The sequence below is a fragment of the Dromaius novaehollandiae genome, chromosome 13, assembly GCF_036370855.1.
Source record: "Dromaius novaehollandiae isolate bDroNov1 chromosome 13, bDroNov1.hap1, whole genome shotgun sequence".
In the NCBI taxonomy this organism is placed as follows: Eukaryota; Metazoa; Chordata; class Aves; order Casuariiformes; family Dromaiidae; genus Dromaius; species Dromaius novaehollandiae.
In genome coordinates, this window is record NC_088110.1 from 25,314,304 (window position 1) to 25,590,382 (window position 276,079).

Sequence of the window (276,079 nt, forward strand, 5' to 3'; positions counted from 1 at the left end):
CTATTTCAAGTTTGCAGATGAAAAAGTTCATTGAATGGTAAACAATTAGGACAGACCACTTCTCTTGTACCGTGTGGATTTCTCGGTAAGCTGAGCTTGTTCAACAGTTTTAACACAGCCAAATGCAAAGATGCTCACCTGGAACCACGGGTCACGCGCAAAGAATTCATTCCCATACAGAAGTCCTCTGTGACCAACGACGACTTTCAGTGGTTTCTGTGAACAACACGCTCATAGTGGGGAGCCATTAGTAAACAGAACAGCACAGGCAGAAAGAGAAAGCTGCTTTCGTTTCCACGCTCAGCAGCAAAACCAATGAGACAAATGCAGAAAACTGGTGAGGAGCCATGGAAAGATACAATAACTGAGTCTGGAAAAATGTGCACGATAGTAAGGAATCTAAGCCTGCTTTACTTTATTCCAGATGTAGCCAAGGGGAATGTGATCATAGCCTGTATCTAAATGACAAGGTGTCCCATGTTAATAGAAATCATTATAGAACTGTAAAGTTAAATCTAGGCAGGTTCAAGCTGAAGAAGGCAAAACAGTAGCAGCAAAAGGGCTCATGGCGGGGAGGAGGGCGAGGGCAGCAGGGTGGCACATTCTCCCGTTTGGCTTTTTTAAGAATAAGCATCTAAAATGTATGCTTTAACTCTGTGGTTCCCAAACTGCAGCCCACTAAAAACTGATGTGCTACACACCCATGCGTTGTAGCATGAAAAATCGTACTGTTTCCGTAGCATTTCTGGTTAAGGCCTGCAGTACAGTTACAGGGTGGTCTAAATGCATTGAAAACCCCTGTTCTCTCTCTGATCGCTGTTTCTCTGCATTAAGTCAGAAATGGTGACCACAAGACACCTCCCTAAGACCAGAAGAGGAAAGTTGTTTGTTTGTTTTTTTTAAGTTTCAGTTGCACTACTTAAAGGAGATTTAATCATAAGCTTGGTTTTTTTCTCGTTTGTCAGTTTGAAAAAAAAGTTTTCCCTGCTGCCTCACTGGGCAGCTGATGATTATTCCAAGCTTCACTTATTGATAAAACCATGGTATTAAAGGGATTCAAGAAAGAGCACATAAAATCAGAAGCATTAGAGCACGGGTATGGCTCATAACCCATTCGTCAGAGAGCCTTTACCATGTGCATGTCGCAGTCTCCAGATCACTTTGCGTAAGACCAGAAAACCCACATCCAAATGATCACTGATGCCACAGACAAGCAAAAAGTCTCAAACGCCAAAGGAAAAGCTATTGGTTTATATATATATATATATATATATATAGATATATACTGTGTTTACAGAGTCAACAAGTTAAATGCAATATTCATAAGAGCATTAACAATAAAAATACAATCTGTGTGTAGCCAAGTACAGACTTAAAATGGTAAAACAGGAAAAAGGATCTCACCAAAAGTACAAATATACAGTACAAATTGATTTATTTAAAACAGTTACAAAAAAAGCACAACAAAATAGAGATTATCCTTAGAATTATTAATGCTTTGTTAAAGATCAGGTAGGAAGAAAGGGGCAGGAACAAGGTCGAAGGGGAGCACCTGACTAGTTCTAAGGCTTTAGATACAATGCAGTTGGTTACATGTTAATACAGCCATTACATAACTGGGATTATAGTTGAGGGATCAGCACTTATCTACAAAGACCTCCTTGCCTCAGGGCAGCCCAGCCAGTTCCCCCAACGCGACACGTCCGTTTCTCTGCTTTGCATGGGCAGACCCTCCCCTGGCTCTAAGGTGCCGTGGAAGTGGAAAACAACTAGAATGTGCATGGGTGCATTTGCAGCCTAGAAGGACGTGAGGGGCAAGGTCTGTCCTCCACGGACAGATGCGGAGGCCGCGGAGGGGCCTTGGCCATCAGCATTTTAAGCTATACATGGAACACACCCTGGGCCAAACTCTGTACTGAATGTGCACTCGTAGCCATCTTAGCAGCTTCCGCAAAGTTTCGGGCCCTAGGACAGACTGAAAGACAAAGAGCAGTTGTGAGTGATGCTAGGGAAAGGCACATGTACTGCTGCGGGCAGGAACTAGCATCTGGGCTAATCGAGCTGCTGTAGTTTCATTTAAAACACTTTCTGAGTAACAAGGATTATTAGTTCTCTACTGGGAACAGTGACTTTGTCAGGGGGAGGGGACAGGGAACAGGGACACTGAATGTGAAAAGTGCATTATACTTGCGCGCTGCTGGGAAGGGGCGGCAGAGGGGCCTCTGCGGCTTTCCCCCTTTCCAGACAGAGCTTCCTCTGCATAGTCTGGTAGTGATGAGCGCTCGTCACTCGGAGCAAGTCTCATGTTCCTGGAGGAACAACGTACACGTAGCCTGGAAACAGGCCTGGCCTCTGCTGGGCAGCTGACCCAGGGAATGTTTCACGAGCCGGAGCAGATGGCTGCAGATACCCATTATTGCATCCCGCAGACTCTTCCCGCAGCCTCCCTGCGAGACGGAGAGAAGAGCCAGGCCAGGAGGCCCCCTCCTCCAGACAGCACAGACCACAGCTCTCCCTCCTTTCACAGTTACAGCAGGGAAACGGTATATCCCTCCGAGAAGCCTGTCACATCTCTGCCAGCAGAAAAGCCTGGGTGGCCAACTCATTCCACAGTGTCTTCCTGGCTTCATCTCCTCCTTTCCCTGTAAACCTAAGCGAAATAAAAGCCTCCTCCTTGGGCTCACTCACAGCCTTTCTGCTTATAGCAGAGCCTGTCTCACACTCAGTCTCAGGAGAGCCTGGACGCTCAACGCAACGACCGGCACCACAGAAGCTGAAGCAACGTGGCCCAACCCAACAAAGACAGATTCCAGTGATGATGAGTACTGCCAAACTGGGCCAGAGGACCTCCAGTGCCCTCTCCTTACCCGTGGCCCCTGGGGCAAGCAGCCAGGTGCTCGTTCTTCACTGCAGTACCCCGCCATGAGATGTGCCCAAACCGCTGCTGCCGCAGAGGAGCCGGCAGCCGAAACATGCACGGGGGGACCGAGGGGGAGGCTGGGCAGCAGCACGGAGGTCTGGCTCACCCTGCCTCCTCCGCAGAGCTCGGAGCGGTGCTCCTCCACAGATGCACAGACGGGCTGCAGTCCAGGCCAGCGGCCAGGAGAAAACACGGGAGAGCACCTGTACAGCCCTTCAGCTGCCTAGGGCACGAAGTTACTTCAGCCTCACAGCATCCTGTCTCATACGTCGTGCCTGCCCTTTCAGACCACTGATCAGTGCAGCTGAAATCTAGGAGCAGGGACAGCAACGCGCAAGACAAGGCAGTCTCTCCAAACCCTCTCTCTAGCAGACAGAAATCTCTGTGCTCAGAGAGGCACACGAGAGGCTCTGCACCATTCAAGGGCTCAGACATTCCCTCTGTGCGTGCAGCCAGCCCTTCCACGTGCACACGCCATACGTATGTGAGATGCCTTTCTTAGCTGTCTGCCACCGCCCCGAACTCCTCTGCACGCACCACGCAAGGAACAGTGACAGAACCCGGGCTCCTCTGCTTTCTGCCGGTGGCCACAGACATCCTGGAGATCCTGAGCGTTATATACTAACCAACACTGACTGCGGTCTTTGCGTAGGAGAGTCCAATGAGTAGCAAAGGGGAGACACACGAGGAACAAGGCAACGAGGCCAGGCACCTGGACCCAGACAGTGCGTTTTACTGACAAACAGTGCCATGAAAACAGTATCCGTTCGCACGGCTCCTGCATCCAAGGAGGCAGAATCTTTACACAACAACATCACCGTGACTTTATATTTCCAAATGCAGTTGACGAGACTGACTGGAAGCAGCGTGTCATTTGGGGAAGTTACAGATACAGGCAGCATCCTCACTCTGGGAAAACCCCTGTGAGGCACAAACACTGAAGGCAAGAGCAGAGTGTATCTCAGCTATGACCTGAAAAGAAACTGTTCTTCTGGTGCAGGCATTTCGAAGGCAACATGAACAGCGAGCAGCAGGCTCAGACAAGAGGCCTGATGCCCTGGAGGGAAGGAACCTTCTGCAGACTCTCTAACTTGCTAACGCCTAAGCAGAGCACCGCTCTGCCACGCAGCCGACTGAAGCCAGTCAGCTGCAGGGCACGTTCCTGAAGAGTATACGGAACAGTCCTGAGGGGAAAGCACTACAAGCTCAGCAGAAGGACGGTGACACAGGCGGGAGATGCTGACACACAAGGCATTCACGGAGGGAGAGAAGCCATGCCCTGACAGCTAGGCATGCCTGACAGAAAAGCTCAGAAAGATGAGAAAAAGGAGACAGCAAATGGGATGCTAAACATTAGGAGCAGCAGCAGGAGTCTACTGGGGGCCTGCACACTAAAAAGAAACCCAATACCCTCTCGCAAGCATGGTCCTAGCACAGAGATGGGCACCTTAATACAAGGAATACTTAAACCCAAGTTAAGTCAGAGTGAAGACTTATCTTCAACATAGCAGTGGCTATTTTTTTATTCTAGCTAAGCATTTAGAGTTGGTTTCATAACACACTGTCAGAGAGGGCAAATTAGTGTAACTACAGGAACCTTTACTTGAACGGAGTGTTATTACCATAATGAGGTATTAATATACATTTATATTCGATCTCACTGCGAAAGAGGCTAGACTCAATTTTACCATGTTGTCCTGCAGAGGAACTCCAAAGTGAAGCATCAGAACAACAAACAGAAAAACACCTAAAAATGCCCTATGGTGCTGTGATATTTTTAGTCCCTATATCAGTTATGGAACTGTAATTAAGAGAAGCTTTGTACCTTGCCTGCACATGCACAAACACTTGTCTGTTGTCTAGAGCTTATTCAGAAAATTGCCTGCAGTGAAGAATTAGCCATCTGGAAAGTTTTCTTCTGATTTAATTACAAAATAGTCTCAGTCTTCTCACAGTAGAAGAATGTTTTTCCATCCTTCCCTAGAGAATGCTAAATGTATTTTACTCCAGCTTTCAAAAAAAAAAAAAAAAAAAAAAGAGAGAGAGAGAGAGAGAGAGAGAGAGAGAGAGAGAAAGAAAGAAAGAAAGAAAGAAAATCACCTGTAGGCTAAACCTCAGCAAAAGCTTTAGGCCTAAGAGAAGCTTTTTTTTTATTTATTTAAGGGTTAAGAACATGGGAAGAAAGATTTGATTTGGTGTCAAATAATTAAATGTATTTCTTAGCAGGAAACTGACATCTCCCATCCCAACTTATGTCCCATCCCAAGTGCTCAAGTCTTTTCCACAGTTTCCTATTCACCTGCACCTAAACCCATCCTTTTGGTCCTTCCTCTCCAATTTCTGTCATTCATGCAGATCTCTCTAGATTCTTTGCAAGAATAAAGAGCGGTTGGATTCAGTGGAAGAGACAATAAACAGAACCATCAGAGAAGCATCTGCAGCCTGCCCTCAAGAGCTCCATCGGTGAACGGTCCTTTTAAAGTGCATGTGTGAAGAAAGGGGATACTAGGAGTAGTGCCCCCTAAACTCCAGTGGGGACCCATCTTTCCCCATCATGAGAAAGGAGGAATAAAATCTTCAGCAACTTTATCTGCTACCTTAAGCTGTGTCTGCCCTTCTCATCTCCCCGCCTATCCTGAATGCTCAGACCCTGCCCTGCAGGGAACCAGGTATTCAGGGAGGTGCAAAGCCCCAACCTCCGGAATGCTCCTGTCACAAGCTCTTGAGCACACCCCCGTTCTCTACCCCAACTAGCCTGTTGCTGCTCCCTGAGGCACTGGAGCCCTCTCGATTCCCCAAGAGGATCTGGTCAGCGACCGAACTGGAGTGAATCCAGTTCTGCAGGGCAGAGAGCAGCCTTGCTGGTGAACCTGTCACAAAGTCTGTGCAATTTCTTCACCTGCTGAAGGTGAGGCTCACGCACGGGGCACACCCTAGCTCACAGCCTCAGAGGGATCACTTCCCCGCATTGGAACGCCCTTCAATAGACAGCTTGACCTCCTGGGGAATGAAAAAGGGACGGAGCAGAGACGGCCGAGGCTCCTCTGCCTGCACGCTGTATCTTTGGAAGCCTGGGGCTGTCCAGCTGTGCTGACTGCCAGTCTCAGGCTGAGAGGTTTCTTCACGAGAGCCCTGGGCTGCACTATCCCTTTCTGGGTGGCTCTTCCTTTCGGCAGCTCTGTCAGGTGGCTCTCTGGACCCCTGCGCTGTTCTTTCAGCTCTCTCTCTAGTAGATATCAACTGACCCGTGAGAGGGTAGTTAGCCTGAGAAGCAGAGTTGCCATTCATGCTCTGTAAACTGATTGATATGCAGACATCGCCCACCTGCAGCCTGTGACAGGGCAGAGCAAAGAGCTGGGCAGTCCGCCCTGGGCTACAGGAGGACCAGCCCTGGCCATACACAAAGAAGGGATGCTCTGGGGGCACATCAATGCTCACTTTACTTTGTTGCTCCCCAACCACAAAATGCAACGTGACAAACCCAGGCCACTGGCTTTCCTGAATATCCACCACGGTGCTGGAGTCGATCTTCAGGCCCCCGCTCACCTCAGCACTGCGAACGAAGTCTTGAGTCTGCAGGTCCTCTACCCGCTTCAGCTCTCCTGTAGCCAGCTGGATGATGGCTCCTTTCATGAAGTGAGAGGGCAAGTGCGAGGAGCTGGGTGGCTGCAGTTGGGTCAAGTCCTTTTCAAGCGTGCTTCCTCGAGCCTGCGCATCTGGGCTCTGCCTCACCAGAGTATCTGAAGAGGAAGACCTGACGGGCTCAGATACAGCAGGCACCAGGACTGGCTTGCCGTTGGCTATTACCATTCCTTTGGTTAATTGTCTTTGTCTAACCATCTCTTCAGGGGACATTACAAATGGACTCCTGGACTGGCTTTTCTCAGCAGCAGCCCTTTCCACTGTGCTCCTCAAAACGTCCCTTGACTCCCCCTGCTGATCAGGGATATTATGGCAAAGGTTTAAAGGGCTCAGGTCATCCTTCCTCTGCGCTGCCAGAACATGGTAATCCTGAGACGCCAACACCCCCACCACCCTCTGAACCTCCAGATCAGCGTCTGGGGTGCTTCTGTGAGCTGGCACAGAGACCTCTGTTCTCAAAGTCTGGTAACCTGAAAGAAACTGTCCATCGACCACACATCCCACTGCAGCCCCTGGCAGACAGTCTTCAGCTTTACTGCTGGCAGAGTCCACAGCCTCGCTGGTCCTCCTCACCACATTATGCTCCAGATGTCTCTGTCCACCGTTGGCAGCAACTACCTCTGAACTCAGCTGACTGTCTTGCTGAGGAGGATCTGGGCTTCCACTTGCTGTAGGTGTCTCATATGCCGAATACCCTGGTGGGAGGCGGGACATCTGGTAATAAACAGGAATTCTACCTGGTGCAATATCTAATGGCTGGGTCCCAGTATGGTGCTGCATCTGGCCGGAAGGCGAGATGGCAGAAACAGATTTGTTGAAGGTGTGGGTAGGAGAGGTAGTCTGAGGGGAAGGAGCGGCTTCTTCCGTGAAGAGAGAGGCGTATGGCACAAAGTGAGGGACGTGAGAGGCGGTGAGGTTGGTGGAAGGAGACAGGAGAGGACTAGGCAGGAAGCCAGAAGGAACAGCATAGGGCACCGTGTAATGAGAGCCGATGAACTGCAGAGACGTCGGGGGGATCTGCGCGTAGTGGATGGGAGGGTAGGGCACCCCCGGGTGCTGGATTAGCGGCGAGGTCACGTTGAAGGCCGGCGGCAGGGGGCTCACGTTCACCACGGGGTGCAGGCCCGTGGGGGAGAAGGTGGCGGGCGGCACCGCCACTTTGTAGAGCATCCCATACTGGTCCACCGTCAGCCCCGCCACGGCCTCCGCGCCGTCGCCCGGGCCATAGCGCAGGGCCGCGGGGCCCGGGCCTGCCGCCCGGCCCCACTCGGGGCCCTCGCCCGAGGCCTGGGCGCTCCCGGCCCGCCCTGCCTCTGCGCCCACGCTGGCGGCAGGCAGGTCCCGCTTCTTGGGGGGCAGGCACTCCTGGCTCCGCTCGTGGCCCGCTCGCATGGCGCCACACGGTGTCCCGGCAGGCCCGGCCGCGAGGCTCGCTCATGGGGGCACCCGAAGGGGCTGCCGCACGCCAGCTCCCGGCTCCCCGCTGCTGGCCGCCGTCTCACCTGCGCCGGGAACAGAGGGAGCCATCAGCCCGGGCCCCGCGGGCGCAGGGAGCCCCCGCCGCCGGGCACCGGGCCCCGCGGGCGCAGGGAGCCCCCGCCGCCGGGCACCGAGAGCCCCCGCCGCCGGGCACCGGGCCCCGCGGGCGCAGGGAGCCCCCGCCGCCGGCTCCCAGCAGAGCGCCGAGAACAGGGCGGCGGCGAGCCGCGGCCCGGCAGCGGGAGGACTCCTGAATACCGGGACGGAGGGGGCCCGGCCCGGCGCCCCAGGGCGCCGCCACCCCCGGGGCCCCGGCCGCGCCCCGCCCCGCCGCCGCCCGCGGAGCCGGGACGCCGCAGCCCCGCCCGGGGCCCGCGACTCACCCGCCATCGCCCGGCTCCTCCGCCGCGACCCCCATCGGCCCCGGCGCCGCCCGCCGCCGCCTCCGGCCCGACCCCTCCCCGCCTGCGGCGCGCCGCGATGACGCGCCCCGCGCGCCGGAAGTGAGGGCGCCCGCGACGTCACGCGCCCGCGGCTGACGCCGGCCGCCCCGGAGCGCGGGTTGTCCCGGCAACGGCGGCGCGGCGGGTCCCTCCCCTCCCCTCCATGGCGGCGCCGGCGGGCGGGTGCGCGGAGCCCGGGCCCCCGCGGCGGGCGCTGCCCGCGGGAGGAGGCGCGTCCCGAGGAGGGAGCGGTGCTGGCCACCCGGGGACGGGCCGCGGGCACCGGACGCTGCTGGGCTGCGCTCTGGACGGGCCCGTGCAGGCGACCAGCCGGGAGCACTGGAACCGCCGCGACCCGCCTGGCTGCGGCCACAGGAGCCCGTTACGTGACTCCCCGGGGGGAGCTTCCCGTTCCCGTTCCTGCCTCCGCACTGCCGCTCTCTTCTGCCCGCCTGCACGCTCTCGTAGCCCGTGCGCTCACACGCACCCCAGGCGGCCTCCTGCTCGTCTTGTTGCTGCCGGCGTGTCCCGTTTGTTGTTCCTTAGCATTCATTGATTTTTATGGTGTGGGCAGAAGATCCTGGGAAGTGCAGAGAGGAAAGCTGGGCAGGAAGGCAGGCTTTGGATCCCCTTTCTCAGATCCTTCTTTCATTATATTTCATATATAACGCCCCTCTGACTCGAGGATTCAGTACTTCCATCCGTACAGCAGTGTCCTGAAGCCTGAGAAGCACCTGCTTCCCGCATCCCGTAAGGTCGATGTATGTGTGTGTATAGAGAGAGATTTCTTTTTCTTGAAACATAGATTGGAAAAAAAGCCTGAGTCATTCCTTGGATGCTGTGGTTATTGCACAGCCTGTCTCCTTTGCAGGACTGGCTTCAGAAAGAGTTTCCCACATCGCATCAGGAATTCTGGTTTGTGCTTTTAACGTGACTGCCAACATGAAAGTGTATTGTCAGCCACGTGGACTGCACTGCACAGTCTCCCGTCTCCAAAGAGTTAAGCACGTACTTGAGGAAAAACTGTAGGAAACCGGCAGGTTAAGAATGATCCTTTCTCTGATACGGGTTCCCGACTCCCACCAGTGTACAGGCCTCCCGCGCCGGCACTTTCCCCACAGCGCGGTCAGCGCTGGGCCTCCCTGCTGCACGCTTTTCTGATCCCCTTTTTGCTCCTCCGCTGTGGACCCCGGCGGCTGAGCCGTCTCCCGCCGGCCCCGCCCGAGCTGCCGGGGCGGATTCACCGCGGGGCGGCCCGGCCGAGGCCCGCGGGCAGCGGGGCCCTCCCGGCGGCGGCGCCCCCCCGCTCCCCGCCACCCTGCCGCGTGCGCGGCCGGAACCCCCGTTCGGGGCAGCGCGACCCGCCCGGCCGCACCACGGGGCCGCGCTCGCCGCGGGGGACTACGCCGGCGCGTGACGTCATCAGTGACGGCCGCGGGAGTCGCACGTCACCTCGACCGAGCAGTCTCGCGGGTGCTTCCGCCAGGGAAAGTAGTGCGGGGAGCCCGTTCCGCCAGGCCGCCGCCGCTGGGGCTGCCGCCGCCGCTGGGGCTGCCGCCGCCGCTGGGGCTGCCGCCGCCGAGGCCGCCGCGGCTGCGGCCCTCCCCGCCGCCGACAGCGGCCGGGAGACCAAGAGCATAGCGCCGGGCCGCGGATCCCTCCGCCTGCGGTATCGGTGCTGAGGCCGCGCCGCCGCCATTTTGAATGCCTGGCTCCTGCTGCCGCCGCTGTCTCCGCTGCAGGGACCGGCCCGGTGAGTGGGCCGCGCCGCCCGCCCGCCCGCTTCCCCGCGCCGCGCCCCGTCGGTGCCCGCGGCCCGCAGCGGCCCCTGCCCCGGCGCTGCCGCCGGCGCTCCCCGCTCTGCGGGCCGCGGCCTGGTGCCAGCCTCGGCTGGCGTCTCCGGCGCCGCCCGCTGCCCTGCCGCGGCCTCCGCCGGCGCGGCTCCTCGCGGCCGCCCCGCCGCGCCCGGCCCCGCCGCCTCGCCCTCCGCCCGGCTGCCCCGCTGCCGCCCGAGGCGGAGGGCAGCGCTGCCGCGGCGCTGCCTCTTCCTCGTGCTCCGAGACGGCGCTGGCTCCTCTGCTCCCCCCGGGACTGGGACTCGGGAAACCTCGCACAACTTCTCTGCAGTGGAAAGCGCAGAGCTGCTGTGGAGGTTCCCTCGGTGCGAAACACAGTGTGACTTCGCGTTGGAGGCTCGGGGGGTCTGAAAAGGAGCTTGGACACTTGCATCTGTCCTTCCTCCGGCTTTTAGCACTTGTGCTGCACAGTGGCCCAGGGCATTGCAGTTAGTTTCTCTGTGTCATTCTGACGGTGTTTGCACATACTCTCACAGTTGCATAAGTTTTAATGGAGGCAAAAACATCTGGTTTCTGGCCAAAGGCATTTGCAGTAAATCGCAAGCATAGGTTTGTGCTAGTGGTAGACTACTGTTGTTCAAAAATCTGTTACTAAAGACAGCTTCACGTCCCTTCTTGAAGACTGGTGGAGTTCTCTGTTTCCCCTTTTCTCCTCTCCCAAACCGTAAGACTAGCTATGTTTTTCTGATGGTTTTTGATTTGTGCAGGCATTCTTCTGAAAGTCTGCAGATAGAATAATTGTGTATTTTGTTGCACTGTAAATGATGTTCTTTTTTTAAAAGCTTAGTGATGAATCTTAGTTTCTGATGCCCGAAATGTGGACAGAACGGGCATGGAATCCTTATGAAACCCTTTGGAACGGTGGCATTTCACATGCAAGGCCTGAAAGTATATTTGATGCCTGTTAGCTTAAACAGAACAAAAGAGACTTTTTTTTTCTTGTATAGTGTTCTAGAATCCTACATTTAAAACAAAACAGATAGTGTTACTAATTTTCTTTTTTCTGTTTTGCTTCTCTGCAATAATGTGTATCTGTTGTTTTTCATATGCCCACTTCCTTTTTTGTCCCTTTCTCTAAACTACACTGGTTATCTTTTGTTTGGTTTATTTGCATGTCCCACTCTCCTGCCAAATTCTTTCTTTTGCCCACTCATGCGCACTGTGGTATTTGGCATGGGACTTGAAAACTTTACTGGATACCTGAGAGCTCAGTGAAGGCAAGAGATTTTGCTTTTCTGAGGCAGTATGCAGTGTAGACTTCTCTCATTTCTTCCATGTCAGGAGAAGGAAGGAGGAAGGTATTTTAAATTTCTGTGTGTTGAGAAGGAGAAAGAAAGGACGGGGTGATCCTTTTGCAAGGGGATCCAGTTTTTCCTCTCTTCTGTGCATAATATAACTTTTAGATTTCCTCCTTGTTTGATAGAAGGAAGAAGAGCATTCTTTTCTTCTTCTGTTCCTATTAATCTGACTTTTTTCTAGAGCTGGTATAGTAAGAGTGGACAGGTCCTTCAGTACCTTTGCTTGCTGTGTCCTGGCCAGAGATTAAGGAAGATAAAATGTTCTGCTTCTTGGCAATTTCTTTGTGCACAGAGCTTTGAGTTAGCATCAGGGTAAACTAATGATATCAGTAAGTTTGACACACAATGGTGTAGAATGGTTGTAAGGTGCAACAAAGAAATCGAAGTTCTCTGTTAAAAGGCATGAAGACAGAGACTGCACTGGTTAATGCAGTTCAGATTTGGAAAGTTGCCTTTCAAAGTGTAAGGGATGATAAAAACCTTAGCTGCTTCAAGCAGCACTCATTCAGAAATGCTTCTTGTGCCTCTTTTTGCATGAATATTTATGTTCTTATTGAGTTGGCAATGTATATAACTTCAGATTGTGCTTTGGAGATGGGCTGTTTGTTGGTGTTTTTAATAACAGCAAAAAACTCTTCTGATTGAAAGTGACGTTAATTTGTTCTAGATGATATTTTGGTGTGTTCTGGGGAAAAGGGTCTAATCTATCTTGGTAGTAGTATTACCTTATTGGATGAGGGTTTTGAGGTTAATAAAGTAAATATATGACGAGTCTCATTTAAATCTAGCCCAGGTTGCTGTTACTCAAAGGTCAGAGTTATTGTAGTGTGAGTGCAAATGAATCTCTGCTAATATTACAAAAAGTATTATTAGCCTTATTTGCAGTTTGGCAGAGATGCTCGAGGTACAGTCTAAGGTTAGAACTTCCTAGGACATGGCAGAAGTTACCTGAAGATATCACAGAGTGTGTATTAATGCATGTTTTAAAAACAAAAAAGCTGTCTCTCGTCTTTCATTTGGCATTAACCCTGTAAAGAAGTCCTTTTCTTTTTCATAATGGAATAGCAAACAGAAGATTTTATTTCTTTTTTTGGAAATCTTAACTCTGCAAGAGACTGAACAGGAAATAAAATAACCAGATTACCAGATAAAGATAGTTGGGAAGCTGGAAGCAGATGATAAAGATGGAGCTAATGCAAGTCAGACATGACTGAGGTATAGGAACAGAAGCCAGGAAATCTGTATTGTCCATCACACTGATCAGCTATGTAGGCATGTTAACTTTTCTCCCACCCCTTGATTTGTTAGCTTCTGAAAAAGAAGAAATACTTATTTGCTCTTTTGGTAGGTGTTAGAGGATAATTTTTACAATGACTGAAAGCTCAGTGAATCTTTTGAAGCCAGTTCAGGAACCATTTGATTTGGGGCGTCGGTACTGTTGTGCAGAAATGGGAACCGCCTCAGAAGTGCTCACCTAGTCTCACTCAGTTCTGTTGTTGGGGTGTAGCTGCAGGATGCAAAGAGAAAAGAGAGATAGGGCTGCGTTTGGTTTGGCTCGCTCATAGGATTTGTTCAAACTAAAGGTTGTTGAGACAGCTGACAAGCAAGGGCCAGGGATGCTCTCTTCCTCCCTTGCTTTCTGAACAGCATGGTGGCTTTTGCCTCTGGAGTACTCTTGTGCTACATTTCTTGTTTTTGAATGTAACTGGAAATAGTACCATCACTTCCTCTGAGACTGTCTCTCAGATCTTGCTTTAGGTGGTCTTTTTTTCCATTTTTTTTCCCCACGCTATCTTTGTGTAATGCATGTCACTTTGCCTTTTTATTATCATACTGTATTTTAATGCTCCCTCCCTCCCCTCTTAATTTGTTTCTGGTTTCTCAGCATTACCTGTTTTCTACTTTACAGGTTTCTCTGTTCTGTTAAATAGTTATTTGTCAAAAGAGGTTGTTTTTCCGCTTTGAATGTTGTATGGTTGGTTGCTTTTCCTGTTAACTCTTGGTGTTGCCTTTGCCCTTCTTGATGGTGACCGTGCTCCTTGGTTGTGTGTTTACCGTTTCCTGTATAAATATTGACAGCACTAGACAATGTACCAGTACTTCTAGTATTTTTCTTCACAGCTTGATCCTTATTTGTAATACGTATTTACACTTCTGTTTTTACTGCCGATGTATAATTTTTTTTTTTTGAAGGGTCTGATAGTAGTGTGAAGCCTACTGATAGCAGTGTGGAGGTGAGGCCATCAGTCAATTTTAGTTAACTGTTGCAGTTTTTCCCCTCATACAGTCTAGGCGTATCTTCCTCTTCCCGTTTCTGTACAGGAGGCTTTATTCAGTTCTAGTGAAGCAAATGGGGGAGTTCTGTTACTGATTTCAGTGGGAGCTGGGTCAGGCTTTAATTACGCAACTTCCCAAAAGCTCTTTTTGCTTGAGGAGTGTGATTGCTTATGCATGAGTTGGGGTGCAGCAACTTCATTTGTCTGTTTTAGATTGTTTGGGTTGCTTTTTAGAATGAGCCAAATTCAGAAATACTACTTTCAGCAGGAGCTATGACTAGGTATGTATCTTGTTTGGATTAAAAATTGAGAAACATTCCCCCAAATGGTGAAGCCATTCTATGAATAATTCCATGAGCCTCAGTGGGTCTTGCATCTTATTGTTTCCAGAATTCAAGAGTAAATAATAATGGAATTTTAAAATGTTTGTGGCTGATACTTTAAAAAAAAATAATTGCCTAACCAGGTTGTTAGATTTCATTACTGTATTGGAAGTGTGGTTTTAATATTTTTAGAGATATGCTAACATTTCTAAATAGATTCCAGAGGGTAGGATTTTGACTCAATTGAATGTTTAAGGCTTGTAAGTCCTTTTAACTTTACATGCAGTACCTAGTAGATGAATATAATTTAGCTGAAGCACTTGAGACTTGTTTACATGTGGAGTTTTGGTATTACTGGGTGCTTCTTGCAAATATAATACAAATTATTTGGTTATCAATCATATTTGAGTATTATGGTATTATTCTAAGAGAGATTTTTTAGCAAGATTCTATAGTTGAATCTCTTTGGCATGATGACTTGTTGAGTAAAAACTGAAATTTTGAAACAACACAAGCTAAGTACTGAAAGACTATAGAATAGAGAGAAAATAACCATTTACACTAAAACTGTATGTTCTTAATATTCTGGTTTTTTTCCTGATAATAATGAAATGTTTTCACTTGTGCATAGTTTAGTAGGATGAGTTGGGTAAGGAAAGAAAGCCCTGATTACTTGTTCAGCGACAGAGGGAAGAAAATTGAGCTAACGCCTTTCATGCAATCCAAAGAGTAGAAAGAAAAGCTGAGAAAAGGTGTTTTTTATTTTTTTAATTTTATTTATTTATTTTGTAAAGGCACCATGTTTCAGAACAATCTGGCCTCGATAGTAGGTTACACAAAAGGGTAAGGCCTTGGAAATGAAAAGAGGAAAATAGAGTTGATGAGTTTTGTGTTTGACCCTACCAGATTTTGTAAATATGAACTGCAAGGTTCTTTCCAGGTATTCAGGACCGTCCCTGAATTCTAGAGCTTGTGGTTGGTAAAGAAAAGACAGAGGAAAACTACTGATGTAAACAAAATGAGGAAAGAGGTAATTACTTTTAAAACTTACCTTGTTATTTATGTTAGTGTGTAAAGAATAAACACATATGGCTGTACTGAGGGAAAATGTTAACTAATCCTGAAAAACAAGACCTGCCACTTAGAGGGAAGTTCTAAGCTGCTTTTAGCCAGCTGGAGTTAAACTTGGGGTCTATATTCCCAGACAATGTGCTTGTCCTCTCTCTGCTAGTAAGTCAGTCATCTTGTGCAATAAAATGCATTTCTGTAATATAGCGAAGCCCTTAAAATTGTTTTTCTTGGCAGTTTGGTATATAATTGCTTTGTAGTTGTCACCTAAAGTTGAATTTTTAAATTTTTCAAACGCTCCATAGACATTCTGATTTCAAGACAGAGATTGCGTAGTCAAAATGAGTAGGTCACTAAGTGTTTTAATTGTTCTTAGCTCTAAATTGTTTAATGCCATTCATCTTTTGGTCTTACAGTTTTTTAGTATTTTTTGTTCCGACTCTCATTAATAATCTGTTCAGTGATGTATAGCCCTAATTCCTTCTCTTAGCGAAGTCTGCGTGGTCATATTTCAAGTCCCAGTGGGATTTTGATACCGTTACTGTTTTACTGCTTTGGCAGAGCCATGCTCTGGTACTCTGGGTGTTGTCCATTCTTTGTCCATGTGATCAGGAAAATCATAAATAATTGTCTAATCATCTTTTGGGCCTTGCTGGAGCCCTCTTCCATTCTTGGTGCCTTTCACCGTGCTGCAGCTCCCTGCAGTACCAGCTGTATATGCACGGAGGACGCGAGAGACCTTGTGCCCTTTCCGTTACAGCTTGTCGGTGTGCTCAGTGAGTCTAGTCTCCAGTCGTGGATTGCTTGCAACATGTGCCTGAAAATTGTTTTTATTTCTTACTGCTCTCTTGTAATTGGTCTGAATCCTAGAAAAAATGATAGGAATACAAGGAATGTCTAAAGTTAACTTGACTAAAGGGAGAGGAGGACATTTATGTGTATTTCTTCCAGGGAAAAAAAAAAAGCAGGAAAAGTAAAGCCAGTACAGTCTTCTCTTGCATTTTTTTCTTCTTTTTTCTTAGCTGTACATTATGATCTGCAAGTACATACTGATTTGATTTATAACCAACAGGAGAAGTACTTGCTAGCTTGTGTAAATTAGATGCTTGCCATCCTGTAGGAATACTCATTTAACTTTTTCCTTCCATTCTGCCTCTTCTGATGGCTTTTTCACCAAGTTTGCAAAATGCATGCTTCTGGCCTGCAATTGCGCTGCTTCAAATGATAGGTTTATGGGCTTATTAAATAAGTTACAGTCTGCCCCCTAAATAAGAGACATCCAGAGGAACATGGGATTGATTGTACAGGAAGCGTTTTCGATGACTCATTGGGTCACCTTGCTGAGTGTAACAACATATGGGCCTCATGAAGCTAAAGGAGTTATCGTCTAAGAAAAAAGTGAAATTGAGGTTCTGAACAATGTTTTAGGAAATCCTGTGGTACCTGCACAAAAGTTGGTTTGTTGGCACAGATGGCTTGGATTTAGGCTGATCGGCTTTTTTGACCCCCACAAACTATGAATCTCGGTTTGCTTGATGACCATGAGACCTATGCTGCTAACCTTAGCTCTGGGAGTGACTAACAAGCAAGACATGAAAATAGCTACGCAAACATCCTTGGCCCCCCTCATCAAATGTGTCTGAGCCGTGCATGCACATATGTCTTTAAATGAAGGCGGTAGTACCTTCCTCAGTTGTACCTGCTGGCTTGCTTTCTCCCAGTCTGGTAATTTACTCAAAGACCCTGTGTCAATGCTGTCTTGATGCTTGTCACCTGATGTAGTCACTGGCATAAGAGCTGTAATTGAAGTATTTGTTAGCAGCATGTGGTCTTAAGGCACAACTTGGTTAGCTCTGGCCAAAAGAATAGTCAAAATCTAGGTAATTTTCTCTTAAATTATTTTTTTTATATATAGGAAGTGAAAAACACTGATCAGCATGTGGTTAGCATTGCTCTGTATTGTAAGAAGTCAGGAGCTGCTTAAGTCAAACGGTAAAGAAAGTGTGATGTGGTAGGCATGATATGGGTAAAAGTTTTTTGTTTTTTAATGTAGGAGGACTTCAGACTTAAGACTTAACTTCAGACTCAAGTCACGCAACTTCCCCCCCCCCCCCCCGACCTGGTGGAGGGTTGCTTGCAGCGTTGTAGTGGTATGTGACTGGACAACATGCTCTAGGTGGCCCTGCTTGGCTAGATGATCTCCAGAGGTCCCTTCCAACCTCAAGCGTTCTGTGCAATTCTGTGACTTGTATTAGGTGAAAGAAGTGAAAATAAGTGAATATTGACAGAATAAGTATCAGGCAGTTCTGCTGCTCAGTTTGCAAAATCTACATGGAGGTGTCATATAAGGATCTTCCTTAACAGTGGTGTAGAAGGGGAGAAACTCAGTTGACGCTGGCTAATTTTAAGCTTTCTTTTTTAAAGGGAGCCTAGGGAAAATCTTTTCTATGCAAAAAGGAAGCTTTGATTCCTATATATGCAGATGCCTCTGATACAAGTAGTAGGAAGAAACTATGAAGTCATTCTGTAGGTTGTAGCAAAACTGACCATGTTTGGTTCACCTTGCTGCTGCTTGGGATAATACTGCAATCACAGAGTTACTTAAACCAGTATCTCTTCAACACCCCAGTGTGGTCAACGTCTATGCTGTAGGGGTGGGAACTGAGACAATGAGGTGGTTTAGGAGAACTAATTTGCTGATGGTTATGTGGAAGCGATGTATGAGTATGTCTTTTAAATATAACAAACTTTCTGGGAGATCCCATAAAAAGAAAGTGTAAGAACTGCTAAATTGTTTAAAGCATCTTCATATTGTATTCTTACTCAATGATCTATTTTCCCATCCTTACTGTTCTTCTCAGTTGGTGTTTATAACTCATTTTCCCAATACCACAGTGTGGAACAGAACTAGTTATAGATGCATTTCTTCTTTGTTTCAGTAACACCTAAAGACTTTGCGCCTGGATAGGGCTCTGTTTTGTTACCCCAAGGTAAAATTAGTAATAACAAATTTCCAGCAGAAAGTGAAGCTCACCAGCATTTCTAAAGGAACTCAAAGCTGTTTAGCTCACAAATCTGGTGTGTGGCCATCTTAACACTTTATTTACAACTGGAACAGCTGGTGATTTGTGTGATGCCAGATTTTTAAAGGAGCTCCAGCATAGGACATAGGAACTGATGTGGTTCTTGATGGTTATTAGTAAATGCGTAAGTGTGGTCTGGATTATAAGATGGTTGGATTTTTTCAGAAGTCTTGGCAGAGGTTCTCACTAAAGATTTTTATCGCATGACTGTGCAGTTCTGCAAGGGAGATCCTCTTGTGAATTAATAACTAGCTAAGGGATAGAAACAAAGGTGGCCAGACAATGATAGAAAATCTGTCTGCTTTCGTGATAGAAAGAGGTTATTAAAGGGCTCTCCGAGAAACTGTGCCATTAAGCGTATTCATAAGTGATTTGGAAAAGAGGAATGAATAGTAAGGTGACAGTTTGATTCTAAAGCTATGGAAGGATTTCATGATACTAAGTGAGTATGCAATAGGATGGTGAACTGAATTCGTTGTCAATAAATGCAAACCAGTGCTTGTGATGAAAAATCACTATAATGATAGATACGCAGTAAAAGGTTCTAAGTAAGGTATCACTCAAGAAGGGGATCTTAGAGCTACCTGTAATGTCTTTATAAAAAATATCAGCTCAACAGGAGCCAAACAGGCAGATAGTTTTCCCTAAGCGTTTGTAACTTTTGAAATACATGTATTTATACATATAAAGCGAAATAGTCATTTTTCATGGAATTTATAATTAAACTGTGCAATTCATTACCACAGGTATGAATGACAAAAAGCTTGAGTGCTTTCAAAAAGTGGTTAGACAAATCCATAGATTTATAGAGAGGTGCCTTTACATACCTTTGGGGTCAGGAAGTCTCTTGAGCTGCAGCAGGTCCTGGAAGTAGGGAAGATATGCTTTCTCTTTTATTTCCTCTACGCACTTGCTATTTCCCATCCTGAGACAGGATACAAGGTTAGATCAGTTTTATGCCTTACCTGCTATGGCTGTTCTTTGTTCTTTGCAGTTTCTGCATTACTCCCTGTACTGCAGCGATACAGGGCAACAGGTATGTGATTGTGCAGTCCATTAGTGAGAAAGCTCTCTTAATATTACTTTAATTTTTTGGGTACATGCACATTGTGTCCTGTGTACAGTGATACTTAACAGAGTCAGCAGGAGTTTCGGAAGGTATATCACATTAAAGGTTTGTTAGCATTGTGATAGGCTTTGGAATAGTTAGTAATAGGTAAATATTAATCTGCTCTAGGACACTGGAGTACTTATATTTAGAAGTATTTCAGAGTTCTTGATACCTACAGTATCTATCACTTATACTTGCTTTAAAAATCCGAAGCTTAAAGATGAGATAAGATTTCTGGCTTGTTAGTGTGCAAAGAAACTTAAAGTTCCTGGGGGCAGAAATCAAATGCCTGGTTTGAGAATTTCTTGGTCACAAGAGAATCCTTTCTTTATGAAAGAAAAAAACGTCAACCTGGTATGTTGCGTAAGAACTTCTAAGTACTGAAATGCTGAAAAGATGTATGCATGGGAAGGTATCTCAAGGCCCAAGGAGTAAGTTCTTGAAGTGATTAATTTTGTGAGAGGGAAATACTGTTACATGGATTGGAACATGCCCAAAACTTTTCTTATGGGGAAAAAAAATCAAATATGTGTTTAAAATGCCAAATGATTTAGTATTGGTAAAAGGATATGGAGTTGCAGCACAAGGACAGAAGTTTTGAGTGTTGGAAGATAAATAATAGCCTTGTCCTTTGCACTTTATGATGTCCTGCTTTTTTCAGACAGGAAGCGTGTGAGAGAGAGATGATTGCTCCTAGGAAGTAGTTCAGATTGAACCGCGTCTGTACTAACTGCCTGTTAGCATATTACACAATTAAATGAAAGTAGAGGTAGCCTCATAATGTAGCTATCATTCCATTAAAAGTCCTTATTCTTGGATTGTTTGCTTTCTTGAATGATAGCTTCTGCATGTTTTCCTGTGGTTGTGATGTGGGGAGAAAAAATAATTCTTACAGTGTGATTTGCTGATTATTTTATGCAAGGGCATTTGTAAGTATCGGTTATGCATTTCTGTTCAGTACAGTGAAATGGATGACATTGGGGTGAAATTACATTAGCTCTCCAGTGTTTGCTTTCATTTTACCTGTCCTGTCAGTGATGTAGGAAGTCTTGCCTAATGTCTGTGAAGGATGAAGAATTAATATTCATAAAAAGCTGTGCTTAGAATATATGGCAATTTTGTTCAGTCCTGTTTCCCCTTGACTAAAGCTATCCGGGCAGTCTGTCCTTTTACTTTGTGTTGTCTGGGGCCAAGCTTAATATAAAATGCTGAAGTCCTCTATGGGCATACCTGCAGAATGAGTTTCAGGCACGTGGCCAAGAAAGCTATGCTGTTGTCGAAATCTCAGGCTGACAGTATCAGTGTTCAGCAGTTTATAATCTCTTCAAATACAGAGTGGGAGCAAAAAGGACTTCTGATTTCAAAGCAACTCTCTGCCAAACTTCAGTCTATTTGCAAACTATGCATTAGAGCTTTTCAAAAAGTTTGCAAAAAATTCTTTCCTTTATAAAACAAACAAACAAACAAACAAGAAACAAAGTTATGGTTTCAACTTGTAATAGCTACTATCTATCTTTTCAGGAACATTAAAGATTTAGATCAACTTAACTAGACTGCAGAACCACAACCTAATTGTGGTTTACTGTTGAAGGGAGAACTTCACCCCAAATCTGCCAAAGCTGTAGGTTCCTGATGCCTTCGTTAGGTCGGCGTAGGTCAGCTTAATGATTTTGAGACTGTTGCCTCAGACTGCAGAGGATTATTCTGGCAGTGGAGTGTTTTTACTTTGTTTTTTTCCAAACTTTTCAACAAGTGTTTGGGTGAGCAAAATCGGTGGAGAAACACATGGCGGGTGTGTGTGTGTGTGTGTGGGGGGGGGTAATCTGAACTTGAAAATTATGGGCTCTAAGATGACTGTTGCTACCCAGGAATGGAATTTGGGGTTTATGAAAGACTGTTCTAGGAAAAACAAAAGACAAGCACTTTGTAGCAATCAGAACCCCAAACTGATTGTTAGGAATTAATAGGAAGTAATGGGGAGAAAAGTAGAAGACATTTATACAACATATAAAACAACTGCACATCCACCTCTTAAATCCTGTGTGCAGTTTTGCTTTCCCCCTTTCCTCTCCCTGCCCCTTTAAAAAAGGCATAGGAGACCTGTAGAATGCACAGATAAGGTAACAAAGATAGTCTGGAGTCATGGAAGGGGGGGGGTGAGAGGCTGTAGCTTTCAGACTGGAGAGGGTAAGCAAGAGACAAAAATGGAGGTGTATAAGATCATGAGTTTCATGTAAAAGCTAAATAGGGAATGAATGCCACTGTCTCTCCTAGCAGAAGACTTGGGAGCATCAATAGAAACAAGCAGCTGGAAAATACAGGACAAGTGAAGGAGGTGGTTCGAACCACAGTGTGCAATCAAGCTGTGGAGCTCTGTTCTGCAGAATCTTGTTGAGGCTAGAAGTTTACCTGGGTTCCAAATGAAACCAGACAAATCTGATGAAGATTTGATGCTATTTCTGGCTTTGGAAATTCCCGAGCCACAAATCGTTGGAGATAGCAACACTTCCCCAGAATACTCTTGCAATGTGCTTGCCCTGTTCTTATACTCTTCACTAGGCATCTGCTGTTGGCCGTTGTTGTAGACTGGATACTGAACAGAAGGGAGCTTTGGTCTGACTTGGTATGGCCATTATGTTTCTAGTCTTTTGCTTTCTGCCTTCTTTGGCTGTACACCAGTAATCAAAAAGATATAGTTCCTTCTTAAGTTAGAAAATAGTGGAGAAAATTGTCATGAAGGGTTAGTAGACCACATTCTTCATGCAAATTAGTAGGATAAGTTGAAGAATACTATGGAAATTAGGGTTCAACTTGGATTAAAAATGGCTTTTATAGGAGATGCGTAAGACTTTTTTTTTTTTTTCTCCTTTTAACAGCCTAGGTTGCAGGCAAGTTATTGAGGTATGTGCTAGGGTGTATTTGACAGCAGGTTAACAAGTCTCCAGTAACAGCATACACTTACTCTCTTTATCCCTTTTCACTAGGAATAAATTACCGTAGAGTAAAGCAACACAACCAGGCAGCAACTGTGAAGCAAACATTGCACACTAAATTGATGCTCTAGCTTTCTCTGCAGTAATTAACTTTTACACAGTTACCTTAATTTTACATGCTGTTTAAAACCATGCTTTCATTTTTTGTAAGTTGTTTTTGGTTTTTTATATCTCTGCCTCTACCAGTTTGAAATTTCCCAAGTAAGGTATTTGTTGGAGGCTTGTTGTAGGATTTTAGATAAGTCTGTTTTGCCCTTTCAGGATGGGAAAAGTATTTTATTACGGGTAAGTGGGGGCAGGGGGGGAGGGGGGAACTGATACAATTAAACTGCCTTTTATTTGAAAAGCTGTGGAACCCTCATGGGTTTGGCTGAATTCTATACGAGTGGTAAGGGGCTGTCCTTTTGTTTTGAGGATACATCATGCTGCTTCTGTGAAAATCTTGTTCCAGTTTGGCCAAACAACGTTTGGAAAGTTGTTTTGTGCATGCTCCTTTGAGACTTGCAGCTATCAGCTCCACAGGCTGTGTACAATAAACGTGTTGCAGCGCACAGCTCCTGATTCTCAGCAGAGTTTGTATGTTCTGTCTCTCATGATCATAGAATTTTACCTTGCTGCTGGAAGGTCACAGTGAATTACTGTCACTTGCAGTCTTAGCTCAAGAGCAGAGCTCCATGTTGTCGGTCTAAAGAGTCACACTCGGCTAATGATTTCCCCATATACATATTGATACAATGCTGTGTGAGGAAAATATTTGCAGTTTACTTTCAAAACTTTAGAAACTTTGTGCAAGTGTCATTGAAAGAACATGACTGCAGCATTCAAAGGCCTTATTTACCTCATGTTCAGATACTGTTCTGAAGACAGATTTTGTACTTTCCCTTGACTGTTCCTCTGATGCTCATTAGTGCAGCATCTGAATGATTGGTAAGCGTTAACTTATTTCATATCACAGTAATGTGAGGAAGTGTTATTAACTTCATGTATGGAAATGAGAAACGAGGCAAGACTAAGGACTAAAGTATCTAATAATCTTGATCCTTCACCTTGAGGCAAAGTTTCCTTATGCTGAAAGAACAACTCTTAGTTTTCAAAATTGAATGCCTTATGTCTCTGCATATTCAGGCTTTAGATATGAAGATGTGCAGCTGGAATATGAGGAGCTACATGGTTTGACTGAAATGTCTTAGTGCTTTGTGTGAACTCTGTAGCAGATCAGGTTTATAAACCTGATCTATATAACAGCACTCGGCTGTTTTACTGTGAGGCCACCTTTACTCATTGTACGTGCAGCTGTGTTTAATTTCTTTTAGCAAACAAGTCCACTACTAGCTCAGCATGCTTCTCAGCCTGCCTGCTCCCTCGCGTATTCCAATATATTGCATTGCGTACGCAAGTGATTTCTTCTTGTGATATGGCAGTGCTTAAAAGGAATGACACTGTGGTTTGGGAGGATGGTGACACAGACAGAAACTGTAACAGACTGCCACGTTGAATAACTTCTTGCAAGTTGGTATGACATTTATGTGTCATCAGAATAGTTATCTTTGGTCTTACATGCATGAAAAAAGACTGTGAGGTGCATGCATAGTCTGGTCCTCATGAAAGCCAAGAGTCTGCTTTGGCGAGTGTAACAACTTGAATGTTCAACTGTTGAACATAATTCTTAAGTTCGGCTTTTGTTTGAAAGCCATTTTTCTCTTGAGGGGTATTCAAGAGAACAAATTGCTCTCCGGTCAGACAGCTCAGTCTGTGTTCCATCTGGTAAAATGAAACTACTGAGAGTTCATGTAGGATAGACTTTCTTTGCACACTGTCTTTACACAGTGTCACCAGACAGTAATGTGACAGGCTTATTTGTTTTAAAAAGGATTGTTCCGGCTGGTGTGTAATAAAGGGACAGTGTCAACTTGCATTTTTTTAAGAGCCTCTGAAATATATCCACACTGTCAGGATTGCTCTTGCATCTGCTTTTTTCTGCACACTTCTACCCCTCTAAGAAAGAAGCGTGCATAGCACAAGGATGCAGGATTTTCGAAGCATAGCTATTGGGAACACCTGTCTGAAATCTTGTATTATTTATTTAGCAGCATTGATTTTTGTAAAGGACTTGTGTCCCAATTCATCATGATTTTGTGATCAGCTCTATTTGAGTGTGACTTCTGGAGAAAATCAGAAGATGTGAACACAAGAGCATGCATTGCCAAGTTCCTTTTCTTCCCATTTCAAGTGGGGAGTCATGTTATGTTCACTTGATAGCCGGCTCAAAGCATAGCAATTTCTGTCTGTAGTGTTCTCTGAAAATGCAACAGCAAATGTGAGAACTTAAATTCCTTGGGTGTACATAGAATTCCTCTGGTTTTCAAGTGTCATTTTAACCAAGTCACTGAAACAGTCTGTATTTTCTTGTTCCTTCAATTTTTATAACTATGGGATAAGAAATAAATTTTCTTTATGCTAAAACGTGAGACGATCATGAAGTCATCAGGTACAGTAGTGGATTTACAGATCTTTCTTCCTCCTCCCAGAGGATGCCAGCCCCTATCAGACTGCGGGAGCTGATCCGGACCATCCGGACAGCAAGAACCCAGGCGGAAGAGCGTGAGATGATCCAAAAGGAATGTGCTGCTATCCGATCATCCTTCAGAGAGGAAGATAACACATACCGATGCAGAAATGTGGCAAAGCTGCTGTATATGCACATGCTCGGTTACCCCGCACATTTTGGACAGGTAGGTTGGACTTTGGTGCTTGCTGTGTTATGTGCTCGTGCCAGTCTGCTTTGTGTGTTTTGGGCACATTGACTGGTTTGGAGCACTGTTAGCTTCGGTTTTGCTGTCTGCTGTTTGGGGCGTTTGGGGGTCTGTCTTGACATGAGTTCTGAATCTGCATTAGTTTTTGACCATGTAAGTGGGATTTGCTATTTGAGAACTGTTCTTATAGAACCGTAAGTTTCATAACCAAGTATTCTGCTTTTGCCAGACTGTCCACTCCTAACTGCCCATGTTTCTGCAGAACAGTAGTTCTTAAACTACAGTCCAGGACAAATGGGTATTTCTAGATGGGATCAAAACAACACTTCAGGGTTATGTCTCTGATGATGGAAATTACAAGATGCTTCAAAGGAGGTTCTGTAACTACTTTACAGTAACTTATTCTAGGCAGATAATGACTGATCTATGCTCTGCTGTAAGAAATTGCTGTTCCTTACCCCCATTTTAATGATGTGACCTGGAGAATGCTGGTTTCAGTTTTCCCAATCTCTTAACTTATTTTTGGAACATTATTGCTCTGGTAGAGCGTGGAAGAGGGAAACAGGAAGATGAGAGTTCTTGATCTGTAGAATGTCTCTAAACATGTTGGTTTTTGCTTTTGTACTGTGACATACTTCTGGCATATCTGGTACATCTGAGGTCATGGAAGGTCAGCAGTGAATGGCTGCTTCCAGACAAAGGAGCTGCCACTGGCTTTGCCTCTGGCTTTGCTACTGGCTTGCTGGGAGCTTCGGGCAGATCATTTAACTTTTGTTTGTTCGTTTTCCGTATCACCAAAGTAGGAAGAAAATATACTTTTTAGACACTTTTTAGTTCTCTGAGAAACCCAAAATGTATACGTAAAGGTTCAAACTGTTTCTTCGTTAGCAAAGAAGTAATTTAAGCTAATTCTGTCCTTTTTATTTTATTTTTTTTTCCAGTTGGAGTGCCTCAAGCTCATTGCCTCTCAGAAATTCACAGACAAGCGCATTGGGTATTTAGGTGCCATGTTGCTGCTGGATGAGAGACAGGATGTTCATCTTCTTATGACCAATTGCATCAAGAAGTAAGGGTCCTATCTCTTTCTCCATGAACATTTGTTTTGAGGTTTCAGGATCTCAGAGTTTACTCCTGATGGTGATATTTTGAGTACCTCAGGGTTTTTTATTATGTTAGAATAATGATGTCTTCAATCTAGAAATCTAATGCTGATGACTGTACAAGACTGTTTTAGTCCTGTGCTGCTCTGGATGATCCTGTTCAGCTTCCTTAGAGGGAAGAGAATACAAGGTTGCATTCGTCCTGAACGCGCGTGGCAAACCACATCTGATGTAACCACTGTTTCAGGATGGAAATGTGTGTTTTCTGAAAGTTTAAGATGAATAAAATCAGGAAGCTGAAATGACCACAATAAGCTGCTCAGCCAGTGCAGAAAGCTTCAAATTGTTGTAAAGAACTCTCTCCTAGTTCTGTAAAATAGTTACCTCCTAGCTTGCTGTAGGTAAAACCCAGGCAAGCAGTTAGTAATGCAGCATCATTGAAGGTCTATCCACATTTTAAATATGATTGAATCAGAGGATGTTTTTATAACACTGATACAATTTTGCATGCTGGACTGGCCATCCTGTGTCACAAAATCATAGATATTGCTGCAGCTGTGTTTTCTGGTGTTTGCTCACTTGACTATGCTGCTGATGAGCCCTGAAGAGTTGCCTAACTTCAGGGATCAAGACTGTGTATGTTGTCATCATGTTAGGGTTGGCCTAGCAGTCCTGATGAATGTTTTTTCTTGGAAGCAAGGCAGCAACTTGGGATGCGCTGTCTGCTTGGCATCTTACTGAAATCAGATGACAGGAGTGGAAAATTAGGATTCCCCCATCCCCCCACCCTGCAAAATGCTGCTAAACTGGGACTGTTTTATATTGTAGTTTAGTAGATGATGATTGGTGTGTTTTCCCGGTGTTTTCAAGATGGAAGGGAGCAGGAGCGTAACAACTGGGTCTTACTAGATTTATCCAAATGCCAGATCGGTTGATGTTCTTTTAGTTTTTTATAGCACGACCTAGATTTTTTTGCCACGAATATGAGCACCCTTGTGAAGCATATACTTGCTATATGCAGAGTGTGTACCTGCCAAAAAAATTTGTTGAAGGAAAGAAAAGAAAAATGAACCCATTTAGCAGCACGTGCCATCTGCTCCTTCATCCGCATGTTGCCATAGCGCATGGTTGCTTGATGTCATAACCAGAATGCTCTCTCTTGCATTTCTGCATGTTGTATGTTTGGTTGCATACCACTCATTTCCCTTGCTCCCCCATCATACAAAAACACCCCAAACCAGGAACCATATTTTTACCTTCTTCACAATAGAATCATCATTTGTGACTGAATCCTGGGTGCTATGGTGACACGAGTACCAAGTGGCTTGATGAAAAGCGGCATAGAAATCTGTTTTAAAGGCTCTTGGGATGGCTGTGTGGAAGCTGTATTGTCTAGTACTATGTGACATTGGTGGATGGACACACAAATAGCATGTAGTGATAGGTTATTTAACTTTTTATTGAGTGCTTTGGTGACTTCCTCAGGCATGTGAAGAGCTAGGATTGCTAAACAGAATTCCTGCATTGATTCTTTTCAAGGTGTGTGGCTGTTTTTGTTTTTTAAGCTCAGGAGAATGGGGCATGTTGGAAGTAGGACAAATTCAGACAGAGGATATTTACATAGATTTTATATACTGTCTGATTTGTAAATGCAGATCCCATTTCTTCTCATCGGTATTGGTGCTAAGTAGATAAGCTTTAGTGTAATGCGAAATCGGAATTTATACTAGGTTTAATATATAAGTCCATACAAATTGTATGTTACCTTTTTAGGACTTGTTTCCTGACAGTCTGTACAAAGTTTTATACTTTATCCTTCGTTAACACTAATGAAATAGTGAAATAAAGCGGCGAAACAGAAGGGAGGAAGGGGACCAGCCAGAATTAAAAGGCATTGTAAATATATGCAGGAAATGAAACTACACAAAAATCTTAAGGCATAGAAACTGCAAAACAGGGTGTATAAACCAAAAGTCGGAGCCTATTCTAGAACACATTTAACTGGGATAACCACAGAGTCACTGCAGCACTGCACTTGATGTTCTTTTCTGTATGCAGGTTCCAAAATGCAGTATAGTTTTAATGGAGTTCTGTGTGGTCTTCTCCCTTCCCAGCTCACGCTTTGGATGCCCACTTGATAGTTTTACCTAAGTCTTGTGTCTTTATAGTGGAGGATTCTAAGTACAAGCAGGGCCAAACTCTGTGGTATGTGCACTCAAAGCTGCTGCTGCTCCTTACTCATACTCCCAAATAGCTGGCTATCCAGCGCGTTCTTCTGGGCCATGCGTGCAGCTGGCCAGATGACTGTATGTACAGATTCCATTTTTCCTGTGTTCAGGGTGTGTGTGTGTATGTGTGTTGATTGACTTTTTTGTTCTCCTTTACAGTGACCTTAATCACAGCACGCAATATGTGCAGGGGCTGGCACTCTGTACTCTTGGCTGCATGGGTTCTTCAGAGATGTGCAGAGACCTAGCAGGAGAGGTGGAAAAACTCTTGAAAACTTCAAACTCCTATCTTAGGAAGAAGGTACTTCAGAGAACTGAGTACTTTGTTGTGAACTAAAACTTAAGATTGACGGGATACCTTACTGATATCTGAAACACTGAACAGATTAGATCACACTGGCTGAATATTTCCCAGTGCGTGTGACATAGGCAGAGGCTGGACCCCCCTGTCTATCGGGAGCAGAAGTGAAACAGTGGATAGTAGGAATGTGTGTAAGCCTCTCCAAGACATGCCTCCAACAGATGAGGCAGCTGTTTTTACTTTGATACTCTGTATGTTTGAGTTATTGATTATAGTATAAATATCTGCCTTTTAACAGGCACTCACCCCAACCTTTTAGTGTTTGTTTTTATTTCTAAATCTTCTCACATTAGTCCAGAGGAAGAGTTTGATTGAACTCTTCTCCATGATGCTGTTTGGCGTTGCTTCTAGTACTGAGATAGAATATTGTACCATGAACTTTCTAGGCCTTTGTGTTTCATGAACATTGTGATAGTTCCGCTGTGTTAGGTGTTCTCAAAACAGATACTGTTGCCATTGTCGTATGTGCTAATGGAGCTGTTTTCCTTTGCAGGCAGCATTGTGTGCTGTTCATGTCATTAGAAAGGTGCCTGAACTCATGGAGATGTTCCTGCCAGCCACCAAAAACTTGCTTAATGAGAAGAATCATGGTAATGTCTATGAGACCGTGCGTAGCAGAGCTGTGCCATTCTCTATGGGATGGCACACCTGCTACCTAAGCTTTTTGTTTAGAGGGAACTTTTGAGGGGTAATTATATGATGTGTTTCTTCAATGAAAGCAAATATCATTCAGAAGGTGTGTATGACTGTGCTACTTAGCAGGACTTTACATGGCATAGGTGACAAAAGGAAATCTTTCACTGTTTTATTTTTTCTTGAAACACTTCAGAGCAGGCAGAAACAGGAAAAATTGTGATTTTTTTATTCAATACACTGCTTAAAGGGACTTTATTAAAGTATGTTGTTTAATTCGTTGTGTGTCTTCTGTTAGCATAACACTATAGGATTCTTCAACATCGTTTTACCTCCAGGTTATATTTGTTCAGTATGCAGAAACAGATTTCTTGACTACCAAGCTTGCACATTCCACCTGAGACCTGAAAAAAACAATTCTTGTCCCTGACTACTTTGTTTATAAAGATGATAATGAAATTCCTAACTGAAATGAAACAAAGTTCAGCAGGCATTCCCAGGACTGAGATACCTATAGCATTGTCAGGAAAGGGTCTTTCCTCAATGCTCTTTTTGATCAGAATGTCATCATAAAATAAATTCTCTTTAATAATCTTTTGCTAGATTAGGCTTCTGTTTTAATTCATTTTTTTGTACACGTGCTTCCAGAAAATTTTTAAAGAGAATTACCAAAATTATTAACACCTTGACTAATTTGGGTCAGCCTAGTGCCCGCTTCCAAAAATCTTTGTCCTGTGGCACATCTACAATGAGCATGTGCCTTAAGAAAATAGCTGGCTGTGCTAGGAGTCTTGCAGTAGATATTTGCAGTGCTGGAAACCCATTACTAGGAGAAATTCTGTCTCTCAAGCCAGGGTGGTTGTAACTGCAGCACTGTTAACATGCCAAATTAGCTTCCTGAGAAGCTGTTAATTCCAGGTTTTCTGCTGCATGTGTTGTGCATCTTTGAGGTACAGGACAGTTGACCTGTGGAGTGTGGTTCATGTGTGTGCAACTAGTTTATCTTGATTTAAAATGTGCTGATCCAGAACCCTTAGTCCAGGCACTGTTTCAGATAGGCGGTGGTCTGTAAGACTTTTTGTTAATAGATGATGCCTACGTGGCTCACCATGGTAGTATGACATCCTCTGTCTTTGTTATTCAACCCTGAAAGGCAGAGAACTGCTCTTTTCCTCTTTAAAAATGGGAGTGGAAGCACTGAGAGATGGAGTGATTTGCCCAACTTCTTTAAGCCCTGGTCAGGGAAAGAATTGAGTCTAGGCTCACCTGAATCTAAGAACAACTGGATCATCCTTTCTGCTTTCCTCATCCTTAAAAAATCAGCTTCTCCTTTCCAGCAGAGTCTTAGTGGTAGGCTTTGTGATGGGCTTTCTCTGAAGCACAATATATATGAAATCCTTTCAGCAGCCTTTTGGGAAGCCTCACTTTTGGGAAGTGTCAGTGTTAAGAAAGCTGTGACACAAGCTAATAGGTACTTGCACACCTCAAAATAGACTTTGGATAAGACCTGCAATGGATGAGAAACCAGCATAGCTTGTGGAATATGAATGTTTTCTGTCCTGTAGAAAACACTGTTTAGTAAGCAAACTTCCAGTCTTTTTCTGAATCAATAGCTCTCAAGTACAGACTTGGCAGCTACAAAAAATAGATAACTGAGAAATATATGTATCTGAGAGGAAAGATATCTGCATTTCAGCTGAATATGAGAGTAAAATAATTCCTGTTGTTGAAAGTCTGTACCTTACAAGTTTATATCTCACTAACAGTAGTTAGTTAGCATTAACTTCTAGTTAAATCGTGAGTAGCTTGCATGCCTTTTCTAACTGTTTTCAGAGATACTTTAACTGGGTTCCATTAAGGCAGGACACAGCAGCTGGCTGGCCATGTACACATGCTGGCTTCCCTAGTCTTTTTCCAGACTGAGGTCTGGGACTCTAAGGAAGGCCCAATTTGGGTCCCTTAAGGTTGGCTAGGGTCCTGAAATTGGAAGAGAAAACTAGGAAGCATGAGGAACCAAGCATCTACAAGGCAATTAGCATATTTTGCCCCTTCTGAAATCTTGTGTTTGCATGTCTGTTACCACCTATGTATGTATTTAATACAGAAGTTGCTTCAGACAAGGTCAGTCTCTCGCCTCACTTTAGCTCCTGCTCTAACATGTGCACACACAGCTGTCTGCTTTCCCTTGGGCACAGCTGCAAGTGCAAGTATCTTTTGGGGCAGATATGTTGGATTCAAGCAGGGGGAGTTTTGTATGACTTGTTTTCCTCTGATTTTTGTCATATGCCTGGAAATTGTCTTATGCGCTGAAATTATGTTTTAAATATATTTTTTTCCTTTCCTCTGGCCTGTAGGTGTTCTTCACACATCAGTTGTCCTCCTCACAGAGATGTGCGAGAGAAGCCCAGACATGCTTGCACACTTTAGAAAGGTAATTGCAAACTGTAACATTGAAGAGTTAATAGTCATGGGTTTTTTTGTTTGGTTGGGGTTTTTTTTTTGACTGATGTGTCCTCTTAGCCTTCCTAGCGAAGGCAGAGTGCACGTTTTTTAATAAAATCCTTACGCTTATTTGAGTGAAGAATTTGATGACACTGTCTGCTTGTTTTAAAAATAAAAAATTTAACACCATACACAAAATCATCAAAATCTCTATATCTGGGAGTTTTGGGTGTCTCTAGCCATAACATCTACAAGAAGATACATTATGAAACATCACTCTTAAGGCTGTGTAGTATGAAACTCATACTAAAGTTAGAATTACAGTATCCTCTTTGACTGAGGTTCTCTTTTCTTGCTTTGCTAGGTTTTTTTTGCTCTTTATAGATAATTGCATAGTGGTATTAGGGATGGCACATGTATTACATAAAGAAACAAAGATGAAAAACTGAGGCCCGGACTGACGCTTGAATGCCTTAACCGTAGGCATACAGTTTTATAAACTCAGGTCAAAAATACCAATGGAAGTTCTGGCTCTGTAGAAGCCCCATCTCTGGTGCATGCTGTATTAAGTCACTTCCCCTTTTAACTTAAGAGCTTGAGAGTCAACATCATTTCTCCTCCTCTGATTAGGATTTTTTTTGTTTTCTTCCCTCTTAGCATCAACTTCCTTATGCTGCTTGCTGTAATTTGCTTTGCAGTATTTATTGTTGTATTAGAGAGTTCTATTAGAAGAGCATCTGAAAGCATTACGATTCTAATTTTGTGGCCAAAAAAGGAACTAGAAATTGAACAAAACTGATAGAATAGAACTGGCCAATTGCTCCTCTGAAAAGTCTCAAAGATGCTTATTTATTTGCATGTCCAGATCTTCCTTGGCTTGTCTATATCGTTAGGGTTTTCAAACAATACATCCTTTGATGCATCTTGGCACTTTAGCATGCATCTTCCCTTGCCCTGATGGTATATGTCAGGAATGAATGCGAAAGTATCACTGGGGCCGTCTTGAAGGTACCTATCGCTTGCTCACTTAAGATAATAATCCTGGGAAAAGAGAGAAGAGCTGAGTCCACAGCCTTTAAGTACATTCTTTTCTAGCTTTCTCTTGTGGTTGTTTATGCTGTGAATGGTATAACACTGATCTGTCCCTAATGCCTGCTTCGTCTGTTTTGTCCCTTTTGTCTGTTTGGAATCCTGCTGTATGTTAGAATGAAAAGGTAAGAGTTAATTCTTCTAGATGGTGCATGCTTGCATTGAATCTGTAGAGATTTCTCTGCCTCTTGTGAGGCAGTGCCTGTTAATGCCACGTTTGTGATTAATGCCACAAGCTAATCAACTGTACTTGTCTAATGCTTTTTGTGTTCTGATCTCGTAATTAAACTTCCATAACCCATGGCAGCCCTGGATCTCAGTTGTGGCCTTCTCCAAATGTGAGCCTGCTTTCCTCAAGCCCCCTCTCATTTGAGGAATACTAGGGAAATTCTTGTGCACTTGCACACTATCCCTCTGGGCTTTCTTACCATAAACTGGGGTTTATGTCTTGCCTGCAACATGGGGCAACTTTGGGTAATTCCTTTATAAGAAGAGAGCAGGGGAGGCAGTTACTTAGCCACCTGGTAGTGGGCTCACTGTGCTGCAAAGGACTACCAGGTACAGCTCCGTTGTTGATATTTTCTGTGGGTGTAATTTGACTAGAGGATAGGTGGGGGCCTTCAACTGATCTCCATGGCTGTAGTGTTTCCCTTTGTTTGTCGTGTCCTCAGTCCTGATAATACTGCTGCATGTAAGAAAGCAAAGAAAATGTTAATCAGGGTTCCAGGAATGCTCCAGCAGGTCATTCCACTCAGGTGTTATTCTGTCTTGAGGAAAGATGGTGCAGCATCCTCTGGTTTCTTCTTGAAACAGGCCATACAAAATTCATGGTTTCTTTTGTTTGTATGTTTTGTGAAACACATTTTCAGAGGAGTATGTGGTTCCTGAAGAGCAAAGGTAGGAATAAAAAGAGACGATGGGGAAACTGAGCTGGTTTCCTTCTTGCACCGCACCATGAAAGTACGGGATGTTACTCCAGAAAACACTGCCCGCTTAGTATGCCTATGTGCATCTATTGGGCTCCATAAATCACACTATGCTCTTGGCAACTGCCAGTACTATCTGTCCCAAAACTGAAGCACCATCTTGATTTGATATTGTCAGAAATGGCAACTTTACTGTAGGAAGTCTCTGATCTGGTAGAAATTCAGTGTTAATGCAATCCCTGATTCATAGTGAGTTCCTTAGAGTGCAGGAGCAGCCAGTCTCAAGGGTGGGAAAATCTATTATGTCTTAAGGGTGAATTGCTAAGAAGATTCTTTTAGAGCATGCTTTGATAAACTGTAATTGTCCTGCATAAAATGAGTTGAGAGAGAGAACGATGCTATGCTGGTGCCAACCATGCTCCAGGAATGAAAAATCCACTTAGTGCAACCACCACAGCACCTCTGTGTGGTCTGTAACCTCATCTCCAGGCAATGTCTGGATTATTTTAATAATATGAGCACTGAGAGGAATGGAAGAAACTTCCTGTAGGAAAGAATAAAAAAACTTGGAGAGAACTACAGCTGTACTCCATCCACCAGGAGTGGGTTTTCTCTTACAGCTCAGTGAGAGTTAGTCCAGTTTCTCTCTCATAGGTTTAAGGTTTTTCATAGTATGTGTTGACAGTGGGCTTCTGTTTCATCCAAGACCATTTTCATATTCACAGCTGCTGTGAAGGTTTTTTGCAGATAAATATTAGGTTTGTTACAGCTTGCCTGGTTAATTGACTGACGCATTTGCCACATTCTGCCCTAAGCCACTTACTTGCTGGGTGTATGCTTGCTACTACAGAGCAATTCTGTTATGCTTCAGAATTGCCCTGATGGTTGAGGCACCCACAGCTGGAAGTGCCTAAGGTGGAGGGAGTTAGAACAAACCTTTGCAAACAGATGGCATTTCTTCAAAGCTGTGTACAAGTCCTGAAAAATGACTTACTCCTGTGGAGCAGATGTCTACCAGCAGACCATTGCAATCAACATCTGAGGAATCTGAACTTCTTTTTAAAGTTTTCAGCCCTCCCAGTTAGAAGGAAACTTTTAAATTTGAGCAGTGTAAATTGCTGTGGTTTTGTGCTCCTGAGTCTGGCAGTCGCACGTATAGTAGCAGTACTTCAGTCAGTTTTTCTGCTGTTATGCAGAACCCTTCTAATGACAGTGAACCAAAGAATTTGGGCCAGTTTAGTACTGCGGTTCTTTCTGAGAAAGTTGGGATGAAGAGGAGGAGAACAGACCCTGAAACTACTTGCGGGGAAGGAGTAGCCTAGCAGTAGAGCCCTGGGGGAAGATTACGGGGAAATCCACTCTCTGCCCTATTCAGGAGCTCTTGGAGAGGAAGCAGAACACTAAGCTTTTCTTTCTAGAAACTAGGTTGGATGGAGTGTCAAACTTGAAGCAATCCTTAACAATTTATCTGTAGAAGGATCAAATCTCTCAGCTATGCCTGGTGCTCCACACAGGTAGATCATACGTGCTATATGGAGATTTGCTGGTATAAGAAAGCTCCCAAGCAAGGTCCTGGAATGATCCCATTCTAATAGTCCCAGTAGCCCCCCTTTTCATGAGAAGCTGAATTTCTTGAGTTGGTGCTTCTTGAACATCACCTGTTGCACTCTTGTAGATTTAGTACTTTAAAGATATAATTTGGTACTCAGATCCTAGCTTAATTGTTTATAGTTGTTCTCTAGCTGAGCTGTGAGTATTTATGTAAAATCTCTAGATGCGCAGGCTAAACTTTGTGGAAGAATATGTAAACTGATCTTGCATCTAAACATGCGATTTGTTTTTTGGACCCTTACTTCAAAAATTAGGAAGGAAAAAGCCCCGCTAGGTAAACTTTCTGACAACTCTCTTCGCAGCTTGTTCCCCAATTAGTTCGTATTCTGAAGAACCTTATCATGTCTGGATACTCACCAGAGCATGACGTTTCTGGGATCAGTGACCCCTTTTTGCAGGTAAGAACTGATGCAAAGTGTAATCTGTAGCTTTAGTTCTAGTAGTACTGTGTTTTGAGACTTAGGTATGGTGAGGTATTTACCTGAGGGCAGCTGTGTTGATTTTGAGATGATGTCCTTTGTTAGAGCTGATTGTGCAAATGCTCTTCATCCACCTCAGTGCACAGATGCCTGGCTTAATTTAAACAGCAGTTGTCATGCCCTATCATTTTGTGGAAACTTACGGTAGAAGGAGAAAAACAATACCTCTGGTCTTTCAGACTGTGCCTACTGGGTAGTGGGAGCACTCTTAACAGTTTTGGGCAGTGGGAGAAAACATAAGCATGGCACAGGTCTGTATTTTCTGGTAAAGATCTTGTTGAGGATGGAACCAAATCCTCATTTTGCTCTGGGACAGGAAGTCAGGAGTTTGTCTTGCTTCTCTGCCACTCCTCAGGAAGCGTACTGGACATTTAATGGTTCTCCCATGTAAAACACTTCCATCCAGTGAAATTTCCTTTGCTTTACTTTGTGACATAGGTGCGAATCCTGCGGTTACTAAGAATTCTAGGGCGAAATGATGATGATTCAAGTGAAGCAATGAATGATATACTTGCACAGGTGAGGTCTGCAAGGTTGATAATCAGCCTAAACTTTCCCTTCTCATTTCTTACTAATTGAAATTTGGCATCACTGGGGAGGAGACAGCCGCTTGCAGCGCTGGCGTGAATTTTATCATCAGACATGTTCCTAGGCATCACTGCTTGTTTGCTAAAGGTCAGCTAGTTTAGCTGCCTGTTCTGCAGAACAGCACAAAGGGGGTCTGGATAGCATGCATTGGAGTCATTTATGTTGTGGGGGCTTTTTTTTCCCCTTCAGGTTGCCACTAATACAGAAACGAGTAAAAATGTGGGAAATGCTATCCTCTATGAAACTGTGCTGACTATTATGGACATAAAATCTGAGAGTGGACTGAGAGTAAGTTGCCTTTGCCAGTTTTTTTTTTTTTTTTTTTTTTTTTCCCCTAAGCTTGTATTAGAGGGAGTAACTCACCTAGAGGACACATGAGGCAAAGTCATTTCACCCAAAGGTAGCTGCATAATTGGCTCTAGATAAGACTGTAGCATTTGGGAAAATTAAAAAAAAAACAAAAAAAAGGGGGGGGGAGTTGGAAAAACCCTTCTGCAGACTGTTTCCTCGAGTGCAGGAGAGAGCCCATGCTGTGTTTGTCTTGGCTTTGCCTCTGCTTAGTCAGCCTGTGGAGTTCTTTGTGTTATGCTTTTGGCCAGGAACCCCAGTGGTAGTTTTGACATGTTGCCTTTAAAAGTCATCTTGAAACAATGGTGAAGACTAGCAGCCTTCTCTGATCACTGACATTCCCTAACTCTTTCCGCAGGTGTTAGCCATTAACATCCTAGGCCGTTTCTTACTAAACAATGACAAAAATATTAGGTAAGTTGTATGAAGCACATTCTGGCTACACCCAGTTAAAAATGCTTGGGAAGGAATTAGACAAAGCTTATGCTGAAGCAGAGCTTCCTAGGAGAGTTTTGGAAAGTGCACTTGGTGAGATTAGTATCACTGAGGGTTTTTTAATTATTATTTTTATTTATTTATTTATTTATTTATTTATTTATTTATTTATTTATTTTTAGCACATTCTTTTTTCTGTCAGGGTCTTACTGTGGCCCTGCCCTCCTTAGCTGGTGAATCTGGGTCCACAATCTAATTCTTAGAGCACAGTTTCTTAGTCTGGTTCAGAGGCTTTTTTTGCAATACCCTGTGAATCTCCTGCCTTGTCCCAGCTGGTCTCTGGGAGCATTCAGTTCAGGGTTGGCATCAGAGATCTGACAAATTAGCTAAAGAGTATGTTTTTTCTAATTGCATACTGTCAGCAACAAAGAGTCTGTTTTGTGGTTTTGAAAGGGTTTGGTTACTCTGAATCTGGATGTGGAATTTATTGCAACTGCCAGAATGAAGTACCATCTCTAGGAATTCTGTTTGCAAATCATGGTACAGGTAGAAGGCTCTAGCCTTGGGAATTGCAGCTCATGCTGATTTCGGAATGTGATCTGAGGAGTTCTAATGTTTAATTGCCTACCCTTTCCAAAATACTCTGTGAAAAAAGGGCAATTGGCATGAGTCCAGAAATTGGGACAAATGCTTGTCTGGGCAGCAGGATATTGTTAGGTATTTTACACTTCTGTGTGGTAACTGTCCTTTGGAGAGGCCAGGCAGTCCCCTGGAAGATTTCCATTTGTCCTTGAATACAAGAAAACTCCAGTCTGTCACAAAAGACAACTAAATTTGGGGAGAGGTTGCATATAAATTGCATGGCTGCTGTCAAGTGATGTTTTACCTTATGTCTTTATCCCAGATATGTAGCTTTGACGTCATTGTTGAAGACTGTACAGACAGACCATAATGCAGTACAGCGACACAGAAGCACGATTGTGGACTGCCTGAAGGATCTTGATGTCTCCATTAAAAGGTAATTGAAGTATCAGTGAAATAGACTCTCAAGATTGACAGCCTATGGAAAGTGAGCAGGATGTAGAAGAAAATAAAATTAAGATTGTATTAGTATAAGGAAGACTAGTATTAATGCATAGCATGGTTCCTACTTCAAAGAGGATGGTGAGAATGTGTAACCACTTTTATGGGGAAGCTGCTCCTACGTTTTAAGCGTCTTGGATTGGCGGAGAAGAAGCAGTATAGCTTTTTTTTGGTCTGCCTGAATTTTTCCAAAGTGGAGTCAGTGGAGATCGGATTGTGTGCTCACAAGAGGATGCAAGGCCTCTGCTAAAGCATGGTCCTAATGAAAGCTACGTTGATGTGCTCAGCATTTCTCCTCTTTTTCAGGTGAACAGGCAGTGCTACATTTATTCAGAAGCAATGTTATGCCATTCTAGTAACAGATGCTAGATTAAATATGTATTAGAAAATGGTAGAATTTAGACTTGTTCGTTCAGGTCTTCTGCTTACAAACAGCTTCCTGTTGTGTGTTCTTGATGTTCAACTGTCATTTAAATAGTGATATGTTGGTACTTCTCTGGCCAGTGGGAGAGCTTCCAACCTGATAACATCTCACTACTGCTCACTACAGAAAGGCTTTTTCCTGATGCTCAATCTAAATTTCATCTGTTTCCTCTCCTTGCTTTAGTTATGTTCCTTTTACTCGTGATCCCAAAAAGTTTTTTACTCATGAAATCTATCTTTCTCCTGTTTCTGTCAGACATTCATAAGTACTCTTGTAATGCTTGTTCTTATTTTTTTTGCCAGCTTCTGTGGAGTTCCTGCCTCTTTTAGTCTTTCTCCTAAACCGAGTCTTTCAGCCTGTTGATTGCTTACTCTTTCTTTCAAAACTCTCTCCTGCTCATCATCATTCTTTCTATGACTGGTGATCTGAGTGCAGTGCACCATACAACATGTGTCAGAGTGACAGGGACTGTTGCCTTCCTGTTGTATCTTGTGGAATATATCTGCTGCAGGCCAAAATTTCATTAACCTCTAGTCATATTACAAATACACTTTTGTTTCTTTCAGAATTGCTGCTCATCCTCTTTTCTCTACCTTGTCAAACAGTGTTTAAATGTGCCATAGATATTCATGCTGATAGGCCTTTTTCAAATTTATGCTTCTGTTTTAACCTCTAGATTTTAACAGTCCTGCTCAGTCTTTCTGATTTCTTTCCTATTCTGGTCATATTGGATCTTTCTGCTGAACCTTAGTTTTAATCATCTCATGATGTTATTTTGTAACCTAGCTTTACAATCGCATTCTGTCCCAAAAGGTAAATTTGCATCTTACATGCTGAGCAAGTCAGACTGTTGCTACTGTTCTGTGCCAGAGCCTGCATGAGGCTGTGGAATAGAAAAGCCCCACTTAGGTTTTGGATGGAAGGTCGCAAAAGCATTTTATTGGTACCTGCTAGGAAAACACAGGTATGCTGAAAACAGTAGAGTTTCCAGTGTGAGTGCTGTTGGAAGATGAAGCCTTTGAGTGATCCATCGGCAGAGCATGATGTTGCCGTGCTGACACTCGTGCTGCTGACAACACACTGACCTCATTGAAACAATATGCTGGCTGGATATCAGAGTCCCCAAGAACCAAGTTCCAATGGCAGGGACTTTATGGAAGGACATGATTTTCTACCTGGTTTTGGTTGTCATCTGAAGCATTGCCTGTTCTATCTTCTTTTAACCATTGTAGTTTGTGTTTAGTCTATGTAGTGTAATTCAGAATGACTTTGGCCTTGAATTCAAGTCTTGTCTGTCTGCTTACTATGATCAAATTACATGATTAGGAATTTTGTGACAGAAGTGAATTCTGTATTATGATTGAAGGTAAGCACTATGTGTTGAGATAAATGCCCTGTGTTGAGATTGCAGAGGACCTCTGTGCACTTAGTGTTGATTCATTTGCTGTAATGTGACTGAAAAATTACGCATAAACACGAAATTCAGCAAGGTTAGGTGTAAAGAGTTGGGAACTGATTGAAAGAATGAAAGCAGTTCTAGCAATTCACCCAGGCATAGGTGTAGATGATAAAAGGTAACAATTTAGTCATGTATTTCCACCCTAAATCTGAGCACCTTTTCTTAAAAATACAAAAAGACGAAACAACAGAAACAAACCAAAAAAAAAACCCAACCTCCCCCGGTCACTAAGTATTAGTTTGGGAGAAAGCCAAGTAACGCATTTACAATTCGCAGTATTGTAGAAATACTCCTTACTACAGTAGTAGCTAGGGAGACGTTAAGAAGCAGTGCAAGCTAGATGTTTTCAGATTTTCAAGAACAAATACCTTGTGCCCAGTACCATTGGGCTGGACAATGTCTGATGTATTTTGTTAATGTTTCATGAACACTGGGAAAACCTTAAGCAGATAGAAAAAAATTACTGTTTCCGTGTAATGGCAGGTTGGCTAGCTTGATACTGGAGCAAGATGGACTCGGTGGGACTGCTTATAGGTTTGCTGCCAGTAAGTATGTGACAGGATGGTAGCCTAATTCGTGTCAGTCGACGTGATTTTAATGAAAATTGAGGCTGAATAAATTTTGAAATCTGATTTGTTTGGAGATAGAGAAAGTATATAAATTATGCAAGACTTCAGGCCATTTCGTATAATCTTTTGCAACATTCGTTTTACAACAAGGACTACAAAATCATCGTACGTGAATAGTACAGAAAGTGGCTAGATGATTTTCAAAAGCTAATTGAAATTGGGGAGGAAGTTTCCAATGTGCAATAACAATCTTACGTGTTCTAATAGTCTGTCCCAATGACAGGTAGAGAATAAAGTTCCTGACAGTATGGAGGGGACACAATTTGGGGACGTGGCGCTCTCTGACACTGAACGTTCAGTTTTACAGAGTAGCCTGGGTTGTTTAGTGAGGCTATTTTAATGTGTTATTTTAGTGCATTTTAACATAACCAGTTGCCAAGGTTGTACGGTCATAAGCCCAGAAATCCATCACATTTAAAGATAGTAGTCTTCATCCCCAAAAGCTGGGAAGGACTGAAGAGGTGTGCTAGATCTAACCACAAAAGCTTCAAGTAGAAGGGCTAAGGGCTAACCTCTGACCACTGGATGAACACAGCAAGGAATATCAGATTGCCAGTACTCTGTCTAGTTGTGGTGTCAACTCACAGGGGAATAAAAATGAAATGGGTTCTGAAAAGAGCATCAGGGTAACTTTGTGTTCTAGAAATCTTATGTAGTCTAGCTTACAAGATATACTAAAGCTTATCAGTTAGTATTTTATTTGGAAATAAATCTGTAGTGTATAGTGATTGGAAGAGGTCCCTTCTGGATTTAAGATGGCTGAAACTGGAGGAAGTGTGCTGTAACTTGGATAAGCTTCTTATTGCAGTTGTGTCAGATGTGACCAGCATGTAATTACAAATAGCTGGATGGTTAGAATTTAACAGTGATAGACTGTGGTTGCCGAAAGATATTTCTAGTCTTTTGGATGTCTAGACAAGTGTTTCTAGAAAGTGCTGGAGACTCCCCTCACTTCACTCCTGTTTAGTTTTTTCTGGTGGGTATTTAGTGTCTGCCTATGAACTGGAAAATACTGGTATGTTAATTGCGGAAGGCCATTCTCGTAGGATTAACGAAGGCTGCTTTCTTCTTTGTCGAAAGGTAAGTGCAGTTGAGTAGCTGGAAGATATATTATTGGTTTTTCTGTCTCTTGCCCTAGGCGTGCAATGGAATTGAGCTTTGCTCTTGTTAACGGGAACAATGTCCGTGGAATGATGAAGGAGTTGCTGTATTTCCTGGATTCCTGTGAGCCAGAGTTCAAGGCAGACTGTGCATCTGGAATATTTCTTGCAGCAGAAAAGTATGGGGTCAATTTACTTGCTATTAATTTTTTGTCTATCTTGGTAATTATAAGCATTTTGTGTGTCGTTACGTTGTCCCGCCACACATGAGAGAGAACACGTTAATCATCTCTTCTTCATTTGCTGGCTGTGTTTAGTTTGTCAGTTATACTCGCCCTGAGGAACAGGGCACGCTGCCTATGGTGCTCTGGACTAAGGATTTATATGGGCAGGTGTTAGATCGTATCCCTAAACTAGTCTAATGTGTTTATTTCTATTACTCTTTGGAACAGGTGTTGTGCTGACACATGTGCATCCCCCCAGATTAGTTGTCTGGTGATTGTACAGCCATTGTAATCAGCAGGCTGACCTTGAATTATTGTATGTGACAGGTATTGCTGTGCTGTGTTGTAACTATGGCCGTGTGTATATATTTAGTCTTCCAACGTCAGCATTAATACAAAATGTCAAAGAATGACATGATTTACTAGGAAGCAGTGGGCCAGGAGGTGACTGAAAGGGGAGGCTCTGATAATTTTGTTGGGCTTCTTGCTGGTATTGAATGATAATAGTTATTGCTCGGTAACTTGTGTGTGTTTTTGTTTGTTTTTTGTTTTGTTTTAATTTTGTCAGATATGCCCCTTCTAAACGCTGGCACATAGACACAATTATGAGAGTTTTAACAACGGTAAGTGCAGTTCCCTCTCTTGCATGCTTATACAAAAATTCTTGGATTCTGTAGGAAGTTAATCATCATAAAGCGGGAGATGGCTGTAGAGGCTGGCAGGTAATAAATGCTACAGTACACAAAGGCAATGTGCTTTTATGGGTATGGTAGTAAGCTAAGGCAGTCAGGAGGTAAATATGACTAAATGATTTTTAGAAAACATGTATGATTTCAGAAACATGTAAGACTGTGTAGCAGAGTTCATGTTTCCATTGCAGTAATCACATTAGCTTCCAGGTCAGGGCAGCTCTTGTGCTGTCTGTGCTTCTGATATATAGTCCTTTCAGGGGAGAGTGAACACAGCCCTAAGTGACTTAGAAGGAGAAAGGGAGTGAAATCATGTCTTGGAACTCTTCCAAACTGAACTTATAAAAGCTTTTTTAATAAAACTGTTATCAACAGCTTTACTCGAATCTCTTTATGAACATCACAGCTGAGTTGGAGCTGGAGTAGCGTTTTGGCAAACCAGAGGGAAGAGACCTTGCCAACTTGGGTTGGCAGTGCGTTCCCTGAGCAAAGGTGTGGGAAAGGATTTTATCAGTGTGAATGTTAAAATTTGAGAAGTTCCTTCATCAAGAAGTGAATCTCTGGCTTGTGTGCTATCATGCAGTCCTGTAACAGAGAGAAGTAGACTGAGAATTGATTTCTCTTAGAAGGTTAGCTATGAGAATTGTTTTCAAAAGACTCCCTTTATTAAAGTAACTTCTTCCCCTAAACTGCTGGAGAAACCATTTATGAAATTGTATTTATGAGACTACCTATTGCTCACTCTTCTAGGTAAACGTTCTGTCCAGCCTACCAGACTTAGGAGACGAAAACCGAATGATAGTCTCTGCCCCTCGTGTTGGCTAGCTGGTTTCTAACTTAGTTGACCTAATTGGACCCAGTTAATTTCCTTCTTTTTGCATGCTCTGTTCTCAGTGCCAGAGGAATATCTAAAACAGAACAGTATTTGAGCAGTGTACATCTTTCCTTCGGCGCCAAAGCTATGTGATTGTGTATTGCCACATTTATTTTGCCGGCCTGGAAGCAGACTGTTCCCTAGCTCTGAACTCCGTATTCCTGTCCTCTAACTAAAGAGTGCTAGGCAGGCAAGTCCCTGGGCCCTGTGCTGATTAGCATGGAATCTGACTTTGAGAAAGTGATTGAATAAGGTGTATTCTGCCCACAGAGTTTATTGCTTTGGCTAAAGCCTCCTATTTCACAGAAAAACCTGTTTTCTGTGTTCCTTTCTGTTCCTTCTGTGGTTCTAAATCACAGGGTGCTTGTATCTACATCCTGTCATTTTCACAAGCATTCACGATATTGATATTATAGTTTTCCTCTGGTATAGCTGAGTGATTGATGAAAATGCATCGTCTTATACGGATCTGATCCAGCTCAAAATCAACTATGAAGTAGTTGGGGATGGAAGTGGTTTGATTATTATCTGCATGCACATCGGCTGGCCTTCTGAAGGGTATCAGCAGATGCTGGGTGTTATTGAGGGTCAGATGGTGAAACCTAACAACTTTTGTGTGTCTCTTCACTACACAAATATTTCTTGCAGGCAGGAAGTTATGTTCGTGATGATGCTGTTCCCAACCTGATTCAGCTAATAACTAATAGTGTGGAGATGCATGCCTACACTGTGCAGAGACTCTACAAAGCCATCCTCGGTGATTACTCCCAGGTAATACCCAGTGCAGCAAGCTTCAATTTCCTTGTTATACTGCAATAAGCATGTTTCCTAAGCAGCTCAAGGTAAGTCAGCATCACACTGTCTAGCCCCAAAGGACAGATTGCAGAGAAGACATGTCTTCTATCAGTCCTCCCCCCCCCCCCTTTTTTTTTAAGCTTCTCTCTAATTCTCATACAGAATTCCCAATCAGACCAAATACTCCTTTTTCTTCTGCCATAGAGAACTTCCTTGGCAGGAGGGAGGGCTAAGCTTGCTCATGAAAGTGGTGGTGTTTTACTTCATTGTACAGGCATCCGTTTGTCTCTGAAGTATCTGGGGTTTTTTGTTTTGTTTTTTTTCTCTCTCTTCCAACAGCAGCCCCTGGTGCAAGTGGCCTCCTGGTGCATAGGAGAGTATGGTGATCTTCTGGTGTCTGGTCAGTGTGAAGAAGAGGAACCAATCCAGGTATAGCTTGAGAAAAGAGAATGAGTATGTAGTTGGCTGAGCCTGGAGCTGCTTGATAGGCTGGCTATGTTAGCGAAGTGCTTGCAGCACTTCCTTAGCAATGATGTCTGTGATGCTGACTGACCCTGCACAGGAATCTCCTTTCCACGCTACAGACATGGGCTCTGTACACATATCCAGCTTTGTCTCTGAGGAATGCAGCTACACTGGGCAGTGCTCTGTGGTTTCAGTGCTAACCTAGCTTGCAGGGTATCTGCCAGGGGTTTTAGCTATGTTTTTCAGTGATAAATTCGCTCTTCAATGTGTGGAACAGGAATTGTATTTTAAAAGTAATATTATAAGATGTCCCCCTAGAGACACTTGGCCCATGCATTGTGAACATATGCTGCAGGCTCACAAACTTGCTGAGGAGGTAGTAAACACCCGTTTAAGGGAGATGCAGAGTTTTACAGCATGCCCTGGAAGGTCTGCTGTAAAGCCTCTCTCTGTCTCAGTCTAACCTTTCTCTACCTTTTCAGGTAACAGAGGACGAAGTTCTTGATATTTTAGAAAGCGTCCTGATATCTAATATGTCTGCATCTGTTACACGAGGCTATGCTCTCACTGCCATCATGAAGCTTTCCACAAGGTTCACCTGTACTGTCAAGTGAGTTCTTTTTGGTGTTGTGCTGCACGGGGCTTTGTTGCAAATATGTGGGTATCAGTTGTCTTCAGCAGAAGAAAGTATTCTTTGCATGGTTTACAAGGCTTTTCTCCTTGTTATTTATTGGCTTTTGTGGTCCTCCTTTCCTTGTAGGCTGGACTATTGCACCAATTGGTGCCATTTTCTCTGTATGTAGATGGCCTCTACTGTGGGGGCTTAACACATGTTGCCCTTACTTGAAAATTCCCTAATGGGAAAGAAAGTCCGCATCCTTCCAGTTCCTTTCTCTAACGATGGAGAGAAAAATAGCCATGTTTCCTCCTGGTGGCTTGTCTGCAGGCAGTTTAGCTCTAGCATGGTATACCCTATGGTATATTAAACAGCTGCTGATTCTGTTGTGAAGGGACAGAACAGTTCAAAAACTGATGTTGCCTAGGTATTTAGCAAAACAGCAACGACTGCTGTTTCAAATCAGTTACACAGGACACCTGTTGAGTGGAGGCCAGATGGTGATCTAGTGTCTGACACACTAATCCCCAGCTCAGTTCTGGTAATTCCATGACTTTTTATTTTGCCTGGCAGTCGCATTAAGAAGGTGGTCTCCATTTATGGCAGCAGCATTGATGTGGAGCTACAGCAGAGGGCAGTGGAATATAATGCACTTTTCAAGAAATATGATCACATGAGGTAAGTGCTGATGAGCTTTGGTGTTTGAAAAGGCATCATTATAATCTACTCTGATCTCCTGTAAAGCACAGCTAGAGAGCTTTACCCAGTGATGCTTGTAGGATTGTAGAGGAACGAGAATCTCTGATCTGTAGGGTTACTGAGTGCTTTAAGAATTTAGCATATCCTGGGAGAAGATACTCTGTGATCAGTTGCTTTCTCTGCCAAAACACAGATACTCTTTTGAGCTTGAACTTGGCTCATTTTTACTTCCAGGTGTTGAATCTTAAATCTGCTAGCCAAATGAGCATCTGCAGAAAGCTTTTCCTGCATCAGCAATACAACAGTCATTCGGTTCAAACTGATTTTAAAACTTCTTTGTTGTAAACATGAAGAGATCCATTGACCTTTCATCCTTTAAGATGTATTGTATTCTGAATTTGAAGTAATTCTTCTGACTGTTAATACTTTTCAGTTTTTCAGAACATCTTTTTAATTTACTGTAGTGTCCCTGTTTTACACTCTGAGCATGTTAGCCTCTTTGCACCTTATAATGTAGAGGTCCCCTGTCTTCATTGTTTTACTCCAGTGGTGGTTTCCTCTATGAGAAAGTTAAAAACTTGCTTTGTTGCAATAACTAAAGCTGTGATTCTTTTCAGAATAGTCATTCCTCTGCTGCGTACAATAGCTAACTGTTGATACATAGGAGCATTGTCTCTATTTCATGAGGCGCATAAGATTGGAGGAGGCCTTTGGGGATTAACTTGATCCACCGTTGAAATCTTTTCATGAAGTTACATTCTTAAATGCTATTTTAAAAATAGGTTGTTTGGGGAAGGGGGGGATGCCTGATCTGGAGGAGCCAGAACTGCCATGTTTGTTTAAATACAGTAGAGTAAGATGACTTAGGTGGAGGAACAACCATTTCAGAGTCTACATGAGAGGATAGAGGGAAAATGAGTGTCACTGGACTAAATACTCCCTGTGTTTGTAGGGGCTTCCAAACCTTGTTTCAAAGGCTTTTCACAATCGCTTTTTTCCGTAGCTACCATCCCGTTTGCTACTGTGTAGGACACAACATCATTGTGATTTTGTCTCTTCCCTACTGCCCTTAGGATCCATGCAGCAACTGTAACTCTTCCCTTGGAAGAGTCATGTGAATGAGCTAGCGCTTGTGAGTTGCCTAGGGCTTCACATAAGGGCTTGTGAATGAGTTATAAAAAATCTGGCATGAGAGGCTTTTGATCTGATCTAACCCCAGTAGACATCAGTGTCTAGTGATCAGCTGGCTTCTGGTCAAATGGCAGTATATCCATTCATAGTTCTAGGAAGCTCTGCACTTTAGAAAGAAGTGTGTGAAAATCGTGGTTGAAAATGCAGCCTGCTGTTGGGTTTATTGATGCTGCAATGCTTTTTCAGCCCAAAAGATGTGTAGACAGCATGACTTACCCATATTACATGCAGTGCTCTGTCTTGATCTACAGGAGTAATGGTCTTTTTTGTATCACAAACTGATTCTCCATGTATGGACTTTTCCTAGTTCTCTGTTTTGGTGTCAGGATTCTGGATCCTGGGCCTCTTCTCTTTCAGTCTCTGTATCCTTTTAGGAGGGTGCTCTGAAGGACTAAACTTCATCTCTTTGGAAACTGGAATTTGGTTAAATGAAAGCATGATGTTTTGCTTTTCCAGCTTTGTCTCTTGTTCTAGGTGGTTAATCTTCCTGCAAAGAGAAATCAGTCAGCCTACCCTCTGATTCAGCTGTATGCAGAACAGAGCCGTCAAGTGTCCTGTCCCTGCAGTTAATCCACCATTGCTCAATTCTTTAATCCTTGAGTCTTGGGCTTGTTACCCAGCCCCAGGGCTTGTCGTGACTTTCAGCTGTCAGCTGATGTGTTTACACTGATGCAGAAGGTCGGGGATTGTGTCTGACCAGCTTAAGCTGAGTCACGCAGTCTTATTCGCCTGTATTGGAGCTAAAAGGAAAAGGCAGGTCGTCCTATGTACGTCATCTCCTGAGTGTCTGAGTACTTGGATTGGGATCCAGGAAGATGGCACAGTGTAACTATGTCAGCTTCTTTCAGGCCAGCCCTGCTTGAGAGAATGCCAGTAATGGAGAAGGCCACCACAAATGGCCCTACTGAGATTGTGCAGACCAATGGAGAGACAGAGCCAGCAGTGCTGGAAACCAAACCACCGCCCACTGGATTGCAGCCTACTAGCCAGGTAATAGAAACTGGTCTAGGATCAGTTTCCACTGTCTATCAGACCACTGTACTTTCCACTACCTTTTCAGCTGTAACCTGAGACCATCTCCTTCCCCCTCCCTGCCTCTTTGCTAGTTCTTACCTGATGGTGATTGCATCATATCTCTACCCTGATGGTTCTAGTATTAAGAACACGTATGGAGAAGGGGTTGTGGTGAGGAGCACGAGAGCAGTATGGGATAAAGCCATGTAAAAGCTTGACCTATCTCAGTGTCCACAACCTCTATCCTTTACTGTCATTGTAGTCCTGAGAGTATGGAAACTAGATCTTTCACGGGACCTTTCATGGAGACTGTGGCCAGCAGCTTTGTTAGTCTTTAAGTTGAGAGCAAGTGGAATCCATTATATTTGCAAGGGAAAGCAGCAGGAAATCAAATATGTAACTATTTTATCCACTTTTTCATTAGGCAAATGATTTGTTGGACTTGTTGGGGGGAAATGATATAACACCTGTAATCCCCACTGCACCTACAAGTAAGCCAGCTTCTGCTGGTGGAGAGCTCCTTGACCTCCTGGGAGACCTCAACATAACAGGTGAGCAGGCTGTATCTCTTGGAAAGTCTAGATCCTCTCTCCTGGGGTGGGATGTCAGTCTGATTGCCAGAGATGGGAGGGATGGCTAGCAAGTGTTCCTCACTCTCTATCAGGTCACAGTCTTCACTCTTATTCTTACCAGAGTCTATCAGCATACAGGTGGGAGTCAGTGAATGAAGTCACAGGTTGACTCTGTGTGATTAGCTGGTGAGACTTGGACATTTTCACACTCCAGCCTGGAAGGCTGTCAGCCTTTCCAGAAAGGATCAGGAGGTGAGAGGAGTTCATTCTGTTTGGATGCCTGCTAGCTCAAGAGGAGCCAGTCCTTGCTGATGAAAGTGGAAAGGGAGGATGACAACATAGATGATACTTGTAGAGCTTCATGTATGGAAACATGATATGCTGCAGCTGATCTTTGAGAAGGGGTAATTAGCCTTCAGGGGTAATTAGCCTTTGTTTTCTGACACGTAATTTTATAATTTTCCAACATTACCTTGTAGGTTCTCCTGTCTCTGCCCCTGCCCCTGCTCCCCAGATATCACAACCTCCATTCCTGCTTGATGGGCTTTCATCACAACCTCTCTTCAATGATATTGCTGCGGGTATGGCCATGTAAATCCTAAGCCTAAGGTGCCATGGCACCCAACTTCAGGAGGAAAAATGGGCTGGGTAACAGAAAGTGAGGATTTGGGAGTGTTTGAGAGGGAAGTGTTGGAAGCATGATGCAGGTATGGAGGAGGGGAGAGTGCTTAATCTTCAGAAGAGCGTGGATCTGGGGTAAGGTGAATGACCTCCCGGATGCTATGAGTGATCTCCAGAATCTGCAGATGTACTGCTCTTATGTTTTCTGCAGGAATACCCTCAATTACTGCATACAGCAAGAACGGGCTGAAGATTGACTTCACCTTTGAGAGGTCAAACACCAACCCCAGCGTCACTGTAATCACAATACAGGCCTCCAACAGCACAGAGCTGGATATGACAGATTTTGTTTTCCAAGCTGCAGTACCAAAGGTAGAGCCACTTAGGGCAACTGTGGTAATGGGTTGAGGGCCGGCTGCAAATACTTACTGATCTGTGCTTTCCTACAGATGGAAAAAAGCAGCTTAGTAAACAAGGCAATGGAAGGCTAGTTCTGTCAGTTTGGGCTTTTTCTGCTTGGACAAGTTCCTGCTTTTGAATCCACTTGCTTTTGAATCCACTTGCTTTTGAATCCACTTGCTTTTGAATCCACTTGCTTTTGAATCCACTTGCTTTTGAATCCACTTGCTTTTGAATCCACTACATTCTAAGAAGGTTGCTAAACCACACCCAGGAAAACATTAGGTCAAAGGGAAGACCAAGACACCAATCTCTCCCTTGTTCTTAAGAAACATGTCATGCTTTTTGCAGCTACTAATACATGAGAAAATATTTTGAATTATTGGCTGCTTCTAAAAGGAGAGATGAAGAGTTTCCAAATGATGATTAGTAACTGTCCTCCTTTAATTAGTGGATTGTCCTTGCCCATAAAGTGCAAGAGATAGATACTGCCTAGTTTGTAGTAGAGCAGACCATTTAAGCAGGGCAAGATTAGAACGTTCTTCAAGTTTGGAAATATATATTCGCTTCTGGGAATTAATAATGGTCTAACTTTAACTCAGCTAGGTTTCACACAAGCCACAGGAAGTAATTAGAGGGGAAAACAGGCCTCTGGAAGTTACAAGTGTACTGAGCCAGCATTGGCTGTTCCTCTGAGTGTGGCGCTTCAAACAGTGTGTAACTACTGACTTTGACACACTGCAGTGAGCCCTCAACCCCTAGTATTTGTGCTGTCTGGACCTTACACATATGGTGTGTCTGTGGGCCAGTGAATATATTTTTTTTCTTTCCAGATAGGGAATTGAAGCAGCGAGTGTTTGACTTCTTGGTCCTGACAGTGTATATGTACAGCCACTAATTTTCTTTGTTTTCTCTTGATGCAGAGAAATCATTTAATTTATATTCTTATTTGATCAGGCATCAAACTGTTTCTGAAAAGCCTTTGTCCTTTCTTCAGACATTCCAGCTGCAGCTCCTGTCTCCCAGCAGCAGTGTCATCCCTGCGTTTAACTCGGGGACCATCACACAGGTTATTAAAGTCCTGAACCCGCAGAAGGTGAGTAATTCTGAGAACAGTTAAGACTATTGTCTGGAATTTGAGCATTTAATTGTGATTGGTTACAGATGCATCTCTGGGAGATAGGGACTGATGGTAGGGAATGATGTGTTATAATGACAGTCATTTTGGTTAGGGTCTGGAAGTTACGAAAAAGGACTCCTTGCACTAGTTTGGCCTTTTATTTGGTCATACGGCTAGAACAGCTTCACTGCTTTGCTGCTTTCTTGAATTTCTGGAGTGCTTCTGCATCAGCATGGTGGTTAAATTTTTAGATATCCCTTCCAAAGGAGCTGAACCTCATTTATGCAACACATACTTTCCTTTCAGACTTTATTTTTGTGTCTTACCAGATAAATGTATTTAAGGTTCGTTCTTGCTAGCTGCAGGAGTATTTCTTAATCTTTGTTACACAAAAATTGCTTGACCCATAATCTTAGCAAAATTGTCTGTTTTCTCAAGTTGTCATTTGTGTCTAATATGTGGTGGGTATATTTTTAAACACTCGAGGGGAAGAATCTTCTGTAACTAACTGTGATTTAATAGTAATTCCATTTGTTTTATAGACTTCAGAGATAGGCTTCCAGGACTGGGAGAAAACAGACTTGAGTGGGTGACCCACATGTCCTCCTTAAAAGAGGCTTTGCAAGCATTCAGAAGGCATCAGAAAGAAAATTAAAATATAGATCCCTGTTTCCTCCTCTGTGGAACAGCCTTAAGATCTTTCTGCCTCCTTAAGCTTTTCATGAGTTAACGCTTTGGTGCTGCTCTGGATATATTAAGTATTACTGCTAGACTGATGTGCAAATTAGGAAAAATTCTCCAATCTCAGTGAAAGATTTCATTGAAGTGACTGTCTTCTAGTGCATAGTTTTTGTGATTCCCATGCCCTTCCCCCATCTCCATGCAGTGTTTATCCCTCTGCCCATACATAAAAAGGCTCAGGGATAATTATTCTCTTTTGTGTCTTGTCCATATCTGAATTTCTGTGTGGGTGAAACTCTGTGGTACTGGAGAGCACTTTTCAAAGACCACCTGAAAGTTATTTTCTGAACTTGGGATGTTTTAGGAATTTTCCTGTAAGGTGCCAGGAGTTGCAATATGCCCATCTCAGATGGGCCCACAAGCCAAAATGTACTTAGATAGTTGGATGCTTTCTTGTTGGAATACCAGGACTCCTGTGAACACTTTGGAATGCTGAAGTGCAGTGAAATAGCGTTTCACTGCCCTGTGCTCTTGACTGCTGTTCGTCTAGTTCTTCTACATCAGGCATTTGTGCATCTCTTACTGTCGTTTAAATCGCTACTGCCTGAACATACAGCTTTGCAAGAACCTTGACCATTAGACAGTGTAGTTACCTGGAATATTGAGGGAGGGAACCTCAGAACTGTTTTGCTATTTAGGAAGTAGCTTTTTATCTTGTCATAGTTGTAAAAAGGCCTGTTCACCTGGAATGACATGGACTGTGTCATTCCGTGTTGAAGCTGATGGTGAAGATGAGAACTGCAATAATCAGGTTGAAAGGCTGGCAGGTCTTAGCACTGAACTCTTTTCAGTGTGGATGAGCAAGGTTACACTCTACAGTGGAATGGCCAGTTTCCCAAAACAGCACCAAATCTAACAAAAACTGAAACTGGTTAATATTGGTCTACTAACAATAAAGGACAGTTTCTTTAGCCTGAGGCTGGATGGGGCAGTCTTTGTCCTCCCGTCCTCCATCTGCTGTTTTTGTATATTTCCCTCTAGGTTTTGCCTGGTATGGGGAGAAGAGACAGAAGTAGCCAGCTTTTCACTTTTCTTTCTAGCGTTTCTGCAAACAAGGCTTTTCGAGAGTGAGGAGAACAGAGAACCTGGCTGGAGCATGCTGTGCTCTGGTTATTATTAAGGGGCACCTAGTATCTGGATGACAACCAGCTGAGGGAGTGTAAAACAACCTCTGAGCTGTTCCATCATTTACTCCCACCAGGAGGAAATGCTCTTAAGAGTCTCTGCTTCCAGTCTGTCTTAGCCTATTTCCTCCAGTGCTACTGAGCTATGCAGTACTTGAAGTTCCCAGGCCACTTCTGCTTCGCTGAGTGATGAACAGCTAGCACGGGAAATGACAACTCTCCCTTTGAGCCCAGGTGCAGAAAAGCAGAGTCCAGACCAGTCTCCTGTTTTCTTCCATTGTTAACTGGGATCTGAAGGCAGTTATTGTTGTATTTAAGGCCTTTAGTGCTTGAGAGAGCAGGACCAGTGCAGAGAGGTGTGAGTAGAAGCCGTGCTGTAGGTTTTCTGAGCAAGCTCGTACCTGATCCGAGAACTACAGTGAGCAAGCAACGTTCTACCAAATTAAGCACTTATCTGCAGTGTCATAGCTCACCCTGGACATCCTTCCAGCAAGCTCTTGTGGTGAGGAAAGGTCCATATTTTGCCCTCCTGGGGATGGGGATGGACTTGGGGGGAGTCACTAATTTTTAATGAAGACCTGAATTTTTTTTTTTGTTTTCTCTTGTAGCAACAACTACGTATGCGGATTAAGTTGACGTATAATCACAAGGGCTCAGCAATGCAGGATCTAGCAGAAGTCAACAACTTTCCCCCTCAGTCTTGGCAGTGAGGCTCTGGCACCATTCTTATTCTCACCCCACCCAATCAAAGGAACTCTGGGAAGAAGGTTGTGATCCCTGGAAACCCCCCAAACTGCACCATGGGCATGGGGAACAGATGAGACCTGCTGATGAGGAGGAATTTTCCTGAAGTGATTGCTGACTTTGAAGCATATCTGTTAAGACTAATCTCCTCTCCTCCGCTGATGAGGCTGGCTGCTTGTGGAGGCTACTCTGCACTCCCTCCCACATGCATTCACAGCCAGAAGCAACATTCCCTTCTCCCCCCAAAGAAACACAGCCTGGTTGGAAGAGAAGTCTGGAATTTCTTGCAGGGAAACTTTCTTCTTTCTGCAGCAAGTGAACAGCTGCCCCTTCTTTCTGCTGTCCTTTTTCCCTGGGGAGGGCAAGGTGCGTTTTCATTCATTACTAGCTGGGTAATCTTCAGGCACTTTCATCTGGGGCTCAGATTGGGGACTTAGAGAATGTTAAGGCACCCTGCCTCTTTCTTCCTGTATCCCCTTTGTCTGAAGGGGTTGGAGGCTTCTTGTGGCCTATTCTGTGCATTACTGTATACACACACACCTCTTAGTTATGCGATACATACCAAGAGCAAGTCAGGCCTTGGGAGTTCATCTGCAAACTTGGGACAGTGTGAGAAAAGAGGTACCTGGTGATAGTTGATCAAATCGCTTCGGTGCTGTACTTGAAAGTGAAGCCCTGACACTTGAATTTTCTTTGCTTTCTATCATTGGCTGCAGCTGTGCAGATTCACAGTCAGTCTTCTGTAGCTGCCCCGAGGGAGTGTGATGATGTATGAAAGATGTAGAGATCCAAGGAGCAGCTGGTTTACTACCACAGACGTTTTCAAAGCCTTTAAACCCATTGACTGCAGTTTATGGGTAAAAAGGACATGCTTAATTTTGTAGATCATTCTTTGAGCAAGGGCCCTGTTGCCTTCTGGGAGACTCATCAGAGACTATGCTGCAAAGTCACTTTTCCCAGTTATTCCAGACCTTCTCCCCAATTTAATTTCCAGAGCCTGTTGTAGATCCCTGGATTCCATTTGAGTTTGTTCTGACTGGGACATTTGTGTTGTATCTGTAACATTGGCACTGAAATAAAGACCATGCGGTTTAAAGAGACCTTTTCCCATTTTGTTACTTAATTGATCTTTATAGTTTGCTCCTTGCTCCCCCTTTCAGATAAATCCTCAGACTGAAAGGAACTGAACTGTGGGTTTGTTTTGGTTTGTTTTTTTTAAGTAAAGGCCAGTTGTTTGAGCATGTGGGTCCAAAGGTGTGAGGTCCAGTACTCTTCTAAGCATAGCAGACAGCCGTGTTGAGCCATGCTTCCTAGTATGAACTGTTGTTCAGGTAGCAATGTTCCACGAATTCTCGTGGAGATGATGTATAGGACATAAGGCACAGTGTGAGAGGACTATTCAGGTGTTCAGCACCCTTCAGGGAGGAAGAGGGAAGGTCATATCCTGGATCCTCATCTGTGAGTGTGCTGGTAAGCTGAAGGTACTCCAGTTTCCAATCCCAATGCTTTCTCAAAAGAAATCGATGGTATATCTTTATTTCTGTTACAGGGTGGTTATCCTTCAGTGGTGTGACAGCAAGCTTAGGCCCCAGCCTTTATGTGGCTGCAAAAGTACTAACACTTGGCTCCAGTCCTTGCCAGAAATATTCAGGAGTGGTGCACGGTGTATGTAGGGAGAATTAGAGGACCTATTCTGCCCTTGAATCTGGAGCAGGAGACCATTTTAGTTTTTCAAGTTGCTTTAGTTTTAACTGCATTAAGCAATATGACATTGGACTAATTGCATCGCTGACTTCAGTGTTCATCTGTGTGGTGGAATGAGTTTCTCTTGGAGGACATTTTTGCTGCCTTACTGAGAAAACCAGTTAGGGTCTTTGAATTAGAGAAGAGGTGTATTATTCTATTGGAACTGGCATCAGCAAGGGGCTATAAAATCTAACAAGAAAGACATGATTGCCTTAGAACAGAAATGGTTCTGGGTTGTGGCAGGATCTTGGTTTGGCTATTAGCAGTTTGGTGCTCTGCTTCAGCTGGAAGTACAGTGAAACAGGCAGTTGTGTACAAAATGACTGAATCAGAGTCCATTCTTGGATGCTGAGCATCCACTCTTGTTATTTCAACCGCAGTTGTGATTATTCACCACCCCACTAGCTCCAACTCCTTAGCATCAGAAACTGAGCATATGTGGAATCTAGACAAATGAGCTCTGAGGGTGTCCCAGATGTGATATCAAGCTAATGGAAGGTCTGTGCCTTAGTTCCTGAAAGCCCCATGAGTTCCCTCATTCTCCTCAGAGATCTGCGTGTGGTCACTTGTACTGAAGGCTGGCACACCTCCATCTCTGTTCCTTTTTGTCAAGAGCAGCACTGCTGCAGGAGGATTAGATGAGGGAAAAAGTAGTAAATGGTCTATCTCCTGGCCAGTTTGTTGCAGCATAGTTGGGAACAGAGTATATTGTCCCTCTTGCTGCACTTGTTTTCTGTCCTCTAGAGCAGGTGGATTTTGTAATTGGTCTGGTAAGCTTGTTGCAGATAAGTTCCTTCTCTGTTCTTGGCTGCTTCAACCACCTTTGCACAGAAGTGTGTGTTCTGAGGATGTTCTGATGTTCCGCCTGTCATATTTCTGAGTCAGACTAAAAGAGATGGTGTATGTACCTGAAGGGTATTCTGCTTGAAGCTGTCCTTTGGCTTTGAAGTACTTCCTTGTGGCGGCTGAGCATTCCTGTTGTCCCTGGAGCTCTTTCCCTTCCCCTTGCTAAGGGACAGGGTGCTAACATTATTCCAAAATGAAGGCCAGGTTTCACACGTTCCCCTATCTTCAACACTAGATCCCTTTGCTTGCTCCTTGACTCTTGGTACATCTCTTAACAGCTGTGCTGCTGCTTTGTTTTGTCACTGGAGAGTACTCACTTGTCCACCTCGTAAAGCACTCTGAGGACAGAGTGCGTTGAGTCTTTATTCCACCAGTGGAATGCAAGAATCTTATCGGTCTGCTCAACATGCTCCTTGCTTTAATGTGAGGGAGATACACAGGGAGCAAGATACAGACTTCATGGCTAATCTTATTAATATCTGCATTGGAGACTTTGGAGCTGGGAGAGGTTGAATGTTTTTTTTTCAAGTGAATGTATTGTCTTTTGAGCCAAAAGATGGCAAAAAGATTAGTGGCCATATTGGACCTGAAAGGGGAGGAGACATGGGAAGGTCCTAAGATTTGACTTTGTCCAGCTTTTGAAGGGACAAAATATGGCCTTGAACAACTTTTTGAAGCAATAGCAGTGAGGGGGCTGCCACCTATACAGGACCATGGATATTTGACTCAGAAGATGCTGAAACAGCTGGGACAGGTGCTTCAGTCCCTTCCCCAGGGCTGGTACTGGCTGCAAGATGGAGCAGCAAAGATGGCTTTTTTAGACCTGCTGGTGCGCTTTCTATGTGTTCATTTTCTACTTGGGGGCTGTGAGGGAAGAAGCTATTGGACTACTTCCCTCTGTGAACTTTCACTCTATTCCTGTATAGTCCTTTTTCTTTCCTGATGTTGTAATTTACATTTTACATGGATCCCCATCCCACCTCCTTCACAGTATATTAAAAAAAAAGAAAGAAAAAAACAAAATTAAAAAAAAGAACATGCCATTTGAGCAGGGAGACTGGTGGTGTTCTAACTTCTGCAGACATATTTTTGAGATGTGAAAAATTTAAATAAATGCTAAGTCTTAGGTGAGCGAGGAACATAATGGATGTAAACATTTACATGGGATGCATTAGACTTCTGTGTGTATTGTCTTTTGGTTGAAACAAATTACGAAGTGACTAATAATAAAATGAGTCAATATTCAATGATTTAAAACTGTGCCTTGTTGCTTTTTGCAAGTACAGTGGGATAGGCCTTATTGGCTCTTACAGTTGGCCATAACAAGGTCAGACAATGTGAAATAATAAGCAAGGGGGTAGTGCAGGATTTTCAAAATTTTCTGAGAAGCTTAAAGAGCAAAATGAGTGCTGGCAATTATGAAACCCTTAAACAGGTAATGTGAAATATCCTCCTGAAAGAGAGCTTGTCAGCTAAAGGCAGCAATACATGTCCAGATGCTAGAAAGATGTGATGAGATTTGAATGTAAGAAAAACTTTCCTGTGCCTGCAGCCTGTCCTTGGAGTTGATTCAATCACTGATTAAAAAGCCTCTTTTCATATTCTGTGTGCCTCTAGGACGAGAATTGCTGCAATCCCATTATCCGTTAAAGCAATGTAAGTGCCTGCTATGAGTTCTTCCCTGTGTTTTCCAGTTGCAGTGACGTTGTGTTAGATAATCTTCTCATGTGTGCTCCAGCACGCAATTGCACTTCCCTCTGCAAAGTGTGATAGCCTCTGTATTGCCACGTGCCCTTCCTTCATGAAAATTCTCTTGAGGCAAAATAGTTACAGAACTCACTATAATGCTGTATCCATTATAATTCTGCCTTTCTGTAGGGAAAACTTGAAAAAAATTTGAATCAATTTTTCATTAAGTTTTTCAGCTTATTTATGTAATACGGAAGTGTTAAGAACTAGATGGCCTTTTCTGTGAGTGCCTTGGCTGATGACATGAATTAATAAAAAGTGTTTAGGACTGCTCTTCACTACAGGGATGGGATGAGTTGCCTGCCAGTTCCATGTTTTTAAACAGGAGAGCCCTTGAGATACTCACCTGAGCATTCAGATATATATGGTATCTAAAACTGACAATTTGCGTGGCATCAAAAAAGTCAGTCATCACAGGTCCTGGTTATGGAGTGGGACAGACTGTTGGGAAGCGTTTCCTTGTCGTTTCTTCCGTCAGCACAGTGCTGACTCAGTTATCCCTTTGAGTCTAGCCTTAGCCTTGAAAATACTGCATGGGCAATGCTGTGCACTTTCAGAGCGTATGTAATACATACATCTGCAATCCTGATTCTTAGGACAGCCCAGGAAGACGGCAGGAACTTCTTAAAGGGAATATGTGAAAATTAAGAGAGCGTTTGGCACAGTAATAATGCCAATAGTGATAAATACTTTGGAAAACACATCTGGAGTTAACTTTTTTAGTTAAGACCAGAGGCCAATGTACCAGGAAAGAATTGTGATGGTGGCTTAAGACTGAGCCCAGATGCTCTCTAGCAAGCAGACTTGCCATGAGAGTGGTTTTACTGTGTCTGTGTTAAAGTTTGGAAACACTGGTGGTTATGGAGGAGGCAGTAGGCTTTTGTTACCTTGTTTTTAACATGCTTGATCTTGTGCAGGAATGAACAATACCCATCTCAAAGCCTTCTTTTCAGTCTGGTAAAACTGCATAGTGGTGAAAATTACTAGCACGTGATAGTTAAGACTGCGTGGTACTACCGTGATGGCCAGCAATTGCAGGAAGACAACTTTCAGATGCTCTGCTCTGTAACTTCGGCCTTGGGAGGCAGGAACGTTGCTTTTGCTATTGCTTGTCTGAGTGAGGCTTCATCCACTTAGATGTGTAACTTTGAGTGACGGGTAACAGGCACCTTGGAGGTAAGGAGCCGCAATCTTGTGATAGATGGTTCTGCAACATACAGGTAAGCTTTTATCTTCTTTCCTTATCTGGTTAGTAAGTAATTCCTACCTCTTCCACTTCTTAAGAAATAGCTGTGTAACTTGCACTGGTGAAATTACAAAGATATGCTGGCCAAGGAATTTTTGGGTCTGCAAATTTTGTGATCCTCACGTGCTGGCTTTCTGAGTTTTTCTGCAATGTCTCCAGTTTAAGGCTAATTCTGAAATACAGAGGAAAATTGCCCGGAATTTAAGCAGGTAAAATAATTCAGCATAGGAAATGGAAGATCCAAATCTGTGACCTTCCTGGAAAATTCTAGTTTCACAGTTTGGTTGTTTAATGACTCTTAGCTTCTAAAATATGCAAAGTAATGTATCGTGTGTTAAATGGATTAAAAATGGACGTTGGCTACGCTCCGAAGCCTGTTAGGACTTACTGGGGGGGTCTGGGTCAGCTTTTGGCCGTCGGAATTTAACTCCTCGCCCTCGCAGCTCCGCAGGGGGCCGGGGAAGGAACGGGCAAAACGCGGCGAAAGGGTCAGACACCGTCTCCGGCGGGAGCCGGGGGGCAGCGCCCCTCCCCTCCCCTGCCCTTCCCCCCCCCCCCCTCCCGGCGGGGCAGCTCCGGCTCCCCTCCGCGGGGCGGGGCGCGGCGGGGCGGGGCGGGGCGACGGAAGCCCGCGTGCTTCCGGGGCGGGGCCTGCGCGGAGCCGGGCCGGGGCCGCCGCCGCCGCCCGAGGTCTCGCCGTCCGGCCGGTGATGGGGGAGGCCGGGCCGGGGCCGGGGCCGGGGCCGGGGCCCAGGGAGGCGCCGCAGCCCGAGGAGGACGAGGCGGCGGCGGCTCCGGGCGGCGCGCGGGGGGGCCGGGCCGGGCCCCGCGGCGGCATCCGGGTGCTGAAGGTGAGGCGGGGGCCGGGGCCCTCCGGCCGCCGCGCCGGGCCGGGGCCGGGCCGCGCCTAAGAGCGGCTCTGGCGGCACTGCCCGCCTCGACCTTGGCGGGGCGGCCGGGCCGGGCCGGGCCGGGCCGGGGGTGCTGGGGCGGCGGGGCAGCGGCCTGCAGCCCCGCCCGGCTGCGAGCGGGGCGCGGGGTCCGTGCGGGGCGCTTCCCCCGGGCTGACGGCGCGGGCGCGGAGCTGCGCTGCCTGCCGCCTCCCGGGCGGGGTGCCCGCGGCCTCTGCCGGCCTGGCTGCGGGGTCAGCTCGGAGCGGTCCACGGAGGCCCCTCCGGAGGGGGAGGGCGGCCAGAGGTCGCCTCGAGAGCTCGTCACTGACGCTCGTTTCGCTCGCCCGGCAGAGAAACGTGAAGCGCAATGGGAGCAGAAGCTGCTTGAACAGGAGTCGGTTTGGTTCCCGTGAGAGGGACTGGCTGAAAGAGGACGTTGGACGAGGCTGCGTATATATTTATGGAGGAGATTCTTCAGTTACTGCTTCTTCTGACTTGCACTTGGTCCTTTGTACGGTGGACACCCCGGTATCTGAGATATGTGATGGAGAAGAGAGGGAAAACCTCTTTCTGCAGCTTCACGGAGACCTGGTCAGGTGAGGGCTGAGGCAGCATATATTTGCATTGAGAAATGTTTGCTTCAGATGTGCAGGGCTCTGTGATTGCTGTGTGCCTGCATATGTCATCGGAGCTGATACAGAACAGACAGAGGTGACCCTGAGTACTGCAACTCGTAAAGCGAGGTCATGGGGGGCCTTTTGCACCCCTCTTAGTCAAGGCATAGGTGTTTTAGCTAGGACGGGTTGCCTGGCTCTCCAACCAGAAATACATCCTTATTTTGTAGGTAAAGGTTACTGTTCAGATACTCCTTCATTATCTTCTATTTTAGCACTGTTGTAAAATCAATAAAATGTAAGCTATTTAAGAGGCTGTAAGCAATCCTTCTGAGTCAGTGAAATATGTAAAGTACTTTCACAGTTATCTCTGATAGCATTTATGTGTTAGTAATTTTTTTTCTAAAGATATCTTCTTAAAATGAATTGCAAGGTAAGTAACAATTAAAGGTCGATGCCGAGGTAGCGTAAGGGTTGTATAAAGAAGGCTTAGGCTTCAGGTCATGCATTTTATGCCTGCAGTTATTGCAGGTTGAAAATAGACCTTGCCATAGGGTTTAATGTGCGTGAACTTTATCCGGAGCGTATTATGGACTCCTCTAGATTTACAAGCTCCCATTAGGTATGTTAGAATTAGACTTTGCATTGATTCTTCTGGACTTAAAATTCAGTTATAAAGTTAGGGTTAGGTTAGGGTTAGGTTAGTGCTGCTCCTCTTCCCTCCCCAAAAGATTCACTGTGATCCTGTTACTAAAGACAAGGTAATAGAGATTGACATCATGAGCTGGACAGGAGCAGTAGCTGGCTGTCTGAAATTGAAATGAAAATCTTACCATGTATGGGTCCAAAGAAACGTATCACGTATATTTGATCAAATAGAGGGATAGAGAGATAGTGGCGAGAGATGTGGAGAATAGGATGCAGTTAGAACTGACGGCTGAAAGAAGGTGTTTAGACCCGTTTGTCTTGTCCTGCCTGGGTTGTAGGAACCAGAGATAGGTCAGTTAAAAAGTCGTCAGATGAGGATAGACCGATACTTGAATGGAGCCACGGAGGCAGCTGAAAATCTCCATTCATTGACTGAAGTATTTATGAGGAAATGAGCTTAGTTTGGACTATTACAGAGAGCAGATTGCCCAGCATTTAGAAGAAAGTATTGACCCCTTACTGCAGATCACAAAAAGACTGGCTAAAGCTTGTAGATATGTTCATAGAGGGATGTTTTGTTGTTTCTTTTCACTTTTGTTTGAACTTTTGAGATGGCTTTTGTGTTTGGATTGTTTTGAATTCATATCTCTCCTCTTACGCTAGATAGCAGTGCCTCTCTTTGATTTGCGGCCAGCTTTGCACTGGATTGGCAAATTGATCCTGCCACCAAGGTTTTGGAAGCAAGCACCAAGCTGTAAACCTGGTTAATTCCCACTCTTAAACTTGTTGCCTCGTGGTGTGTCTAGCACTTTGTCGAGCTTTATTTTGAGGTTAATGGAGAGTTTTTGATTCCTGCATGTCTGTTGCCTTTGTAATTCTCAGAATGTATTTGCCACAAGAGAGATTCCTAAATTACTTCCCATTAGAGGTGTTCTCAGTAGAGAAATGGGAGTTACCAGTATTGCTTCAGTAACAGTCTCTGTTGGTAGCAGGAAGCATACCCAAATGGTACCTGCTTGCATTTCTACAGGAAGATGACAGAATGCTCGAGGTATCCCCATGCTCTGCTGAGATAATTCCTTCCTTGCACAAAGTTTGCTGATTATTTTAATGACGTGTTTGTGAATACAGATTGCTCAATTAAGCATCTGATGGCATTTTTCCATGAGTGTGTTATTCTCCTAAATAACTTCAGAATTCCCCACCCTTTTAACCTCAGTAGGTGACTTTCTGTCAAAACTTGAGCATGGCAAAGGGTGATATGGTACAGTACCTGACTCAAAAGACTGAACGCTAACTGGACAGCAAATGGGAGAATAACAGAAAACCTTGTGTATTTGCTTTAAATAATCAGTAGTGTGCTTGTGATCTTTCTGCAGTTGCCTTTTGAGTATGTGTGTGGTCGAGTCAATTTCTGTCAGAATTTTGTCTTACTCTTCACAGTGCAAGTCAAGGATCTTTAGGGTTTTCCTTGCTGGAATCTTTCTGTTAGCATCCTTACCTATTCAAAATTATCCCTTCCTGCAGAGGGGAGGATTAAACAATAATAGCATGGATGTCGTCTTTGGTCTGGACATCCATCACTACAAAACTTCTACCTAAGAAGGTTTAAAAACTCACTGTTACTGGTGAAGAAGAGCTACAGTCGCAGCAGGAACTGTTGCTGCTTTGTGTTGGCTTTGTCTTCTTAGCCCTGGCACCCTTGCTGAGCAGAGCTGCCTCTCCCGCTCGGTGGAAGCGGCCAGTAGGTGATACTGATGTGGGTATAATGGGCTGTTTGTATCACGTAGCATATCCACTGCCAGGGTGCCGTGTATTCTAGCATCTAGTGTTTATTCATGTTGCTTTCTCTCAAAGGGAAGGTGTATTTTTCTACCTCAAGCTTTAACCGTTGCCTCTGGAATCAGTCGGCCTTGGTCATGCTAATGAAGAAGGTTCTGTGTAGAAACTGTGCCATTCAAGCCACTTGTTCCAGATACTGGATTTGGTTTTCCCTTCTGTGCTTTGCAGACCTTTCTTAGATTTTATTGGTAGACCACGTTGCTCTTGACAAGAATTGGAGCAGTGATGCATTCAGTCAGGACTCCAGGATGTCTCCAAAGGCATCCAGTGAACTGCTTCATAACCTGGTTTGAGTGTGGTCAGTAGGCAGTAAGCTGGTTTGTTCACAGCTTTATTTACAGCGCCCTGTACTAGACCTCTGCATGTGACCCTGAGACATGTCATTAACTAAAGATTTGGACTCTGCTCTGGTGTCTCTTGGGTCACAGACTCGACTTAAGCTGGTGCCAGAAGAATAGCTCTGCCGTGGACTGACAGTCAAGCATCCTCCCACCAGGTCTTGATGCTTGAAACATGTAACGCCAACCCACGCTTCATCTGCTGAGTGGTCAGTCATTGCATCCTGTATGCATGCAACTTTTTAGATACAGATTTTTCTGTAAACTCAGATTCTTTTGCAGAATAACAAGCTTTGAACAGCTTACAGCTTTTGGCAGTCAACTTAAAAAATTCAGAAGGTTTAACTTTTTGGCCCTGGCTCTTGTCTTTCAGCCAGTAGCAGGCAAACAAACCTGAACGGTGCAGAAATACAGAGTATTCTTTTGATTGGTTTTTGGATAGAAATGATACAATGGCAAGAGAGATACATTGGTTAGGGGATTAGGCTTGACTAGGTACTACTGAAAATGTTCCCCTCACACGTGACTCTTTTAGAAAAAGAAGGAAAAATGGAGGCATTGTGTTTAGCTGATATCTTGAGGAAGCATATCTGCTTGATTTATGTGGAAGAGAAAGAAAATTAAGGGTTTTTCAAATTAGTCATTCTGAAGCAATAATTCTTGCTGAAGTAAAAGATGATAAGAATAAAAACATTGACAAAACCAGGTCTCATCTGCAGAAGGGGCAAGTATGGTGGGATAGAGTTTCTGGCTTTCTCAAGAGGGTAAACCATGGTGTAGTACCTTACTGTGTTTTGAGCAGCCTGTGGAACTATGATTCAGTTTGAATATATTATGTCATATGAAAAAGGCTTATGCCTTTAATATATTAAGGTTCTTCCTGAATTTTGATGTGTGCAAGTTCAGTGCATACTAGCAACATCCTCAGAAAGCCCTTTCAGCAACCAAATTATAACGTTTGAGTTTTCTTCTTGTTTGTTCTTAGTGTCACAATAGGAAGTCTAGGTGCAGACTACCTGAAGTGTTCTTTTTTTGAGTGACACTCAGACGTTTATGATTCCTGAGCCGTAGGTCACATGCTGGAAAAGCTGCTTTTTGTCAAGCACAGAGCTTTGATAGCAGTAATAGTGGAATCTAGGGGTAGTCTAGGGTAGCTTGGGCAAGATGTTTGGAGATCCAGTCAAATCTCTCATACCTTCTTCAACTGTGCACTGGAAGTTATAGAATACATCAGGGTTTGCTGTGTTGGAAAACTGAATTGTTTGGTGCAATCTATTATTTATTCCAGTTTCTAGTAACTTGCCTGTTACTGGAGTCAGATGTACAGGTTTGTCATTTCTGAAGTCACCTCAGAAACTCTTTAAAAGTATAGTGTTGTGTTTACCACTGTCCGTTTCTGTAGTAATAAATTTAAGTGATAACTTAAACCTCAGTTACACATTTATAGAAATGCTTGGCTCTAAGCTTCTGGATCTCAACAGAAGGTCCTGAAAAAGACCGAGAGCTTATATTTGAACTTATAAAAATCTCTGCGAAGAGAGAGGCATTGATGGCTTTGCACTCTTTTGAACCCATTGCATTTCTGGTGTCCCTCTCGTAAAGCAGGGAAGGAAGAAGCTTTTCATAAGTCAGCTTTTCATGTTGATTGTACAAAGAGCTGCATCTTAGCTGGACTAGGATCTCTTCCCAGGAGTTTCAAAAAGTTGAGCAGCATCTGAATGATTGATGGTTGTACAGTTGGTAAGCAGTTCTCGAATGTTCATTCTGGACTGCAGACTAGAAACTACTTTCTGTTTTGTTTTGGAAAGCATAGGATTTGGTCCTTGTTTATAGGACCTCTAAATTATTTCGGAAGGCTGCTGATCCCATACAAGATATAAAGTGGATAGCATCGTCAAGAATAAAGTCTTCCCGGTTACATAGGCAAGCTGTGGTTTTTCTGATACTGAGGCAAACTTGGATTCTGTTTTCTAAAAAACATGAAATGTTACCAGGTTACTTCCATGTGGTTTTCAGATCAAAGTTTGACACAACTATAGATAGATTGTAAGAAATTTCTTAGGAAATCTGATTTCCATTTTACTATTGCAAAAGGATGGACTGACTTTTGAAAAATCACATGTTTAAAGTTTTTAAATATTTGTATTACTATTTTATATAATTTAATGCGGTAATTACCATGGAGATTAAACTCACTTTCTAGTGACTGTACCAGGGAATAGAAAGAACTATACTGTTGGCAAGTTGAACAGTAGTAATTAACCGAGCTCAGTGCTCTGGCATTACGTACCTTAAACTCCTGTGAATGCTGAGCATTTGTTCAGTTTGTTTTGGAAAGTTCAGGTGAATTTGGCTTTCCTACAAATTTTTCACTTCAAAAGAGGCATTACACATAACTGGAAACTGTGCTTCTGTTTGTCACACAGATGTGACATAGCATGGGACTTAGATACTAGAAAAGAATAGTGAGGTTTTCTTTGCCAAAAAAAAAAAGTTACATGTCAATGTAAAGCACTCCATTATCTGAATATACATAAAACTATGTTGACTATCTCTTTATTTCTTTTTCTTTGCTGGTTTAGAGAAGGGGCAGAAGGAAGCAGTCATTTTCTGAATCTCTCTTTTTTTGTTGATTTTTTTTTTAATTGAAAAACCCAAAGCTAGCAGCACTACCACCACCACCTTGGCACACACCTGATTAACTTAAACTTTAAACTTTTCTGAATATAGTTTTAACATATACATTTTGGAGTATACATACAGTGGATATCAAATTGCTATCTCTGATGTTGCTTTTGGTCACATTGCAAGCTTTACAAAATTAGTACGGCCCCCAGAATTGATTAAAAATTATAACTGCTGACAGGCCTTGGTAGGAATAAACATATTTTGTTGGTTAAAGCAGCTGATATTTGATAAACTAAACTTAAAATCCTATCAGTCCTGCAAAGGAAGGAATTAGTACAGATTTCCAAGCAAACCAGTTCCATCAGTGAGTGATCCTTTGGGTTGGTTTGGAGAGGGAGAGCAAAATTTTCTTTCTTTGTCCGTTAACTTATTTATAGGTTGACACTTCTCAATAATTTCTGATTATATTTAGGGTTGCCTAGAGCCTGTTAATTCAGGAGAGCTTGATGTCAGTTTATTGGTCAGCAAAGCTCCAAGAGTTCATTTCTGAAGTGGGAGGAAAGGGGCCATTTCACATACAGTCCTTTGGACAACATGTTGGTATATTTCCATTTAAAAAAATGTAAATTTGCCCTACAAGACTTAGCAAGCATTTAGAGGTAAGACCTGGGTTTTTTTTGTCTCAGTTGCACGTCCACCACATTGTCTTTTCATGGTAGAAGCTCTGTTGTTTTGGACTTTAACTTCGAGAGTAATCCTGCTTCTGATCCAAAGAGCCTATCTGTGAAGTGAAAGAGTTGCAGTGTATGTGCTTGAAGTACCTGAGGTCAGTTAACTTCTTGAGGTGTGTCCTTCTGTTGACTACAGAGGAAGTCTGGATGACTAGATGCTTTTAGATGGTGACTGTTTTGTGAAATCAGTCCTGCCTTAATTATAAGCTGGCAGCTGTAAAGCTGTCAGTAGTAGTGCAAATACTGTAGAATAATCATTAAAAAGAATCATTAAATATTTTTGTGCTGTGTGAATGATGTATAATGCCAGTTAAAGTTTAGTAGAATACAGGTCTTACCAAACAAACTTGGTCTTGATACTTAGAAATTTCAAGCTTGGTCACCAAAGACATCAGCCATTTGTTGTACTACATGATGTTCTGATGTCATTGATTGAAAAGCAATACACAACCAATAAAACTGGTTGGTTGATGTCTTACAAACTGGAAATCATTATTCAGTGTAAGGGGTTTTTGGAGGAGAGGTTGTCCAAATGAAGAAAAGTAGACTTATACTGTTCAGTTGCTCTGTTAATGATCTATGGCTAAAAGAAAACGGAAAAAATCAGGAAATGTAGATTGTGGGAGTGATAAATATTGACAAGTCAGTGCTACAGACTGATCTAGGTGGTTTAACATATAGTATTCTCTGGAACTGACTGCTTTTCAATATAGCTCGATGTATTTATGTAAAAAACTAGTATACTAAATAGTAGGGGAAGGGGATGTGACTTGCAAAAACTGCTTCTGAGAAGGCTTGTGGATTGAAGGGGCATGAGCGAATGTGCCATTCAGTTGCAAAATCAGAGTAATCGAGGTTGGAAGGGCCCTTTGGAGACTGTCTAGTTCAACCCCCTCTTCAAGGAGGGTCAGCTAGAGCAGGCTGCTCGGGACTGTGTCCGGTTGGGTTTTGAATACCTCCAAGGATGGGGACTCCACAACTCCTCTGGGCAACCTGTTTCGGTGTTCAACCACCTCACAGTAAAAAAGTGGGTTTTTATGTTCGGGCAGAATCTCCTGTGTTTCAGTTTGTGCCCATTGCCTCTTGTCCTGTCAATGAGAAGAGTCTGGCTCCGTCTTCTTTACACCCTCCCATCAGATATTTATTCACATTGATAAGATCCCCCCTGAGCCTTCTCTTCTCCAGGCTAAATAATCCTAGCCCTGTGAGATTTTCTTCGTATAAGAGATGCTCCACCCTTTAGTCATCTTCGTTGCCCTTTACTGGACTTGCCCCAGCAGGTCCATGTCTTTCTTGTACTGTACAGCCCAGGAGTGGACGCAGCACTCCAGGTGTGGCCTCACCAGTGCTGAGTAGAGGGGAAGGATCTCCTCCCTCAGACTGCTGGCGATGCTCTTCCTAATGCAGCCTGGGATGCTGTTGGCCGCCTTTGCCACGAGGGAGCATTGCTAGCCCATGTCCAACTTGTTGTCCACCAGGACCCCCAAGTCCTTCTCTGCAAAGCTGCTTTCCAGCTAACCAACATCTGGCCTGTACTGATCAACATCTGGCCTGTCCTGGTGCGTGGAGTAATTTCTGCCTGAGGCAGGACTTTGCATTTCCCTTTGCTGAACTTCATGAGGTTTTTCTCTGCCCATTTCTCTAGCCTGTCAAGGTCCCTCTGAACAGCAGCACAACCATCTGCTACATCAGCCACTCCTCCCTGTTTTGTATCCTCAGCAAACTTGCTGAGGATGTGCTGTGTCCCATTATCCCGGTCATCAGTGAAGATGTTAAACAGTACAGGACCCAGTATTGACCCCTGGGATACTCCGCTAGTGACTGGCCTCCAGCTGGAGTTCGTGCCGCTGATCACAACCCTCTGAGCTCTGCTGTTTTCAGTCCACCTCCATGTCCACTTATCTAGCCTGTACTTCATCAGCTTGTCCGTGAGCATGTTACAGGAGACAGTGTCAAAAGTCTCGCTAAAGTGAAGATAAATGACATCCGCTGCTCTTCCCTTATCCACCAAGGCAGTAATCTCATTGTAGAAGGCTATTAGGTTGTCTTTTCTGATCTGAGTATACTAAACCTGATGTTTTGGGAGAAATTTCTCTTACACCCATTTATTCAGGTTAGCACCTGAATCCTTCCTACCGTATGTTGCAGTTCTAAAAATGTCTTTTCTTTAAATGTACTATTTGAGTTAATTTGTCAAAGCATAAAAGTCTTATGCTGATGATATCTAAAGAGAAGGGGAAATTTCTTTTCTTGTCTTTCTTTTTAGAAGTCATCCCTCTGCAGGATTCTCATGTGTTTTTCTCCCAGCTGTATTTGGAAGAGAAATTTGTTTAAGTAGAGTTCTTTTTTATCTTTCAGTCATTGTAAGTCATTGTATTGGGGTCTGGGGATTTTTGTGCAGTATTCCTGATTTTGTTTCTTGTCATTGTTTCTTCCTGCTACTCCTTGAATCATGGATAGAAAATGATCACTGTGGATTGTATGGGTTATGCCCATTGCTTTTCCTCTCCATTTCCCCTCTGCAATGTAATTCTTCAAGTGCTACAGTTTTGACAGACGGGAAGCACAGACCCCAAGGATGTGTGCTTGCCAGACCTTTTTGGAGGAGCAGAACAACCAGTATGTCAGTGCTCCCTAACACTCTAACTGCAATAAGACATAACCTTTCTTGTATTCTCAAACTCCTTTCTTGTATGTTTTGACAGGAGACTGGAGCCCACGGAAAAACCCCTTCAGATTGTGTATGACTACTTGGCTGGGTTAGGTTTTGAGGATCCTGCCAGAATGCAGGAAGAAGCAGCAAACTCTGATCTCAGCTGTATGATTCGCTTTTACAGTGGTAAGAACTTGTATACCTGCATGCTGTCAACCTTCCTGTAGCTTTAACTATGAGATGGAACTCAGCTGAAGCACAGGTCAATGACTATTGGGTTTATAGATGGCTGCATCAAACAATATATCTGTAGGCATTTCTTAAAATACCGTGTTTTCAAAATTAATAGAAAAAGCATAGTGAATTTTGTAGTTCTCTTGACCGTATCTATGCCTTGGAGAAAAGACAACTCCATAGGAAGCCACAAGATTGCTCTGTTATCTTTATTTCTTAATGTTATGACAAACAGCTCAGAGCTCCAGGTGGGGTCAGAAACCTACTGCAGTTCACTGTAGATAAGCCATTTCAGGCAACCTGCCTGAAAATTGTATTTCCAAAAGATGTATGCATACAAGGAAAGAGCATCCTGGTTAAATACGTATACGTATATCATCCTTTATTACAGAGCCTGTGGTAACAAGATTTATAGTCAGCAAAACAGAATGTATGACCCATTTAGGGGATTAGAAGCCTTTCTTGTGTTTCTCACGTGGGTTCTTAACATGTCATATCAGTCTATCAGGAGGAAGAATTCATAGGGTGAATGGATTTCTCTCACAGGAGAAGAATGCAGTATTTCACACTTCAGAACGTTTGCTGTTGGAGTGTATTCAGCATTTTAGCTTGCGGCTAACAGAGGTTGCCAGAGAGCAGGTGCTGCAGCCTCTTGATTCTTCCCCAGCTCTGTGAGCTGGCTCCATGTGGAGGGAAGGTTTGTTTCCAGGGTCAGCACTGTTCTAATGATCTAATATTTATATTCAGTGTAGATTTTAAAAGGGTTCGTATCTACTGAAATATTCTTACTTTGCTTGTGACTACTTTGAAGTGTCTCTAGGATTCTTTTATGCTCTTCTGACTGGAGCCAAACACTTCCTAAAATGCAGCTTTTCTTTATCAGAGAACAATGTTACTTGGAATAGATTTTTGTGCATTCATTGCAGTTTGGTCTTTTGTCATATGGTTTAAAATGCAGGTATTGAAATAAGCTTCAGTGTATCCTATCAAGATGTTCGTTTTGGGACTTCATTGCTATTAATTCTCATAGTGCTATTTTCTCCTGATTAAGTAGGATTGTAGAATGACAGATTATAAGGAGAGAATGACCATTCCAGTCATCTAATTTGACTAAGATTATAAATCTAATAAGACTAAGATTGTGTCACTCTTACCTTCTCTTAAATAAACTAATGATCAAATCTTTGTCTGTCACTGAAGCAAGTTTTTTCCAATTCTTTAATTATTCTTTGTTCTGTAAGTGGTTTCTGCATATCGGTTTCCATTCTTCTTGTACATTCTCTGGTTTATATGTCAGTGGATTTAATTAGTTCTTCCAGTCTGTCTCATACTGGTAGTTCATGTCCCACTGATTGAAAAGAACATGAAAGACTCGGTGAATAGTATTTGTCTCCAAGGACAGGGGTCTTTGTGTCTCAATGTAGAGTTTTATATTTTGCTATGCTGAAGATCCCATTATTTATCGCCAGCTTTCAGAAAATAATTATGTATTTTGACCTGTTCTTTGTCCAGGTCTTTTAAAATACTTTCAACATAAATCTTGTTGAAGAAAGAGTAGAGAACAGTGCAGAACCAAGAGTGGATTCCTGATGCATCTCCTGAAACACACTTTTAAAATAATGATTCCTTGTTTATAATTACTGCCAAACATACCAGCTGTCAGAATTGTATTTGCTTAGCATGTCTCATATAATTCATACTGCTCTTCTTGCTTAAAAGGAATATTGAGCAGCACAGAAGTGATAATATTTATTGTTGCATAAGTATTTGTTATTGAAGCTCCATCAAGGTGCTTAATGCCATTTGTAAGTCCTCTTTAATTTATATTTTAGTTTCTGGATGATGACAGCATTTTGAGTCATCATTTAGCCCAGACAGCCACAGTTTGAACCTGTTTCAGAAGCATCCACTGTAAAGAGTCAACACGAGACTACTTAAAGTGACCATTTGAAAGAAATGGAGACAGTAACTGTAGCAAATACGACATATTTGAAGTTCTCTCCTTTATACAGAACGCTCCCTCTCCCTCCCCCAGAGTGAATGTTTGCAGAGTCCTGTTTTATTGATCAGGAGAGTAACTAACAGTAGGCAGTCACTTTGTTCACATTTTCCAAGCCTGTTTTTCCAGCTATTTATAAGAAACTTTGTCTTTTAATGTTTTTTGCTGTTTTTTTAATGATTTCTGCCCCTTTACTTGCGTGCTCCACAGCTAATAATGCCCATGGCACAGCCTACAGCCAGTCAGTGCTCTAGTCCTTTTGTTTAAATCGTCTTCAGGGAAATAACTTTCATTCTTCTGCAGCTGTTTTCTCCAGGCCTTCTTTTAAAGCCCGGTGGAAGCCACTTACTTGGTGGCTTCTGTAACTGTAACGTCTCACTCAGTAAGACTTTGCAATTACTTTTTCAGCTTGGTCTGAATGAAGGGTATTTGGCATGCGCATCAGTTTGACGAGGCCTGTCATTGCTGGTAGATTAAAGACACACTACACGGTCACCATCGTACGCCTTTCAGTATACTGTTATAATGGCTGCTCATCATTACAAAACTGTAAACATCAGTGCACCCACCGAGGAAGTTGCTTGTCTTTCTGCATGAGATTTCTTTCTTGAGTACACTAATATGTCTTGTCTTTACTCGTCCTTTACAATAACTGATTTTGCTTGTTACAGCTGTGTTGCTATTTGCGCTCTCACAGCTGAGAAAAGAACAAAAGGAAAATAAAGGCTACTGTCCCTTTTTTCTTCAGAAAAGCCATGCCAAGTGGAGCAGTTAGATCGCATCTTGCTCTCTGGAGTCTATAATGTGCGCAAAGGAAAGACCCAGCTGCACAAATGGGCAGAACGCTTGGTGATTCTCTGTGGTACCTGCCTCATTGTGTCCTCTGTGAAAGACAGCCACACAGGGAAGATGCACATCTTGCCTCTCATTGGAGGAAAGGTGAGACTTTTTCTTCATTGACTTCCTGTGGCTTGGGAAGGAAGAAGGGATTACAGCTATAGGTATTATCCACAAAAAGTTAATCTAGGATTTTGCAGCAAATTACTCCATGAACAGGTGCAGAGAGAGTTGCACAGCTCCTTTCTACTTACTTTGCTAGGTGGTTTTAAGGCTAATAAAATGCTTAGAGACACTGGTTCTGCTTGCACATTAGCAGCCAGTGTTGCTAATGGGTATCTCAGAAATAATTACTTATTGGGTCTGCTTCAGCAGAAAGATGCTAGAAGGGATTTACTTCTGTGTTTCTCTGCAATGACTTTACAGCTGTGTTTTCAGCAGTGCTGTAAATTGCTGGAGTTTAGACAAGCTGATTTTGTTCTCATTTTTCCCATTGCAGGTGGAAGAGATGAAACGTCGGCAGTATACGCTTGCTTTTACATCTGCTGGAGCCCAAGCACAAACGTACCATGTTTCCTTTGAAACGCTGGCAGAATGTCAGCGGTGGCACCGACAGGCATCCACGGTGAGGCTCTGGAGGCTGCAGTAGCTAGGGTGGCGGGCAAAAGGGCTGGAGCGAGTTCTGGTACAGGTTTGGTCTGAAGGCAGAGACTAAGCCATGATGCTGAAGAAAGTACCTAGGACACTTTCCAGCTTTCGTCTTTTTTTTTTGTGTGTGTGTGTGTGTGTGTGTGTGTGTGTACTCTGTACTGCAGAGGCTTTCTTTCAGCATTCTCTTGGTGCTCCATCTGTGCAGCAGTAGAAATTCTACATTTATTCATGCCCATTGCACCTGTTCAGAGTAGCTAGAACAACCCCCCAGAGACTGGGTGACTTTATAGCCCTGGAAACCTGTAAATTGTTCCTGCTGCTGTACCTGCATCTGCCTGAACTGTGGCCCATACTGGCATGGGGCCATGCTGATAGCTGGAAGTTAACGCAGAGATCATAGGTCAGCAGGGGAAGTGTAGCTTGTTTAGAGTTGTATCCTCGTTCCACATTAAAGCACAATTAGATGGAGATAGCTCAATGCTGAGCCACACTTTAACCTTATATATATATATATATATATATATATATAAAATACTAAATATTATGAAATATTAAATTATTTACAGGATAATGCAAGTCATAAAATCTGGAACGAAGCATCTAAGAACTGGAGACAAAGCATATGTAATGAAAGAAGATCTGATATTTGCAGAGACTTATGAAATGTTCCAAAAACATGATTTATAAAACCTGTCCATCATAACAGAAGTGATATTCCTAATAATATTTCCTGAGCAAGCAAACAGAAGAAGGTTAGAAGGAACAGATAGGCCAAGCACAGGTTCTGTAATCCCTAAAGGACTGAACTAGAAAGTCATCTGCTTCCTGTTGCTGCTTGCAACTTTGCATGTGGAAGGTTCACAGAGGTTATGCTTCCTCAACAGTTTCCTCAGCGAGAGATGATTTTCTCCCTTGAGGTGGTCCTCTTATGGTCTAACTTTTAGGCAGGCTCCATGATGCACACAGGGCAGAGTACGGCTTTCCATGTGTTCTTGTTGATATCCAGATATGCCTTCATGTCATGTGGCTTGCAGAGACAGTAGTAGCAAATGGCATAAACTCACACTGCATGAACTCCATTTTCTGCATGGACTGTACCTGTGTTTGGTGGGTATATGGGAGTTCTTTCATTTTCTAGCAGTTTGTTTACCACTTGCATTCTTTAGCCTTCCATTAGATTATCACTAGACTGAATCAGAGAAAAATTGTTGGTGCAGCTGCAACTCCTCCTCCTTTTCAGGTTGCGTCTCTGCGACTTAGCATGGTTGATCTTTCGTGCTACAGCCTCGAGGAAGTACCTGAGCACCTCTTCTACAGTCAGGACATCACCTACCTCAACCTACGACACAATTTTATGAGACCAAGTGGAGCAGGGAGTCTTGACTCTCTTTGCAGGTCTGCAGAGAATTACTTTTCTACTACTTTGGGGGTTCTGGACGCATCCACCTAGGGATGGAGAAGAGGGAGTGAATTGCCCATTCTGGTGGGATGTGCACATCTTGGTAAAAAATTGGTCTTCTGGAAGTTCTATCAAATGAGGGGACTAGGAAACTGAAAACGCTGCAGGCAGGTGTAAGCTTCCAACAATTGACAGTATTCATGAACTCCCTTCCACAGGTTCTGTTTAAGTTTGAGCTGAATCTTGCAGAGTGATTTGCCATTTATATAAACAAGATGCAGAAGTGGTATACTGCTACTTGCTAAACAGCATTTCAGGGTATAAAATAAAAGGTGAGGGAAAGCATAATGCTGCTGTTGTGGGTAAAAGTTTGTAGGAAAAAGTGCAGATCTGCAAAAGCCTGTTTTAGTAGGTTCTTAATGTTAACATGCATTTGGAATTGGCAGAGGGCCTTGAGACTCCAGCTTTATTTTGGAAACTTGTAACGATCTGCTTTTAAGAGGCTGGCAGTTGTACAATGGTATGGAGGTATGATGCAGTCGTCTCAGGTAAATGAAGCAGTATTACAGAAATATTTTCTTAATAAATTCTTAAAACCGTAACAATTCATAGGAAGATTAGTGTTGATATCTATATGGTACGCATGCAAAAAAATGCAAGAAGTCATTCTATGAAGTTCTAAAATCCATTAAGCAGCCTGTAGTAATATTGTCAAATGTCCAATGTCTTTGGAAAACATTGTGCCTTAAGAGAAACACATTTTGAGAAACCTTGCAAACATGAAGTCTGGTTTCTTTTTGCATCTCTAGATGCCTATTACCAGAGTATTTTTGTTTTCTTACAGTGTAATGACATGCTTGGGTATCCATGAGGGTATATGGAAAAAAACCGCTCAACTGTGGGAGTTCTTTGCAGTTTCATTGCGAGCAAAATTCTAGTCTGTTTTTGTTTTACTTCTGAACTTATTTAAATATTTTCTAACTGCTGAATTCTAATAGATTCGGTTACTGGAAAAGCTGCTTAAAACATTTCAAGCTTTTGCTTTCTACTTCTCTTTTCAAATACATTGCATGATGTGGAAAGCTATGTCAGAACTTTATTTTCTAAAATGCAGTATCCTTGGTTCATAGGATCAGCAAAGGGACTTGAGATTTTTTTCGACCTTGCACGTAGTTAACAATAGATATGACTTATCAGAAACTTGACTCTTTTCCTGTCAGTGACTATGTCTGATGAAGCTAAAATTCTCAAGCAAACAAGAACTATAAAAGGAGTCCTCACTTCAAACAATCTTGGATAAATGATAGGTAGCATTAGGTAGCCCGTATAAGGATGTTCATTGCCTTTTGAACAGATTTTCTTTCTGAGTTGTTGAGGATGTTTGTCAGGTCACAGCCTCAGATGAAGGAACCTGCTCACCTTGCAGTTGGTGTTTTCCGTGCCTAGCGACTGACAGTCCTGAACAGTGGAGCTTTCTGCAATGGCCAGATCTTTTCCTCCGAGGCAGACTCTGGAGCTCTGGGAGTCTAGTTAACTATAGTTTCAATAATGGAACAAAAAGAATTATTTCAGAGAAAGAAAATGTTAAGCAAAGGATTTCTAGCTTAGTACCTCCCTTTTCTAGAACACCTTGTCAGGTCTGATCATCTTTGGGAGAGTTGGGTGTGTGTGTGTGTACACATATATATGTTACCTAACTAGTTGATACAGAGTTGTACTGAGATGCTTTGTCAATGCAGCAGGATGTTGCATTAACCTGGAAGAGGATACCCGCTTCTGTCTCAAGTTTGGGCTGCTGGAGCAGAGGGTGGCCGTCCCATTGTTGATTTGTTGCTGTGCTTCCATATCTCTCTGCTGTAATCCCAACACGCCTTTTGAGAGCAAAACTGAGGAGCCATAATGAAAGCAGAACTTGACTTTACTAAATGGAAGTATTGGTTCTGATGACACTCCAGGAAAAGGAACCTGCAAGCATTTCAGGACCCTTATTACCTATCGTTCATGTATACAACTTGAATGACAGTTGGATTTTCATTCCATTTCTACATCCCTTACTACTGGAGAATACTGGTGCAAAGGCGAAGAGAACAAAATGGGAACCACAAAGGCTGTTAAGCTTTTTGCCCCCCATTGAATATGACGGTTTGCTCTAGGAGTCTCAGACCAAGTCGTGTCATGTACCAGTTTCTATATAGTTTTTGGAAACTCTTATGCTCCTTTAATGTTTGCTTTGATATCACTGCAGAGGGATGAATTCTAGAAATTGGTTACGCTATTTCATTTAATGCCATCCCTCTTGGGGGAATCTCAGCACAATCGTCTAATGACAGAGAAGAGCTGCCTGCCGCTAAGTGCAGGTACCATAAAAAAAAGCTGTTGTAGAATTCCAGAGAAGGCAGTTTCATTTGAAGTATTTTCTGATTCCGAAAGCTGAGACCTTTGACCTGTCGTAGATCTGCTAAAGTTGAACCAGTTCATGAGAACATTCAAATCTGTATGTTTACCCTAGTTGTTTCCTTTTTTTAATCCAAAATTGTTGTGAAGTTCTGTGTACGAGATTCTCATTTTCATATCATTGCGATATCTTTGCCTCATATTACTTTTTCTCTTTAGGAGGGCTGTTACCTCTGCAGCGTCTTCCTCTTAGTCTTTCAGTCGCATCACACAAGGGTCTGTTTGTAGTTGCAACACACATAAAATGCCTGTGCCCTTATTTATACGACAGGGCACTTTCACAAAACAAACAACCCATGTCTGAGTTTCAGATATGCTCCCTATTCTAAGAAAAAGTAAAAAAAGGATTCAAAATAAAATGGAGAAATAGGATGAATAGTTCCCACAAAGATCATTCCATTTATTGTTCTGAGTCTCAAAGGAAGTTTCCTTACAAAGAAGAAAAAATTTCAAAACCTTTCAGTATTACAGATACTTCAAGAGATCTCAAGGAAGCAGTAATATTCTCCCTCAAGTTAATATACCTTGTTGTTTTATCTACCTATATTAAAACATGTGCTTCAAGGTAAGAACTAATCACTATTGCCAAGCAAAAAGTATGCTAGCTGGAGCATACTGATGAACTGTTTCTAAGAAGTACTTGTTCAATACATGCACAGTAGATTCACAATTGTTTTATGAAAGTATGGTACTAATTTCCCCGCTGAATTCATTTCTGATGGTTCCACTTTGGGATGGGGAGCATTCTTTGGTCACGTGACTACTTGGGAAAAATACCTGTGTTTCCTGTAACAAGAGGTAGGAGCGCCTTGAAGATGCTCTTGCATATTATCCCAGCCCCTGCTCCGTTTGGACCTGAGGCAGTGACAGAGGAACTGGAACAGGCAGCCCTCTGTTAAGTGCAGATGTGGGACTGTAGTGTCTCTAAGGGCTACTTCAGTGCTTGAGGGACTGTACCTGTGGTACAATCTGCCAAGCAAGTGGCACTTTCAGTGTGGAATCCCTTTCAAGGACCTCTGGGTACGGGTTTCTGAGGTTTCCAGCATGGAGTCAGCTCCTTCTTGGCTTTCCCTTTTACAGGTCTGCTAGGCCCTTGAGGGCACATCCACTGTGCCTGGCTTGGAACGGTATTCCCCTCTTTTATTCTATTTTCAAAATAGTGCAGGTTTTGATTCACATTTTCAGCTCCTATTTTTGCAGTTTCACAATTGTAGACTGTTACTCCAAATAATCCTTTGAAGTTAAATTTAGTGAACTGAAGATTTTTAATCTCCCTAACCATCATCATAGCAACAGTCACTAAGCGGAAGTCTCTCAGGAATCAGAGTAAAATCGGGGTAGATTGTTGTCTGTCCCTGAAGAAAAATGTGGTATTTGACCACTCTCAGCATTACGAATGAGACATGAAATATCAGTGAATTAAAATCAAATTTGTGCAGAAACTACCATATTGAGCTAGCTGACTGTATCAGTCAGTGTACAAAGGCTTAAAAAGCCTTTATAACTGTTTTTGTATGTTTTTGCTTCTGAGACCACAGAGGTTTGTGATTTAACTAGTATTCCTGCCATTAGGTTTTCTCAGTTGAAGAGCCTGAACCTGTCTCATAATAGACTGGGAGAGTTTCCTGTATCACTGTGTGAGATCTCTACTCTGACAGAGCTCAATATTTCCTGTAATGGACTTCACCACTTGCCAAGCCAGATTGGCAAACTGCTGAAGTAAGTATATTCCTTTTATCTGTGGTCATAAACTTCCCTGGTGCTTTGGTTGAGCATAGCCAAAGTGAAGATGTTGCTTATGAAGGTATGAGTACTCGGGCAGCCTGCTCTCTCCATGAAGACTGACTCATGGATTTGACTCTAGTAGAAAGTTGAGAACCAAGATGTACAGTAAGCTTTGGTTTTCTTTGAAAATTAAGAGATCACAGTGTGTTTATACAGTTGCTGTTTAAAAAGTCACTGTCATTTAGCAAGTTATCTTTCATCATTTGTGATTTCCTGCCTGTTCTAACTATGTAAAATATGCTGGTGTAAATCACTTTTCCAATAGTGGAGGTTAATGAATTTTGCCTATTTGGAGTAGCCTAGAAGGGCAGTTAACAGTCAGTTAACATTATTTGACTCACAGGTGCCACCTTGCTAAACCACAGTAACTTGAAGGCTTCAAAGCATGTGAATATACTCTCATTTAAGGTTTTGCAAGTTTGAAGCTTTTTCTGTCCTATATTTTTGTTTTGTTTTGTTTTACTTTGAATTAGAGTGATTTGCACGATTTCTTGTTATGCATCATCTGCTGCTTAACACTATATTTATCATTCCTTGGAAGCAGGTTTATATAAAGGAGGAGTTTCTCAACAGCAAAGTAGATTTGAATGCATCTTGTTCTCTGCATATGCTGCCATCTTGCATTCCCTTCTTCCCTGCCTTCTTGCTATTTCCCTCCTGCATCATCTTCTAATCAGATCCTTTTTTTATTCCTACTGTTACGGAGGTGCCTTATAGGTTAATAAATAAATAATTTTTTGGAAAATAGTATTCGGTTGTAATAACAGTTACAAAAAAATGCACAGAACATTTTCCTGATTTTTACGGTTACTTTTACTATAATGCCTTTAGAACTAGCATAAAGGGTGAATCAACTACCACATCAGTTCAGACTTTTAATAAAAGAGAGAGATTGGTGTATGTTTGAGGTGTTTGTCACCCTTTGAGTTAGTGTTGGGTTTGTTTTAGTTTGTAGGTATTTTTTTGTGCTGCTCTGAGTTGTTCAGTCATTACTTTTTTTTTTTTTTTTTTTTTTGAGTTTGCACACAGCTGCTGCTCCTAGCATTGTTCATCAAACCTGTGATTCCCTGCTATTCCTGTCAGATCTGGAGGCATCTGACAAGCAGCAGAGCAACTTGGCTCCCTCACCCCCTATTTCTCCACAATTGCTTTTTAGAGTAGACAGTTTCTCTGCCTTTTGGAGGTGAATCTCAGAGTAATGTCCTTCCAAATAAAGACCACGCAGGAAGGCAATTACTACTTTGCTTCTGCTCACACTACCACCTACCTGTCCCTATCTCATGAGCAACTTGCAGTGTGCATGTGCTGCGCTTTGTAGAGAGACTCATTCCTCTCTCCAATACTCATAGCCCCAGATTTCACTTCTTCCATGCCGAGGGCTGTCCAGAAAGGTCTTTGCAGGAACACAGTTGGTGATAATAAGGCAATTGGCTTGCGCTTTCTTTTTTTTCTTTTCGAAAGCCATGCAAACTTTGAAACAATTCATCTTGCAGCAGAAAGCTACCTTGGAAAATATTGTTTTCTGAGCGGCTGAATGGAAGACTAGAATGGAAAAAGCTGTTAACAGTGCTTTATTGCTGTAACAATTGTGATTTAACTTAGAACAAGTGCCATAATAGTGATATGAGACTCCAGAGATTGGATGATGAAGGTGTGGTTAATTTTTATTATGTTTCTGCTGTTAACTAGGTGATGTGATATCATTAGGACTGTGAGATAGGTCTGTACTGTTACTGCTGCTGTTTGCTTGTTTGCAGTTTGTCATAGGTCTTTTAAAGATTGTCCAGCATGCTAAATGAGTTCTTCTTAGTTTGTAAAAGTCTGGGTGATTAAGTAGATATAGTATATTTATGCCATAGGTAGTGATTTCTGTTTTGCTTGCGTTGACTTACATTATTTGGCACAACCTTAAGTTTATCTCCAAAATAAATTTGGAACTCTTTGGTATTGCATACATGCAGTTCCAAGCATATTAGGTATTAGGTGAGTGAGAATGATAAATATTCCAGTAATTTGATATGTATAAGAATGAAATAGCAATTAGGTACCATAGAAAATATCCACCCTGAGAAACAGCTAGTTGTACAAGTAATTCACTAAAATGCAAAATGTGATGTTCACTCCTCTTGAGGTTTTTTTTTTTTTTTTTTTTTTGTGCCTGCTGCAGTCTCCAGACCTTCTTACTTGATGGAAATTTTCTCACATCCCTACCAGAAGAGCTGGGAAGTCTGCAGCAGCTTAGTTGCCTTGGGCTTTCCTTCAATAACTTCTGTGAGCTGCCAGCAATTTGTGAGAAACTGATTCTCTTGGACAAACTAGCCCTGGCAGGGAACTTGCTGGAGACCCTGGATCTTGCAGCGCTGAACCGTATGAGCCACATCAAAAATGTAGATCTGAGGTAAGGGGAGAAACTTGCATATGTATAGACCAGGTTGTCCCTTTCCCTTTACACCAGAGGAGCTGTAAATTTTAGTACATTTTGCAGTAAGCCAGGTGTAATTCTTCTATTGATTCTTTAGCTTTCAGGGAGTTTTGTTTCTGAGGGTGTGCAGAATTCACTTAGAGAAACAAGGTTAACTGAGCAATGCCTGAGCCACTGAATGTGGCTCAAGTCCTCTAGTTTCCTCTTTGAATATGCTACTACCGTGAGCTATGTAGCTCTTTGGTCTCTGCTAGCCTCATTTTGCCTTTTTTTCTAGAGGTGGGGTAATTCTTGATTCTTCAGTCTGCCATCTGCAGAGCTCTCAGAAAGGGACAAAGAACATTCTGATTGTGGCAAGTCAATCTAGTACTTAGTCTCTGCATTATCTTCCTCTGTCAATGCTACGTAGCTGTCCATTGACTTGGCTTCTAGTTTCTAGGCTGTGGTCTTCAGGACCTCTTCAATAAATGAATATAAGTAAATGTTTCACAAAACAGTGCAGACACAGGAATTGTTATTCTTTGTATTGACTTCCTGAAAGCCCCTCATTACTCTTCATACATCTCACTGTGCTCATCTTTGGGGTTAGTCTTCAGGAGAACTCTTCCTTTCCTCTTCTTTCTTCTCTCTTCTTATTGATGCCCTGTGTTCAGTGTTCTATTTTCTGACTTTGTAACTCTTATCTCTGAGTGTTTAGGCTGAACAACCTGAAGAGAGCAGCAGTTGACAGCCTGGAGGGGAATAAATCTGTGACCTACATGGATTTACGAGACAATCAGTTGACGTGTCTGGATCTGAGCTCCCTGAGCAGCCTGGAGCAGCTGCACTGTGAACGGAATAAGCTGAAAGAGTTGACGCTGAGTGGTTTCTCCCTTCGGGCCCTCTATGCCAACAGCAACTGTATGTCTGTTTGTCTCCTTCACCTGCCTGCTCCTTCTGAAGCCCTGGGAACAAAGCAAACAGCCCTTTGCCTTCTCCCATGCAGAAAAATAGTTATGCCAGTGTTATGGTAGTGAGACTGTACATGATGGGTCTTCTGGGGTCAGCTCCTAGGGATCGCATTATGGATATAGGTGCACAGGGAGAGATTGTGGTGCTGAATTGCTGTCCAAGGAACTTGTCTTCCAATGAGATCTCTTTGGGAGGGAGTCCACACACAGAGATACAGTTCTTTCTTGTTCTGGTGCCCCGTGTGGCAGATGGAGCATGGGATGGTGAGAAGTTGTAGCACCATACGGCAAATGTATGAAATGCAGACTCTGTCCTGGGAAGAGTGAGTAGGGATGTTGAGTGTCCAGGGAGTAAGACTACAAGTCTCACTTGCTAGCTAATCTAGTTCTTTGCTGCATGCTATGTGTGCTTCTCTGTGCTGTTTTCCCTCTAGAGCTCTGCAATCACAATTACTTGCTTTACTTCATCAGGTCTGACAGCCGTCAGTGTTTATCCAGTTCCTGGTCAACTGACAAGTCTGGAACTCTCCCAGTAAGTGACTTTACACTACAGAATGTAAAGCAAATATCTGAACACCTTTGCTGATTATTGCAGCAATTTTTTGAGCTTTTAAGCTTTTGAAAGAGTTGAGAGCAATAGAGAAGGCACTCCCATCTTCACAGTAGAACTGGAAATCCCAGCACTGAAGAATGATAAAAATATCCAAGACCAGAAGCCCCTTTGAACAAGTTTGACTTGACTAGGTGACTGGTTGTCCTTCAGATATAGGTTTTAAGCAGCAAAAAAAAGCCAGGTAAGGACATCTGAACTGGTGGTAGCTGACTGGGCTGAATGGTGGGAACTTCTGGAGCAAGCATTTGGAGTAGCTGATAGTGATCACTACTGTTAACTTTACTGCCCATGTCTCCCCTTGGAGTAGCATTATCAGACATGGAAATGGGAGAGCCAGAGGACCTGATCGCCTTTCGCTTCAGTCCTGGGATGATGCACACTAGCAGAGTAGCATTGTGTAGCCTGTTCTGTTGATGCCAGTGCTGTGGACAAACAAAAGCCTGATCAGTAGAGTCTTGCATCAGTATTTTTTACCAATCCTGCACCAGCTTAGTTTGCATTGCACAGCTAACCATGAGATATATTCCATGTGTCTGGCTCAGATTCTGTTGTTCATTTCCTGCCTGTTGATTTTGGTTTGGCTGTCATTAGTGCCATGCAGTGTTCAAAGAGGGCGTGTTCCATACAGAGTGGTGGTATCTAGCTTTTTCTTGTTTCTCTTCTCAGCAATCAACTGCAGTGCGTCCCAGACTGGGCCTGCGAAGCAAAGAAACTGGAGGTTTTGGATGTGAGCTACAACCTCCTTGTGGAGCTCCCGTCAAGGTCAGCAACCCTTTTGTACAGAGCTGAGCTTTCTTGCTCGAGGAGCTGAGTGGGGAGAGAAGCAGTGCTAATCCAGTATTTTACTCCTTGCTGTGGAGAGACACAATCAACTTACTCTCTCTGTTGCGGTGTCCAAAATACTCTGTATTCAAAAACTGTAAAGAACTGACTTCTGATTCAGCCTCTTGAATAAGAGGCACCAGATAATTTCATCCTGTGCTTCTGGCTTCTGCTACAGCTGTTTGCAGCTGAACTGGAACACACTGTTATTAATTATCTTTATTTGTGTTATGATAGTGTCTGTGAATACCATTCATAGATGAGATCCTAATATACCTTGCATTGCCCCGGAGAGGTTTCATCTGGTACCTTTGATAGGTGATCACAGAGACCTGATATAGCTGATCTCAAAGGCTGCTTTCACAACAGTGTCAGCCATCTCCTTTCTCCCTGCTCCTCTCCCAGTTTTTGCAGAAATGTAGTAAAGGGGAACCAAGAACTAACAGAATTTTGCAGATATTTATAACAATTTCTCCAAGGTACCAGAGGTACCATGGGGAGAAGCAAAGCACAACTGTTCTTAGCCTAACAAGTGTGTTTGGTGTGGGGCACGGCTGCAAAGAATGAGAGGCAATTTGTAGGGTAAGCTGTACTGAAACTGAATCGAAACGAAGGGTGGATTGTAGTGAAGAAATGCAGAGAGCAGTTAGAACAGTTGAAGCAGCAGGCATAGGAAATGATCTTTGCAGCAACATTTTAATGGCTCTTAAAGACGAGTCTGTATACCTCAAAGGAAAGAAAAGGATGTGGCAGTGACGAGATGAGAACTTAGAAAAGAATTTTAGCCATGGAGATGGATCACAGAATCACAGAACGGTTGAGGTTGGAACGGATCTCTGGAGATCACCTGTGCCGCCCCCCCTGCTCGATTAGGGTCGCCTAGAGCACATTGCCCAGGACCCTCTCTAGGCTACCTGTTCCAGTGCTCTGTCATCCTCACAGTAAAAAAGTGTTTCCTTATGTTCACATGCAACTTCCTGTGTTTCAGTTTGCACCCGTTGCCTCTCATCCTGTCACTGGGATGAAAAAAACCCCACCTTTTAAGTATGGTATGCGAAAAGAACCTGCAGAATCCGAACACATTAATGTATATTGTGAAAAGAAACTCAGGCTTTTTTAAAGGTTCCTAAGTGCTGGAATTTACCATATCCATTGGGGAGCTCTTCCAGTATGTGTTTATCCTCAGCACTGTAGGTGCATATCTTACTTCCAGTTTGAACTCCGCTACCTTTGACTTTCAGACATTGATGAGGTTAATCTAGCAGACTATAGCATAAAGAGCCTTGCATACGGGCCTGTAGATCACCATGAAGTTGCCTTTTGCCCTTAGTTTTCTGAAAACAGAATTGTATCAAAGTGATGCAAGACAGTGTAGAGAGGAGATATCCAAGCCAGCTCTGGATTAGTCAGCTTGAATATGGAAACTGGTGCATCTGCATTTGCATGGCACTTTGCCCAGCATAATTAGCTATGTTAAGAAGCCACAGCATACAGAAAGAAACAGAAGTAATTGGCCTGCATGGAGCAGTGTCCTAATGCGGCTCCAGCATTTCCAGATCCAAAGTTCTTCTGTACAGGGCTGTCAGGATACAGTTCCAAATTATCACCTCACTCAAATGGGCAGGGAATTCTAGGCTATGTCCAGATGTGTTCAGGCATCCTTTCTCAAAACTCCTGAAATTCGCTTTGCAGTTAATGGGGACAGAGGCTTTTTATTTCAATAAAGACCGCAATTCTCAAGAATGTGACAACAGCCTCAGCATAATACAGGAGGGCTGAGCAGGCTGTTCAGGCTCTGAACCTAAGGTGGCACAGGGGAAGCACTCTTACCACATGTGCTTTTCTGCTTTGTTGCATTTTATGGATCACTGTATTTTAATTTTCTTTAGCAGTACAGTCAAATTAGAACTGGTTAAACATCCCCTTCTCCTATTCTGGGGGTGTGAGGGGGAGTGAACCAAGCTGGTGTAATAAACCCTGTCTTTCTAGGATCCTCAGCAGCCTGAGCCTTCGGAAGTTGATGGTGGGGCACAATCATCTGCAGACCCTTCCACCTCTGCTAGAACACATTCCACTGGAGGTGCTGGACCTTCAGCACAACCTGGTTACGAAACTCCCTGAGACACTCTTTCTCAAGGCTCTGAAGTGAGTGACAGTAGCATGTTGTCTTCTGTCTGCCTTACCTTTGGAGCTGTGAAGGCTGATAGTGGCATCTACGTGACCGTCCTTGTGGGGTGCTGTAGGCTTTATTGCCAGTTGCATAAGAGATAATGAGACATGCGCTTTATGAGGAGGTAATTCAGGTGCCATGAGAGAAGTCATCAAGATGATCTGAGGAATCAGTCCATGTTACTGATTAATAACAGGAATACAGAGACTTGCCTAACTCACCAGCCAAACAGAGAGTTAGCTTCAGTTGCAGCTGCTTCTGATACCATATTACTGCCTGGAGGGCTTTGTCTTTAAACCAGTGCACAAATTCAGCTGCAAAAGAGAAGTCATACAGATTCTCAGATGTTACAGTGGAAGGTACATCAGGTCCTCGGAGAACAGCAAGAGAGACCCTTACTGAACAAACAACCCCTCATAAACATTTATCTATGCAAACATGAATCATCCCTTCCTAAGAGACTGTGAATAAGAGCTTATGTAATCTGCTTCCACCAGTATTACCCACCCCCTCACAGGCTCAGCTCATGAGCTCTTCAGTACTCACTGTTTATTGTAAAACGCTGTGTGCATCTGTAGTGCTGTGTAGCTAATAAGCCGTTTGCAGACTCATAAATCTTAATGTATTGAGTAGAGTTGTTACACTGTATTGTCTGACCTCCTGCCTAATGCTGTTGCTCTGTCACTCTAGGCATTTGTATAGCTCTTCTTCCTACTGTTATTTGCAGTGGTTTAGATGACGTGAAGTCTGATGGTTTTTGCACTTGCTATGGTTAGCCTCAGGTACCTGAATGCATCTGCAAACAGCCTGGAGTCCTTGCCCTCTGCATGTACAGGGGAGGAGAGTCTGAGCACGCTGCAGCTGCTGTACTTGACCAATAATAACCTCACAGATCAATGCATCCCTGTCTTGGTGGGACACCTGAACCTACGGATCCTTCATCTGGCAAACAACAATCTACAGACCTTCCCTGCAAGGTAAATACATAAGACTGGTGGAGGAGATGGTGCTTACTAGCCAGATGGGGCTGCCTTGCTTTGATTATGCCTGGATCAGTGTCAAAACAAGATGCTATCCCTGCAGCTTGATGACAAAAGCCTACTGTTCCCAGAGACACACTTAGGAGTAGCACATTGCTAGGGGTGATTGGCTCAGGGTAACGCTGGCTGCAGTGGTTCCTGTCCTTCTAGGGGTTGTGGTGAATGTGTTTGGTGGGGGGGATAGGGGCAGTACTTCTCACACCTTCAAAACTACTGGCATGCAGCTGGCTGATCTTCTGTTACTCACTTTTCACGGTTTTGCATTGAAAGGCCAGAAGGCCATCATCCAAGCTTGTCTGAACCTGTGCCCAACACAGGTCGTATAATTTCATCCATTAATTCATATGCTACGCTCACAGTTGGAGTTGAAATAAAGAAAAATCCATGCTTAGTGTAAAAACTTAAGAAGCTAGAGACTCCCATGTGTTCCTAGTAAGTTGTTTCCGTTGCTGTCAGTTTTGTAAGCCTGCATCTTATTTTTGGTGAGAAATATTTAGCTTCCTCCATCAACCGGTATATCACACTATCTTTCTAATGTGAAAGCCATGTAGTATCAGATATTTTCCAAGTGTAGCTTAAGAAACCTTTAGCTTTCTATTCAGTATGATTAGTAGACTCAGCCTCTTTAACTTCTCAGTGTGAGGGGAGGCTTCCAGGCCTTACATCATTCTTGTAGCTCATCTCTGAACCCTTTCCAATTTTCAATGTCTTTCTGGGTATTTGGATGGCAAAACTGGACACAGCTCTACTGAAAATCAAAAGCAGAGGTAATTTGGGCTCCCAACATCTACTTGAGTCCCCTTCTGGTAACACCTTATTATACACTGTTTTGTTCTGAGTACTAGTTCATCTGACTCATTAGCCTTTTTTGGAGTCATGACTGAGGACTGTTTTCTCTCTAATTGTGGCTGGTAGAAGTTCCTGTGTGCATAACGTTATTTTGCTGATTTAAATCACGTGCTGTTAAGGTTACCAAATAGTGCATATTACTATATGTTGAAACTGCGATTCCACCGGATTCTTTTATCTGCAAATTTTACTAGGTATTGTTTTGTGAATGTGTGTATATTTTTATTATTAATCATTGATCTACTGACTCTCAGTGAATCAGATATACATTGTTGCAGAGAACCTACTAGATGGACTTTCACTGAATGATGATTCTTAATTCATTATTACTTTTCAGTGTCCTCCACAAACCAGTTTTGGGGTATTGAATGTATTTGTTTCTTCAGATATAGTATAGAGCTAATGCTATACCGGTAGACTTCTGTGTTAGCTGAATTTGTAGTCCCATAAAAAAACAGTTTTTGTTACATTAACACAAAAGTATAAGTAGTTTTTTTCTGTCGTTAACTATGTCAGCGCAATTAATTTGGTATTGATTGCATCTGTGCCAGCCTTGCCATGGTTCTGCCTGGACCTGGTGCCAGGCTTAACAACGACTTCTAAATAAATCTTTTTTTTCCTACAAAGTGCACTTAAACAGCTTAGCTTTTCCCAGTCATCTGAGATTTTTCTAGTTTTCGTGATTTCTTAAATGGTTTCACTAATAGGCTGAAGAGTCCTTTTGGCAGTGCCTTTGAAAGTGATGTCTTGCAGTTTATATGTCCTGCAAGTTTTCAAATTCAAATATCACAACCCTCTGCTTTAGTGCTGTAGGAATCAGTGGCGAAGGGAACCGTCTGTTGTATAAATCCAAGTCAGGCCTCTGGGGACCCCCAGATCTTATTACAGCATCTCTTTAGATGTGCTGTCTCCTATCGATGAATCAGAAATGTAGCCAGTAAAGGACAGTGTCTGTGTATACTGTATTTGCAGATTCAGAAGGTGACAGTTCCGGTCTATAAGGTATGGTATACTTTTGTTTCTCTTTCAGCAAACTGAGTAAGCTGGAGCGCTTGGAAGAGCTGAATCTCAGCGGCAACAAACTGAAAACAATTCCCACAACGGTGGCAAGCTGCAAGCTACTTCATACACTTATTGCACACTCTAATGAAATCAGCATCTTTCCAGAGATCCTGCATTTGCCTCATATTCAGGTATTCTTATAAAGAGAGTACAGAGAGATCAGAATGAGGTTTGGGTGGGAGAATGGAAAGTAACTGATAGAAGAGGAACTCGAGATCCCAGCATTTTGCTTGATCAGCCTGAGGGTACAGAATACGTGTTCCAAATCTGTCACTTCTCTTAGTTGAACAAGGATGGTTCATCTCTCATTCATCTTCATCGTCTGTCTCGGACTTGGTATATTTGTGAGCTATCATTTGAGGCAGTAGGGAGTGTTACATAGCTAGGTAAATGTATGTATTTATAGGCCTTGTATTATCTTTAGTGAGACCTATTCTGTCAATATTGGGGTCCCGGCTATTGCAAGTTATGAGTATTTGCTGCTTATAAGTTACTCTTCTACTAGTAGGTCAGCCCCATTTTTCCCATAAGTGGTGGGTAAGAAAAGTAGCAATGGAGTCTCCAGTGGGGCAAGGATAACAGGGTCGTGGGGGCAAGGGTCACAGAGTAGTCTATAGAGGTGAGGACCATGTGATGTTAGGAAGGAGCACTAGAGTCACTGATCCCGTGAGGGAAGAGAAAGTAGTTCCTTTTTCATTGTGCTTTTCTGATATTGCAGTTTGTAGACTTGAGCTGCAACGAATTAACTGAAATCCTGATCCCTGAGGCACTGCCCGGTGCCTTGCAAGAGTTGGACCTGACCGGAAACACAAACCTGGTGCTAGAACACAAGACACTGGACATCTTCAGGTGAGCCATGGAGATGCCAGGCCTGTAGTGACCTGTACTGGGAAGGGTAACGCTGTCCCAGGAGGGGAAATGGGATACCACTGCATGTATTGCAGCACTGCAAAATGTTATAATGTTCCTCGCCTAAGGCAGCTGAAGCTTTCTGTCCTGTGGCAAGGACAAAGGCTGGATCTGTATCAGCAGAGCAAGCAGAAAACTTAGGTCATAGGAGTGTCTCCCAGCTGTCTCTGGCATAAGCCACCAGACATCTGTGGAAGGCCAAGTCCTTAATCTCCTTTCCTTGGTGAAGTTTTTTCCACAGGATTCTGTCTAAAACTCTAGACTGTATGTGGTCTTTTGGCCACAAGCTGTGCAGTGCGGTCATAGGAGAGTAGGAGAGAATGACTTTTCTTCTCTCTCTGTAGTCACATTACCACACTGAAGATTGATGCTAAGCCCTCCCTCACAGCAGACTCAGGACTCACTTCTACCTTCTGGAGTCATGGGGTAGCTGAGATGGCAGGCCAAAGAAATAAGTGAGTATTGTGGTCTGCTAGACCCTGACACTTTGTGTCCTCAGAGTGCTGGCGGGGCGCACTGCTAGCACCCAAGCAGACCGGCTTTACTGGGTAGCTCATCCATCCCTGTCTCCCTGGATCTCTTTCTCAGTCCTGATGACTCAAGTCTCCTTGTTGTCTTCTCCCTCATTCCTCATGCTTATCCTGGGATGCTTGGGCTTTGCTTCTCACCCTGGCAAGATGCTTTTGCCCTCACTTGCAGGCTGTGCCCATTGCCCTCTCCCCAGTGTGGACAAGGAGAGTCCAGGAGTTCCAGTAGTAACCAGAAGCTATACATCTTATGGAGCAGTGGGCAAAGGGACAGTGGCTTTGCTGCCCTGTGAGAACAGCACTCAGAGGAAGGTGCCTGATGGCTGTGGTGATGGGGACCATGTAATCCTTTGAGATAGATTAACTTTGCCTGTATGCTTTTCTGACAGGCTGTGTGTGTCATCCCTGGCCCTGGGGAGCTTTGCAGAGGGGGTGGAGGCTGTGTATGGCATGTTTGATGGTGACAAAAACGAGGAGTTGCCACGCCTGCTGCAGTGTACCATGGCCGATGTGCTCCTGGAGGAGGTACAGCAGTCAGACATGATGTTCATGTCCAACACCTTCTTGGTCTCCCACAGGTAGGACAGTGAGCGAGCTGGTCCCAGTGGGACCTGCACAGGCGCATCACTTAATGTGCTTTGTGGGGTGAGGCAGCCCTCCAGAATGCCTGTCATTGGAGTATGGAGCCTTCCTACACCTTCTCCTCCAACAGGAAGCTGGGCATGGCTGGGCAGAAGCTGGGCTGCTCTGCTGTCCTTTGCTATATTCGTCGTGATGTGGCTGATCCAGCCAGCAGCTTTTCTCTGACGGTGGCCAATGTGGGGACGTGCCAAGCCATTCTGTGCCGAAATGGAAAACCACTGCCCCTCTCCAAGGTCTTCAGTCTTGAACAATGTTTGGAAGAAGCCAAGAGAGTCAAGGAGCAAAAAGCCATTATAACAGAGGTTCGTTTGCACCGTCTTCGCTTCAGCTTCTACCCTCCAGTAAAGGCTTGATTTAAATACATGCCGTGCTGAGCTCCGCTGGCTGCGGAAAATAGCTGGTATATGCCAAAGAGAAGATGAGATGGAAATTTGTAGAGCCCTTAGCTGGTGCTACTTTGGTTAATGTCAGCACTGATCCAGAATGCAGTCAGTAAAGAACTGAGAAATCGGTGCCAGTCATATTAGTTTTATGTACAGTGGGTCTCTTAAAAAGTATCAGATTTGTTTGATAAAAGTGAGATCAAAAGCTTTTTTCTGACAGGGATAATCTCTTAATGTGTTATAGCTCCATAAGGCACTATATTCCACAGCATTTTGACCAAAAGATAATTGTGGAATCAGTGTAGCACACCAAGTGATTTAAAAACTAGGCGATCAGTGGATTCTGAAAAATACCTTGCAAATGAAATCATTGTCTAAGGAGACTTCTCTGCATGCTTCTTTATAATAATTACCAGCAACATTTAACAACATGTAGAGGGTACAGAAATTGATGAAGTTGTAAATACTGATTTGTATGAGTCAGTTCTGTGCTTTATTCTGGATTATTTGAGGGCATGGGCTCACGTGAACAATATGCTACTTAACATGCAAGAAGTTAAAGAACAGCCAAGAACACTGGGGAAACTGTATACTCTGTATGTGCTGACCTAGAAAAGAGAGAGAGGGCTCTGTCGGTGATTTTGTATCCAGGGGACTGAAGGCTGGCCTTGTACTAGTGAGCCAGAGGACTATCTGGTGGGAACAGGAGGTAAGTAATACCTCCAGGTTACAGCAGTAGTGCAATCACTACTCGATGTTTTCTTCCTCGGGGTGTAATGTCCACACTTCAGCATGCATGTTAACAAAGTTGGAAATAGTTCAGAAAATGCACAGAAATTATTTAATGCTTGGGTAATCTGCCTCACAATGAGAAAGTAGAAAGTCATAATCTCATTCATAGAGAAAAAATGAGTTTCATTCAAGAGCCGTAAGTGAGATTCTCTGGCCAACGTGCTGCTGGTATTTTTAGGTGCACATTTCAAAAGATTCACTGCAACATGCCCCGTTTAGAATGCAGCAAAAACTTGTTGGATAACACTCTGTGACTGCCAGCATGGGGGATGACAGGTACTGGGAATGTCTGTGCTGTGGTACCTGGACCCTGATGCCTTGTTCCTAGAGCGCAGCTGACTTAGCTGTGTCTGTGTTGCACTGGCATGTTTCAAGGGCTCTAAACCAGTATGTGGGCAAGGGAGAGACTACTCTCAGAATGATCTGTTGGTAGACCTAATGCTACTGCTTCATTTCTCTTTGTTTGCAGGACAACAAGGTTAATGGTGTGACTTGCTGTACTCGAATGCTGGGCTGCACGTACTTGCATCCCTGGATCCTGCCCAAGCCACATATCAGTTCCATTCCACTGACTGTACAAGATGAGCTGCTGCTTCTGGGGAACAAAGCTCTCTGGGAATACCTTTCTTACACGGAGGCCGTCTCAGCTGTGCGCCATCTACATGACCCGCTAGCTGCCGCAAAGAAACTCTGCACTTTAGCCCAAAGCTATGGTTGCCAAGACAATGTAGGTGCAATGGTGGTGTGCCTGAACATTAGCGAGGACAGCTGCACTTGCGAGATGCATGGACTCACCCTGCCAGGCCCTGGGGGGTTTAGTTCAACCACCACCAAACTAGTAACACCTTCCTCTAGCAGTGGAATTGCTTCAGAGTTCAGCAGTGAACTGTCTGCCTCTGAGGTGAGCAGTGAGGTAGGCTCTACTGCTTCAGATGAACACAGTGCTGCTGGGCTTGAGGGCAGCTCGCTACCACGACAAGAGCGGCGTTGCAGCCTACATCCTGTACCCCCCTCCAGCATCTTTCAGCGCCAACCTTCCTGTGCCACCTTCTCTAGTAACCAGTCTGACAACGGGCTGGATAGCGACGACGAGCAGCCTGTGGAAGGCGTCATGACGAATGGCAGTAAAGTGGAGGTGGAGGTGGACATCCACTGTTGTAAAGGAAAGGGGCTGGAGTTTGAACCTCCTGCTGCGGAGTACAGCTCCTCTGCTGCAGTGCCAGAGGATGACTCTGACGGGCTCGTCCTCATGATCCAGAGACAGAACAGTGTAAACAGCAACACTGCGCAGGCAGGAGTCAAGGAGAAGTGTGAACTGCAGAAATCACCTTCCACGTGCTGTCTCTATGGAAAGAAGCTTTCCAATGGCTCCATAGTGCCCTTGGAGGAGAGCCTCGACCTCATCGAAGTAGCCACAGAGGCACCCAAGAAGAAAACAGGCTATTTTGCTGCTCCATCCCAGATGGAGCCAGAGGATCAGTTTGTGGTGCCACCTGATCTGGAGGAGGAGGTGAAGGAACAAATGAAGCAGCACCAGGAGAATGGAGCAGATCAGGAGCAGAAAGAGGAGCCTGCAGTGGCTCTGCCAGAGGAGTTTGATACGGCTTTGTAACCTTAAAGTACTGCTCCCACATTGTGTGTCCCAGGAAGCCCTGTCCCATAAGGGTTGTCTTGCCCTCCAAGGGGAGCTGGGATCTGTAAGGAGTACAGGCATGTACTGCTTCCTCAGTGGAGTAGAGGAAGATGTGGGAATGCTAAGGTCTGGGCTGTCTGCTTTTCATTGTAGAGCCTCAGCTGTTCTGTGAGCACTCAGACCAGCAGCTGAGCTCTGTTAGGGGCTGCCTGGGAACTGTGCAAGTGCTAGGAAGAAGGCGGGTGTTCCAACACCCGCCAGCAACTCCTCCCCCCGAGGTTCTGCCAGCTCTGCAGGTGAGGGGCTGGCATCTGTGGGGGGGCGAGGAGGCTGCTAAGGCACACATGCAGCATTCAGTCATGTGCATATTTCTGACCCAGCCCGCTGACAGCACCTGACTTTGTTTTTCCTTGAAAGAATACAGCCAGTTGCAATGAAGCTGACCCAAGAATGGTTTCCTACATGCATTGCAAGCACTTTCATTGATTGCACTCAGGCTGTTCTCCTCCCCATCAGCCCAGCACTTTATTACTTAGGGTCAGGGGAGAGAGCACTCCAGTGCCCCTTTCCGCAGGAGATGTGGGAGGGGCGTTTCTCAGTGGGTGTTGTTAGGGCCCTGGAGGACTCAGGGTGCAGGTGCCCTCCTGATAAGCACTGGTGCAGGGAAGAGTAAGGGGTTTGATGGGGTCAGCCTAGGCAGGATGAGCAAATACACAGCGGGGCCACAAGTGGATGCCTGCTGATGTTTTACATGGAGCACAGGAGAGATCAGCAGTGGGCTTGTTGATTGATGTGATCTGTAGAGGTAGTGCTTATAGCTGCAGGGCTCAGACCCATCCCAGCAGCTCGGCCACCTCCATCATGGAAGTGTTACTGTAGAGGATTCCTATATCCAGAAGATAGGAAATGAAACCAAGAGCTCCTGCTCATTTTGGTGAGGTACTTAGTCTACAGGAAATGCAGATGTGAGCAGTGGTGCGCTGGTCTAAGGCTAGCGAATAGTTGGGCTGCCCCTCATGTGCTGGGGAAGCATACACTGATCTATTCCACCAACATAAACCTCTTCAGCCACAGCATCTTTGCTTGCCTCTGAAAGCAGGAGTCATTTTGCAAATCCACAGCCACCTGCATTTCATAGTACATGCCCAAATTGGCAGCAAACAAGGTGAAAGCATACTTGTTTCTGCTTAGTTTTCAATGCAAAAGGAAAAATAGATTTTTTTTTCACCTTCAGAACATCTTTATCAGCACTGGGAAGGAGATGCTTAAAACAGTTCCACTGATGGTGAACTGGCCAGTGTCCGCTCAGCAGAGGCACTGCGATTCCTTTAAGGTTTTTGACGCAGGGCATCAGTCGGCTGCCTCTGTCGTCATCTTCAGGAAGAGACCGCCGCTGTAGCGTGCAGATGTCCTCCTCAGCGGGCAGGGCGCCGGGCGGCAGCTGCCCCAGTCTTGTCAAAGGTGGGATAACCCTGACTGTAACATGGGCTAGTGCCTTTTCTTCTTTATTAATCTTATTTATGAAGAAGAACCTGAAAGTTTTTTCTCAAGAGTTCTGAAGGATTTGAGCTGTGTATTTTGGATGAAATTCAGGCCTTGCTCAAAAGGAAATATTGTGTAGACCACTTGTTGGATTCTGACAACATAGATTTCATGACAAAATCTAACAGAGTTTTACTCAGATTTCAGAGCTCCTTGAATTTCTTTTCACTCGGGAAAAAAAATCTATTTTTACCACACAGAAGCAAACAACTTTTTAGGATATACCTTGTGCTAGTCACCATGTAATCATAAGACAAAACAACACAACTTTTTCCAAAGTTTAAACCCACTTGAATTCTGTTTGGTTTTAAACATCCATTTCATTTGGAAATAGAGAGAAAAACTTATTCTTAGAATTACAGGAACAGCAGCATTTTGAATCCTTAAGAATCAACAGCAGAAAAGGATTTAAAAGCTAAAAATAAAAATTCTTTCAGGTTCTCTTCATGTAAGTATGCAGAAAAGGCTCATCCCAGTATGTTTGACAGTTACCTTTAATTCTTTCACTGGTGATAATTTTATCAGAAACCTGTGCCCAACCCATCAGTTTCTGAAACCTGACAACAGGGCTGCAAAACAGCCTCTGTTCAGTGTGAAGCTGATGCAGAAACGTGCCCCATTTTCTGCATAAGACTGTGACAAACTTTGCACTAGGAGAGTGGCACATGTTAATGCAAATCGGGTCTCTGTTTCTTGCACTGATGTGGAAAATCCGGTGGGTCCTTGCCAGTCTGAACCAGTAGCACTGCAGGAAGTCTGTCATGAATGGCTCTATTCAGCTCAGTGGGGAAAGGACAGGATTAAGCAAGACGGAAAGCTCCATCTTGGAGCATGCAAGATGGCTGAGCTGCTCCTCCGCACGGGAGCGGCAACACGGAGCACAAGGAATTCCCACTTAGCCTTTTCTCCAATGCTGTGTCTAGCTTTGAAGCAGAAAGGAAGTTTATTACAACCGGCTGCTATTTTCTGTGGGTGTGAACTGGCAGAACATGACTTGTTCTCTCAAACACTAGGCAGAATCCACAGCTTCCTCTGGTCTCTCTGCACTGATGTTATGAACTGCGTGTCTGGTTCTGCGCAGCACAGCCTGAGCGCTCCCCTCCACCGCCTGTTTTCCTGCCTCCCTGGAGGCAGGAAACCTCTACCTTGTCTTCCTCACCCCCCCTTTGAACACCACCATATATTTCAAGCTCCTTAGGAGCACTGCTGTGTGTGGAACAGGTACGAATGGACAAGCCTAGTAATGGACTCACAGCAGGGGATAGAAAGTGTTAACCCACGCCCCTTAGTGTTATTTTCTAGTCTCTTCTCTGAATTTTGTATGTGGTTGTTGCACAGATGCACAGCACTGAGAACGTCCCATTCATCAATTATCAGGATAAATGAACTTACTGTTGGAGAGCGGTTCTTAGCTTGGGGTCATCGGGCACGCTCTTGCCCCTGCTGAGAGCAATGCCAGGCCTGCCACGTTCCAGGGGCCGCAGTCAGGTTTGGCCGGTGGGTTAGAGTTTATCCGTCTCTTCAGTAATTCTGGCCCTGCTGATGAGCATGCTCACCAAAAACAGGTACTTTGAAGGCACTGACCTGTCTGCTCTGTCCTTTCCGGTAAGGCTTCAGCAAAAGGAATCAATACGGGATATATTTAGTGGGGAGTGGTTGATGCCAGAGTATTAAGGATAAGGGATAGCTTCCACATTGCTGCCAGCACGTGGAACAAGCCAGGCAGAGGCAGCACTACAGATTCCTGGAATTTGATCGGACTCCTCAACTAGAGGAGAGGGTAAAATTTTCAAAGCAGCAGCAAGTATTTCCCTTTCTAGGGGAAAGGCGCTTTGCGACCTGCAGTTCTGCTAGTACACAGGACATGCAGCCACACCTACGGCCCTTGGACTTCAGGAGTTTTTGCACTCTGCCTGGCTGCTGATGGCTTTCGCGTCACTTGCCGAAGGGCCTTCTTCAGGCAGTAGGTTCACCTCCCTGGTTTTGTGCGATCATTGTCTGCTGTTCTCTTGCCGTCTGAAGACTCATAGTGTGGTTGGTTTTTTGTTTGGTTGGTTTTTTTAATTTTTAAATATTACCTTTTTTAACTTGACTCACATGAGCCAGAGCATGTTAAAGAAAAATTGCAGCACATCTATTGTTTATAAAATAATCTTTTTTCATGCTTTTTGTTTTAAAATGGAGACAATTTTATGTATTCCACTCTAGCATGAAGCTATAATAATCCCCTTTTTCATTGTATATGGGAGTAGGTCATTTAATGAATGCACCTTCAGCACTGTAGCCTGTGTGTGTCGCTTTGGAGAGGCAAATGTGTAAGATTGCTGGAAAACACTATTCCATTGATTCTTTATTCAGATGTACAGAACAGTTCAGGAAGGAAGAATATTTTTGCATCAACTTTTCAGCTGACTTAGCAATAAAGATTTTTACTTTCATCTAACTCTATATTCTGGTTCCGTTACTGCCCTGGAGGGAGTGTGTGCGATACCGCAGCCAAGCACAGCTGCGGCTAGCCATAGCCACGCTCCAGGATCTCCTTCACGGAGCTGCGTGGCTGCTTCCATTCAGCGGCCTCCCCTGCGTAAGCTGCTTGCAGAACGCGGAAGGAGACTTCACCGGTACCGAGCGCCAGGCAGCTCTCTGCTCCCTGCCCGAGGAATCCTGCCCAGCAGACTTGCTCCCAGCGGTACTGCTGCTCTCCGAAGTAGCCTAGTGGCTACTAAGGAGGAGGAGAAATCAAATAAACCCAGAAGTACCTGGAGTGGTGCCGTTAAGAATGTTTCTTCTACTTTTATATCTCTGCTTTCAACCAGTATTCCAAAGCTTCAGAAATCATGAAGATTTAGTCACTGGTGCTGGTGAAACTGGAGATATATCCAAGATGAAGCACATCTGGTGTTCAGCAGGCTTTGCTTTTCCTTTTTTTTTTTTTTTTATACACAGGACTGGTCTGAGACCAGTGGTTGTTCCATCTTCATACGGACAACACACGCAGCGGCCATTGCTCAGAAATGACATTTCATTCTGAGGCATGATTCTGAGAGTCTAGTGCTACATTTTTTTCTGTTACATTTCTTATAAAAGTAGAAAAAAAACTTTTTGAAAGAGTTAATTTCACCTTTAATTGTTTATAAACAGTACAAGTGCAGCATCTCATTTCCTCAACTTGTACACTGTGAATGTATTTTGAGAACAATATTCCTCAGTCTTAAACCACCTGGTTTTCAGTTTTAAGCTCATACAGCTTTTGTCTGATTACTCCAACTCTAGGAGTCTTTTCAAGCAAAACTCCTGCATACACGATGTAAGATACCGTTTCATACAGAAAGATGAAATCCCCAAGTCTGTTTGAAAAGAAGGCACTGTGTCACAGATCAGGCTGCGTGTACTCATCATAAGAACAAACCATTCAAATATGTAATGGTGAGAAAAGAGATGCACATCGGATCCCTCTTATATTTATCTGTCATATCTATTCATTAGCTGAATCTATTAATTCCTGTTTCATTGTGGAGGGTGTCTTGCCAGCAACACGTAGCGAGACAGACCTCGCTGGAGCAGAACAGGACATCCCGCGTAGGGGGAGGGAAGGGAGCGCAGCTTGCGGAGCAGGCAGCTTGCTGGAGTCAACTACGGGCGGAGTCATTCCTACCGAGAGACAGCCACCAGATGAGGACAATCCATGGGACTAATTATCTGTCCACTAATGATTTAACCATGCAAATTCAAGTTAAGAACAGCACGGCTCTACTTCATCTGAAGCTGTTCCCTGTCGGAGCGTGCGCTCCCCGCAGGCGAGGAAAAGCGAGCTGCTCCATCTCAGCACGGGGGTGGCACATCGGTCGTTACAAAGGCCGGTGTCAGAGCTCCGTTCTAGTGCTCACACGTTTGCGCTGGCTTGTTGCAGCCTGTTCTGTACCCCTGGACGGCGAGGCCCGCGCCGAGCAGCTGTGCCACGGCAGCTCTCTCCGCCCCGTGCAGGCCGCACCTGAAGCCCTGGTAGCCTTTGCTTTGGTGCAGGTGCTCCCTGTCTCTCGCCCCACACGGGCGAGCTATAAACCGCCTGCAGCTCGCGGAAGAAGCAGAACGGAGCGGGCAGCCGCCACCGCCACCGCCACCGCCACCGCCGCGTCCAGGCCGCACTCGAGCAGCGGCCAAGGCGGGCACCGCCCCGGCAGCCGCAGGGCGGAGGCAGGAGGAGGCCGCGAGCGCCCCCCCCCCCCCGGCCATGGCTGCCCTCGCCGCCGGCAGCTGCCGCAGGCGGAGCTGCCCGTCCAGCCGCCGGGCCCGCTCCCCGCCCGCCCCGCCGAAGCCGCTGTGCGCCCCGCCGTGCTGCTAGCAGTAGGCGCCGCCCGGGCTGGGGACGCCGGCGTAGCCGCCCACGGCGCCGCGGGACACGGGGCCGCAGACGAGGATCAGCAGGGCCAGCAGCGCCTCCACCGCGGGGCAGCAGGCTGCGGGGCGGAGCGCCGCGGCGGTCGGGCGGTCGGGCGGTCGGTGGGTGGGTGGGAGGGTGGGGGGCCGCCCGCAGGCCCCGCGCCCCGCCGCGCCCGCCCGCCCCGCCGCTCACCCCGCCCGTGCACAGGTACCGGCACCGGCGGCACTCCAGCAGCCCCGGCGGCGCGGCGCGGCGCTGAGGGGAGACAGCGGCGTCGGCGAACCGGCCCCAACCGGTCCGCGCCCGCCCTCACCGCCCGTCCGGCCGCGCCCGCCGCTCCCCTCCGCCGTGGCCCGGCCCGGCCGCCCGCGGGGTGGGGCCGGGGCCGGGGCGGGGTGCGGCGGTGGCCGGGGCGGGGTGCGGCGGTGGCCGGGGCGGGGTGCCCCACGGCGGGGCCGGGCCGGCCGGGGCGGGGCGCCTTTCGTCCCCTCTCCCTCGGGGGGACTTTCCCGGTTCCTTGGGGGCCCCCGGCCCCGCCGGTGCGTCCCACCGGGGCCCTTCGGCACCTGTTTGTGGCCATTCGTCCCTGAGCGTGTCCAGTCCCTGTCTGGGCTCGCTGACAGTGTCTGTCCTCACGGTCTCTTGCGGTAGCAAGGTCCTCAAGTTCGCTACCTGCTGTGAAAAGAAGTGTTTTCTTGTGTTTATCTGATACTCATCTCTGACTGCCTTCCAGGGGTGCCCCCTCTTTCTGTGCCGCTTGTCCTGGTGAATTCTGCTGCTCCTCCGGCTGCCCTGGCGCGCGGAGCCCACGGCTCCGGAGAGCGGTCGGCAATGCCTCCGAACCCGTCCGGTGGTGCGACTGCCCGGTCCGAGTTCAGCACCGCGTAAGTCACGTTCAGGGTATTTTCTTTAGCTGCGTTGCCCTATATTTATCCATACAGAACCACATAGACCTCTTCTGCGCCTCTTTGCTGGAGGGCGCTTCACACAGCAGGAAGAGACCTTTCTGCTGGCTGCCCCGTTCCCACGAGCAACAATGTCCCGCAGCCCAGTGGGAGCGGCTGCCGTCCACGCGGGGAGGCTGCCGAGCCCAGCTGTCGCCTTCCGGCCGGCCGGGTGATGAATTTCTCCTTTGTTTTTTGGTCGTTGCTCGAGTGGAAGGCATCTGGCCCGTGTTCGGGTGTCAGCACGTCCTGGGGCTGACAAGAAGGGCTGAGTTGATTCAGGATGCGTTAGGTGACCCCGCTTCAGCAGGGAGGTTGGACTAGGTGATGGCCAGAGGTCCCTTCCAACCGCAACCCTTCTGTGACTCTGTGTTTCATGGGAAAAAATAAACAGTAGGACAATTTAGAAGTACAGAGGGAAACAGAAGACTCCACAGGCAGAGAACTCCTCTAGCCAGGAGTCTGAATGCTGTCTCGAAAAGCTTTAGGGTTGCAAAGAAGTATTTTTGTTGCGTTTAAGGACACAGAGACTATCAGGGAAATGAGATTACACCATGACGTCTCAGCCACAGAGTATGAACAGTTGCCCCGAGTGGTCCAAGTTTGTTACTAAGGTGCAGAAATACACTCCATCTATTTGCAAGTTTGGTGGCAACAGTGAGATTGTTTCGCGCTTCTGTCCTTGCAGGAGCAAAACCGACAACCCTGTAGACTATTTCAGCCTCAGCACAGTGGGAAACTTCCCCCCCCCCCCCATCTCTTCTCCATGAAGGGCAAAAGATCTGCATGCTCACCTTAAAATTTACCTAGTTTTGGCATAAGGGAGAAGCCAACCCCCCAAACTCCTTGTTAAACCCAGTTCAGCCAGAGGGGACAGGAGTTTTGTGATGAGGAGAGGTTAGGAAATGGGGAGACTATGGGGAACCGAGAACAGGGATCCTGTAGACAGTGCAGCAGCTCAGCAGGGAGGCTGTTGCCTCTTAGTGTATGCATGTGGCATCGCTCATATTACTGTGTCAGAACCAAAGCCTCCACGTTGCTATGCACGGGATGAGCTTAAAAGCTGCAGCAATCCTTTGGGTAATTTGAGGACTGTGGGCAATGCCATTTTGCTTAGTAGAGCTTTTAACTACCGCGGGAAGGACACAAACTACATAAGCCTGAGTCATAAGAAGGTATGAAGTAACAGTGTTCCTTGTGCAGAGTGTTGCTGCTGGTCATCCTGCAAGCTGAGCCTAAGGTGTCTTTGCAATTTGTGATGTGCTGGAATTACTTGTTCGAAGCAAGACACAAAGCTGGAAAATGCTGCCCGTTGACTTTGTGTTGCATTAGGTGTTTTATTAGAGTGTTTGCAGCTAACAAGTGAGATATAAACTTTGGAGTATTGTAGAATTGGGTCAAGCTTCTTCTCCAGTTACTGTATCTAGATCGATGCACAGGAATTGTTAACAAAGTGCTTTGTTCATGCTCTAAATTAGCATAGCTGATGTACTAGCTGAGGTTGGTCAGCTTCATCTTACGGGTTTCTGTTCTCACTGCAACAAGTAGCAGTCAACAGAAGAGAGCAACAGGAAAGTCAGGGCATGGTTGCCTCTGGCGTCTCATTTTCTTTTTTCTTTTTCTTTTTTTTTCTTTTTGGCTCTTCTGTTTCCAGCTGCTCCTGATGTCATTGCTGCGCTAATGGGAGGGAAGGGCCTGCCCTGGCTTGCTGTGGGCCAGGAGCACTAACCTGGTTCAGTGCCCTCCCTGGGAACTTGGAGGGCGAAGTGGAAGGCGGGAGTCATGAACTGCCTCATATTTTTCCAGCGTGAGGCAGCTGGGAGCTGCGGCACAGTCACTGTTGACCATTACAGCCAGATTTATCGACTGTCTTACGTAAATAAATAATCATGGGAACAATGAGCACAGCAAAATGACGATGCAGCAGTGCTGCAGAAAGGAACCGGAGGTTATGGTGAATCACAAACTGAACTCAAGTCCACAATGTCATCCTGTTGCGAAAAAAACTAATATCACTGGGATGTATAAACAGAAATGTCACACGGAGGGCATGTGAAGAAATTCTTCTGCCCTCTGCAGTGCTGGTTTGGCCTCCAGTGGCTGTGGTCCAGTCTTGCGCACTGTTTGCAGAAATGAGTGGATCAGCTGGAGGGGATCCAGAGGAAAGCAAAAGAAAAGTCTAGAATATAACCTATAAGAAAAGAGTGACCCTAGTCCTTTCATTTAACCGAACAGAGGGGAGGCATCTTAACTTGCAAACTTGTAAAGGCTGCTGTCAAGAGGAGGGGAGCATCCTGTTCTCCTTATCTGCTGTGGGCATGGTCAAGAAGCAGTGAGCTTAACTTGAAGCAAAAGACATGCATTTTAGACATCAAAAAAAGCAAAACGCCACTTTCTAATGAGAAGAGCCGTTGTTGTTGGAGCGGGTTGGTTGGCCAGATGGCGGGTCTCCATCACTGGGGCTTGGGTTCAGTCCGAGCGGGCGGCCTGTCTGTGCTGTCTGAGGGGAGGTGTGGCTGGTGCTGCCCCCTCGATGGCCCTGAGCCGGTGGCACCCCCTCGCTCCGCGGGGCCGCCGTGCCTCCCTCCCTGCCACCCTCACTGGCTGGTCGCTGTCCTGCAGCTTCAAGGCCATCACGGGGTGCAGCTGCCGCGGCGGACCGTGCAACGGCTTGAATTTCAGAAGTCACAGCTCAAACACGGGGTATGAGCTTACACAATGTTTGCCTGGCTGTAAGCAAAAAGCAAGGCTGGGCAAGATGTTTCTCTGCGCTGTGCCTTCACCCAGGAGCTGCTGACCCCAGCACTGCCTGGAGCGTTCCTTGCAGCAGCTGTGGCAGGGCCTGTGACTCATCTTCACTGTAGCTCCCTCGCCCCCGAGTCTGCACAAGCCTGGGCTGCTCCTTGCTTCTCTCAGCATCCTTGGCAGTGTCCTGCACAGGGGCTTAGGGCCCAGGCTTGGTAGTGCAAGGTGACTCTCAGCTGCTGGACTCCTTCCCAGTGCTGCAGAGGTCCGTGGCTGTGGAGAGAGATCTGGATTTCCCAGTACAGCTGGCATCTGACTGTAGCACTGCATTTGCCAGCTGCAGACGTTCAGCTTCCTCAGGCAGTGGTATTGCGGGAGGCCCATGTCATGCCATGGTCATGAAAGAGTTTGGTCTTTGCATTTCCTAATTTTCTTAGCAGAGAGGGATTGCCATGGTGGGAGATAGTGTCCATTAAGGCAAGTGTATTAATGCAGCTGTTTTCAGCCCAGCCCAGGACACGCAGCAGGAGAGAGTTGTCCCAAAGCCTAGATGTGAATGACTGCCCAGAGCACCACTGTTCCCGCTGCAGCGGCCTGTGTGCGTGGGAAGCGCGAGTCACCTTGCTCCAAAGGCAGCGAGTGCAGAGATGAGACAAGACCCAGCGGCTGGAGCTCCCCTCTCCGGAGCCCAGCTCACGGCGGGGCTGGAGCACCGTGCAAGCCGCCTGCTTTACACGGGCTGCTTTTCCGGAATGAAGCATCCCTAGCTAGATTGTAGTAATGTCCCTTTTGGTCTCTTTCACATTTTTCTTTCTGAGGTCAAATCAAAATTGATCCTACTTGCAGGCAGCTAGATACAGTAGCTACAATGCAACTTTCCAGTTACTCACTGGCTTTGAGTTGCTCTGCGTGAGTTGTGCTGTCTTTCTGGCTCTGAAAATACAAGGCTTGCATGGCTTTGAAGAAGCTAGCTGCGTTTTTTTGGAGCTTAGTTTCTGCTCTGCTTCCACAAAGAGACAGCTGGTGCTATGCTCCATTTCAGGTTAAAGCTGGGCAATTAGGATTGCTGGAGGCACAACCATACATAGTCGTGGTTTGAGTGGAGACTCATGCAAATGTCTGCAGATTTGACACAGCAGCCCTGCCTACACCAAAAGTGTGAATTTAAGTGTGAATATTTTCATTTTCAGAGTGCTCATGTGAGCTGACCTGTAACAAAGAAGGTTTGTCTCTCACTGCTTTATAAAGATAAATATGTCTTGAGATCTGTGAACAGTCACAGAATTCACTAGAGCCAAGGAATGTTTGGGGCTGTTTGCTCATCTACACGAGGGATTGATAGGAAATGAATTTAAAAAGAAAAGAAAAAAAATCGCATATTTGCTTATTGAGAGCTGACTCAACTGGGAATGACCAAGCAGAGATTAGGCTACGTGTATATTGATGGAGAGCAGCTCCTGAATTGGTTAAGGCTGTATGTGTTTCAGAAAGGAGCAGCCAGAAATCGCTGAAAAGAAATGCAGAACATGAGGAGGTAACTTGTAAAGTGGTTTGTAATTGACTCGGGGGGGTCTATGCAGTGTGCCGGTTGGTAAGAGACAGAGGTCAGCGCCCTGGAAGGGTGCAGCACACGCTGAAGGGGGGTTGCGGAGCACAAAGGCAAAATTCTGCTGGCACATGTGCTGCCCGCAGCCTGGCAGGGACACAGGTTTGCCAGTGCGGTGGTGCTTGAGCTTTTGCTCCCCTGGAGCTGCCAATCCTGCTTTGTGCTCGTGGCTGGTCCTGGAAGAGGGAGCTGCTTGATCAGTCTCACTGGTTTGTCCTCTGTTCACAGAAACAGGCCTCCGAGCAGTCCTGGTGACAGCGAGGCAGCGCCAGAGAAACACTGACGTCGTCATCAGTTTCTCCGTCCACCAGAAAGAGAAAAAAAGGTCTCTGCCGCAACCAGTTACTCCAGCTACAGAAGACACAGGGAGCTGCAGAGATATGCAGTAAGAGGTCCACGGGGAGAGCTACTGAGACGGAGGAGCAGGCTGGGGGGTAGGGGGAGATAGTCGGGGCTGGTGTGGGTGCTGGAGGTCTTGACAGTCAAGACAACCAGCTGCCTTGCTGGCAGAAGTGCAGCCTGCAGGCTCTGTCCGCCCCTCTCACTGCGCCTAGCAGGGGTGCGTGGCCGCATCGGCAGGGCCTGAAGCGCCGAGCTGAATGCGCCTGCTTCAGCCCCAGGAGCTCCGGGCGCCACGGGATGGTGCAGAGCCGCGGGCCCTGCGCGAGAGCGCCCGGAGGAGGACAGGAGTTAGGCGGGGAGGGGAGAAGGGCACAGCAACAGCAGAAGGAACCCCGTGCCCCCACGGCACTGTGTCCTTCCCCAGTCTGGTCAGGTCCCCAGCCTTATGTAACTGGGGCTGCCCGTTTCTTCAGCAGCACGTTTTCCCCTTTGGCAGCAGACTTCCACCCTGCCCTCCCCTGAGCCCCACTGCCGAGCGCAGCATTACAGGTAGAGCTCCAGGTTGCATCAGCTTCAGGGGTCGTTGCTAGGCAGAACCCGCAGCCGTGTCCTTGAGGCCTCCCTGTGCCACACACAACCCTGGCAGGACTGTAGCGTGCCATGGGATGGGGCCGGCTGGGGGAGCTGGAAAATAACCCTGAAGTGCTTGGAGAAGGTCCTGAAGGTGTTCGTGTGTCAGGCTTCAGCAAGAAGAGAGAAAATAGTCTGGAACTGTGTAGTTCTGAGCAGAAAAGAGCCCAAGTGGCTTTGAGACAAGATGTTTCATGGTGAAATGTTTTTGAAAGGCACAATTCCTTGTCCAAAGCCCCTAGGGGTGGCTGCTGTGGGAGGCCTGAGCGCCTGGGGACCCTGGCTGAGACACGCCGGCTGCACGCAGCCACCTCCCAGCCTGTCTCCAGCACCTGTGTCTGGCCCCTGCCATCCCCGTTGTGCCCTCAGCAGTGCCCGCCGCAGCACTGGAGCCGGCTGGGGAGTCGTGACTCCCCAACAGCATCACCACAGCCCCCAGGACTGAGGGAGGGGGCTTCTGCCCGGGCCTGGGGAGAGGCAGCCTTGCTGCTGGTGGTGCAGTGGGCATGGGCTGAGCACGGCTGGTCCTCCCTCCTCCCGCGCAGCAGTGGGTGTAAGCAGACAAAATCACCGTGACCGCTGGCCTCTGCAACGGAGGCGTCAGCAGTCTGTTTGCAAGGAGATTAGCAGGTTCCCCGTTGCCCCTGAGCAGCTCTTTGATCTCTAGGCACTTGCTGCCGGGGTGATAGGGGAAGGCTTGGAACAGCCCTGGCAGGGCAGGGAGGATGCAGGCAGACTTCTCGCTTACATACTCCAGGCCTGTAGCAGGCAAAGGGCAGAAGGGCACAGGTTTCACATCACTTAAAGAAAGGGGCCTGCTGTGGAGTGGTGTCATCTGCACTGTGCAGAACCATCAGAAAAGGAGGAATTGCATCACCCCCGTTATGTGCCAAAAATGATGAGTCTGGGCCTTGCGACAAAAAAAACAGGGCACCTTGGGCTTCCTTTAACTCTTCAGGTCCTGGTGCATCCCAGATGCTACCTGTGAAGTGCCTGCCTCCCTTCAGCCTATGGAGATGTCCCCTGTGTATAATGATGCCACAAAATGTCTGTCCAACAGTAAATTGGGATCCATGGCCTTTGAGGTGGGCAGGACAGACCAATGCTTTCCATGGGCTTTGGTGTCCGTTACTTCACACCTGGTGCATTACAAGGGGCTGGGGCTGGAATAGCTGAGCTCTCCTCTCTGTGGGACCCCCACTGCCCCCCCGGCTTCGAGGACAGAGGGAAGTAGTGCAGAAGGGAATCAGCCCAGGGTTTTGAGGAGCCAAGCCATGCCTCTCTGCGGGCTGCCCACAGAAAGAGTTAATGTGCAGGCAGATTGCGGGTGTTTGAACACCGTTACAGTGGGGAGGAGAGGGCATTTCTGGGTGGGGAGTGCAGCCCTCTCTGCCAGCCAATGGCTAGAGTATTCAAACCTAACGCCCAGTTTTGGGGCTTATTTCATGGGTGAGAATTTGCAGAAATTTCTTCTCAAAACAGTTTGTCCTGGATGAAGGGTAGGGACTGGAGCTCCAAGCTCGTTGGCGTCTCCCTCTCTGTGCTGTAGAAGGTAAAGTACTATCCTCTGGTACTTTGCTTTTCTGGGGGGGAAGAGCGGGGATCATGCAGTGAAGGCATCCATTCTGCCTGCCTATGCAGTTCCCCTTCCCACAAGGACTGTACTGGTGGGTGTTGTGAAGGCTCTGCTGGGATAGACGTTGCCCTGTGCATTTGGGACTCATCCCTCCTGTGGAACTGGGGTGTATAGCTCATCTCTGTGCTCAGTTTTGAGGCAGCTGTGCTGTGTCGTTCCTCAGCTCCGTTTCCTCGCGGAAAGGAGACACAGAAGGTACCTGCAACAAGGAAGCTGAAGTTTTTGCTTTGTGACCACCAGCCTCATTAGATCAGCCTCATTTGCCATAAATAGGCTAACAAGGCATTGCTGGCAGAGTAACTGCAGCAGCATGGGACATCCCTGGGTGCAAACCTCACTGAAATGGTGAGGTATTAGTTCAGACTGCAAATCCTGCTTGGACTGCCAGGATGCTACAGCTTGGATGCTACAATGCTTCCAGCTCAGTGTGTCTGCAGTGGGGAAGGGGTAGCTCTCTCTGCCTTGTCTGCTGTGTCCTGAATACCCGTGAGCATAGCATCTGGCTGCCCACGGGGCTAATTTCTGTCAGGAACGGGCCACAGTTCAGCGAATTGCCTTTCAGCAGAGCAGGTGAATAGGGCAGTATGGTCACAGAGTGCAAGCAACTTATGGCAGGAGTATAAGACAGGCTGCTGGTGACAGCAAGAATGAGCTCAGTGGCCCAGGAGGTCTCTGCCTGCCCTGTGCCCTGTCCCTAATCTTCTGCAGGTGGAAAGCCCTAAGTCTGCAGCAGTTCTTGAGTAAGGCTTTGGCTGGTTGGGACTGGCTTGTGCTTTGTGCTGCGTGCTCAGGTGCCTAAGTTACTTGCAGGTGTGCTTGTTGAGGCCTAGAAAGGCAGCTTTTCCTCTGCTGTGCCTTGCTTATTACCCAGCCTTGGGCAGGACTACAAACCCTTTGCCTGGGGCAGTGTCAGCTCCCTGATGACTCTCCTGGCTCTGCCAGTCTTGCTCCATTTCCTAGGCAGTGCCCTCTGACTGAGGGTCTCTGGACTAGCCCGTTCCTCTCTGTTGCTCTGCTGACGGAGGCAAATGTCTGTACCCCACATCCTGACATTGCCCAGTATGTTCCGAGAGCATGGGATCAGCAGTACATTTTTGGTATCTGAGATTTGATTTTAACAGCACTGAGCTTGTGTCTGCAAAATGAAGGGACTTTCCAGGTACAAACACACATAGTTGGCTGATCCTTGTGGTTACAGCTTGAGGTCTGCAAGCTGGTAGCTGCAGGGGAGTGATCTGGCCCTCCTGTCAGTGGAACGTTGGATCTGCAGTCGAGCAGTGACTACAACAGGCCGCTAACTCTTGGCGGGTGGCTGTAGTGCGGGCGGCTCCTCCCGAGCACAGCAAGCCACGGTAGGCACAGAGAATGCCTGTCTCTGTCCTGCCGCATCTTGCTCTCACTTACGTGTGGGAGTTCGTACCACCTTGGCCCTCAGTACAGCTCTATTTGCTGCTGTTGACTGACTTGCTCACGGGCAGTAGGTAGGGTCTGACAGCTTTCAAAAGTCTTACTTTTGGAGAGCCGTGGGCTGTGTCCCCAGATGGGCAGAACCCTTGTCTGGCCTATGTTAGCTAAGCCCAGGAAATCCGTCTCCCACTGACAGCTCTCAGGATGGACTCATACCTGATCCAAGTGAATGGCCACGGTGATCGCGCTCCTGTGCTGGACGTTCATCTCAATACCAATGGGAACAACATGTCTCTGGGGAAGGTGAAGGGCCGGAAGCCAAGGTGGGCTGTCAGGGCTTCTGAAATGTCAAAGAAGACTTTCAATCCTGTCCGAGCCATCGTAGACAGCATGAAGGTGGAGCCCAACCCAAAGAAAGCCATGATCTCCTTGTCCCTAGGTAAGTACTGGTGCTGCGGCTGGAGCTTTTGGGCGGTGGGGGGACTGTGGGGCTGGCAGAGTGCGGGGGTCTGAAGCACAAAGCTTGTGGGAATACCCAGGGACATGCCAGGCTGCCACACAGCTCTATGCCAGTCACAGATCAGTGATAACTTTGCTATTTTTCAATTTTCCAAAAGGAGACCCGACAGTCTTTGGAAATCTTCCCACAAATGATGAGGTCACCCAGGCTGTGAAGGAGGTTTTGGACTCGGGACGTTACAACGGTTATGCTCCATCTGTTGGTAAGCTGACACGGCTGTGAGGGCAGGATGAAGACATGTGCCAGCTCCCACCCCATGGCATGGACGTGGAGCCCCCACACATCTCTCCTGCAGCTGCCCTCGCCAGTACTCTCACGGGCACACAAGCGTTTGCATCCCCCAGACACCATGAGCACCCCTCCCTGTGAGTGGGCATCGTATAGGTGCTTTCCCTGAGGTACCTTGAAGGCCTAGAGCTCCCCAGAGAAGCTGTGCTTGCCCCCTGCCCCCCCCCCCCAGCCCTTAGGGCAGGCAGGGTCTCAGCACCGCAGCAGGGCTCTGAACTGTGTCTCCCTGCCACAGATTACAACCAAGTTCCTTCTTGGTCTGCCTTGGCCAGGACTCACCTTGTGCTCCCTGTCTTCATGGAGAACGTGAGCCTTGTTTGCAAGTAGTTAGTGCAAACAGCGTTCACAGAGCATGGATCACACCTGCCTCGCGAGAGTCCCTCCCCTTGGTGACACTGAGGAACCCAGGACAGGGAGGACTGCCCTTGTGCCATCACTTGGCAGTGGGGGTCATGTAATAACACTTGCGTGTCAGCCTCCTGCTGCACCTTGGGCAAGTGTCACCAACAGATGGGTGGCCTGGCTGGGCTGGCAGCTGTGAGCCTTGTCCTTGCAAAACACAGGGAACGTTGGGTAAAAACCTCCCGTTCCTGTCTGGTTCTTCTCTCCCCAGGCTACCAGTCGTGCCGGGAAGCGGTTGCTGCATACTACAGCTGCCCGGAGGCACCCCTGGAGGCCCAGGTACTGGCACCGGCTGAAGCACCCCAGCGCAGTGCAGGCAGGGTGCTGCTGCCTGAGCTGAGACCGTGCACTGGGGGGGCTCTCACCACCATCCCCCCACCCCGCCCAGCTGTGGGGCCTCAGGCCAGTCTGTGACCTCGTCCCGCACCGATCTCCCGCAGCTCCCATCCCTTGCCCTGGGCTTCTCTCAGCCGCCCTCCTCGGGGAAGGAGGCTGAGCTCCCCAGCTGGTGGAGGCTTCCGGCTTTCAGTCAGGCTCTGCACTAGCTTTTTTGGCTGAAAAACTCTCATCTGGCAGAGCCTGGGGCACTTAGCAACTCCCACGTGGCTGGGGCTCCTTGGTCTGGCTGCACGTTCCACTCGCTCCCGTTTGCTCTCTGCAGGACGTCATCCTAACGAGCGGCTGCAGCCAGGCCATAGAGCTTGCCTTGGCGGTGCTGGCCAATCCAGGCCAGAACATCCTAGTGCCGCGGCCCGGCTTCTCCCTCTACAAGACGTTGGCACTGTCCATGGGGATTGAAGTCAAGCTCTACAACCTCTTGGTAAGTGGTGGCAGGCTAGAAGGGGCAGCCCTGATATTTCTGCCTCCCAGATATGCTCTGGCCCTGCCTAGGAAGTGGGTGAAGACGACTTGAACAGCCCTGGACACCTGGTCACACCTCATCCTGTGTGACAAGCCCAGTTCCTCAGCTTTACTTCCCTTCTTTTCACTAGCCGGAGAAGTCCTGGGAAATTGATCTGAAGCATTTGGAGTCTCTGGTGGATGAGAAGACAGCTTGTCTCATCATGAACAACCCGTCCAACCCCTGTGGCTCTGTGTTCAGCAAGAGCCACCTCCAGAAGATCCTGGCAGGTGAGACTGCCTGTCTGCAGCTGGTGCAGGGCTGCAGGCCGGTGTCTGACCAAGCTGCTGTGGTTCTGCAGGGTCATGGCTGTCAGCCTGCACAGGGTGAGCACTGTAGCCAAGCAGCACCGTGGCCCCGGGATCTGCCCCTCTCCTGCATGACTGGCTCCAGCCCAGGGAGCAGGGCTTCGTCAGGGTGAAGGCCTTGCCCGGGCAAGGACAGGCACGGCCTGTGCCTTGTTCTTTCCCAAATGTCCTGTGTGTCTTGGACTGCTCATTTCCCCACTCTGGCTTCACAGGCAGCCCCATGGCTGCTGTGCCCTGGCACTGTCGGTCGGGGGGGGCTGTGCTGCCTGCTCCCACAGGTGAGAGCAGAAGTAGGCCTAGCAGGGCTCTCTAGTGCTTGGCCCATCCAAGCGTACAGGCTGCAGGAAGGAAACAGGGACCCTCTGCTCCCATGGAGGATGCAGGATGGCCAGGCTGAATGCCCTCTCTCCCACAGTGGCCTCAAGACAGTGCGTGCCCATCCTCGCTGATGAGATCTACGGAGACATGGTGAGTGTCTGTCACAGACCTTTGCACCCCTGCACTGCCTGTCCTTTCTGATGTACCTTGGCCATGGCAGCCAGCTCTCCAGAGGCAAGTGACAGCTCTGCTTCCCTGTGTTGTGCCTGAGTCCATGCCTGACTCTCCCAGTCCTGTAATTTACAGTCGCAGGCAGTACTTCTCATGTCCAGCTCCTTTCCTCTTCTCAGATGGCTCACTCCCATGTGAGTGCACTTACCATGTTCATACCTTGGAGCTGGTGGCTTTCACCATCAGTTTCCCATGACTTCCTTGCCTCCCTTCTTCTTGTAGTGCCTCATGCACATAGCCTCCCCCTTTCAATTCTCTCAGCAAGTGGGGAGAAGATAACAGCCCTAACACAGCCTCCTGTACCACAGGTGTTTGCTGACTGCAAATACGAACCTATTGCAACTCTCAGCACCAATGTGCCAATCTTGTCCTGTGGCGGCTTGGCAAAGCGGTGGCTCGTCCCTGGCTGGCGCATGGGCTGGATCCTGATCCATGACAGGAGAGACATCTTTGGTAATGAGGTGAGAACCGCCAAGCATCACTGTCATTGCAGTGTCTTCAGTGCGTGTGTCACCAAGGCCTTAGCTGATACAGGCATGTACTGCTTTTTTGCTCTCACACGTGTGTCACCCTGTTGTTGACGTTTCTCCACACTCTCAGACTTTTCATGGCCCTTCCTTATGCCATCTGCTTTGGTACATGGCCTGGTACCTACATCTGCACTCTAACATACTCCTTGTTTCTGCTGCTTCATGTATGCCTTGTCCTGTTCGTGTGCTTCTCTTCCCAGGCAGTTACTGTGTGCGCTGAAGGTGTTGCATTGTTTACCCAGCATGTGAAGTCCGTGTGTGGTCTCTATGTGCTCTGTCATGGTTTCTCTTACAAGTGGGAACAAAGCACCATGCAGTGCAGCCAGTGCTTTACCTGGCTATTTGTCCGACTGTGTTACAAGAACACCCACCTCCTGCAGTGGCCTTTCCACCTAGAGGCCTTTCAGCACAGAAAGAGGGAGAAGAGAGGAGCAACTGAGTGAGCAGAAGAGTTAATATTGGCTCTCCCTGGCTGGCTTTGATGAAAGTGTGGATAGTGGCCCAAATCTAAGGCAAAAGCAAAATATTTTGCAATGGCTCTGGCTCTGTTTGTATTAGCTGTATTCCAGACTGTTTAGGTCAGTTTGGGAAGCTCCAAAAGTGGTCTCTGTTGGTATCTTGATTTGCAACTCAGACACATAGAATGATGTTGAGAATAGTCTGCAAACATGTGGAATATAGCCAAGCAAGTGTTCTGAGGTGCTCTGTATGCCCACTGAGGAGAGAGATACAAGCTGCCCTCTATGAACAGCTGCAGAAATGCAGACATTAGGCCTTGGAGCTTTTTCTTCAGTAAAGAAAAGTCTCTGAGCTGCAAATGTCACTGTGTTTTTTTTCAGATCAGGGATGGCCTTCTAAGACTCAGTCAGAGGATCTTAGGGCCTTGTACAATTGTCCAAGGAGCACTGGAACATATCTTGCACCGAACACCCCCTGAGTTCTACCACAACACCCTCAGCATCCTCAAGGTAAACAGACTGTAACAGACCAGCAAAGTCTGTTCATGAATTGTTGTTTTGGGGGAGCTGTGTCTTTCTAGCCCATCGTCTCCTGCTTCAAAGGGCAGGGCAGAAGTCCTGTCTGTGACCAGAAGAGCCCAACAAATCAAATCCTAGCAGGAGACACAGTAAGTAGGGCAGCAGTATCGCTGTGACAAGTTTCAGGCAGCCCTGCAGTCGGAGCAGGGTTAGACAGGCAGGCGCAGGGGGTGGGAGGTTTGGCACCGACTTGCTGAGCTCAGCTCAGTCACACCTCCCATACTCAAGGCCATGATCACCAGTGCTATTTGCATTCATTGCCCCTTTATTTGCAGTGGGCAAACCTGTCTGTGGTCCTGGCCCGGAGCTTGGCTTCCATTTGCTGAGCTGCTTCCTGGAATTTCTCCTGTTTTGAACTTTCTCCTTTCTGGTTTTCAGTCCAATGCTGACCTTTGCTATGCTGCCCTGTCAGCTATCCCTGGCCTCCAGCCTGTCCGGCCTGCAGGAGCCATGTACCTCATGGTAAGTGAGGAGGGTGACGTGCCATTTTCACATCATCAGCACTCGCACTAGGTCTCTTTTCCAGTGCCTTGTTAATGGCCTCAGGTTAGTGCTTGGCGCCAGGACTCTGGTACTGTGTATCCTCACACTACCCACTGCAGTAGGTCCATCCCTTTGTCATTTCGGAAGGCCAGAGCAGGATGTCTACTGCACACACAGCAGAGGCTAGTACATTTTACCTTCTTGCCTTTGTATAGAACTCAGTAGCTCATACTTGGCAAGACAGTGTTATTTCACCTGGATTTGAAACCAGCTAGAAGATGGGAAGCCCCTACACCCCCGTCAGATTACCGTGCTTGCTGTTGAAGACTACCCTTCTTCCTACTAGCACGTCTGTCTCCTGCCTATGCTGTTGCCTCTTTTTCAGCCTTTCTCCATACCTAGTATTTTTTTACCTTCTACAATGTAGAAATTTCCATTTTCTCATCTCAGCAAGCTCAACTAAGACCTTTAAGTCTCTAAGTTTAACATGTTTTTGAAATGTTTTGTCTCTCACAGTTTTTCCAGTTTTTCAGTAGCTTTAAAAAATTTGGGACCAGAGCTGGAGAGTACTGCAGAGTGCAGAGTCAATCTCACTCACGTTCTGTAGATAAATCTTTATCGCTTGACCCTGTTTTCAGTTTTACCCAGAGTTACATGGGTCATTCTGCTTATGTTGTTTGTGTAATGGGACAGCACTAAAACTCTTTCGGACCTTTAGCATTTCTGCAGTATCTGAACATTTATTTCAAATGAAATCAGCTGGTGAGAGGTTTCTTCTACTCACTCATTTAGAACTTTTGCATGCAAGTTCTCTCTCACCTTTTTTTTAAAAAAATATTTTCCTGAGATGTTTAAAATCATCTTTGGTTATAAACAGATGGCCAGAATGTCACCGTCCTTATATGATAAGGGGAAAGCTTCCTTCTTTCCAAATGCAGAACAGAAATATTTATTGACCATTTCAGCCTTTCTACATCATTTATCCATTCTATCATCCCATCTTCTAGCTGGTTTCAAATCCAGGGTTTATTTTGTTCTTAGTATTCTGTGCCTTGTTATCTTTTTTTATCCATTAATTAGTCTTCAATCCCTTTTGCTTGACTATGGATTTCTTGCATGACAGAATTATTAATGCATATTGACTACAGTTCTCTCTCAAGTTCTTTTTCAATGTCTTATTTATTGCTTTTCATTTCTAATTGTTTCCTGTATCTTCGCAATCAGCTTTTGACTGAAGTTGCCCTTAACTGTGAAACTACAGTTTCACAGCTGAAATTAGCTGCTTTGGGTAACTAATTGATACTTAAAGAATCCTCAATTTTCATTTAAGTGTTAATGTTTTACATTCCAGTCAGTTCAAATGATGAGTAAGAACTGTTGAGGGCAGGCAGCTGTGCTTGGCTGGGAAGGGTGAGCAGCTCTTGGGCCACATGGGTAAGCAGGGACACTGCTGGTAATGCTGGCGACCTTGGCTGCCATGTCTCATCTCTCTGCTGCAGGTTGAGATTGAGATGGAGCATTTCCCCGAGTTCGAAAATGACGTGGAGTTCACTGAGCGGCTCATCTCGGAGCAGTCTGTGTTCTGTCTGCCAGCCACGGTGAGTCCGGCTCCGAGAGCTGCGGGGAGCTGCAGGGTCAAAGCCTGGGGAGAGGGAGCGGTGCGGGTTGGAGCTGCAGGGACAGGCGGGGAGTCCTGAGCGCGGTGCCCGTGGTGACAGCGCGTACCTGCCGGCTGTGAGCTCCAGGTGTGTGGCGGGCTGGAGACTGGCAGTCCCTGGCTCACTAGCAGCCCGTGGTAGAGCTGCAAGGGTCTTCCCAGCTCCAGACTTGCTCTGCTCTTTCCAGTTTGGCAGAACTGTATCCCTGAAGTCTGTGCCCCACGCCTCCTCGGTGCAGCAGCTCTCTCAGAGGCACAGGCCTGCTCCCACCTATTTTCTTTCGTGTCCCCTGTTTCCAGCCCTCCACCTCTGTGAACAGCGGGACAGGCTGGAGGCTGAGAGCATCATGCCCTGAGCCAGTCTCCTTCCTGTTCCACTTCCTGCGCCCAGATCTGGGCTGGGCCTCAGTCATCCTCCATCTGGCACTCTCCGTCCCTAAGCCTTTGGTGAGGAGTCCCAAGCTCCTTCCAGCTCGTTCCCTGGGCCCTGCACTGTCCCGCATAGTCTGCACAGAGCTCCTTTGCCCTGCGATGCCCACAGCAGCATGTCCGCACTGAGAGCAGTTTTACAGATGGAGGTGGGAGATTTGCTTGGAAGAGACCAACTAGTCTAGGGGAGCCAGAGCTGAGCCAGAGCTGTCCTTCGTCTCTGTCCCACGCTGACCACCTTCACTTGCCGACACAGCATGTGGCCCTGACAAGGCCACCAGCACTCTGAGACGCTGGCACCATCCCAGCTAATCCGCCAACTTTGTCCTTTCTCGTTTCAGTGCTTTGAGTACCCGAATTTCTTCCGCGTAGTGATCACAGTGCCTGAGGAGATGATCTTGGAGGCCTGCAGCCGCATCCAGGAGTTCTGTGAGATGCACTACCAGGGTGCCGAGGGGGCCCAGGATATGGAGTGTGACAAGTAACCGCAACGGCTCCTGCTCCGCCAGGCCAAGCCTTGTCTGAGGCGGCAGCGGGGAAGGCAGGGCTGCTTCCCGTCGGCCTCTTCCTCCCGCTGCCTGCAGATAGCAGCCATCCTGCGGCTCCACCATTTGTGCCTCCACAGCCCCCTCAGCACCATGGGAAGAAGCAGCCGCTTCTCTCTCCTCCTACGCTGCAGCCCACAGACCATCCAGTGCCAGTGCTCCCCACGTCCTTTGCCCCTGCGCCCTCCACATGGGTCTGTCGTGGCCCTTGAGCCAGCTGTGGGCAGGCACGCATCGCTGCCCTGCCGCGACCAGCCTCGGGCTCTGAGCAGCCACCCGCTCCTGGTCCCTTTGGGTGGCAGCCCCTGGGCCAGGCTGTGCCCCGGAGCAGGAGACGGCAGTCCTCCCAGGTGGCAAGGAACAAGGTACCTGAGGTCTTGCTTTTTCTGGGTGTCTTAAGAAGCCAGAGCTCTTTATACTGAGCCCTTTGTGCAGCAAAGGGAGTAAGTTATTTTCACTTTTTTTAATTAATAAATGTTCTGACATGCCAGTCCTTGTGTTGTGACCCCGGTGTGCCGGTTCGGCTGTGAGCTGGGCGGGGGCTGGCCCCTCACGGGCACCCTGGTGCAGCTAGCCCGGCCCGCGGGAGTCTGTGTGCAGCCCCCCAGGCCCCTCGGGGCACCCCCAGGTGCAGCCCCCTGAGCCCCCAGGCCCCCGAGGTGCAGCCCTCCGGGCCCCCCAGACCCCCGGGCCCCCCGGAGCGCAGCCCCCCAGGCCCGTTGGCACCCCAAGGCGCAGCACCCCGGGCGGGCTGCAGAGCGGCCCGGGCCAGGGGACGGCCGCCCGCGGCAGAGACCCCGCCTGGTCCTGCAGCCCCCCAGGGCGGGGCGCAGCCCCGCAGCCCTTCAGAGCCCCTCCGTGCAGCGTCCCCTCCCTTCCCGCCGCGGCACGTTCGCGCTGGTCGCTGGTGGCGTGCGGCAGGAGCTGCTGCCCAGCTGCTGATTGCCACAGGGCTCCGCGTGACCTGGACAGGATGCTGCTGATTTAGGGCAGGTTCATTTTGCCTGTGTTGTATTGCTGCAGTCCTGGGAGACCAGGAATATTTTTATTTGTTTATTTTTTTATTTATATGTAGGTTGAAGGCATCTACAGTAGCTGATAGGGCATGTTCTAGCATTTAGTGCAGGCAGGCTTTTCCTGGGTTTCCGGATGGGGTGTGAGGCTGCACTTTAAGAGGCATTCCTGGCGGTTTGGCCCCTGGGAACAGGATGCAGACAAAGGACACACCCAGGTGCTTTTTTCTGCAGTTGATTTATGTTGTTTTTACGGGCTTAACCCACAGAAGGAAGACCACTCTAAAGCATGGACTCTAAAATGTTTACCGTAGCCTGCAGAAAGCAAGCCTGTTTAGTCTAGGTTATAACTTGGCAAATTTAAAAGACTTCCCCCCCCCCCCCACCAAAAAAAAAAAAGGCAGGTGAAGTTTTGTCAGCTGCCTCAGAACAGCTTCTTGCACGTGCATGTACCCGTTGGGCCTTCCAGAAGGGGGGAGGAGGCGGGTCCCCTTCACCCCTCCAGCAGAGCAGGCAGAGCTGAGGTCCTCTCAGCCAGGAAGAAGAAAAAGCCCTTTGCGACACTTCTGTTAAAACTACAGGGCCAATAAAGAAATAAGGAAATGATGACCTGGAAGCTGTTTTCTATAGACATAAGGGCAGTGTTTGTATAGTCAGGGGAGAATAAAACCTGGTGAAAATGACAGTTTTGTCAATGAGCTGGTCAGATGTTTGGGAAGCATTCCCCGAAACGCCGAGCGTAGCACCCTGAACGCCGGGGGCCGTCGCTGGTGCCTGCGCAGCCCTGGCCACCGCAGCAGCAGGCCCCAGCGCCCCTTGGGCTGCCGGCGGGGCCATGGCAGCCGCCCGCCCGCGCCGGCACTGCCGTCCACAGGAAAGGAAGGAGCTTCGAGGCCGTGGGGAGTGAAGGGGAAGCACGTCCCAGCCCACAAGCGTTGCCAGGCCTGCCAGTGCTGCGGCTGCGTCCCGGTGAGGGAGCGATCCGAGCCCCGACCCTCCTCCCCCCGCCACCCGGCCGCCCCGAGTTCCTCGCCCCGCCAAGCTGCGGCCGCTGTGGCTCCACGAGGTCCACCCCGAGCCCAGCCCTGGCCGCGGGGCCGTCCCGCGCGCTGGAGCTCGGTGAGGCGGCAGCGTAGCAGAGGAGCAGCACCGGGCAGCAGAGCCCCGCGAAGCTCGCAGGCCTGCGAGGGCCGGCACACCGCCTCGTCCAGGCGGGCTTGGCGCGGTCGGGCCAGGTGAGTTGTCCTGCTCCGGTGCCGTTACCGGTGAGGGCCGGAGGAAGGAAACACTCTGCGTGGCAAAGGCAGGGGCAGGTTTCCGCGAGGAGGTGAAGTGGCCAGAGCTGTGGCTGGACGGCGGCTGTCAGAGGCGGCAGGCGTGGGCTGCGGCAGTGCCTTCCCAGGGCGGCGGGGAGGGACGCTGCAACGGGGCTGCCAGGGAGCAGCGGGAAGCCTCGGCAAGGGCTGAGTCTTGCCACCGACAGGACAGCCGTGCAAGACGCCTCAGCAGGGCCGCTGCCACCCTGTAACTGGGAGGCACCTAAGATCCGGCCAGCTGAGCTTCGCAGCTGGTCAGAACAAGGCTGGGGTTGTATCTGCCATCGGGGCCTCCAGCCTGGGATCCCGGCACTGGGGAGGCCACACGAGGGGACAGAAGTCCTGGATCTCCCACAGCCGGGCTGTCTGGCACAGACTCTGGCATGTTGCTGGAAGCCTGGCCCTGTGCTGGTCCTTTGCTTTGCCATGCGTTGTCTTTCATTGGCTTATTTGACTTGGTCAGTGCCTCTTCTAGCCTTGCCAGGGCAAGCAGGAGCTGTCAGTAAGTCTCAACGACTTATTTCCTGGGTGCCTGGCAGAAGGGGCTGGTGCTCGCCCCGGGCCGTCTGCGCTCTGCTGTGCTAAGGGACGACGGGACGCGTGCCTGGGCTCTGCCTGTCGCCGCTGTCCCTCTCAGCTCCGGGCTAGCTGTTCACGCTGAGCTTCGGTGCACGTCCTCGTACCAGGTTTGGGATTGTCTACCTGTGTAAAGAAGGCAGAAAGCTGAGCAGTGAAACAAAATCAATAGCTGAATACACGTTTCTTTTTTTACTACTTTTCTCTTTTCTGTAATGTGTTGGTAAAGTATTATGGGATCTCATTCTTACAGCCTTATTTACATAAACTTGCATAATACTTCTTCTTTCTCTTCTGTGCTCCCATTTTCCCATTCCCCCACCACTTCAAATATTCAAGTGCTATAGTGCAGTGAAGCTAATAAATGAGCATGGCCATTGAATTATTTTGTAAAACATGGGAACGTGGTCCAGGAAGGTCCTTCCCAGGTTACTGATCCGTGTCTCCTGCTATTGAACAGGCAGCCTTCGAGTGTGCAGGAACAATTTCATATAATTATTGCGGTAAACAGCACTAAATCTTTTCTCAGGCATTTCTAGAGCAGAGCTGTCTTATTTGCCCAGCCATGGTAGGATGCCTTTTTATGTCATTCCATAAGAAAATGAAAAATTAGATAGACAAAAATAAAATTAAGGGATAAAAGAGCACCAGTGAGTAGAAGGCTCAGTAGTGAGGAAAAAGTAGTAACGTTAATTCAACTAATGGAGAATAGGTGGCATTGAAGACCTAACAGTCCAGGTAGGAAATGGAATAATGTCAGACAGATAAGGCCAAGGTGTTTTAAAGCAAGCAATCAGCAATAAAAAAGGAAGTACGGCTCCTGGTACTGGTTGTAAAGTGGGTGAGAGTTATAGATCACCATGGCTTGTCAATAATGAATAGAGTGCAGGTACTGAAGGACATGCATTGGTCAGGAAGGGTAGAAACACAAGTAAAAGTCACAAGTGACAAGCAAGTGTAAAACTGACAAGTAAGTAACGACGGGGATGAAGCACAATCGCTTGTCTCAGAATCTTTTCCTAGAGGAATTACAAGCAGGCGTAATGGAAGGGGTCTTATTGACCGCTGCATGATTGCATTCACAGATCTCCTTGGTATTAGAATGAAAATTCAGTGAGGGACTGTGTGATTATGGAAGAGTTTTCAGCTTCTCAGATAGAGACTGGAAAACAAACGTTACTAACAATGTTAAGAATCAATTGTTCCTGATATGATGGGGAGATTTATTCACAGGATTAGTCACTGAGCTAATAAGTGACACTACTTTAGACATTGTTTTGGCGAGCAGTCATCATCTTGTAGAAGAGAGTCATGGAAAATAACCCCCAGTCATGTGAGCCTACTGATTCAGTTTAAATTATGGCGAGAGAAACAAAAATCATGTGAACTGAGGGGCACAAATCCTAGCATGTGCATAAGGCTTAAGACTTTCCTAAACAGTACGTTATCTTCATGTTCAACTCTGTAGTCTGGAAACAAAGCTAATGGCTGGTTGCACTCAGCTGTGCTAATTTCATGATACTTGCCAGTGGCTCGTGATCCAGTTTGATGTCTTCCCTGTACCCAGTTCGCTGCATCCTTGGTAGCACCATGCATTGGTGCTTTTTTCTTGCTTTATAGCTGCAGAGCTAGGGCAGAATGAGGTTCACATCAGCCCATTTCTTCAGCCTGGTGAGGTGCTTTGAGGAGCCCTAGAGCCTGTCGGGCTCCCCTACCCCCAGTTTGGTATCATCTGCAAAATTGTTGAGAGTACACTGTGTCCCATCAACCATGTCATTAATGAAGATATTAAACAGTATGTCCACAAAACTCTTCCCTTTAATTTGGAAAGTTGTAGCATCTCCAGAGTGCTGTATAAATGTTTCTGTAACACAGGTGTTAATTTCCACTTCTGCTGCTTGATTTTGTGAAAAAGATTGTATTTCATCTTACTGCCACTTCTTTTTGTGAGGGACACTCAGGAAATGCACATTTTCATTTGTTCTGATATTCTGGGCTCCAGTATTTCATTTGTTTCTTTTCTCCTTTCCCACAGTGAAAGTGGAAAAATTTTAGTTCCATTTTCTGAAGACGTATATTTTAGCTCATTGCTATGTATAAACTCAGATTTTGTTTCCATACACGTAAAGGTTTTCACATGGATATCGATACCTAGTTTATTTATAACATGCACTTTGAACATTTGCACAGTTTCTAGCCATTGGCTTTGCTTATTTGTTAATCACGCTCTCTTCTTCGTTGTTGGTCTTTCCAGTTTGCCTGCTCCGTCATGTTTCGTAGATCATGTGCTGAATGACGACGGAAAAGTTCCTTGCTTGTAAGTAATTTGGCTCTTTTGTGAAAGAACTATTTACAGAGATACTGCAATTGCAAGCAGGGGTTTACTCATCTGATTGCGGGAGGAGCGCGGGTATTGTTTACAAGGCTTTAACAGCAAGCTGTAAATAAGTTACTTGTTCCCTAAATTGTTTGGCCTTTTGGGTGATTGATCTAGCTACATAGGAGCAAAGTCTAAAGTTCAGATTTAGCTCTGGGACTAAACTGTGCCAATTCAGACAAGCCTTTTTATATTACACTGCTTCTAACAGAAAATAGAACTTTACAGCTTATAATCAAACACAAGAGAAAGGCTGTAGCAATGTTCAAGTCCGGGAGCAAACCAGCCTGTGCCAGAGAACTGGTGCGTACCTGCCCATCGAAGAGGTTTTACATAGGACATCATATCAGTCGTTTGTCTCATGGTCTTTCCTTCCTCTGGAGGCTGAACTGCTCCAGGGCTAGTGTTCGTTATGATTCCAGTAAGAAAGGCACTCAGACTCCTGACGGCATTGCTTACAATACTATTTATTTGAGCTAAACCTAGATGGAAAAAGATAGTATAAATACTCTTATATCCTTTCAGTTGCTGGGAACCCCAAGTTGTGCCGCATCAGTGGACATACATACAGTTGACATCTCCTAAAGATACTGTAATTTGCAGGTTATAGCTTAAGCTTTATGGCTACTAGAAAGATTCTCTTCTACGAAGCAATTACTACAATTAATAAAGCAAGAGTAGTGACAAGTGAAACATATATTGAATGTGAGAACGGGTGTAGAATAGCAGTGGCTTTGCAGCTAAGACCACCGGAGACGTCCCGCCATCAGGCTCCACCTCTAACGCCGTGTCCCGTAAGACAAGGGTGGTGCAGATACCACCAAACAGTCCGGTTGCCTGTGCGATGTAGCAGACGAGGCGCACGGGGCATCCGGCACTCTTTGTTCGCTGGCACGTAGCACGCAGGGAGCCAAAGCAGTCCTGTGAGGCTCCACGCAGCACTTCTGTGTGAGACGGAACAAACGCGCTCTTTTAATGTAGAGCCCGGTGCTGGGAGGGGGGTCTTCTCTAGTACCATGGCTCTAATAGGGCCCCAGAGCCAGGCCTCTTGGGTTGCAGGCCAGGACCCCGGGGCCTGACAGGCCCAGTGGGGCTGCTGGAGGGCACGCGTGTCCACCCCGTCAGCCCCGCTCCTAAGGGTCCGAGCGGCTCCAGCGTGCCCCGGCAGCCGGCACCGCCCCGGTGCTGTGGCCTTGGAGGGGAGCGCAGCGCGGTGTCTGCGGGTCTCCCCGCGAGCGCCCCGAGGCTGGACACCGAAGGAGTATTTCAAGGTCGCTGCTGCTAAGGAATCGCGACTTAGGGTCTGGTGCGGCATTCTCGTGCTCTGCACCGGCGCTGTTAGTGGCGGACAGCTGTCTAGCTGCACGGCTGGAAAAGCCTCTCAAGAGAGTTCTTCCGCTCCCTGAATGCATTAATATTCGTTAGTTTATTCTTGGGGCAATGGGACGGATGTCCAGGAGTTAGGGTTACTCCACGTCCTCCTGTGCCCCTCCTCCTCTGCAGGGCACGGAGGGGGGGCGATTTGAGGAGTCCCGTCGTTAGTCATCAGCAGACTAAGTTTATCCTGCAGCCCAGGGGTATATGCAGCACAGCCCAGGCCCGTGGGTCAAGCTGTATGTGCAGCACAGCACAGCGCAGGCCTATGCCTACTCAGGCTGTTAGTGGATGACTAACTCCTCAGCATATGCCGGTCTTGGGTTAGGACCACCGCGGAAGCCACATGGGGCGAGTTCTGCTCCGGCTCAGGAGGAACCTGCTCCAACTGGAATTTAGCACAGACATTGCGCTTCTGCGCCTATGCATCCCGGTGCTTGCCTGACTGCTGTATTCCCTGCCTTCTTCGGGGCATAAGGGATGGGAAGTCTGGCTGCATGGGCAGTTCACAGGGCTCACTAGCCTCCGAGTGCCCAGAAAACACCTTTGACTGTGGAAGGAGGGTAGAAAGCAGAAATGCACTGTCAGCCATCGTGTGACGTGGAAGCAAGATGCGCAAGGCCAGGCGGCATAGGAGAACCTGGTGACAGGTAGGAACAGGCCTTCTGCCTAAAAAAAGGCAAAAGAAGTTACTAAACCCTGTGTCCACTGGTATGTCGGCAGTAGCAAGTGACCTGGGGCTCTGCGTCACCCGTGTTTAGCTCCCCTGAGTGCGATGTCCTCTCCCAGGAGGGTGGGAGTCATCTGGCCCGTGCCGAAGCAGCGTTTGAGGAAATGGGCAGGAGGCTGCAAGTGCTGCCACAGACACTGCGTGTTACTGTGGCTGCGTGCGAGGAGAGGTGCCGCATGCAGCTTCCAGCTTGGCTGTGATCTCGCGGCATTTCTGAAACCAAGCGTCAAGCCGCAGGCAGGCAGCTGCAGGGCCGTGCTCTGGGGCACCGCTTTGATGGTCAGGCCAGGGGGTTCCCGGGGGGGGGGGGGGGGATGGAGGCAGAGCACTGCTGGTACCCTGCCGCCTCGCTTTTCCCTGTGCCCTCTCCCTCCTGCAGTAACTGGCAGCGACTCAGTGCCTGAGGACAGAGAAGTGACTGACAGTGAACTCTCGAGCTTGGGCTAACTGCCACCTGCTTCCTTCATCCGTCACGTAAATCTTGCGAGTCAGACATGCAGGGAGAACCATGCCCATTGTTCGAGAGCCAGAGGATCCCTCCTCCACTTTCCGCAGGTCTCCGGGAAGGGAGTGGGTCAGAGCAGGGTGCCCTCCGCAGCCTCGTCTCCAAAGGCGAGAGCAATCTTCCGCTCCGCGCATTGCCCTGCTGCGAGGCTGCTCTCTGGACAGCCTGGCCAAGCTGTTAGCGCCTGGGATGTGTGCGGCTGAAAGAATCCTGCTGACCCCGCGCGTGGAGGACTGCACAGCAGTGTTCAGGGCTGTCGAGAAGCCTGAATGCTGGGGCCAAGGGACGAGGCTGTCCTGGGCACACTACACGCAGGCAGAACAGGGAAGACTGAGGCTCCAGGAAGAGCCCCACAGATGTGTCAGCACCACTGCAAACCCGGGGTGCCTGTAACACTTACTGAGGTACAGGCAGAGCCTTAGTAGAGGTGTCAGTGGATGACATAGGCATACATAGTTGAAATCCACATTGCACAGACCATTGTATGGGTCTCTGTGCAGGGCCCTACCTGGGCCACTGCCAGCTTCTCACCTTGTTTCTCAGCCCGGGGTTACCAGGGCTTGACCATCTGTGTGTGCAGCGCAGCAAGTGAAAGGAAGAGTGACCTGCCCCGTTCAGGCTCTCCCTCCTACTGGGAGGACCAACCGTGCCCAGATTTTTCCCTTCTGCTGTCTCCTACGCTCAACTAGTGCTCAGAGCAGCACAGCGGGATCCCTGGGGAGAGAGGACACCATCAAGAGAAGGTCAGCGCCTCGCAGCAGGTGTGGCAGGGAAGGCGAGACCTGGAACAGGAACGATCCCAAGCAGTTGTCTCTGCATGGTTGCAGGATGCCCCACATTTCTCTGGGGCCCAGCTTCTGCCCTGCTGGGCTGCTTTACTGGGCACAGTCTCACTGCAGCTCCAGCACGCGTGTGACCCGTTAACAAAGTCCGGCTGCCCCTTTCACGGCCACCGCTGGGAATCTGCTACGCCAGAGCACGGGGACAGGACAGCCGGTCCCCAGTTGGCCCACGAGCCTGGCACGATTTTCTTCCCCAGCTGCACCAAATATTTAGCTCAGTCATGGCACATACGGAAAGGAGTCAGCTAAGACTGTACGTGGATCTGCACCTGCTGACAGCAAGGCCAGCAGCCAGCCCTGATAGGGAAAAAGATGGGCAGCTATTCCCTACCTTGCCTTCCTGGTGGACAGCCCTGTCCTTCCTGCAGCGAGGGCTCCGGGCTGTCCCTGCCGCTGACAGACATCCCCATCCCTCTCTCAAGAGCAGGCTCTTTTTGGCCCGGCGATGGGACTTGACCTGACAGCTCCTCTCGGTCTCCCCCATGAATTTCCCGGCCCGTCTCACTCACTAGCAGCGCTGGGTCGTTCCTGCCCCAGTGGGAAACTGCCATGCCACCCTTCTGCTGCCGGTGCGGCAGGGTGGAGTTTTCTGGTTTAAGGCCGGTCAAAGGAGGCGGGCACTGCGCAGTGGTAAGTCTGAGCTAGGACATACTCACACACGTCCAGGGAGCAGGCGCAGGTGCAGGTAAGAGCTGGATGCATGCGTCTGTGAGAGCCTGGCATGAGGGCTGACTGTCCATACGTGACCGCGCAGCGCTTGCGTGCGTGCCTAGAGGTGCGCGTGCCGTGAACGCGTGAGCGTAGGAGGGCAGCGGAGATGACCCTTGCTTGAACCAGCTCTGGTGGTATTGCAGGAGGGCATGTTAAGGTGATGTTTTTCAACCATTTCTTGGTATTTGGTGTGGGTGCTCTGGTGCCTAGAGCTATGCCGCTCGTGCCCAGCAGCCTGGAGAGGGAGATAACGCTTGTAAAGCCCTTCAGACACGTTGATGTTAGTAAAGCGCTACATGATTTCCAGTGAGGGCAGAAGCTGTTGGGCTGGCACAGAGGACAGTTCTTGCTTCTCCAGACCTCGCTCCTGTCTTCTCAGTGCATCTTCTCCGCTTTTCCCACTGGCGGCAGCCACACCACGTGTGCTCTTCTGAACGAGCAGCCGCCACGGCTAATTCTGCAGCAGCTGCTGAGGTCAAACTGAAGACACGTATGATAAAACCGTGAGCAATCATCAGAGCCCTCAGCGACCAACGTCTAGGGCTTCGGTGGCACGAGATGCTCTTTGCCCCACCGGTGGCACTACCGCGGTGAGGGGTCTGCGCACGGCTGGAGAGCTCCCCAGACCCGTGCGGCAGAGCAGCGGGCCGCAGTCTGCGCAGCGCGCGGTGTTTTGGACTGCACTGTCACCCCCGCCCCACGCTCCAGACGTGCACGGTTCAACCACTCCGGGCAAACGCCGCCCCTGCTCAGTGTGCAGCTGGCGAGCACGGCTCCCTGGGGCTGCTTGCTGCTTTCTGCACTGCTCTTTCCTTGCCAGGATCAAGCTTTCCAATGCCCCTGCGTGTTTCCAGAAAAGTTTGAAATTCTGTTCATTTTTTGCAGACTCTCTGGCTGCTCAGGGCAGGCAGATCCCAGTTCTTTGCCCTTTCCTAACTGTGCTGTGGGAGGCCCGGGCATGGTGACTTTGGGTCTTTGTTTTTTTCAGTAGTTCCTGTTCTTCATCCTCAGCACCTGTGATTCTTCTTGTTCTTGCTTCTCTCCACCACCTGACAGTAACAACGCGCCTTTTTTGTTCTGCACTTGACATCGTCTCAGTCATTCTGGGCTGAGCTCTACTCTGCAGCTCTGCAAGGGCTTCGTATTTTACTTTTGCAGTGTGAAGTACGTTGAATCACTCGTGACTTCTGGATGTTTGCTGTAGGGGAAAAAGGGTAGTTAGACTTAAAAGCTTAGTTTAGGAACATCCCAACTGCCATGACTATGAGATCTAGTGGTGAAGAACAGGGTCATATTAATAGTGTTTCTTTCATATTAGGAAATGTCTGGTAGAACCGCTACCGCTCTTTGCTGTTCCTGTATTACATCGCACCAGGCACACAGAGCGCATTTCAGTCCTCCTCCCGCTTCCTTTGGGCGGACTGGTCAGGGCAAGAACTGTCACTGCTTCTTGTGCAAGAGCGAGGAAATTCCCTTTGAAGGTGCGATCTAACATGAAGGCCATTTCTCAGGCGCACATCGATAGCAGTCACAGGGATGGTCTGCATACTCTGTGAAATATCTAAGGCATCCAGCTGTCTCAGCTGGGTTTTATTCAAGATAGCTAACGTATAGTAGGTATCCCTGGGTGGTTCTTCCTGACCTGCAAGCCATAGCTGTTGATAAAAGCACATCTTTGCTTCACAGCAAAACTGAATCCATTCTCTTATACTCCTACCATCCACACAAAGGTTTGCAGAGAAATATTTATTTTTATGCCTTTAAACCTGCTTGGGCGTCTTAATGCTGGTGTTCATGTCTGCTCAAACAGAGTTTTCTCAATTACAAACTTCTGCATATAGTCCAGAAGCTCTGCTGGAAGCTGGAGTAAAAACATTAACAGCACCGGCTGGAATTGATACCATCAAAGTTCATTTGGTAGCCAGAACTTTTGGTACACGCTGCTATATTTATTTGAGAGGAAGAGGCTAATGTGTTATCTATTTCTACAATGTTCTTTGTTTGCGGCTGTTCCTAGGCTTGGTCCAAATGTCTGTCTGAAGCAGCTTCTTGTCAGAACTGAGCACTACAGGGCATTTGTTTGATCAAAAATTCATTTGGCTTCTTGTCCAGAAGACCAGAAGCATGTAGTCCCTCGTTAAATGCACAGCCCCATCCTTGCAAGACATTACTAAAATTAAAGGTATGTTGTGGTAGCACTTATTGGCCATAACTAGGCATACCTATTGTGCTACTTTTTGCTCTGGCTCTGAGAAATTACGACTGCTGCCCTACAAGCCCTGAGCTCGAACAGAAGGCACAGCAGGTATATGAGACAAACAAGCAAACGCATGCGTGTGTGCTGCAGCAAGAGAAGAACAAATGTTGGCAAGGTGAGTGCTGTTCCTAGTCGGTAAGCAGCAGCGACTGTATCTGGAAAGACGAACATCAGTGCGGCAGTAACCTAAGTCATGGGAGGAGACAGCCCTTTGCCTCCCCACTGCGATGCAAACAGCCTGGAAGGCTTTATGAATTGAGGCAGGGCGTGAGGAGGGGCTTGGGGAAGTTTTGACTTGGAACATTTTTCACACCATAACAGCTCTGGGGACACTGGTAGCACGTGGTGGGGAAGCAGCCTCTGCCTCGCGGCCGGCTGGGGCAGGCTTTATACCCGCTCCTCACCTCTGCTGCTTTGTGCGGGCGGCTGGGCTGGGTGGGCACGGTCGCCTGAGCTCAGCGCGAGCACGGCCTGCGCACGGCTGGTCTCCGTCGACCTGGTCTCCGTCCCTTCCTGCGTTAGCAGCGGGGCCCTCTCCAGCGCCGGAGGGACACAGGTGTTGGCAGGGGCTGCCGTGTCTGGGAGGACGTCCAGGTCACCCCGCAGCCCTGAGGGCCTCGGTGTCCCTGTCCCTCTGGGTTGTGGAGGCACCTGGAAAGACTGACTGAGACCAGCAAGGTTTTATTTGGCTCCTGTTGGGAAATGCGAAGCAGTTGCACCGGCCGGAGAGGCCTGTCCCCGCTGCAGCACGGCTTGCGTGGCAGCCTGGCACACGGCGACGGGGGACACACCGCACCGCGAGCCCATGGCTGCTTCGGGAGCAGGGCAGGCCCCCGGGAGAGGGGAGTGCTACGTGCAGTCACCTATACGCAGGGGTCAGGCCTGCCTGGGTGGGCTGCACAAGGCGGGAACAGCGGGCCGAGCACGCGCTCATGCACCTTTGGCGGTAAGTCCTTTCTGTCCCAGCTAGGTCCCACCCCGTCAGCGTGGTGCCTGCAGGCTCCGCGCCCGCCTGTGAGCTGTCCCCGGCAGCGCAATGGCCCTGGGCACTTTCCAGGGATGAAGTCGCCCGGGCACCCAGAGCAGGGGGTAGTGCCAGGAGCTCTGGGCGGGTCTCTGGGCTGGCCTGGCATATTGCGCTGTGCCTCTTCTCAGGAAAGACCCAGAGGACGAGGGGGGGTGGAGGGAATGGGTAGCAGGAGTTAGTCTTTAAGGAGGAGTTAGGCTAGGAAAGGGGCTAGGTGTGGGTGAGCCCGCCTACAGAGATGGATAAGGTAAAGCCTCATGGGCCTTTTTAGCAAAATTGTCTCTGATGCTATGATTGTGGAGTAGATATTGATATACTTGGGTTTATTACAGTGCCGAATGACTTCCTTTGATATGTGCAGTTTTGCCTGTGATGACAATAAATGTTTGCTGAGAGTCTATTAGTTACTGCAGATGTCATATTTAATAAATATGCAAAAGAAATGGAAGCTTACATTCTATATTTTACAGCATTCTGGCATAAAAGTAATTGTAAACATTGTTCACAGCCAGAAGTAATGACATGGAACCGTTTCATTCCCCAAAAAAGCTTTTTGTTCCATCTTTCCTCCATAACAACTGCCAGTAGCATGTCTGCAGGGACGGTGTACACTTTGCGTGTACTGACTCATTCCAATATGCTGCAGTAAGCAGCTCTTAAACTTTGATAAAGGCGAAGAGAAGTTTTTTGTGATCTCCTAAGAATACATTAGAATGGCTTACTAATAAACAGTGTTTTCATTACAGAAAAGCTGCAGCCCGGCAATATTTGTGTCCTTTCCAGAGACACCTCTTTCCCTGGCTGTCAGTGTCACTGCTGGCGTGGCCCTGGGCCTGCAGAGCGATCGGCAGGTTCCCCGGTTCACCACGTCCTGCCTTCTTCACGACCCTGCGAAGCGAAACTTCCTCTGTCTGTCTCTGCAGGTCCCTTGCCGCCGTGATGAAGTCTAAAGGGGTGCAAGTGCTCGTGATTCTTGTAGTTCTGTCCTTTGGCCTGGTCCACTTCCGCTTCCTACCCTGCAGCAACCATGCCCCCAGGGAAGAAAAGCCTCCTCCAGTCCACATCCTCATTCTGTCCTCCTGGAGGTCGGGATCCTCCTTCACCGGGCAGATCTTCAGCCAGCACCCCAGCGTCTTCTACCTGATGGAGCCTGCGTGGCACGTGTGGGTCACGATGTACCAGAGCAGTGCCAAAGCCTTGCACATGGCGGTGCGGGACTTAGTCAGGTCTGTCTTTCTGTGCGACATGTCTGTGTTTGATGCCTACATGTCTGGCCAGAAGAAAAAGTCTGACTTATTTCAGTGGGAGACAAGTCGGGCCTTGTGCTCCCCCCCTGCCTGCGACTCATTCAGCCGCAGCGACATCATAACTGCGGGCAATTGCAGGACGATCTGCGGCAAGTACCCGTTCAGCAAGGTGGAGGAAGCCTGCAAAACCTACAGGCACATCGCCATCAAGGAGGTCCGGATCTTCGACCTGAAGGTCCTCTACCCGCTGCTCACTGATCCCTCTCTGAACCTCAAAATCATTCACTTGGTGCGTGATCCTCGTGCCGTGTTCAGGTCCCGGGAGAATACAGTGGCTGACCTCACACGTGACAGCAACATCGTCGTGGGGGCCCAGAGGGCAAAGGGAGAAATGGGACCTTACAACACAATGCAGGAAATCTGTAAAAGCCACGTTGAGATTTACAAAGCGGGCAGCCAGGCCGTTCCCAGCTTCCTCAAGGACCGCTACCTGCTGGTGCGCTACGAAGACATTGTCAGAGACCCGCTAGCAAAGGCTGCTCAGATGTACAGGTTTGCAGAACTCCATTTCACCCCAGAGCTTCAGAAGTGGGTTCACAACATCACCCATGGGAAGGGGAAAGGAGCACAGGCCTTTGACATTGGGTCCAGAGATGCAGTGAGTGTATCCCAGGCCTGGAGGAAGACCCTTCCCTTCCAGAAAATAGAAAAAGTGCAAAATGTGTGCAAGGATGCAATGGACTTACTGGGCTACCGGCTAGTTCAGTCCGAAGAAGAGCAGAAAAATATGTCGCTGGATCTTTTGTTTGCCCAGAACTCCTCTGAGTGACAGACTCTGCAGGCAGAAAAGCTGCTCTCTGCGCCGGCTCTCTGAAGGCTGCAGTATGCAGAACTATTTGCTAAAGCAGAAGAGGACCGAGGTGCATGCCTACGTGTGTGTGAGTGTGCAAGTGTGGGCTGTGAAAGGACCGGTAACACAGGAGCAGTGCTGCGAGGTCCTGACTGCACCTGTGACAGCTGTCCCAGCAGAGCAGCATCATTCTCCAAGGCCAGGCAAGCGCGTTGTCTTGGAACGGCTCCCAGAGGCTCAGCAACAAGGCAGGCTGGGGTCCCTTTTCCAAATAAAGCCCAGGGTTTATGCAAGAGAGGAAGTAGGTGCAGGTGGGAGCAAATAAAACGCCCAGGGAGCAGGACCAGACAGCAGAGCCCAAATCCTTCACAAGCCGCAGCTAAATACCAGTGAAACCACACAGAGCAATTGCACTGCCAAAGAAGAGGGGATACAAGTGGAATCTGGACAAAGAGCACATTCCCCGGTCATGCTGCTACCGCCATTATGTGATGCCAGAAGAGGCACAAGGATGACCAGATACTGGTTTCTGGAAAGATTCCCCTTTTTCTCAATGGCTGAGTTTTCTAGCCCAGTTTTTCTTTTTCTCTGTTCCTGTGCATGAGCAGCCAGCATTAGTAGCAATGCTGGGAAAGATGTCTGTTCGCTTACTGTATAATGGAAAAATAGAATAAATCTGCTATAGCTGGTAATAAAAACACTGTTAGTTTGGGAATGGGAATCCATTTCTGGGACTATGTGAATTCATTTATTTTTCTGCTAAAACAATCATGCCTTCTAGCTTTCAAAACTAGTGATGGTTCCTGCCCCCCCCCCCCCCCCAGGGAATCTCACAGTCCACATCTGAGACTGAGAAAAATTTATGCTAAGCCTGAGAATTTAAAGACAGGGTAGGGACACAGATTCATTTGGTACAAATACTGGAACTGGAAAGATATGTTCATGGCATTGAGCTGAGGAAGCTCAAAGAAGAACAGAATAGAAGTTATTCTATTGAATTTATTTATTTTATTTAATAGATTATGCCATTCTCCATCATCCACAATGGGAATATGTGGTTTGAAAACAAAGGAATTATTTTTAATCTCTTCTTTCTGGTGCTCCATAAGATGAGGCGAAAAGCTTGTTATCAGACTTGGGAAATGAAAGGCCCACAAACATCTCCTTCCACACATACTCCTCCATGTGTAAACTGCAGAGCCCCTTCAAGACGCATCAGTTTAACACTGCATGCAGAATTACTCGCTCTGAACACCTTCTGGGAGGCTGCTTTGTGTGGCCTGTTTCTTTTCTTTTTTTTTTAACAGATGTTTTCAATGAAAGGTAGCAGTAATGCCCAATCAATCTTTATCTTATGAAGTTCTACCAGGGCAGTACTGTGGATTGAAATGGAGCTCGTGTGAAGCTTTTCAAAGGCAGGTCTGCCGTGAAGTTCGTAGGCGTACCACCACCACTGTTCCTCCTCAGCTCGGCCACTGCAAGGGATCCTGTGGGTTGGCTTCCCCTGCTGTAGTGCAGAACTGCCTGGTTTAGTTTCAGCTGCTGCTGAAGATGGGCTGAGCTGACATTGCAACCTAGTGTATCCAGGGAGCTCACAGAAATCCTTCTGCTGTTTCTGCTGTGGCGGCTTCAGTGACTCGTTGATGATCAGGGCTGTGCAGAGGAGGGACGTGGTGGAAAGCACGCTGACGCGGACGACCAGGAGAGGGGAGCAAACCTGACGCGGGAGGGTGGGAGGGAGAGCGTCGTTCGGAGAGCAGGTCCAAGAGCACAGCTGGCTGAAGGGCAAAGGCCGTGGAAAGCGTGAGGAGGCCGGAGAAGGAAGGTGCAGGTGCCGGGAGGTGGGAGCCGAACACAGCACAGCATGGGGTGGAGGCCCTGCTGCAGGCAGGCTGGCTGGCTCAGAGGAGCAGAAATGGGGTTTTGGAAAGTGGAGCTTTAGGGGAGAGAACGCACTTGCTGCCTCTGGCAAAGCCTGCTTGCAGTAACGCTGGGCACGGCAGACCCCAGAGGTGCTGGGCAGGGCCACAGTCCTTTGATGCATGTTGGGGAGGCGGCAGTTTACGTGCATCTCTCATGCCAGCACAGGAGTCCTGAAGCTGAATTCAGCAAGGCCCCATGCATCCCGTCTCCCCTTCGCAACCGGCCCCAGAGCCCATTTGCTGGTTGTCTGGAAGAGCCGGGAGGCTCTGCCCCAAGCGGCGTCGCGGGGCAGCTGCTGGGGCAAGGCTGTGCACCAGCCGGGGCCGGGGCCGGGGACGAGCAGCGGGTCGTCTCTGCTCGGTCCGGAACACTCTCAGCACGGTCCTTGCTCGTAAAGTACACTTTCCTTTAATTTACTTTGCTTGGCATTTTATTGGGTTTTTGTTTGGTTTCTGTATTATTCTGTAGTTTTCTAAAACAATTTGTTGTGTCAGCAGGTCTGAATGCGCCTCAGTTACCTTCATTTTTTTTCTGTAAGTTTTCTCTGCAGTCTGTTTTTTTACAATTGACCATCCAGTTGCAATGAAGGTGGGAGGAGAGTCCCCAGCTTGGTTAAATGATTTTATGAAAGCATGAAGTAGAACGATTCGTGTCTAAAATGTCACTAATATGCAACATCCCAAACTGACCCATCCCCCAGTTCCTTTAACCACCTTGCATGCAACAGGTCATTTAAATTAATTCAATTTGTCAGGCAAATTTACTCACTGTAATCGATACCATTAGTCAGAAGTAAACGACCACAGGCACTTTAGGAGCCTCTATACCCGGGAGCTCAGAGAGCCACGGCGATAGATTGCTCCAGGCGCTGCCGGGAGCCACAGACGGTGGCACGCTGTCAGCTGCTTCCGTTGGCCCCATGTGCTGGAGCTGCCCGCCCCAGCCTGGGAGGCTGCGCGTTGCACCCCGGACTCAGTGCCGGGGGGGGACCTGGCGTCGCACGACCCGCACGGCAGCTCGGCCCTGCCCGTGCTCTGCAGCTGACACCGCCCCAGCGCTGGGCCATCTCCGCTGCGCTGCGGCGGCGGCAGGGCGGCCGTCCCCGGGCAGGAGCGCCGGCACCGTCAGCGGCGAGGCTCAAGGCCGATGACGCGCGTCCCCGGAGCAGGGGCCGAGGCAGGGCTGGGCACTGGAAGTGGGCTGAAGAGCCTCTAGGCAGGAGCAGGGTGTCCAGATCCGTGGGACGCCGTGCCCCTCTCCTTCCCTGCAGGTTGCGGGATGCCGAGATGGCCGATGGGCATCATGGGCTCACAGCTCTGGCTCTCAGTGCTCCCCTTCCCCGTCTGCCCTCCGCCGTGTCCCCCCCGCCCGCCCCGGCTGCAGCCCGTCGTCCCAAGCCCCTGTTCGCCCCTCCTCGTGCCAGTGCGGCCCCAGCAAGGAGCCCTCCGGCTAGGAAGGCGTTTGCCCCCCGCTCTGGAGAAGTGACCACGTCCACCTGAAGGACCAGACCTCATTTGCATGGCATCAGAAAATGCGCAGTATTTGTTTAAAAGAAAAATATAAACCGCCGATTTTTAGAACTGCGGGATATAGTGACTGTGTTCACGTTTGAAGGTGCGCAGGCAAGACGTTGCGTCCGGCCTCTGCATGCGGCGTGCGTTGAGAGGCTGGGGGAGGAGGATTCGCCCTAACTCGTTAGCGGTCTCCAATGGCAGGAAGAAAGCCTTTCTGACAAATTCGCAGCAGGTGGGTTGCTTGTTTTTTTGCAGCAGAGACTTAACGAGGGTTTTGTTATGTGCTGACCTGCTGAGCACTGTAGTTAGTTAGGCAACCTTGCAGACAGACACTGCGCAGTGATGTTGGCTAGCGGGGGACAGTAGCTACTAGGTAATGAGCGGACTTGTGGAATGGACTAATCAGCCATCCCTGATTAAAGGCGAGCCCCGAGACCCCCAAGAGCGGCAGCGCTGCAGGGGACGGAGGGAGCTAGCGGCAGTGCTCTAACCACCTCTGCTGGAGCTGGCGGCAGCGTCCCACGTCCTGCTCCTCCCTCTGGGGTAAGAACCATCGTGCCGCAGCGGCGTCGCGCTGCGGGTGCCGTGGGGCGCGGGCTGTGGGTAGGGCGTCAGCGGCCCGACGGCGCGGGGCGGCTGAGGGAACGTGGCTGGTCAGCGGTGGGAGAGGTGACGTGGGCAGGAGGGTTTCTTTTAACTTCTGCTCTAATTCAGCATAATTATCGTTAACGATGTGGATTTCACAGGCCAGTGTTTTGTTGCCGCCTTCTTCTTCTCCAGGAAGGTCTGTGTACGCTCGTGCCTTGCAGGGGCACCCGGGAGGGTGACGTAGCCGCTTGGGAGAGGTTCCCAGGTTTCTGGGTGAGGGGCTGGACACACGTCAGGACATGTTTCAGAAGCAGCCCTTTGAAGCTGAATCCAGACTTATTTTGCCCCTAAGCAGTGCCCAGTACATTGAGCTGCTCAGGTAGGCTCCTAGGTCTGTGCCCCACAGAAACTACCTTTCTCCTATAGCTGCAGATGACTTCTTCAGCCACAAGGTCAGTAGCTGTGCAAATTTCATCTTCAGCCATGCTTTTCTCTTGGATGAAGCAGTTAGCCCTGACTACCAAGGCTAAAAACATCTGAAAGCAGCTGTGGACGATTACGAGATGTCTGCTCCTCCAGGACTTAGTTTCTTGCATTCTTTCTAGAGACCACTGAGACAGGATTCCTCTAATTTAAAGTATCTTATTGTTTAAAACTTATTTTCCTAGTAGTTGGAAAGACTTTAGGTGCTTTTTTCCTTATGTTTCTAAAGTCTGATTTTTTTTTTAAATTTTTTTCTACTTTATCATCTGTAGAATTGGAATATTATTGACTCACTTCTTAAGAGGCAGATTTCAGTGTAGTCTTATCCTTGTATTCTGTAAATAAAGCGGTTTCGAAGCTAGGTTCATGACACCAGATGCTCCTCATCCCTACAAAGGGTAGGATGTTGTATATTCTGGGAATCATAGCCTTTCTGCTGGGGATCTTGTTGTTAAACTTCAGAATCTGTGCTGAGCAGGCAGCCTGGGCACCGTGGTAGTAAATCCACTGTAAGTAAAGATCCCGGGTCTCTCCTTGCACGATACTCGTGCAGCCTTGGAGCCGGCGGGCTGACACAGAGCATGTGGCCCACGCTGCAGCAGGGAAGAGCAGGGCTGCGGCACCTCTTCAAGTCCCTTCAGCTCAGAGCTGCGCTCGACATACGCGCTTGAAAGCGTCGGGTCTCGGAGGCCGGTTCTGGCCGAAGCCCTTCGGAGGGACGTCCCGCTCTGAGCGACGGCAGGCCTGCTCCTGAGCAAGCATCGCGCCTCTTGGGTATGGCGCTGACTGTGCTGCTGTATCACTAATCTCGGTGTGAGTGGCCTAAGTCTTATTGTGAATACTTGCTTTTGGTGGGCTCAGTCAATTCCTTGTCTTAGCTGGACAAAAATTTTCAGTGTTTCCAGTCACCTGATAAACAAGGGACGTATGGGGGGGGGTTAGTGTACTGTTTTGAAAATTACATAAGTTCAGTCAGAGAAAAACCAGAATCGCTGATTTCAGCATATCTTCCCTACATGCCATTGACAATGTCTCCTCATTACAACAATTATTAAGATGTTGTTTTGGAAACACTAAAACTACCCACAGCGTGGCCAGATGAAAATTTGAAGTTGTCATAGTGTGAATGCAAGCAAAGATAACTTTAAATAATTTGGGAGGAAGGAAAAAGGAACAAAGAACGAACTTGCAAGACAGTGGGTGTGACTGATGATAAAACTATGGCTGCATCCTTTGGCATGCACATAATAGATTTCCATTATTTTTAGAAGCATGTGTCAAGTTTATGTTGCTCTGCTTTTATACTAAAAAACTGTAAGATGGAGAAGTCACTAATCAAAGGGCAAGTAAAAATTTAACTTTTTGGTAATCCTGTCTGTTGCTTTTCAACTTGTTAACATTTGAACAGTATACACAATCAGTTCTTCACTGGGAGGAAATACTCTAGCTATGAATGGCCGGAATTAACTGATATTGTTGAATGCTGGCTGACTCAAAAAGAAAGCTGTTGGAAATACCAGACTCCAGACATGGCTTGCAGACCCAGCAATGTCTGCCTCCAGAACTGTCTTTAACTCAGCTCTGAGGTGCGCGTGTCCACTCTGCTCATCCTCCCAGGTTTAAAAAATATTGCTGCTCCAGACAGGGATACAAGGAAGAGACAGGTACACTCCTGGCCCTACAAAAATAGTGTCCCTGATATAAGAAGTAGTACAGGACCCTAATATGATCATGTGAAGACAAATTGTCTCTGACACAGGGGAAGGCATGCAACTGTGTCCCTGGTAAGATGGAGTAATTTTATTTTATTTTTTATTATTATTATTTTGGTCATGAGAGGAGGTGGTGCCAGAATGCCCTGAAACAGAACTGTATGATGTGGTGCCATCCCTGGGTCCTGTTCATAGGAAGAGAGGTGGAATGAAGATACCTAGACCCATGTGCCTGCATAAACAAGAGTGTATCCTTGGGTAAACGGTGCTTTTCAAGAGTCCAGAACAGGCAGAAAAAGGGCCGCCTTGACCAAGCTGTGCCCTCCGCAGCGTACATCTTACCCGGTTCCTACACCTCATGGCTGCACTGAGCGCTTACGGGAAAGTTCTCAGTGTTAAACAATGCCTTTGCACGGTTCTGCAACAGTTAAAGCACAATACATGTACTCAGAACTTTGCATTGCAGGTCTGACTAATTACTCTGAAAAGGACAAGCTCACACTTAAAGGAAGTGTCACTTAAAATAGGTAAAACATAGTAATACTAAAAGGCATAGTAGGCCTTACACTTGATCTTGTCATGTCGCAGCCATTTACTATGCACACCCTCTCACTTCGAATTCAAGAGCAGTTTTGGCTATGTGAAGACTTGCACTGAACTGTAAGATTTGGCTGCGAAAGGTGATGGGTCTTGTGCCATTGATCCTGGTCATCAGCAGTCCTTAGATTTCAAACCCAGCTGGTAAAGTTTCTAACCTTTAAATCTTACTACTTTATTTGCTGTGTTCTCCTGGGCATTCTTGTTAAATACTTGTCTGGTCTTCCACAAAAAGTCCTAAGGAACCAGTCTGAGCATCATGAATAGACAGAATCATCCTCACTCTTTCAGCAGGAATGATCTGTGCAGTAAGACACTCCACAGCCTAAAACGGAGTTTTGCCATTTATGCAGTTAACATTGGTTAACTCTCCAAATAAGTCAGTTGGTTTTTCAGGACAGAAGTTTTTTGAACTGGAGTAGCAGTCATTATATCATTATCATTGTCTTTTAATGTAACTTGAATTTGGCTTAAAATTGGTTATATCCTAATTCAGACCTGTTTTTTTTTTTTAAAGAGCATGACAAGCAAGCCCATTTTATTTCACCAAAGGATGACTCAATTCCAGATTTACAGGGGTTAGTGTTCAGTTGTCATTTTGAGAGTGATTATTCAAATAACGTTAAAATAGTGACCAGAGCATGCTATCAGTCTGAGTTTTTCAGATAGTGACTGTATTCTAGCAATGTTACTCTCTCTTAGCTGATAGATACCTAAATAAACTCTGAGCATTTGTTAATGTGTACCTAGCTGTATCAGACTTGAAACTGGGCACATGAACCTGGTCATGCCAACTACACCCCATGGCCTGATGCAAGCATTACTTTTTTTAGACTAAGAGGTTGGGGTGCTGCCATCTACAGAGGTGCAAGTTGTTGGGGGCGGCGGGGGGGGAGGCTTATAATCAAGGTTTTTGAAACCATGAAGGCAGCAGGTAAAGTTAATGTTGTTAAACAAATCCTGCAATACCAGTAGTGAAGAATGCTTCCTGAAACTGGTAGAGGTCAGTTTAAAACACATAGGCACCCTCTGGAGCTTTCTGCCACAAAAGGTTATTGGGGAGAAATGGAGTCAGCAGATACAGACAGGCTCAGGGACAACAGGTGCATAAACATATATGAAGGGAATGGGCAGGGATGTGCCCTCTAACATCCTTCATATGACGACTGTGTGCGCTGCTACAGGGGAACGCGTCACAGATAGTAGCCAAATAGCACACTCCCCACCAGCATCTTGGGATAAAACACTCGGCTACAAGTAGCATTGACCTGACTTGCATATCTTCTGAGAACAAAAATCACTCAATCCTAGCTAGAAACTTCACTGAACATTGCAAAAGGTATTCTTCCCTAGGAGGTGAAAGCTAATGTGGGAATCATTTGCTGCTTTCCCTCTAAATCAAATCATCTTTCATTTAGGTGATCCCACCTAAATCAATCAGGTGATACCAGGCCAGAGCTGGCTGGCATAGCTTAAAATTCAGCCTGGAACTGCCTAACTGAAGGTAGGCTGGGGAAGTGCTGCGCCAAGCAAAACTGAAAAGCCTTGATCTTTAGAGGAAAACAAAATAAATGTAATACATAGAAGGCTGGAAGCTGGAAAGATCCTCTCGTTCCTTAAACCAAGTTTTGCTCTGTCCTGTGTCATCTCATGAATGAGTCTGTTTATTTGGAATATAAAGACACTTACCTGTTTTTAATCAAAAAGAACTACAGGGCATATCCTGTGAAAAGTGATGCTAAGTAATTTACAGAGAGTAAAACAACTTTTCCCGTAGAAATTAGTGTAATAAGGGAGGGATGCGTACAGGAACTTAAGATACATACAACTACAACATGCAGGGACTTCTGTGTCTTGTAACTATCCTGTTTATATCCCAGTAACATTGCCCCCCAAAATAGGTGTTCTTTTTTCCCCTCCCCCAGAGGCTCTTTGGCACGTGGCGCTTGCTTGTTAAAATAGAAATTGAGATGGTTGCCTACTGGCCTGAGAAGGTAACAGGCAAATCATTAGGCAGAGCAAGGTATTAGATGATCAGCCACAGGACTCTGAAGTGACAGACACGTGACAAAGAGCAGGCCGCTATTAGGTACTAATGCAGTTAAAGGTCAGAGCACGGAATGTGGTTTTGTCACACTTTAGTGCTCTCCCCATGCAATATCCTTTCCGTGCAGCAATGTACAGGTAGGACTGGCAGCTGGTTTACATAGCAGATGTATAATTTCAAGTTCTATCATTGAAAGTTTGCTTTATACTGAATAGGACCTTTCTCTATTCACCATTTTTTACTTTAAAGTCTTCAGTATACTCAGTATTACAAAAAAAAAACACCCAACCCCAAATACAAAATAGGTACTTTAAAAAAAGAGTATAATACAGGCTTGTTCACTTTAAAGAATTTGTGAGACTTCAGAATATTAAATCAAATTTTCCATCACATTTGTACTTGTAAAATGACTCTGCTTTTAAAAGTTCTTGGCACAATCCTAAAATCAGTCCTTCTCTGCTACTTTGCTATCTAACTCTTCCTAAATGCTATTCTTTTTGCAACATTTTCAGCTCCAAATTTTGCTATCAGTTTACTTCTGACATGTTCATCATCTTTCTGCAATTCTAAATCATCCTCTCTGCTCCACACAGGGTATCCATCCAAGCGCTGTCCTGTCTGCAGGAAGTTTAAGGTAGTTTCCACTTCACCAGTGTTTTTCAGAAAGGCCTGTGTAACAGTGAGCAGGTCCATGCTGAACTTCTCCATGAGGTGCTGTATAGTTTTTACCACTTCTCCCACCACGCTGGAAGAAGGGCAAGTGCTTGTTGGTCTTTCCTCCCCTTGTAACTGAGTATCGGGGAGAGCGGAGTCCTCCAGTCCTGTTTTCAAAGTAGACGCTGTTTCTTCCGGGGACTTTCCGTCTTCTGAAGCAAATTCTTCTGAAATGTCTGAGGCATCGCTTCCCGACTAAAAGTAAGAGAAATGGAGTTATCAGTTAGACATGGTATTTTCTGCAAAGATTTTTATACTACTGCTACCCAACCAGGGGAAGCCCGGTGACTCTACAGCATATAAAGGCACTCAGTAATTACTAGGTATAATAAAAATCACTGCTTGAGATGAGACCGTGCATGTTTACAACGATATATAAGACTAAGGAAAAGCATGATTTAAACAGATTAAGTATAAAAGGCAAATTAAATGTTAATGTAACTGCAGGACCATCCTGTGCCTAAGGGTGAAAGGATGACAGCCATTTGCCGATACAGTGTTTAACATGTAACAGCGCACAACACTCTCACACCGATTTCCTCAAGTCAGCCTCGGGCCGGGAATCAAACTGAAAAAACGGCTCCTATTTCCTACACCGCAGTGAGACGCTGTTCAGCACCAGCGACATGGCTCAGACTCGCGAGGCTCCCGCTTAGCCGCGGTGCCCGGTAACCGAGAGGCCAACGGGGCGTCAGCGCACGGGCAGGCCGCGCCGCGGGGGCCTCCCGCGCAGGTCCCGCTCCGCCGGCGCGGCCGGGGCCCCTCGGCGCTTCTTACCTCGGTGCTCTCGAACTCCCGATTAGCTGCCGCGAAAATGCCCATTTCTGGGGCGGGCTCGCCGGGCGCGTCCGTCTGCCGGGGCTCTGCGGGGACACGCGGGCGTGGGCTGCCGCCGCGCAGCAGCGGGGACCGGCCGCCGCCATCCGCCCCCCCCCCACCCCGGCCCGCCCCGGCCCCCCGCTCTCCCCCCACCCCCCCGCCGTCCCGGCCCCCCGCTCTCCCCCCACCCCCCCCACCCCCCCGCCGCCCGCTCCCACCCGCTCTCCCCCCCCCCCCCGCCTCCCCGGCCCGCTCCCCCCTGCTCCCCCGCCCCCCCCCGCTCCCCGGCCCCCGCTCCCGGCTGGCGGCTCCCCGCGCTCACCCGCCGCGGGCCCGCCGCGCCGCGGGCGCAGGTGGCGCAGGTAGCGGTCGCGCATGGCCTGCCACGAGTGCCGCGTCAGGCCGCCGCGCTCCAGCTCCTTCCAGAGCGCCGTGCCGCTCGCCCGCGCCCCGCGCCGCCCGCGCACCGCCCGCAGCAGCGCCGCGTCCTCCGCCTCCGTGAAGGCCAGGCGGCCGCGCGGCGAGGCGGCGCGGGGCGCGGGCGGCGCGGGCGGCAGCCGGTAGGGCTCCAGCGGCAGCCGCCGGTTGCGCTGCACGCACTCCGTCACGTACTCGGTGGAGACGGCGCCGCCGGGCGCCGCCTCGCCGGGCTGCGCCAGGAGCACGGCGCCCGGCTCCTGCACGCGGCACAGCCGCCCGCCGCCCGCCAGCACCAGCGGCGCCAGGCGCAGCTTGGCCAGCCCGGGCCGCACGTAGAAGCGCATGGGGCTGCCGTCGTCCCAGAGGAACAGCGTCCGCGAGGGCCCCGCCGCCGCCATCGCCGCCGCCACCGCCGCCACCGCCGCCGCGCAGGCGCGGGCGCGCCCCCAGCGCCGGGAAGATGGCGGCCGTGGCGGAGCGCGGCGCGGACGCCGCGGAGACCGAGTCGCGCCTCAGCAAAAAGTGAGGGCGGGACCGCGCCGAACCGGGCCGAGCGGGGGGGGGGGGGGGTGACGCGACCGACCGACCGACCGACCGACCGACCGACCCACCCGGCGCGTGTCTCCGCCAGGTGACCCGCCGCGGCGCGCCATGCTGGGCCCTGCCACCACGCGGCTGCTGGGCAGTGCCTGGAGGGCCGCGCCCGCGCTCCGATGGCCGCGGGCGCTTCATGGCCAAAGCAGGTCGGTGCTTCGCGGTCTGGGCCCGGCCCGCCTCTTTCCGCACGGGGCCCGGGCCCGGGTCGGGGCCGGGGCTGGCGGGAACAGTCTCGGGGCTCCCGCGGGCCACCTCGGCGGGGCCGGGCCGGGCCGGGCCGCGAGGCTGCCTCGGGGTCCCCGAGCGGTGCCCGTCTCCTCTCCCTGGAGTCTGCCTGATCTCACCGGCCTGCTGCGCGGGGACGCAGGGCCCCGATGTTTCGAGGGAGCTGCAGAGGGTCTGTGGGCACGCAGGCACGCCCCCCCCAAGGCATGTTTCCACAGTGTTTGGTTTTGGCTTTCTCTGAGTGTTTGCATCTCCTAGGGGATGAAAGATCTTTTTTTTTTATCCTAGGGGAGCAAAGATTTTATTCGTTATATGTAAGGAGAAGGCTTACTTAAATACTATTTTGGCTTTTGGGTAGGATAGTAGCAGGGTTACATATACAGTGAGCTTTTGGCAGAATCCTTCTGCCAAGTGTTTCTGTATAGAAGTCTCAAAGTTACCTGCTGCATCAGGTTTCCCTCTTTTTTGCAGTGAGCTGAAGAGACGTTTGAAGGCGGAGAGAAAAATAGCTGAAAAAGAGGCAAAGCAGAAAGAGCAAAATGAAAAGCATTCAGATAAGTCTTCCTTGTCTCCTGACTCTGAGAATAACACTGGCACTGATGAGGAAAGCTTGGACCCGAATGTGAGCATCCGGTCCTCTGCCTATTACTGTTCTGAGAATAAATGTTACTGATTTACATTTGATTTTTAGTCATACTGAACTAAAGGGTTAGAAGGGGAGAGATCTCTATCTTCCTAAATCAGGGCAGTTGTGTTTTAATTTTTAATTTGCAACATATTTTCAATCTCTAACAAAATCCTTTGGTTATGTTTGTTTTTGGTGACAGCAATATTACAAGATCCGTAGCCATGCAGTCCAGCAGCTGAAGGGCACCAATGAAGATCCTTACCCCCACAAATTCCACGTAGACTTATCTCTCTCAGATTTTATAGAGAAATACAGTCACTTGCAGCCAGGAGATCACCTGACTGACATTACAGTGAGAGTGGCAGGTAAATGTTGTTCTGGGATATGGAAGGATGGTCTGTTGCTTTGTAAAGCCAAGTCCTAGCTGCTTTTACAGATGGGGTGGTCTGTTTTCTAATTCTGCTGATCCCTTGTTACTCAGTCATGAAGTTAAGTCTGTAGCAGTGTTTGACTATTCAAGATAGGACGTTTCGGATTGACTGGAGTATTACAACATCCGTGACAAGTAGGAGATCAGATTATGATTCGGGCTTCAGGACCCAACGTTCATATGACCTTTTGTGCATTGGTATTAGTTTTGAGGCTTTAACTGCTTCTCTTTGATAGTTAGTGATCAGTTCAGAGTTGATGATGCTTTGTCCAAATGGCAATACTGTGGCTTTTGCCCTGTACGCTTTCTGTTAGGGACGCATTTCCTGATTTCTTGCATGCTTTTGGTATTTAGGTCGAATCCACGCAAAGCGTGCCTCTGGAGGGAAACTGATCTTCTATGATCTTCGAGGCGAAGGAGTCAAGTTGCAGGTCATGGCAAATTCCAGGTAAGTAGAATTATTCCCACTAGTATTCTAAGCCAAATGATGCCCTTGGGCCGGGAGATCTGTATTTGGGCGTCCTATTCCTTCAACTCTTTAGCTAGGTTGTTCAGCTAAGGATTGGCTTAGGCAGCCAGGTAGTGTTGTATTAGGATGTTGTGGTTGGCATCCCTCTTAGATATTTGTTAAAGGATTTGGTCTGGGGAGAGACTTGCAGGACACAGTTTGGAAAGTTGAACTTCAAGCAAAACTGCTTAAATTGTTATTGTAATTACAGGCTCTACAAGTCGGAGGAAGAATACTTCCGTATTAACAACAAGCTGCGTCGTGGGGACATTATTGGTGTACAGGGGAATCCTGGGAAAACAAAGAAAGGGGAACTGAGTATTATTCCTTTTGAAATAACTTTGTTGTCTCCATGCCTGCACATGTTGCCTCATCTTCACTTTGGCCTCAAAGATAAGGTAGCTGTCACACCTATTGCTCTTGGAGGCTGTTTGAGAGAAGGTCTGAATGGATGAACTTTTGTATCTGCTGATGGTATCGGTGCATTAGTCTTGCTTTGTTCTTGTGTTTTTTGTTTTTTCCTTTGGCAATACATTTTTTTTAGGTTTTTCTAAAAGTATTTATTCTTTTCAGGAAACTAGGTATCGTCAGAGATACTTGGATTTAATTCTTAATGATTATGTGAGGCAGAAATTCATAACCCGTGCAAAGATCATTACGTATATTCGGAGCTTTCTAGATGAGTTGGGCTTTCTTGAGGTAAGGCTTCGTGGTTTATTTCTCTCCATTTACCAGATATTTTTGGAGCTCCTCAGCTTCAGAGCTTCCTCATATTCAGGCTCACATGCAAAATGTGTACAGAAGTGAGAATAATGACTTGAGTGCAGCATATTTTACAGATTTTACACAATGGGAACTATTCCTTTGTTCTCATTTTAGAGGTAAGACTATTCCTGAGGTGTTAGTATGCAATTCAGAGAACTTTTATCAAGGTAGCACTTTAAACTAAACTATTGATGCCCTTTTCTTATTTCAATAAGTTAAGGTGGGAAATAACATCTTTGAAACTGCATTTTGCCTCTGGGGGTTAAATGCAGGTATTATTTCATGTAAGTAAAATTGATTCTCTCTTAAGATCTATCGGAGAGTAGTATATTAGAAAATAATACTGGCTGTGTTCTGTTGCATCCAAATTCTTTGTTGAGCTTTAAGTTATGATCTGTTTGCTAACTGTAGTGTAGCTTGTTTACAAGTGTTTATGAACTGCATCTGCAAAAACTGCCAGTGGAGTTGTTCGAAAGCAGTGGGAGGATGTAGCAGTCCAAATCTGCACACTGTCTTTACTGTCTTATATGGATTAACTTGAATATCTTTCTTTGGTTTGTTTACTTTTTCAAACCAGTCTTAATCTAGTATTTAAAGATTTTACTGCTCCAATTATAACTTGATCCAAAGGAACCGCGAGAGTCCTTTTCAATTTATATGAAGTGTGAACTTGGAATAGTGGAGTAAGTTACTAATGCTCGGTGAGCATGTTGGGAATAAAATACAAGGCAGAGGAGTCAGGGAATGGCTTACCATATGGCAGAGTGTAATTGGAAGATACATGAGCCACTGCTGAATCATACCAGTGTTCCACATAGCATGGTATAGTGTCATGGCAGGGACAGATACTAGCTTGGATTGGAAAAAATATAGCTAAACCGTAATAGATATTGTACTGTGTTCTTCTGCTTATTGTCAGGGTCATTAGTTTGGGGCCAGTTCCATGCTCATGAATTAAACTCAGTTTCTGATTCCAGCACCGTCTGGGATGCTGACTGCTTTCTGTTCTGTACAGCTCAGCTTGTTAAACAGTGTGGATCTGTCTGGAGAATCACATTAATTCAAAATACTTTTTCAGGGAGCTGTATTAATTCATATTCTACAGAGTTTTTCTTTTTCAAGGCCTAGATTCACTCTTGTTCTTGTTTTATCACTCTGACTTCTGCTTTTGCCCTGACCTGTGTTCTTTCACAGGAGTCCTGAGTCTCCTCCTAATTCATAAAAGGCTTCCTATTCTGCACCGTTTTAGGTAGTTCTGTTGTGAATTGTGAAATACTTGTTTTCATGATCCTGGGTTAGTAACAGAAGATTAACTGGTTGATGCCAAGATGCATTTCAGATGTAAGGGTAGGCAGCCTGAAATTCTTTGTGCTAATGGTGGTGAAAGCCAAGCTGGTTTGTCAGCACAGCAGTTTAAACCATGCGTCTCCTGCAGAATCAGTTAGAAAATTGTCCTCACTTGGGCAGAGGAAAGGAGTAGATGGCTGTTCTGCTTGACCACCTCCACCGGCCCTCTGAGTACAGTGGATCATTACCCAAGCTTTGCGTTGTAAATCGTTTTGCAGCTCCGTTTTTCTATCATTCATCGCTGTTTTCTCTTTATTTTGTCTGTGTGCCTGGCAAGTAGTTCCTGCCCTGGGAATTTTAGTCTTTATTTGATACTGCTCTCAAGCCTGTGGTCTGTTTCTTGTGTAGCTGATAGTGTATATTGCCTGAGCCATAACTGCACATCTTTTAAACAGATAAGGAAATGCAGTTTGTGTGAAAGTAAATTTGTAACAATTTTTTTGGAGCCTCAGCCTGCAGTAAATTGATTTTTTTTTTTTTTTTTTAACTTGAATTTGCCTGTCTTTTCATAAGTTAGTTCAGCTGGGCTCTGGAATTCCATATATATACAAACATACATACATACACACAAAATTAGCGAGTGCTTGTTTTTATTTGAAGTGAACATGTCCTTCTATGTATACATTCCCCTCTCCCCCAAATATTTTTGAATGCTCCACATTTAAAGACATTCATCTTAATTTTTTTATTACTTTTTGTTACAAAAGCAGTATTATTTAAATTGCTCAGGTTTTGCAAGGTTTGCAGTAGCCACAGCATTTCATTTCTTTCAGTGTTACCATTTTTTTGTTGAGACTATCCTAAAGAATTTACAATGTGAACAATGATTTGGAAAAGATACTAAGAAAGACTGGTATTTCATGTAAGTCTTATGAAAGAGCGCTCTATCTTACCAAGTGTATTTTCTGCACTATAAATAGATGATTTTGTGACAATGCCACAGTCCGGGTCCTGGCTTATTACCCAACAGGTTCACTTTTATAATAAATGTGAATGATTCTTGATAGCAACAAATAGCTTAAGCAACTTGTCTTTATTGACTGTGTGGGAGGAATGCCCTTTGTTTCAGAACTGTTTTCATATACTGTAATGTCAAATAATAAATGAAATGCAGAGATTTTTTTCATCAAAGCCAGCTGTGGTTCGTTGTTTGTTTTACAGAGTTCTGCTGTGGAAACAGAAATACCCTAAGGACTAAAGCAGAGCATGCACTTGAGTTAGGAATCTGTTAATATTTATGCCAGTGTTACATTCATTTTTGTTGTTGTTGTTATTTTTCAGATTGAAACTCCTATGATGAATGTAATTCCAGGTGGGGCTGTGGCTAAACCTTTCATCACATACCACAATGAGCTGGATATGAATTTATATATGAGAATTGCTCCAGAGCTTTATCATAAGGTAAAATACAAGCCCCTCATGGCCAAGCTCTGTATTCTCCAAGCTGTTCTTCCTCATTCTGAAGAAGTAAATATAACTGAAGTAAGGATTATTCTTGAAGAATAGTTGACTCATTGGATTGGAGAAAACAAAATGTGTCTTGGATGAGATTCACTGGGTCTTGTTGTTCTCTGAGTTATACCTGTCTGAGCTTTCTTTTTTTCTTTTAAATAAGTTAGTGTTTTTACTAGAATTTCCTTTTGTTTAGATGTTGGTGGTTGGAGGCATGGACAGAGTATACGAAATTGGGCGTCAGTTCCGCAATGAAGGAATCGATTTGACTCACAATCCCGAATTCACAACTTGCGAATTCTATATGGCTTATGCGGACTATCACGACCTGATGGAAATTACAGAGAAGTTGCTTTCAGGTGATGTATGCGATATTAAGTTTAAAAAAGAGAAGTAAGAATCTTCAAGAGGAACTGCATGTTATGTGGCTTGATGTTGTTTTCTAAATTTCAGTTTCCTTTTGTAGGGATGGTGAAGCATGTTACTGGAAGTTACAAGATTACTTATCATCCAGATGGTCAAGATGGACAGGCCTATGAGATAGATTTTACTCCTCCCTTTCGGCGAATTAGCATGGTGTATGAACTGGAAAAGGTCCTGGGAATGAAATTTCCATCAGCTGATTGTTTTGAAACTGAAGGTTAGATGCTGAGAATGAATATGCTTTAATTCTTCCTTAACCTGAAGAGGGCAAATACCTCAGGTTCTCCATTTGCAGTCTGTCAGCTATTCTTTTGAGGTGGTGGTAATACCGGAGTTCATTTTTCTCTGATTCTGTCTGTTATCTGAGATTCCAGAAAGAAGTCTTTGTGCTTTGTAGTCTTTGGCGAGATCTGGCTCTTTTGCTTCTCCCTTTCTTGAGTATATATGATGCTGTTGTAGTTACCCAGGAGACGACACTTGTGGAGCTCTTGTTGAAGAGACTCGGTTTTTTATTTCTCATTTCTTCTGTCCTTAGTGCAGTTTAGTCTCCATGCCTGTGACTGCAGGATAGGATTATCTTGATCTTTTTTAAAAATGTATGTATCTCCTATTTTATCCCTGGAATCTAGAGCCGTAAGGAAACAAGTTCATATGCTTTTTAGTGATTTTTGTGCCAATGCACTCTAGCAGTCGTGATGTGGGATTATATACAACTGTTGCCCGAGTCTCTGAAATAACTTATATCTTGGTGTAAATTGATAGAAACAAACACCCCTTTTCTAGATTGAAAATGATACTTGAATTAACGTTTTCCACAATGTATAATATTAAAATCTTCAGAGTCACACTAAGACTTGAAGGATACAGACATAAAAGACATGGCTGCCTGGGTGGCTTTTCTAATTTCTGTCTACAATTCCAGAAACTCGCAAGTTCTTTGATGACCTTTGTGTGGAGAGAAATGTTGAGTGTCCACCCCCCAGGACAACAGCCAGGCTTCTTGACAAGGTAAGTAGAGGTGGTGTTTTCATAATCTTAAGGTTTTGGGGGATCTATCTGTATGAATAGAAGTCCATACAGAGCAAAAGCTTAGCTGCATGTGGGAAACCACACTGAAATGCAGTTAAACCCTTTCTGTATCAAAGGGAGAAAACTTGCTGTGTCAAAATCTTGTCCCTGTTATCTACTGTAGAACGTAGTGATGTGTCCTGATGCCTGCTTAATGCCGGCTCTAGAGGATTTTAGTTTGATAACTAGTCTCTTGTGCCCAAGATGGATCTATTTATCTCATGTCAGTTTTCTCAGTGAGATCTGTGCATTTGTATGTACCTTACCAAACTGGTAAACTTACTACTTAATACTCGAATCAACTGTATTAAGTCTTTTTCTTTCGACCCAAAATATTGCCTGATAGCTGGGGCTTTGCTGCTTTTTCTATTGGCTTTTGTCACAATGTCCAAATTAAAACTTAAATTACTTTTTTTTTTTTTTAATACAGTTTGTGCTATGTCATTTTTCTTGTCCAACTCGGACACACATTCTCTGGTAATGAAGACATTGTCATGATTAGGCATTATTAGTTGGGAAACTTTTCACTTCTACGGTACCTTCTTCAGTACTGAAGGGAGGGAAGTAGGATGTTTGGGGTGGGCAATGCTATTAAAGTGTCACTGTACTCTACCTATCTGTTCTGTTTTGTCTTCCCAGTTAGTTGGTGAATTTCTGGAAGTCACTTGTATCAACCCAACATTCATCTGTGACCACCCACAGGTCATGAGTCCTCTAGCCAAATGGTACGAGTATCAGACACAGACATGATGTAACTCACTTTAACTCCTCTATTCCTACTTTATAAAAAAGGTCCCATATGTGAAAATGGAGATTTTGATGCTGTATAATGGTTTGTGAATTCTGCCCCCAACCCGGATGGATACTGGTTCCTTAGCTGTGAAACCCATCTTCCAGAGAAGTGCACTGATGCTCAGTAGTGGGAAGTGCTGACAGCTGTTACTGCCAATGCAGGACGTCCTCTTGAAGTAATTTATGCTCTCTTTTGCTTCTGTAAAGCTGTTCATTATAAGGTGCGGTTGATTTGTCTTCTTGATATAGGCATCGCTCTCATCCAGGACTGACAGAACGCTTTGAACTGTTTGTGATGAAGAAGGAAGTGTGCAATGCGTACACAGAACTGAATGATCCTGTCCGTCAGCGGCAGCTTTTTGAGGATCAAGCCAAGGTAGGATGTGTGGATGATAGTGAATCAACAATTTAGGCACATAAACAAATAATATTCACTATGTCTATTCCACATCTGTTGTTAGTCCCTACTGCTGAAAAGGGCTGTTAATAATTTGAGCAAGTGTTTCTCACGTAAGTGAAAGCCTGTCATTAAAACTTACTAGGTTTTAAAGGCTAATTCCCTTTGAAAGAATTTCTCTGAAGTAAACAAGTCTAATCTCCATGGTGGGTTAATTTTTTAGTAGTGATACCATATTTTGGAATATTTCCCCCTTTTATTCTACCTGAAGTGCCAATCTGAAAAAAAATCAAATGTGCAAAATGTTTCCTGTCATCTTCAGTGAGTTATTTTTCCACAGTTAAGCTATTATGTAATCATACAACATTATACTCTCTAGTTTATTAAATGAATTTCTGTGTCCAGCGAGAGTTTTAGTGATGCATAAGAAATAATCTAATTTCCACAACTGAGTTATTATTTTAAAGTGGCTCACAGAATAGACCTGCAGACTCTTTGGAAATTATTCAGCCTGCAAATTTATGTGAGGTTATATATCATTCTTATATATACACACCTGTATAAACTATATATATAGATATATATAGTTTATACTAGGTTTCTCTAGGTAAGCCTAAAAAAGGAGGGACTTGGAGTAATTTTGTTATATTTATTATGTATACACGCATGCACATCCATTTAGTGGGGGTTACATGATGCTGTCTGCAGCGACAGAGTTCCTGTTCTTTCTAATCTATATCTGGCTTCACACTACCTAAGAGGATTAAACAGTGGTCAAAATCAGGAAAATATAGGTATGTTAATTAATTTGTTAGGAAATTTGAAAATGTTCAGTCAGCATGAAATAATATTTTAGTATCTTTCCCCTTTGATCTGTGTGTGTGTGCATGCGCATGTGTGTACATATGTATTTTTTTATATATATGTTTGCTGCCATTCTCTTACATGCTTATGGCCAGTGTTTGCAGATATGTGATTATGGGTATTGACTGAAAATTTGCCTGAAAAATTAATGTTAAGTTGGAAACTGAGATGAATGGTGGCAGTTCACATTTCAGTATTTCGGACTCAGGCAGAAAAGTGTCTTTATTTAACAGTCTTTATTGAAACTGCCTGAGCCAAAATGTTTTATAATTTCAACACTTACACTTGACACTCTAAATTTGAGAGGATTGGCTTGTCTGTATTTTTATTACTACTACTTTCACCACTTAGAGGCTTTCACTGTCAAACTATGTACGAAGTATGAGTTACCGTCTCGGTATTGTTTTTTCAAATCTTTTTACTTGAGGAAAAAAGATGTCTAAACTTTGTTTCATGGAGAATTACCGATGATTCATATGATTTGGTCCGTGTTTGCTTCTGTAAACATTAAGGGAGGAGGATTGCAGGTGATAAAGAACCTCAAAAGCCTTTGAAAGCAATGTATTTATTTCTGTGGTGGTCTGCTGCCACGCCGGTGGTTGAAGTCCAAAGACAGACGTGGCCCTGGAGATAGCTTTTACCAAAGTCAAGGGGGTTGGACCTTTGTCTAGAAAGGAAACCCCTAGATCAGAAAGGAATTGACATAGCAGACATAGATGGGAGAGTCTCAATAGAACCTGTGGAAAACTGCAGATCAGATGGAGAGCAAGAGGAGGGTTTGTCAACCTACAGTTAGTGCTGGAAGCACCCATGCATGTGGCCTCCAGAATTCTTCACATAGTGAGATTCCTTAATCTGTAATTTGCTTGTGTGGCTGTATAAAAGAGCCTTGGTTTTATCAGTTACCTGGCTCCTGTAAGTATAAATGTCCATCCTTTTTTGGTAGGCATTTGTAGGAGCAGTAATATTTCTAGCTCCATATGAACTTTTTTAAACAGCTTATTTTCTTATTTAGGCAAAAGCTGCAGGTGATGATGAAGCCATGTTTATTGATGAGAACTTCTGTGTTGCGCTGGAGTATGGTCTTCCCCCTACAGCTGGCTGGGGCATGGGGATTGATCGCCTCACCATGTTCCTTACAGATTCCAGTAACATCAAGGTAAATGTCCGAAATGGCAGCATCTACTGATGGCTTTGTCAGAGAACTGGAATGAGATTCTGCAAAGTAGGCCTCATTTGTAACAAAACAAAAGTAACAGATAACATAGCTGTTGGAAAATCTTTAAGGCTAAGACTTCCACCTCAGAAAAGCTCTTATTTGCTGCACTTGTTGAGAACTGTCACCAGATCCTGTAGCTGCCACGCGGATGGCAGCCCCGTACCTCGCTGGGTACGTGAAGCACGAGCTGAGCTCTCCGCGGCAGCGTGTCCTCTGCCCTGCGTGGGCCGTGCCTGCCGCTGGGGCTGGGGCTGGGGCTCCCTGGGCCGCGAGGGCGGGGGCGGACCTGGTGCCTGCTGACGGTGTCCCTCTCCGCAGGAGGTGCTGCTCTTCCCCGCCATGAAGCCGGAGGACACCAAGAGGGAGGCGCAGCGCGACCCGCCCGCCGAGGGCACCTCTGTGTGACGGCCGCGAATAAACGCCGCGCGCTCTGCCGCCCGCCTGTGTCCGTGTCTCTGTGCGCCTGCGCGAGCTGCCGCGCCCGGCGGGCCCCGCGCGCCGAGGGGGGGCGGGCCGCGGCGCTTCCGGCGCGGCCGGACGAGGAGCGCGGCGCCGTCGGCGCGGGGGTAGGGCGGCGGCGGGGCGCCGCGAAGTGCGGAGGGGCGGCCCCGGTGAGGCCGGGCGGCCCGGGCCCCGTCAGAGCGGGGCTGTGGGGGCGGCGGGGCGCCGCGGGACCCTGGGGAGCACAGCGAGCCCGTCTGCTGCCGGCCTGCGCGGCCTCCAGCGTTGTTCCTGTCTCTAGCGATTTGGGAAAAAACGGAGACGTTTTTCGTTCGTATGACAGTTCTGATAAATAATCCCGAAAGGGATGATGCAAGTGGGCCTTGGACGTTGGGATCTGGTAGAGGAATGCGTCATGCAAAAGAGGGTGGTAGGGTTTGAAGGGACTGGGGATGTTAATCCACGTGGTAACAGCATTCAGTTATGTTCGGAAACTGCCCTTGCACCGGGAGTGATGTGGTCAGCTGATGAAATTGCTGAGCTGTGTTACGTACATTATAGTACCAGACTTCCTAAGCAGGGGAAACCAGATCCAAACAGGGAATGGACTTTACTGGCAGCTGTTGTCAAAGTGGAGTCAGCATCTCAAAGAGAGGTTCATGCTAGTCCGGGGAACCTGCAGGGTAAGAGGAGTTGTGCTTTGTCAGTAGGGAGTCTCTCCTTTACACGTGGTGGGTTCCCCCCCCAACAAGATACCTTAAAAAAACCCCTCCCTCTTGTCTTATTTCTCTCCTTTTCCAAATAATTTGCAGTCTGTGGTAGTAAGAGCTTTTTGCAGCTTCTGTCTGAAAAGATAGCTCTATAGTAAAATCCTTCTCTTCCCAGATTCTAAGAAGGTAAAAGCTTGCATTTGGCTGCTCAGTAAGTGGTGAAAGCCTAGGCAGGACCTGAATTCCTAATGGAAACCCCTGCAAAAGCGTGTTCAGATGTTATCAATTAGAATGCTAAAAAGCTCTCAGTTCGGTTGCCTTTAACAGACTACATTAGTGCATTGTGTGTTTGTGTTAATTTTCCCATCATTTTCTTTTTGCCTAATTGGTGTTTCCATATTGTCATACAGATTATATGCTGTGCTGCTTTCCTGCTGCTCTGCATCTTTGAGGAATCCTCTGTCAGTTTTCACTAGCTGCCTAGCATATGATGCCTGTGTTAGCATTCTTGCTGGGGAAGGTTAGACTATACTTAGCACTGTTGCTGCATCCACTACGTCCAGTTCTCCAACTGATACTATGTCCCCTGTGTAGAATGCGTGTCATTGCCTGTCTCACTGTACCTTGCCTCCTACACAATATTCTGTGTCCTTTCTTACCAAAATGGCTGCATGAGTGTGATGCTTCTGGTGATAGTTTGTTCGGTTAATGTTGTTTCCTTTTTTAGTAAAGAAGGAAGTTGTTGCTATGGGGACTGGAACAAAATGTATTGGTCAAAACAAAATGAGAAAAACAGGTAAGCATGGTGGAAAATCCAAGAACCGAATACCTATTCGAGCTTCTTTCTTGATGATGTCATAGAATCAATGAATAATGTTCATGGTACTGAGTTCAGAGGGAAGCCAAAAGTGTAAGGCAAACCTCACACCTGGCAAGTAGAGAGTGTCTTAGGCAGCCAGAATGGCTCCTCTGAATGTTTGCTACGCTTGCTGCCTTAAAGGTTAAAAACAACAACAACAACCCCCCCCCCCCACCTTTTTATATGTGGAAATGTGTAGTTTAGGCTCTGAGTCTGCATACTGACGTGCTTCCTAGCTAAAAGCAAAACGAAACATAACAAAAATAATTGCGTTCTGTCACCTCTTCTGATCTAGTTTTATTGTAGTCTGGTGCAGAATATACTACCATAATGTTAGTGTAGGGATGATACTAGAAAGGTGGTAGTAGGGTCTTTTTCCATATATTCTGAAGTTAGATAGTACAAGTATTTGTACAATAAGTATATGTAACTTCCCGCAGCTTTCAATTCTTACCATTTATCATAGGACTTTCCTTGCTCTGCATTTTTTTTTTTTTAGGTCAGATTGTATCTATTTCAGCTCCTTAGAGAGGAGAAGCCATAGTGATTCATGCTGAAAAGTGACTAGGGGGAAAAGCATTCACGAATATGTTGATACTGGGCTTTCTACTTTCCTTAGAGTTCAGAGGAGAAGTAGAGCAAGATGGAGAATTGATCTTGCACATGTCAGTGACAAGCTGTTTCATGTTCCATCTCATGTATTTCATATCCAAATGAATTTGTGGAGCAAAAGAGAAGAAAATAAATTTTGTTTCTTAGATTTCTATGAAAATTTCTTGCAACTAAGCCATCTTGGAACAGTAGTAGTACAGACATTTTCCTGATTGATTTAGGAAAATGGAGATTGAACTGCTGCATTATTTGAAATCTGGGTATTAAGAATCAGAGGAGAAATTTAATGAGAAAAGAACTAGTTCTTTTCTCTATTATATCCTCTCTATTATGTCTTCAGTGGTCATAAACTTTAAAAAATACTTTTCAATTATGTTACGTTCATTTATTTTTAATTTAAACTTGGATAATCTTTGGTGTTAGTGAAGCTATCTGTTAGAAAATATGCAAAGCTTTTTATACTGAAAATATCCATCACGTATTAGATGTGGCCGAGATACTCATATTGTTGCATGAAAATTCATAGTACTGTGCTACTGTGGGAAATTTTAGTAAATTGCAATGATGAAAATGTATGCGATAGCGTTGGAGTTGTTTCTTATTTAGAAAAGCTTTTGTGCTTTGTAACAAAGTGGATATTAGAAGTCAATATGGTGCATGAATGTATATTGGCAATAAGTATACTAGGAAGATGCAAGTGCAAGGAAGTCATTTTGGCTTTGTCAAGAGAAATATTAAGATTCACATGGCAGATATTCTCTTCCTTTTTAGCAAATGCAGAGTACTTCTGTAGCTTCAACTGATATATTTTTGGAAGCATTAAAAGAGAAGTAAATGCAATAAATGATGCAGTAAATTGCTTTAAGAGTTGCCCAGGAAGAAGTAGTTGATCTGCAAGCTGAGAATGCAGAATTTCTTATTAGGGATGGCTACTCTTCTAAAGGATAGGAAGGCAGTAATGCATTAGCTGTATTTTATTTTAAAGGCTCTAAGAGTGATCTGGAGAATTACCCTGGTGAGCAGTTTGGCACATTCATTTTCATTAAAGGCTTTGATGATAACCCTTTTAGTTGCACCTGACAAAGTGAATTGAGAGACAGACTATTGTCTTTGATCAAAAGCATGAGAGGCAGAAAGAGAGAATTATTAAAGGATCGATGTTACCATGGCAAAAAGTTCTGGACTTGCTCCTGTTCTTACTTTGCATTAGAAAGGGGATAATACTGGTGTGGAAAAGCTTGCAGATGTTGTAACACATTTAAGTTAATTAGAGTTGGAAAAAAGTAAGAAAAAAAATAAAATTAATGTTTAAAAAGACCCAGTAGCATGCTCTAGAGCAGAAAATCTCTACCACTGGTATCTCCCACAAACATTAAATTAACTAGATGGATTTGTGATGGTCAGCATTGGCTTATGCAGCCAAAATATCTCTTCAGCAGCTGATTGGGGATTAAATGAAACCTCAAATTGTAGGATGCGTGGGTAGTGCACCAAAAAGGTGCCTTTATATAAGTCAGTAGCCCCACTTACCTGGATACAAGGTGCTATTTTAGTTCCGCTTGCCCTTACTAAGGTTATTGTTGAACTGGTAAGGAGGTTAAAGGACTATGTGAATGATTGTGGACCTAGAAAAAGTTGTGGAAAGGCTTAAAAAGTTCAGGAATTGTGGCTTAAGGAGGAGATGTACCTTTATCACATGACCTTTTATTTTGTAATAAGACCTGGCTTACAGCTTCTGTCCTGTTCCTTTAGGTGCAGGGACAGGCAGACACTCCAGGAAGTTTAGGGATACGGGATATGAACCTGATAGAAATCAGTATCACTTATACAAAATGTAGTTTAAATTGTAGGTTTTGGTGCAACAACAAGTTTTGACCTTGAAAATCGTTGGATGTCATGCTTATGCTGAGAATATCAAGAGTTACTGTTAAAAACAAGTGTCAGAAAGATATTGAAGGAAGCCTGTGTTTACTCAACTCAAAGGATTTCAGATTTCAGAAGATTTAAAATTTAGTATTTAAGTGAGTTTCTGACTTACTGAGGGGATGAGGACTTGTATTCTTTGGTATAGACTTTTGACCTCCTTTTGTAATGATTAAAAGTTTAAATATCTTGGAATAGCCCAGCTGTTTTACCTAATCAATCCTAAACCTTCACATGCTGGCAAATCTTGAGGAACATGTGACCTGTCTGTAAAACTCTGTTCTAGCTGTAGTGTTTGCTTTGTTCATCTCCTCTTCAGTAATGGTCTGGTATTCTCATTTGGATGTTGCTGTAGGGGACATTCTGAATGACAGTCATGCTGAAATTGTGGCCAAGAGGAGCTTCCAGAGGTGAGGCATGAAGTCCATGTGCTGTTATTCAGTGCCACTTGAAGTTGTTTGTCATGCTGTGAATGCTTTTGACCTGTATCTGAAATAGCCAGATGTTGTAGCTTCAGGAGTGAGAAGGTGATGAAAGAGAAAGTATTAGCTCTGTGTAGGCAACTCTTCTTTGCTCCTTTTACTGGCAGGAGATTAACCTCATTTTGGTTAGTTCTGGTTAGTCTTTTAGGGCCCTTTCACAAAAGTTTTTCCATCCTCATTATTGTAGAGCCTCTATATGAAGAAATGGGATGTAATTTCATGTGACATCAATGGTGGTCTGGTGACTAGATGTCAAAAGTGGTAGCCTTTTTGCAGTTTCCCCACGTACCAAGCCCGTTGTTCACATGGGATAAGCTGTCTCAAGGAGCTAAACTGGCAGTGTAGTAATACTGCTAAAACAAGGGATAAAGTTTTTGCAGTTTGACACCACTGAACTGTTTCTCGCAGAATTAGATGAGTGGCAGTGTTGGTAAAAAGTACAGATGGGAAGGGGAAACCTTAGATCTACAAATTGAGGTAGCTAACTCTTCTGAATCCAACACTTTGAGGTCTGTTATTAAGCTTCTGATCACATGTTGTGTTTATGGAGTGTGTTGGATCACATCTGTCTATAGAAGCATAACCAATCATTTGGGTTCCTTTACCAGAAATGAACAAGCACTAGTTGGCATCTAAATTTTATTGCTTTCACTTGCACCACAAATTAAGCATGTGATTCTTGTGAACTTTTTGCCCAACAGGTATCTTCTCCATCAGATGTGGCTGGCAGCTTCCTACCAGCAGTGCAGTATCTTCATTCCAGGAACCGAAACTGGAAAATGGAAACTCAAACCAAATATTGTATTTATTTTCTTCTGCAGTCATACCCCATGTGAGTACACTTGAGAAATAATTTCAAATAATTATTATTGGAAGTAAACCAAGGAGAAAATTGGACCAAACCAGTTTCATGGCCGCCTCTTATGGATTCTTTTCTGCCCCTTACCTTTCTTTGGTCTCTCTGGAGTAAGTGAGGCAGTAACTCATGTCATCATTATGTTCCCTAAGAAGTATTTGACCTGTCTTCCAGGGGTATTTGGCATTTTGTCTAACTGGATATAAGCCGAATATCCTACTTATTAAAGTGGAATGTTTCACTTTCTTTTTAAACAGGAATGAGTTATCATTTTCTTTTTCAGAAACTACCATACCTGTCAGAGGCCCTGTTATATTTCCTGGTTGATTTGCTTTAAATGCTGTTTCCATGGACTCAAATTTTAATGAAAATCCTTGACATTTACCTCTGTTCCTAAAACTTTTTATGGAATGAAATGCAACCTTTTGTCTTGCTATAGAAAGCACTTACTCCTTGGGTTGTTTTTTCTTTTCTCTCTTTTTTTTTTTTTTTTTTTTTTAAAGATAAGTCTGTAGGAGACAACATGTAAGAACGTGACTTCCCAGTCTACCAGTTTATCAGATGTCTTGATGTTACCACGTTCTTACCAGTATGTTCTTTTTCGGTACCTAGTCCATTAACAGAGCAAAGTAGTTGTAAGTATTCTCAAAATATGCCTGATCAGTGCTTCACACAGTGCAAGTCTTTCAATAAGTAGCACAGTTGCTCATACCTTTTCACAATTTCGATTACATTGCTGGAGTTATCTGTGATGATTCTCTTCATTAATGCAAATACAAATATAGAATCTACATCCTCAAGTTTAATAGCAAGAACATAACCTTGACTACCTTTTCTTTCCATTTCTGTCAGGATCTGTTTGATTTGAACTCAGCCTCCAAATTTTGTTTCTGAGCTTGTTTTAGTGGCCTAGATTAAAGCTTCCATCTTGATTTGGTAGGGTTTGCATTAATTATTCTTTTGGGATTTACATTGTTTAATTGGATCAAACTAATTTTACTTTGAGTCTTCAGCACTGCTTGTGGTCTGTCAGACCACTTTGGAACTTTTCTATTTATAATTATATCTTTAAATTTTGCTGTTGAAATTATTTCTTCTTTGCAGAATGCAAGAGCTTGAAATTCAACATAGATTGTCTCAAATATCACCTAAGTGTGATTCATCATTGTACAGGGCCATGTTGTTTGAAGAGTATGTTCTTGTATCTACGTTTTCCTGAGCGCAAACCTGTGAAAACCAGTGGTAGCTGTAATATTACTGGCATGATGATTTTCAGTCATCTGAGACACATTTTTGCCCAGCTTAGATGTAACTTCTTTTGTTCTAGGTGGAGATGCTTCTATTATTCCAATGAGTGAACCAGAGAACCAGCCTTCTAAGCCAGTAATTGGAGAAGATGCAGATGGGCCATCAGCAAAGTGTAGTAGAAACCATGATCGTTTGGGTCCAGAAGATAAAAGGAAATTAGAGGAAATGGCAACTAATCCTATAATCAAGCGAATGAAAACTGTTAATGATGATTGTTTTTCTGTGGTCACCGAAGACCTAGCTGCTCAGCAAGTATCTGGGAAACAAGCAAGCTTAGAAAACAATGCAGATCCAAAGAGCTTTGAATATTCTGCAGAGATGCAAAGAGCCAATAAGGATGCTGGCCTAGGCAGAGCCAAGGTGGTTGATGTTTATAGAACTGGAGCAAAGTGTGTACCTGGAGAGTTAGGTGACGCCCAGAAACCTGGGATAGAGTATCACTGTGTGGGATTATTACGAGTGAAGCCAGGTCGTGGGGACAGAACATGCTCCATGTCCTGCAGCGATAAACTAGCTCGCTGGAATGTACTAGGGTGTCAAGGAGCTCTTCTGATGCATTTCTTGCAGTATCCAGTGTATCTGTCAGCAATTGTAGTGGGGAAGTGTCCATATAGCCAAGAAGCTATGCAAAGAGCAATTATTGAAAGGTAAGTGATGTCCTTTGAAAATCAGGTAGTACATACAGAGAGTGAGTTATGGAAGACAATGTCTGTCACACAAATATCAGGACTTTGCACCAAAGTCATTTGCAGAAAATGTGAATTTCTGCAGATTCACATTTGCAGAAAATAGCCCTGTGTAGTATGGAGAAGAGGTGACTGCTGCTGGTATATCAAACTTGAAGACTTAAAAATACTTTCTGTTAGATTCAAGATCCACCTAGTTCTCCCTCCTTTGAGTTATAAGAGTTAGTTATCACCTGAGCCTTCCTAGAAGCCTTCCAGCAGAAAATATAACTTGAAAAGAGACAAACTGAGGGTGGGTCTTTTGTTGTTTTGGGGTTTTTTTTAGCATGGTGAAGCTGAACTTTTATTGTACTCTTACTAAATTTATTTCCTCAAATAGTGTAAAGAAAAGCTTTTAATTTATTCAGTTGTTATTATTTCATAAATCATTCTGAATATCAATAACCTCTCTCTTACAGAATCCTGGTGTTGGCAGGGAAAAGATTTTGTTTTCTTGCAAGGGACTGAATAACACAGACCCTTCCTAAAGTTTAATTTAATAAGGATAATAAAAAAAAAATGTTCATAAAGGCAATCTGATTAAAAAGAGTCCAAATGAATGCATAGGTAGATTTTTTTTTTGCACGTATTTATAAGTAGCATGGGTTAAGACAATACTAGTTTTATGTTGATTAAACCATTCCCAACCATTTTCCGTCACATACCTTAAAATAACATTTTTGAGATTTGTCAGCTTGTTTTCACCCTTTCACACTTTAGTCCTGGATGTATCAAATTCTTATGTCTGTGCCTTGTAAATACCTAACACATAATTAATTTTTTTTTATGAGAGAGGGAGGGAGGGTATGTCATTGGATTCAAGAGGCCAGATGGGTAAGGATTATAGAAAGATTATGTGACTAGTTGGTTTCGATTTCGGGTGGATATGGTAGTCATGTTGAACATCTATTTGCAGGTTTGGGACTTCACTCAGGAATAGTTTGCTGTTAATATTACATAGATACTGCTTCTGTATACACCGTTATAGTATACTGTTGCACAGAGTAACTGTGGAAAAGGTGTCTTTCTGGTTGTCTTTACAAAGCCTGTTAGAACTTGGCTTTGTATGAACCTACTAGTTCTTGTGCAGGTTTCACTGATTTTAGAAACTGATTTCAGACTTACTTTTTCAGCAAGTACCTGGGTAAACGATGCAGCATTTTAAGCTTGCTTTGAAAGGATTTGTAATAAAAACATTTTCTTTTTTGCTTCTTAAAGTCTTCCCAAGCTTTGATTCAAACTTAAAGTTTTCTAGAATAATATTATTTGGATTATTCCATATGCATACAAGTCCAGCCAGTGTAAAATTTCAAAATAATTGTTTTATCTGCTCTAAGTAGAGGTTTCTGAAACCTGCCATTCCAAAGTTCTGACTGTTTTATGTGTCTTCAGTGTGCTGCTCAGCCAAGGAAACTGAGTTACAGACTTAATGCAGAAACTGCTGCAGTGCAATCCCTTTTGGTTTAGAAAGATGAGTGCTGTTTGGCAACCAGATTGGAAAATCCTGAGTTCACATCAGCTTTTGTTTTCATCATTGTTAATTGTCACTTTGTAACTTCTGAGCAAAACTTCAGGCACCCATGCGTGCTTCACACTTGCGGAGAAGCTAGTATCTCTCCTTAGTCTTTTCTGCCATTTGAATGCATGCTTGATTTGGATGTGCAATGCAAGCTCACCTTTGCTGTCTTCATGCATTCTGAGGGATGCACTTCCAAATTCTGCCGTGAGATCCTGGGCCTTCGGCTTCTGTAAGGACAAGGATTGGGGCTCCACAGCTCTGGTTTAGGAATACTTGTTTCTTGTCCTGCTGCTATGGAATCTGAAAGAACTAGAACTCTTGAATATTTTCCACCTTTAGGAATGATTGAAATGATGGATCCCTGCAACTGTTCAGAACATCTAACATGTAGACAGCTTTTACTGTTCAACTGGAAAAAGAATGAGAGTTGTTTTAGCCTAGAAGCACAAAGCTTATGTGCATTTCCATGGTGGTAAAATTGTCTGCTTCTTTGATCTGAAATACATGCAAGATTTCATCTTTCTCCCAGCAGTGAGTAGTAGAGCTCTGATAATGCAGCCTGTCACCTCAGGGGAATTTACACAGGAGGCCGAGTCCATTGCTGCTAAATGAGGAAAGTTGCCTGCTGTGCAGTGACTTCCATGCTTCTCAGATCCTTGAGTTGATTAAAACTATCCCAGCATAAAAGGATAAAAATTCTTCTTTAGGAAGCTGAATCAATTTGACAGAGGAATCAGTGAGCATTATAGGAAGGTACAAGAGAATGCACAGAATTTATTGATAAGGAAGGGAGAAAAGGAGAGCAGGAGAGAAATTGGGGAACAGAACTGCTCCCTTTAAGAGGCATGCGTTAGACCAGATCATCTGAAAGGACTGACTTGGCTTAGTATCTCATTCTCTCTTTCATACCTTATCTGTAGATTTTTACTAGCTTTTAACTTGATCTGTTTTAAAATCAATTCACTGCAGTTTTCTGGAATGGGCAAGGTCTTACTAAACTATTTGACTTTGTTTTTTAGAACCTAAACAAAATACTATTTAGAAAAAAAGAAATTTCTCTCTCTTTGACAACTGGTCTTCAATTCAGTTTAAAATGTAATACATTTCAGATTATGAAGGGAGGTTGCACAGATCTGCATGTCCTGTAAGATCAGAATTTAAATTGCTTGCATTCTTCCTTGTTTACTTTAGGTGTCAGCAGATCTCATTTTTACCAGATGGTTTTCTCACTCAGGAGGTTAAACTGCTGCAGTCAAATCTTCAGTTTGAACATAGCCGTCAGGCAATCCAGGAAGTTCAGACTAACAGCAAAACAAAACTTGTTCCCTGTGGTGCAGGTGAGTTAACTTCAACTAGTTGTGTAACTGTGTGCAAAAGACCAAATAAAAAATAGTCACTTTGGTGAAATTTTGTAAAATTTAACTTCATTCATTGCCAGTGCCAGCAACAAAGTGTGGCTTGTAGCAAGAAATTAATTTCGGGGCAGAACTTAATAATATTTATGCTCTCCTGATAGTTCCCAGTTTTCACACTGAATAAAAGACTTGGTTGATGCCGTTATGAATTTATAATCTTAAAAAAAGATGGAAAGTAATAAGTGAAGACATGTTCTAGTGGTGACAGGAAGACAAAACATATCAAAAGACTTCTTTTTTCAGTTAGTTATGCATTTTCCTTCATAATGTACGTAAGACTGCAAGTCTTGTCATGCTGGGTTATGCTTGCAATTTCTCCAGAAATCTGTGAACATAGAAAGAATACAGAATAGTGCAATATAAAGATTTAATTGATGGAGTTTTGGGACGTTGCATTTCTTGTCATGGTGACGAATGAATATGGAAGTCGTGATTTAGCAATGTGGTCTTACGGCTTTGCGGAAAAAAACCCCAAAACAATGGGACTGCCACCATAGGTGTGTAGCTAAACAGTGTCTTTAAACTTGGACATGCGTAACTTCTGTTGTTGTATACTTTTCTGGATTAACTGGAACTGGAAATTATTCTGTTAGGATAGATCTGATGATAAAACAGAATGGAAACAAAGGGCTTCTTAATGTAATTCATAGACTCGTTAAGTCGGAATTATTTACAGGTGCCCAGAAGGAAAAGATTTTGATGCTGTGATGATGAGTACTCAAAACAAGCATCCTGAGAGAGAAAATTTAGATAGCAAACAGAATCCATCATTGAAAAATGCTGCCAATTCACTTAGCAACAGCAACAACCAAATCTGAAACTGTGTATGAATTCCTGAATATGCCTTTTGTTTTGTACAGTTACTCAGATCATTCTGTTAGAAAATGGAGAACAATGCTTTATCATGCTTTTTCATATATCAATTATGCTAAACTAAGTTTTTTGGAGGGGGTGAAAATCAGAAGTCTAAATTCAGAGGTTTTTAAACTGAATATTGAAATGCACTAAATAGGGACATTGCAGCTCGTTTTAAAAGGTACAGAGCAAAGAATAAGGATCACTAATTCTGGAGAGCTCACAGACTTCTCTTGGGTCTAAAGTTAGCTAGATTTACAACCAAATGAATCTTACAAAGTGTAGTGAGAGACAGCTAGAATCAGTGCAGTTCTTCATGATGGACAGAGATCGTAGAAGAACCTCTGTGTAAAGGGACTCGCCCATTGGCAACTAGCGAAGCAATGATGTTTGGTGCAAAATTATTGGTACTGTCGAATCTAAAGATGTATACGAGGAGCTGAAGAAAAGTACTGCAGCGCTGAGGTAAAATTCAGAGTTCCAGCACCGAGAATTTTATAGTCCAGGATGGTAATTAGGTATCAGGGTGTGGACAAAGGATAAGGATGTTGGCATTTGATATCTCTTCCAACGAATTGTTGTTAGTTGACTACTATCTAGTAATATTTTTACAGTAGTGTCTACAGATATTTGATGTATGTAAGTATCAGACATAAAGAGGACTATTTAGATGACCTAAGATAAACTAATAAGGGAAACACAGGGTGACTAGTGCAAGTGGCTGGGGGGGGAGTATTTTACAGCGTAATATGAAAATAAGCCTGGAGTTTCTTCATGTTTTTTCCAGACAGGATACACAAAAGAAGGTAAAAATCCCTCTAAAAAGGGGAGAATCATGAAGCTGGAGGCCAAATGTTTCAAGAGGCATCAGTTTCTAAAGAAGCTGATTAAGATGAAGTCATGGTTCCTAACTCTTCATAGTTTATCTGAATTATTTGGGAAAGTAGCCCAGTGTCATGTGAACACATTGCATGGAAGAAACTGTAAGTTTTGCTTTTGTGCTGAGAGTGTCTTCCTTGTTCATAAAGCTTTCTTCCCCAGCTATCAGTTGGAGTGCAGTCCCTGAGCAACCTCTGGATGTCACCTCAAACGGCTTCCGGCAGGGAACAACGAAGAAAGGGATCGGCAGCCATCAGAGCAGGTGTGGGAGCGTTGTGATATCTGGATGCATGTATCTCACCTGTTAGCATGCATGCATCTCTCTTAGCTTTGTGGGATGTGTAAGGTATTGTCAGAACAGGAAGAAATCTCTTCTCACCCTTTTTGAATAGATAGGAAATGGGGAAAAAGGAAAAGTCACTGTGTAGGGGAGTGGGAATGGGAAAAGCTGAAGGAGAGTTAACAAGCTTGTCCCATTTCTTGTTTGTCACTTTTGATAAAGGAGAATATTGTCGATAATGGAAGTGGGGGACTATGACCAATTTGTTATTAAAATATTATTTATTGATGAAGTTAGCAAAACTATTGCTTTGTACCGTGCAGGTTAATGGCTATGAAAGAAAGCAGCATGTTGCAGGGTCCTGTTTTTACAGATTTCTTTTTCTGTGAGATTAAATCCAGCTGTTTCCTGACCTGGACATATGATTGTTATAAACGTTGGTTTGAAATGCAAGTTCCTGCCTTAAAGTTTGGAAATGTTATGAAATGCTTGCAGCAGATTTCTATGCAGAACATGTCACCTTTCCAGTTGTCTTCGTGACACTATGCTGTTTTAAGAACTATCTTAAGCTTCTATCACCTGTTAACATTTAAAGAAACATGTATGTATTTTTCTTGTGCTTGAGAGGAATTTCTTGTAAACAACCAAAACCAAATTTCTCCATCATCTCTGTCTAGGCTCCCTTCAGTTTAGGTGAGGTGACCAAAATGATCATTGTTCTGTGGGCAGTTCAGCTTGAGGGTTGTAGTCGTGTTTTCGTCATTGACTGCTTACACTACCAATTTATCAGTGGTCATATTGTCAGTTTTCCCCAGGCTTTCTAGGAGAATGGAGATAATTCTGGCAATAGTGAATGAAATGATAGGTAGAGAGAGGAGAATTCATGGGGAAGCATGCCTGCGAGTTGCACATTCTGAGCTTCTAGAAGTTCTACCTGATTTGATTGAAGTCTGTCCTATTATATCCTAGTATTTCCAGCCCATCTCTGGAAAGAAGAGGACCAGGAACTTTGTGGCTTGTGAACAATATTGGTGTCTGGGGTATTGTTATCACAGGTGACCTGGGTGACTTATGTGAACACCAGTTTCCAATATGTGGTGTGTAAGCTATTCCAGAGGGTGTATGAAAGATAATAAAATGAAAAACACTAACCTTCTTTTTGTAGCCTTAGATTTGCTGTATAGCATTTGTGTATCAACTGTAAAACTTCTAGGAGCCTTCTGCTAACTGCCAGTTTGCACAATACTACAGGAACTTACTGTTGAGAGGTTTTTTTCTCTTTTCCAGATGTGTTTGGAATTGGTTAAAATATTCAAAAGCTATTAGAGGGGGCCTACAAGACAGTGTAATTGCAAGGGTCTTTTTTCCTTAGGAAATTCGGATTAAAAACCATGTCAAGGAATAAGTAAACAGTTTATGCTTTTGTGATAAAGGTCCAAATACAGAATTTATATCCTGTGAGGGGGAGGGCAGTGTTTAATACTAAGCAAGACTTGCATTTCTACCCTCTTTTTTTTTCCCCTAAAGGAATCTGATTGATTAGTGATTTATTTATTTATTTATTCTTTCTTTCTGTAGCACAGAAACCTGTGCTAGATAACATTAGATACCAAGGAAGGTGTAAAGCTGACTGACCAGAAGGAATTTGTAGATAGACTTTCTGGTATGTGCTTTTGTTAATGCTTAATTAACTGAAACACCACAAACTACAATATAAACCTTTGACAAATTAACATGAAGGTGAAAGTTTAGAGCATCTTTGCGTGCCCATTTTTGGGTTCTTAAATAACTTAATAGCAAAATAGAAAGCTTTTTTAAATGCTTCTGGGTAATCAGATTGCATGTTTTGGAAAATTGAATCAGTCAATTGTGAGGACAAATATAGAAAAGGATTTAAATCACTAGAGAAAATAAGTGGGGCTTTCAAAACAACCCGTGTTTTAAAAACAGCTGTTCTGCTTGCCTGACTTTGGGGGGAAGAGAAGGGCTTAAAGCTGACAGATGGAGGTGCCTATGGTATCTTTAAAAGACTTTTTAAACTTTGAATGATTTTCTTTATGATGAACCTTTCTGTATTTAACTACCCTGCTACTGTTGCTGAATATATCCTCTCAGCGTTCTTGTGAGCAAGACAGAATTGTTCAGATACTTTTACTGTTTGTTTGTTTGTTTGTTTGTTTTAACTAATACCAAGTTTGTTGATTTGGTGAAACCCTTGTGATCCTCTGTGGTTGTTTGATCAGTGCTGGGACCAGTTTTGGCTCAACCTCTGCTATAGCTGTAGCCTCATGGGGGTGCAGTCTTCCACAGATAACACTGTGCAGATATTAAAATATTCTCTCTGCAAAATGACACAGTGCTGCTAGGACTCTGTTACAGCTTACCCTTGGGACAATGTAGCTTTTTATCAGTATAACACTTTAAATGAAGGGAAAAGGCTGGTGGGCAGTTCAGATGGGATAAGAGAAGTTAAATCGTGGAGGATCTTTTTACATTTCTTCAAGAAGTGAACAGATTTGTCTTTTTAATCAAAAATGTTGAATTAGGATGTGCTACTGTGAGCTGTAAGAGGAAGTGCATCCTTCCAGATTCCCATACTCCTGCTCAATTCCTATAGAAACCTTGCAGGGAAAGGAAAAGCTGTAAAATTTTCCTACCAGTGTAAAGGCAGAAACATAATTTTGTGCTAGCCTGCCACGTTTCTGAAGGTTTCATGGTTGATGGGTGCTTTAAAGGAAACTGTGTGAATGACTACCTGTTCCTTAGCTTGACCTTCCCTTTCTTCTCACTCTGTTTCTTTTTCCCTATTATCTAAATATATAAAATTGTCACTAAGAAGCATATTCTCCAGTTTCTCTGAGGGCATAATTTCAGAAGAGTTTGAAACAGTCTAAGACAGGGCTGCCTTCCTTCCTCTCTCCCCATTTTACTTGCACTGACCTTGCCTGCCTGAGAACTGAACCAGCCAAAAATAATCATTTCCACCACCACCACCACCCCCCTTGCTTTCTGTAGGGTTAGAGGGGGGCTTTTTTGCTTCTAGCAGAGGATCACCACAGTGTTAGATGAGTACCAGATTGTGGACAAATCCCGTTTTTGTGCCAAAGTCCACAACAAACAGTTTTCTGACTGCAGTCAGCAGCTGCAGCGCTGCACGTGCCCTGGACGGAGCACCAGTGCACCCTCCCTGCTGGTGGTCTGGACCACGGTGAGGAAAGCAAACCTCTGAAGAAGACGTACTGCCCAGTACAAGGGAAGTGTGGACGGGTGCTGAGAAACAAGAGGGAAGAACTGTGAAAGTGTTTGTTTCAGCAGATTGAAACTGAAGCACAGTTTCAGAAACCTGCAAAACAGTTTGCAGCTATTGTATTTTATTTGGGAATTGTTATTCTAAATACTTATAAATATTTTGTTTCAAAACATGGAAGGATAGTAATCACTCTTTAGAATGTACCAGGACCTTGTTATTAGAATTTGATATTTCTCACTGGTTTATTAGCATGCTTTGTACTTTTCAGATGCTTTCCTCTTTTCCAAGACATGAGTGGACACACAGACTTTACTGCTGAAATCATATGACACGCAAAAAACAAAAAAAACTTTTATGCACACTCTGTTCAGTTGTTCTTGAAAGCAGTTCTAGGTGTACGTGGCTCTGGGATTTGGTTAGTCATTTTTAAGAACTTCCCAGACCAAACTTTGTAAGAGAGGACAAGATCAAATGATCAATCATTGCTCTAGGCCTGAGGTGACAGATCTACTTCAGAAATATTGCTTTATTTACTCCGAGGAGTCTGATTCGAGTTTCTAATTTCTTTTTTCCATCAGATCCAAGATCTGTAAAGTAGAACTCTTCCATACATTCCAAAAGCTGGTGAGAAGTATTTCTCAAGAGAATCTACCAGACACTCTCAGGTAAAGTTGTTGTCTCTATAGCTAGAAAAGTGAACTTATCTTCATGGATCCCAAATGTGCTGTGATGATACCAGAATCTTCTCATGAGTCTCACTTTTGATAAACTCACTGTTAAAATTTGACACTTGAAGAATATGGCGTGTGCTTGATGGGTTAGGAAGAATCTTTTGGGGGTCTTTTTATTCACCTCCTTGGAGAAGTAGCTATGGCATCTCATGTATTGAGAGAGAGAGAGAAGGAGAGAAGAAATCGCAGGTGGTTTCTTAATTTGGAGTTAAGGTGAGAGTTTGGGGCAGCTGATCTAATTTAAAGACTCACTTCTTTAGAAAAGGGTAAATTCTGCTCTTGGTCATGCAGCCTTGCCCCTCCCTTGCACTGCTTCTGGTGCACAGTAGGGCAGAGCATAGTTTCATATGTACAGAAATAAATCTCTGACTTTGGCTTAGAGATTCCAAGTGATGTAGAAGGTGCCAAATCCATTGTTTTGGAAGTTGTTTTTTGTTTTAGTCGTATTTTCAGCTATAACTTTGCCAATTCTGGGATGTGATTAGACCAGATGTCAAGCTCATTTAATTGGTTGCAGTTGCTGATAGGTCCATACGGTCCCATCACTCCTCCTTTATATCAATAGTGCTTCTCCAACACCATGTTGCCAGTTCAACTAGCTAATATGGCAGAAAACAATTTCCTTGTCTTCTGTGATTTCTGCTGGATTAATGAGGTGAATTTGTTCACGGAAACTAAAACAAGTACTAGATAGAACCCATGCAAAAAGAAGTAGGAGCTGTATGTGTCCAGAAGCAGGGAAGAAAGGCCATCTCTGCCTTTCAGAGGCACCAAGCCATTAGATGAGATGAACTCAGCCATGTGCGCCTTGAGTCTTTAATCGTTAGATTTTGCTTTCTTCTGTGTTTTGTGGATTAAGGATTCCAGTTATTTTCTTCATGTGCGAAATGCCTCATAACTTCAAATGCAATGATGTCAACATAAGCCACGTTATTGTTGAAATAACTTCAACTGATGCTATATGCAGAAGTATACTTTCTCCTTAATTCTGTTTTAAATATAAAATTATTAGTCTCTTTAGGGTGGGAGTTGCTCCTCACTTATTTAGCTACCATAATTTCCGCAAAGCATGAACTGGTGCATTGTTGGGTAGGTGACTCATTGTGCTAATCATGTGCTGCTTACATAAAGTCACTTTACCTCAGGCCTTTTTCTAGATTCCAGCAGCTTTGTAATTTCCTTTGACTTTTTTGTCCTTTACCATTTTTTCTCTCTGTTTCTCCTGACAAAGTCCAGCTGATTCACAGATGTGGCATCGTTTTTAGGCTGTGCAAACTGTTTATACGGTAGAGGTGCTAGCTCACCAGTCAGCCTGTCCAGCTGCTTCCCTTTTGAAGCCTTCCTTCTTCCTACTCCTCAAATAAAAAGCAAAACAGCAAGTCTCTTTGTTTTGCTGTTTCCTTCTTCCCTTTCCCTTTCTACACAGTATTCTGATAACATGTTTTCTTCCTTTCATGTAGTCTGACTTTGAGTGGACTTCAGATAAGAGCTTCCACACTCTCATGTTGTTTCTTCTAAACTCTTATCCGTTTTTTTTCGTTTCTTTTCATACAAAGGTATCTTGATATCTCCTCCTACAAATGGTTGGCTTCAGTGCTCTGCTGTCAGCCCGTTTCCTCTTCCCTCTTTACCTCTAAGCCCCTACCCTGCCTTTTCTGGTCCACTTTTTGGTCTGTTGTTTCCAGTCCTTTCTGCTCCATCAAGGTAATCTTATTCCATAGTCCATTTCAGTTTGCTATATATGAAAGGCAAGGATCACTCTTTACTTAGCCTTTCCCTCATCTACCCTTGAGCACTGTCAGACATAAAGCTCTAACTGGCCCCACTAGCCTGTGTGGAACTAGTATAGCGATTATGATGTTCTTCTGTTTTCTTCTTTCTTTTGTGTCATCTTGCTTCTCCTGCTTTCTGTGCCTTCCTTTCCTCTTTCACCTCTTTCTGGGGGATCAGTGCAGACGCTGTTAAATTGGAACAGGTTGAGAGTCCATTGGGGCAGAACTTTGATGCTGGCTTTCCGAAGAGGCAAATTTGGGAATTCGTGATGGTGTAGCTTATCTAAGGGGCTAAGCGTAACATTTAATGGTTGCATTTTTCAGGGCTTGGTTTATTAGCTCTCAACTAAGGCAGGAAGAAGGAGGAGATTTTTGGTTGGCTTAATTTACTACTTCACCAAGAACTAGATAGCATTCTGTTGTGCTGTCCCACTTTCTTTCTTCTATTCTGATAATCTTTAAGATATCCATCCATCTCTTGTGCCTTACTTAAATCCTGGATTGTCTCCCTAGCTAGATTATCTGAAATGTTGCCAGTTATTCTATTATTTATATATTATTCTATTATTTTTATATATATATAATTTTTTAATATATATATAATATAAAATACACACGTATGTACATACATACGTAACTTCTTACCTACTCCTTCTCTTATGTTGTTTAGTGTTAGTATTTTGAAATTATTGGTACATAAATCCATCCTTTTCTGCTACTGCAGCCAGTTTGCCACCTTATTCAGATCTGTTTACTGTCTGCCTCTCATTTTCTGCATCAGTTTCATGTTTTCTGTGCTCACTGTCAAAGGAATGATGGCAAACTTTTGACCTGTGTCAAGGGCTAGTGTTATGCCATTGCTAGTCTGAATTGTTACATAAAACCCCCTGTAGTATTAATGTTCTTTGCAGAATGCTTAGTGGAAATAACGGCAAAGAAGTTTTTTTGCTGCTTTGGGTATTTTACCTGCTGGTAGAGCCATGCCTTGTCCATTACATGAGGAAATAAAAGCCTTCTTTTGTCATATAGTGGCATCTACTCGATAGAGTCAGCTGGCATTGCTTTTTATGCGAGGTTTGGCTGGCTGCCCATCCCTCTGTGTGAGTATAAATGAGACTTTGTAATGTAAACCTGGCCTGAGTTTCTTGCCAGGCTTGTTACATGGATGGCTGATCCTCTTCTCTTTTCTCTTAAATTGTAGTCAGGAGCCATTGCAATGAAGATTGTGCTTTCCTCCTTCCCATTCAGTCTGCTTTATCGGTGATTCCAGTTCCAGCAACACCTAATGGAAGGGGATCGGCTGTTGTACAGAGGGGCATGTGGCCCTGTGTTGCCAAGAGATAGGCAATTAAGAGCACAAGGGCTTTTAAATTACTTTAAGGTTTAAATATCTAGACTAAAGCATAGAGCCTTCTCTTGGTTTTCTTGTTTAAGAATTTGCCTGGGTTCATTTGTAAAAACAAAAGGTTTTCTCCAGGTGACAGCTAGATATTTCCTGCTGGAGCAATTGCGGATGATTGTGCGGAAATGGCTGCCTGGTGAGAGTACCTCTGTGGGATGGTCAAATTGAGGACCATCATGGGAAGCTTTTACTGCTAGAGAAAGAACTGCTTCAGAGAAATAAAAACATTTGTTTGTGGCCTCACTTATTAGTGTTTTGGAAATGTTGCAGGTAACCGGGCTGATGTAGTTTAGCTGGATGTGTTTATAAACTATCAGTGAAACAGCTTTATCTGCCCCATAAGCATCATCCAGTAATTCTTGCACAGCATCTATTACTCCCACTTGAGTTAGAGTGTATCTCTTAGATGTTGAACCTTGATGCAAGGGCTTCAACTGATAGAAGATATACCATGACCTTATGTAAATTCTTGCAATAATCAATCCTCCATATTCTTAAAAATATGCCCCTTCTTTCCAATCTGAATGTTTTAGCTTCATCTTCTGGCCTCTTGTTATGAACTTGCCTAGCCTTTTCTGCTAGATTAGAGAGTCTGTAGCTTACATGAAGTGATTTGTTGAGAACATGTATAGAATTATGGTGGTTTAACTTAAACAGGATTTCTCTTTTCTCTTTCACTGGACAAAAGCGTCTGACTTCTGGCTTATAAATTCTCCCTAAAATAAGGTGCTTTTGTACTTTAAGGGTGCTGTGTGCTGTACAGATCGTGCAATAAACTGTCTTGAAAGGGCTGCAACTTCATTTTTACTACTGTGATGAACAAAAAAAATTGGCAATTAACAATTTTTTTATAAATCTTACTGTAATTTTCTAATCCCTTTTAAATTTTTGTTCTTTTTTGAAGTTTGTACACTAAACAATTTCTGAGATTTTACTACTGCAGAGATTTTTAAGGCCTGAGGGACAACTGGATCCTCTGATCTAACTAAGAAAGTCTTTTCTTTTCTGCAAGTCTTAGATCCTTGTTAGGCCTTTGCCAAATTGAAGAGTCTTTTATTAAGTAGTATTTTCTGCTCCATGAAGATAATAGTACGTCATAATCATTTCAAGACTTGATCCTTTTTAATGACTCTGAGCTTCTACATCATCTCCTCTGTGACTCATTTTTCCACATCTCAGATGGCATTTTCCTGAAACCCCAAAGCTTGTTTCCCAATTTTTCAGTAACATTTTGAAAGCTTGGACTCCAAAGCTAGACACAACAATGCAGTAGTAGTCTCCCAAATGTGGTGTAAAGAGGTGCTTTCAGTTCTTCGCTTTCTATACCCACTCTTCCCTTGAATGGCATGACAGGGTTGTAGTAACCATTCAAGAACAGTAAATTAGCTGCTCACGCTCAACGGTACTGCCATGACTTCAGGTTTTGTTCCATTGCGCATAACCTTACGTTACTGTTAAAATGCAGGCGCTGCAGACAAAGTTTGCAAGTGACACCGGTTGTTAAGAAGATAAAGAACAAGTTACGATCTGAGTTAACTCAATGAGTGAGTTCCACTCAAATAGGATGAGTTTTATTTGAAGCATTGATGAAGATACTAGTAGAATCAGCCCGAGTATGGTTTCCTGGCCTCTATCATTAGGGATTTGCTGCTGATTTTTATATATCGATGATCTGTGAGCTTTTGTCCTCTTACATGTGATTCATTAATTTTTGTATAAGACTAATTTTTGCTCAAATGCCTTGTGATTCCGTCAACATTTTTTTGTGTGCAGTATGTCTGTAATCTCAAATGTGCGTAACGGGTTGAACATAAATGAATATGGGATTAAAAGTATGGTCTGTCTGTTGCGCGGAAGAAAGTGTGGAATCAGCATGCAGCAGTGCATTGCTTTTCTGCACAGGCTGCCGTGTTTGTGGAAAGAATCATTTCTTTTCTATCCTGCACGTGGCTGAACACATGAATCTTCAAGTGTAATGGTGATTTGTATAATGCTTTTATCCATGAATGGTGATACCTTTAAGAACGGAATTTTTCATCTCTGCATCGCCTCTTGTGGCTCTGGCACACAACTATCAGAACCACCCCTCTCACACAGTAGGGTAAGGGCAAGGCAGAAATAGTGAAGGGAGACGTAAAAGGAATGTAGACAGGCAGACCTAGATAGGCTGGAGACCTTAGGATTGCACTGGACTTTGCCTGGAGCAGCAGACAAGTGTTCGCTTCTGGCAAAAAAAAAAAAAAAAAAAAAAAAATCATTGCAGATGCTGAGAGACTTAATAGCGCAACCAAAGCTGAGATGTAGTCGAGTCACGTGAGGTTTTTAGGCAGATGTAATGTACTTTGAATTCGAAAGCATTTTTCTTATGTTTGTATTGAAAACTTCTCTGAAGCCTAAGGCAGACGTTGATCATGAATTAAATAAATCTGTTTGATTTTTTGGCAGTTCTGCAAAGAAGTTTTTTAAAAGGCTGCAGTCACATGTGCTCTTGTAGCTGCTGCTGAGTTGTCCATCCTGGTTTCCTGCTAGAAATGTGTTCCTCCACTGTTTGCTGTAGCAGTTCCCTAACTGAGGTCTGTCAGAATAAACTAGGTTAGAGAGATCCCGTATGTTTTTTAGTTAAATTGGGTCAGACTGCCGGATATGAATTGAAGAGCTATTGCTTTGCCAACAGATTCAGGAAAAAGAGCAACGTTTAGCAAGGATGAAATGAAGAGCAGTTAGAGATCAGAGTCTTTCTGTTGGTTCAGTGGCAGAGAGAACATATGTATATGCCTGTGTCCACAGCAGATCCAAAGAAGAATATTCCGGTAGCAAAACAGCTGCTTCACCTTTAACAAGATTGAGCCAGTCTAAAATTTTGAGCTTTGACTGTCTCCCATGTGACCTAATAAATAAAATTAGCTATTTTTTTGAAGATGTTAGCAGCATCTGATATTAGCTATTCTATGATAAAGAACAAATATGAATCATTAGATGCACTTACAGCGAAGAAGGGCGGAGTCAAAGTCTTGAATAAATTTGTCGGAAGTGCCTCAAGTGCAAGAAGGGTGCTAGCACAAGAGAGTTTCTTCCCAAAGGATAAATGCATCATTGTCCATGACTGTAATCGTGCTTCTTGTTCCACGGGGAACACTCTTGAGGTGGGGAGAAGGAGTTGATGGTTTGTACTGTGTCTTGGAGGTACATCTAGGAATACCTGGGAGAGGAAGAGCTTGCCTGTGTTACAGAGATTTGAGGGAGCTGGTTGGGTCCATAACCCTTCTTGGAACTGTGCTGTTTCCTGAATGTTGCATAGGCAGACATTTGTTGGTCTTCTGCCTCTTCAGGGATGCTTCTAAACCATGATCCACCATTGATAATGTGATTATGTGTGGAGGAGAGCTGCAGTGGGCCCTTCCATGGAACTTTTCTGAGCAGTGGTTAGTTTCAGAGTTCAATTAATGTGAAAGAATGATAAAGAAAGCAAAATGGATTAGCTGTGACAACAGGACTGGCAGGTTTGTAAGAAGAGTATATACATCTCCATGTACTGCAATGGCATGGTTCTTTCCTCCTGCACTTTCTGAGGCTAAGGTCTGCAGGACAGATAACATCGCACGGCTTGCTATGCAAGTCACAGTGTTCTAGGAATACATTTATAATGCAATGTGAAATGTATGAAATACAGCTTGTGATGGTCCGCTATGTCTAAGCATTGGCCTTCTCAGCATCTGGACTTTGCATTTTCTTTCTGAAATTCTTGTGGTGGTTTTGCTTGTTTGGGGGGTGGGGGAGCTGGGGGGCAAGCTGGGGGGCAGGGCTGCCTTTAGGCATGAAAGTCTGCTGTGTAACTGTGCAGTGGCTCTCAGACTCTTTAGATTAGGGCCCCCCACATAGTTGGGCTCTTCCTCTTTCTTGTTTTTGACTCATGTTCATCTGTTCCTATTGGGTCAAACATATAAATGCTACATGTCTCATGGCTGATAGAGACTGACTGGAAGAGGGAGGAGAAGGAGGCTGGGAAAGGACAGCAAGGAAAGGAACTGAAGTCTTGATAATTCTTTTGGTGTTCCTTGAGCTATCTCTCTCTCGTGTTTCAGTGATAATTTTGACTTGAATTTCCCTATTTTGAAAAAGTGGTATAATGCACTCAGCAGATTGGCCAACAGTTCCGCTGAGATTGTGGGGAGCAGGTGCTGCATAAAGGAGGAGAGCAGAGCACGAGAACTGCTGTCTCTCCCTCATGCTTTAGGGAGAAGATGAAAATATTTTATCCTTGCCCCCTGTTTCTTTCTGTCGCATTTCCCATTTATTTTGTGTTGGAAAAGAAAAACTGTCCTCTTCCTCGCTGGCCCCTCCCTTTCTGTCTAACAGTCAAATCCATTCTAGCAAAATACTTCCACCCAGTTCAAAGCACCCCTATCTAGCCACCTCTTCTGCTTTGCTTCTACGTTTTTTGCTATGGTCGAAGTGTTCTGTAACCTGTTGTCACAAAGTTGCACGCTGTCGCTTCTATTGCTGAGAAGTGTGTACGAAGCATGGCAGAAGAGTTGTGTTTTATTTCCCTCTTTCATAGAGACTGTTGACAATGTTAAGAAACACTAGTTCCTTCAGGGTCTGGACCTCTCCAGTTTCCTTAGTGCAGGAGGGTTTTACTCAGTAGCACGGAAGACCTTGTGGAACATCATGCATGCATCAGCATTATTAAATGTGTTTGGCTTTTTTTTTCATTTTGTGACGTTTACATCCAGTAGGATAATAGAAATTTGTTCATTGTTGTGTATTTTGTGTCAGGATGAAGACTCTAGAAACCTATTGCGACTACAAGGAAGCTGCATTAAATTATCAAGAAGCCTGGGAAGTGCTGCGTAGCCAAGCCTTGCAGGGTTGGGTCAAGAATGCCAAGGAATACCTGCACTTCACGTGAAAATATATGTGGCTGGATAAATCCAGCAGTAAGCCCTGGTGTGCAGCAGATACCTCTGCAGTTCAAGAGCCAGGAAAAGATGTGCTCTAGTTTCTCTGCCTTACGGAGATAGGAGTGAAAAGGAGAGCAGTTTAAAACAGCCCTTATTTTGGTTGAGTTGAAGCCCCGTTTTTTGTGAGATCTAAGAAAGAATCATTGCAGACTTAAAATTCTGAACTGCACAAAGCAATGTGTCACCAGTAGAAAGGAAGGAGTGGTGTGCTGTCCTCTCTTATCTGAGAATATGGTCTGTCACCTATAGTTCACTGGAATGGGAGTAATGTCAGCTGAAATTGCTGTGGAAGAAAGTCTGTCACCGCAAAACTCTAGTGCTGTTTTTTCTCCCCCTCTTCATAACTTTATGGTTGGTTTTGTGTTGCTCGGACAACCCTAATGTATAGTAAGTTGTACTTCTATAACTCTTGGCTCTCTGGTGCCTGGAAAAATGTTCTGTTCCTCCTAGTCCCATTGCCCCAACTGGAAATATTGGTTCTGTTCAGAGATATTTTTTCTTTTTCATGTAAATGTTTATTTCTAAAAGTAGCCAACGAGAAGCAAGATAGTGATGGGAAGAAGACTGTGTCAAACAATACAGCTTATAGCACGCGCGGCATCTTTCTTCTTTTCAGGACTTTGCCAGATACCCCTTTAACTGCTGTTGCTTCTGTGGATGTGAAAGAAACCTCCTGAATTATTTGGTTCAGTCCTATAAAATTGCAGGCAAATGTTTACCTACTTTTCAGTGTTTCAAGTATGAGTTTTTCCCAGTGATAAATGGTTAATGAAAAGCAGAGATGTCTTAGCCATTTACCTCACTGTTTCCTGGCAAGTGTTCATTAATAGCCTGGCAAAGGTGGAGATGCTTTGGGGGGACTGGAAATAGTCTTTGGCGATCTTTGCCTTTATGCTTTATTGCAAAATAACATCTGCATGGCAAAACAGTCCAGAACTGCTAGCTGTTGGGAAGCAGCGTGTGATCCTCCTTACGCTTCCCATGCCAATTACTGCCTTCCGAGAGCAATTTCAGGACCATATAGTTGCTAGTGAGTACGTTCCCTTTTTGTACTTGTGCTACTGTAACGCAGTATTCACAAAATACTTGGGCAAAGCAATGGGAGGATGAAAGAAGTGATAACTTGGAATTTAAGAATTCTTTAGTAATCTGAGTTTTCTGTTCTTTGCTATTTTACTGCTGTTTTGGTTTTGAAAACTGGGCATGGCAGTTCTCATAACAACCTTTACAGTGCATATACTGAGCTGCGTATGGGACTGGACAGGTGGTAGGAGATATCAGATTGCAGTCTGAGAATTGGTTACCACAAATCCTTTTGCTTCACACTTGGGTTGACTTTTCAAATAAGAGGAGATAAGGTTGAAGGAATAACAAAGAACTTCAATTCTCTGTGTGTAAGCCTATCCACTCAAATCCAGCATTGACATCCAGAAAGGCGAGTTAACTTGGGGAAGGAACAGACATTCCATGTCTGTGTATGTGGAAGGCAGGGGAATATGGAGAATGGTGACTTGCCTGAGTCATCATAAGCTGGAAGTCAAGCCAGATGCCATTGCAGATGGGTTACTAGGTGAACTGCAGAAAAGCAACTGACAGAAATGGTAGCAGTTTTCAGAACTGAAGAAATAGTTCTCCAAGGGCAGAGTCTTGTTGTAGCATAGTTATAGAGCTAACCAGTAAATTTCCAGGCTCCTGAAATCTTGCAGAAACCATACCTGTTAGTTTCCCTCTGTTAATCATCAACAAGGTCTGTAGTGAACTTGCAGACCAGACTGAATTGTTCCCATTTCCTATCCAGCTGCAATATTAAAATGGGTTACTACATAAGGCTAGTTGTTCTGTAGTCTTGGCATCAGACTAGTTTTCAGATGAGCGGTTAGATGATGTTAATTCTTTTAACTCTTTCCTAACATTTGAACCTGGCTATTAAGAGGAATCGTTCTTGGTAAGATTTTCCAGTGCATTTGTAAAATACTTGTTAACTGTAGACTGCTGCTTTCTGCTACTTGTCAGATTTAAAAGCAGCTTTAGAGGTGCTAAATGCTAATACTAAGCTCACTCGTCGGGTGGAGTTGAGGGCATGTTTGAGCCTAGAGTCAGTCACTAAATACACAAAGAGAGGGAAGGAGTTAAAGCAGCATTTGAAAGACTCATTCACTAAGCTTGCAGGATCTTACTTGATGGCATTTCCGAGATTGAAAATAGCAGTGTTTAAATGCTACATCTGATTAATTCCAAAGTGTCAGGAAATGCTGTAGCCAGTACTGAGAAACAGCTCTGAAAATCAGAACAGAAAAATTCAGAGGTAACCTCTGCTTTTAGAAGAGGTAGCAAACTAAACTTCTGTCGTTGTCTGTAGATCTTAGGAAGAATTGCTCCTGGAAGGCAGCACTTGATGTGTTCCAAGCTCGTATGGCTTTGCTTTTCCATCCTGCAATAACTCACGTACTGAAAAGCAGAGATGGATAAGGTGTGGGGAGGACATTAGAATGCAGAGACCCTGCCACAGGAGAGCAGGTTGGGGAGTGCAGTGCCCACAGTTTATGGTTCATGGGGACAACCAAATAGCTGTCACTGGGAACAGCAAAACAGATGAGGACACAAGGATTCCCCAGGCATGTGTGAATTGCTCTATAGAGTGTATTTGTGTTACCCAGCTAGGTCTTTGACTTTCCCAAACTAGTATGGGCACCAATGGTCCCTATTTGCCAGAACAAAGAAAACTAATCCTTTATTTGAATGGGATGCCTTGAACAGCCTCACTGCCAGAGAAACCGTTCCATTCTCAATCATAGTAAGAAGGCAGGGCAGACAGACTTCTTGTCTTTAAGGAAGTCAGAACCGGAGCATAGGAAAAAACAGTTTTGTCCAGGTCCAGAAGCAAATGATCAACGGTTTGAGTTTGAGAGTGCAGTTTCATGAGACAACGTGCTGGCACCCCACTGCCTCTGAAGAAGCAAGGTTCTGATCTTAGCATCGTGCTTCTACTCCCCATCTCATGCTGGCTGGAGTGTTTATTGATCTCAAGAGATTCAAAGTAATTTGAAGATAATTCAGATGACTGCTCCTTGCAGAAAACCAAACTATTGCCCCAAAACAAGATAGCTTTTCACTAGGAGTTAAATCGGCAATCAGCCCAGTAAGCACTAGAGCAACAGAGGCGCCAGGACTGCATTGCCGAGAGCAGAAAGGGGAGGAGTCAGGCTTCCTTTTTGCAGTGACAAACTATCAGAGAGTTATGAAACTACACCTGGAGGAAATGCTTGAGGTATAAGCATGAAAATGAAGAGCCAGTTACTTCTGGGAAGCTGCTGTTGGCATGGAAGAAAGAAAGGTGTTACAGTAACACTGGGAACCACATGCAGTTGAAATGCCTAACAGTTCTTCCCCTCAAAGTGTAACCATCCTGAGCATCTGAATATAAGGGGGTTGTGGCAGCAGTGCTACAGGCAGAATCAAGACGGTTTTTGAGGAAAGACAGTCTAAATTCAGTTAGTACTTGCTTATTTATGCAGGAGATGGTATTTCAGGTTAGCTTCAAAGTAGGGGATGTAGAAGCATTAGTGTAGGAATGGTTTTGTATTTACTCCCTATCTTTGTTCAGCGTTTAAACTGAAATGCCTTCCCAGTCTCAAAGAGTTAACAGAAAATAAAGATGTGATCATATGGATGCCAGATGAGCTAGACAGGTTGCTTCTAATCATTTTATAAGACTGACTGTGCAGAAGGGGGCTGTTCAAATGAAAATCTCTTGATCTGTTTTGTTTGTAGTTGTAGATGCAAAATAAAGTTACTGCTGTAGAATCTTTACAGCTGCATTCTCTGGAATTACTTGTGAACCTGGGCTGCTAAATCTAAACTAGTGAAACAGTTTAGCAGTAATTACTGGTTTTTCAGAGGATGATGAAGGCAATTCCAAGTCATTTCAGGCATACCATTGGGAATAAAACTTCATCTTGCCTGCTTTTGGTTAGATGTATCTGTGTGCTAGTATATAATTAGCTTTATCTTGTAGTTACAAGGGTTAAAGTTACATTTTTTACTAGCTAGCAAAAAGTATTACTTGCTCCTGTAAACAAACTGCAAAGTTTCAGCTAAAGGAAACAACATTTTTCAGTAATGAAAGATATTAAAAATCACATCTGCAACCATTTTCTTTTCTTCCTTCTGAATCAGAAATTCTGTTCAGAGTAAGCATTAATACTAAATCCATGGAAAGGGGGGAATGGAAGCAATCCACAATGGAAATGGTGACAGTGTTTACTAAAGTACTGCTATACATTGCAGTGCTATTCAGAATCATGAAAAGCTTACTGAAATCAACAGCACATTCTCAGATGCAGTAAGCACGTGCAGTACGCTTCTTGCAACCAGGCTCAGTAATCAAGTAGTATCAACATTTCACAAGCTCCTATCTTCTCAGTAAAAGATGTATTGCGGACTCCTTCTGAAAGTGCCTGTGAGTAAGACCTGTAAAGCCAAATATAATTTTAGGCATAAAGTGACTTAATGGGAGTTTCAGTTAGTATGAATCTGATTTAAGCTCAGAAAGTAATAAATTTCCACCCTGACTGGAAGCATTTTAAAAAAATACAACTCTTCTGCACCATGTAGAGTGAAAATGACTTTTTTTTTTCTTTTTTTAGGAACCTGAAGTATTAATAGTGATTCCTTGCTGGCTTACCATGTTCAAAGAGATGCTACTTTTCCAACCCTGTCTTGTCCTTCCCATAAGAGCATGAACTACTGTACTGTGTAATTAAATACTTTTTTCCACTTCCAGTCTCATAGTTCAGAGCCACGAGTTTGCCTTGTTGCCTCTAAGTAGAGGTAGCCATGTAGTACAGCAAGCCCATTTGGAAAGAAGCTGAGAGCCTCATGAGTAACTATGCCTCTGGGTTTTTGCAAAGCCTCTTTACTTTTGCTGTGTTGTGCACATGCTTTGGCAATAATGCTCGTAAACTAGAAGGAATGATCTTTCTTTTAAAGACAAAAGCTTGGCTTTGTCTTTTCATCTGGCATGCATCATTTCTAATTCTATTTGTTTCTCAACCATCTGAGTAAATCTGTTATTTGGTTATGTAATGTCCTTACACTGCTTACAGAGTTTTTACTTGGAAGGAACATGTATATTTTTATAACTACCTGTAACACAACTACTGTTTTCTTTTTTGAAAGAGCTGCTCATGCAATTATCTTAATCTGAATGCCTTACCAATTATTTCTTTCTGCCATAACTCATCTACAGATCATTTCTTCCAATTCTCCAGCTCTCTGGTCCCCTATTTGTACTATTCCCTCTCCTCAGTACCCTCTTCCTTTTATGCTATTCCTCTTGTCATCTAGGTCCTGCTTTCTAAACTCCATGATGTTACTCCTCCTCTTGAAAGCCCAAGAGCTCTTCTTTTGATGAGACCTAGTAGCTCTGAAGCTGTCAGTCTTGGTATGTAGAGACAGGTCCTTGTTTCTTTCTTGCATAGGCATCAGCATGGTAAACGCTAACAGGATATACAACACACTGACCAAAATGAAGGTAAAGAAAGGACAGCATTGCCTGTTTGTGGGAGGAATTTTTATTGTACGTGTTTGTTAATTGAGAGGAAAATATTAGCTCAATTCAACATGATCAGCATCTTTCTACTACTCAGAATAATCTAGCAAAGCCAGTGTTCCCATTACTAATTTAACATTTTCATTTTTGCTAAACTAACACTTCAGAACAAAATCAGAATAAATGCATATTCCTCCTTTTCATCTTTTAGTAGCCCAACCACTTTGCTTTATTATTTAATCAATGTCGTTAAACGTATCTCCCAAAGGAGTGAGGCTCTTGGGATTCACAGCCATGAGAAAAAAAAATGCACAACAAAAAAAAACTTTTTTGATAATTTACCAGTCTAATAAAACAAGACCTATCAGTATATTAGGAAATAAATCCAGTTACAAATGCATGTAGGTAAAGGAACATCTGTGGATGTCATAACAGAAAATGATCAGCTATTTACAAGATACACAGCAGGATGATGTAGTAGCCAAGACCCAGGCTTCAGAAACCAAATGTGTTCTCTCCACTGTAGGCAACATACAAGAATCCATCCTCATCCTTCTCCTTCTCATAAAGTTGTCCCATAGTTAAGCTTGAAGAGAAGAAAAAATGAGAAACAGCTTGCTTAGATCATGACTGCTGCAAGTGGTAACAGTTAGAACTTGACATAGAGAAGGATTAATAAGAGCTAAAACTTAGAAATTTGTGTGTAAATTGAAATACATAAATGAGAATACATGAAAAGCAGCTGATGCCTGACTTCACAAAATGTTTGAGACTTCTGCAGAGTGCCTAGATTTTTACCGTTATATTTGTACTTCTACACAAATGTTTCATTTTATTGGAAATTAGCTAATTAATATATTTCAGGTGCTGAATGATACATCCCTGATGTCATAACTAATACCAAGATCAGGAGCCTGAGAGCACTTTCTCTGAATCCTTCTGTCTGTTCTAGTCAGAATTGTTCAGCTGGTCTCAAGTGTGCCAAACCACTATGCTTTTTAGACTGATTCTTCAAAGTCTGGGTTGTTCTGGGGAGTAAAAGCTTTGGCTTTTGTCTTGTTAAGTGTTGGGTTAAAACAGTGCTAATGCCAAAGCACGTGGCCAGAAAAGTGCAAGTTAGCCAGAAACTAGTGATTTTTCAGTGGATAGGGTTTTGAATATTTTGTGAAAGGCAAACATTTTCAAACAGAACAGATGGCCATTCATAAAATCTATGTTGTTGCAGTCTTTAAGGGGATGTCTGATTCTGGGAGGGGGGCACCCTGTCCCCCAAGCAATTACTTGGTAAATACAAATGGTCCAACCATCTACCTATGATGAAATAGGCAGCTGACATCAGTCAGTGGCACAAATAATGAATCCTCCTCAGCTCACTTTTTTTCTTGACTTTCCAAAAGTGTTTGAGAAAAAGCTAGTGAACTGAAAGATACAGAGTGAGTGAGCGATCAGGAAGGTAAGCATAGCTTTATACCCGAGAGGAGCTGAGGAGAGTTGCAGGCAGTACATGAAATGGAAAGGAATTAGTGAGTAGTAGACAGAACCTCTGGATGAGGAGAGGAGGATGGGAAGAGTTAGTGGCCGATCTATGCAACATACTTGGCCTACAACAGGAGCAGAGCCATTGACCTCTCCATTATATTCTTGTTTTTCTATTAGCCACAAGTTACCATTTTCACATTAATATTGAAGGTTCAAGGCCATATTTCTCTAGCATGTGAGAACTCATCATTAACATGGCAGATGAGACTGTGCCCTTTCTTTTTTTCCTGCTTGCAACTAGCAGTTCTACAGTGCTATTAGAAAGACCACACTTAGGCATTACTCTTAATGCAAACAAAGCAGAAAAAAGACAATCCTTACAACTCCCTATTGTGTATCACAAAATGAACAAAAATATTCCTAGCAGGGTCCTGCAGGTTACCTGAAGGGCCTGATACTGTTACACAGGAAAGGGTTAATAAGGATAATACTGTATCTAAGCTGCGTAACATCATTACATACTGTTTTCAAATATTTTTAAAGCAGCTTTTGCATAGTAAGCTGTTGTAGTAGCTGCTTCTGCTATACATTTTCCTGTATGTAGCAAGCAACCAGCGAAAGTTATTCCTATATAAAAGCAACATGAAAGCTGCTTTCTATGCTCATTTTGCATTTGGTGTTTATAGAAAAATTAAAAAAAAAAAAGTCTACAACATAATTTCTTTGTGAGGTGACAGAGGTTAGGTGTTCTTCAGAATAATTTATCATGTTTGCTTTAGAGCATTTAACTGTGCAACTTTCTCGTTACATTGAGAATGTTTATTTGTTGGCATTGATGATATAAGTGATGTACTCGTTCTCAACCTAAGGTATCATAACGCCAGAGCTCACCCTCCTGCCATGCAAGTAAGTCATAATATATTTTGCAATCATCTTTCCTTTCAGCTTAGCTTGAGACTAAGATGTTTATCAAGCTCTTGAGAAAAGCTACCAGAGTGAAATTAAGATGTAACCAAACACCTTCTCAAATCACCAAGTAAGCCTGAGAGGGGGGTTACTGTCCCTCAGGAATGCACAGGCTTGGTGAAATGGTTCTGAATACCAAGTGAACAGCCTCTCACCTGGATTGTGGGACAGTCTTGTCTACAAAGAGGAATATTGCTTTCTCAGATGGCAGTTGAATCCTCTTCCTGATGATCCACATGAACTGGGCCACAGTGATGTCAGATGGAACTAAATACTTCCTCTTGTCAATATCAACAATCTGAGATCCTGAGACCTTCTCCACTATGACCTATAAAGCACAGGCGTGAAGGTGAGGCTTTTCAGGATTGGTATAAACAGCCAATTTTGGTAAATCACTTACTGGTACAGTAATTGATACAGGCTTAAAACACTGAGGGGAGGGAAGAGACAAAAAGGTGTCTAGACCAGAATTAAACAAGACTTAAGACTTGCTCAACACTGTACAACCTGACTTTACAGTTGCACTAAAACCTATATTCATATGTACAATCACTCAGAACTTCCTATGCCTGAGGTTGATGGTCATGAGATATAAAGATGCAATATGCCTAAGATAAACCTGTGACAGAAAGTGTACACATCTTTAACTTTTTGTACACTCATGATTTAAAATTACTGCATTTATTCATGCCAGGACAGTAATATCCTGTTGTGTTTAAATATGGTTATTTTCTAACACAGAACTGCTAACTTCCAGAATATTCTAAAGTTTCCACGTAGAGTATCTTAAAATATAAGCCTCAGCAACAAACACTGAAGTTAAGCTTTTGAAAAAAAGAGAGCAATCGGCATCCACTGAAATGTTCAGAAGCACAGGCATCTTTAAAGCTTCAAGTTTAGGAGTGGCTTGTCTGAGCTATTTCCCTTAAAGAGATTGCTGAATGAAGGGAGTCCAGGACTTCTGTCTTCTCACTAACTCCTGTTGATAATGACAAACTGAGGAGTCCATTTAATCATATTCCTTCCTTGCCCCATTCAGCTCTAGTGGAGTCATGGGAAATTCAACAAGACTGCAGTACTGATAACTGAGCAATGGCAGGTGAGCTGAGGAAATGCATTCTTTGTACAGGTGCTGCTTATTGTCTTTGTCACTATCTCAACATAGAAAACCACGCAAGTCATTGCTTGAAATCTTTCGTTACACAGAGTTCTAACCTGCAATTAGCATGCCGTATCGTCTTGCAAAATGTCATATGACTATATAAAATCCCACAATACCAAGAAAAATAGTCTTAATACAAACACCATCTTTACCCTCCAAACTGGACTCTTCTTTGAACAATGTCCCAAGATGCCCCTAACAGATGACTGAAAGAACTGCCTTCATATGGAGTATAGCAAAAAAAAAAACAAACAAACAAACAAAAAAAGACAAATTTCATCAACACTAAAGCTAAAATCAGTATTTAGGTAGACCAGAGGGAGTACCACCAGCTTAGTCTACCATATGATCTGCCACTTCACCTACTGTGCACAAACCAGAGATGCCAAAAGGTCTCTCAGGTGCCTCCATCTGCAGCATTTGAGTATTTACTATATTTTTTTATTTATTTTTATTTATTTATTTTAAGTCTTTTGCATTCATCCTTGCAGCACAGCATACCATCACACAAAGTATACCAGTATATGAGAAACTGTCATGTTAGGTAGGGGCACATACATATCCTAGATAACTCAGTGCAGTACTGAAGAAGCCGTGATATATCTGAATATAGGCAAAACTCTGATAGAGTTGTAGTGTGAATTGTGGTAGCATAATGCAAGGTTCTAGTTTGCCATAAACTGTGTGGTCGTTTGTTCACAGTGCTGCCCTTGATTTGACCCATTCTGCTTGGATTTGTATAGTTCATCCTGCAAACATTATTGACCTCCCACAGCCAGTCAACATGCATTTCTGCCAGGCTCTATAATGCAATACGGCAGAGAAAGGGAGCATGGCTGCAGTGCAGTCTGGAATACCACCTGGCCTGCCACTCATGTCAGCTGAACACTCTAGCTCATTAACAGAAATGCGCTGTGATGTGATCTTGTCCACATGCCTCTGCCAGAACAAGCTTATACTGCCAGACAGTCCAGCAATGTATGTATCTGGTATTATCAATGACACGATTACAGACTCAGTTGTTTGGATGAAGTTACGTGATGACAGTGAAGCCATACTAATAAGGTGTAGGTTTTAGCTATGCATGAATGAGAGCCGGATAGGACTCCAACATACCCCCTTGGCCCTAGAAGGCCGTAAGGAAAAAAAAAAAAATTGCCACCCATCCTTATGCTGCCAGACTACAGGAACTTGGCTCTCCTTTGCCTGCACCAGGAGAGTTTGGGAAAAGAAAACAAGTATGAACCCAAGCAGAGATGCCTAGTGAAGATGATGCTTACAGCATCATGAGGCTTTTGTCTGCCATTTTGGAAAAAAAAGAAAAAGACTGCCTATGTCACTATTTTAGGATGTCTGCAGACTCAGTTTTGCAGTAACGCATTGATTCTGTTTTCAGTGGAGACCAGAACATTTTTTTAACATGAATAGTGCCAGATATTCATAATTACACTCTAAGGCACATGATTTGTTCTTACATGTTATTGCTGTCATGCTGTGATTCACTGGAGGATATTCTCTGTTTTGTGTTATGCTGCACTGACATTAGAGTCTCTTACTTTATACGTTACAAAATTAAGTAATTGACTAAAGGAAGGAAACATGGCAAGACAGCCACAAACAAAACCACACAAAAAAAGCAACAGGTATGGGAAGAAAGAGAATTAAATATTGCTTGTAAAAAGGACCTGATGCTCATCACCCCACAGAGGCTAGGCCTTGAAGGAAAAATGCAGCATGTGTGGGGAAGTAGGGCTGACAAGAGGTTTTAGTGGCTCCATTGCTTAGCTCTGCAGTCCTCACTGTTGCAGAATATAGGTACTGCTCAAATAAATAGACAAAATATGCTATCTTATGATCCGGAGAGGGTTCTCCTTATCTTTCCTTCAGCTTCCAGCAGCTCTGCCTACAGAAATGGAGAAAGAGAGCATACTAGCTGGCCCTTGTAATTTAATATGGGGGCATTTACTAAAGAACACCAAGAGCATCCTGAAAGGAGTATTCAAGCCTTAACAACTTAAAAAAATAATAATAATCCACCAGGCATTTTAGCTTCATGATGCAGAAACTGTCATAATTGGAAGTCTCAAGGCTGCTGGTGAACAGCTTCTAGTAAAACTTATAGATAGATACCTTTAACCCTTGGGCCACTTGATCTCCAGGCAAATTTTAAATAGCAGTGCTTAGGGGGCATGGATTTCTTCCAACTCCCATTTTATTCATCTAAAGGGTCCAGGCCAGAACAAAAGCAGGCTGTTCATAGGCTATCTCAATGCACCTCGAGATGTTTGAGCCACAGAAACATCTCGAAATCCAGGTAGCCAGATACAGCTAAGTACTATTGAAAACAAAGTCCCTTTGACCTATGTCACCCTGGATGGAGACTATAATCTGGAAAGCAGAAAACGGGCATTAAATCTGAAAACACTTGATTATTCAATGTCAAAATATATTTGATACCAATTATTTTGTAAAAGATAGGAGGCTCAATTTGAAACATCAAGCAGAAAATGTGCATCTGCCCAGACAGAGCATCACACTGCAATTGGGGATTTAATTCTTCTACCCATTCACATGTTTTGTCCATTCCTGATATGTTACCATGTTATTCTGACTCACACTATCCCATGTCTCTCTCCTTCCTTTCAAGTTATGAAAAATATCCTGGAACTGGACAAATGGATACCTGTGAAGATCTATGGTTATTAGCATGCTACAGTCTGCACGTGAGGAGGCAGTTAGCCAAGTAGAGAAAGGGAAGGATGGGATCAACTTGCCAGACTGCAATTGGAGATGCTGCTGCTGCTGCTGTCACAGAGTTAGGTGCGACTCAACAGCAGAGAAAGGCAAATAACAAGGTAAGGTTAAAGGTTCTTCTCTGGACTGTTCTGTCTATTGGATTAGTTATTTACCAAGAGATCAGACAGGAGTGGCACTAACTGGCATGTGGTCAGATGGGATGTGGGAAATTTTACTCACAAGCAGGTAAGTTGAGAATGTGGATATGTTGCTGCTAGTTGTTACACAAAGTTGTAAAGTGTGGTCATTTCTCTGACTGAAACATGATAAAAGGGGTTGTGGGGTGAAGAAGAGAAGTCATTCACTAATTAGAAGGTAGGTAGGTATGCAGTGTAGAAAAGAGGGTCACCACTTGCATGGCTCTCCAAGCAACAGGGCTTGCATGAGGGGAGTTCACCAAGGTAAGACTGTTTAAAGGCATGGAACACATGAAGGAAAATCATCTCCGTCATGTAGCCATGACAGAGGATTGTAAAGGCACAAAGAGTCTGTGATCTTGCTTGGGCTCAGATACAGAAGAGAGTCTTCAGGAAGCTCAAGGCACAGGATCCTTGCTGGGACATAGTTGCTGTTAGAAGAAACCAGGACATTGATAAACTATAAATATGCCTAGAAAGAGTTTAGAAAGTCAGATACTCTTGTTTCCTTGCCAGTACTGATTGGGGCAGGGGGAATGCTGGGTTACTTAGATATGTTTGGGGACTCTTTAAACAGCTAAGGACACAGGAGGGTGGATAAATTTACTCGGTGGGATCTGGTCAAAGAAAGAGCAGGATGGAAACAGCTCATGCAGTCTTGTGTCTAAGTCCGGGGACGAGGCTGGCATGGTTACTCACCGGGACGCGGTCAGGGTATTTGGCTCGGATTTTTGCTGACTCGACGCATCTGTGCTCTGTGAACAGAACTCGCAGTTAGTCACTGCATGGTAACAGCAGGGCCCGCGTCCGAGGCCGAGTGGGCAGCGCCCGCCGGGGTGGGAGCCGGCAGGGGGCCGGGGCCGTCTTGCCCCTAGAGAGCTCCCTGGCTGCTCGGAGAGACCATCCCCGGGCACCGCGCCGCCTTTCGCGGGGGCCGCCCGGGGCTGCCCGCCCGGATCACGACGAGCGGGCTCGGGGAGCCGCTGGGGCCTAGAGCGCCGGGCGGCCCCGGGTAGATGGCGACGCAGGGCCGCCGGCGGGCAGCGGCTAGCCCGGGCCCGCCCTTACCCAGCGCGTGGTCCTCCTTGAACATCCACTTCATGGCGGGGCCGGGCAGGCAGTGGGGCCGGCGGCGGCGGCGGGGCCCGTGGGCGGGCGGGCGGGCGGGGGCTCCTGCCGGGCGGCCGGGCCTGTCGCAACAACAACAACAGCAGCAGCAGCAACAGCAGCCACGGCTCGGCGGGCGGGACTTCCGGCTCGCCGGCTCCCTAGCAACCACCCGAAAAGCAGTGCTTCCGGCCCGGGGACCGAGCGGCGGGGCGGGGCCGCCGCATCCGGGCACGCGGTCACGGGGGCGGGGCGGGACTGCCCGTGGGCCCCGCCCAGGGCGGTCTCGTGACCCTCGAAGTGACGTCCCGGGCTCCGGCGCAAGCGGTGGTTCCCACCGCCCCCTCCCCGCTCCGGTCCCGGGCGCTGCCCCGGCTCGCCGCCATGTAGCGATGCCGCTCATTGGCCGGTGCGCTCGTCCCGCCCACGGCGCTCTGCACTCCGATAGGCGCGCCGTCCCGTCAGTCCGGCGCCGCGGCCGTTGCCAGGGTGAGGGCGCCGGCTGGCGCGGGTCCGCCATGGCCGGCGTGGAGCTGTTCTCGCACCCGGCGTTCCGCACGCGCTACCGGGCCGGGCTCTGCTCGGGCGCGGCGCTGGCGCTGCTGCTCATCGGGGCGCTCACCTACGTGCCGCCGCTGCTGCTGGCCTACCGGAGCCACGGTGAGCGCTGCTCGGCCCCGCGCCCGCGCGGCGCGGCGCGGCGCTGAGGCCCTCGCGCTGTCTCTTCCCGCAGGTTTCTGGCTGAGGCAGAGCGCGTACCTGGAGCAGCCCACCGTGCGGTTCCGCTACGAGGTGCTCTTCGTAGCCACCACCGGGCCCGGGCCGGGCAGCTTCGTGGCGTGGAGCACCTTCCCGGCGTTCAACCGGCTCCAGGAGGAGCGGCTGCGCGTCCCGCTCCTGTCGGTAGGCCTGGCCTGGCCTGGCCGGGGCGGGCGCGGGAGCGGGAGCGGCGGCGGGGAGCGGCGGGCCGGGGCGGGCGGCAGGAGGCGGCTGCTGCTCTGCGCAGAGCTTCGTGCCTCGCGGCACCTGGACTCGGGCAGGTGACTTCTGTTCAGCACAGTGGCCCTGGTGTTCTGGGGGCTGGCACGAACACGTCCGGTTATTTTCCCTGAATGTGTCTGTTCTAATACCTATATGGCATGCCGTGCTCTGGCTGTTGCAAGTTCGGCTATTAGCCTGTGGTTTTGAAAGACCATATGTGGCTAGATTCTACCTTACAACTCCTCATCCTTCTGGGATTCAACACGGGCAGCTTATCTGTCTGTGATGCCTCTGTTACATGTGCAGAAGGCTGACGTTCTGGGCCTTCTGTTGCTGAGTGGCACAGAAGTGTAGCAAGCCTTCACTCATAAGCAGGAATTGCACAAAGCAACAGCCACACAGATGCCATCGAAAGGCAGCTGGTAATGGTGCTGTGTTGTGCGGCCTAAAGGCAAGGGACGGAATCATGACCCTCAGTCACATGTTGCTAGAGGATGTGGCACAACATTCAGCACTGAGGCATACTTTGTGGCATGCAAAGGACGTGGTCAGAATGGCACAGGGCAGAAGAGTCTTTGAAGAATCTGACAAGTTTTCCCTCTCTGGGGAGCGCATCAAACATTGCATAACCAACTTAATAATGCAGATCTCTTGCTTGTCTCAAGTGCCTTGTCTTTAAAGTCAAGCAAGCAGCTTTTCATTGGTTTCCTAACTATGCAGCTTATTTGTTTTAAGGTTCTTTAGTATATGCGTGTCGCAGTTGTGGAAATCTATGTTTAAAAATGCAATACTCAGTTTTGTTTTTCTTTTTAAAGGTAAGAGCTTCTGTTAAAACTCCTATTGCTTCTTTTAGACTAGAGAAGAAGACAAAAATCAAGATGGTAAAATGGATCATTTATATTTTAAATTGGAGCTTCCGCTACAATCTACAGAACATGTAGTTGGTGTTCAGCTGATTCTGGTCTTTTCCTATCAGCTTCATGTGAGCATTTTTTGTTTTATTTGTTGTGACACGTGAGCCCAGTGTAATATTCCAGTAGCAGTTGTGCAAAGGATAAAAGAACTCTTACACATTTGAAATTGGTATCCAAAAGATTTAGTTTACCAGCAAATACTTATTTTCTTCTATATTGTCCAATAATAAAGCAGTTTAGGTCATTCCTAGTTTAGTTCTGTTTTATGTTTTGATATGCTCCATTAGATTTTTGTTTTGTTTTTTAAGCTGTGTGCTCTCCTGGGCTGTAGTGCAGCATAGATGTACAGCTAGACAGAGATGTACAACAGTATCTGGGTGGGATGGCATCAGAACATATCCAAGAATACTGCAGCAGGCAGAAGGGTGTGCATTTTTTTGAATACCGCTGTATACTTGCCATAAACAGCCAATTTTCTGAAGTGGAGGGACAAGCTACCACAGCAGGTTAGAACGCTAAGTTGTGTTCATTTAACAATTCTTGAGCTAATGGTAATCATCTACCGGGATCTTCCGTATCTCATAGATGTGAGGGGGAAGAAGGTGTTGTAGGGAGGCTGGAAGATATAGTTCTTGTCCAGCAGGGAGGCTGGAGGATGCAATGGCAGCAGAAGAATTGTATCTCTCTCGAGTGGCAATGAGAGTGTTGAAAACTTGGTTCTGTTAATGCCTAAAGCAGTGAGTGAAACACTAGTGCACAGAAACCCCATGGATGCATCTGAAAGGAACAACACAGACGAGGAGAAGTTTTGCTAGAGAGTTCAGGTTTAATTTAGCCAAGGTGCTCTAGCTGATTGTGGATGGACAAGCTTAGCAAGCATAGCTCTGAGGCTCAGAGAAAAGGCCTGACAGTCCTGACTTTATGTATGGAAGTTTTTGGTCAGTGATTAATATCATATGGAAAGTTCCAATATTCACAATGCCTTTGTTTTACAATATATATTAAAATTCTCCTTCACATTGAGGGGCCAATGAGGGCTGAGGAACTTCCTCGTTTGGCCCTTATTGCAGGGCAGGAATCTTTAGCTGGCTTTGACTGCTGAGAGTGTTTTTTTAAGTGCGTCACTCCACTAAATGTCTCTAATCATCTTGTTGGTTTTCACATGTTATGGCAAGTCCAATCTTTTGTCATTAGCCACAGATTGTTGAACTTCGGTGAATGACCTGTGGAATTTTGTTTATAAAGTTGATTGATTAACAACTAACCTCACCTGTTTAAAATATATATATATATATTTGATGCTCCCTTCTCTAGAAAAATGTGATGATCTGAAACTTGGGAATCTATAAAATCAAATCCATGCAGAAAATCTATAGATACAAAGGGACAGAAAAGTTTCAGTTTTCCTAAATTCCCTTCTCTCATGTTCACTGTTTCAGAGAATGTCAACATTTGTGATGCAGAGCATGGCTTTCCTTCAGTTTTTTTCTCCTCTGCCAGGGTCTCACCTCTATGTGAATGGAGACCTGAAACTGAAACAGAGGCAATTGCTTAACCATTGTGGACTGGATACCAGATACAATGTGAGAAAACCTTTTTTTTTCTTCCCTGTCTAATTCCCCCTCTCTCTTTTTGTAGCACCATAGATGACACCCTAATTACTTATACCCAGAGCACAGAGCGGACTTTAGAACTTCTGAAATGGTGCCTCATTAGAAGAGATTCTTCTGTTGAGATGTTCAGTCTGATGTTTACATGTATGTCTTTAAAAGCATGATTACTCTGTGTAACAAGCTCAGTAGCATTGCTTTTTTGACAAGCAGACAAATAATGCAGGTATCTCCCTGTGGTAACAGGTGTCTGTGATCAATGGCACAAGTCCTTTTGCAAGTGACTATGATCTAACAAACATCATTGCAGCATATCAAGATAGAAACGGTAAGCCTGAATGTGTAGCTGCTAATTGCAGGACAGCAGTAGTCAGCATATTAGCAGCTGTGTTGTGAGGATTTGAGTTCTGTATTAAGACTGAAAAGCCTCTTAACCTGGAAATTTTCTTTATTCATTTTAGTAACAACAGTCTTGTCAGATCCCAACCCTGTTTGGATGATTGGAAGAGCAGCAGATACACCATTTATCATAAATGCCACTATCCACTACCCAGTGGAAATTATTTTATATCCTTTGTAAACTGTGACATAACTGGATAGCATTATGCAGTCTTTAAAATACATGCCAAATGACAACACTACCCTTTCTTCTAAACTTGTTACTAAACTCTTCCTTTATTAGCTAAGCACACACTATAGTTTCAGAGTTGTCCGAGTACCTGTTTGTCCCTCTGTGTTGCGCACACTTGCATGTCTGTCCCTCTGTGTGCACCCTCTGGATGGTTCTGCTTGAACAGCCACTTATTGCCTCTCTCTAGTGGGAGCATGTGTTGCTTTTCAGCCTTGCTAAACTGGCCTTTAAGTCAATTTATTAGTAATTCAGAGTAAAATCCTCAGTAAGTCTTGCTTTGGTTTAGCACCTGCATGTGCACCTGTCATGGATGCCACTGACAAAGCACAATATTACATCTTCTGACCTAAAACAAGTTATTCAAAATTTGTATGTGAGGTAAGCTTACCAGATATTACTCCCTGCAGTGGCCCTGGCAGATCTGTTACCTGTGCAGAAAGCTGAGATTTTTACTCCAACATAATTCCTTGTTCATTACATTCTTTACTCAGTTTCTCAAACAAGAACAAGCCCACATTTAGAAGAAACTGTATAGAGCACATCTCTCATCAGGTTTACTTACCTGTTGTCTTTCTGGTGAGCCAGGGACAAAAATAGACATTTTCCACAGAATTGGTTCAAGTGTCTTCTTGAACAGACATTTTGCTGCAGCTTCTGTGGCGTGGCTCTTTAAGGTTTCCATGCCTCAAAGTCTTTTTCAGTTGTCACACAAACTGATGTCTAACCAATTTTGTGCCGTTTTGCCTCAGAGTTCTTTTGCTTAGTTAGTGTGTAGTAGTATCAGAAGCTTCTCAGTGCTCCTTGACTTTCTTTAAATATCAGCCAGGATTTTGGGAAATGATTAAATTTGCCTGGATCCAGTATGTCAGCATCCTACTTATCTTTCTTTGGGTGTTTGGTAGGATTAAAATATTTGTGTTCCAGAATCAGGTGTTGACTACAACTCCGATATCACCAGTTCTGCCAGTGTCTCCAGTACTGACCTACAAACAGCACCAGTCCTGAGGAAATGCTTGAAAAAAATTTAAAGAAATGCAGTACAAAAATACATACATGCTTTTATTCTCTGTACACTTCTTACTACTTAAGATAAGAACATTGTAAGTATGTTCTGCGTATGTTTGGTTCTTGCTTTGACAGTAATTCTACCCCCCCCCCTTTTTTTCCTTATACGTATTCATTCATATATAGCTATGGGAACACTGCTTTGGGACTGACATTTTTAATATTTCAGACAGTTGAAGAACAACTGGTTACTTTTTGTAATAGGATTGTGTTTCAAAAACTTGTAGAAATCAATCAGACCTTGCTTTTGAATGATCTTATTCTAGCTAAACCACGAAGACTGAAAATGATATGGTAACAGTAGGAATATAAAGTATTTTTGCTGTCTTGTAAATAAATTAACTGCTGAGTTTAGAAAATAGAGTTCTGTTGCCTGTTTGTATGTGCATTCATTTGCACTGTGAAAGGAAAGAAGCCAGTGAGACAAGGTGTGTGTGTGTGTGGGGGGGGGGAATTTAAGGATGAGATGGGGTTAGAGCTACACTTCCCTAAGTAGTGGCTGTACATGCTTACCAATTTAGTTATTAAATTGGATAATGGATAAGGTCAAGGTTGATGTGACAAACTTGGTTGTGGGTGATAGTATCTGATAAATTTGTGCAGTCACTTGATATTGTTATTGTAGCACTAGACCATAATTGTGGATCCAGAATAATAAAACAGAGAAGCTTAGTGTTTGACTAAAGAAAACTAACAAAAAAACTACTAGTGAAACTGTAGCATTTCAAAGCAAATGAAAAATTACTTTCGTAACTTACATGACTCACAGTTCAGATTGAGCAGATCAAAATTAAATCAATTATAATCACCTAGTGAGCAATGAAAGACCACAGCCTTCATTCCTGAGGAAAAACCAATTAGTTAATCTTATTTTCTCTTTCGGGGCTTATCCTTCACACTTAAAAGAAAGAGCAACAAAATTTAAGTAAGTTTTCAGTTTTGTATTTAAGAGTTAATCCTAGCAAAGAGTGTCAGGGAGGGAGGAAGTCTAAAGCAGTTCTAGGTGACAGTTAATAAAAATGTTTAGTGTCTCTGGCTTTCTTGAACTCTTAAGACATGGCTCAGCTATTAAATGTGGAAGAGCAACTTGAACAGCAGAACTCCATCTTCTGGACTTGGCCCTGTGGAATTGAACATCCTAGTGGTTTGAAGACCTGGCTGCTCTCTTCCTCCCCCCTTCTCAAAACAAGCAGCTTGCTTTGAACTTCTGTTTCAACTTATTTCAAACTTTGCAATCTTGCAGCTTGCATTTCTTCTAGCCACTATGTGCTGGATGGACTCTAACCTATTCTTCAGTGTAAATGAAAGAATAACGTGGGGAGTGATGTGTTGGCTATTCAACATGCTTCTGTGCTTGTGAAACTTACGTACTTGCATGTGAGTTGTGAATTATTTTAAGGAGCATTCACAAAATATAGTTTCTTCGTGCAAAGCCTCCAGTTTGCGTGGCTTTTTTTTTTTTTTTGAAGTCTGTCCCTGACAGCTTAGAGCTACTGATAACAGACTTTGTATCAGACTGCACAGCGTCTAAGCAACTGTCTCCTGCTTTTTAGTGTTTCTAGGCACTACTTTGGGTAAATGAAGGAGCCTGTGAGCTTGGTTCTGCAATATCTTAAGCTGATGTACACTAGGTCTGCTATAGCCCCAGCTCTCTTCTCCCTTGCAGTGCTGTTAGTGCTTGTGTGACTGCGTGGGTTAATTCAGGGAGCTTGCTTATTATGATGAAGATTTACTCTACCAAATATAGTCACTTTTAAGTTTTTAAGCATGACCTAAAGCAATCTCTCAGTTTACTTCTTTTGAAAGAAGAGCATTTCACTACTGGGACTAATAAGTGAATGTGGTATAAAAGGAGCAGTAAAGGAACGTGTGACAATAGGAAGGGAAAAAATGGAATACCTTTGCTAACTTTCTGGATCACTTTTATACTGAACATCATTCTCATGACATGTCAATTAAATGGTATTTGAATCGGTAAAATTTATAGGCTGTGGAAATCTTCTCAAGGATTTATGAATAGGTAAATGATATGAAATAATAGGAAGGGTCAGTTTTCACAATAGAAGGAGGAGACTGAGATGTCTGGATTGGATCTGTAACTGTACTAATCCAAATTATCTGAAACGGGTGGTGTGAATAATGAGGTGATAATGCTCAGACAGAAGAATATGAAAGTGACTGCACATGCTTGGAGAGGCATTTTACTACTTTAAGTAGCCAGGTAATAAAAATGGCAGATGAAGTGTAATGTCTGTAGCGGGAAGTTGAAGTACAAGAAAAATATACCTGGCTGTGAATTTACTACAGCTAGCATTGAAGTACCTTTAAGAAGCAGGAGTTGTCTTGGAAGGCTCTTTGTGATACACCTAAGTTCCTTTAGCTTGCTAAACAACAGTAAATGAAAAGATCCATAAAAATGCAATTGCAATTCAACGCTGTGTTACTAGTAGATCTGCTGTGTGCTGGTATCCCAGAGAGTAAGCTAGCTGCTGTTGACTGAGGAAGGACACAGAGGAATGTCAAGAATAATAAAACTTCTGGAATTGTTTCCATAAGAGAAAAAGTAAGTAGTGGCTTAAGTCAAAAGTCCCCTACCTGAATAAAACGGGGAGCAAAAATGCTTGGAATGCTAAGAGTCTGCCTCAGAAATTGTTCAAGTGCTGGTATCAAAAGTCGGGGGGCTGCTAGTTTGAAAAGAGAAACTTCATGCTGCCTCTGTTTCTTAAGTAGCCAAACAACGTGTTTGTGGCCCTGTGGCCCCTTCATCGTCCTGACCGGTTTGTGTTAGGCCTCGTGGGCGGCCGGGACGGTGCCGCCCCTGGTCCCCGTGGGATCTGCGGGGGCCTGGGGCAATACTGCGGGCGGGGGGGGCGTGGAGCGGCCCGGGCTGCGGGAACGGAGCGGGCTGGGACGGCGCCCCGGCCGCTGCGGCGGGCCAGCTCCGGGGAGGCTCCCGGGACCTGCCCCGGCGCCGCCGGGCTCGCAGGGGCTGTGCGGGCTGCTGGCGGGCACCGCCGGCCGGCGCGGGGCGGGGCGGGGCGGGGCGGGGCGGGGCGGGCGGCCCCCGGCGGGCGGCTCCTCTGCCCGGGGATGCTCCGGGGGCGCGGGGCGGATCGCATCGGCGCTTTCCTGGGCTCCTCCCGCTGCCCCGGCGCCTCGGCCACGTCTGAAAGCGGCTCATTGTCTCCGCGGCAACTCGGAGCCGCGGCAGCGCCGGGAGCGCGGCGGCGCGGCAGGAAGGTACGGCCGGGGCGGGCCGGGGCGGGCCGTGCAAAGAGGGACCTTTATCTCGCTGTTTAGATCCGGCGCTCGTTATCGCTCGCACCGCCCTGCAGGGCATGCCTCTAATCCCTCCGCGTGCCGGTCAGCTGGCGGTACCGGCCGGCACGGTGGGCCCGGGTTCCAGCTGGTCCCGCTCCCGAGCCGGCCTTTCCTTGAGCTGCGGTCAGTTGTTGGTAAAGGTAAATCTGTTGAAAAATGAGCTTTTTTTTTTCTTTCTTCCCCCCCCTCCCCCCTCTAGAGAATATGGCTGAATCGGGTAAAGGTGCTTTGGTTTGCTGGAATTAAACTGCAAAGTCAGGTACTGTAGAGAGAGTATTTCCTGGTATTCCGGGAAATGCCTTCCCGGGGAGAATGAGCTCCACTGTGCCCATTATTTTTTTCTAGGTGAACGTGACATATACGAATTTATCATCAATTCTTAGCTGTAACGTTTGCTTCAGTGGGGGCACTGTGCAGCACTCCTCAGCACGTACATGCTCAGCCTGTTTGAATTTTAAGAAACTATCACACCAGTGCAGGCAGTTTCTGAAAGAAATCAATAACATTCAGTCACTGTGAGTGTCTCTGTCATCTCATTTTCACCATCCTTAAAAATAGTTGAAATTCTCTATAGAAATTGCAACTGAGCATACCTCATCTGTTGTACATCAGTATTTCTAGTAGCTGAAAACATTTTGTGATCCTTTCAGCTGCACTGCATGGAGAAATCGGTATTGTAGAGCTATGCCTTGATGTTGCCTTTTGCTGAAGTTGGACAAATTTGACTCTTGTAATTCTGAACTGTTTTGGCTAAAAATATACAAAGAAAAAACTCAAAGCCCTAAATCTTTTGTGTATAACTTTTGTGATCATATCATGAAATCTATAGTACCTTTCATTGTATCATAAAATAATTAAGCTTGAGTGCAGGCACTTCAACTGGAAGTGACTCCTCTAATCTCATTTTCCACTAAATTGTAAAAAGGAGGATGTTTTCAAAAGCCAAATCGACACCATCAGCTGAAATGATGATATAATGTAAGAATTCAAAATACTGGATTGTAGTACCGTTTACAGCACTTTTATTACTTCCATTGCCATTTCCCTCTCGGATTAAAAATAATTAGGTGGGCAATTCTTTCAACTATGTAGCAGTGAACGACTATTGGAAATACCTTTAACTCTCTTTGAAGCATCAATAGTTGCAGCATGTACCTTCTAAACTAGTTGTGGATGAACTCTGGAAAACAACATTTTGTCAGCCAGGTGATTTCTAGTAAGAATTATTGGTAATATTATTGTGCATTGTTTCTTGGACCTGCTGTGTCACTACTGCATTTTCACATAGAAGCCATTCCAGCGGTGTTTTTATTTTACTTTTTTTTTTTTTAAATAAGTTCCATTGGTGAGATGTCTTATGTCTGGTCTGTCATGAGCAAACTTCTCTGTAAGGTACGTCAGACCTTCTGATGATCCTTGCTCTTTTTATCAAGACATGTACAAACATTTTCCTATTAATTCTAGACAATACATGATGCCATCAACTTTTTCACAGTCAGTATTGAGGTGCACCTTGGCCAGTTATAAGTACATAAATAATGCTTACATTCAACTCTAATGCTTGCTCTGATAGCATTTAGCATGTGACAAGCATATGGGAGAAAATCATTTCCAGCTATCGAAAGGCTGAGCATATAATACTAGGTATTCACTTTTCAGTAGAATAGACACATCCTGAAACATTTTCAAATTTGTATTTTTGCATGTTGCGGCAGTTGAAGTAATTTCTGCATAAGCTATAAAGAGATTTGGGATTTTTGGCTTTAAAGGTGCTGCATAAATATAAAAAACTGTTTTAAATAAAAGTATGCTGGAATTTTTCTCAGATGCAAAATGGCTAGAGAAACTTTGTCGAAGACATTTAAGATTCAGTTGCTCAGAAGTTCTTCGGGGGGGGGGAGCAGGTACCTGTAATTCTTCTCTCAGTTTTCAGCTCTTTGCTTCATTCCAGCCAGATTTTTCAGTCTTCGAGCAACAGACCCAAACCTGTTTGTTCTGAGGGAGTCTTTCATCTCCATCTTTGTCCTGACCTCGAAGAGAGTCCATGTTTCTTTCCAGCTCTAATGTGAGGCACTCCCTTTCTGCAGTCTTTTTAGTATCCTGGAAAAAATGAGCAGCATACAAGCAGGATCCCTTTCTCTTTCTTTCTCCCCCCCCCCCTTTTTTTCCCTCAAACTTTACAGTTAATTTTTGTTAATTGACTAGATCTCTTCAAGTTGAATTCTGTACTGAAAAGGTTACTACGCTGCTCAGTGCTGAACTGCAAAGATACAATTGCTTGATTCCATCATTCCTTGTCTTATGCAACAAATACATAGAAGTCCCTAAAATTAAGAGCTAAATGCTCATCCTGTGCACAAGTTATTTCCTCTCTCCTCCATTTTTTTCTGCCATCCTGGATCTGAAAACTGTTCTCTTTAGATAGCGAGTTTTCTGGGATTGGTACTGCTGCTCACTGTGTATCGGTACAGTGCTTAGTATCTTACTGGTTAAAAGTATGTACCTTGCTGTACTGTGTCCAGTCTTTCGGGAAGCAGTAGCAGCTATTAGTGTCCCTGCAGCTCAGCTTGCCATCAGAGCAGGTTTAAATGATGAAGAAAATCATCACTTTGCCGTTTACTTTGTATAATTAGTTTTGTTTGCACAATACGTAAGAATAGTCATTCTGGGGCAGACTCAGGGTTCATCTAGTCCAGGATCTTGTTTCCAGTATTAGCCCTAAGCAGACAAACTCGGTGACAGAGCTTGACTCAGGATTGTCACCTAAAACATACACGCAGAGGCTTTTCAGAATGCATTCTCAACATTTGCATCAGGTTCTGAAGAAATCATTCTGCCCCAAGAATTAATTAAAGACTTAAACATTCTGCTGTTTGCCAGAGCTCTACCAAAGAAATGCCATCACAAAAAAAGTAGTAACACTGCTTCAGCTATTCAACTCATTTATACTTAGGAATATCATTTTGTATGTATTGTCAATATTGTATGTATGTCAATATGTATTGTGATCCCACCAAGTGTGATGATACTTTAAACTTCTCAGTTGAGAGAAGTGCAAGGTTTTGAAGTGCTTCGCGAGACAACTGGACATCCCTCTCGGTCTGTCTTTCTGCCTCTTCTAGCGCCCTCACCACTTCTCTGGCCCCGTGGGTCAGCGAGGAGCTGTTTCCTAGAGCCATCGGTCACTGAGATGGCAGCTGAAGTGGCTGTAATGCTTGAACGTCCGGTGCTTCTCCCCCTGCCCCGCAGATCTGCGTGCCACATGCCTGCTGTAGTCCCTCGGGTCGTGCAGCCGCAGGGAAGCGCTGCTGGCAAGCAAGGCAGGGAGAAAGGCAATCAGGAGGCAGGAGCAGCCCCCTTCACCCTGCTGAGGGGGGCTGACGGGCAGGGAGCGCAGCTGAGCTCTGGGCAGGGTGCAGAGCGCCGGCAGAATGAGAGGCGAAGCAATGCAGAGCAAGTTGCAGGCTACTGTTTCATCTAGTAACTTTAATAAAGTTTTGGCATGTTACCTTTCCGTGCTAAGAGAGCAGCGAGTTTGCCTAACAGCACCCTCTGGTGAGTCCTGCAATGGAATAAACTGAGGATCAGAAGGAGCAGCCTGCATCACAAGGTGCTGTCCCTCACGACTGAGGCAATAACGTCATGTAATCTATTCAGTAAATTTATAAAAAAATATATATTTAACATCTTTATGATCAGGTGATTCTTCAGGGTATTCAGGAGCTCTCTGCTTCAGCTAACATTTGTTAAAAATCACGAAAGAGCTTGGTAAGCTACAATGTTACACACTAAAGGGGTGCAGGCTTACCTCAGTTTGAAAGTACCTTAACTAAAGAATGCAACTGCAGATGTGTAAAGGATATTTACATGAAAATAAAATTACACATACCCAATAAGAGACCTGTGGAAACAAAGGCACTGCTTATACAGAAAATCCAGTGAACTGGATGTGTAGTTGGCCTCATGCACTGAAATACTCCAGGATAATACTCTTATAGATGGTGCATTTTGTTTTGCAATTTTTATAACTCTTATCTTTTTCTGTGATGCCTGCATGTGTGCTCATTCCTTAAAAACAACCTAAATTTCCCAAAAGGCTGAAAGATGAAGCTTGTGTGCTGAAAATGTAATCTAGTCAGTGCTTTATTTCTATATCATGCTTTTTCTTGTAGTTTATATTGCACTGAAGAGATTCCTAGCTACAATCATTTTACATACTATTTGCAGTGCTTATATTGGGCAGGCCAGTTCAGACACAAAGTATGGGTTAATACTGCTGTTAGTTAGTTTTTCTTTGGCACAGTATTATCTGCAACAGTAGAACAGTAGTTAGGTGGGAGTTGAGGCAGGGAGAAGTCAAAAAAGCAGACAAGGCAGATGTGAAATTAAAAAAAAAAAAAAAGACTCTTGATTTGCCATCTACACGTTTATAGGTTTCCGCTGAGTTCTCCACCCCCCCGCCCCAGCCCAATAAGGTGTAAAGAACAGGTAGGGTTTGCATTTCAGCAGAGCAATCCTGATTACAGTGAAGCAGCAATTCTGTGCAGCTAAAATAGAAACATATTAATTCTTTAAAAAGCATTATTGGATCTCTAAAAGAGGTCCACAGCGCACTCAATCCACATCTACTCCGGCCAAAAATTGACAGAATCTGTGCGTGCTGCCCGATACCATTGCCAGAGCAGAAAGGGAAGACTGGACTACTTTACCCATGCTTGTCTGCCTGCATGTATTAGTAGCTATTTGAGTGAATGTATTGAACTCTGTGTCTTTTAAAAAGATATGCTCTTTTTGTAGCTTTGAATGTACTTATGAGCTTATGTACTTATATGCCTAGAAAAATAAGATTGTTTATGAGCACTGTTGTACTTGTTATTTTGTAGTTATCGCCTCAGACACAAATATGAAAATATGGCTATGTACTTTTCCCCACATTTTGCTATTGGAGGAAAGTAGCATCTGGAAGTGAAACCAATATAGATTACTAAGCAGGGTCATTCAGTATTTTGACTTGACAAAAGAATTTTAACAGCTTGGTGAAAAAGATGTGTTTTTTTTGTTTGTTTGTTTGTTTGCTTATTTTACAGAAGTTGTGTCGGTTCATCCCTTTAGCTGTGTTCATTTGCACTTTGTAAGCTTGGCAGTTAGTTGCATACTTCTGTAATGTGAGTAGTGACCCAGCAGGCTAGAGGGACCTGTCATAGGGGAAACTTAACTCTGCAGGAAATGTCTGTGTAAATGAATTGCATGACATGATTGTGCAGAAGGTGGTCAAAAGGTCTAATGCGGATAATTTAAAGACCTATGTGTGTGGCTCAGGCTGTATTCTGTTGGCAGCCATGGTCAGGGGCTCCTCCTCTCTCTTTCCCATCTCTTCTTTGTACCAGCTCCAGCACTGGTCTATGCTGTGCTGAGTTGTCTCAAGGCTAAAAAGCTAGCTTAATATAAAGTGAGTAATTTTCTTCCGGGCTGACAGACTGAAACAGCTTAGCAGAGTACCCGATAAGCATCAGGACTATGCAGGGGAGGAGGAGTGGGATGGGTGGCATGGAAGCCGCACAGACTTGGGGGAAGGGCACAGGTCTCATCCTGAGGGATGCTTTTGCAGTCATGTGTCATGGATATTTGCGCAGAGTTGCTGAGAATGTGGAACCACTGCGGAAAAGGCCCTGCCTCAACAGGCGGCGCAACCACAAAACCTTGGCAATGACCATAGCCTTACAGATAAATGAATGCTATGGTTAAGCTACAGAAATGGAGCGTTATAATGTGAAGTAGAGCACATAATAAAATTTATTAAAAAGCCATTTTTTCAGATGAGTAAGTCTAAACTAGAGTGGATAAAAAGAGTATAGCAAACAAACAACAGACGGTACTTTGGGAGAAAAAAGCCCTTCTCATTTGCTTGACTCTCCCTACTCTATGACACTGAAGTTTAGTGGCTTATATGGACTCCTTTTTGCTATTCAGCTCATATTTCTGTTTTTCTTGGCTTAGAAACAAAAGGTTAGTAACAGAGTTGTATCATGTTCATTTAAGATCCTGAGGCTATGTTTCTCTCTGTCTTGATGTGATATTCAGGTAGCAGAAAGAGCTGAAACTGCCCATTTCTACCATCTCTTTTATTTGAGCACTTCTTTCAGCTTTCGGTACTTGTGAATACTGTTTTTCATGTTCATAAGGCCAGTGCTAAGAACTTAATGCATTTATTGTGTCAAATGGGTTTGTATCTATATCCACTAGTCTGCACGTTTAACTTTCAATGGAATCCAGTGTGTGTTAATATATTTATCTTTCACTGTAACAAGAAAACTGTCTAAATGCAGTCAGATGGCAAATGCTTATATATAAAACTCTCAAGCTGATCTTCATACATAAGAAATCCTATTTCCATTGTACCATGCCTATTAAAGCACAGACTGTCTGCAAGTGCAATCTGCAAAAGTCAGAGGACCTACTTAAGAGGCAGGTGCCAAAACTGCTAGTAAAATGTTGTGAGGCATGCATGTGGCTTGAACTTTGGCTTCAAATTACAATACAGCTCCTGTTGGGATTGGCATGCCTAAAATTCTGCATGCAGGCTAATTCTAGCTTACAAGCAGGTAATTCCTTATACGCAAACTCAGAGCAGTCGGTTGTGGGGTAGATGTGCTCCAGCCCAAAGACGTGCTCCAGCCCAAAGACAGGCTCCAGCAGCTTGTCCAGTAGAACATCTGTGTACAGATGCTGCTTCAAGTTGCAAGTTTTTGCCCACCTTTCACAATATTGAAAATGGCGGTTGTGCACAGCCAGCAGTTAGTGTAGTACCCTACTGTCACTGCAGGAAACAGTTCTCACATTTGATGGGAGGATGATTTTTTTTTTTATTTCAGCAGCCACAGTTAATAAGGTTCCTGTCCATCTCTTTTAAGGGATAGACATCCTTGTATTTTTAGGTTGAAACTGAAATCCAGTGGAAAGAGTCAGAAAAAAATTCTCCTTGGCAGCATCACCCAGAATTGAAGTTGAGGCTATTGTGAATTTTTTAGATTTTTTTTCAACAGTTGAGCAGCATCAACACGAGACTTCCTTCAGCATCAAACATTTGCTCCAAGCTTATTTCTACTGTGATCTTGCTGCCATGAAGCTCATTCTTTGTTTCCAACACCTCCCATCTGCAGATGTTCTCTTTCCAGTGCTACTAATTAAGGAACCAAGTAATGCCAAATGCATACACAAATATTTAAACAGAGGGCTTACTAATGCATGAATTCATATTGTATAGGCTTTACCATTGTTATGCCATAGCAACAACTATTCACCAACAATTTCATTTTCTTTTTCAGCTTTTTTATTGTTTTTCCTCAGTGACAATGGCAAGGATTCGGATTACTAGCGCAATCGTTATACTTTTTGTTATGGTTCAGACTGGATTCTTACTCTTCATGTATGCCCGGTACAGTAGCTTCATGCCTCAATCTGAGGAAAAACCATCTCAAGTCCACATCCTCATTCTCTCCTCCTGGCGGTCAGGATCTTCTTTTGTTGGTCAACTTTTCAGCCAGCACCCCAGCGTCTTCTACCTGATGGAGCCTGCGTGGCACGTGTGGGTCACGATGTACCAGAACAGTGCCAAAGTCTTGCACATGGCAGTGCGGGACTTAGTCAGGTCTGTCTTTCTGTGTGACATGTCTGTGTTTGATGCCTACATGCCTTGGAAAAGAAACTTATCCGATCTCTTTCAGTGGGCAGTGAGTCGGGCTCTATGTTCAGCTCCTGCTTGTGACTCTTTTCAACGTACTGACATAACCAGTGAAATGGCGTGCAAGACTCTCTGTGGTCGGTACCCGTTCAGCAAAGTGGAGGAAGCTTGTAAAACCTACAGCCACATTGTCATCAAGGAGGTCCGGTTCTTTGACTTGAAGGTTCTCTACCCGCTTCTTACTGATCCTTCCCTGAACCTCAAAATTATTCACTTGGTTCGTGACCCCAGGGCAGTTGTCAAGTCACGGGAACAATCAGTCAAAGCATTAGCCCGTGACAATGGGATTGTTTTGAGTACCAATGGCACTAAAGTTGAAGACAGCAAATATAAAGTAATGCAAGAAATTTGTAGAAGTCACGTTCAGATTTATGAAACAGCTACTCTAAAACCCCCTAGTTTCCTTAAAGATCGCTATCTAATGATCCGTTTTGAAGATCTGGTAAGAGATCCTTTATCAGAAATCTCAGAAATGTATAAATTTGCAGACCTTAGTTTGACCCCCACACTTAAAAGCTGGATCTATAATATCACACATGGACAGGGACCAGGAAAAAAAAAAGAAGCCTTCAAAATCACATCCCGAGATGCAGTTAATGTTTCCCAGGCCTGGAGGAATGTTCTTTCCTTCCAGAAAATTAAGAAAGTACAGGAGGTTTGCAAAGGTGCTATAAACATGCTTGGTTATCAGCTAGTGGATTCAGAAAAAGAACAGAGAGATCTGTCACTGGATTTAGTGTTGCCAAGACGACAAAACCAATTCAGTTGGTCATCATTTAATCCAAAGAACTAAGACATTACTCCAAGAGACTGGGGGTGGGGGGGACTATTTATAGTGCAGTGTATAGGTAATTTGAAAATCCTTGTGCGCTGAATTTAATTATCTTCCTGTCACCTGTTTTTCCAAACTATGTTTTTTTCTGAGTTTCTTACACTACAAAACAAAACAAAAAAAGAAGTGCAACAAGAGATTTGTCAGATTACAGATTTACAGCCCAGCTGTGCTGTTCTCAGCATTGTTTTAAGAATATAATTTAAATACTTTCTATTAAAAGATGAATTATCAGAGATGTCTTTTTTTTTCCTTCATTGATAATAGTTCAATTCTGTTTTCATACTTTAAATATTTAAGAACCTCAGTTCCTAATTTGTATTAGAGGGACAAAGTAGAAACTTGTTTCCGCCAGTTCCAGAATCATGTGCCTTCTTTTGTTTTAAAGCTGTCTTCCAGTTGTGTATTTTTTTAGACCTCTCTTGACATTTTTAATTTCAATGTAAAAGTTCTCCAAGAGCTGGAATAACTGCAGTAGTCAAATTGTAAAAGGCTTAAACAGTAACTTCATTTATTGGTAGATTTCTTAGTACTTTGGAATGGCAGATTTCTCAGTCAGACATTTGAATGTGACACTGGCATAGAGTTCTATCTTGGAGTGCAAAAAGTAAAGGAGAGGAAGAAACTTTGAGCGGAGTCACTGTGGAAGTAGCCTGTTAATGTTGCCTTAGTGGTGTGTTCTAACGCTGTGACACAGAGTAGGCACATGCTTCTCCCTGCAGTGCAACTCCCATCATTAACCCCTCTCTCTTCAGCACTACAGGTGGTTGCTAATGAAGATCACTGAGAAATATAAAGTGCTTTGGGAATCTGCGTGTTGATTGTACTGCTGTATGAAAGTGATCAATGCAAACAATTTTGATAGCAGAAATAAAGATTGATTTTATACAATATGTCTCAGGATGGACAGTACATGTTGAAGCAATACCAGATACCCTGTTAGGACTAACTGAAGAATGTTGTGTGCTAGGTTAGGATGAGCACAACAGCTTATCATTGTCATGACTATGATCCATAGGAGATGGATGGTCCTGTCACTCTAGATGCTGGGCCCATTGATTCCATGTATCCTCGTGGAGGTCTCCAGGACCCACACCCACCGTTTCTGGGACTTTTCCCAAGGGCCCCAGAGCTACCATGGGGCCTGTGGAGCCCTATTTTTTTTTTTTTTTTTTTGTCTGTTGGGCTTTTCCAGGGACTCTGGGCATGTGCTGGCATCTCTGGTAAATTCCCCAGTTCTCTGGGGACCAACTGAACACTCAGGTTACATGTGGCTGCTTCTTCATCTCGGGGAATGTGGACCTCGTGGCTGTGAAGGGTATTTGAGCTGTTGCCATTAGCACAGGAAGTCTTCTGGAGTCGCTATTGTTGCACCCGGGGACATACTTATTTTTCTCTCCTCCCCAGACAAACTACCTGGTCATTGCAGGAGGCAATCACTGGACTCCCTGGGCACGTCACTGAGAGTTTTTTGTGCATATGCACATGTGTAACACATTTTTAAACTAGCATTTTGGATTTGCCAGTGCTGGTGGCTGCTGGTCCAGTCTGTGCTTGTTCCTGTCACATTTGCAAGGACTTATACCAAAATGGGGTATGTCTGTTCCCTTCCTTAGACTCAAAGCTATGGTGGCACTTAATAAGTAGCAGGGTTTGGAATTTGTGTCTTTGCATAAGAAATTGTTACTTTGGCCTTTACAGTAATGATGCACATGCATTTCAAATCCAGAATTACAGCAGTGCTTAGAGTTTATTTTACATCACATTTAGAAATAAGCTGGTAAAGTAAGATATGCCATCAAGCATTGCATTCTTATGTGCTGAAATATTTGTAGGTTAAAGATAGTCACCTTTTGCCTTGTGCTACTCCAGAGTTGGACGATGCTCGAGCGCAAAAACATGGCTGTGCATGGGGAACAGAGTCAAGTGATGCCCAGTAGCGAGACTGCCACCATTGTTGAAATGGATATTTGTGTCCCCAGGGAAGCTGGTCCACTCCCAGTCATGAAGCAGGGGTGAAACAGCGGGAGCAGAGTCAGGCGCACTGCAGGGCTGTGTGCCAGCGACGAGTTTCTCGTTGCCCCTGGCAGGGAGGGGCCAAGACCATCTTTTGCTGAGGGCTTGGCGGTACCAGGGAGGTGAGGGCATCCCTGGGGTGGCTGTGGGTGTTTGGGTTTCTCCTGCCCAACTCAAGGCATGGATGTGGGGGGAAAAAGGGTGGGGAGTTTCAGGGGCCTGGCAGTACTCTGCACTGCGAGTGTACAGGGTAGGGTCTGCCTGGAAAGCATATTTGACTTTTCCTGTTATTATTATTATTTTTTTTAATCTTGCCCTCAGGGCTGAGATTCCTCCCCAAAGAAGGCTTCTGTGTGCACCCTTACTCATGTAGATGCAAACGGCCTGGAAGTGTGGGGAGGCAGGCTAGCCCTCGAGCAGGATTTTTGTGTTGTGTCCCAGGGTGGATAGCTCCTGCGTACCTCATGTGCCCAAGGGTGTTGGTAAGTGACAAGATGATAACAAGTGGCTGTCAGTTACAGAGCTGTTTCTTTGCCGTTCTCCTTACTAAAGAAAAAACAACTTACAGATTCGCTCACATATGTAGAGACAAATAATATACCTTTCTTCCATTTGGATAGGGGTTTCACAGTGTACCTGCAGTAACACATGGTCATTGCCAGAGAAGCGTTGGGCCAGTTGCCTGCAAGAATATAGAAAAGGTATTATCATACATGGACTGTGCTGTTGTGGACAGAGCTACAGGAGAAGAGTTGTGAGAGCGAAGTATCTGAGCCTTAAAAATGACAGGATGGGACAGGATTTAAGGTCAGGTTGTGTACAGTGCACCCAAGATCATTATACAGGTACTGTAACTGGGGAAACAGCAAGCTGACAGAAGAAAGGCTAAAACTTTAAAGCTTTGTGTGAAATAAAGCATCCTTCTCATCAGTCCTGAGTAAGAGGGTTGCATTTTTTTTTATAGCAGCATATCCATGACTTTTCTGGTAGCAGCAGACCGCAACAGGAGTTACTGGAAAGGAGTCGAGAGCAGAGCTGGAAAAAGGGACTTGATGCTTCTTTCCCCAGCCAGATGGAAGTGGCTGTAAGCACGCTTGCCATAAAAAAGATGAAGACCAGGCAAGCCCCGCCAAGGCTGGGGCCCCTCCCCTGGGCACTGCCTGCAGGCAGCGGTCAGCCCCATCGCCCCCATGGCCTGCTCCGCTTCCTCACCGGGGCGCTCCAGTCTCCCCCAACCCCGGGGCGCTGGGCCCAGGCACTGCCGACCCCCCTTGCTGCTGCTGTGCCCAGTGCCGCCACCGGCCCTGGGACATGGGGTGCGCGTGAGGTCCCCACCATCGTCTCCTTCTGCAGGACAGAGGAGCCCAGCGGGGAGGCACCAGAGCGTCCCTGGGCACAGACGGATGGATGCGGGGGCGGGAGCCCCCGCCGCCACAGCACGACGCAGCGGGGTCGCGCATGCGCACTGAGCGCGAACCGCTCTCAGCGGCCCTCCGGTGAGTACCACCAATTGCAGCAACGGACGGCCCCACGCATGCGCAGTGAGGCCAATCGGGTCATCGCTGCCCTCGTGTGACAACACACCAGTACTGCAGCCAGTCAGCGCTCCAATTCGCAGCACCACCGCTCTGCTCACTGCTGCCCAAGTGACTACAGACCAGTACTGCAGACAGGCGCTTGACGCATGCGCGGTGCCACATCAGTGCTCCGTGCTGCCCTCGGGTGATGACAGCCCGATACTGCACCCAACGAGGTACTGCACCCAGCGAGGGCGCGCATGCGCACGGGGCTCACCGTGACCACTGCTGTCGTCGCGTGTCCCCAAAGCAGTAGAACACCTGCACCAGGCTAATGCGCACGGCGTGCGAGTCCCGGGGTGGCGCGGCGGGCTGCGGTTCGCCCGCGGGAGCCGGCCGCCTGCAGCGCCGCGCTGTGAGCGCGTGAGGGCGCCATTGCGGGTCTGGCCTCGCTCCTGCTCCCCCCGCCCGTTCTGCGGCCGGCGCATGCGCGGCGGGCGGGAACAAGATGGCGGCGGGCAGGGAGGACGTTTTCGCTCGGCGGCGGCGAGTGAGGGCCGAAGCCGCCTGGAGTGGAGCATGGGGGGGGTCCGGTGAGGCGAGCGCGTGCCTTCGGGTGGCCGTGGGCGTGGGGCTGTGTCCTGGCCGGTGCGGCCGTTGCTGCGTGGAGGGGGCGGTGCGGGGCGACGGCGGGGGGGGGGGGGGGCAGGCGGGCCCTGGGGCGGAATTGGGGCACGGCGTCCGCGGGGGGACGGCTCCTGTTGCGGCAGGCGTGCTCGGGAGTGCTGGTAAGTAACGAGGAAGTTTAAAACCTCTGGAGCAAACAGGGTTAAGGTCAACTTGAGTTGAGTATGATTAGTGCAGCCCCAAGTTATTTACTTGAGAACTGCAGCTAGGTGAGCAAGAAGATGGATAGAAGGCAGACACTCCCAGGCAGTGTGAGGCCTGCCCCACTCCCGGGCACAGACTGCGGGCACCAGCCGACCCAGGCACCAACTGATTGAACCCCCTGCTGAGCCCTGCTCCCTCCTGTACAGCTGCCCCAAAGCCACGGGCTTCCCCGGTGCAGCATGTGTCGATGGGTCCTCCGTTGCCTCTGACGTCTCCCCAGGTGCTCGTACGCTGCGCAGGGGCCTGGATGTCCCAGCAGCGGCACAGCAGCCGGATGCCTCCTCTCATCTGGGACGCGGGGTCCTTTGCCGCTCTTCTGGGATACGGGGCCCTTGGTGAGTTCCCTGCCGCCTCTTCTGGCGTTCCCTGCGAGCTCGTAGATCCCTCCTCCTCCTGCTCTCCTCTGGTGGGGTGGGAGACCAGTGGCTCCTCGTGCAAAGCTGACAGCCACGTGCGGCACCTCTATGCACTTACTGTGCATCTGGGATGGCACCCCCTGCCCTGAGGGCCCTGCAGAGTCACACCCTTCCTGCAGCTGCCCCCCCCCAAGCCATTAAGCCACTCACAAATCCTGCCCCAACACCCCCACAGACCCCAAAATGCCTCCAAGCCCTGCTGCAACATTGTCACTGACTCTAGACCTTCCCCTAGACTCTGTTCCAAAGCCCCAAACAGTCCTAAAACCACTCCCAGACACAGTCCCCACAGCAGTGAGGAGTTCTAATAAAGATGGGGTGCGATCTGTGTCTCCCCCTTGACTCAGTCCCACTTCAGAGAAAAGGGCGTTTACAGCACTTCCTGGTGGAGAGTGTTGACGGGTGGATGCACAGATGACAGACAGATTTTTTTCTCTTGTCTTCCGAGCCACCTCTCGGAAGCCTCTGTACGTGCACGATGTGGCTGATCTGGGATAATAGTGCTGTGCACTATGCTGAAGGAGAACGTTACTGTAAAATGGCAGGCTAAGGACTCTCCTAAAAAAATAAAAGGCTCAGGAAAAGCCTAAGAGAACACCAATGGGCTCTGGGAAGCCCCAGTGATGCTAGAGAAAACAGCATGGCTTTTAGGCACCTCCTCGGAGCAGGAAAAATGTCTTACTCCAGCCTGCAGGACAACGGGTACTATTAATTTACCACCTTTAATTACCACAAGCGTTGTGAAAGCAGAAGGGACAGGAGAGAAGATGCGTGGAGAAGCGTGTCGTGGGCTGTACGTAAAGTTTAAACAAGCAACCGTCCCCTCTTAAAATAGAAACAGTTTAGTCCTAAGTAACAGATGAAGGTAGCTTTGAGTAACGTGGAGAGAAGCGGTTACGTCAGTCACACTGAAAGCCTCGGAGCAGCGGTCCAAAACTCTGATGCCCTCGCGACCTCGTCAGTCTTTTTGGTTTGTTTGGCAGGGCAGTTAGTTATTTTGGCCTCCCAGAAGCAGCACCGAGGACTGAGTAACCCGTTCCTACCCCGTGGCTATCGTTAACTGTATCTGCCTTAGCGTTGCTTTGGTTGTTGCTATTTTGTTTTGTTATCGTACGTGCATATATGGAAAGGGAAAGATATAATGCTTACTTTTTTAGATTGATTGCTGTGGCTGAAGCTGAAGAGACTAAAAAGTGTGAGCAAGCTGAAGTAATAAAATTGAATGGAACCGGGTGAAAACTGTCTCCCTCTGCCAGCAAAAGGGAAAGCCCGTTCCTCCTGGCGAGGAAGGATCGCTGTTAATAGTGATCCGAATGATAGATCACCAACATATAAGGGAAGGTCTGTACACGTTACAAAAAGTATGCTGCGTACATTCATTTCTGTGCGTGTGACTTTACGTGTCTGTGAAGCATCGTACTTTAAGAGCTACGAGACAGCGAATTATCATCTTGGAGGAATGGTGGTCAGGCAACCAGAGTTACTGAGGAGAAAGTGAGAGTGAGAGAGCGAGAGAGAGAAATGTCTGAAGTGTCAAATTAAGAGATCAATTTCAGGATGGCTCAATTAGCGCAACTGCCGGTGTAGTTACCTGGCAATGGTATTTGGGGAAACAAGAAGATGGTGGATAGAAGAAAAGTTAAAGCCTTGTGGAATTAAGGCTCCTTCTCGTCGGTTCCAACTTGGAGCAATTTTAGGAGGATTTAATTTCCTCCGGGAGCGTTAACGTGGCTTTGCCGGTATCAGTCGGGAACGGAGCTGGAACAAGGAACGCGACGCTGCTTTCACTAAACTGGGAGAAGTGGCTGTAATGCCTCCTGCCCTCAAATTCCCAGGACAAGGTAAGCCTTTTTCGGTAATGCTTTCCACATCTGCTGACTGCGTGGGAGCAGCACCGCTGGAAAACGGCGGTAAAGGAAAGCGGGTGCCAGTCGCCTCACCTTTATGTCCCCTTTGGGGCTGGAACAAAAATTCTCTGGCTGTGAGAAAGACTGTTTAGCAGCGATCTGGGCTGTAACCGTCTTTGAGACTTTTACCTTTGATCGCACAGGGGCCATCCAGTCTGTTCAGTTCCCTCTAAAGTAATCACGTCAGGGAAATGAAGAGACAGCGGAGTATCATCTATCCGAGTGGCGCAGTGGGTGCTGATCTTAACGAGAGGGGGCAGGGGGGTGGTTGCTGTGCAAGTGTTACAAGCAGTGGCTCTTCTTGTGCGTGTCTGAATTGATGGAGGGGCAGAGCACGGTTGTGCCAAAAATGCGGACGCAGAAGGTTTCTGAAAGATTACTCTCTAGCAGCTACTTAGTCTGACTTCCCTTTCGCGGCAAGCCCCACTGTTGTCGTCGCTCCCAAAGCAGGGGTTGGGGGAAGCGGTACTTGTGGCTTGCGTATTCTCATTTCCTTGCTTGTGTGCGTATTAGATACGCTTTTGTGCTTATAAACCACTTTGGATTCTTATGGTTTTCTGCAGAGCTTTGATTTTTTTTCTCTCTTTTCCTTGTTTTCTTTCTTTCTTTGCTCTATACTTTTGTAGGGGGGTGGATTTTACTATGCCTCCATCAACGAGCGCTGGCTGGCAAAGTTGCTGTGTCCCAACGGAGACTCTTAGGCGAGACGGAGGAGTTGAGATCCGCAGCCAGCCAGAAGAACGTCACCCGGGAGGGGTTGCTAGCCTCGAGCTATAGGTGCTGGTGCGTGTGGCTCGTTCTGTCAGACGCGAAGAGGTTTTCTTTGGTTGCAGAAATTTTAGCTTGGCTTTACACCCTATAGCGGTAGTACTTTTGTATTTATAAATTGTGTTAATCCTAGGCATTCAGAACCTCGGGGAACGACTGTATGCTGCCACGAAGAACTACAGGCTACCCCTGCCCTCAGACCTTTGTAAGTTGTCATGTGCCAAGAGCGGCCAGGAGAATCCAAACGCCAGCGGAAAGGTTCTCTGCCTGGTCTTGACGAGGAGCCTTCGGCTGTAGGAAGGTTGGCCGCGTCCTTATCGGACTTGTGAGTAATAAGCCGCAATTCATGGAATGGCAAAGGAGGGGGGAATAGCGACTGGTCTGCGTGAAGCCTCACCTGCCTGTTTGGAGCTCTATTTTGGCCTGTCTACCTGGAATGACCAGTGAGGCCTAAAATAGGAATTTTCGTGGCTAGATGGGTAAGCCATGAGCCCACCTGTCTTTGCCTTGCCTTGCTTTGCTGCTTAATGTCATAACAGCAGCTTAGGACCCCAGAATAAAAACCGCTACAGCGCTTAAGGGAGGCTCTGTATTTGCCCAGGTTAGGGAACCATCGTTAAAGCTTTGGGGGAAGAAAGCTCTAAAACAAGAATCTCCCAGTGACCTTGGTGGTTTGATTCATTTGCAGGTTACTGTCCTGAGGGCCGGCAACTCGAAGAGGAGCAGCTCAGCCTGTTTTGTTGATTCTGGTGATACTGTTTTGAGGAAGCGCGTAAGTACAGAAGGGGTCTGGGAGGGTTTTCAAACAAGACGGGAAAGAGCAAGGAAGATTTGAGAGCGTGGCAAAACTAGGTGCCGCAGGTACTGAAGTTGTTAAGGGCATTTGTCCATAATCTGCCGCACAACGTCTCCAGGTCCTGCTGTTTCTGAAACAGGTTTTTTGTGTGTGTGTAAACTAAAGGTGTTGTTAATTGCTGCTCTTGGTTCCGTCTGTTGCAGAGCGCGCTCTGCCAGGGGGCATGTGGTGGTGGACACCTGTATTCCTCTGGACTCTTCTTAACACGGTTATCGTGAGCAATGAATGCGTGATTTCAGTAACTGGCAAAATGCAGCCTTGCCCTCACAGCCCAAGGGACAGAATTAAGATGCAGATAAACCATATTAAGATGCTGTTGTTGAAAGCTTTAAGGATTCCTCCCCCACCCCCCGAAGTATCCTTTTTTTCCTTTTTGGTTTATCATAGTATGTACATGCTGTGAATCACTTTGAGACTGTTAAACATCTGTTTTATCATTTCATTCCTGTTTAACAAGCACCATCTACTATTAGGCTTTCAGGAATGCAGTGAGCACAGAACTACGTGTATTTTGAGATGTGCCTTTCCAGAGGTGGTTTGGCTGGGTGGGGCAGGATCGGTCCAACCCTTTGAGGCTACCTCTACTCTGTTTAATTTCATTTTGAATCTCTTCCTTCCTTTGCTTTCTCATAGGGCCTGTCTGTCAGCTAACAAATAAAGACGACGGAATGGCCCATCCACATAGGAGAGAGCTGACATAGGAGAACTGATATATGGTAAATGTAAACGCCCTAGACCTCTTGTACGTCACAGGCTTTTCTTTAGATCTGTGCGTTCAAATCTATAGTTCCGCATTCGGAACATGGCATTTGCCCAAGTATCTAATTCCTTTCTGTCGTGTGGAAGCCACTGCACGGCTGCCAGTTTCTACAACAGGTTATCGGAGAGAATGGGAATGCTGCATTTCAACTCATGACTGCAAAAGAGGCTCCTTTTTGTCCAGTTTCAGAATTATGACCTACTTCATCGTTCTGCTTTGACAGAACGTTGTTTCCCAGCAGGAATGGTAGTGCTTTAACCGTGCAACGGTTGAAACCGGTAATGTGTAGGCCAGTGCAGTTATGCTGTACCTTTCTTTGATATGCATGTCATCCTTGTATCAGGCTTCTGGGAAAATAAACGGTAAACAGAGTTCCGGAAGGTGCGTCTTTAAATAGGTGGTAGATCTAGAGGCGTGTCTGAATTCCAAGTGGCTTGTAACTTCGTATCTGTCTTCAGCATATACTTTTCTGTCGCCCTTATTCCAGGCTTACCTCGGACAATCTGTATCACTGCGGTGTATTGCGTTTCACAGGCAGCGATATATTCAGCGAGAACATGAGAACTCCTGCTCTGCAGCGGGCTCTGTAATCGATGACCACGGGATCCATGCTCCGGGCCGGTCACTTTAGGCCTTTGTGCAGAGTATTCTTTCTAGTCTCACGCCTCATGTGATCCTCTCCTTCCGCTGTTTTCCCAAGGGATTGGAAATGCTTCTGGTAAGTCCTGTAGTTTCCTAAATTTTCCACTGTGTCCTCGCTGGTATTGGATACCATTATAGCAGAGAGAGGCAGCCTACGTATGCACAAGGAAAGTTGAGGCACAAAGAAGTCGCCTCTTTGGCCCACCTAATCTACTTCAGAGAGTTTTATTTTTGACGTAGAGCTTGGGTCTTTGAGCACCATGCACAGCATGTGTTGGTTTCCCCGTTCTTTTAACAAGGTTATCGATGCCCTTCAGTTGCTTCTTCGGGGGGGGGGGGGGGGTTGCTGCAGGAATTGCTGGGGAGGCCCTGACCGCGGCATGTGGAAAAGACACCTTTGACTACATCCAGCTGAAGAAATGTAAGCCGAAGGATCGGAGTAAGTGACTGCTTGTCTAGGTCTGTTACCTAGCAACACATTGTCAGAGTCTTTTTATGAGCAATCATACTCGATCAAGTGCATGTTCATTCCGTGAATATTACTGCAAGAGTGCGTATGTTACTGATCCTTTAAAGTGAGTCCGTGGCACTGGTGGGTAGCGTGTGTTCTGAAGATTAAATCCAAGAGCAACTCATTTTGATGCTGTTCTCTTATATGAAAGCACTTGGAGCAGATGAAAACATTTATCATCCTATTTTGTTTATTGAATGGACCGTGAGACTCGGAAAAACCTGCAGCGAAGGAGACACGGTAGTCAGCTTCCTTGGAGAAGGTGCCTTGTCCTGTACTTTAGGCCTTCCTGTACATTTTTGACAGACAGTAGTGAATGACCGGTCTCCTTCGAACCCCTGGGCAGCAGAAGGTTCTGACTGGGAGGCAAAATGTTTCTTGTGGCGGGTTGGAAGAAGCTGGCTACTGATCCAAAGCAGTGACAATTCTGGGGAGTCACGGGAAGTTTTTAAAAGACAGTCATCTCCTTTTATGGAAGGCGATGCACTTTCGTTACTGATCCCTGTAGTAATCGAGCCAGGTAAGTGATACATAGGAGGTCAAGCCCATTAGTCTTTTTCATATAGTAATAGCCTTTAGGCTGTGATCGTTCTTATTAAGAAAAAGCCCAGATATTTTAGAAACTGAACAAGCCTTTTTAGCTTGTTTCCTGTAGTACCGCAAAAGGTGATCAGAATACTAATGTTTTCATGCTTTAATGTGGTAGACATATGCTGTGCAAACATCTCTGTTTAATAATAAAAACTGAGCAGTCGGTCAAGACACTAATGCAGCTTGCTTTTGGCTGTTTATTTTGTTTAACAATCGATGAAGGCGAGAGGTCGAAAGTTCTAAAGATGACCATTGCTTGTTTAATGGTTGCAAACTGTCCCGTTAAGTAGTGTGTTTGTGTGTGTGTGCTTTGTGTGTGTGTTCTTTTTTTTTAACAGCAGCTTCTGAATACTTTTCATCTGTAGCGTATTTTGCAATGTTAGAATGAAAGCTTTGTTAATAAAGCCTCTAGTATAATACTAACTGGCTTGAGTATGAAGTACAGAGAGTCTGTGCCTAGCAGCAGGCACTGTAAATACCTGTAGATCAGACTGGGCAGGGGCAGTGAAATGTCTCCAAAGGCCAGTGCTGGAGTCGCGTGCTGGCCCAGGGTGACAGGACGGGAAGTCGCGGGGGCAGCGGCTGTGGCGGTGCTGCGCGGGGGAGCCAGCCCAGGAGGCAGGTAGCGCCGCTCGCTGCCGCCCTCGCCCGCTTACAGAGCGGTACTGCAGCCGGCCGAAGAGCGCATGCGCGGTGCCCCCCCCACCCCGGCCACGCGCCTAGCTGCCCAGGGAGGGTGAGGAGCCAGCACTGCAAAAAAGGGACCGCACGCATGCGCAGTAGTTTACGGCCGCCCTAAGGCGCACGGGGGCTCGCGCATGCGCACTGGCTTAGCGGCGCTCTCTGCCGCCCGCGGGCACGGAAAGAGCACAACGGCACCCAGTGGCAGCGCGCACGCGCACCGGGTCCCTCCGCAACACCGCCCGCGCTCACTGCTGCCCTCGCGTGTCGCGATAGGGGTACTGCTCCAATGAGGCGCTCACGCGTGGTGGGGCCACAGTGCTCGCTGCTTCCCCGGGCTGTCGAAAAAGCGGTCCTGCACGCAGCGAGGGCGCACATGAGCACGGGGTTCACCGTGGTAACTGCGGCCCGGGCGTGTCACCGAAGCAGTGCAGCAGCGATCGAGCGCGCAGAACCGCAACTGCCGCCCCCACCGACCCTCGCGTGTCGGGAAAACAACAGTGCCCCAGTAAGGGGGACGCGCATGCGCATTGCGTCCAGCGCCGCTATCTCTTGCTCTCGCGTGTCGAAAACACTTCTGTCTTCCGACACTGGGCTTCCGGGAGGACGTGTTGCTTTGCGCGGCATGCCGGGAGAGGTAGTCCTCCGGCACTGGGCTTCCGGGAGACCAGGTTGCTTGGCATGGCATGCCGGGAGCAGTAGTCTTCCGGCACTGGGCTTCCGGTGGGGCCTGTTTGTTCTGAGCGCGGCATGCTGGGAGCGGTAGTCTTCCGGCACTGGGCTTCCGGGCCGCCCTTTTCGCGTGCACGGTATGCTGGGAGGTGTAGTCTTCTCAGGCGGGGCTACTGGATGACCATGCTGCGCCTCTCGAGGTGGCCCCGCGGGGGGGGCGGCGGCGGCAGGTCCCTGCCAGCGGGGTTCCCAGCAGGCGGCCGCGTGGCAGGCCAGGAGCTGTAGTGCCCGCTGGGTCTGTTCCTTACTGGACATGTGTCACTCACGCCTGAGTCCCCACAGGTCACGGGGGACAGTGGAATGCCCCTGTTTTTCCCCGGTACAGGGCAGGAAGTGTTTTCCATCTCCGATGGTGTTGCAAGACAACCTTGGAAGCTCAAAAAGAGTGTTCCTGCTGTTTAAACTAGGCAGATGAGGAGAACACCCCCCCCCCCCATTTCCTGGGAGGAAATAATTCTTTAATCAAGGCCATGCTAGAAGTGCTAAAGCCTTAAAGAAATAGTAAATCAAAATGTTTTGTTTTCTATGTAGACATTGCCAATTTAGCAAAGGAATTCGAGGTATCCCCGAACTGAACTGTCCTCATTATAATACAAGAAAATCACGCCCATAGGTCAGAAAGACCTGTGCCCGGGTGAAGACCCCTCCCCTGAGCATGCGTAGTTTTAAAATGGCGTGTAAGCAATATTAGAATTGTATGTAAATCACTAACCAACCGGTGTAAGAGGGAAAGTTGCAAACCTTGCAATTTGTATAAATGCTACTTGGAAAGCCGGGGCGGGGGGGGGGGGGAGTTGCGCTTGATTTGTGGGGAAACCACCGAGCAGCCAGGCTTGCACAACTCTGAAATAAATAAGCAAATGTCTCTCCTGAGCGTGTCATTATTGGCTTAGTGCACAGCGGGCAACGAATCCGCTTTTCGGACAGCAGCGTGACCAGGCAGGGTTGTCCCCGGGGGCTGGGGCTGTCCCTCTTGGAAATGGGGAGGGCGGGAAGAGTAGGAGGGGTGCTGCGGGCTCCTGGGGGTCGTAGCTTTGCTCAGGATTGGGGCCGGTTAGGCAGCTGCTGGGAGGAGTGGCGGTGCTGGGAGGGCACGGTGCGGAGCTGTCCTGCTGTGCAGCGCAAGGGAAAGTCGACCAGCACCGTTGCTGTCCGAGGACCCTGGAACAGCCCGAGAGACCCTGGAACAGCCACCCCACGGACACCGTGTCACTGCCTCGCAAGGCCACTGCATGCAGGTACGTTTGACTACATCCGGCAGAAGAAATGTAAGCCGAAGGATCAGGGCAAATAGCTGCTTGTCTAGGTTTGTTACCTAGCGACGCGCTGGCAAAGCTTTTTATGAACACCCGTACTCGATCGAGTGCGTATTCATTCTGTGAATATTAATTACTGCCAGACCGCGTACGTCACTGATGCTTTAAAGCAAGTCCGTGGCGCTGGGGTAGCACGTGTAGTGGAGGCTAAATGCAATAATACCTCGTTTTGATGTTGTTCTCTTATATGAAAGCACTTGGAGCAGATTAAGACATTTCTCGTCCTATTTTGTTTATTGAGTGGGCCCTGATACTGGGGAGAAGCTGCCGTGAAGCAGACCTAGTAGTCAGCTTCCTTAGAGAAGGCGTCTTGTCCTGTATTTGAGGGCTTCCGGTACGTTTTGACAGACAGTAGTGAGTGACGGGTTTCCTTTGGACCCCCCGGGGAGCAGAAAGTTCTGCCGGGAAGGCAAAATGTTTCTTGCGGCTGGGTTGGAAGAAGCTGGCTGCTGATGCAAGGCAGTGACAATTCTGGGGAGTCGCGGGAAGTTTTGAAAAGACGGTCGTTCCCTTTTCTAGAAGGCTATGCACTTCGGTTCCTAATAGCTGTAGTAATGAAGCCAGGTAAGCGTTCGGGAGGAGCCCAAGCCACTTTTGTCTAGCGAGTATTTTGCAAGGGGGGCAGGAAAGCGCTGCGCCCTGCTCCTTGCTGCCCTCGCGTGTCTGAAAGGCGGCACTGCACGCGGGAGGGGGGCGCGCTCACGGCTGCCCTCGCGTGTCGACAAGGCAGCACTGCAGCCGCCGGCGGCCACCGCTGCGTACGGAGACCGTTGCGGGCAGCCGGCGCACACGTGCGCGCTGCCGGTCGCCGCGTTGGCCGCTACTCTGCGCTCTCTCGGGGACGGGTAAGCGCAGGGGCCGCGCTCGTGCCCCCTGCCCGGTGCTCACGGACCGGGAGCGCTTTTCCCGAGAGGGCTTTTCCTTCTCGGTGCTTCCTGGGGGCGCGGGGACGGGCAGTGCCGTCTCGGAGCTGCTCCGCGGCGCTCTCTCCCCGGGGCAGCCCCAGCGCCTGCTCGCTGAAGCCCGCCGCTGTCTCGGGCGCGGGCAGAGCAGCCTCGGGGCGCTCGCTGCTCGGCCTGAGCGCCGGGGTGGCGCGGCGGGCTGCGGTTGGCGCGCGGGAGCCGGCCGGCTGCAGCGCGGCGCTGCGACCACGCGAGGGTGGGGCCATTGCGGGTCTGGGCTGCCTCGCGCTGCGCTCCCCCCGCCCCTGGCGCTGCGCTCCCCCCGCCCCTCGCGCTGCGCTCCCCCCGCCCCTGGCGCTGCGCTCCCCCCGCCCCTGGCGCTGCGCTCCCCCCGCCCCTGGCGCTGCGCTCCCCCCGCCCCTGGCGCTGCGCTCCCCCCGCCCCTCGCGCTGCGCTCCCCCCGCCCCTCGCGCTGCGCTCCCCCCGCCCCTGGCGCTCCGCTCCCCCCGCCCCTCGCGCTCCGCTCCCCCCGCCCCTGGCGCTCCGCTCCCCCCGCCCCTCGCGCTGCGCTCCCCCGCCCCTCGCGCTGCGCTCCCCCCGCCCCTCGCGCTGCGCTCCCCCCGCCCCTCGCGCTCCCCCCGCCCCTCGCGCTGCGCTCCCCCCGCCCCTCGCGCTGCGCTCCCCCCGCCCCTCGCGCTCCCCCCGCCCCTGGCGCTCCGCTCCCCCCGCCCCTCGCGCTCCGCTCCCCCCGCCCCTCGCGCTCCCCCCGCCCCTCGCGCTCCCCCCGCCCCTCGCGCTCCGCTCCCCCCGCCCCTCGCGCTCCGCTCCCCCCGCCCCTCGCGCTCCGCTCCCCCCGCCCCTCGCGCTCCCCCCGCCCCTCTCGCGCGGTCCTGGGCCGGCGCACGCGCGGTGCGGCGGCGCGAGCCCTGGGCGGCCGGCGCACGCGCGGTGCGGCGGCGCGAGCCCTGGGCGGCCGGCGCACGCGCGGTGCGGCGGCGCGAGCCCTGGGCGGCCGGCGCACGCGCGGTGCGGCGGCGCGAGCCCTGGGCGGCCGGCGCACGCGCGGTGCGGCGGCGCGAGCCCTGGGCGGCCGGCGCACGCGCGGTGCGGCGGCGCGAGCCCTGGGCGGCCGGCGCACGCGCGGTGCGGCGGCGCGAGCCCTGGGCGGCCGGCGCACGCGCGGTGCGGCGGCGCGAGCCCTGGGCGGCCGGCGCACGCGCGGTGCGGCGGCGCGAGCCCTGGGCGGCCGGCGCACGCGCGGTGCGGCGGCGCGAGCCCTGGGCGGCCGGCGCACGCGCGGTGCGGCGGCGGGCAAGATGGCGGCGAGCAGGGCGGGTGTTTTGGCTGGACGGCGGCGGGCGAGGGCAGAGGCGGGCTGGAGTCGAGCATGTGGGGGCCGCGGTGAGGCGAGGTGAGGCGAGCGTGTGCCTTCGGGTGGCCGCGGGTGTCGGGCTGTGTCCTGCCAGCCGGGGCCGTCGCTGCGTGGAGGCGGCGGGGCGGGGGGGGGGAGTCGGGCCGGGGGCCGCGCCGCGCCGGGTCTGCGCGGCGCCGGGTCTGCCGGAGCGCGGCTCTGACTCTCCCTTTTGCGTGTGTCGCCTGTAGGGCCCCGGTTCCTCCCCAGCGCGGGCCGGGGCGTGCGCTCGCCCCTGCGGACGCAGCCTGGAGGAGTGTGTGTGGGGTGCCTGCGCGGGGGTCTGGATGTCTCTAGCAGCGGCACGGCAGCCTGATGCCTCCTCTCGTCTGGGACGCGGGGTCCTTGGGGAGTTCCCTGCTGCCTCCTCTGGCGTTCTCTGCGAGCTCATAGATCCCTCCACCTCCTCTCCCCCCCCCCCCCCCGCCCCGCTCCCCTGTCTGGTGGGGTGGGAGACCGGTGGCTGCTCCCGCCGAGCTGAGAGCCACGTAGGGCACCCCATGTGCTCACTACGCATCTGGGATGGCACCCCTGCCCTGAGGGCCCCGCAGAGTCCCACCCTTCCTGCAACCAGCCCCCCCAGAGCCATTAAACCACCCACAAATCCTGCCCCAACACCCCCACAGGCCCCAAAACGCCTCCGAGCCCTGCCGCAATGTTGTCACTGACTCCAGACCTTCCCCTGCACTCTGTGCAAGGCCCCAAACATTCCTCAAACTGCTGCCAGACCCAGTGCCCGCAGCAGTGAGGCGTTCTAACAAAGATGGGGTGCGATGTGCGTCTCCGCCTCGACTCAGTCCCGCTTTAGAGAAACAGGAAGTTACAGCACTTCCTGGTGAAGAGTGTTGACGGGTGAATGTGCGGATGACAAAGAGACTTTTCTCTCTTTTCTTCTGAGCCGCCTCTCAGAAGCCTCTGTGTGTGCACGATGTGGCTGATCTGGGATAATCGTGCTGTGCGCAGTGCTTAAGGAGAACATTGCCCTAAAATGGAGGGCTAAGGAATAGCCTAAAAAACCTAAAAGGCTCGGGAAGAGCAAAAGAGAACACCGATGGGCTCTGGGAAGCCCCAGTGATGCTAGCGAAAACAGCGTGGCTTTTAGGCACCTCCTCAGAGCAGCAGCAATGTCTCGCTCCAGCCTATGGGACAATGGGGACTCTTAATTACCGCCTTGAATTACCACAAGTGTTGCAAAAGCAGAAGGGACTAGGGAGCATGCAGAGCAGGTTATGGACTATATGTCAAGTTTAAACAAGCAACAAGCCCCTCTGCAAACAGAAACAGGTTTAGCCCTAAGTAATAGAGGAAGGTAGCTGTGAGTAACGTGAAGCGAAGCGGTGACGTCAGTCACCCCGAAAGCCTCGGAGAAGCGGTCTGAAAATCTGGTACCCTCGCGACCTCGGCAGTCTTTTTGGTTTGTTTGGCAGGGTAGCCCACCGAAGGGGGACATCTCGAAGAGAAGCAGCAAGACCTGGGGATCCGGTGGTTCATTTTGGTCGTCGCCTGTGAGGCCAGCATGCAAGAGTAAGAGGAAGCTAGGAGCAGTCTCAAAAAGGTAATAGGTCTGAAAGGGAGACAGGCAAATCGAGGGCTGTCGTTCCTCCACGTAGTTAAAGACCGAGAGAGTTGTCGGTTAAGCGCATGCATACGAGGGTTTGCGAACAGTAACAATAACACTGAAGCGGAATAAAATAAGGTTTCGTGGAAGATGGCGTTAGGAAGGTATTAGGCGACGTGCCCGCCTGCCTAATAACCTAGCCCTAATTGCTGTGTGTAACGTTTCCAGACCGTTTACCCTGCAACGTATGGTGCAAAGTGCCATATTAAGACCTTTCCCTTAAGGAAAAGAAGAAGGAAAAAAAGAAAAAAAAGGGGGAAAAAGAAAACAGGGTAAAGAGAAAAAGATCATGCATAAACCTAAGCGTTTCACTGGAAGTAAAACGCGAGTTTATCGCTTCCTTACAGAGATGGAACCGAGGACAGCAAATGCTGACGAGGAGAAGAGACGGACGAGCGTTTGCTTGCGGTTAATACCGAAGGGACGGGATGAAACAAGGAAGCCAGAATGCAGCGGCCCCTCGATATCACCAGGAACTGCTACAGGAGGAGGCGTTCTGGCACGGGTAACTAGGGTAAGTATCGCTAATGACCGTTAGCAGTTATTTCGGCCTCCCCGAGGCAGCGCTGAGGACTAAGTAACCTGAGGGGCTCTGGCCTGGGTTAGGGCAGAAGTGCAGGCAGGCGGGATCAGGCATTTTCCTCTCAGCTCTCCAAGCTGAATCCTAGCCCTGAAGGAAAAAGCACTGGGGGGAGGCTACTCGGACACCTGCCACGTCGAGGGCAGGGGCAGGAGCTGACCCTTCCCCGACGGACGGACGGACGGACAGACGCTGGTGCGGCGGTGACTCTTTGGATATCGTAGGTAAGGGGAGGCACGCTGGTGCCGAGCTCCAGGGCGGTTTGCCTGAACACGATGCCCGGGGCAGGAGGTTACGCATTGTGTCCGGGGCTGGGAGCTGGTCCCCGAGTCCCATGTACTTGGGAGTGCCTGCGCTTGCCAGGGAGCCCGGTGCTGTTCCCAGAGCTGCGGGGAATTTCCCTTGCGTTGCCTGGACCCTCGGGGCTCTTGGGGGTGTTTCCCCTCATCGCAAGGGCAGCCAGAGCCCCTCCAGGGCTGCGTGAGGTCCCCGAACCGCTCCCGGATTTGCTTTTGGCACTCCGCAGTGTCGCTCGTGTGCCTGGGGCAGCCTGCAGGCGCCATCCTGTCAGCCGCGTTGAGCCCTGCGGCGTGCCTGGTGACCCCTCTGGTGTGCGCCAAGGCCCTTCCTCTGTATTTTGGTCTGCCCCAGAGCCCTGCACTTGCCCTCTGATGCCCTCAGGACCCCTCAGTTCACATTCTGGGTTGCCCCCGAGCCCTCTGCGTGCCTTTCGGTGCGCCCCGTGGCCCCGTGTGTGTTTTGCGGCACGCCGCAGAGGTCTCTGTTTAGCTTTTTCTCCTGTCCTGGAGTTTTCTGGGTGCTTCTGGGTGTGCCCCAGGGCCCTCCTTTTGGTGCCCCCAGAGTCACTCTGTTTGCTCTATCGTTGTTCTTTTTTTTTTTTTTTTTTTTTTTTTTTTTTTTTTCTTGACTTGTGTTGCACCCAGAGCTCTCGATTTGTTCTCTTGTGCTCCGCATACTCCCCTTTCCGCACTCTACACCCCAGGCAGGGCTCTCCCTTCAGCTCTCAGCAAGCTGCTGTCAGGAGAGTGGGGGTGCCTCTGCTGCCCTGGCAGCCCCAGCTGTCCCTGAAGGGGCTGATGGCCAGGCCCCCTGCCCAGTTCCTGCAGGCCCACAGCTGCGGGCCCTGGGGCTGGGATGAATGCCAGGGGGAGCTGGGTGGCAGGACAGGCCCCAGGTGGGGCTGATGGCAAGGGCAGGCCCACATTTGGGGGCTGGGGCCGCAGTTGGGGGGAGCTGGCGCTGGGGCAGGAGCTGGGCAGCGGAGCTGCCACGGAGCACGGCCCTTCGGGACCAGCCCGGCGGCCGCCCCGCGGAGGAGGTGAGCGGGGCCGGGGGAGGCGCACTGCAGGCTGCGGGTCCCGCATGTGCCGGGGGTCCCGGCGGCTGGGAGCGTCCCGGGGCCACGGAGGCGGGGGGAGGAAGGGGGTGCGCCGGGGCTGTGGTGCGGTTTACTGCGCGGTCGGAGGAGCGCGGGGGGGGGGTCTCCTGTGTCAGCTCGGGAGCGTGTCGGGGAGCGGGGGGAGGAGGGTCGTGGAGGGGCGGGGGCAGTGTCGGAGCTGAGGCGGGGCCGGTCGCGGGGGTGTCGGGGGAGCCCCGGGCCGGTGGTGGGGCTGGCGGGGCCGCGCTCGGGGCTCTGCGGCCGTTTCCGGGGGGGACAGGGGGGAAGGGGAAGGGGGGCGGGACGGAAAGGAACGGAATGTGCCGAGGGTCAAAGGTGCCCCAGCGCTGCGGGTGGGGGGCGGGCGTTGGGGTGCGGGAATGCGGGGAGCCGTAGCTTTCGGCGCGGCATGCCGGGAGCAGTAGTCTTCCGGCACTGGGCTTCCGGTGGGGCCTGTTTGTTCTGAGCGCGGCATGCTGGGAGCGGTAGTCTTCCGGCACTGGGCTTCCGGGCGGCCATGTTGCTTGGCATGGCATGCCGGGAGCAGTAGTCTTCCGGCACTGGGCTTCCGGGCCGCCCTTTTCGCGTGCACGGTATGCTGGGAGGTGTAGTCTTCTCAGGCGGGGCTACTGGGTGACCATGCTGCGCCTCTCGAGGTGGCCCCGCGGGGGGGGCGGCGGCGGCAGGTCCCTGCCAGCGGGGTTCCCAGCAGGCGGCCGCGTGGCAGGCCAGGAGCTGTAGTGCCCGCTGGGTCTGTTCCTTACTGGACATGTGTCACTCACGCCTGAGTCCCCACAGGTCACGGGGGACAGTGGAATGCCCCTGTTTTTCCCCGGTACAGGGCAGGAAGTGTTTTCCATCTCCGATGGTGTTGCAAGACAACCTTGGAAGCTCAGAAAGAGTGTTCCTGCTGTTTAAACTAGGCAGATGAGGAGAACCCCCCCCCCCCCATTTCCTGGGAGGAAATAATTCTTTAATCAAGGCCATGCTAGAAGTGCTAAAGCCTTAAAGAAATAGTAAATCAAAATGTTTTGTTTTCTATGTAGACGTTGCCAATTTAGCAAAGGAATTCGAGGTATCCCCGAACTGAACTGTCCTCATTATAATACAAGAAAATCACGCCCATAGGTCAGAAAGACCTGTGCCCGGGTGAAGACCCCTCCCCTGAGCATGCGTAGTTTTAAAATGGCGTGTAAGCAATATTAGAATTGTATGTAAATCACTAACCAACCGGTGTAAGAGGGAAAGTTGCAAACCTTGCAACTTGTATAAATGCTACTTGGAAAGCCGGGGCGGGGGGGGGGAGTTGCGCTTGATTTGTGGGGAAACCACCGAGCAGCCAGGCTTGCACAACTCTGAAATAAATAAGCAAATGTCTCTCCTGAGCGTGTCATTATTGGCTTAGTGCACAGCGGGCAACGAATCCGCTTTTCGGACAGCAGCGTGACCAGGCAGGGTTGTCCCCGGGGGCTGGGGCTGTCCCTCTTGGAAATGGGGAGGGCGGGAAGAGTAGGAGGGGTGCTGCGGGCTCCTGGGGGTCGTAGCTTTGCTCAGGATTGGGGCCGGTTAGGCAGCTGCTGGGAGGAGTGGCGGTGCTGGGAGGGCACGGTGCGGAGCTGTCCTGCTGTGCAGCGCAAGGGAAAGTCGACCAGCACCGTTGCTGTCCGAGGACCCTGGAACAGCCCGAGAGACCCTGGAACAGCCACCCCACGGACACCGTGTCACTGCCTCGCAAGGCCACTGCATGCAGGTACGTTTGACTACATCCGGCAGAAGAAATGTAAGCCGAAGGATCAGGGCAAATAGCTGCTTGTCTAGGTTTGTTACCTAGCGACGCGCTGGCAAAGCTTTTTATGAACACCCGTACTCGATCGAGTGCGTATTCATTCTGTGAATATTAATTACTGCCAGACCGCGTACGTCACTGATGCTTTAAAGCAAGTCCGTGGCGCTGGGGTAGCACGTGTAGTGGAGGCTAAATGCAATAATACCTCGTTTTGATGTTGTTCTCTTATACGAAAGCACTTGGAGCAGATTAAGACATTTCTCGTCCTATTTTGTTTATTGAGTGGGCCCTGATACTGGGGAGAAGCTGCCGTGAAGCAGACCTAGTAGTCAGCTTCCTTAGAGAAGGCGTCTTGTCCTGTATTTGAGGGCTTCCGGTACGTTTTGACAGACAGTAGTGAGTGACGGGTTTCCTTTGGACCCCCCGGGGAGCAGAAAGTTCTGCCGGGAAGGCAAAATGTTTCTTGCGGCTGGGTTGGAAGAAGCTGGCTGCTGATGCAAGGCAGTGACAATTCTGGGGAGTCGCGGGAAGTTTTGAAAAGACGGTCGTTCCCTTTTCTAGAAGGCTATGCACTTCGGTTCCTAATAGCTGTAGTAATGAAGCCAGGTAAGCGTTCGGGAGGAGCCCAAGCCACTTTTGTCTAGCGAGTATTTTGCAAGGGGGGCAGGAAAGCGCTGCGCCCTGCTCCTTGCTGCCCTCGCGTGTCTGAAAGGCGGCACTGCACGCGGGAGGGGGGCGCGCTCATGGCTGCCCTCGCGTGTCGACAAGGCAGCACTGCAGCCGCCGGCGGCCACCGCTGCGTACGGAGACCGTTGCGGGCAGCCGGCGCACACGTGCGCGCTGCCGGTCGCCGCGTTGGCCGCTACTCTGCGCTCTCTCGGGGACGGGTAAGCGCAGGGGCCGCGCTCGTGCCCCCTGCCCGGTGCTCACGGACCGGGAGCGCTTTTCCCGAGAGGGCTTTTCCTTCTCGGTGCTTCCTGGGGGCGCGGGGACGGGCAGTGCCCTCTCGGAGCTGCTCCGCGGCGCTCTCTCCCCGGGGCAGCCCCAGCGCCTGCTCGCTGAAGCCCGCCGCTCTCTCGGGCGCGGGCAGAGCAGCCTCGGGGCGCTCGCTGCTCGGCCTGAGCGCCGGGGTGGCGCGGCGGGCTGCGGTTGGCGCGCGGGAGCCGGCCGGCTGCAGCGCGGCGCTGCGACCACGCGAGGGTGGGGCCATTGCGGGTCTGGGCTGCCTCGCGCTGCGCTCCCCCCGCCCCTGGCGCTGCGCTCCCCCCGCCCCTGGCGCTGCGCTCCCCCCGCCCCTGGCGCTGCGCTCCCCCCGCCCCTGGCGCTGCGCTCCCCCCGCCCCTGGCGCTGCGCTCCCCCCGCCCCTGGCGCTCCGCTCCCCCCGCCCCTGGCGCTCCGCTCCCCCCGCCCCTCGCGCTCCGCTCCCCCCGCCCCTCGCGCTCCGCTCCCCCCGCCCCTCGCGCTCCGCTCCCCCCGCCCCTCGCGCTCCCCCCGCCCCTCTCGCGCGGTCCTGGGCCGGCGCACGCGCGGTGCGGCGGCGCGAGCCCTGGGCGGCCGGCGCACGCGCGGTGCGGCGGCGCGAGCCCTGGGCGGCCGGCGCACGCGCGGTGCGGCGGCGCGAGCCCTGGGCGGCCGGCGCACGCGCGGTGCGGCGGCGCGAGCCCTGGGCGGCCGGCGCACGCGCGGTGCGGCGGCGCGAGCCCTGGGCGGCCGGCGCACGCGCGGTGCGGCGGCGCGAGCCCTGGGCGGCCGGCGCACGCGCGGTGCGGCGGCGCGAGCCCTGGGCGGCCGGCGCACGCGCGGTGCGGCGGCGCGAGCCCTGGGCGGCCGGCGCACGCGCGGTGCGGCGGCGCGAGCCCTGGGCGGCCGGCGCACGCGCGGTGCGGCGGCGCGAGCCCTGGGCGGCCGGCGCACGCGCGGTGCGGCGGCGCGAGCCCTGGGCGGCCGGCGCACGCGCGGTGCGGCGGCGGGCAAGATGGCGGCGAGCAGGGCGGGTGTTTTGGCTGGACGGCGGCGGGCGAGGGCAGAGGCGGGCTGGAGTCGAGCATGTGGGGGCCGCGGTGAGGCGAGGTGAGGCGAGCGTGTGCCTTCGGGTGGCCGCGGGTGTCGGGCTGTGTCCTGCCAGCCGGGGCCGTCGCTGCGTGGAGGCGGCGGGGCGGGGGGGGGGAGTCGGGCCGGGGGCCGCGCCGCGCCGGGTCTGCGCGGCGCCGGGTCTGCCGGAGCGCGGCTCTGACTCTCCCTTTTGCGTGTGTCGCCTGTAGGGCCCCGGTTCCTCCCCAGCGCGGGCCGGGGCGTGCGCTCGCCCCTGCGGACGCAGCCTGGAGGAGTGTGTGTGGGGTGCCTGCGCGGGGGTCTGGATGTCTCTAGCAGCGGCACGGCAGCCTGATGCCTCCTCTCGTCTGGGACGCGGGGTCCTTGGGGAGTTCCCTGCTGCCTCCTCTGGCGTTCTCTGCGAGCTCATAGATCCCTCCACCTCCTCTCCCCCCCCCCCCCCCGCCCCGCTCCCCTGTCTGGTGGGGTGGGAGACCGGTGGCTGCTCCCGCCGAGCTGAGAGCCACGTAGGGCACCCCATGTGCTCACTACGCATCTGGGATGGCACCCCTGCCCTGAGGGCCCCGCAGAGTCCCACCCTTCCTGCAACCAGCCCCCCCAGAGCCATTAAACCACCCACAAATCCTGCCCCAACACCCCCACAGGCCCCAAAACGCCTCCGAGCCCTGCCGCAATGTTGTCACTGACTCCAGACCTTCCCCTGCATTCTGTGCAAGGCCCCAAACTTTCCTCAAACTGCTGCCAGACCCAGTGCCCGCAGCAGTGAGGCGTTCTAACAAAGATGGGGTGCGATGTGCGTCTCCGCCTCGACTCAGTCCCGCTTTAGAGAAACAGGAAGTTACAGCACTTCCTGGTGAAGAGTGTTGACGGGTGAATGTGCGGATGACAAAGAGACTTTTCTCTCTTTTCTTCTGAGCCGCCTCTCAGAAGCCTCTGTGTGTGCACGATGTGGCTGATCTGGGATAATCGTGCTGTGCGCAGTGCTTAAGGAGAACATTGCCCTAAAATGGAGGGCTAAGGAATAGCCTAAAAAACCTAAAAGGCTCGGGAAGAGCAAAAGAGAACACCGATGGGCTCTGGGAAGCCCCAGTGATGCTAGCGAAAACAGCGTGGCTTTTAGGCACCTCCTCAGAGCAGCAGCAATGTCTCGCTCCAGCCTATGGGACAATGGGGACTCTTAATTACCGCCTTGAATTACCACAAGTGTTGCAAAAGCAGAAGGGACTAGGGAGCATGCAGAGCAGGTTATGGACTATATGTCAAGTTTAAACAAGCAACAAGCCCCTCTGCAAACAGAAACAGGTTTAGCCCTAAGTAATAGAGGAAGGTAGCTGTGAGTAACGTGAAGCGAAGCGGTGACGTCAGTCACCCCGAAAGCCTCGGAGAAGCGGTCTGAAAATCTGGTACCCTCGCGACCTCGGCAGTCTTTTTGGTTTGTTTGGCAGGGTAGCCCACCGAAGGGGGACATCTCGAAGAGAAGCAGCAAGACCTGGGGATCCGGTGGTTCATTTTGGTCGTCGCCTGTGAGGCCAGCATGCAAGAGTAAGAGGAAGCTAGGAGCAGTCTCAAAAAGGTAATAGGTCTGAAAGGGAGACAGGCAAATCGAGGGCTGTCGTTCCTCCACGTAGTTAAAGACCGAGAGAGTTGTCGGTTAAGCGCATGCATACGAGGGTTTGCGAACAGTAACAATAACACTGAAGCGGAATAAAATAAGGTTTCGTGGAAGATGGCGTTAGGAAGGTATTAGGCGACGTGCCCGCCTGCCTAATAACCTAGCCCTAATTGCTGTGTGTAACGTTTCCAGACCGTTTACCCTGCAACGTATGGTGCAAAGTGCCATATTAAGACCTTTCCCTTAAGGAAAAGAAGAAGGAAAAAAAGAAAAAAAAGGGGGAAAAAGAAAACAGGGTAAAGAGAAAAAGATCATGCATAAACCTAAGCGTTTCACTGGAAGTAAAACGCGAGTTTATCGCTTCCTTACAGAGATGGAACCGAGGACAGCAAATGCTGACGAGGAGAAGAGACGGACGAGCGTTTGCTTGCGGTTAATACCGAAGGGACGGGATGAAACAAGGAAGCCAGAATGCAGCGGCCCCTCGATATCACCAGGAACTGCTACAGGAGGAGGCGTTCTGGCACGGGTAACTAGGGTAAGTATCGCTGATGACCGTTAGCAGTTATTTCGGCCTCCCTGAGGCAGCGCTGAGGACTGAGTAACCCGTTCCTGCCCTGTGGCTGCTGTTCCCTGTATCTGCCTTAGCTTTGCTTTGGCTGTTTCTCTTTTGTTTTGTTATCGTACGCGCAGCTACGGAAAGGAATAGATGTCATACTTACTTTTTTAGATTAATTGCCACGGCTGAAGTTGAAGAGACCAAGAAACGTAAGCCCCGAAGGGGCACATCTTGAAGAGAGGGGGCTAGACCTAGCGATCCAGTTGTTCGTTTTGGTCGTCGCCTGTGAGGCCAGCATGCAAGAGTAAGAGGAAGCTAGGAGCAGTCTCAAAAAGGTAATAGGTTTGAAAGGGAGACAGGCAAATCGAGGGCTGTCGTTCCTCCACGTAGTTAAAGACCGAGAGAGTTGTGGGTTAAGCGCATGCATACGAGGGTTTGCGAACAGTAACAATAACACTGAAGCGGAATAAAAATAAGGTTTTGTGGAAGATGGCGTTAGGAAGGTATTAGGCGACGTGCCCGCCTGCCTAATAACCTAGCCCTAATTGCTGTGTGTAACGTTTCCAGACCGTTTACCCTGCAACGTATGGTGCAAAGTGCCGTATTAAGACCTTTCCCTTAAGGAAAAGAAGAAGAAAAAAAAGAAAAAAAAGGGGGGAAAAGAAAACAGGGTAAAGAGAAAAAGATCATGCATAAACCTAAGCGTTTCACTGGAAGTAAAACGCGAGTTTATCGCTTCCTTACAGAGATGGAACCAAGGACAGCAAATGCTGACGAGGAGAAGAGACGGACGAGCGTTTGCTTGCGGTTAATACCGAAGGGACGGGATGAAACAAGGAAGCCAGAATGCAGCGGCCCCTCGATATCACCAGGAACTGCTACAGGAGGAGGCGTTCTGGCACGGGTAACTAGGGTAAGTATCGCTAATGACCGTTAGCAGTTATTTCGGCCTCCCCGAGGCAGCGCTGAGGACTAAGTAACCTGAGGGGCTCTGGCCTGGGTTAGGGCAGAAGTGCAGGCAGGCGGGATCAGGCATTTTCCTCTCAGCTCTCCAAGCTGAATCCTAGCCCTGAAGGAAAAAGCACTGGGGGGAGGCTACTCGGACACCTGCCACGTCGAGGGCAGGGGCAGGAGCTGACCCTTCCCCGACGGACGGACGGACGGACAGACGCTGGTGCGGCGGTGACTCTTTGGATATCGTAGGTAAGGGGAGGCACGCTGGTGCCGAGCTCCAGGGCGGTTTGCCTGAACACGATGCCCGGGGCAGGAGGTTACGCATTGTGTCCGGGGCTGGGAGCTGGTCCCCGAGTCCCATGTACTTGGGAGTGCCTGCGCTTGCCAGGGAGCCCGGTGCTGTTCCCAGAGCTGCGGGGAATTTCCCTTGCGTTGCCTGGACCCTCGGGGCTCTTGGGGGTGTTTCCCCTCATCGCAAGGGCAGCCAGAGCCCCTCCAGGGCTGCGTGAGGTCCCCGAACCGCTCCCGGATTTGCTTTTGGCACTCCGCAGTGTCGCTCGTGTGCCTGGGGCAGCCTGCAGGCGCCATCCTGTCAGCCGCGTTGAGCCCTGCGGCGTGCCTGGTGACCCCTCTGGTGTGCGCCAAGGCCCTTCCTCTGTATTTTGGTCTGCCCCAGAGCCCTGCACTTGCCCTCTGATGCCCTCAGGACCCCTCAGTTCACATTCTGGGTTGCCCCCGAGCCCTCTGCGTGCCTTTCGGTGCGCCCCGTGGCCCCGTGTGTGTTTTGCGGCACGCCGCAGAGGTCTCTGTTTAGCTTTTTCTCCTGTCCTGGAGTTTTCTGGGTGCTTCTGGGTGTGCCCCAGGGCCCTCCTTTTGGTGCCCCCCGAGTCACTCTGTTTGCTCTATCGTTGTTCTTTTTTTTTTTTTTTTTTTTTTTTTTTTTTCTTGACTTGTGTTGCACCCAGAGCTCTCGATTTGTTCTCTTGTGCTCCGCATACTCCCCTTTCCGCACTCTACACCCCAGGCAGGGCTCTCCCTTCAGCTCTCAGCAAGCTGCTGTCAGGAGAGTGGGGGTGCCTCTGCTGCCCTGGCAGCCCCAGCTGTCCCTGAAGGGGCTGATGGCCAGGCCCCCTGCCCAGTTCCTGCAGGCCCACAGCTGCGGGCCCTGGGGCTGGGATGAATGCCAGGGGGAGCTGGGTGGCAGGACAGGCCCCAGGTGGGGCTGATGGCAAGGGCAGGCCCACATTTGGGGGCTGGGGCCGCAGTTGGGGGGAGCTGGCGCTGGGGCAGGAGCTGGGCAGCGGAGCTGCCACGGAGCACGGCCCTTCGGGCCCAGCCCGGCGGCCGCCCCGCGGAGGAGGTGAGCGGGGCCGGGGGAGGCGCACTGCAGGCTGCGGGTCCCGCATGTGCCGGGGGTCCCGGCGGCTGGGAGCGTCCCGGGGCCACGGAGGCGGGGGGAGGAAGGGGGTGCGCCGGGGCTGTGGTGCGGTTTACTGCGCGGTCGGAGGAGCGCGGGGGGGGGGTCTCCTGTGTCAGCTCGGGAGCGTGTCGGGGAGCGGGGGGAGGAGGAGGGTCGTGGAGGGGCGGGGGCAGTGTCGGAGCTGAGGCGGGGCCGGTCGCGGGGGTGTCGGGGGAGCCCCGGGCCGGTGGTGGGGCTGGCGGGGCCGCGCTCGGGGCTCTGCGGCCGTTTCCGGGGGGGACAGGGGGGAAGGGGAAGGGGGGCGGGACGGAAAGGAACGGAATGTGCCGAGGGTCAAAGGTGCCCCAGCGCTGCGGGTGGGGGGCGGGCGTTGGGGTGCGGGAATGCGGGGAGCCGTAGCTTTCGGCGCGGCATGCCGGGAGCAGTAGTCTTCCGGCACTGGGCTTCCGGTGGGGCCTGTTTGTTCTGAGCGCGGCATGCTGGGAGCGGTAGTCTTCCGGCACTGGGCTTCCGGGCGGCCATGTTGCTTGGCATGGCATGCCGGGAGCAGTAGTCTTCCGGCACTGGGCTTCCGGGCCGCCCTTTTCGCGTGCACGGTATGCTGGGAGGTGTAGTCTTCTCAGGCGGGGCTACTGGGTGACCATGCTGCGCCTCTCGAGGTGGCCCCGCGGGGGGGGGCGGCGGCGGCAGGTCCCTGCCAGCGGGGTTCCCAGCAGGCGGCCGCGTGGCAGGCCAGGAGCTGTAGTGCCCGCTGGGTCTGTTCCTTACTGGACATGTGTCACTCACGCCTGAGTCCCCACAGGTCACGGGGGACAGTGGAATGCCCCTGTTTTTCCCCGGTACAGGGCAGGAAGTGTTTTCCATCTCCGATGGTGTTGCAAGACAACCTTGGAAGCTCAGAAAGAGTGTTCCTGCTGTTTGAACTAGGCAGATGAGGAGAACCCCCCCCCCCATTTCCTGGGAGGAAATAATTCTTTAATCAAGGCCATGCTAGAAGTGCTAAAGCCTTAAAGAAATAGTAAATCAAAATGTTTTGTTTTCTATGTAGACGTTGCCAATTTAGCAAAGGAATTCGAGGTATCCCCGAACTGAACTGTCCTCATTATAATACAAGAAAATCACGCCCATAGGTCAGAAAGACCTGTGCCCGGGTGAAGACCCCTCCCCTGAGCATGCGTAGTTTTAAAATGGCGTGTAAGCAATATTAGAATTGTATGTAAATCACTAACCAACCGGTGTAAGAGGGAAAGTTGCAAACCTTGCAACTTGTATAAATGCTACTTGGAAAGCCGGGGCGGGGGGGGGGAGTTGCGCTTGATTTGTGGGGAAACCACCGAGCAGCCAGGCTTGCACAACTCTGAAATAAATAAGCAAATGTCTCTCCTGAGCGTGTCATTATTGGCTTAGTGCACAGCGGGCAACGAATCCGCTTTTCGGACAGCAGCGTGACCAGGCAGGGTTGTCCCCGGGGGCTGGGGCTGTCCCTCTTGGAAATGGGGAGGGCGGGAAGAGTAGGAGGGGTGCTGCGGGCTCCTGGGGGTCGTAGCTTTGCTCAGGATTGGGGCCGGTTAGGCAGCTGCTGGGAGGAGTGGCGGTGCTGGGAGGGCACGGTGCGGAGCTGTCCTGCTGTGCAGCGCAAGGGAAAGTCGACCAGCACCGTTGCTGTCCGAGGACCCTGGAACAGCCCGAGAGACCCTGGAACAGCCACCCCACGGACACCGTGTCACTGCCTCGCAAGGCCACTGCATGCAGGTACGTTTGACTACATCCGGCAGAAGAAATGTAAGCCGAAGGATCAGGGCAAATAGCTGCTTGTCTAGGTTTGTTACCTAGCGACGCGCTGGCAAAGCTTTTTATGAACACCCGTACTCGATCGAGTGCGTATTCATTCTGTGAATATTAATTACTGCCAGACCGCGTACGTCACTGATGCTTTAAAGCAAGTCCGTGGCGCTGGGGTAGCACGTGTAGTGGAGGCTAAATGCAATAATACCTCGTTTTGATGTTGTTCTCTTATACGAAAGCACTTGGAGCAGATTAAGACATTTCTCGTCCTATTTTGTTTATTGAGTGGGCCCTGATACTGGGGAGAAGCTGCCGTGAAGCAGACCTAGTAGTCAGCTTCCTTAGAGAAGGCGTCTTGTCCTGTATTTGAGGGCTTCCGGTACGTTTTGACAGACAGTAGTGAGTGACGGGTTTCCTTTGGACCCCCCGGGGAGCAGAAAGTTCTGCCGGGAAGGCAAAATGTTTCTTGCGGCTGGGTTGGAAGAAGCTGGCTGCTGATGCAAGGCAGTGACAATTCTGGGGAGTCGCGGGAAGTTTTGAAAAGACGGTCGTTCCCTTTTCTAGAAGGCTATGCACTTCGGTTCCTAATAGCTGTAGTAATGAAGCCAGGTAAGCGTTCGGGAGGAGCCCAAGCCACTTTTGCCTAGCGAGTATTTTGCAAGGGGGGCAGGAAAGCGCTGCGCCCTGCTCCTTGCTGCCCTCGCGTGTCTGAAAGGCGGCACTGCACGCGGGAGGGGGGCGCGCTCACGGCTGCCCTCGCGTGTCGACAAGGCAGCACTGCAGCCGCCGGCGGCCACCGCTGCGTACGGAGACCGTTGCGGGCAGCCGGCGCACACGTGCGCGCTGCCGGTCGCCGCGTTGGCCGCTACTCTGCGCTCTCTCGGGGACGGGTAAGCGCAGGGGCCGCGCTCGTGCCCCCTGCCCGGTGCTCACGGACCGGGAGCGCTTTTCCCGAGAGGGCTTTTCCTTCTCGGTGCTTCCTGGGGGCGCGGGGACGGGCAGTGCCGTCTCGGAGCTGCTCCGCGGCGCTCTCTCCCCGGGGCAGCCCCAGCGCCTGCTCGCTGAAGCCCGCCGCTCTCTCGGGCGCGGGCAGAGCAGCCTCGGGGCGCTCGCTGCTCGGCCTGAGCGCCGGGGTGGCGCGGCGGGCTGCGGTTGGCGCGCGGGAGCCGGCCGGCTGCAGCGCGGCGCTGCGACCACGCGAGGGTGGGGCCATTGCGGGTCTGGGCTGCCTCGCGCTGCGCTCCCCCCGCCCCTGGCGCTGCGCTCCCCCCGCCCCTGGCGCTGCGCTCCCCCCGCCCCTGGCGCTGCGCTCCCCCCGCCCCTGGCGCTGCGCTCCCCCCGCCCCTGGCGCTGCGCTCCCCCCGCCCCTGGCGCTGCGCTCCCCCCGCCCCTGGCGCTGCGCTCCCCCCGCCCCTCGCGCTGCGCTCCCCCCGCCCCTCGCGCTGCGCTCCCCCCGCCCCTCGCGCTGCGCTCCCCCCGCCCCTCGCGCTGCGCTCCCCCCGCCCCTCGCGCTGCGCTCCCCCCGCCCCTCGCGCTCCGCTCCCCCCGCCCCTCGCGCTCCGCTCCCCCCGCCCCTCGCGCTCCCCCCGCCCCTCGCGCTCCGCTCCCCCCGCCCCTCGCGCTCCGCTCCCCCCGCCCCTCGCGCTCCGCTCCCCCCGCCCCTCGCGCTCCCCCCGCCCCTCGCGCTCCCCCCGCCCCTCTCGCGCGGTCCTGGGCCGGCGCACGCGCGGTGCGGCGGCGCGAGCCCTGGGCGGCCGGCGCACGCGCGGTGCGGCGGCGCGAGCCCTGGGCGGCCGGCGCACGCGCGGTGCGGCGGCGCGAGCCCTGGGCGGCCGGCGCACGCGCGGTGCGGCGGCGCGAGCCCTGGGCGGCCGGCGCACGCGCGGTGCGGCGGCGCGAGCCCTGGGCGGCCGGCGCACGCGCGGTGCGGCGGCGCGAGCCCTGGGCGGCCGGCGCACGCGCGGTGCGGCGGCGCGAGCCCTGGGCGGCCGGCGCACGCGCGGTGCGGCGGCGCGAGCCCTGGGCGGCCGGCGCACGCGCGGTGCGGCGGCGCGAGCCCTGGGCGGCCGGCGCACGCGCGGTGCGGCGGCGCGAGCCCTGGGCGGCCGGCGCACGCGCGGTGCGGCGGCGCGAGCCCTGGGCGGCCGGCGCACGCGCGGTGCGGCGGCGCGAGCCCTGGGCGGCCGGCGCACGCGCGGTGCGGCGGCGCGAGCCCTGGGCGGCCGGCGCACGCGCGGTGCGGCGGCGGGCAAGATGGCGGCGAGCAGGGCGGGTGTTTTGGCTGGACGGCGGCGGGCGAGGGCAGAGGCGGGCTGGAGTCGAGCATGTGGGGGCTGCGGTGAGGCGAGGTGAGGCGAGCGTGTGCCTTCGGGTGGCCGCGGGTGTCGGGCTGTGTCCTGCCAGCCGGGGCCGTCGCTGCGTGGAGGCGGCGGGGCGGGGGGGGGGAGTCGGGCCGGGGGCCGCGCCGCGCCGGGTCTGCCGGAGCGCGGCTCTGACTCTCCCTTTTGCGTGTGTCGCCTGTAGGGCCCCGGTTCCTCCCCAGCGCGGGCCGGGGCGTGCGCTCGCCCCTGCGGACGCAGCCTGGAGGAGTGTGTGTGGGGTGCCTGCGCGGGGGTCTGGATGTCTCTAGCAGCGGCACGGCAGCCTGATGCCTCCTCTCGTCTGGGACGCGGGGTCCTTGGGGAGTTCCCTGCTGCCTCCTCTGGCGTTCTCTGCGAGCTCATAGATCCCTCCACCTCCTCTCCCCCCCCCCCCCCCCGCCCCGCTCCCCTGTCTGGTGGGGTGGGAGACCGGTGGCTGCTCCCGCCGAGCTGAGAGCCACGTAGGGCACCCCATGTGCTCACTACGCATCTGGGATGGCACCCCTGCCCTGAGGGCCCCGCAGAGTCCCACCCTTCCTGCAACCAGCCCCCCCAGAGCCATTAAACCACCCACAAATCCTGCCCCAACACCCCCACAGGCCCCAAAACGCCTCCGAGCCCTGCCGCAATGTTGTCACTGACTCCAGACCTTCCCCTGCACTCTGTGCAAGGCCCCAAACTTTCCTCAAACTGCTGCCAGACCCAGTGCCCGCAGCAGTGAGGCGTTCTAACAAAGATGGGGTGCGATGTGCGTCTCCGCCTCGACTCAGTCCCGCTTTAGAGAAACAGGAAGTTACAGCACTTCCTGGTGAAGAGTGTTGACGGGTGAATGTGCGGATGACAAAGAGACTTTTCTCTCTTTTCTTCTGAGCCGCCTCTCAGAAGCCTCTGTGTGTGCACGATGTGGCTGATCTGGGATAATCGTGCTGTGCGCAGTGCTTAAGGAGAACATTGCCCTAAAATGGAGGGCTAAGGAATAGCCTAAAAAACCTAAAAGGCTCGGGAAGAGCAAAAGAGAACACCGATGGGCTCTGGGAAGCCCCAGTGATGCTAGCGAAAACAGCGTGGCTTTTAGGCACCTCCTCAGAGCAGCAGCAATGTCTCGCTCCAGCCTATGGGACAATGGGGACTCTTAATTACCGCCTTGAATTACCACAAGTGTTGCAAAAGCAGAAGGGACTAGGGAGCATGCAGAGCAGGTTATGGACTATATGTCAAGTTTAAACAAGCAACAAGCCCCTCTGCAAACAGAAACAGGTTTAGCCCTAAGTAATAGAGGAAGGTAGCTGTGAGTAACGTGAAGCGAAGCGGTGACGTCAGTCACCCCGAAAGCCTCGGAGAAGCGGTCTGAAAATCTGGTACCCTCGCGACCTCGGCAGTCTTTTTGGTTTGTTTGGCAGGGTAGCCCACCGAAGGGGGACATCTCGAAGAGAAGCAGCAAGACCTGGGGATCCGGTGGTTCATTTTGGTCGTCGCCTGTGAGGCCAGCATGCAAGAGTAAGAGGAAGCTAGGAGCAGTCTCAAAAAGGTAATAGGTCTGAAAGGGAGACAGGCAAATCGAGGGCTGTCGTTCCTCCACGTAGTTAAAGACCGAGAGAGTTGTCGGTTAAGCGCATGCATACGAGGGTTTGCGAACAGTAACAATAACACTGAAGCGGAATAAAAATAAGGTTTCGTGGAAGATGGCGTTAGGAAGGTATTAGGCGACGTGCCCGCCTGCCTAATAACCTAGCCCTAATTGCTGTGTGTAACGTTTCCAGACCGTTTACCCTGCAACGTATGGTGCAAAGTGCCGTATTAAGACCTTTCCCTTAAGGAAAAGAAGAAGAAAAAAAAGAAAAAAAAGGGGGGAAAAGAAAACAGGGTAAAGAGAAAAAGATCATGCATAAACCTAAGCGTTTCACTGGAAGTAAAACGCGAGTTTATCGCTACCTTACAGAGATGGAACCGAGGACAGCAAATGCTGACGAGGAGAAGAGACGGACGAGCGTTTGCTTGCGGTTAATACCGAAGGGACGGGATGAAACAAGGAAGCCAGAATGCAGCGGCCCCTCGATATCACCAGGAACTGCTACAGGAGGAGGCGTTCTGGCACGGGTAACTAGGGTAAGTATGGCTAATGACCGTTAGCAGTTATTTCGGCCTCCCCGAGGCAGCGCTGAGGACTGAGTAACCCGTTCCTGCCCTGTGGCTGCTGTTCCCTGTATCTGCCTTAGCTTTGCTTTGGCTGTTTCTCTTTTGTTTTGTTATCGTACGCGCAGCTACGGAAAGGAATAGATGTCATACTTACTTTTTTAGATTAATTGCCACGGCTGAAGTTGAAGAGACCAAGAAACGTAAGCCCCGAAGGGGCACATCTTGAAGAGAGGGGGCTAGACCTAGCGATCCAGTTGTTCGTTTTGGTCGTCGCCTGTGAGGCCAGCATGCAAGAGTAAGAGGAAGCTAGGAGCAGTCTCAAAAAGGTAATAGGTTTGAAAGGGAGACAGGCAAATCGAGGGCTGTCGTTCCTCCACGTAGTTAAAGACCGAGAGAGTTGTGGGTTAAGCGCATGCATACGAGGGTTTGCGAACAGTAACAATAACACTGAAGCGGAATAAAAATAAGGTTTTGTGGAAGATGGCGTTAGGAAGGTATTAGGCGACGTGCCCGCCTGCCTAATAACCTAGCCCTAATTGCTGTGTGTAACGTTTCCAGACCGTTTACCCTGCAACGTATGGTGCAAAGTGCCGTATTAAGACCTTTCCCTTAAGGAAAAGAAGAAGAAAAAAAAGAAAAAAAAGGGGGAAAAAGAAAACAGGGTAAAGAGAAAAAGATCATGCATAAACCTAAGCGTTTCACTGGAAGTAAAACGCGAGTTTATCGCTTCCTTACAGAGATGGAACCAAGGACAGCAAATGCTGACGAGGAGAAGAGACGGACGAGCGTTTGCTTGCGGTTAATACCGAAGGGACGGGATGAAACAAGGAAGCCAGAATGCAGCGGCCCCTCGATATCACCAGGAACTGCTACAGGAGGAGGCGTTCTGGCACGGGTAACTAGGGTAAGTATGGCTAATGACCGTTAGCAGTTATTTCGGCCTCCCCGAGGCAGCGCTGAGGACTGAGTAACCCGTTCCTGCCCTGTGGCTGCTGTTCCCTGTATCTGCCTCAGCTTTGCTTTGGCTGTTTCTCTTTTGTTTTGTTATCGTACGCGCAGCTACGGAAAGGAATAGATGTCATACTTACTTTTTTAGATTAATTGCCACGGCTGAAGTTGAAGAGACCAAGAAACGTAAGCCCCGAAGGGGCACATCTTGAAGAGAGGGGGCTAGACCTAGCGATCCAGTTGTTCGTTTTGGTCGTCGCCTGTGAGGCCAGCATGCAAGAGTAAGAGGAAGCTAGGAGCAGTCTCAAAAAGGTAATAGGTTTGAAAGGGAGACAGGCAAATCGAGGGCTGTCGTTCCTCCACGTAGTTAAAGACCGAGAGAGTTGTGGGTTAAGCGCATGCATACGAGGGTTTGCGAACAGTAACAATAACACTGAAGCGGAATAAAAATAAGGTTTCGTGGAAGATGGCGTTAGGAAGGTATTAGGCGACGTGCCCGCCTGCCTAATAACCTAGCCCTAATTGCTGTGTGTAACGTTTCCAGACCGTTTACCCTGCAACGTATGGTGCAAAGTGCCGTATTAAGACCTTTCCCTTAAGGAAAAGAAGAAGAAAAAAAAGAAAAAAAAGGGGGGAAAAGAAAACAGGGTAAAGAGAAAAAGATCATGCATAAACCTAAGCGTTTCACTGGAAGTAAAACGCGAGTTTATCGCTTCCTTACAGAGATGGAACCAAGGACAGCAAATGCTGACGAGGAGAAGAGACGGACGAGCGTTTGCTTGCGGTTAATACCGAAGGGACGGGATGAAACAAGGAAGCCAGAATGCAGCGGCCCCTCGATATCACCAGGAACTGCTACAGGAGGAGGCGTTCTGGCACGGGTAACTAGGGTAAGTATCGCTAATGACCGTTAGCAGTTATTTCGGCCTCCCCGAGGCAGCGCTGAGGACTGAGTAACCCGTTCCTGCCCTGTGGCTGCTGTTCCCTGTATCTGCCTTAGCTTTGCTTTGGCTGTTTCTCTTTTGTTTTGTTATCGTACGCGCAGCTACGGAAAGGAATAGATGTCATACTTACTTTTTTAGATTAATTGCCACGGCTGAAGTTGAAGAGACCAAGAAACGTAAGCCCCGAAGGGGCACATCTTGAAGAGAGGGGGCTAGACCTAGCGATCCAGTTGTTCGTTTTGGTCGTCGCCTGTGAGGCCAGCATGCAAGAGTAAGAGGAAGCTAGGAGCAGTCTCAAAAAGGTAATAGGTTTGAAAGGGAGACAGGCAAATCGAGGGCTGTCGTTCCTCCACGTAGTTAAAGACCGAGAGAGTTGTGGGTTAAGCGCATGCATACGAGGGTTTGCGAACAGTAACAATAACACTGAAGCGGAATAAAAATAAGGTTTCGTGGAAGATGGCGTTAGGAAGGTATTAGGCGACGTGCCCGCCTGCCTAATAACCTAGCCCTAATTGCTGTGTGTAACGTTTCCAGACCGTTTACCCTGCAACGTATGGTGCAAAGTGCCGTATTAAGACCTTTCCCTTAAGGAAAAGAAGAAGAAAAAAAAGAAAAAAAAGGGGGGAAAAGAAAACAGGGTAAAGAGAAAAAGATCATGCATAAACCTAAGCGTTTCACTGGAAGTAAAACGCGAGTTTATCGCTTCCTTACAGAGATGGAACCAAGGACAGCAAATGCTGACGAGGAGAAGAGACGGACGAGCGTTTGCTTGCGGTTAATACCGAAGGGACGGGATGAAACAAGGAAGCCAGAATGCAGCGGCCCCTCGATATCACCAGGAACTGCTACAGGAGGAGGCGTTCTGGCACGGGTAACTAGGGTAAGTATCGCTAATGACCGTTAGCAGTTATTTCGGCCTCCCCGAGGCAGCGCTGAGGACTAAGTAACCTGAGGGGCTCTGGCCTGGGTTAGGGCAGAAGTGCAGGCAGGCGGGATCAGGCATTTTCCTCTCAGCTCTCCAAGCTGAATCCTAGCCCTGAAGGAAAAAGCACTGGGGGGAGGCTACTCGGACACCTGCCACGTCGAGGGCAGGGGCAGGAGCTGACCCTTCCCCGACGGACGGACGGACGGACAGACGCTGGTGCGGCGGTGACTCTTTGGATATCGTAGGTAAGGGGAGGCACGCTGGTGCCGAGCTCCAGGGCGGTTTGCCTGAACACGATGCCCGGGGCAGGAGGTTACGCATTGTGTCCGGGGCTGGGAGCTGGTCCCCGAGTCCCATGTACTTGGGAGTGCCTGCGCTTGCCAGGGAGCCCGGTGCTGTTCCCAGAGCTGCGGGGAATTTCCCTTGCGTTGCCTGGACCCTCGGGGCTCTTGGGGGTGTTTCCCCTCATCGCAAGGGCAGCCAGAGCCCCTCCAGGGCTGCGTGAGGTCCCCGAACCGCTCCCGGATTTGCTTTTGGCACTCCGCAGTGTCGCTCGTGTGCCTGGGGCAGCCTGCAGGCGCCATCCTGTCAGCCGCGTTGAGCCCTGCGGCGTGCCTGGTGACCCCTCTGGTGTGCGCCAAGGCCCTTCCTCTGTATTTTGGTCTGCCCCAGAGCCCTGCACTTGCCCTCTGATGCCCTCAGGACCCCTCAGTTCACATTCTGGGTTGCCCCCGAGCCCTCTGCGTGCCTTTCGGTGCGCCCCGTGGCCCCGTGTGTGTTTTGCGGCACGCCGCAGAGGTCTCTGTTTAGCTTTTTCTCCTGTCCTGGAGTTTTCTGGGTGCTTCTGGGTGTGCCCCAGGGCCCTCCTTTTGGTGCCCCCAGAGTCACTCTGTTTGCTCTATCGTTGTTCTTTTTTTTTTTTTTTTTTTTTTTTTTTTCTTGACTTGTGTTGCACCCAGAGCTCTCGATTTGTTCTCTTGTGCTCCGCATACTCCCCTTTCCGCACTCTACACCCCAGGCAGGGCTCTCCCTTCAGCTCTCAGCAAGCTGCTGTCAGGAGAGTGGGGGTGCCTCTGCTGCCCTGGCAGCCCCAGCTGTCCCTGAAGGGGCTGATGGCCAGGCCCCCTGCCCAGTTCCTGCAGGCCCACAGCTGCGGGCCCTGGGGCTGGGATGAATGCCAGGGGGAGCTGGGTGGCAGGACAGGCCCCAGGTGGGGCTGATGGCAAGGGCAGGCCCACATTTGGGGGCTGGGGCCGCAGTTGGGGGGAGCTGGCGCTGGGGCAGGAGCTGGGCAGCGGAGCTGCCACGGAGCACGGCCCTTCGGGACCAGCCCGGCGGCCGCCCCGCGGAGGAGGTGAGCGGGGCCGGGGGAGGCGCACTGCAGGCTGCGGGTCCCGCATGTGCCGGGGGTCCCGGCGGCTGGGAGCGTCCCGGGGCCACGGAGGCGGGGGGAGGAAGGGGGTGCGCCGGGGCTGTGGTGCGGTTTACTGCGCGGTCGGAGGAGCGCGGGGGGGGGTCTCCTGTGTCAGCTCGGGAGCGTGTCGGGGAGCGGGGGGAGGAGGGTCGTGGAGGGGCGGGGGCAGTGTCGGAGCTGAGGCGGGGCCGGTCGCGGGGGTGTCGGGGGAGCCCCGGGCCGGTGGTGGGGCTGGCGGGGCCGCGCTCGGGGCTCTGCGGCCGTTTCCGGGGGGGACAGGGGGGAAGGGGAAGGGGGGCGGGACGGAAAGGAACGGAATGTGCCGAGGGTCAAAGGTGCCCCAGCGCTGCGGGTGGGGGGCGGGCGTTGGGGTGCGGGAATGCGGGGAGCCGTAGCTTTCGGCGCGGCATGCCGGGAGCAGTAGTCTTCCGGCACTGGGCTTCCGGTGGGGCCTGTTTGTTCTGAGCGCGGCATGCTGGGAGCGGTAGTCTTCCGGCACTGGGCTTCCGGGCCGCCCTTTTCGCGTGCACGGTATGCTGGGAGGTGTAGTCTTCTCAGGCGGGGCTACTGGGTGACCATGCTGCGCCTCTCGAGGTGGCCCCGCGGGGGGGGCGGCGGCGGCAGGTCCCTGCCAGCGGGGTTCCCAGCAGGCGGCCGCGTGGCAGGCCAGGAGCTGTAGTGCCCGCTGGGTCTGTTCCTTACTGGACATGTGTCACTCACGCCTGAGTCCCCACAGGTCACGGGGGACAGTGGAATGCCCCTGTTTTTCCCCGGTACAGGGCAGGAAGTGTTTTCCATCTCCGATGGTGTTGCAAGACAACCTTGGAAGCTCAGAAAGAGTGTTCCTGCTGTTTGAACTAGGCAGATGAGGAGAACACCCCCCCCCCCCCCCCCATTTCCTGGGAGGAAATAATTCTTTAATCAAGGCCATGCTAGAAGTGCTAAAGCCTTAAAGAAATAGTAAATCAAAATGTTTTGTTTTCTATGTAGACGTTGCCAATTTAGCAAAGGAATTCGAGGTATCCCCGAACTGAACTGTCCTCATTATAATACAAGAAAATCACGCCCATAGGTCAGAAAGACCTGTGCCTGGGTGAAGACCCCTCCCCTGAGCATGCGTAGTTTTAAAATGGTGTGTAAGCAATATTAGAATTGTATGTAAATCACTAACCAACCGGTGTAAGAGGGAAAGTTGCAAACCTTGCAACTTGTATAAATGCTACTTGGAAAGCCGGGGCGGGGGGGGGAGTTGCGCTTGATTTGTGGGGAAAACACCGAGCAGCCAGGCTTGCACAACTCTGAAATAAATAAGCAAATGTCTCTCCTGAGCGTGTCATTATTGGCTTAGTGCACAGCGGGCAACGAATCCGCTTTTCGGACAGCAGCGTGACCAGGCAGGGTTGTCCCCGGGGGCTGGGGCTGTCCCTCTTGGAAATGGGGAGGGCGGGAAGAGTAGGAGGGGTGCTGCGGGCTCCTGGGGGTCGTAGCTTTGCTCAGGATTGGGGCCGGTTAGGCAGCTGCTGGGAGGAGTGGCGGTGCTGGGAGGGCACGGTGCGGAGCTGTCCTGCTGTGCAGCGCAAGGGAAAGTCGACCAGCACCGTTGCTGTCCGAGGACCCTGGAACAGCCCGAGAGACCCTGGAACAGCCACCCCACGGACACCGTGTCACTGCCTCGCAAGGCCACCGCATGCAGGTACGTTTGACTACATCCGGCAGAAGAAATGTAAGCCGAAGGATCAGGGCAAATAGCTGCTTGTCTAGGTTTGTTACCTAGCGACGCACTGGCAAAGCTTTTTATGAACACCCGTACTCGATCGAGTGCGTATTCATTCTGTGAATATTAATTACTGCCAGACCGCGTACGTCACTGATGCTTTAAAGCAAGTCCGTGGCGCTGGGGTAGCACGTGTAGTGGAGGCTAAATGCAATAATACCTCGTTTTGATGTTGTTCTCTTATACGAAAGCACTTGGAGCAGATTAAGACATTTCTCGTCCTATTTTGTTTATTGAGTGGGCCCTGATACTGGGGAGAAGCTGCCGTGAAGCAGACCTAGTAGTCAGCTTCCTTAGAGAAGGCGTCTTGTCCTGTATTTGAGGGCTTCCGGTACGTTTTGACAGACAGTAGTGAGTGACGGGTTTCCTTTGGACCCCCCGGGGAGCAGAAAGTTCTGCCGGGAAGGCAAAATGTTTCTTGCGGCTGGGTTGGAAGAAGCTGGCTGCTGATGCAAGGCAGTGACAATTCTGGGGAGTCGCGGGAAGTTTTGAAAAGACGGTCGTTCCCTTTTCTAGAAGGCTATGCACTTCGGTTCCTAATAGCTGTAGTAATGAAGCCAGGTAAGCGTTCGGGAGGAGCCCAAGCCGTTTTTGTCTAGCGAGTATTTTGCAAGGGGGGCAGGAAAGCGCTGCGCCCTGCTCCTTGCTGCCCTCGCGTGTCTGAAAGGCGGCACTGCACGCGGGAGGGGGGCGCGCTCACGGCTGCCCTCGCGTGTCGACAAGGCAGCACTGCAGCCGCCGGCGGCCACCGCTGCGTACGGAGACCGTTGCGGGCAGCCGGCGCACACGTGCGCGCTGCCGGTCGCCGCGTTGGCCGCTACTCTGCGCTCTCTCGGGGACGGGTAAGCGCAGGGGCCGCGCTCGTGCCCCCTGCCCGGTGCTCACGGACCGGGAGCGCTTTTCCCGAGAGGGCTTTTCCTTCTCGGTGCTTCCTGGGGGCGCGGGGACGGGCAGTGCCGTCTCGGAGCTGCTCCGCGGCGCTCTCTCCCCGGGGCAGCCCCAGCGCCTGCTCGCTGAAGCCCGCCGCTCTCTCGGGCGCGGGCAGAGCAGCCTCGGGGCGCTCGCTGCTCGGCCTGAGCGCCGGGGTGGCGCGGCGGGCTGCGGTTGGCGCGCGGGAGCCGGCCGGCTGCAGCGCGGCGCTGCGACCACGCGAGGGTGGGGCCATTGCGGGTCTGGGCTGCCTCGCGCTGCGCTCCCCCCGCCCCTGGCGCTGCGCTCCCCCCGCCCCTGGCGCTGCGCTCCCCCCGCCCCTGGCGCTGCGCTCCCCCCGCCCCTCGCGCTCCGCTCCCCCCGCCCCTCGCGCTCCCCCCGCCCCTCTCGCGCGGTCCTGGGCCGGCGCACGCGCGGTGCGGCGGCGCGAGCCCTGGGCGGCCGGCGCACGCGCGGTGCGGCGGCGCGAGCCCTGGGCGGCCGGCGCACGCGCGGTGCGGCGGCGCGAGCCCTGGGCGGCCGGCGCACGCGCGGTGCGGCGGCGCGAGCCCTGGGCGGCCGGCGCACGCGCGGTGCGGCGGCGCGAGCCCTGGGCGGCCGGCGCACGCGCGGTGCGGCGGCGCGAGCCCTGGGCGGCCGGCGCACGCGCGGTGCGGCGGCGCGAGCCCTGGGCGGCCGGCGCACGCGCGGTGCGGCGGCGCGAGCCCTGGGCGGCCGGCGCACGCGCGGTGCGGCGGCGCGAGCCCTGGGCGGCCGGCGCACGCGCGGTGCGGCGGCGCGAGCCCTGGGCGGCCGGCGCACGCGCGGTGCGGCGGCGGGCAAGATGGCGGCGAGCAGGGCGGGTGTTTTGGCTGGACGGCGGCGGGCGAGGGCAGAGGCGGGCTGGAGTCGAGCATGTGGGGGCCGCGGTGAGGTGAGGTGAGGCGAGCGTGTGCCTTCGGGTGGCCGCGGGTGTCGGGCTGTGTCCTGCCAGCCGGGGCCGTCGCTGCGTGGAGGCGGCGGGGCGGGGCGGGGGGGGGGGAGTCGGGCCGGGGGCCGCGCCGCGCCGGGTCTGCGCGGCGCCGGGTCTGCCGGAGCGCGGCTCTGACTCTCCCTTTTGCGTGTGTCGCCTGTAGGGCCCCGGTTCCTCCCCAGCGCGGGCCGGGGCGTGCGCTCGCCCCTGCGGACGCAGCCTGGAGGAGTGTGTGTGGGGTGCCTGCGCGGGGGTCTGGATGTCTCTAGCAGCGGCACGGCAGCCTGATGCCTCCTCTCGTCTGGGACGCGGGGTCCTTGGGGAGTTCCCTGCTGCCTCCTCTGGCGTTCTCTGCGAGCTCATAGATCCCTCCACCTCCTCTCCCCCCCCCCCCCCCCGCCCCGCTCCCCTGTCTGGTGGGGTGGGAGACCGGTGGCTGCTCCCGCCGAGCTGAGAGCCACGTAGGGCACCCCATGTGCTCACTACGCATCTGGGATGGCACCCCTGCCCTGAGGGCCCCGCAGAGTCCCACCCTTCCTGCAACCAGCCCCCCCAGAGCCATTAAACCACCCACAAATCCTGCCCCAACACCCCCACAGGCCCCAAAACGCCTCCGAGCCCTGCCGCAATGTTGTCACTGACTCCAGACCTTCCCCTGCACTCTGTGCAAGGCCCCAAACATTCCTCAAACTGCTGCCAGACCCAGTGCCCGCAGCAGTGAGGCGTTCTAACAAAGATGGGGTGCGATGTGCGTCTCCGCCTCGACTCAGTCCCGCTTTAGAGAAACAGGAAGTTACAGCACTTCCTGGTGAAGAGTGTTGACGGGTGAATGTGCGGATGACAAAGAGACTTTTCTCTCTTTTCTTCTGAGCCGCCTCTCAGAAGCCTCTGTGTGTGCACGATGTGGCTGATCTGGGATAATCGTGCTGTGCGCAGTGCTTAAGGAGAACATTGCCCTAAAATGGAGGGCTAAGGAATAGCCTAAAAAACCTAAAAGGCTCGGGAAGAGCAAAAGAGAACACCGATGGGCTCTGGGAAGCCCCAGTGATGCTAGCGAAAACAGCGTGGCTTTTAGGCACCTCCTCAGAGCAGCAGCAATGTCTCGCTCCAGCCTATGGGACAATGGGGACTCTTAATTACCGCCTTGAATTACCACAAGTGTTGCAAAAGCAGAAGGGACTAGGGAGCATGCAGAGCAGGTTATGGACTATATGTCAAGTTTAAACAAGCAACAAGCCCCTCTGCAAACAGAAACAGGTTTAGCCCTAAGTAATAGAGGAAGGTAGCTGTGAGTAACGTGAAGCGAAGCGGTGACGTCAGTCACCCCGAAAGCCTCGGAGAAGCGGTCTGAAAATCTGGTACCCTCGCGACCTCGGCAGTCTTTTTGGTTTGTTTGGCAGGGTAGCCCACCGAAGGGGGACATCTCGAAGAGAAGCAGCAAGACCTGGGGATCCGGTGGTTCATTTTGGTCGTCGCCTGTGAGGCCAGCATGCAAGAGTAAGAGGAAGCTAGGAGCAGTCTCAAAAAGGTAATAGGTCTGAAAGGGAGACAGGCAAATCGAGGGCTGTCGTTCCTCCACGTAGTTAAAGACCGAGAGAGTTGTCGGTTAAGCGCATGCATACGAGGGTTTGCGAACAGTAACAATAACACTGAAGCGGAATAAAATAAGGTTTCGTGGAAGATGGCGTTAGGAAGGTATTAGGCGACGTGCCCGCCTGCCTAATAACCTAGCCCTAATTGCTGTGTGTAACGTTTCCAGACCGTTTACCCTGCAACGTATGGTGCAAAGTGCCGTATTAAGACCTTTCCCTTAAGGAAAAGAAGAAGGAAAAAAGAAAAAAAAGGGGGAAAAAGAAAACAGGGTAAAGAGAAAAAGATCATGCATAAACCTAAGCGTTTCACTGGAAGTAAAACGCGAGTTTATCGCTTCCTTACAGAGATGGAACCGAGGACAGCAAATGCTGACGAGGAGAAGAGACGGACGAGCGTTTGCTTGCGGTTAATACCGAAGGGACGGGATGAAACAAGGAAGCCAGAATGCAGCGGCCCCTCGATATCACCAGGAACTGCTACAGGAGGAGGCGTTCTGGCACGGGTAACTAGGGTAAGTATCGCTGATGACCGTTAGCAGTTATTTCGGCCTCCCCGAGGCAGCGCTGAGGACTGAGTAACCCGTTCCTACCCTGTGGCTGCTGTTGCCTGTATCTGCCTTAGCTTTGCTTTGGCTGTTTCTCTTTTGTTTTGTTATCGTACACGCAGCTACGGAAAGGAATAGATGTCATACTTACTTTTTTAGATTAATTGCCACGGCTGAAGTTGAAGAGACCAAGAAACGTAAGCCCCGAAGGGGCACATCTTGAAGAGAGGGGGCTAGACCTAGCGATCCAGTTGTTCGTTTTGGTCGTCGCCTGTGAGGCCAGCATGCAAGAGTAAGAGGAAGCTAGGAGCAGTCTCAAAAAGGTAATAGGTCTGAAAGGGAGACAGGCAAATCGAGGGCTGTCGTTCCTCCACGTAGTTAAAGACCGAGAGAGTTGTGGGTTAAGCGCATGCATACGAGGGTTTGCGAACAGTAACAATAACACTGAAGCGGAATAAAAATAAGGTTTCGTGGAAGATGGCGTTAGGAAGGTATTAGGCGACGTGCCCGCCTGCCTAATAACCTAGCCCTAATTGCTGTGTGTAACGTTTCCAGACCGTTTACCCTGCAACGTATGGTGCAAAGTGCCATATTAAGACCTTTCCCTTAAGGAAAAGAAGAAGAAAAAAAAGAAAAAAAAGGGGGAAAAAGAAAACAGGGTAAAGAGAAAAAGATCATGCATAAACCTAAGCGTTTCACTGGAAGTAAAACGCGAGTTTATCGCTTCCTTACAGAGATGGAGGACAGCAAATGCTGACGAGGAGAAGAGACGGACGAGCGTTTGCTTGCGGTTAATACCGAAGGGACGGGATGAAACAAGGAAGCCAGAATGCAGCGGCCCCTCGATATCACCAGGAACTGCTACAGGAGGAGGCGTTCTGGCACGGGTAACTAGGGTAAGTATCGCTAATGACCGTTAGCAGTTATTTCGGCCTCCCCGAGGCAGCGCTGAGGACTAAGTAACCTGAGGGGCTCTGGCCTGGGTTAGGGCAGAAGTGCAGGCAGGCGGGATCAGGCATTTTCCTCTCAGCTCTCCAAGCTGAATCCTAGCCCTGAAGGAAAAAGCACTGGGGGGAGGCTACTCGGACACCTGCCACGTCGAGGGCAGGGGCAGGAGCTGACCCTTCCCCGACGGACGGACGGACGGACAGACGCTGGTGCGGCGGTGACTCTTTGGATATCGTAGGTAAGGGGAGGCACGCTGGTGCCGAGCTCCAGGGCGGTTTGCCTGAACACGATGCCCGGGGCAGGAGGTTACGCATTGTGTCCGGGGCTGGGAGCTGGTCCCCGAGTCCCATGTACTTGGGAGTGCCTGCGCTTGCCAGGGAGCCCGGTGCTGTTCCCAGAGCTGCGGGGAATTTCCCTTGCGTTGCCTGGACCCTCGGGGCTCTTGGGGGTGTTTCCCCTCATCGCAAGGGCAGCCAGAGCCCCTCCAGGGCTGCGTGAGGTCCCCGAACCGCTCCCGGATTTGCTTTTGGCACTCCGCAGTGTCGCTCGTGTGCCTGGGGCAGCCTGCAGGCGCCATCCTGTCAGCCGCGTTGAGCCCTGCGGCGTGCCTGGTGACCCCTCTGGTGTGCGCCAAGGCCCTTCCTCTGTATTTTGGTCTGCCCCAGAGCCCTGCACTTGCCCTCTGATGCCCTCAGGACCCCTCAGTTCACATTCTGGGTTGCCCCCGAGCCCTCTGCGTGCCTTTCGGTGCGCCCCGTGGCCCCGTGTGTGTTTTGCGGCACGCCGCAGAGGTCTCTGTTTAGCTTTTTCTCCTGTCCTGGAGTTTTCTGGGTGCTTCTGGGTGTGCCCCAGGGCCCTCCTTTTGGTGCCCCCAGAGTCACTCTGTTTGCTCTATCGTTGTTCTTTTTTTTTTTTTTTTTTTTTTTTTTTCTTGACTTGTGTTGCACCCAGAGCTCTCGATTTGTTCTCTTGTGCTCCGCATACTCCCCTTTCCGCACTCTACACCCCAGGCAGGGCTCTCCCTTCAGCTCTCAGCAAGCTGCTGTCAGGAGAGTGGGGGTGCCTCTGCTGCCCTGGCAGCCCCAGCTGTCCCTGAAGGGGCTGATGGCCAGGCCCCCTGCCCAGTTCCTGCAGGCCCACAGCTGCGGGCCCTGGGGCTGGGATGAATGCCAGGGGGAGCTGGGTGGCAGGACAGGCCCCAGGTGGGGCTGATGGCAAGGGCAGGCCCACATTTGGGGGCTGGGGCCGCAGTTGGGGGGAGCTGGCGCTGGGGCAGGAGCTGGGCAGCGGAGCTGCCACGGAGCACGGCCCTTCGGGCCCAGCCCGGCGGCCGCCCCGCGGAGGAGGTGAGCGGGGCCGGGGGAGGCGCACTGCAGGCTGCGGGTCCCGCATGTGCCGGGGGTCCCGGCGGCTGGGAGCGTCCCGGGGCCACGGAGGCGGGGGGAGGAAGGGGGTGCGCCGGGGCTGTGGTGCGGTTTACTGCGCGGTCGGAGGAGCGCAGGGGGGGGGTCTCCTGTGTCAGCTCGGGAGCGTGTCGGGGAGCGGGGGGAGGAGGGTCGTGGAGGGGCGGGGGCAGTGTCGGAGCTGAGGCGGGGCCGGTCGCGGGGGTGTCGGGGGAGCCCCGGGCCGGTGGTGGGGCTGGCGGGGCCGCGCTCGGGGCTCTGCGGCCGTTTCCGGGGGGGACAGGGGGGAAGGGGAAGGGGGGCGGGACGGAAAGGAACGGAATGTGCCGAGGGTCAAAGGTGCCCCAGCGCTGCGGGTGGGGGGCGGGCGTTGGGGTGCGGGAATGCGGGGAGCCGTAGCTTTCGGCGCGGCATGCCGGGAGCAGTAGTCTTCCGGCACTGGGCTTCCGGTGGGGCCTGTTTGTTCTGAGCGCGGCATGCTGGGAGCGGTAGTCTTCCGGCACTGGGCTTCCGGGCCGCCCTTTTCGCGTGCACGGTATGCTGGGAGGTGTAGTCTTCTCAGGCGGGGCTACTGGGTGACCATGCTGCGCCTCTCGAGGTGGCCCCGCGGGGGTGGGGGGCGGCGGCGGCAGGTCCCTGCCAGCGGGGTTCCCAGCAGGCGGCCGCGTGGCAGGCCAGGAGCTGTAGTGCCCGCTGGGTCTGTTCCTTACTGGACATGTGTCACTCACGCCTGAGTCCCCACAGGTCACGGGGGACAGTGGAATGCCCCTGTTTTTCCCCAGTACAGGGCAGGAAGTGTTTTCCATCTCCGATGGTGTTGCAAGACAACCTTGGAAGCTCAGAAAGAGTGTTCCTGCTGTTTGAACTAGGCAGATGAGGAGAACACCCCCCCCCCCCCCATTTCCTGGGAGGAAATAATTCTTTAATCAAGGCCATGCTAGAAGTGCTAAAGCCTTAAAGAAATAGTAAATCAAAATGTTTTGTTTTCTATGTAGACGTTGCCAATTTAGCAAAGGAATTCGAGGTATCCCCGAACTGAACTGTCCTCATTATAATACAAGAAAATCACGCCCATAGGTCAGAAAGACCTGTGCCTGGGTGAAGACCCCTCCCCTGAGCATGCGTAGTTTTAAAATGGTGTGTAAGCAATATTAGAATTGTATGTAAATCACTAACCAACCGGTGTAAGAGGGAAAGTTGCAAACCTTGCAACTTGTATAAATGCTACTTGGAAAGCCGGGGCGGGGGGGGGAGTTGCGCTTGATTTGTGGGGAAAACACCGAGCAGCCAGGCTTGCACAACTCTGAAATAAATAAGCAAATGTCTCTCCTGAGCGTGTCATTATTGGCTTAGTGCACAGCGGGCAACGAATCCGCTTTTCGGACAGCAGCGTGACCAGGCAGGGTTGTCCCCGGGGGCTGGGGCTGTCCCTCTTGGAAATGGGGAGGGCGGGAAGAGTAGGAGGGGTGCTGCGGGCTCCTGGGGGTCGTAGCTTTGCTCAGGATTGGGGCCGGTTAGGCAGCTGCTGGGAGGAGTGGCGGTGCTGGGAGGGCACGGTGCGGAGCTGTCCTGCTGTGCAGCGCAAGGGAAAGTCGACCAGCACCGTTGCTGTCCGAGGACCCTGGAACAGCCCGAGAGACCCTGGAACAGCCACCCCACGGACACCGTGTCACTGCCTCGCAAGGCCACTGCATGCAGGTACGTTTGACTACATCCGGCAGAAGAAATGTAAGCCGAAGGATCAGGGCAAATAGCTGCTTGTCTAGGTTTGTTACCTAGCGACGCGCTGGCAAAGCTTTTTATGAACACCCGTACTCGATCGAGTGCGTATTCATTCTGTGAATATTAATTACTGCCAGACCGCGTACGTCACTGATGCTTTAAAGCAAGTCCGTGGCGCTGGGGTAGCACGTGTAGTGGAGGCTAAATGCAATAATACCTCGTTTTGATGTTGTTCTCTTATACGAAAGCACTTGGAGCAGATTAAGACATTTCTCGTCCTATTTTGTTTATTGAGTGGGCCCTGATACTGGGGAGAAGCTGCCGTGAAGCAGACCTAGTAGTCAGCTTCCTTAGAGAAGGCGTCTTGTCCTGTATTTGAGGGCTTCCGGTACGTTTTGACAGACAGTAGTGAGTGACGGGTTTCCTTTGGACCCCCCGGGGAGCAGAAAGTTCTGCCGGGAAGGCAAAATGTTTCTTGCGGCTGGGTTGGAAGAAGCTGGCTGCTGATGCAAGGCAGTGACAATTCTGGGGAGTCGCGGGAAGTTTTGAAAAGACGGTCGTTCCCTTTGCTAGAAGGCTATGCACTTCGGTTCCTAATAGCTGTAGTAATGAAGCCAGGTAAGCGTTCGGGAGGAGCCCAAGCCACTTTTGCCTAGCGAGTATTTTGCAAGGGGGGCAGGAAAGCGCTGCGCCCTGCTCCTTGCTGCCCTCGCGTGTCTGAAAGGCGGCACTGCACGCGGGAGGGGGGCGCGCTCACGGCTGCCCTCGCGTGTCGACAAGGCAGCACTGCAGCCGCCGGCGGCCACCGCTGCGTACGGAGACCGTTGCGGGCAGCCGGCGCACACGTGCGCGCTGCCGGTCGCCGCGTTGGCCGCTACTCTGCGCTCTCTCGGGGACGGGTAAGCGCAGGGGCCGCGCTCGTGCCCCCTGCCCGGTGCTCACGGACCGGGAGCGCTTTTCCCGAGAGGGCTTTTCCTTCTCGGTGCTTCCTGGGGGCGCGGGGACGGGCAGTGCCGTCTCGGAGCTGCTCCGCGGCGCTCTCTCCCCGGGGCAGCCCCAGCGCCTGCTCGCTGAAGCCCGCCGCTCTCTCGGGCGCGGGCAGAGCAGCCTCGGGGCGCTCGCTGCTCGGCCTGAGCGCCGGGGTGGCGCGGCGGGCTGCGGTTGGCGCGCGGGAGCCGGCCGGCTGCAGCGCGGCGCTGCGACCACGCGAGGGTGGGGCCATTGCGGGTCTGGGCTGCCTCGCGCTGCGCTCCCCCCGCCCCTGGCGCTGCGCTCCCCCCGCCCCTGGCGCTGCGCTCCCCCCGCCCCTGGCGCTGCGCTCCCCCCGCCCCTGGCGCTGCGCTCCCCCCGCCCCTGGCGCTGCGCTCCCCCCGCCCCTGGCGCTGCGCTCCCCCCGCCCCTGGCGCTGCGCTCCCCCCGCCCCTGGCGCTGCGCTCCCCCCGCCCCTGGCGCTGCGCTCCCCCCGCCCCTGGCGCTGCGCTCCCCCCGCCCCTCGCGCTGCGCTCCCCCCGCCCCTGGCGCTGCGCTCCCCCCGCCCCTGGCGCTGCGCTCCCCCCGCCCCTGGCGCTCCGCTCCCCCCGCCCCTCGCGCTGCGCTCCCCCCGCCCCTCGCGCTGCGCTCCCCCCGCCCCTCGCGCTGCGCTCCCCCCGCCCCTCGCGCTGCGCTCCCCCCGCCCCTCGCGCTCCCCCCGCCCCTCGCGCTCCGCTCCCCCCGCCCCTCGCGCTCCGCTCCCCCCGCCCCTCGCGCTCCGCTCCCCCCGCCCCTCGCGCTCCGCTCCCCCCGCCCCTCGCGCTCCGCTCCCCCCGCCCCTCGCGCTCCCCCCGCCCCTCGCGCTCCGCTCCCCCCGCCCCTCGCGCTGCGCTCCCCCCGCCCCTCGCGCTGCGCTCCCCCCGCCCCTCGCGCTCCCCCCGCCCCTCGCGCTCCGCTCCCCCCGCCCCTCGCGCTCCCCCCGCCCCTCGCGCTCCGCTCCCCCCGCCCCTCGCGCTCCCCCCGCCCCTCTCGCGCGGTCCTGGGCCGGCGCACGCGCGGTGCGGCGGCGCGAGCCCTGGGCGGCCGGCGCACGCGCGGTGCGGCGGCGCGAGCCCTGGGCGGCCGGCGCACGCGCGGTGCGGCGGCGCGAGCCCTGGGCGGCCGGCGCACGCGCGGTGCGGCGGCGCGAGCCCTGGGCGGCCGGCGCACGCGCGGTGCGGCGGCGCGAGCCCTGGGCGGCCGGCGCACGCGCGGTGCGGCGGCGCGAGCCCTGGGCGGCCGGCGCACGCGCGGTGCGGCGGCGCGAGCCCTGGGCGGCCGGCGCACGCGCGGTGCGGCGGCGCGAGCCCTGGGCGGCCGGCGCACGCGCGGTGCGGCGGCGCGAGCCCTGGGCGGCCGGCGCACGCGCGGTGCGGCGGCGCGAGCCCTGGGCGGCCGGCGCACGCGCGGTGCGGCGGCGCGAGCCCTGGGCGGCCGGCGCACGCGCGGTGCGGCGGCGCGAGCCCTGGGCGGCCGGCGCACGCGCGGTGCGGCGGCGCGAGCCCTGGGCGGCCGGCGCACGCGCGGTGCGGCGGCGGGCAAGATGGCGGCGAGCAGGGCGGGTGTTTTGGCTGGACGGCGGCGGGCGAGGGCAGAGGCGGGCTGGAGTCGAGCATGTGGGGGCCGCGGTGAGGCGAGCGTGTGCCTTCGGGTGGCCGCGGGTGTCGGGCTGTGTCCTGCCAGCCGGGGCCGTCGCTGCGTGGAGGCGGCGGGGCGGGGCGGGGGGGGGGGAGTCGGGCCGGGGGCCGCGCCGCGCCGGGTCTGCGCGGCGCCGGGTCTGCCGGAGCGCGGCTCTGACTCTCCCTTTTGCGTGTGTCGCCTGTAGGGCCCCGGTTCCTCCCCAGCGCGGGCCGGGGCGTGCGCTCGCCCCTGCGGACGCAGCCTGGAGGAGTGTGTGTGGGGTGCCTGCGCGGGGGTCTGGATGTCTCTAGCAGCGGCACGGCAGCCTGATGCCTCCTCTCGTCTGGGACGCGGGGTCCTTGGGGAGTTCCCTGCTGCCTCCTCTGGCGTTCTCTGCGAGCTCATAGATCCTTCCACCTCCTCTCCCCCCCCCCCCCCCCCCCGCCCCGCTCCCCTGTCTGGTGGGGTGGGAGACCGGTGGCTGCTCCCGCCGAGCTGAGAGCCACGTAGGGCACCCCATGTGCTCACTACGCATCTGGGATGGCACCCCTGCCCTGAGGGCCCCGCAGAGTCCCACCCTTCCTGCAACCAGCCCCCCCAGAGCCATTAAACCACCCACAAATCCTGCCCCAACACCCCCACAGGCCCCAAAACGCCTCCGAGCCCTGCCGCAATGTTGTCACTGACTCCAGACCTTCCCCTGCACTCTGTGCAAGGCCCCAAACATTCCTCAAACTGCTGCCAGACCCAGTGCCCGCAGCAGTGAGGCGTTCTAACAAAGATGGGGTGCGATGTGCGTCTCCACCTCGACTCAGTCCCGCTTTAGAGAAACAGGAAGTTACAGCACTTCCTGGTGAAGAGTGTTGACGGGTGAATGTGCGGATGACAAAGAGACTTCTCTCTCTTTTCTTCTGAGCCGCCTCTCAGAAGCCTCTGTGTGTGCACGATGTGGCTGATCTGGGATAATCGTGCTGTGCGCAGTGCTTAAGGAGAACATTGCCCTAAAATGGAGGGCTAAGGAATAGCCTAAGAAACCTAAAAGGCTCGGGAAGAGCCAAAGAGAACACCGATGGGCTCTGGGAAGCCCCAGTGATGCTAGCGAAAACAGCGTGGCTTTTAGGCACCTCCTCAGAGCAGCAGCAATGTCTCGCTCCAGCCTATGGGACAATGGGGACTCTTAATTACCGCCTTGAATTACCACAAGTGTTGCAAAAGCAGAAGGGACTAGGGAGCATGCAGAGCAGGTTATGGACTATATGTCAAGTTTAAACAAGCAACAAGCCCCTCTGCAAACAGAAACAGGTTTAGCCCTAAGTAATAGAGGAAGGTAGCTGTGAGTAACGTGAAGCGAAGCGGTGACGTCAGTCACCCCGAAAGCCTCGGAGAAGCGGTCTGAAAATCTGGTACCCTCGCGACCTCGGCAGTCTTTTTGGTTTGTTTGGCAGGGTAGCCCACCGAAGGGGGACATCTCGAAGAGAAGCAGCAAGACCTGGGGATCCGGTGGTTCATTTTGGTCGTCGCCTGTGAGGCCAGCATGCAAGAGTAAGAGGAAGCTAGGAGCAGTCTCAAAAAGGTAATAGGTTTGAAAGGGAGACAGGCAAATCGAGGGCTGTCGTTCCTCCACGTAGTTAAAGACCGAGAGAGTTGTGGGTTAAGCGCATGCATACGAGGGTTTGCGAACAGTAACAATAACACTGAAGCGGAATAAAAATAAGGTTTCGTGGAAGATGGCGTTAGGAAGGTATTAGGCGACGTGCCCGCCTGCCTAATAACCTAGCCCTAATTGCTGTGTGTAACGTTTCCAGACCGTTTACCCTGCAACGTATGGTGCAAAGTGCCATATTAAGACCTTTCCCTTAAGGAAAAGAAGAAGAAAAAAAAGAAAAAAAAGGGGGAAAAAGAAAACAGGGTAAAGAGAAAAAGATCATGCATAAACCTAAGCGTTTCACTGGAAGTAAAACGCGAGTTTATCGCTTCCTTACAGAGATGGAACCAAGGACAGCAAATGCTGACGAGGAGAAGAGACGGACGAGCGTTTGCTTGCGGTTAATACCGAAGGGACGGGATGAAACAAGGAAGCCAGAATGCAGCGGCCCCTCGATATCACCAGGAACTGCTACAGGAGGAGGCGTTCTGGCACGGGTAACTAGGGTAAGTATCGCTAATGACCGTTAGCAGTTATTTCGGCCTCCCCGAGGCAGCGCTGAGGACTAAGTAACCTGAGGGGCTCTGGCCTGGGTTAGGGCAGAAGTGCAGGCAGGCGGGATCAGGCATTTTCCTCTCAGCTCTCCAAGCTGAATCCTAGCCCTGAAGGAAAAAGCACTGGGGGGAGGCTACTCGGACACCTGCCACGTCGAGGGCAGGGGCAGGAGCTGACCCTTCCCCGACGGACGGACGGACGGACAGACGCTGGTGCGGCGGTGACTCTTTGGATATCGTAGGTAAGGGGAGGCACGCTGGTGCCGAGCTCCAGGGCGGTTTGCCTGAACACGATGCCCGGGGCAGGAGGTTACGCATTGTGTCCGGGGCTGGGAGCTGGTCCCCGAGTCCCATGTACTTGGGAGTGCCTGCGCTTGCCAGGGAGCCCGGTGCTGTTCCCAGAGCTGCGGGGAATTTCCCTTGCGTTGCCTGGACCCTCGGGGCTCTTGGGGGTGTTTCCCCTCATCGCAAGGGCAGCCAGAGCCCCTCCAGGGCTGCGTGAGGTCCCCGAACCGCTCCCGGATTTGCTTTTGGCACTCCGCAGTGTCGCTCGTGTGCCTGGGGCAGCCTGCAGGCGCCATCCTGTCAGCCGCGTTGAGCCCTGCGGCGTGCCTGGTGACCCCTCTGGTGTGCGCCAAGGCCCTTCCTCTGTATTTTGGTCTGCCCCAGAGCCCTGCACTTGCCCTCTGATGCCCTCAGGACCCCTCAGTTCACATTCTGGGTTGCCCCCGAGCCCTCTGCGTGCCTTTCGGTGCGCCCCGTGGCCCCGTGTGTGTTTTGCGGCACGCCGCAGAGGTCTCTGTTTAGCTTTTTCTCCTGTCCTGGAGTTTTCTGGGTGCTTCTGGGTGTGCCCCAGGGCCCTCCTTTTGGTGCCCCCAGAGTCACTCTGTTTGCTCTATTATTGTTTTTTTTTTTTTTTTTTTTTTCTTGACTTGTGTTGCACCCAGAGCTCTCGATTTGTTCTCTTGTGCTCCGCATACTCCCCTTTCCGCACTCTACACCCCAGGCAGGGCTCTCCCTTCAGCTCTCAGCAAGCTGCTGTCAGGAGAGTGGGGGTGCCTCTGCTGCCCTGGCAGCCCCAGCTGTCCCTGAAGGGGCTGATGGCCAGGCCCCCTGCCCAGTTCCTGCAGGCCCACAGCTGCGGGCCCTGGGGCTGGGATGAATGCCAGGGGGAGCTGGGTGGCAGGACAGGCCCCAGAATTTGCTTTGGCTGTTTGTATTTTGCGTTGTTACTGCACGCGCGTACGTGGAAAGGGAAAGACAGAACGAATGCTCTCTTAGATTAATTGCCACGGCTGAGGTTGAAGAGTAAAAAACGTGAGCAAGCTGAAGTAATAGAATCCAAGGGAGCCAAGTGAAAGCTGTCTTCCTCTGCCAGAAAAAGGGAAAGCCCGTTCCTCCTGGCAAGGAAGGAGCGCCATTAATAGCGATCCGAATAATAGATCGCCAGCGTATAACGGAAGGTCTGTATGCATTACGAGAAGTGCTGTGCGTACATGTGTCTCCATGTGTGTGACTTTACGTGCCTGTGAAGCGTCATGCTTCACGAGCTGCGAGACAGCAAATTATTATCTTGGGGGAGTGGTGGTCAAGTGACCAGAGCTACTGAAGAGGAAGGGAGCGAGAGAAGGGTCTGAAGTGTAAAACTGAGAGATCGATTTCAGGAAGGCTCAATCAGCGCAAGCCCCGGGTTAGTTACCTGGCAATGGTATTTGGGGAGACGGGATGACAGTAGATAGGTTGAAGCCTCATGGAATTAAGGCTCCTTCTCACCAGTTCCCGCTTAGAGCAATTGTAGGAGGATTTAGTTTCCTCCAGCAGCATTAAGGTGGCTTTGCCGGTGTCAGCAGACCACGGTGGAAAGTACTGGGAGGGAGTCGGAAAGGGAGCTGGGATGAGGAACGTGACTCTGCTTTCACTGAACTGGAAGAAGTGGCTATAAAACCTCCTGCCCTCAAATTCCCAGGACAAGGAAAGCCTTTTTCGGTAATGCTTTCCACATCTGCTGACTGCGTGGGAGCAGCACCACTAGAAAACGGCAGTAAAGGAAAGCGGGTGCCAGTCGCCTCACCTTTACGTCCCCTTTGGGGGTGGAACAAAAAGTCTCTGGCTGTGAGAAAGACTGTTCAGCAGCGATGTGGGCTGTAACCGTCTTTGAGACTTTTAGCTTTGATCGCGCAGGGGCCATCCAATCTATTCAGTTCTCTCTAAAGTAATCACGTCAGGGAAATGAAGAGACAGCGGAGTATCATCTATCCGAGTGGCGCAGTGGGCGCTGATCTTAACGAGCGGGGGCAGGGGGGCAGTTGCTGTGCAAGTGTTACAAGCAGTGGCTCTTCTTGTGCGCGTCTGAATTGACTGAGGGGCAGAGCACGGTTGCGCCAAAAACGCGGACGCAGGAGGTTTCCGAGAGGTTGATCTCTAGCGGCTACTTAGTCTGACTTCCCTTTCGCGGCAAGCCCGACTGTCTTCATAGCTCTCAGAACAGGGGTTAGGGGAAGCGGTACTTGTGGCTTGCGTATTCTTGTTTACCTTGCTTGAGTGTGTATATTGGATCCACTTTTGTGCTTATAAACAACTTTGGATTCTTATGATTTTCTGCAGAGCTTTGATCTTTTTCTTTTTTTCTTTTTCTTCTTGGTTTGTTTTTTTTTTTTTTTTGCTTTGCTCCCTCCCTGATGGATTTTACTACGCCTCCGTCAACGAGCCCTGGCTGGCAAAGTTGCTGTGTCCCAGCGGAGACTCTTAGGCGAGATGGAGGAGTTCAGATCCGCAGCCTGCCAGAAGAATGTCGCCCAGGAGGGGTTGCTAGCCTCGAGCTATAGGCGCTGGTGCGTGTGGCTCATTGTGTCAGACGCGAAGGGGTTTTCTTTGGCTGCGGAAATTTTAGCTTGCCTTTACACCCTGTAGCAGTAGTATTTTTGTTTTGATAAACTGTGTTAATCGTAGGCGTTCAGGACCTCGGGGAACGACTGTGTGCTGCCGTGAAGAACTACAGGCTACCACCGCTCTCGGACCTTTGTAAGTTATCACGCGTCGAGAGCTTCCAGGAGAATTCAAATGCCAGCAGAAAGGTTCTCCGCCCGGTCCCGACGAGGAGGCTTCGGCCACAGGAAGGTCGGCAGCGTCCTTACCGGACTCGCGGGTAATAAGCCGCAATGCATGGACCGGCAAAGAAGGGGGATAGCGACTGGTAGCCCAGAGTCTTCAGTAAGACAGAGTCTTACTGTTGCTAGCTGGGCCACGAGGTCTGTGCGAAGCCTCGCCTGTCTGTTTGGAGCTCTGTTTTGGTCTGTTTACCTGGAATGACCAGTGACGCCTAAAATAAGAATTTTCGTGGCTAGATGGGTCAGCTGTGACCGCACCCATCTTTGCCTTGCTTCGCTGCCTAGCAGCAACTTGGGACGCCAGAGTAAAAACTGCTGCAGCGCTTAAGGGAGGCTCTGCATTTGCCCAGGTTAGGGAGCCATCATTAAAGCTTTGGGGGAAGAAAGCTCTAAAAGGAGAATCTCCCAGTGACCTTGGTGGCTTGATTCACTTGCAGGATGCTGTTCTGAGGGCCAGCAACTCGAAGGGATGCAGCTCGGCCCTTTTTGTTGACTTTGGTGATGCTGTTTTGAGGAAGCATGTAAGTACAGAAGGGGTCTGGGAGGGTTTTCAAACAAGACGGGAAAGAGCAAGGAAGATTTGAGAGCGTGGAAAAACTAGGTGCCGCGGGTACTGAAGTTGTTACGGGCTGAGGGCGTTTGGCGTTGAGCATCTGAGAGGGGCTAATGCACGAGGAACGGTAAAATGCTGTGACTGAACGCGAGGTTCCTCCCCGGCCTGGGCCCGTGTGTGCACCCTCGCTCCCACAGACACCCCGGAGCCGTAGGGAAACGGGTGAGCAGGCCCACGAGCGGACTTTGGGCACAGCGGTGCGCAGAGAGCGCTGCGGGCTCAGCCGGTGGGGTGGAGTCGGAGCATGGCGAGCCAGGCTGTCGGGATCCATCCGGTTCCGCTCCCTGCCCCTCTGTCCAGCGCTCCATCCTTCTCTTTCTTTCCCCGTGGCTCTGTCCAGTGCCCCATCCCTTTGTTTAGCTACTCGTTCCTCTGCCCAGCTCCCCCATCCCTCTTGTACTCTTTCCATCTCTGTGACAATATCTGCGTCCATCTAACTGGCTCTCTATCGCTCTATCTAGCTCTTCATCGTCCTCTTCCTCTTCCTATCCCAGTACCTGCCCGCTGTCCTTCCGTGCGGCTCCCCATCCGTCTGCCGCTCTCGTCTGCCTTTCTGCCTGTACTTCTCTTTGCCTTCCCAGCCCTCTGTCCACCCCTCCAGCCATCTCTCTCTATTTCCATCCCTCTGCTCAGCTCCTCATCCATCTATTTGCCTCCCTATCCCTCTTTTCCCCTGTTTTGTCCCATCTCTCTGTCTGAATTGCCCTCCCTCTTTTTCTCTCTCCACCTTTCTGGCCACCTCTTCGTCGTTCTCGTCCTCTTCCCATCGCTCCTACTGGCTCCCTGTCCCTCTCTTCCTGTCCCCGTTCCTCTCTCTGGTTCTCCCCCCTTCTCTGTTGCTCCCTTGCCGTTCCTCTGGCCGTCTCGCCTTCCCCATTTTTCTCTCTTCTGCTCCCCGGTCCTCTGTGCAGCCCTCCCTCCATCTGTGTGGCCCTCTGTCCCTCTCTTTCTCTTCCTTTGTCCAGTGCCCAGACCCTGGGGCCGGCTCTCTGTCCCTCTCTTTCTTTCTCCCTCCATCCATCTGCCAAGCTCTCTGCCCCTCTTTTCTTTTGTTCTCCCCCCTGTCCCCGCGTCCAGGTGGAGGTCTGTTGTTCCTTTGCGTTTTGTCTGGTGCGGCGGGTGGCGAGAGGTGGTCGGCGCTCGGCAGAGATGGTGATCGGCAGCGCCCGGAGGGTGCCGTCGGTCGGTCTGGTTCGGGTCACGTCGGACACCTCCGCGGGGACTCTGCCCGCGGAGGCGCGGGGCTGTGGCTGTGCAGTGGGGGAGCGCTAGCGGGCTAGAGATGCCGTGGGGTACGCGGCAGGCAGCGAAGAGGCTCCTGGGGAAGGTGTCACGGAGGCAGAGAGCAGCAGAGGCTCCGAGACCTTGGGCGTTAGGACAGGCGCTCGCGGTAGGGCGGTCTGGAGCTGCTGCTGCTGTCTGTCCTACTCGTCAGCGCGGTCTGCAGTTACTGCCTCTTGTCTGCCTGCGCGCAGCCAGGGCTGTCACGTGGTGCAGCTTGAGTTATGATTGCGATGCTGGCATTGAGCCCACTTTTCTGTCAGGTCTGCCTTTATGCAAAGTGGTGTCTTCCCTATGTCTACAGCTCAACCCATGTTGTTGATTTAGTGCTTCCTGAGGGGATATGCTGTGCTGTCAACACGCACACCCACCACACCCCTGCCATCGCTTCCTGATGAATGCAGTCATTTACATAGCTTCTGGCTTGTTTCTTTCCTTGGAACTCCTTTCTCTTTGCTGTTCTGGTCCCTCCAAACAATTTCTGTTTCTAGCATTATTAGTGTTGGGCCCTAAACCTTCTAGACCTTCCTTCTTTGAAGTCCAGAGGTTCCAGTATTGTTTGTACTTTGAGAGTAAAGGTCCTTCACAACTCATGTCTTAAGTATGCAACTGCCTTACCTGGGATTTTCGTTTTCGCAAGTTACTGTTTCTTTCAGGAGCCAGCTACAACAGTAACTTTGCTATAGCAGAGAAATGGGGTTACATGTGTATGAGCAACAGCACCGTAGTACACAGCAAAGCCATAATCTACAGTACTGGTAGCACAAGTCAGTTTCCCATCAGCTCCATCTCTCCAGGGTTTGGAGGTTTTGGAGGCCTTACTTTTTATCCTGCCTTGGCTGGACGGTGCTTTCTGAGAGTGTCCATCAGAGGCAGAGTTTCCCTGCGGAGGACCATCTAGCAAAGGCTGGAGGCGGCCGGGTGCCTGAGCGAGCCTGCCTGTCCATGAGAGCTGCTGTGACAACTTTGTGATGAAATGGAGCCAGAGAGGGTGACTGAAGCAGCACGGAGGGTCAGTCATAACTGTGGGAACAATTACGGGCCTTGGACTAGGGAGTAGTTCTAGGAGGGCTGTGCAGTTGCCCGGCCTCTAACTAACTGCTCTGGCCTCTTTGCAGGTGCCGAAGCCCAGTCGGGCAGTCGAAGGGGCCTTGTCACAGCTGGGAGCTCTGCGGAGATGCGCGGCTGGCCATGGAGAGTGAGCTCTGACTTGCAGCGTGGACACAGCTAAGTCCTGGGCTGCATCATATGTGAGCAGTGCTGGGAGGTGCGAGGTGATTGTTCCCTAGGTGGTCACTGGTGTCACTGGCTGTGGATGTTTGCCCATGGAGCTGAGAGGACCAAAAATATTAATTGTCTGACCCGGAGATGAATTAGTGCTTGCAGTGCTTCAGGTAGGTTCAGTGCAAGTGCAGCCTAGTGCAGTCCTGTGGAGTGATTCTTGCACATGCTCACATTTGAATGGTGGCTAAAACCAAGCCTCTAAACAGCAGCTGTAACGTGATTCTGGTGCATGTCTTCCCGTTCTGCTGTGCTTCTAGAGGAAGGGAAAACTTCTTAAGCTGTGGGCAAAACTCCTTGCCTTCTCTTTACTGTTTTCATGCGTATGGGTGCTTTGGTGTTTGTTGCTTAAAGCTGAGGGTTTGGAATTTTTCACTTAAGGTTTATTGTTTAGTTTGTTGTTGAGGGTCTCTCACTCCGGAGTTACAGTTTATTCCTTTCTTTTGTGGGGCTCAGTCTTTATCAGTCAGGGTTTACAGTTTGCTCGTTTAGTGATCAGGGCGCAGAATTTAAAATCCAACCTTAGCCATAAATTTTAAAGTCTCGGCAACTATTAGGGTTCCAAGACCTGCAGTTAGTGTTCAGGGCTTATGACTTACTGATAAAGGAAAAGGGCTAAATCCTTAGATAAACTGTAAGCCCTGAAGCCTAAGCAGCAGGCTGCAAACCCTTCTTTGGGCTTTGTAACCTTCCCCTGTACCCAGCGTTCAGCTCTGCACACCGACCTGCGCTCTGGATTTGATATGGCGCAGGCCCATCACACGGAGACTGGCAATGTGACAGGTGAGCTGAGAGTTGTGGAAGTGTCTTGCAGGGCTCTAGCCTGGGGTAGGGCAGAAGTGCAGACAGGCAAGATCAGGCATTTTCCTCTCATCTCTGAGATGAATCCTATGCCTGAAGGAAAAAGCAGAGGAGTAGGCTGTCAGCTACTTGGACACCTGCCACATCAAGGGCAGCAGCAGGAGATGACCCTTCCCTGATGGATGGATGGACGCTGGTGTAGTGATGACTCTTCAGGCATCACAGGTAAGGGGAAGCATGCTGACACTGAGCTCCATGGCAGACTTGCTTCCAGCTATTGTTTCTGCGCAGTAAAACAATAAACAGTTGCTTTATTCTTTGCACTCATCTCTGTGGTTCCTGCTGTTGGTTTGCCTGAAGATGATGCCCAGGGGAGGAGATTACACATTGTGTCCGGGGCTGGGAGCTGGTCCCCGAGTCCCTTGTACTTTGGAGTGCCTGCGCTTCCCAGGGAACCCAGTGCTGTTGACAGAGCTGTGGGGAATTTCCCTTGCATTGCCTGGGCTCTTGGGGGTGTTTCCCATCATTGTGGGGGCACCCAGGGCCCCTGCAGGGCTGTGTGAGGTCACCAGACTGCTTCTGGATTTGCTTTCAGCACTCCCCAGTGTCCCTTGTGGGTCTGGTGCCAGGGCCTGTATGCCTGGAGTGGGGAGATAGAGTTTCCATGGGGGTGGGGGGAGCCTGCAGGCACCATCCTGTCAGCTGCACTGAGCCCTGTGACATGCCTTATGGCCCCTCTGGTGTGCCCTAAGCCCCTTTATTTGTATTTTGCTTTGCCCCAGAGCCCTGCATTTGCCCTCTGATGCCCTCCGGAGCCCTCAATTCACATTTTGGGTTGCCCCCAAGGGCTCTGTGTGCCTTTTGTTGGGCCCTGTGGTTGTTTTGCAGCACACTGCAAAGTTCTCTGTTTAGCTTTCTCTCCTGTCCCAGAGTTTTCTGGGTGCTTCTTGGTGGTGCCCCCAGAGTCACTCTGTTTGCTCTGTCATTGCCTTTTTCTACTTTTGTTGTACCCAGAGCTCTCCATTTGTTCTCTTGTCCTCTGCATACTCCCCTTTCCCCTCTCTATACCCCAGGCCTCTCCCTTCAGCTTTCAGGAAGCTGCTCTCAGGAGTGGGGGTGCCTCTGCTGCCCTGGCAGCCCCAGTTGTCCCTGATGGGGCTGATGGCCATTCCCTCTCCCCAGTTCCTGATGGGCTGCAGCTGCAGGCCCTGGGGCTGGGATGAATGCCAGGTGGAGCTGGGTGGCAGGACAGGCCCCAGGTGGGGCTCCATGGCTGGGACAGGTGGGACAAGCCCCAGGTGGGGCTGATGGCAAGGGCGGGCACACGCCTGGGCTGGGGCTGCATTTGGGGGAAGCTCATGCTGGGGCTGGTTCTGGATGATGGAGCTGCTGCTGAGCACTGCTGCCTGGGACCGGCACGCGGCTGCCCTGCGGAGGAGGTGAGCGGGGCTGGGGGGGTGCGCGCTCCGGGCTGCAGGTCCCTCACGTGCCGGGGGTCCTGGTGGGTGGGAGTGTCCCGGGCAGCGCAGCACAACTGGGGTGCACTGGGGCCAGGGGAAACTGCACCGGGGCTAGGGAGGGTGGTGTGCTGGGGCAGTGGGGGCTGAGGATGTGGTGGGGAAGAGCAGTGCACCGGGGCCATGGAGGTGGAGGGAGGGAGGAAGGGGGTGTGCCGAGGCTGTGGTGGTATGGGGGGGGTAAGGGGGTGCGTTGGGGTTCGGGTGGGGAGGAAGGAGGTGCGGTGGGTCTGCAGTGGTGCTGGGGGGGAAGAAGGGGGGTGCGCCAGGATGGGGCAGGGGGGAAGGCAGGCGGTCCGCTGGGGCTGTGGTGCGGTTTATTGCGCAGTCGGAGGAGCGCGGGGAGGGGGGGGGGTGTCTCCTATGTCCGCTGGGGACCGCGTTGGGGAGGGGGAGGAGGGATCCCAGGGGAAGCGCAGGGAGGGTCGTGGGGGGAGGCAGGGGCAGTGTTGGAGTTGACCCGTAGCCGGCCGCGGCGGTGTCGGGGGAGCCCCGGGCCGGTGCTGGGGATCGCGGGGTCGCGCTCGGGGCTCTGCGGTGGATTCCGGGGAGACAGGGAGGAAAAGGGAACGGGGGCGGGACGGAAAGGAACGGAATCTCCACAGGGTTAAACTTCACCTAGCGCTACGGGGGGAGGGGGGGGGCCGGGGGCGCCGCTGGCATGCCGGGAGCGGTAGTCTTCCGGCACCGGGCTTCCGGGAGGCCTTTTTTTGTTTGAACGGCATGCCGGGAGATGTAGTCTTCCCGCATTGGGCTGCTCGGACAGCATGCTGTGCCTCTCGAGGCGGCCGGAGGGGCAGTCCTTTGCCAGCGGGGTTCTCACCAGCCGGCCACGTTATGCTCTGTGGCAGGCCAGGAGCTGCAGTTCCAGGTGCCGGTGCCTTCTCAGCCCTGCAGCAGTGGCCCGCTGGGTCTGTTCCTTACTGGACATGTGCCGCTCACGCAGGAGTCCCCATAGGTCATTGGGGACAGTGGCATTTCCCTGGTTTTCCCTGGTACAAGGCAGGAAGCATTTTCCATCTCTGGTGTGACCAGGCAGGCTTGCCCCCAGGGGCTGGGGCCGTCCCTCTTGGAAATGGGGAGGGCAGGGAGAGTAGGAGGGCGCTGCGGGCTCCTGGTAGTTGTAGCTTTGCTCAAGATTGGGGCCAATTAGGCAGCAGCTATGAGGAGTGGCAGTGCTGGGAGGGCATGGTGCAGAGCTGTCCTGCTGTGCAGCACAAGGGAAAGTCCTCAAGGAAATGTGAACAGCACTGTCTCTGTCCAAGGACCCCAAAACAGCCTGAGAGACCCTGGAACAGCCACCCCACAGCAGTACCGGGGACACCATGTCACTGCCTCCCAAGGGCACTGCGTTCAGCTACCTTTAACTGTGTGGAAAGAGCCTGCAGGCAGGAGCCCTGGCCACAGGTACAGAGAATCCCCGGTAGCCTGGAACTATATCTCTTTTCTTTACAAAGATGCCATCTCTTTGATGCCTTGCTGCTGCTTCCATCTTGCTCGGTGCCCAAGTCTACTACATTCAGATCCACCTTTCTTGCTGCCCTCTGCTCTGTCTGAGCTGCTTGCCAGATCAAAAGGCGTGTGTGGCTAAGAACTAGGCCAAGGTGTCTCAACTGCTTGCTATAGGACAACCGGGGGGTGAATCGGCAACAGGACAGGAAAGTACCTGTGGATGAGAAACAGCTGCTTTAGAGATCTAAGACGCAGGGGCAACTGAGAGGAGTGAAAGGAGCAGGGGAAAATGGTGATGAGGAAGGTGTGCTGTTAGAGGCAGTACAGTGCAGAAGAGAGGGAAAGCTTGCTCCTATGATGAAATAAAAACTGACCTTAAGAGAGATTTGCTTTTTGCTCTTCAGGTTATGAGTACGCGTGACTTCCTGAGAACTGTTCTGAGCATGCAGTGTTGCAGGTCACGACTGCCTGGGCAGCGATCCCCAACTTGTCTGCCGAGACTACGCAACAGCTCACAGCTGCCTGTGCAATGAAAGCAAAGGCCAACTTCTCAGAGGGAAGAAGCAGGCTCCACACAGGAAGATTATGGCAGGTGAGCTAATGCCCCAGAACCTTCAGTTTTCCTCCGCGTCCCCCCCAGGACTCACCCATTTGCTCCCTAGTTCCCTCAGGACCAATCCATTTGCTTTTAGGTATGCTCCAAGGCACTCCATTTGTTCTCTTGTCCCTTCAAAATTCTTTGCTTCTTTCTAGTTCCTGCAAGGTTATTCTGACATTTGGTGTCTGTAGGCCCTCTGGTAGCATCAAGACTCCTATGTTTGTCCTCTTGTCCTATTAAGTCCCCCCTCTTTTCCCTCTAGTCTCCTCAAAACCTCTCCGTTTGCCATTGGTGCGTCTCGGCGCCTTTGCTTTTCCCTCTAGTCCTCTCAGGATGCCTCTCTTTGCCCTCTGAGCCCCTTAGGGTCCATCTCCTAGCCCTTTAGCCCCATCAGAACCCCTCTGAGTGCCACACGCTCCCCTCAGGACGCCTTGGTTTGCCTTGGGGGTACCCCAGAGCCCTATGCATTCATTGCACCCTTTCAGTATGCCCTACGGCCCTTCTTTTCCATTGGCTGCACTGTAGAGTCCTCTCTATGCCCTATCGCTATGACCATTCCATGTGCCCTCTATCCCATCAGATCCCCTTTCCTTCCGCTCCCCTTTCCTTCCAGTCCCCTTAAGGCTCCTCTGTCTTCCTTGGTTGTGCCTCACGTACCTCTATGCGTCCCCTAGTCTGCTCAAAATCCATCCCCTCCTGTCCCCTCAGAGCACCTCCTGAGGTCTTCCTTGTTAGCCAGTTCTCCTATTTTGGCTGTTTAGGCCCCTTAGGACCCCTCTGCTCTGCTGAGCATGCCTCCTGGGGTGCTGGTATGGCCCCAGAGCTGTTCTCTGGACCCCAGGCCTCCTAGAGAACAGCTGGTCTCCTCAGAAACCTTTCATATTTCGTCCTGGTTCCCCACAGTTGGGTTTTTGGCCACCTAGTCCCCTTAAAACTCCTCGCCTGCTCAGAACACCCCTACTGGGGTGCTTGCTGTGACCTGGAGCTGTCTTCGGGCCCCCCAGGCGCCTTAGACAGCCTCTAGTCTCCTCGCAACCCCTCCAGATTTCTCCCTTCTTCCCCAGAGGCATTTCTTGACAGTGTAGACCCCTTAGCACCCCTCTAGTGCGCTCTGGACCCCTCTTTTCCACATAATTGGGCCCCCCAGCTCTCTTCTGGCCCCCCAGACCCTTTAGACAGCCTCTAGTCACCTCGTAACCCCTCCAGATTTCTTCCTTCTTGCCCAGAGGCATTTCTTGACAGTGTAGATGCCTTAGCATCCCTCTAGTGCACTCTGGAGATCTTTTTTCCACAGAATGGGCCCCCCCGGCTGTCTTTGGTCCCCCCAGACCCCTTAGACATCCTCTAGTCTCCTCGCAACCCCTCCGGATTTCTCCCTTCTTCCCCAGAGCCATTTCTAGACCATGCAGGCACCTCAGCACCCCTCTAATGCACTCTGGACCCCTCTTTTCCACAGAATGGGGCCCCCAGCTCTCTTTGGTCCCCCCAGACCCCTTAGACACCCTCTAGTCTCCTCGCAAGCCCTCCAGATTTATTCCTTTCTTCCCCAGAGGCATTTCTTGACCGTGTAGACCCCTTAGCACCCCTCTAGTGCGCTCTGGACCCCTCTTTTCCACAGAATGGGGCCCCCAGCTCTCTTTGGTCCCCCCAGACCCCTTAGACACCCTCTAGTCTCCTCGCAACCCCTCCAGATTTCTCCCTTCTTCCCCAGAGGCATTTCTTGACAGTGTAGATGCCTTAACATCCCTCTAGTGTGCTGTGGACCCCTCTTTTCCACAGAATGGGGCCCCCAGCTCTCTTCTGGCCCCCCAGGCCCCTTAGACACCCTATAGTGTGCTCGCAACCCTTCCAGATTTCTCCCTTCTTCCCCAGAGACATTTCTTGACAGTGTAGATGCCTTAGCATCCCTCTAGTGCACTCTGGAGCTCTTTTTTTCTATCGAATGGGCCCCCCCAGCTCTCTTCTGGCCCCCCAGACCCCTTAGACACCCTCTAGTCTCCTCGCAACCCCTCCGGATTTCTCCCTTCTTCCCCAGAGCAATTTCTAGACCATGCAGACACCTTAGCACCCCTCTAATGCACTCTGGACTCCTCTTTGCCACAGAATTGGGCCCTCCAGCTGTCTTTGGTCCCCCCAGACCCCTTAGACACCCTCTAGTCTCCTCGCAAGCCCTCCAGATTTATTCCTTTCTTCCCCAGAGGCATTTCCTGACCGTGTAGACCCCTTAGCACCCCTCTAGTGCGCTCTGGACCCCTCTTTTCCACAGAATAGGGCCCCCAGCTCTCTTTGGTCCCCCCAGACCCCTTAGACACCCTCTAGTCTCATCGCAACCCCTCCAGATTACTCCCTTCTTCCGCAGAGGTATTTCTGGACCATGTAGATGTCTTAGCACCCCTCTAGTGTGCTCTGGACACCTCTTTTCCACAGAGTGGGGCCCCCCACTCCTCCTGTGGCACCCCACACCCGTTAGACACCCTGTAGTCTCCTCGCAACCCCTCCAGATTTCTCCCTTCTTCCCCAGAGGCATTTTTGGACCATGTAGTCACCTTAGCACCCCTCTAGTGCGCTCTGGAGCCCTCTTTTCCACAGAGTGACCCCCACCAGCTCTCTTCTGGCCCCCCAGGACCCTTAGACACCCTATAGTCTCCTCGCAACCCTTCCAGATTTCTCCCTTCTTCCCCCGAGCCATTTCTGGACAGTGTAGACCCCTTAGCACCTCTCTAGTGTGCTCTGGACCCCTCTTTTCCACAGAAATGTGGCCCCCCAGTTCTTTTGGTGCCATCCCGAAACCTTAGCCACCCTGTAGTCTCCTCGCAACCACTCCAGATTTCTCCCTTCTTCCCCAGAGGCATTTCTTGACCATGTAGATGCTTTAGCACCCCTCTAGTGCACTCTGGACCCCTCTATTCCTCAGCATGGGCCCCCCCAGCTCTCTTGTGGCCCCCCAGAACCCTTAGCCACCCTCTAGTCTCCTCGCAACCCCTCCAGATTTCTCCCTTCTTCCCCAGAGGCATTTCTGGACTATGTAGACACCTTAGCACCCCTCTAGTGCGCTCTGGACCCCTCTTTTCCACAGAAATGTGGCCCCCCAGCTCTTTTGGTGCCACCCCGAAACCTTAGCCACCCTCTAGTCTACTCGCAATCCCTCCAGATTTCTCCCTTCTTCCCTAGAGGCATTATTTGACAGTGTACACACATTAGCACTCCTCTAGTGCACTCTGGACCCCTCTTTTCCACAAAATTGGGTCCCCCAGATATATTTGGAATCTCCAGGCCCCTTAGACACCCTCTAGTCTCCTCGCAACCCCTCCAGATTTCTCCCTTCTTCCCCAGAGGCATTTCTTGACCGTGTAGACCCCTTAGTGCCCCTCTAGTGCACTCTGGACCCCTCTGTTCCACAGAATTCGGCCCCCCAGCTGTCTTCTGGCCCCCAGACCGCTTTAGACAGCCTCTAGTCTCCTCGCAAGCCCTCCAGATTTCTGCCTTCTTCCCCAGAGATATTTCTTGACAGTGTAGACCCCTTAGCACCCCTCTAGTGCACTCTGGGCCCCTCTTTTCCACAGAGTGGGGCCCCCCAGATATCTTCTGGCCTCCCAAACCCCTTTAGGCAGCCTTTAGTGTGCTCGCAACCCCTCCAGAT

At 48.4% G+C, this 276,079-nt stretch overlaps 13 protein-coding genes, 5 long non-coding RNA genes and 1 other non-coding gene across 44 annotated transcripts; 15 read left to right on the top strand and 4 right to left on the bottom strand.

Moving 5' to 3' along the window:
• Positions 1-1,230: 1,230 nt before the first annotated feature.
• Positions 1,231-9,914, bottom strand: ATXN1L (ataxin 1 like). Of its 2 annotated transcripts, none has more exons than XM_026104266.2 (2): positions 8,972-9,914; positions 1,231-8,064 (listed from the first exon to the last, which is right to left on the bottom strand). In XM_026104266.2, exon 2 carries the CDS (start codon positions 7,952-7,954, stop codon positions 5,876-5,878), a length of 2,079 nt encoding a protein of 692 aa, XP_025960051.2. In that variant the 5' UTR covers positions 7,955-8,064; positions 8,972-9,914; the 3' UTR covers positions 1,231-5,875. The 2 variants fall into 2 exon arrangements, with proteins under 2 accessions (XP_025960051.2, XP_064375962.1); XM_064519892.1 differs by lacking the exon at positions 8,972-9,914 and adding an exon at positions 8,425-8,554.
• A 150-nt stretch (positions 9,915-10,064) lies between these two features.
• AP1G1 (adaptor related protein complex 1 subunit gamma 1) lies at positions 10,065-55,168 on the top strand. Of its 2 annotated transcripts, XM_064519890.1 has the most exons (24): positions 10,065-10,237; positions 15,178-15,267; positions 25,021-25,224; positions 26,187-26,311; positions 28,733-28,874; positions 29,428-29,524; positions 31,922-31,998; positions 35,938-36,033; positions 36,553-36,633; positions 36,892-36,990; positions 37,409-37,464; positions 38,390-38,503; positions 42,219-42,359; positions 42,973-43,027; positions 44,616-44,738; positions 45,102-45,191; positions 45,710-45,837; positions 46,417-46,521; positions 48,582-48,723; positions 49,172-49,298; positions 49,799-49,900; positions 50,152-50,312; positions 51,337-51,435; positions 53,933-55,168. In XM_064519890.1, exons 2-24 carry the CDS (start codon positions 15,256-15,258, stop codon positions 54,032-54,034), a joined length of 2,478 nt encoding a protein of 825 aa, XP_064375960.1. In that variant the 5' UTR covers positions 10,065-10,237; positions 15,178-15,255; the 3' UTR covers positions 54,035-55,168. The 2 variants fall into 2 exon arrangements, with proteins under 2 accessions (XP_064375960.1, XP_064375961.1); XM_064519891.1 differs by lacking the exon at positions 15,178-15,267 and having other exon boundaries at positions 10,067-10,237.
• LOC112985581 (small nucleolar RNA SNORD71) lies at positions 39,988-40,074 on the top strand. The gene has a single exon (XR_003259782.1). It is a non-coding gene; the product is annotated as a small nucleolar RNA SNORD71 (small nucleolar RNA).
• Positions 55,169-60,318: 5,150 nt separating the features above from the next.
• Positions 60,319-98,160, top strand: PHLPP2 (PH domain and leucine rich repeat protein phosphatase 2). Its single transcript, XM_064519900.1, has 19 exons — positions 60,319-60,506; positions 60,900-61,144; positions 70,055-70,188; positions 72,984-73,174; positions 73,572-73,697; positions 74,964-75,118; positions 79,149-79,295; positions 81,529-81,759; positions 82,481-82,683; positions 83,205-83,265; positions 84,013-84,108; positions 86,158-86,313; positions 87,115-87,315; positions 89,258-89,420; positions 90,008-90,138; positions 90,543-90,653; positions 91,115-91,303; positions 91,438-91,669; positions 93,012-98,160. Exons 1-19 carry the CDS (start codon positions 60,366-60,368, stop codon positions 94,152-94,154), a joined length of 4,056 nt encoding a protein of 1,351 aa, XP_064375970.1. The 5' UTR covers positions 60,319-60,365; the 3' UTR covers positions 94,155-98,160.
• Positions 98,161-99,092: 932 nt separating this feature from the next.
• Positions 99,093-102,838, bottom strand: MARVELD3 (MARVEL domain containing 3). Its single transcript, XM_064519637.1, is given in 5 exon segments — positions 99,093-99,758; positions 99,760-99,819; positions 99,821-99,908; positions 99,910-100,174; positions 102,772-102,838. Coding segments are annotated over 5 exon segments (645 nt in total). The 3' UTR covers positions 99,093-99,593.
• TAT (tyrosine aminotransferase) lies at positions 100,146-117,547 on the top strand. 6 transcript variants are annotated; one of them, XM_064519901.1, is made up of 14 exons: positions 100,146-100,305; positions 100,832-100,982; positions 105,622-105,778; positions 109,605-109,847; positions 110,026-110,130; positions 110,830-110,897; positions 111,280-111,438; positions 111,611-111,749; positions 112,243-112,295; positions 112,685-112,837; positions 113,746-113,874; positions 114,322-114,405; positions 115,926-116,024; positions 116,854-117,547. In XM_064519901.1, exons 4-14 carry the CDS (start codon positions 109,613-109,615, stop codon positions 116,995-116,997), a joined length of 1,368 nt encoding a protein of 455 aa, XP_064375971.1. In that variant the 5' UTR covers positions 100,146-100,305; positions 100,832-100,982; positions 105,622-105,778; positions 109,605-109,612; the 3' UTR covers positions 116,998-117,547. The 6 variants fall into 6 exon arrangements, with proteins under 6 accessions (XP_064375971.1, XP_025960065.1, XP_064375973.1 ...); XM_026104280.2 differs by lacking the exon at positions 100,146-100,305 and having other exon boundaries at positions 100,592-100,982; XM_064519903.1 differs by lacking the exon at positions 100,146-100,305 and having other exon boundaries at positions 100,592-100,982; positions 105,622-105,718.
• A 659-nt stretch (positions 117,548-118,206) lies between these two features.
• On the top strand, positions 118,207-132,607 carry LOC112985578 (carbohydrate sulfotransferase 4-like). The gene is made up of 4 exons (XM_026104283.2): positions 118,207-118,213; positions 118,708-119,305; positions 122,217-122,279; positions 130,532-132,607. The coding sequence occupies exons 1-4, from the start codon at positions 118,207-118,209 to the stop codon at positions 131,859-131,861; spliced, it is 1,998 nt and encodes a 665-aa protein (XP_025960068.2). The 3' UTR covers positions 131,862-132,607.
• Positions 132,608-140,337: 7,730 nt separating this feature from the next.
• Positions 140,338-143,097, bottom strand: TERF2IP (TERF2 interacting protein). The gene is made up of 3 exons (XM_064519909.1): positions 142,602-143,097; positions 142,238-142,323; positions 140,338-141,655 (listed from the first exon to the last, which is right to left on the bottom strand). The coding sequence occupies exons 1-3, from the start codon at positions 143,095-143,097 to the stop codon at positions 141,218-141,220; spliced, it is 1,020 nt and encodes a 339-aa protein (XP_064375979.1). The 3' UTR covers positions 140,338-141,217.
• Positions 143,083-153,852, top strand: KARS1 (lysyl-tRNA synthetase 1). 3 transcript variants are annotated; one of them, XM_064519905.1, is made up of 15 exons: positions 143,116-143,221; positions 143,331-143,442; positions 143,993-144,143; positions 144,349-144,514; positions 144,934-145,027; positions 145,299-145,485; positions 145,661-145,786; positions 148,481-148,600; positions 148,848-149,010; positions 149,118-149,291; positions 149,997-150,082; positions 150,782-150,867; positions 151,184-151,310; positions 153,194-153,354; positions 153,733-153,852. In XM_064519905.1, the coding sequence occupies exons 2-15, from the start codon at positions 143,351-143,353 to the stop codon at positions 153,755-153,757; spliced, it is 1,758 nt and encodes a 585-aa protein (XP_064375975.1). In that variant the 5' UTR covers positions 143,116-143,221; positions 143,331-143,350; the 3' UTR covers positions 153,758-153,852. The 3 variants fall into 3 exon arrangements, with proteins under 3 accessions (XP_064375976.1, XP_064375975.1, XP_064375974.1); XM_064519904.1 differs by having other exon boundaries at positions 153,211-153,354; XM_064519906.1 differs by lacking the exon at positions 143,331-143,442 and having other exon boundaries at positions 143,083-143,221; positions 153,211-153,354.
• Positions 153,853-153,918: 66 nt separating this feature from the next.
• On the top strand, positions 153,919-183,184 carry ADAT1 (adenosine deaminase tRNA specific 1). Of its 5 annotated transcripts, none has more exons than XM_026104253.2 (9): positions 153,919-154,538; positions 155,293-155,361; positions 158,315-158,369; positions 159,143-159,273; positions 160,625-161,252; positions 164,041-164,186; positions 166,161-166,260; positions 170,107-170,193; positions 183,041-183,184. In XM_026104253.2, exons 1-9 carry the CDS (start codon positions 154,223-154,225, stop codon positions 183,054-183,056), a joined length of 1,548 nt encoding a protein of 515 aa, XP_025960038.2. In that variant the 5' UTR covers positions 153,919-154,222; the 3' UTR covers positions 183,057-183,184. The 5 variants fall into 5 exon arrangements, 4 of the variants coding, with proteins under 4 accessions (XP_025960038.2, XP_025960037.2, XP_064375978.1 ...); XM_026104252.2 differs by lacking the exon at positions 183,041-183,184 and adding an exon at positions 178,210-182,204; XR_003259776.2 differs by lacking the exon at positions 183,041-183,184 and having other exon boundaries at positions 166,148-166,260.
• A 760-nt stretch (positions 183,185-183,944) lies between these two features.
• GABARAPL2 (GABA type A receptor associated protein like 2) lies at positions 183,945-191,781 on the bottom strand. The gene is made up of 4 exons (XM_026104256.2): positions 191,554-191,781; positions 191,185-191,240; positions 186,546-186,718; positions 183,945-184,531 (listed from the first exon to the last, which is right to left on the bottom strand). Exons 1-4 carry the CDS (start codon positions 191,585-191,587, stop codon positions 184,441-184,443), a joined length of 354 nt encoding a protein of 117 aa, XP_025960041.2. The 5' UTR covers positions 191,588-191,781; the 3' UTR covers positions 183,945-184,440.
• Positions 191,782-191,868: 87 nt separating this feature from the next.
• Positions 191,869-198,228, top strand: TMEM231 (transmembrane protein 231). Of its 3 annotated transcripts, none has more exons than XM_026104258.2 (7): positions 191,869-192,081; positions 192,326-192,495; positions 193,427-193,555; positions 194,927-195,070; positions 195,344-195,425; positions 195,559-195,664; positions 196,544-198,228. In XM_026104258.2, exons 1-7 carry the CDS (start codon positions 191,985-191,987, stop codon positions 196,731-196,733), a joined length of 918 nt encoding a protein of 305 aa, XP_025960043.1. In that variant the 5' UTR covers positions 191,869-191,984; the 3' UTR covers positions 196,734-198,228. The 3 variants fall into 3 exon arrangements, with proteins under 3 accessions (XP_025960043.1, XP_025960045.2, XP_025960042.2); XM_026104257.2 differs by having other exon boundaries at positions 191,870-192,252; XM_026104260.2 differs by lacking the exon at positions 193,427-193,555 and having other exon boundaries at positions 191,869-192,252.
• A 1,611-nt stretch (positions 198,229-199,839) lies between these two features.
• On the top strand, positions 199,840-209,580 carry LOC112985563 (carbohydrate sulfotransferase 5-like). 2 transcript variants are annotated; one of them, XM_026104262.2, is made up of 2 exons: positions 199,840-200,033; positions 207,440-209,580. In XM_026104262.2, exons 1-2 carry the CDS (start codon positions 199,884-199,886, stop codon positions 208,646-208,648), a joined length of 1,359 nt encoding a protein of 452 aa, XP_025960047.2. In that variant the 5' UTR covers positions 199,840-199,883; the 3' UTR covers positions 208,649-209,580. The 2 variants fall into 2 exon arrangements, with proteins under 2 accessions (XP_025960047.2, XP_025960046.1); XM_026104261.2 differs by lacking the exon at positions 199,840-200,033 and adding an exon at positions 200,054-200,254.
• Positions 209,581-212,467: 2,887 nt separating this feature from the next.
• LOC112985580 (uncharacterized) lies at positions 212,468-218,789 on the top strand. 4 transcript variants are annotated; one of them, XR_010391504.1, is made up of 5 exons: positions 212,468-212,813; positions 213,258-213,446; positions 214,685-216,217; positions 216,336-216,527; positions 216,891-218,789. It is a non-coding gene; the product is annotated as an uncharacterized LOC112985580 (long non-coding RNA). The 4 variants fall into 4 exon arrangements; XR_003259781.2 differs by lacking the exon at positions 212,468-212,813 and having other exon boundaries at positions 212,952-213,446; XR_010391505.1 differs by lacking the exons at positions 212,468-212,813; positions 213,258-213,446 and having other exon boundaries at positions 213,465-215,368; positions 216,061-216,217.
• Positions 218,790-224,450: 5,661 nt separating this feature from the next.
• Positions 224,451-228,120, top strand: LOC135329803 (uncharacterized). Its single transcript, XR_010391506.1, has 3 exons — positions 224,451-224,604; positions 224,796-226,159; positions 226,570-228,120. It is a non-coding gene; the product is annotated as an uncharacterized LOC135329803 (long non-coding RNA).
• A 4,610-nt stretch (positions 228,121-232,730) lies between these two features.
• Positions 232,731-236,436, top strand: LOC135329804 (uncharacterized). Its single transcript, XR_010391507.1, has 4 exons — positions 232,731-233,612; positions 234,023-234,189; positions 234,382-234,545; positions 234,957-236,436. It is a non-coding gene; the product is annotated as an uncharacterized LOC135329804 (long non-coding RNA).
• A 4,697-nt stretch (positions 236,437-241,133) lies between these two features.
• LOC135329805 (uncharacterized) lies at positions 241,134-246,952 on the top strand. Its single transcript, XR_010391508.1, has 8 exons — positions 241,134-242,257; positions 242,669-242,835; positions 243,028-243,191; positions 243,603-243,769; positions 243,962-244,125; positions 244,537-244,703; positions 244,896-245,059; positions 245,471-246,952. It is a non-coding gene; the product is annotated as an uncharacterized LOC135329805 (long non-coding RNA).
• Positions 246,953-251,156: 4,204 nt separating this feature from the next.
• Positions 251,157-253,563, top strand: LOC135329806 (uncharacterized). The gene is made up of 3 exons (XR_010391509.1): positions 251,157-252,280; positions 252,690-252,856; positions 253,049-253,563. It is a non-coding gene; the product is annotated as an uncharacterized LOC135329806 (long non-coding RNA).
• Positions 253,564-259,706: 6,143 nt separating this feature from the next.
• LOC135329807 (uncharacterized) lies at positions 259,707-269,195 on the top strand. Of its 7 annotated transcripts, none has more exons than XR_010391514.1 (5): positions 259,709-261,163; positions 261,575-261,741; positions 261,876-264,620; positions 264,739-264,934; positions 265,334-269,195. XR_010391514.1 is itself a non-coding variant. In XM_064519910.1 (4 exons), exon 4 carries the CDS (start codon positions 265,754-265,756, stop codon positions 266,663-266,665), a length of 912 nt encoding a protein of 303 aa, XP_064375980.1. In that variant the 5' UTR covers positions 259,707-261,163; positions 261,575-264,620; positions 264,739-264,934; positions 265,334-265,753; the 3' UTR covers positions 266,666-269,195. The 7 variants fall into 7 exon arrangements, 3 of the variants coding, with proteins under 3 accessions (XP_064375980.1, XP_064375981.1, XP_064375982.1); XR_010391512.1 differs by having other exon boundaries at positions 259,996-261,163; positions 261,575-264,620; positions 265,334-267,802; positions 267,909-269,195; XR_010391513.1 differs by having other exon boundaries at positions 259,996-261,163; positions 261,575-264,620; positions 265,334-265,417; positions 267,909-269,195.
• The last annotated feature ends 6,884 nt before the right edge of the window (positions 269,196-276,079 follow it).

Excerpts from the sequence above, each read along its gene's own strand:
- ATXN1L (XM_026104266.2), bottom strand. The coding sequence starts at position 7,954 with ATGCGAGCGGGCCACGAGCGGAGCCAGGAGTGCCTGCCCCCCAAGAAG.
- GABARAPL2 (XM_026104256.2), bottom strand. The coding sequence starts at position 191,587 with ATGAAGTGGATGTTCAAGGAGGACCACGCGCTGG. Across the intron at positions 186,719-191,184 it reads AATACCCTGACCGCGTCCCG|GTCATAGTGGAGAAGGTCTC; the intron begins GTGAGTAACCAT and ends TGTGCTTTATAG. Across the intron at positions 184,532-186,545 it reads AAGACTGTCCCACAATCCAG|CTTAACTATGGGACAACTTT; the intron begins GTGAGAGGCTGT and ends CTTCTCTTCAAG.
- KARS1 (XM_064519904.1), top strand. The coding sequence starts at position 143,351 with ATGCTGGGCCCTGCCACCACGCGGCTGCTGGGCAGTGCCTGGAGGGCC. Across the intron at positions 145,028-145,298 it reads CAGGTCATGGCAAATTCCAG|GCTCTACAAGTCGGAGGAAG; the intron begins GTAAGTAGAATT and ends TTGTAATTACAG. Across the intron at positions 149,011-149,117 it reads TACAGAGAAGTTGCTTTCAG|GGATGGTGAAGCATGTTACT; the intron begins GTGATGTATGCG and ends TTCCTTTTGTAG.
- LOC112985563 (XM_026104262.2), top strand. The coding sequence starts at position 199,884 with ATGCTCCGGGGGCGCGGGGCGGATCGCATCGGCGCTTTCCTGGGCTCC. Across the intron at positions 200,034-207,439 it reads CGCGGCGGCGCGGCAGGAAG|CTTTTTTATTGTTTTTCCTC; the intron begins GTACGGCCGGGG and ends TTTCTTTTTCAG.
- AP1G1 (XM_064519890.1), top strand. Across the intron at positions 36,034-36,552 it reads TCAGTGACCCCTTTTTGCAG|GTGCGAATCCTGCGGTTACT; the intron begins GTAAGAACTGAT and ends TTTGTGACATAG. Across the intron at positions 38,504-42,218 it reads CTTGATGTCTCCATTAAAAG|GCGTGCAATGGAATTGAGCT; the intron begins GTAATTGAAGTA and ends CTCTTGCCCTAG.
- LOC112985578 (XM_026104283.2), top strand. Across the intron at positions 119,306-122,216 it reads GCTTGGCGCGGTCGGGCCAG|TTTGCCTGCTCCGTCATGTT; the intron begins GTGAGTTGTCCT and ends TGGTCTTTCCAG. Across the intron at positions 122,280-130,531 it reads GACGGAAAAGTTCCTTGCTT|AAAAGCTGCAGCCCGGCAAT; the intron begins GTAAGTAATTTG and ends TTTTCATTACAG.
- TMEM231 (XM_026104257.2), top strand. The coding sequence starts at position 191,985 with ATGCCGCTCATTGGCCGGTGCGCTCGTCCCGCCCACGGCGCTCTGCAC. Across the intron at positions 192,496-193,426 it reads TGCGCGTCCCGCTCCTGTCG|ACTAGAGAAGAAGACAAAAA; the intron begins GTAGGCCTGGCC and ends TGCTTCTTTTAG. Across the intron at positions 193,556-194,926 it reads TCTTTTCCTATCAGCTTCAT|AGAATGTCAACATTTGTGAT; the intron begins GTGAGCATTTTT and ends TCACTGTTTCAG.
- PHLPP2 (XM_064519900.1), top strand. The coding sequence starts at position 60,366 with ATGGGGGAGGCCGGGCCGGGGCCGGGGCCGGGGCCGGGGCCCAGGGAG. Across the intron at positions 70,189-72,983 it reads TATGATTCGCTTTTACAGTG|AAAAGCCATGCCAAGTGGAG; the intron begins GTAAGAACTTGT and ends TTTTTTCTTCAG. Across the intron at positions 90,654-91,114 it reads ATGGCAGGCCAAAGAAATAA|GCTGTGTGTGTCATCCCTGG; the intron begins GTGAGTATTGTG and ends CTTTTCTGACAG.
- ADAT1 (XM_026104252.2), top strand. The coding sequence starts at position 154,223 with ATGATGCAAGTGGGCCTTGGACGTTGGGATCTGGTAGAGGAATGCGTC. Across the intron at positions 154,539-155,292 it reads TAGTCCGGGGAACCTGCAGG|TAAAGAAGGAAGTTGTTGCT; the intron begins GTAAGAGGAGTT and ends TTCCTTTTTTAG. Across the intron at positions 158,370-159,142 it reads GCCAAGAGGAGCTTCCAGAG|GTATCTTCTCCATCAGATGT; the intron begins GTGAGGCATGAA and ends TTTGCCCAACAG.
- TAT (XM_064519901.1), top strand. The coding sequence starts at position 109,613 with ATGGACTCATACCTGATCCAAGTGAATGGCCACGGTGATCGCGCTCCT. Across the intron at positions 113,875-114,321 it reads ACACCCTCAGCATCCTCAAG|TCCAATGCTGACCTTTGCTA; the intron begins GTAAACAGACTG and ends TCTGGTTTTCAG. Across the intron at positions 114,406-115,925 it reads CAGGAGCCATGTACCTCATG|GTTGAGATTGAGATGGAGCA; the intron begins GTAAGTGAGGAG and ends TCTCTGCTGCAG.
- LOC135329807 (XM_064519910.1), top strand. The coding sequence starts at position 265,754 with ATGGCGAGCCAGGCTGTCGGGATCCATCCGGTTCCGCTCCCTGCCCCT.
- TERF2IP (XM_064519909.1), bottom strand. The coding sequence starts at position 143,097 with ATGGCGGCGGCGGGGCCCTCGCGGACGCTGTTCCTCTGGGACGACGGC. Across the intron at positions 142,324-142,601 it reads GCGCGGCGGGCCCGCGGCGG|AGCCCCGGCAGACGGACGCG; the intron begins GTGAGCGCGGGG and ends GTGTCCCCGCAG. Across the intron at positions 141,656-142,237 it reads GGGAGTTCGAGAGCACCGAG|TCGGGAAGCGATGCCTCAGA; the intron begins GTAAGAAGCGCC and ends TCTTACTTTTAG.